Raw genomic sequence first — 288,358 nt, 5'->3', positions numbered from 1 at the left:
CAATTCTCCCCACTAATAGTTCATTGCAGTACCGAGGGAGTGTCACACTACCAGAGGTGCTGTCTTTAAGATGAGACTTTGGCCTAGGCTTTAGGGCAAGCAAGGAGATTGGTAACATGTTATGTCTGGGTTTAGAGGTTGTAAAGTGTCAGGAGAGGGTGGGTGATAAATTGGGAGGTCATTTAATTTTTACTAGGAGGTCGATGAGATTTCTAATAGTCTAACCTTTCCTGGGTAAATATGTACAAAACTGCAGTAGCATTCTTAGAATTCCCTGATTTAAATGGGTATTTTTGGAAGCCACCAGGTACAGGGGAAATGCCTACTATAATTATCAATTTCTTCAGCAATTCTTTCAGAATTTGCTGCATTGAGGATTTCTCAGAGCCCCCATATGCAACTCCCATCCCCAGAGATCATGGGTTGGCCTTCCAAAAATCGAGGTCATCAAATGAAGACCCTATCATCCCTTTCATGTGAATGCAAAATAAACTGTAAGGTGCATGTATTTTTTGATTGTATACTTTAGTGAGAAAAGAATTATTTGAATAAACAAGGATTTTTGAGGAGTTGCTGTACTTTTTGGAAAGCAGTTTAACCTGACACTCACTGTAAGTAATGTTTATGAGATGCTATAGTGGAAAGTTTGCTGGAGTCAAGGATTGTCTATAAATAGAGATTCAGCCAGCAACAAGTAGCTGATTGGTCCAGGGACTAGTAACCAGTTACCAATGACATTTGTCTCCTGCCCTGTCAACAACTATGTGATTGGTTCTCAGGCAGCTAAACAATTGGGGGCTATGAATGTGATAGGGAAAAGCCATCAGATCTCCATAGCTTAGGAACTCATTCCGTTCTCAATAGTAAAAATCATTTTAAGCCTGAATAAAACCAATATATTCTTTCCTATAGCAGTTGCTATGAGCTGTGACTTTTAGTAAATAAGTTAGAGACCTTTGTAGGTGTTAAGCAGTTACCCTGTGTCTCCTGCAAACAAGTGAAAACATTGAGAGAAACAAAATCAAGAATCAGTGTTCTGAAATACTAGAATCATCTCAGCAAATATTGTGAACTGCTTTCCCTATCTTTTCCTTCACTCATAACTCAAGTGCTATTTTCCTGCAGGTATCTGTCTATATGTGATGGAGTGGGGTTTATAGGGGGTTAGAGTTATAACTAATAGAGTTATATGCCAACAATTCATGATTTTTTTGCTAGAGACTATTTATCCAAAATAAACAGCAATTTTTGCTTTGTAGAGTAACCTAGTTTGTACTTTCTGCCAATCTGGAGACAGATACACTGGGGAGTTCTGTGAACTTTGCTAAATCTTCAACTTTTTTGACAAATTCTGGAGTAGCAAGCGAAAACAGAAATTACTGGAAAATCTCAGGCAGTTTAGCAGCATCTATGGCGAGAAATCAGAGTTGATGTTTTTGGTCCAGTGGCCCTTCTTCAGAAGTGCAATTTCTGTTTTTGTTTCAGATTTCCAACATCCGCACTTCTTTCAGTTTTTTTTTGTCAGGAATAGTCAGGGCCTGATTTTCAGCACGGTACCCCAGTGACCCATAACAGAACCATGGCACTCAAAACAGAATGAGCTACCCCTGTAGTCCTGGCCAGAATCTACACTATAACACCTAACTATTTGGTCATTATCATATTTCTGTTTCAGGGCTTTGTTGTGTACAAATTGGGTGCAAGTTTCTTACAGGGAGAAATAAAAGAGACAATGAGGGAAGGGTAAACAGCAGCTGGAGGAAGATGGGAGAAAGGAGCAGGAGGAAGTTGGGAATTATTATTCAGTGTGTTGGGATGAGAGATTGTTGTGGTAGTTGGTTTCCAGAACATCCAATTGCTTTAGGTATCTTCCAGTTGCAGAGGGCCAAGGCTACTACTTGCTAGTCGTTGCCTGTTTCGATTTCTGGGGATAGGCTGGCTGCACTCAATTATACTTCTTCACACTCTGCTTACAGTAGAGCACTCTGTCCCATTTTTTCCAGCTTCTCCATTTCTATTGCACCTCATCTGATGATACTATCTTTCCCATGGGGCCTCAGAAATATCCACCACCTTCCTCAACTGAGGATTCCTGGCCACTGTGGTTCACAGGATCCTTAGCTGTGTTAGACTCATCTCCCACACTTCTGCCATCACCCCTTCCCTTCCTTCCTAAAACAATGATAGTGTCCCCCGGTTCTCACTTATCACTCCATAAGCATTCACATGCACAGGATCGTAATTCACCAAGTTTCGACAGGATGCCACCACCAATACATATTCTCTTCCCCTTTCTTGTCAGCATTCCATTGGGACCATTCCTTCCGGGACTCCCTGGTCCACTCCTCCTCATTCCCAACATCTCCCCATTGCCTGATGGCCCCTTTCCATACAATTGCAGAAGATGTAATACCTGCCTGTTTACCTTATCCCTCCTCACTACTTGCGAGACAAAATATAGACTGAGCGACTGCTTTGTAGAACACTTATGTTTTGTCCACAAAAATGACCCTGAGCTTCCAGATGCCTGCCACTTTAACACATCACTGTGTTGCCATGCCAACATTTTTATCGCAGGCATGCTGGAATCTTCCAGTGAGCTTCAGCACAAGCTTGGAGAACAAGATCTAAATTTTCACATGGGGACCCTGTCTAGGAGTTCATTGAGTTCAATAACTTTGGAGCCTGTTTCCATCCTTAATTGTTTTTTAGCCTCCCCATACCCAGTCCTGTTATGCCATAGGTTGCTTTTAGCACAGTTGTCTTTTCTAACCTACTCCTAGGCCTATTATCACATTATTTGGGATGCTTTCAGTACAACCCATCCATTTTCTCCTATTTTTAGCTCTTATTATCACTAATTCAGCTTTTTTCCTGCTCTGGCTTGTTATTGATAAACTCCTTGTTTACTTAGCCCTTTCACAAATCTTTCTCTCTGGTCTCCATCTCCACCTCTCTGCTCACTTCATCCCTTCCCCCCAACCTTGTAAACACCACATTTTCATATCAACATGTGAAACCTCTAGACCACTTAAAGTTGTGAAGTGAGACACTTGGAGTGAGATGGGGTAGCATTCAATCAAACTACATACACAAACATGTCCATGTTAAAAATAGAGAAAGCAGCTTTGGACAAAGGAGATGTATAAAATAATGATTCTGAATGAGGTAATGCTGGACATAGCATTTAAATAGATCAGACTAATGATGTCATATCAATTTGAGTGAGAAAAGGAAGCTCAACATGGGACCTTGTAAAAGGAAGACCTGTATCCCATTAGTCCAAGTAACACGCAATAATGGCATCTTTATTGAAATCAGAGCCTCTTTAAGACTCACTTTGTGGCTGCAAACTACCCCAATCAAAAACTGTTGATGGTTGACTTCGCAAAACATACAGCGGTCTTTATTGTAGAAGACGCAAAAGACTTACTAAAAATACTTGAAAATCAAGAGGTAAAAGGGAGGAAGTTGAAAGATCACAATCACTTGGAAACTGTTGCTTGGAAAACTATTGAAACTAAAGGCTGATATGACCAATCTCTACTGGCTGCAGTGGACTGAATTTAGCTAGCTCACATGCTAGCTGAGGCCCTCAGCTGTGCTAGCCCCCAGTAATTCTAACACTCGGTTAGAAACAATGATCTCAATGTCTGAAAACAGTAAATGTTGGAGATGACAACAGATCAGGCAGCATCCATGGAGAGGTTCTAAGCTAACAGCCCTCCAAACTACACTTCAGCTCTGATGAAGAGTCATCCAGACTTGAAACGTTCGCTTGCTCTCTTTCCATGGATGCTGCCTGACCCATTGTGATCTCCAGAATTTGTTGCTTTCAGTACAGATTGCAGCATCTGCAGTAATTAGTTCCTGGACCTCAATGTCTGCTGTATTGAGGGTAAGCAAATTACAGGATTCCAGTTTGGGCGTTAAATCAGTCATACAGCCTCTGATTAGCATAATTCTGTGCCCTAACAGGTGACTGTAAGGGATACCCAAACCAATATGGATCTTTCTAACTCTGCTCAGAGGTGGGGAGGTTGGTTCTCAAATTGCAAGTCTTTGCTGGGTGCATTTTCAACCTCCTCTAGAGTTTTCAGGAAGAGGAGAAAGATTTGGGACAACTTTTGCTTTGAAGGAAAAGTATAACTCAACAAATCCATTCAGATTCAACTTTTACGGCAACATCGTGTCATTCAATATTTGAATGTTACAGACAAGCTGCTCCTTTTGTTTCATTGACTCGTCCCAGGCGAGACCCAGACATCTTGGACACCAATGTTAACAAGCTTTATTTCAGCCAGTCATTATTTTTTATTTCTTAGCTGCAAAAACTATGAATCAATTGTGAACAAACAATGCCTTCATACAGGCAGAGAAAGAGTGGGCTTAGCAACAGGGCAGTCATGCATAATAAACAGATGCCGGATCCAGACTTACTGGAGAAAGTGAGTATGGTAATCAATTCTGTTGATTTGTATTGCAGGTGCATATCTTCATAGTGTGGGAGTGGCAGCTGAATGATGATAGTAAGGAGGTGGGGAGGGGAGCATTTTGGGAGACTAGGTTTCTCTTGTAAAAGATTAAGGGAAAAGTCTGAACTCATAACTCTAAGTGAAACTGTCCCTCCTCCTATAATTTGCTGGCTCATTTGGCCCTGCTGCGAAAAAGAAAAGCACATACCGGCACCACATTCCAGCCACCACTGATCATGTGAATATTACAGCGAATCATAAACCTGTCCTTATCAGTTACATATCTGCAGTTTGCACAACATATGCCAATTCAAGGTATGGACTGCCAGATTACTTTCCAGACTTGGTCCAACTATGACCGAGCTGAGACCAGGTCATGCCTAGAAACTGGGATCGAAACTTGCACACCACTATCCAAGCAGCTAAGTTTCCAACTTGCTGGGCATCCATACAATTCAGTCATTAATAGGGAACTCTCAAGCATTGCTTTCGCTGCTGGAAACAAAGTAGAAAACAGTGAAATCCAAAAATGTTGTTGAAATTTTTATTTAAAGCTGTGTCAGACATGATAATTGCACTATAATTTCCTCGTGTAAACAACAATGTATTAACATAAAAATAAATCCATGCCTGGAGTTCACAATAAATTGGTTTCATTATAGTTTCAAAGGGTGCATTGACACAGCAGCTGTTTTCTGTCAGACCCTTAACTGAAGTGGAGGGAGGCTGCTCAGACACATTGCTATTTGTGGCTGTTATTATTATAGCAGTAATGAGGATTAACTTGGTGTGCTGTCCACACTTAGAATTAACAAGGATTTTCTAATTTGAGGTGGATCTGAAGGAAAAGCCAAAGATAGGGCAGAGAACCATTCTGACCGCTTTACACTACTCACTTGTGAATTTTACAGCTAGTAATGGTGGGAAGAGCCAGATTTACCTGCCAAAGGGCAGTAATGAGAGAACAATGTTCTCACAGCATGTGGGAGAGTATTTTGTAATAAAGAACGACACAGAGAATTGGGAAATGCAAAATGCAGTGTGTGACCTCGCTATAAGAAAAATATTTTTGTTTAGGATAGGCCTTCTTCCTCTGCTGACCTGACTATGCTCCACTATCGAAGGCATGGTGGCTCAGTGGTTAGCACTAATGTCTCACAGCGCCAGGAACCCAGATTTGATTCCACCTTTGGATGACTATCTGTGTGGAGTTTGCACATTCTCCCTTGTATCTGCATGGGTTTCCTCTGGGTGCTTCGATTTCCTCCAACATTCCATCAGACATAGGAGTGGAAGTAAGGCCATTTGGCCCATTGAGTCCACTCCACCATTTAATCATGGTTGATGGGCATTTCAACTCCACTTACCTGCACTCTCCCCATATCTCTTAATTCTTTGCGAGATCAAGAATTTATCAATCTCTAACTTGAAGACATTTAATGTCCTGGTCTCCACTGTGCTCTGTGGCAATGAATTCCACAGACCCGCCATCACTCTCTGGTTGAAGAAATGTCTCCTTATTTCCATTCTAAATTAACTCCCTCTATTCTAAGGCCATGCCCATGGGTCCTAGTCTCCCTCCCTAAAGGAAACAAATTCCCAGCGTCCACTCTTTCTAAGCCACGCATTATCTTGTAAGTTTCTATTAGATCACCCCTCAACCTTCTAATGAATACAATCCCAAGATCCTCAGCTGTTCATCATATATAAGACCTACCATTCCAGGGATCATCCGTGTGAATATCCGCTGGACATGCTCCAATGCCAGTATGTCCTTCCTGAGATGCGGGGCCCAAAATTGGACACAGTATTTTAAATGGGGCCTAATTAGAGCTTTATACAGTCTCAGAAACACATCGCTGCTTTTATATTACAACCTTCTTGAGATAAATGACAACATTGCATTTGCTTTCTTAATCGCAGACACAACCTACAAGTCAATCTTTAGAGAATCCTGGACTAGCACTCCCATATCCCTTTGTACTTTGGTTTTATGAATTTTCTCATCATTTAGAAAATAGTCCATGCCTGTATTCTTTTTTCCAAAGTGCAAAACCTCGTATTTGCTCATGTTGAATTTCATCAGCCATTTCCTGGACCACTCTCCTAAACTGTCTAAATCTTTCTGCAGCTTCCCCACCTCCTCAGCACAATCTGCCTGTCCACCTAACTTCGTATCATCAGCAAACTTTGCCAGAATGTCCCCAGTCCCTTCATCCAGATCATTAATATATAAAGTGAACAGCCACGGCCCCAACACTGAACCCTGTGGGACAGCACTTGCCACCGAAAAAGAAACTTTTATCCCAACTCTCTGCCTTTCGTCAGACAGCCGATCCTCAGTCCATGCCAGTAGCTCACCTTGAACACCACAGGCTCTCACCTTACTCAGCAGCCTCCAGTTAGATAACATCTACTGGATTGACATTCAAAAGATGTCAAACAGATGCAGGCCTTATACAATTAATGGTAGAGCTTTGAGTAGTGTTGTAGAATGGAGGGACCTAGAGTTCAGTAACATAATTCTTTGAAGTTTGCATGACATATAGACAAGTTGGTTAAAAAGGCATTTTGCTCAGTCCTTTGAGTAGAGGAGTTGGGAAGTCATATTGAAATTATACAAGACACTGGTGAGGCCTCTTCATGAGTAGTGTGTCCAGTTCTGGTCACATTGTGAAAGGACAGAAATTATTAAGCTAGAGAAGTTTCAGCAGAGATTTACTGGGATGTTGCCGAATATGGAAGGTTTAAATTATAAGAATAGGCAATGACTTGTTTCACTGGAGCATAGGAGTTTGAGAGGTGACGTGGAAGAGGTCTTTTAAGTCATGAGGGGTATAGATAGGGAAAAAAGTAGGTGTCTTTTCCATAAGATGGGGCATTTCAAGGCTAAAAGTATATTTTAAGGTGAGAGTATACATGACACAAGGGACAAATTGTTTACACAGAGGATGATTTGCATGTGAAATGAATTTTCTGAGGACGTGTTGCATACAATTCTGGTCTCCTTCCTATCGGAAGGATGTTGTGAATCTTGAAAGGGTTTAGAAAAGATTTACATGAATGTTGCCAGGGTTGAGGATTTGAGCTATAGAGAGAAGTTGAATAGGCTAGGGTTGTTTTCCCTGGAGCGTCGGATGTTGAGGAGTGACCTTATAGAGGTTTACAAAATCAGAGGGGCATGGATAGGAAAAATAGACAAAATCTTTTCCCTGGCGTGGGAGAGTCCAGAACTAGAGGACATAGGTTATGTTGTTCCTGACACGGTAGGAATGTTGAATCAAAGTTACTCTGCCTTTTTCCACCAAAGTGCAAAATTAAAACTGAATTGCTTGATGTTCCAAAGAAATAAATCTTTTTTTTCTCTCTGTTGAGGAGGAGGGAATATTGGACAAAGAAAACAGAAGCTTGGTTAAGTGGCCTTTATTTCCTTGTTGAACAGTAGGGCAATTATCACCAACAGATATATCTTTTTAGTCCATGAGCTATGGAACAGCATGTGGGAAGAAAAAGCAAACATTATTAACACTGATTTAACAGTAATGCGATCTGAATAGATCTTTGTTATATTCAAGGCAGTGACAGTATTTGACTTGTTGAATCTTATTTCATTAACTTTCTTACTCTCAAGGACTACAATATAGTACAATTGAACATAGTTGCCAAACAGTAGTTGGGTAATTTTCCTTTGCCAGATGTATAGGAATCGTTAATAAAACTGGAAGAACTGTGAATCAGAGACAAAACTAGAAATTGCTTGAAAAGCTCAACACTTCTGGTAGCATCTCTGGAGAGAAATCAGAGTTAATGTTTCAGGTCGAATGATCCTTCCTCAGAACAGAACTGAGGAAGTATCATTCAACCTGAAATATTAACTCTGATTTCTCTCCAGAGACGCTACCAGAAGTGTTGAGCTTTTCAAGCAATTTCTATAGTGTAGTATTTTTCCATGCTTTTACTTAAAACAACTGGTGGTAGCCTATGTTACCAACCATTTTACAAGTGATGTGATTTTCATGGTCTCCTATTTAGAAACATTAACAGTAGGAGCAGAGGTCACATGATTGTGGCAAAGACAGTTAGGAGTCAAACACATTACTGTGGATCTGCAGTCACATGTAGGCCAGACCAGATAATGATGGTAGATTTCCTTCATTATAGAGTATTATTGAACAAGATGGTTTTTTATGGAAATCAACAGCTGTTATGTGATCACCGTTATATTTGCTTTTTGTTTTATTGAATTCAAATTTCATCATCTCCCATGATGTGATTCAGACCCATTTTCCCAGACCATTAGCATGGCACTCTGCATTACTCACCCAGTGACATTATCACTATGCCACCACCTCTATTCTATTAATTTATTCAAAAATCCTCTTTTCTAAAAATAAAGTTGCAAAACAACCGTTTGCAGTCAGAAATTGCACAAATCATCCAAATGCATGGTTACAAAGAAAATGATCATTCATTAACAACACCATGTATAATCTCTAGTCAATTCCACCTTCGTCCGTGCCAGCATATGCATTCCATTCAGAGCAGAGCAGGTTTTGCAATACTATCACCTGATGAAGGAGCGTCGGTCCGAAAGCTAGTGTGCTTCCAATTAAACCTGTTGGACTATAACCTGATGTTGTGTGATTTTTAACTTTGTACACCCCAGTCCAACATCACCATCTCCAAATCATTGTAATAATTTGCATGTGATATGCATGTGTGTTCTTGTAGCTGTTCCTCTGGTATCAGCACATTTTTCAGGTGGCATTTCTTCTCTGGGAAGTGTCATTCCCATAGCTGATGCTATTGCCATGGTTAGTGTTTTTGCTGATCTATTTTTGTTGCTCGGAAACAGTGGATCTTTAGAGTTGTCGATGATTCTGTGTTCTGTGCCAGTGTTATATCATTCCTTCCCAATCTAGCTGCAGCAAAAACATAGCTTTTCCATTGTCTGCCATTGCAACTGTATATCTGCTAGTACACATTCTATGTATATGATTGAGGTGACAAATGCTCAACCCAGGTTGCCACGTGGGCTGATAATTGTTAAATGCATTGAATATTTACACTCTGACAGGCTGTCCAATGCTCAGCTCTGTCAATGTACTGGCAGTTTCATCAGCATGAAACTTTGTTTTCTGTCATTTTACTTTAACAGGTGACTCATGCATCCCTCGTATTTGGCTTCAATAGATGTTTTTTTGTTTTTGCAAAAGTGGCTTAATCATTAATCTTTGCACTGGAGTCATTTTGTGCCTTCAGGGGAGTATTTCTCCCTGGATTTCCCGAAACATTGAAATAAAAATAAAATACTGTCGATGCTGGAAATTTGAAATAAACACAGAGATTGCTGAAGAAACTCAACTAGCATCTGTGGAGAGTGAAACAGAGTTAATGTTACAAGTCCAGTATGACTCTTTCTCAGAACTGAAAGGAGCTGGAAAATTATACTTCATATGTTAGTGACAGAGGTGGAGGAGGAACAAGTGGAACGGATAGTGAACATGCCCAGAGCAAAAGACAATGGTGGTGATGGTTGTGGTAAAGGGTAATAGATATGTAGAAAATATGCAAACATTAGTTGTGAAAAGGAGGAAATGGATCCACTCTGCTGAGAGCAAAGCCAACAAGATACAAACAAGATACAGCTGGGGGAGGATGAGGAAGGTAAGAAAAATAAAGTATTAAAGTCATATTCTGAAGAAGCAGAACTCTATATTGAGTCCTAGAGGCTGTCAGGTGCCTAAATACAAAATGAGGTGTTTTTTCTCCAACTTGTGTTGAGTTTGGTTGGATCACAGTATCAATGTTATTCTGGATTAGTGGTGCTGGAAGAGCACAGCAGTTCAGGCAGCATCCAACGAGCAGCGAAATCTGCTCGTTGGATGCTGCCTGAACTGCTGTGCTCTCCCAGCACCACTAATCCAGAATTTGGTTTCCAGCATCTGCAGTTATTGTTTTTACCTACAGTATCAATGTTACTTGATTGAAGAAAAAAAAGAGGACCGGTTCCCCCAAAATCACCTTCCAAACCCACAACCTCTACCATCAAGAAGGACAAGGGAAGCAAATGCAAGGGAACACTGTTGAGATCCTCAATATTATTATTTTTATTTTTATTTTTATCACTTCCCATATGGAGCTGTGAACCGTAGGCTGAAAGCTGAAGGTGGCTTTTGGAATTTGATCAGCAGCTTGTTTATTTTTTAAAAAGAGAAACAAATAAATGATATTTGTTTATGAAGCCAAGTCAGGATATTCTTTCAGGTACTTTCGTGTTCAAAGTATTCTCAACATTTTGACTCCAGAAAGACATTGTACAAAAACAGATGTCAGATATTTGAATATTAACAGTGGCCTCACAGGGAGATTAGTGCCAAGAGAATGTAAAAAAACTCACAGGAAGAAAAGTTGTTTTGAACTGTATATTTTGAACTGTATATTTTGTCAGAAGAATTGCAGCTGCCAAAACTACAGGACAGAGGTGATCGTTCTCAGGTTGTCTTCCCGTTATCAACTTATTGAAGCTTTAGAGAATAGAATCTCAACTATCAGTATTATAGAACCTACCGGAAGTTACTTGCATTGTCAGGTGACTTCAGAAACACAAGATACAGATGTGTCTGTGATATTGTGGATTGTAGAGACTACTTAAGTGACTGGCAGTTACCTCACTTTTATTTTTCTTCAAATTTATTATGTGTTATTATTTATTATGTGTCTGTTCTTCTGTCTATATTTCTGTGTAGAGCTGGCTAGAATCTAAGAAGTTGTATTTAAATTATAGACATTAATTAGGATATATTGTTGTTTAAATTTGCTCTGTTAAAGCGAATGCATTATTAATAAATTGTTTTTATTTAAGTTATAAACTTGGTTCCTGGTATTGGGCTGTTCACAAATCTGAATAGGAACCACTGGGGTTAATTTTGACTGTCATCGAGTATTTTAATTTTAGTGTGTTGTGAGTACAGGGATAGGGATGCTAATTTGGTTTGGCTGTCTCAGTATTGTAACAATATCTCCAGCTGCAAGTGAGAGGTTATCTTGGGTTTTTCTAGGGTGATTTGGTCATGTGTGACAGTGACAGCAGGAGGGTAGAGTGCTCAGAAACAAGTCTCAAAGGGCATTTATAAATCACAAAGGCTTTCACTTTCCTGCGATGTTTAGTTGCTGTGCCACATCAGAAGAAACATAATGCAGGTCTGTGCCTGTTTGCTAAAGAGCTGTTAGAACACGTACATTTTGTGCAACTCACAGTTTGCAGGGCTCTTTGCAGCTCTGGGCTAGGCTGGTGAATACGCTATACTTAGGAAATATCCTATCAAACTGGAAAGGAGCAAAATTAGTCCGATATTCAAGAAGAGAGGCAGCAAACAGAGAACTATAGGCCACTTATTTTGATGTCTGTCATGGGGAAGGGCTAGAATTTACTAGTGAAGACACTGTAAGGAATAAAGGCAGAAGCAGACCATTCAGCCCATCGGATCCATTCCTCCTTTCAAAGAGTCTGACGCCAGTTGATGGAGGGGAATCTGAGAGACGGAGTGGGCAGTACACCTTGCCCTGGAGAGTATCTAAATGTCTGCAGGACATTCTTGCCTAACGACCCTCTGGAGGTGGCTGCTGAAAGGCGCGTATTATCACACATCCTGCCCTTTCTCCCACAGCTGGCTCAAGGAGGTGAGACGGAGTGCGGTGCCATTGTTGCTCGGTCTAAAGGATGCCCACCTGAGACACATTTAATCCTTCCAGCTTTAACATTTCAAAAGACACTATATTCTTCCAAAGGTCCAGGTTTTTGAGGAATACAGGAAAATGAACACCATGTAGCATCATCCATGGGAGATTTTTGCCTTGTTACAAGCTTTTCTAAATTTTTGGGCCCTTCTGTGAGACTGTGTTTTATATCCAATCAGCAGAAACTATCTCCCTGCATCCACCCATCAAGCCTGTTCAGAATCTTGTGGGTGTCAATTATATCACATCATTCTATTAAATTGCAGAGAGGATGGGCCCAGTTAATGCAAACTTTCCAGTCTTTTCTGTTTATATTTCAGGGTTTCAGCATCTGCAATATCTTGCTTTTAGAGTAGGAAGATACCCTGTGATGAAGTATTCAAGAGGCATCTTGCCGAATCTGTCAAACCACATGCCAACTGAAGGGAGGATAAACATTTTCCCTTTTCATCTTTGTTCATCAACATTTTTAAAATTTATTCTTTTGTGACATATGGGCGTCGATAGCTGGCCAGCATTTGTTGCCTCTCTTTAGTTATCTGTATGTAAGGATACTAGTGAGCTACACCAACACACTAAAACAGCAGCTAATTAATTTGAAAGACCCTATACAGACAACAAGCAAAACTAATGTCATTTACAAAATACCGTGCAAGAACTGTAACTTACACTACATTTGGACAAACAGGCAGAAAACTAGCCACCAGGATACATGAACATCAACTAACCACAAAACACATGACCCTCTCTCACTAGTATCCTTACATACAGATAAGGAAGGACACCACTTTGACTAGGACAACACATCCATCCTAGGACAAGCCAAACAGAGACATGCACAAGAATTCCTAAAAGCACGGCATTCCAACTGGAACTCTATCAACAAACACATTGACTTGCACCCCATTTACCACCCTGAGAAGAACAGGAAATGACATCACCATATGACATGATGTCACCACAGGAAGTGACATCACCAACCTAAGGAAAACCAAACACATAAATAGAAAGCAGGAAACACCAACAGTGCTTTGTTCACAGGCTCACTGAAGATGGTACCTAGTGTCATAATGAAACACCTGATACATCTCAGCAAGCAAACCTATTTCCAAGTCAGGATGGTGAGTGGATTGGAGGGAAACTATAAGGTGGGAGTTTTCCCATAGATCTACTGCCCTAGATGGAAGTGTACATGGGTTTGGAAGATGCTGTCTAAGGGTCTTTAGTAAATTTCTGTAGTACACCTATACACATAGTTGATACTGAGCATCGGTGGTAGAGGCAGTGGATGCTTGTGGATGTAGCACCAGTCAGGCAGACTGTGTTGTCTTGGATGGTATCAAGCTTCTTGAGTGTCATTGGAGATGCACTGATCCAGGCATTTCATCACACTCCTGGCTTATGCCTTCTAGATAATGGACTGGCTTTGGGGAGTCAGGAGGTGAGTTGCTTGCCACACTACACCCAACCTCTGCCCTGCTCTTTTTTTAAAATCTTGGATCATAGCTTTTTTTTCAGTGAAGCAGATGCAATGGCAGGAACAGCTAGCAATGAATTAATCTAATAATCATTCCTTCTTCCATATAAAACAAGGAACTGTGAATGCTGAAGATCTGAAAGCAAAATACAAATTGCTGGAGAAACTCAGCAGGTGAGGTAACACCTGTGGAGAGAAATCAGAGTTAATGTTGAGTTCAGAACTGATTATAGCTATGAAAGGGTGGTATTGATGCTGATGACCGGTAGTGGGAGGAGAAAGAAGTGAGTGGATATGTGAAGATGGAGCCCAGAGAGAGAAAGGATGTTAGGCAGGCCAAAGGGATGAATTGTGATAAGTCTGGGAAGGAGAAAGACTGATAATGGAGATACTGAGTAGGTGAAAATGGATTGGCTGTGCTGAAAGCAGATGTTTCGGGCAAAAGCCCTTCATCAGGAATAAAGGCAGTGAGCCTGAAGTGTGGAGAGATAAGCTAGAGGAGGGTGGGGGTGGGGAGAAAGTAGCATAGAGTACAATGGGTGAGTGGGGGAGGGGATGAAGGTGATAGGTCAAGGAGGAGAGGGTGGAGTGGATAGGTGGAAAAGGAGATAGGCAGGCTCCCTCACCTCTATCCAAGGCCCTAAAGGAGCCTTGCACATCCACTGATATCATTTATTGTATCCATTGCTCCTGATGCGGTCTCCTCTACATTGGGGAGACTGGGCGCCTCCTAGCAGCGTGCTTTAGGGAACATCTCTGGGACACCCACACCACCCTGTGGCCCAATATTTCAACTCCCCCTCCCACTCTGCCGAGGATATGGAGGTCCTGGGCCTCCTTCACCGCCGCTCCCTCACCACCACACGCCTGGAGGAAGAATGCCTCATCTTCCGCCTCGGAACACTTCAACCCCAGGGCATCAATGTGGACTTCAACAGTTTCCTCATTTCCCCTTCCCCCCCACCTCACCCTAGTTCCAAACTTCCAGCTCAGTAACTGTCCCCATGACTTGTCCGGACTTGTCCTACCTGCCTATCTCCTTTTCCACCCATCCACTCCACCCTCTCCTCCTTGACCTATCACCTTCATCCCCTCCCCCACTCACCCATTGTACTCTATGCTACTTTCTCCCCACCCCCACCCTCCTCTAGCTTATCTCTCCACACTTCAGGCTCACTGCCTTTATTCCTGATGAAGGGCTTTTGCCCGAAACGTCGATTTCAAAGCTACTTGGATGCTGCCTGAACTGCTGTGCTCTTCCAGCATCACTAATCCAGAATCTGGTTTCCAGCATCTGCAGTCATTGTTTTTACCCTGTGCTGAAAGCAGCCCATGTCATAACAGGGCCTGGGGTGTGGGACTGGATAAAGGACATGGAAGGAGGTATTCAGGAATCATTTGTTACTGTTTAGTGTTCCTTTATTTATTAAGCTTTGGTATGCTACCAAACTTCTCCAATGTACATTATGCTAGGGGAAAATTTAGAGACCATATCTCAGTAGACAGCATGAAAATAAAGGCAGCATGGTTCCCAGTAATGGAATACCAATTGAAGGCAAAGTAAGCTAGTTTTTTCAGTTAATCTGGTTGTGCAGGTTTTTTCCAAGTTATAATGTGGAAATTCAAATTCAAATGGGTTATGATGGGCTAAACATTAATGAGAACTAGGGAAGATCATTTAAAGCATAGGCAGATGACATTTTTATTTCTGTGTCATCAGCCTGCAGAATTGTCTTCTCTGGACAAAAGTGATAACTGGATCATCAAATAAACCTCTAGCTCAGCTTTGAATTTATGATCAACGAGGAAGTCAAGGTTCTGGAAGGAAAAACAGCAAACTGGAATGGAGGTCACATTCAAATAAGGTTAGATGGCCAATTCCAGTTCAGAATCATTGTCTTTTTGTACTAATGAGTCGAGCTTAGGTGATTTGTAAAAATGTTCCTATTTGCATCTTTGGCTAAGGTGGTCCCCAATCCTGTACCCTACTATTCTGTCTGGAAGTGCGGCACATTCTGCACTAGACCCAGAAGTGACAGAGGAAATCCTCTTGTTTTTAATTCTCCATAGACAATCTTCTGTTTCAAACAGTAGCGCTGCCGCTTCCTGGTCTGTCTGATTTGTTGCTGCCATTACATGAACTTGTGAATGTTAAGAGGCAAAAGAGTGGTGCATTAAGCCAGGAGAACAGAACACCAAAACAAGATTGTTTTTACCTACTCAAAATCTAGACAATGACTACAGACGCTGGAAACCAGATTCTGGATTAGTGGTGCTGGAAGAGCACAGCAGTTCAGGCAGCATCCAAGGAGCTTCAAAATCGACGTTTTGGGCAAAAGACCTTCATCAGGAACAGCACAACATGAGCAACTCATTATGAATGTTGTTCCAATGCATACACATAAATATTTTTATTCAACTGTTGTTACAAACAGATAAATCAAAAGAAAAGAATATTTGTAGAGTTTTTCGGATCCAAGGTATTAAAAGGGCTCAGTTGGTACACAAACTGTTCAAAGGAAAATACTGCTGTTGCTGGAGTTTTAAAATTCAACAGGTCTGGCATCAGGGTCTTTGGCAGATGAGAAGGGAACCAACAATAGAATAAAACAGACTTGGCCTCATCCTCACCAATCTGCCTGATTTAGATGCATCTGTTAGTGTCAGTATGAGTAAGAGTGACTATTGCACAGTCCTTGTGAAGACAAACTTCCACCTTCACATTGCAATTGCCTGACATCATGTCGTGTGGTACTGTCACTGTGCTAAATGAGATAAGTCTCAAATAGATCTCGCAACTCAAGCCTGGGCATTCATGAGATGCTGTGGGCCACCAACAACAGCAGAATTGTACTCCAGCACAATCTGCAATCTCATGGCCTGGCAAATCTCCCACTCAACCATTACCAGCAAGCCAGAAAATCAACCCTGGTTCAGTGAAGAGTACAGGAGGGCATGCTGAGAGCAGTATTTGTCATGCATAAAAATGAACTGCCAAGCTAGTGTAGCTACAACACAGGACTATTTGTAGGCCAAATAATATAAACGGCAAATGATAGACAGAGCTAGGTAATCCCACAACAAATGTATCAGGTGTAAGCGCTGCAGTCTTGCCGTATTCAATCATGAATAATGATGGAAAATTAAATGAATTACCAGAAGTGTTGCCATATAAATACCATGGCTTCAAGAGCTAGTCAGAGGCTAGGAATTCTATAGTGAATAATTCACCAACCAATTTCCCCATAGGCTGTCTACCACTTACAAGGGAGTGTGTTCAGTTATTGGACCGTCCCAGTGCCTCAAATGCTGTATATGTAGATATAATCTTGCACAAGTAAGAAATACCTTTAGTTTGTTTGTTGGATCGAGTCAAACTCCAATGTTTGTTTGTTCTTTCATAATCTACTGTACAGAACCAAACAGCTTTAGTGACTATGTATGTATATAAATATTTTTTTATGAATAAAGTATATTTTCAGAATAAAAAAAATCTACAGGGCACAAGTCAAGAGTGTGATGGAATATTTTCCTGAGTGACAGCAGCTCCAACAACACTCAAGAAGCTTGATACCATTTCGAACAAAGCAGCCCACTTGATTGGCACCACATTCACAAACTTCCACTCCCTCCACTACCAAGATTCAGTAGCAACAGTGTGTACCATGTACAAAATGCATTACAGAAATTCACCAAAGCTCCTTTGATAGCACTTTCCTAACCCATGGAAACTATCATTTAGAAGTATAAGGGCAGCAGATACGTGAGAACGCAATCACCTACAATTTTCACTCAAAGCCACTCACTATCTTGACTTGGTTCACCGTTCCTTCACTGTCACTGGATCAAAATCCTAAACTCTCTATAATGCATTGTGGTTTTGTCTATAGGAAATAGATTATAGTTGTCCAAGTAGACAGTTCACCACAACCCTCCCTCGGGCAACTAAGATGAACAGTAAATGTTGGCCCGGCCAGTGACTCCCACTGACATGAATGAATTAAAAAACAAAACTCTGTGGAGTGAGGCCCAATGTTAACATGTGGAGTTCAATATGTCACCACTTTGGAACTGAAAAGGACTGGACAGTTATGTTTTTTAAGCTGTTGACAAAGAAGGAGGAGACAAAAACTAGGAGAAAATGAGGACCACAGATGCTGGAGATTCAGAGTCGAAAAGCACAGCAGGTCAGGCAGCATCTGAGGAGCAGAAGCCCTTGGAGAGGAGGTTTGAGTGAAACAAATGGTGAGGCTACACAGAGCAGAGAGTGCTAATAATAGTAAAGGAAGTAAAGAGGTGCAAAATAGACACAAATGATAGGTGTGAATAGTCAAAAATAAATTGGCTTTGCTGGGACTAAACCCATACAAACAAGTCACTGATTAGAATTGGAGAAGGGAGTGTAAACAAAATACATTGGTCGTGCCCTGAAATTATGGAACTCAGTGTTGAATCCTGAATGCTGTAAAGTACCTAGGTAGAAAATTAGGTGATGTTGATCCAATTTTCATTGAACTTCACTGGAGCACTGCAGCAGGTCAGAAACAGAAATGAACACAAAATGGAGCATTGAAATGGCAAGCAACTGAAAGCTTGGTAACATTCTTACAAATAGAGTGGATGTGCTCTGCAAGGCAGTAATCCGGTCTCCATTTGGTCCTGCCAATGTAGAGGAGACTACAATGTTACATTAATAATGTCGATTGCACTGTGATCCCAACTGATGTTATTACTGCTGAAAAATGTGTTGCTGGAAAAGCACAGCAGGTCAGGCAGCATCAAAGGAGCAGGAGAATCAACGTTTCGGGCATAAGCCCTTCTTCAGGAATGAGGAGAGTGTGCCAAGCAGGCTAAGATAAAAGGTAGGGAGGAGGGACTTGGGGGAGGGGCATTGGGAATGCGATAGGTGGAAGGAGGTTAAGGTGAGGGTGATAGGCCGGAGAGGGGTTAGGGGCGGAGAGGTCAGAAAGAAGATTGCAGGTCAAGAAGGTGGTGCTGAGTCTGAGGGTTGGGACTGAGAAAAGGTGGGGGGAGGGGAAATGAGGAAGGTGGAGAAATCTGCATTCATCCCTTGTGGTTGGAGGTTTCCTAAGCAGAAGATGAGGCGCTCTTCCTCCAGGCGTCGTGTTGCTGTGGTCTGGCGATAGAGGTGGCCAAGGACCTGCATGTCCTTGGCGGAGTGGGAGGGGGAGTTAAAGTGTTCAGCCACGGGGTGGTTGGGTTGGTTGGTGCGGGTGTCCCAGAGGTGTTCTCTGAAATGTTCCGCAAGTAGGCGGCCTGTCTCCCCAATATATAGGAGGCCACATTGGGTGCAGCGGATGCTGCCCAAAACGTCGATTCTCCTGCTCCTTGGATGCTGCCTGACCTGCTGCGCTTTTCCAGCAACACATTTTTCAGCTCTGATCTCCAGCATCTGCAGTCCTCACTTTCTCCTAGTTGATGTTATTACTGGACAAGTTAGATCCCAGATCATATTTTGTTTTGGTTTTAACAAAATGGTCTCTCACTGAAACATAAACTTGAAATGCTGCAGATTTTCCTTTAATAATAAAACAGAAATTTATTAAACAAAAAAAACAAACAAAACTATTTCCATGAAGTGTATATTTAAAGATTTTTAAACTGTAGCAAATGTATATTCACATTAATGCAAAAGCACTCCTTTACAGATTCCAAAACAACCCTTTGGGATGGTATGGTGGCTCAGTGGTTAGCACTACTACCTCACTGGGCCAGGGACCCCAGGTTTGATTCTCCCTTGGGTGATTGCCTGTGTGGAGTTTGCACATTCTTCTCATGTCTGTGGGGGTTTGCTCCAGATGCTCCAGTTTCTTCCAGCAGTCCAAACATGATTAGGTGAACTGGCCATGCTAAATTGCTCATAGTGTCCAGGGATGTGCAGGCTAGGTGGATTAACTGCAGAAAATGCAGGGATAGGGTAGAGGTGGGGGTCTGAATAGAATGCTGTTCAGAGGGTTGGCGTGTACTCAAGTGGTTGAATGGCCTGTAGGGATTCTATGATTCTACCGAAGTACCTAAAGCACCCTTGTACAGTATTCACACCAGAACCTCTTTCTCTTGCATGTCTATAGTTTTAATTCTTCTGGACTTTAACTCTCAACTGAAATCTCTGATAGCTTCTTCTGGGTTTACCATATCCTGAGTTTAAATCTGCTCAGCTTCAAATATCCCCTTTAGGGTTTGTAAGTACCTTTGGTCTGGAAATATTACTAACTCCTTACTCTAAGGTCATCTACTGTTGATAAATCTAAATATCTTCTCCTTTTCTCAGGAGCAATATTACACTTTAATACTTCTGCCACATTCCCCAAAACTCACTGTAAAATTGAATAGGTCTGTCTCTCTATCTCTCTCTCTCTCTCTCTCTAAAAATTATGAATGTTTCCCTTTAGCTTAGAAAAAATCCAGAAATTTCTAATAGGAACGAATAGAGGCATAGTTGTTTAACTTGTTCATAAACCCTCCAAATATAAATAAATTTCAATAATTCTGAAAATTAGCCCTCACAAACGGTTATTTAAAAATTATCATAGCTCCAGAAACAGCCACAAGTTAATTATAGCACTGCTGTCTCTCACTGTACAGAGATGACTGGTGATGGTTTATGAGGGTCATCATGCCTCCAATGAGAGGAGAAGTTGAGAAGAAGCGTCCTTAATGGTAGCCTCAGCCAATGCAAGAATTGAACTCACACTGTTGACATTACTCTGCATCACAAACCCACCATCCAGGGTGTGCCAACACCCTAAGGACTGCAGTGTTCAAGATGGTAGCTTAGCACAAACTTCTCATGTGCAATGACAGATGGACAATAAAATCTGCTCTATCAGCAACATACACTTCTTATAAATGAATTTTAAAAATCAGTTTGTCTCAACTTCTCCCAGGAAAGAAACTACCAATCCTAAATCGTAAAAATCAAACCAAAAACTAAAACAAGATTAGAGCATTACAACAAAAATTACAATGTTGTCCATGGTATGTGCATGAGGCAATTTTTTTTAGATGTTGACATTTTCAAATGAAATGGAGATAGAATAAATAAATTTAAAATTAAACAGAGAGAACAAGGTATAAAATGCTGGAAAAGCTCAGCAGGTCTGATAGCATCTGTGGAGAGAAATCGGATTTAACATTTCAGGTCGAGTGAGCCTTCTTCAGGAGTTCTGAGGAAGAGTCATTGGATCCAAAGTTTTAACTCTGATTTCTCTCCACAGATGCTGCCAGACCTCCTGAGCTTTTTCAGCACTTTCTATTTTTGTTTCTTATTTACAGCATCCACAGTTCTTTTGGCTTTTTCTTAGAAAGGTTTTAAAATAGTCTGTTTTAAATTTAGACATGTATCAGAATTGAATTATGAATATTTTTTGATTTGAACAATTAAAATTAAGTTATTTTTCAGGGATGAACAATTACTTATTCAAATCCAAACTCAAAACAATTAGATAATGTCAACACGTAATAATTATCTACGAAAACTTAATCAAACAATAATTACAATATAATTCGAATTGCTAATTACAATATACCTATTAAATGACATAATCTGTGTTATGAAATTAATAAATGATGTGTACTCTGCATTGCTATTGTCTGGGTCAATAAACCATCAGAATAGAGGTAGAGCCTGGTAAGGCAACAGCAGCAGGTAAGCAGCTAGACTGTTGTCTGCCTCCTCTCACTTCATTGAGTATTACAGTCAGTGAAGATCAGCAACCTGTCAATTGGCATATAAGTCTGATCAGAGCATTACATTAACAATCCAATCTGCATTTACAGCTTCAATTCAAACAAAAACAATATTTCAGGAAAATAAGAAATGACAGCAGAGTTAAAACCACTCCATGCCCTACAATGTCTGTCATCACGGGCAAGCTGCAAGGTTGCCATGCTCTTCACTTTGTCTGCTTCTGGCTTCTCATAGACTAGTACTGGGTTTCAGTCTGGTGTCTTAATGTTACATTAATCCCTTATACACAAACTAAAGGGATGACACTAAAACGTGCAGCTATGGCTAATGACACTTTGCACTATGTCAAGGATAAACACAATTAGGTTCATTTTGCCACTGGGATTTTTTAGAGTTGAATTATGAATACTTTATGAGGGTTTTTTTCTGTTTGTTCTTGAGGTGCAGCCAACACATCACAGGTAACCAGAATATACAGATCATATCCACATTTTATGAATCTGGATTCGTATATTGGCAAGGTCAGGAGTTTCCAGAAGTTGAAGAAAAGATGGATTTTTGCAATTTGTCATTGTTTTTCTGGTGTTGGCCTACAAGTAACTAGATTCTTGCTCAATCTGACAAGTTATTATGGTGTCATTTAAAATGTATGTACTTCAGGCTGTTAGTCCACTACGATAATCACTAGGATATCTCACCTGTCAACCATAACCATCTATGGCAGTCTGAAGCAGTGCGTCAAATATCTTTACATAAAGATACCACACAGAGGAGAACATGCCCATCTACAATCCCTAGGAGAGTGATGCAAAGGCAGTAATTGTTGGATGATTGTCTGGCAGATTGCCTCGCAGCCTTAGATACCAAAACAGGACATGGAGAGAAAGTGAGGACTGTAGATGCTGGAGATCAGAGTCAAGAGTGTGGTGCTGGAAAAGCACAGCAGGTCAGGCAGCATCCTAGAAGCAGGAGAATCAATGTTTTGGGCAGGAGCCCTTCATCAGAAATGAGGCTCGTGAACTGAGGGGGTGGAGAGATAATAGGTATATGGAGGTGAGGGTAAAGCTGGTAGGTCGGAGAGAAGGGTGGACCAGATAGATGGAAAGGAAGATGGACAGGTCTCTTGTCTGTATATATTAAAATAATTACCTTCAGCTGTACTTTCTTGAGCACCTCCTCACTAAATGCTAATCTCTTGCAAAGATTGAGGATTATTCAACTCAAGTTCATGTAAACCTCAGCACAAGTGTTGAATGCTTACAGAAACCATTGTGTATCCTGTGAATGATTTTGTATAGTATATCCCTGAGCTTATGGTTTGCTTGTAATATATAACATTTAATCATCCAAGGGCTCCATTTTGGAAGGTGTCAACTTATCAGCTTTACCTGTAATGGTGATATCCAACAGGTCATTGACCCAATCTTGTGGTGTGTATCTCATACCTGAATTAACAATTACGGCTGGCTCAACCTATTCATTAGCCACAATTGTTCAGGCATGCCTACAACTATTTGCGCAGTACTAGATATGAATTTGATCTGAGCTTCCTTTAGATGTTCTATTCTTTTGTTCAATCCAATTAACCCTTGCTCTGAACTGAAATGAAAGGCTATCTTCTGCAAACTGAACTTCATCTTATGTGCAGTTATCCGAAATAAAAGGATGCAGGGGAAGTATGGAACTGTTTTTAACCATTAAGATGTGTACTAGAAATAACATGTGATCTTCCAAGCTCTCCCTGACCTGATTAATGTCAAATTCACACTAAGGTAGTTTCCATTTCTTGATGTTTGTGAATTTAACTTTCCCAATCCAATAGGCAAAGGAAAAAGGATCAAAGACACATTACATCTAGACTTGAGCCCTCATGAGTTGGCTCAAAATTTCCTAAGGTTTCTCTAAAAAACACTATATGGCTTCAGATCAACCATGGACATGCACATGTCTAACAAAACTGCTTAATAAGATGATCACGTCTGTGGAGGTTTTCATAGGCAGATCAAAGACAATAATGGTGAATACCATTATAGTATCTGTTATATTTTTTAACCAACCTATTCAAAGATGTCATTATACATCTCTCAAGCAGATAGGACTTGAACCCAGGCTCCTGGCTTAGAGGTGGTGACACCACGAGGTCCCTCCACATTAATACCTGCACCATCTTTCCAGGAAAATTGGAGGCAGTCCGATTTCCAGCACCATCCAAATAATCTCAAACACACATGCATGTTCGCTTCATCTGTGCTACAATTTCCTACCCTTAATTAAGGGAGATTGCCAACTAAGAGAAGAGGCTTGAGTCAAGGGTTTGGCACAGGAAGGAGAAATAGTGACAGCTGCTTCTTGTGTGTGGGCAAACATATGGCAGACGCTGTACAATATTTATAAGTCTGAAGTTATACACATTTTCTTGAAAAACAGAAAGGAACACTATAATTTAATTGACGATAAATTAGGAAGTGGGGATTTACAAAATTATCTGGGTGTCCTTGTACACTAATCAATGAAAGTAGATAGCTAGGTGCAAAAAGTTATTAGGAAGGCAAATGGTACTTTGGCCTAAGTAACAAGAGGATCTAACTTTAGAAAGAGGGATGTCGTCCTGCAGGTATACAAGGCCTTGATAAGACTGAAACTGGACTACTGTGTATTGCTTTCCTTCCTCTGTCTAAGAAAAGATACTCTTGCCATAGAGAGAGTGCAGCAAAGGTCCACTTGTCTGTTACTGGGAATGGTAAGATCCTTTGAGGAGAGATTGGTTTGAATGGGCTTGTATTCACTGGAGTATAGGAGAATGAGAGGAGATCTGATTGAAATGGGTAAAATTCTAACCGCACAAGGCAGATTAGTTGCAGGGAAGATGGCGAGTCTAGAATCAGGGGTCACAACCTCAGCACTGAGATGAGGAAATATTTTTTCACTCAAAGGATAGTGAACATATGGAATTCAGTACCACAGAAGGCTGAGGATGTCAGATTACTGAATAATTTCAAGAAAAAGATTAATATATTTTTAGATATCAAGGTAGACATGATCATATTGATGCAGAGCAGGCTCAAAGGGCTGAATATCCTACTGTAGCTCTTAGTTTCTATATTTCTTCCTCCTTACTGGACATGTCCAGCAATCGATGGATGTCCATTGATTTAAAATATTCCTTTAGTTAGAATCAACAAATCAAATTTGAAAAATGAGAAAAAGGTAAGCAATAATTAGATAGCTGAGGTGTGCAGCTATTCAATCCAGATCTGATTTTGAGATTTTTATAACATGAAACAAGGCATTCTTCTGCCTGCAGAAATAGCATCTGCTTGAGAGACAGTCACCACATCTATGTGGTGCCCCTGAACTATAGTGTAACAGCAGAATTGTGTTCTGTACAGGCACATTGAAGGGTGATTTGCAGTAGTGGGGAGTTACCACTCTGTTAAAGTCAATATAAGTGTAGATTCTTCCTCTTTACCACTCACATTTATTTCCACCTTAGGTTTTATTAGATAGAGGCTAATTGTTAAGAAGCCTTTTTTGTCATTTAATGCCTCCATCCTTCCATTTTATCACATACCTATCCTTGTACTTTTTTTTTCATTCTCCTTCTTTCACCAGTTTAAAATCTAATAAAGTTGCTGATTTGTCCCAAATTCTGACCATGGGTCAATGAGTTGAAAGTTAAAAATCACACAACACCAGGTTATAGTCCAACAGGTTTAATTGGAAGCACTAGCTTTCGGATGACAATCACCTGAGCGACAATCACCCGATGAAGGAGCGTCACTCCGAAAGCTAGTGTGCTTCCAATTAAACCTGTTGGACTATAACCTGGTGTTGTGTGATTTTTACTTTGTACACCCCAGTCCAACACCGGCATCTCCAAATCATCAATGAGTTGAGATATTAAGAGTTTCCACCTCCACAGATGCAGCCTGATCTGTTGAGTACTTGCAGAATTTTTTTTTCAGGTTTTGCAATGTTTTGGTTTTCTGAATCTGAGCTGACAAACTGGACACAGATGAGCATTGGTAATTCTCTCTCTCTCTCCAATTCTAACACCTTCCTTGAGTGAATATTTAGCCTCTGCTCAGCATCTCTGAGTAGCAGCTGCTCAGTGGAGTTCACAGCAGCATGGAGAATCAAACCTATGGTTATTTCCAAGATATCTGTTTGCAGTCACAGCACGTACAGTCCTCAGACGGCTTTCAGTAATTACCATTATCCAGCAACCCACCCAAAAACAATTTCAACTTTTTAAAATTTAGCCAGCATACCAATACTCCTTAAAACACCTACAGTGTGATACTGGGAAACCAGGTGACTGTTATCCATAGTCATCTTTCTTTTAACAAGTTGGCAGTTTGTGTAGTACGTGAACAGTGTTTATGGTGAGTTAGTTATTCTATAATCTCAGTGATGTAGGTCTGTATTTCTGAATTCTGATATTCATTGTTAAAAAATTACAAATAATATTTTTACAGATGTAGGGTAAGAAAAAGATGGGACTTGAAAGTTGTATCTCACAGTGTGCGAGTACAGAATCCTTTGAAAGAAGTTACTCTCCTAACAAGGAGGCTTTCTTTCTTTAACTGGCAGGCTGCTGTTAGGTTTTAAGGGACTTTCAGAGTATTTTGTGTGGAGAAAATGTTTTGCAGCATTCTTATGAAGAAATGGCACATGATGAATTACCACAGAATGTTGAGAAATGCAATTCATCAGAGATTAGGGCTTTTGAAAGTATTGAAATTGTGTTTTAAAAATAAGAAACCACAGGAATCATAATGTTTCTGATCAGCTTAGCCTCTAGATTTGCAATTACTGGAGCTGTACAAAATAGCATTCTTTGTCTAACTCTCAAACACAGTTCATATCTTTTAGCCATATGACTGGTATTGCGCTAAATCTTGTGGCCTCTCTCCATCTCTAACTTCCTTTAAGGTATTTCTTACAATCCTAAGCAACCCTAATTTGACTTACTATCTCCTTAGATAGTCGTGTCAAATTTCGAGCTCTTTCACCATGTAAAAAAACGTTCGTATATAGTAAACTGTTGCTGTTATTGTGTAATCAAGCATTTTAGTAAAACATCATGGACACAAAACTCAGCTCCATAACACAGGCAGCTTCCATGCCAAGTTTCTTAGTTGATCAGTTGAGCTTTCTCCTGCATGGTGTTGATGGCAGCAGGAGCAAGATCTAAGGGCCTGCGGAACCAAGTTCCAGGGGCCTGTGAGAGTGAGTTCCAGGCGCCTGCAGGAGCGGGTTCTCGGGGCCTGAAGTACTGAGTTCCAGGGGTCTGTGAGAGTGAGTTCCAGGGGCCTGCAGGACTGAGTTCCAGGGGCCTGTGAGAGTGAGTTCCAGGGGCCTGCAGGACTGAGTTATAGGGGCCTGTAAGAGTGAGTTCCAGGGGCCTGCGGGAGCAGGTTCCAGGGGCCTGCAGGACTGAGTTCCAGGGGCCTGTGAGAGTGAGTTCCAAGCACCTGTGGGAGTGGGTTCCAGGGGCCTGTGAGAGTGAGTTCCAAGGGCCTGATGGAGGGGGTTCCAGGGGCCTGCGGGACTGAGTTCCAGGGGCCTGCGGGACTGAGTTCCAGGGGCCTGCGGGACTGAGTTCCAGGCGCCTGCGGGACTGAGTTCCAGGCGCCTGCGGGACTGAGTTCCAGGTGCCTGCGGGAGACGGTTCCAGGGCCCTGCAGGACTGAGTTCCAGGGGCCTGCGGGACTGAGTTCCAGGGGCCTGCGGGAGACAGTTCCAGGGCCCTGCAGGACTGAGTTCCAGGGGCCTGCGGGACTGAGTTCCAGGGGCCTGCGGGAGACGGTTCCAGGGCCCTGCAGGACTGAGTTCCAGGGGCCTGCAGGACTGAGTTCCAGGGGCCTGCAGGACTGAGTTCCAGGCGCCTGTGGGAAGGGGTTCCAGGGGCCTGCGCGAGTGAGTTCCAGGGGCCTGCAGGACTGAGTTCCAGGGGCCTGCAGGACTGAGTTCCAGGCGCCTGCAGGACTGAGTTCCAGGCGCCTGCGGGAGTGAGTTCCAGGGGCCGGCGGGAGCAAGTTGCAAGGGCCTGTGATGGCAGCAGAACTGAGACTCAAGGCTTTGTGGAGGGAGGGCCAATTACTTTACAGAGATAAGACATTTTGATCTGGACACTTCCCAGTTTCTTTTTGGCTCTTTTATTGTATTTCTGGTGACTTTATGCACTTTTCACTGTACTCCTGTACTTCTGCACTTGTTCTAATTCTATGTTATTTGAAGTGCCAATTTTAAGTCTCTAATCCATTTATAACCACAAACCAGGTACCTGGAGATCATTCACAGGAAAATATAAGCATAAATAAATCTAAAATCTACTGATCTTAACATTCCATTCATAGTTTCTTTTTTCATTTAAAAAAAAGTGTCAAATGAACTGTACTGTGGTCTGAACCAAAGTAATTAAATGTTTTGGACTTAAAGTCCATATACGTCTTACTAAATGACATGATGTTGGTAGATGGCCCTCATTGTCACATTCATTTTTGTTCAGAATATTTCTCATTCTTTTTCATTCCATTTAATTGAATCTGATCTACATGAATGACCAGTTTCACACTTCTCAAGCAGCTAATGAGCTGGTTAATCAATTTTTCTTGGAAATTGGCTTTGCGTACCAGACTGAGCATGAGGTTTTAAAATATGCAAACATTAGCTGAATGTGTTACTTGGATACTAGAGGTTTTTTTTCTCAGCATAACCTCATCATTTAGGTTTGGAAGATAGCTCAGTAATCAAGTTTGTAAACAATTTCACTAAATATGGACTGATTGACATATCAGTAAAATCAAAGATCTTGGAAGGGAATTGGTAAAAAAAACAAAATACAATGCAGGAAACCTAGCATATTTATGTAAAAATGAAAGAAAAGATGTTGAAATCCATAAATAATCTGGGAACACAAACATAAATACAACTTAAGGTATTCCCAACTTTACACAAGTATATGTTAATAGAGGTGAAAAATCTGTCTCAAAATAATCTCTATCCTCTTAACATATTGAGCACCGTGACAAATGCAAGAAAGCTGATGCAGCATTCAATGTTTTGCTGATATTACCTTGTCATAATATCCACACAAACCAGTACAGAAAGCAATGTTTTCAATAAAAATCCTTTAAATGTAGGATCAGAAGAAGGCCATGCAGGCCATTGAACCTATCTCCTCTATTCAATGAGACCATGGCTGATCTGATAATCCTTTGCCCTCCAAACCTCTTAGCCAATCCAAGATAGTTAGTGCAATTAGCCCAGATAATGAGCAGGAGATGCTCAAAAAGAATTTAATGTGAACCAGTCTAAACTCCAAAAGGGCGATATTTCAGCTTGCCAAGAGTAAAACAGTCATAAGCATTAAAAAGAGAACAGACAATGTAAAACTAAACAAAAAAGCATGCAAAAACATGATTTAAAGAAATAGATCCTGGGGACAGGAAAGATACACAGAGCAGCAAATGGTGACAAAGCAGGTAGTAAGCACTACAAAAGGAGGAAGAAATAAACTTGCAAGGTTATGAAAATAAACAAAGAAAATTTTACAAGTAATTTCTGAAAACGATGATGATAGAAAGCAATGTGGAAGCTTTGAAAACTGATAATTGGGATGTTATCAATGATGGTGGGGTAGCACGGTGGCTCAGTGGTTAGCACTGCTGCCTCACAGCGCCAGAGACCTGGGTTCCATTCCTGCTGCATCAGCTTTCTTGCATTTGTCACGGTGCTCAATATGTTAAGCGGATGGAGATTATTTTGAGACAGATTTTTCACCTCTATTAACATATACTTGCACATTCTCCCCGAGTCTACATGGGTTTCCTCCAGGTGCTCCGGTTTCCTCCCACAATTCAAAGATGTGCAGGTCAGGTGAATTGGCCATTCTAAATTCAGGTGCATTAGTCAGGGGTAAATATAGGGTAGGGTTACTCTTTGGAGTGTGGACTTGCTGGGCTGAAGGGCCTGTTTCCATACTGTAGGGAATCTAATCATAGTAAGAAAATGGTGGACATGCTGAATAATTAATTTGTATAAGTATTTACAGGAAAAAAAGGGGTTATTGCGCCGGACATTTCAAATAAAAGTCATCATAGTCCTGCTCTCTCATTAGAAAGAGAGAACTGGTGGTGATTTAACCTGTGGGTCACCATGCCTCAAGTGAAGGGAGAGGTTGAGAAGGAGAGTCTTTCATGGTAACCTCATGAATTGAACCTGTGCTGTTAGCATTAATTCTATCCAACCAATTGAGCTAACAAACACCTGACAAGGGAAAAGGCTAAAGAAAGTTAACATATGCCAGCTAACAGTAAAGAAGAAATAAATTGGACTAAAGAGCAAAATGTTCCCCGGGCTAAATATTTTCCACCGAGCATTTTATGGGAAATAGGTGAGAACACCACAAACGCCCCAACCGTAATCTTTCAAATTGTTCTTAAATTTGGGGACTATTCCTTTAGATAGAAATTTGTGCATGCTATTCCACTATTTAGAACATAGAACATTACAGCGCAGTACAGGCCTTTCAACCCTTGATGTGCCAACCTGTGAAACCAATCTGAAGCCCATCTAACCTACACTATTCCATTCTCATCCATGTGGCTATCCAATTACCATTTAAATGCCTTTAAAGTTGACAAGTCTACTACTGTTGCAGGCAGTGCATTCCATGTCCCCACTATTTTCTGAGTAAAGAAAGTACCCCTGACATCTGTCCTATATCTATCACTCATCAATTTAAAGCTATGTCCCCTGGTGCTAGCCATTGCCATCCAAGGAAAAAGCCTCTCACTGTCCAAAGTTTGTACTTGCTTAATACATTTTGGTTGTTACAGACGTAGGCGTATTGCAGTTGTGCAAATGTGCGAGAAAAAGAACCGAACAACCCAACCTGTCTAGATTATGATGAAGAATCTCTGCATTCTTGTCACAGTTCAGCCTCCCACCCAACTTGGTACCATCCACAAACTTTGAGATGTTACGTTTTGTTCCTTCATCCAAATCATTGATATATGTTGTGCATAGCTGGGGTCCCAGCAACAATTCCTGTGATACCCCACTAGTTACAGCCTGTCAATTTGAAAAGGATCCACTAATCCCTACTCTTTGTTTCCTCTCTGCCAACCAGTTTTCTATCCATTTCAATACACTTTCCCCAATCCCATGCACTTTAATCTTGCACAATAATCTCTTATGCAGGATTTTGTCAAATGCTTTCTGAAAGTCCAAATATACTACATTGACTTGCACCCCTGGTCAACTCTACTAGTTATATCTTTGTAGAATTCCAACAGATTTGTCAAGATCTTCATAAATCCACGCTGACTCTGTCTGATCCTGCCACTGCTTTCTAAATGCTCCATTATAAAGTCTTTGATAATGGATTCAAGAATTTCCCCTAATACCGATGTTAGGCTTACCAATGATGGGAAAGAGACCATTTGAACTGTTATTTGAATGCAAAATATGTACCAAGATGCCAGAGTGGAAGGATAGCAAGTTAAAAGAAATACTGCTATAGAGTTTTCTGCAAACCACAGATGGGGAGCCATGTGGTCTGATATGATGCCAGTTGATGAAACATTGCTGAGGTTGGAAATTCCCAGTTAGACAACATTAGGAAACATTTTATTTCAAACCGTATATAATCACAATCAAAGGAAAGAGGTACAACCATGCAGTTTACAGAAGGAGTACAAAATGACAGATATTCTGCATTTTCAAAAGGCATAAGGGTGACAAAGATAGAGCAACTGTTAAGCCAGGTGAAGTAACTAAGGCAAAGCTAATATCCAGTACAGAATCATACAGTATGGACACAGACGCTTCAGTCCAACTCATCCATGCTGACCAAGTTTCCTGAACTAAAGTAATTCCATTTGCCTGTGTTTGGCCCATATCTCTCTAAACCCTTCCTATTCATATACCTATCAAGATGCCTCTTAAGTGCTGTAATTGTACCAGCCTCCACCACTTCCTCTAGCAGCTCATTCTATACACTCCCCACCCTCTGTTGAAAACATTGCCCCTTAGGTCCTTTTTATATCTTCCCCTCTCATTTTAAACTGAACTCCCTGACCTTAGGCTAAAGACCTTGTCTATTTATCCTATCCATGCTCCTCATGATTTTACAAAACTCTATAAGATCACCCATCAGCCTCCAATGCTCCAAGGAAATCAGCCCCAGTCTATTCAGCTCTCCTTATAGCTCAAATCTTCCAACCCTGGCAACATCCTTGTAAATCTTTTCTGAACCCTTTCAAGTTTCACAACCTCCTTCCAATACGAAGGAGACTAGAATTGCACGCAATATTCCAAAAGTGGCCTAACCATTGTCCTGCATAGCTGCAACATGACCTCCCAACTCCTATACTCAATGCTCTGACCAATAAAGGAAAGCATACCAAACGCCTTCTTCACTATCCTTTCTACCTGTGACTCTTATTTTCAAGGAACAATGAACCTGCACTCCAGGGTCTCTTTGTTCAGCAACACTTTACCATTGAAAGTGAAACAAACAAATTATCGACCAATTTACCTCACATCTCTGATCAAGAAATTGCTGGAGTCTGATTGGTAGTAGCATCGCCATGGTAAATGCACCAGTGAATGATGACTAATAGTTAAGTGCCAAGCTCTTTAAATTTTAAATGAGGCTTGATGACTCTGATTGGTCAAAAATGAACCCAGAGATTGGTGGTCACCTTTTCTGATGCACTGAAACAGGAGCAGTGTGTATACATAGACCAATATAGCGCAGAACAAGTACTTCGGCCCTCGATGTTGCGCCAACCTGTGGACTTTTCTCACCTCGTCCCCCTACACTATCCCAAAATCATCCATGAGCTTATCTAAGGATTGTTTAAATCTCCCTAATGTGGCTGAGTTGACTACCTTAACAGGTAGGGCATTCCGTGCCCTTACCACTCTCTGTGTAAAGAACTTGCCTCTGACATCAGTCTTAAATCTATCACCCCTCAATTTGTAGTAATGCCCTCTCATACAAGCTGATGTCATCATCCTAGGAAAAAGTCTTTCTCTGTCTCCCCTATCTAATCCTCTGCTCATCTTGTATGTCCCTATCAAATCCCCCCTTAGCCTTCTTCTTTCCAATGAGAAAAGACTCTTCCTCATAAGACCTTCCCTCCAGACGAGGCAACATTCTGGTAAATCTCCTCTGCACCTTTTCCAATGCTTCCACATCCTTTTTGTAATAGGGCGACCAGAACTGTACACTATTCTAAGTGTGGCTGCACCAGCATTTTGTATAGTTGCAGCATGATATTGCGGTTCCAGAACTCAATCCCCCTACCTATGAAACCTAACATACTGTATGCCTTCTTAACAACACTATCCATCTGCGTGGCATGTTCTCCTTCTATGCAAATATATACTAATACGCGTAGCTTGCTGAATATTTCCAGTATTTTCTGCTTTTATTTCAGATGTTCAACATCTACTTTCTTCTGGATCACTGTCCTTTAAGGGTCTGTGCTTATGCCTCAACTATTCACTTTATTCGTTTTGAACTAACCTGATGGGCTAGAAAGCCACACATTCAAATTTCTCCGTGACACAAAGCTAGACAGTATTACAAACATTTAGATGGAAGCATATGATTATGAGAACATAAATTAAGTGAAAGGGTAGAACTTTGGCCCTAAAAATATAGAACTGGGTACTTTCTAACCATCTTACACATAGCAGAAGGAAAAAAGGAGAAAAATCTCAGACAAATAGCAAAATGATAATGTCTAGATAATCTGAGAAGTGATGTTGATAGAAGGATAAATATTAATCAGGGTAGCAAGGAGAACTACACTGTTCCTCATTGAAGTAGCAATAATTTATTATCCAGCCAAGAGGGAACACAATACTTGGTTTAACATCACATCTGAAAGAAGCCAACATCAATAATACATTTCCTTAGAATTTCACCACTTAAATGCATAAATTTCTGATGTGCGATATTATCCCGCATCCTTCTAACATAAAGCTGAGAGTGTTAAGTGAGCTAAGGCTGGATAAGAGGCAGGTAACATTCACAAGTGTCAAGCAATAACTACCTCTAACAAGAAAGAATCTAACTACTGTATTACTCCTTGATATTCAATAGTGTAACCGTCACTGAATCTACCACTATCAACATGCTAAGGTTACCAGTCATATAAATTCCCTGGGTACAAGAGCAATTCAGCAGCTAGAAATCTTGTAGAGAGGAACTCATTTCCTAACTCCTAAAGTCTGTCTATCATCTTCAAGCCACAAGTCAGGCGTGAGATTGAATATTCCTCACTTGACTCTGTGAGTGCTGTTCCAACAGCAGTCAGGAAGCAGAGCTGGATTGCTGAGGCTATATAAGGCTCTGATCAGATTGCATTTGGAATATTGTGAGCTGGTTTGGCCTCTGTATCTAATGAAGGATTTGAAGGCCTTGGAGGAGGACCAGAAGTTATTTACAAGAATCATCTTAAGTATGGAGGGTTTGTACTATGAGGAGCTTTACTTGACAGTATTAGTAGGGATGAGGGAGGATCTGATCAAAACTTGCAGAATACTGTGAGGCCTCGATAGAGTGGATGTCGAAGTGTTTCCACTAGTAGTAGAGACTAGGTCCCAAGGGAACAGCCTCAGAGTGACAAGACGGCCCTTCAAAACTGAAAGGAGAAAGAATTGTCACAGAAGGCTGTGGAGATCAAGTCATTGAATGTACTTAAGGCAGAGATAGATTAGTTCTTGATTAGAAGGGGGAATCCAAGATCACAGGGCGAAGGCAGGTGAATGAGGTGAGAAACATATCAGCCATGGCAGAGCAGACCCAGCGGGCCAAATCACATAATTTTGCTCTTATATCTTATGGACATCCAAGAAAAAGCAGCCCACAAATGGCACCACATGCACAAACATTCACTCTCTCTACCAATGATGCACTGTAACAGCAGGGTATATAACCGACAAGATGCACTGCAGAAATTCAACAAGTCACCTTGGACAGCACTTTCCAAGCCCATGGCCACTACCATCTAGAAGGACAAGAGCATCAGATACATGGGACCACCACCTGTAAGTTCTCCTCCATGCCAATCATCAACCTGACTTGGAAATATATCACTGTTTTCTCAACGTTGCTGGATCAAAATTCTAGAACTCTCTCCCTAACAGAATTATGGGTTTTCATATAGCAGATAGACTACAGCAGTTCAAGAAGTCATCTCACTATCATCTTCTCAAGGCCAACTATGAATGGGCAATAAATACTGGCATGTTTCCATGCCTGAAATACTCACATACTGTCAATGAATAACAATTTATTTGTTTTATGGTCAAGATATGGCATAATAGCACATCACCCTTCTGCATCACGTTTGTACGGCTGCACGAAGGTCATTGAGACATCATTCCAGCCCACTCGTGATCTGTTTTCAATTAGGCCATTGTGTGACACTCAAATAACTATGCATAGTCTTGATCTCCTCCAGAAACTAACCAGATCCATAAATAGCACATTATGAGCACTTGTCAGTCTTGGAAAGAATTGTAAATGAAATACATAATCACTGCAGCAGAAGATGTGACTTTAATACTGCATAGTTTGTGAACTGATTTCAATTTTATTGCTTATTTCTTCTTGCATTGCTAAATTTGCAATATCTTTAAATATGTTATGACAACCTGAGGTATAATGACTGTTAAAATCAGAGTTTGCAATATCTCCCACCCCTCTAGCATGTTCTTTGTTTTGAACCCCTGTAAACGTTTTATAAAATTCTTGTTTATCTTCCCACACTCACACCCCAAAAAATCCACACTGATTTTCTTAAAAAAGTATCACCTCACAAACCCCCCTTTCTTTCAATTCAGACTCTCCATCAGATGAGTCTTAATCTTCAGTGGATTTCACATTTAATCTCAACTTCCTTTGGCCCTTTCATTTGACTTTACCATTATGCTTCTCTTCATTTCAATATTCATGCAAACGTCCCTGTTCCTTTTTTTGGGCTAACCCTCAACTTTGCCATTTCTTGCAGCTCTCTTCATGCGATCTCAATGATTGATATCACCCATATTCTCTTACCTGTCAACATCAGTCAATGGGAATATATCCATCACAAAATCTCTCATAAACGCATTCAAAAATTCCAAACACTCAATTATTGTCCTTCACCCATCAGAATACCTCTGCCATTGTCAACTTGTTTCACTGCTCCCTTGCCTCTATTTACAATCTTTTTCTCAAGTCTTTCTTGTGGACCTGTTGCTCCCCCCACCCCCATGTATTGCGTAGCTGTAACCCTCAAGCATGACCAGATCATGATCAAAGCTGTCCCAGGTTTAGGCAGATCAGTTCAACCATGTCAAGTATAACCACAATTTTTCTGTCACCATCCAGACTCATTTGTTTTTAACAAGCCTATCAGAGAAATATCGTGAAATACATTTTAAAAAGGAAGTGCTGTATATGGACTCAGAGAGTCATATAGTCATATAGCACGGAAACAGACCCTTTGGTCCAACCAGTCCATGCCAACCAAAATCCCAAACTAATCTAGTCCCACCTGTCTATGCTTGGCCCACATCCCTCCAAACATTTCTTATTCATGTACTTACTCAAATGTCTTTTTAACATTGTACCTATACCCACATCCCCTACATCCTCCAGAAGTTCATTCCACACATGAACCAATCTGTGTAAAGCATTTTTAAATCTTTCCCCTCTCACCTTAAATACATAACCCCAGTCCTAAAATCCCTCACCTAGGTAAAAGACACCAGCCATTTACCTTATCTGTACCTCTTCTGATTTCATAAACCTCTGTGAGATCACCTCTCAACCTCCTACACTCCAACGAGAAAAGGTGACAGGCCTATCTAGCCTCTTCTTACAACTCAAACATTCCATTCCAGCAACATCCTAGCAAACCTTTTCTGAATCCTCTCCTGCCTAATAATACCCTTCCTAGAGCAGGGTACTAGAACTGGACAGAGTATTCCAGAACAGGCCTCACTAACATTCTGTACAACCTCAACATAACATCGCAACTCGTATACTCAAAGGTCTGAACAATGATGTTATTACATTAAATAACAATGTTATTATATTAAAACTTCAGAGCTTTCCTTTCCTCTCTCCATCAATATGAATCACAGCAATTTATATAAAAGTGTACTTTGAACTCTAGTGATTGAAATAAAAACAGAAAATGCTCAAGAAACTCAGCAGGCATGGAGAGAGAAACAGAACCACCATTTTGAGCCTGATATGACTGTTCTTTGGAACTGAAAGGGCTAGAAGGATAATTGGCATAATGGTGTTGAAAGAGAGGACAGGAGAAAGATGTGGAGAAGCTGGCAAAGGTGCTTCACTGCAAACAGCAAAGAAAGTGCTTCTGTGGAGATTATTAACATAGTTAATGTCCTTGAGTCTCCATCGTGGTAGAGTTGGACCAGAGGTTTCTCTCAAGCACTAAGACAGCAATTTTTGAATAGAATTACATTTCTAACACATTCAATATATGAAGACAGCCAATTGGAAGCCAGTTGTCACTATTCAAATCAGATCAGAGGGAGGTTTTGTTGAAGAGGATTTTTCTCCACTTACTCTTTTCTGGTATGTGCAAGGCCAGCATTTGTCACTAATTGCTCTTAAACTGAATTGTCTGCTGGGTCACTTCACATGACAGCTGAGAAGCAACCACAAAATACTTCTGCCTGTAATGAACAAAAATAGAAGTCAACCACATTGCTCTGGGTAAAAAGTCACACATCAGTCAGGCAAGATAAGGGTGACAGGTTTCCTTCCACAAAAAATGTTAGTTGCCATGGTCACCATTACTGAGACCAGTTTTGAGCTCTAGGTTTATTGACTGACTTTGCCATCAGTTGCTCTAAATCATGGGATTTGAACAAAGTTTTGAACCTGGACATCTAGGCAACCAAAAACCCAAACTAAACTAGTCCCATCTGTTTGTGCTTGGCCCACATCCCTCCAAACATTTCTTATTCATGTTCTTACTCAATGTCTTTTAAACATTGTACCTATACCCACATCCACTATTCCTCCAGAAGTTCATTCCACACATGAACCACTCTGTGTTAAACATTGTCCCCCATGTCTTTTTTAAATCTTTCTCCTCTCACCTTAAATATATAACCCCAGTCCTAAAATCCCTCATCCTAGATAAAAGACACCGGCTCGGTGACATTACCATTCCACCATTGTTTCCCATTGTTAACCTGGGTGTGCAGTGTATGGGGAGGGGATGGTGATATGGTAATGTTGTTGGAGTAGTAAGCTAGAGATCTAGGTAATGATCTAGGGGATCCCATAACAGCTGGCAGATTTTGAATTTTTTTAAAAAATCTGAAATTAAATGTCTAATGATAAGCCTGACTGAGTCACAGTTAGTTGTCACAAAAAAACCTGGTTCATTAAGGAAGTCTGCCATCCTTACCAGGTCTGGCCTACATGTGACGCCAGATTCACACACACTGAGGTGGCCCAGCAAGTTCAATGTAGCTGCTAGAAAACAGTGAAAAAGAAATGAAACCAGATGGATCATCTGGCATCGACCTAGGCATTGGAAATGAAAATGACAAACTTAGCTCTGTCAACCATCTAAAGTCTTACTTGCTAACACCTAGGAGTCAGTCCAAAATTGGGAGTGCTCTCCCACAAACAAGTCAAGTATCAGTCTGACATAGTCACACTCATGGGTATATACTATGGAGTATCCCAGCCAACACCATCAACAACCCTGGATATTCTGTTCCACTGATAGGACAGGCCCAGAAGAGGTGGCGCAGTGATATACAGTTGGAAGAGAGATGCCTAGGAGTCCTCAACATTTGGATCCCCTTTGAGGGAGCTTGGGATCCATGTCCATAGATCCTTCAAAGTTGCCGCTCAAGTTGATAGGTTTGTTAAGAAGGCATATGGTATGTTGGCTTTTATTAGCAGGGGAATTGAGTTTAAGAGCTGTGAGGTTATGCTGCAGCTCTGTGATGCTCTAGTTAGACCATATTTGGAATATTTTGTTCAGTTCTGGTCGCCTCATTATAGGAAAGATGTGGAAGCTTTAGAGATGGTGCAGAGGAGATTTACCAGGATGCTGCCTGAACTGGAGGCCATGTCTTATGAAAAAAGGTTGAGGGAGCTAGGGCTTTTCTCATTGGTGTGAAGAAGGATGAGAGGTGACTTGATAGATGTATACATCTATGTTGAGAGGCACAGACAGAGTGGATAGCCAGAGATTTTTTCCCATGGCAGAAATGTCTATCACAAGGGGGTATGTTTTTAAAGTAATTGGAGGAAGATTTAGGAGAGACTTCAGAGGTAGGTTCTTTACACAGTGGGTGGTGGGTGCATGGAATGCACTGCCAGCAGTGATAGTACAGTCAAACACATTAGGCACATTTAAGTTACTCCTGGATAGTACAGTGAAGGGTATGTAGGTTAATCTGATTTTAGAGTAGGATAAAAGGCCAATGAGGGATGAAGGGCCTGTACTGTGCTGTACTGTTCTATGCTCTATGTTAACACAGACTCCATCCGGTCTAATAGCATCAGGTCAAAAATAGGCAAGGAAACCTTGTACTGATTATCGTATACCACACCCCCTCACCCCAATCATTGGCTGATGCATCACTCTTCTTCCTGTGGAACCTCACTTGAATGAAGCACTGAAAGTGCCAAGGATACAGGATGTACTCTGAGTGGGGGACTGGAGAAGGGCTTATGCCCAAAACGTCAATTCTCATGTTCCTTGGATGCTGCCTGACCTGCTGCGCTTTTCCAGCAACACATTTTCAGGACTTCAATGTCAGCCAACGAGAATGGCTTAACAGCATGGGGCTGCACGGTGGCTCAGTGGTTAGCTCTGCTGCCTCACAGCACCATGGACCCGGGTTTGATCCCACCTTCAGGAAACTGTCTGTGTGGACTTTGCACATTCTCCTCGTGTCTGCGTGGGTCTCTTCTGGGTGCTTCCATTTCCTCCCACAATCCAAAGATGTCAGGTTAGGTGAATTGGCCGTGCTAAATTACCCACAGTGTTCAGGGATGTATAGGTTAGGTGCATGAGTCAGGGTTAAATGTAGGGGGAACGGTCTGGGTGGGATACTCTTCGGAGGGTTGGTGTCGACATGTTGGGCCGAAAGGCCTGTCTCCACGCAGTAGGGATTCTTAAAAAAAAGCATCCTGCTGACTAACATGAAAAATGGATTATAATGTCGAAAAACTTGAGGTTATCCGCTTCGGTATAAGAAACATACGTCTACAGTATTTCATAAGTGGTTGGAATTTGTGATATACAAAGGGACTGAAGTGTCCTTGTCAATAAGTCACTGAAGACTGACATGCAGGTGCAACGAGCTGACAGAATCTATCCTTTATTGCAAAAGGATTTCGGTATAGAAATATTGATAATTGCTCAATGTTCAGCACAATTCACAACATCTCAACTGCTAAAGCAGTCCATGCCCAAATGCAGCAGGGCATGAATGATATTTAGCTGAAAGACAGCAAGTAACATTCACATTCCACAAGTGTCAGAGCAATGACCATTTCAAACAAGAAAGTATCTAAGATAAAATCTTGAACTTAAATGCGATTACCATCACTGAATTCCCCACTGTCAACAAAAACTGAACTTGACTAGCCATATAAATACTGTGACTATAAGAACAGGTCAGAGGCTGAGAATTCTGAAGTAAGGACTCCCTAAAGCCTTCCACCATCTAGTCAGGAATGTGCTTGTACAAGTGCAGCTCCAACAACACTCAAGAACGTGACACCACCCAGGACAAAACACCCTGCTTGATTGGCCCTGCATCTGCAAATATTCACTCTCTTCACCTCCAATGATCAATAGCAATAGTGTGTACCATCTACAAGAGGCACCTTACACAACCCCTTCAAAACCTATGACTGCCATCATCTTGAAGGACAATGAAATGTGATACATGAGAACACCACCATCTGCAAATTCCCTTTCATGTCACTCACCATCTAGACTTGGAAAGATATAGCTGTTTCTTCAGTGTTGCTGGGTCAAAATCCTGGAACTTCTTCCCTAATAGCATTGTGAGTCTACCTAAGACTGCAGCAGTTCAAGAAGACAACTCACCATCACTTTCTCAAAGTTAGTTTAAATGCTGATCCAGCCAGCAAAACCCAGATTCCTGAACGAATGTTAATAAAAGCAACTTCTGGTCAAATAGAATATCATAGATACAAACAGTCTGATTCAAACTGTTATGGTGTTAATAGCTTTTGTTTCTTTGACTGCAAACATAATCTAATGCATGTAAATGTTTCTCAGATTACAACGCATTTACTCAAAGTATTACAGTCAATGATGAATATTCCTGCAGATATCTCAGACTCTTGTTTAGAAACATCAGAATACTGTTGATTTCCTCTAATTTGTCAATGCATAAAAATACATATGATAAATAACTTGTCAATATATATCGATAAAAATAACATCTGGTTGTGCTCACAGCCAAGCTTGTGACAAAAATTGATTCTCAAGGACAGAAGAGCTGGCACAAAGATTAACAGCTAGCTGACAGTTAGCTGTGGCTCTCAGCCAGATGCATTGTGTTATGCCTGAATTCCCACTTTATCAGACAATGAGCAATGGGAGTTGAGTCAGGAGAGGAGAGTGATGATGAGAAAGTTCAAAATACAATAAGAGAAATATACACAAGAAATAATTACTTCAGCAGAAGCAGTCAGTTAAGATCCAATTTAGAGTTATATTTTAACTCATGACTTTGTGATTTCACTCTCTTCATGGCTCTATGAAATGGATCGCATAGATCATAAATTTTCAAGACAAATCAGAGGATTCCAAGATGTCTGTGAGGGTCCACTGGAGTGGGGTATTTGGAATCTATGATGGATAGGAGAGATAAGGTATGTGTCAATCTTTGCTGAAATCCCAGACAGAACGGGGCAGCACGGTGGCACAGTGGTTAGCACTGCTGCCTCACAGCACCAGAGACCTGGGTTCAATTCCCACCTCAGGCGACTGTCTGTGTGGAGTTTGCACGTTCTCCCCGTGTCTGCGTGGGTTTCCTCCGGGTGCTCTGGTTTCCTCCCACAGTCCAAAGATGTGCAGGTCAGGTGAATTGGCCAATCTAAATTGCCCGTAGTGTTAGGTAAGGGGTAAATGTAGGGGTAGGGGTGGGTTGCGCTTCGGTGGGGCGGTGTGGACTTGTTGGGCCGAAGGGCCTGTTTCCACACTGTAAGTAATCTAATCTAAACTATCCCAGGGAAAGCACTATTGCGAAGTTTACAGATGATAAAAATAGTGGGAATGCAAGTAGTGAGGATGATAAGCTAAGGTAAGCTAAGGGAGTGGTTTCTTGCTGCAGAGGGCAATTGAAGCTGGGTCAATAAGGATATTCAAGCCTGAGATTGACAGAATATTTTAATCAGTAAGGGAATTAATTCTTATTGGATAAGGCAGACAAGTGCAGTTGAGGATTATTAGATCAGACATGATATCACTGATTAGCAGAGCAGTTTTGTTGAACCGTACTGCTCCTATGTCTTATGGTCTTATAAATCTTAGACTGGAACAAGGCCAAAAAGAGGTTTAAAAAAAAGGATGTGAATTTTGAAACCAAGATATTGTTTGTCTGACAGCCAATGTAGCTGAATGGGCACAGGGGTGAGAGGCGAACAGAGCTTGGTGCAAAACACAGTAGTAGCATTTTGAGAGATCTCAAGCTTATGGGAAGCAGAATGGTAGCCAGACAGAAGTTAATGGGATAGTTCAGCTTAGAAGTAACAAAGGTATGGACAAGTATTTTAGCAGCAGAAGAGCAGAGACAGGGGTGAAATTGCATTCGGTAACAAATGTCAGCCTTAGACATGGCATGATATTTGAGGATAGAAGCTCTTATCAGGATTACATAGGTCTCAAGGTTGCAAATTGACTGGCTTAATCTCATGCTGTTGCCAAGGAGAAGTTAAGCTGTTCAAATTAAATTACAACTTAACCAGCAATGTCACATGTTGATCAGGCCATTTCCTATTATTGCTAGCACTTTTAGACAGGCAGCTAAGACTATTTTGGCTGGAAAGTCAGCAGTGGCAGGTTAACGATATTAAAAACACTGTGGTTTCATTTGGTAGTGAATTGCCCAGTGGAAATTGAATTTGATCCCCAAAAAATAATGCACTACCATTTCTGATTATTAAAGTAGTCCTCAACTCATTAAAACACTTCACAAAAAACTGCTTAAACAAACCATGCTAATTTGCAGTGCAGGATTGATTTAATTATCCAAACTTAGGTCAGAACCCATGACAAATAGTATCAAAATGGCTGGCGACAAGTTAAACGTTGTGCTGGTAGCTGCCTTTTGAACTGTTGTTAACTCAGTTGTGACAATGTAAAACCTGCTATCACTCGGGACAGGATTTCGGATTCAGACTCCAACACTGGGGTCAAATGGAAGTCACAATCCTGTACTGTGTGAGTAGCAGTCAACTGGCAATGATTTACTGAGGACTGGCCATTCAGAGACCAGATGTCAGGCTTTAATTACTCAGTTAAAGAGCAGGCTCTGAAAGGAAGGGCGAAAAGAACATTCCATAACTCAGAAACAGCGGCAGACAGCAGTTCAGGGAGGAGGGAGAGACAGAGCTTCCATCTTGAGGAGTCCTCTATCAAACCTCTTAAACTCTTGTGTCAAAAGCTTCTGTTAGTATCCTGGCCAGCATTAGAGAGGGGAATAGTTCCAGAACGCAAGTTACAGCAATAGCTCTTGCCTGGAAGGCTATCTCCAAGCAATAAGCAGACCCTCAGGTCCAACTCATCCATGCTGACCAGATATCCTAAATTAATTTAATCCCATTTGCCAGCATTTAGCCCATATCCCTCTAAATCTCCCTATTCATTTACCCATCCAGCTGCCTTTTATGTGTTGTAATTGTACCAGCCTCCACCACTTCCTCTGGCAGCTCATTCCATATACACACCACTCTCTGCATGAAAAAGTTGCCCCTTAGGTCACTTTTAAATCTTTCCCCTCTCACCGTAAATCTATGCCTTCTAGTTTTTGACTCCCACAACCCAAGAATAGATCTTGTCTATTTACCCTATCCATGCCCTTCATGATTTTATAAACCTCTATAATGTCACCCCTCAGCCTCCAATGCTCCAGGGAAAATAGCCCCAGCCTATTCAGCCTCTCTCCATAGCTCAAGCCCTCCAACCCTGGCAGCATCCTTGTAAATTTTTCTGAACCCTTTCAAGTTTCACAACATCTTTCCTATAGCAGGGAGACCAGAATTACAAACAGTATTCTTAAAGTGGCCTAACCAATATCCTGTACATCCTCAACATGACCTCCCAACGTAATGCTGTGTCCAATAAAGGCAAGCATACCAAACGTCTTCTTCACTGTCCTAACTACCTGCGACTCCACTTCCAAAGAACTATGAACCTACATTCCAAGGTCTCTTTGTTCATTAACGCTACCCAGGTCCTTATCTTAAGTGTGTAAGTCCTGCCCTGATTTGTCTTTCCAAAATGCAGCGTCACACATTTATCTAAATTAAATTCTATCTGCCAATCCTTTGGCAATAAATACAAAAGATCCTTTACCTTCCATATTCCCTGCTGTACCTGCTTACTAGTTTTCTGTGATTCATGCAAACCCAGATCCCTCTGCACTCGGACGTTTCTCTCCATTGAGATAATAAGTTGACTCTCTATTCCTCTGACCAACATGGAAAACACTTGTCCACGTTGAGCTTCACCTGCCAAATTTTGGCCCATTCACTTAATATATCCACAGATATTTGTACACTTTTTATTTCTTCATTGCAAATATTTGAGTGTCATCCACAAATCTGGGTATTGTACTCAATAATATGGATTGTAAGTAGTCAGGGCCTGAGGATCAAACCCTGTAGCACTCCAAGTTACATATGATTTTCCTCGGTTTTTGTTTCTACAGCAGAAGCAGAAAATTCTCCATTTAAAATTATTTTGGAATGTTTATAGTCCAAGTAAAATGTGAGAAAGAAAACAAAGCGAGAAAGGAGAGACTGGATTACACAGAGTTTGTGGGAGAGGCCTGTCCATGTGTTTGTCAAGATGTCAATGGCTCAGGTGAGAGGTTTTCTTTAGTTGTTTTCATGGAACTTGGAAGATTGACCTTTTCAACTTGTTTGTTGAGGTGTCAATAGTGTTGTTGTAAATAACGTTGGGGATCAGGGATTGACATTCCTTTACTGTGATCCGGAGATTTGAGAGCTAACTGACAGAGGATTGGAGGAGGAGGCTGTTGCTGTTTGCTGGGTGTTTCAGCAAAGTGCTGGATTTTTAAGATTTCTTTTTCTCTTTTGTATGCTTCAAATTAAAAACAGTAGGAATGGAAAGGAAGTTTGGATTTTTGTTTAATTTCTTTTTTTAGGGCTTCTTCTTTTAGATCTTATAATATGGAATATAGATTCTTTTAAGTTCTCCCAGCAGAATATGTCAGCAGTAATTAGTCTACAAACACTGGATGTGAGAAAGGTATGGGTGTTTTTAGGCAAATCTAAGTGGGCAAATTTTAAGGGGCAGTGATGGTAATGGAGTGGTTCAGCTCCTCCTGTCGGGTTTGGATGATTAGGGAACTGTTGAGTCTCCCTGGAGACTACATCTACACGAGGTGCATTTGGATCCATCTCATATCAGACCATTTGGATCGGCTGGAGAGGCAGTTAGAGTCACTGAGGAGCATACAAGAGGGATAGAGTGTGACAGTAAATTTAGAGAGGTGGTTACTTCATAGCTTCAGTCAGTTGGATGGGTGACTATCAGGAGAGGGAGGAAAATAGTACAAGAGTTTCCTGTGGCTATTCCGCTTTCAGACAGATATACCATTTTGGGTACTGTTATGGCAGCCAGATCTCGGGCACCAAGAATGAATCTTCTGTTAAAAAGGGTTTGTCAAGTTTCAAAAAAGTAATTGTTATAGGGGACTCTCCTGTCAAGGTCACAGACAAGAGATTCTGCGGCTATGAGTGTAAATTCAGGATGGTATGCTACCTCCCTGGTGCCAGGGTCAAGGATGTCTCAAAACGATTGTAGCATATTGTCAAAGGGGAGAGTGAGACGTCAGAAGTTGTTGTACATGTTGGGAAGAACGACATAATTAAGGAAACAGTTGAGGCTTTGCAGAGTGAATATAGGAAGTTAGGTAGAATGTTAAAAAGCAGAACCTCAAAGATAGCATTCTCTGGCTTATTCTTGATGCCATGTGCTAGTGAGAGTAGGAATAAGATAGGGTAGATAATTCAATGACTGAGGAGATGATGCAGTGGGCAAGAATTCAGATCTTAGGATCATTGGGACCTCTTCTATGGTAAAAAAAAGGTTTCACCTGAACTGATAGGGGACAAATACCTTGGCAGGGAGATTTTCTAGTGCTGTTCGGGAGCCTTTAAACTGGTGGAGGGGGGAACATCCTAAGTAGTAGTGAGAATAGAAAGACAGATGAGGATGGTTCTGAATTTAAAAAAGAGCAAGTTAATTAGAAAAGGCAGCCAAGAGCAATTCAGAGAACACAATAACTCTGATGAATTAAACTATATTTATTACAATGCAAGGAGTCTTACAGATAAGGCCGATGAACTCAGGGCATGTATGGGAACATGGGACTGGGACATCATAGCTATCACGGAAACATGGCAACTCAATGTTCCGGGGTTTAAATGCTTTAGGAAGGATAGAAAGGGAGGTGAGAGAGGTTAGATTAGATTACTTACAGTATGGAAACAGGCCCTTCGGCCCAACATGCCCACACCGACCCTCCGAAGAGCAACCTACCCAGACCCATTCCCCTACATTTACCCCTTCACCTAACACTACGGGCAATTTAGCATGGCCAATTCACCTACCCTGCACACCTTTGGACTGTGGAAGAAAACCGGAGCACCCAGAGGAAACCCACACAGACACGGGGAGAATGTGCAAACTCCACACAGGCAGTTGCCTGAGGTGGGAATTGAACGCGGGTCTCTGGCGCTGTGAGGCAGCAGTGCTAACCACTGTGCCACCGCGCTGCCCATACAGAGGAGGGGGAGTGGCATTTTTGATTAAGGAAAACATGGATGCTGTACTTATGGAGGATATTTCTGAGGGATTGTCCAGTGAAGCTATAGGATGCAACTCAGAAATAAGAAGGGGATGAACATCTTGATGGGATTGTACTATAAGCCACCCAATAGTCATAGGAAAATTGAGAGACAAGTATGTGGCAAGATCTCAGACATATGTAGGAATAATAGGGTTGTAATAGTAGGTGATTTTAATTTTCCAAACATTGACTGGGACTGCCATAGTGTTAAGGGCTTGGATATTGAGGAATTTGTTAGATGCGTTCTAGAAAAGTTCCTTTATCAATATGTAGATGTACCTACTAGAGAAGGAGCAAAGCATGACCTTCTCTTGGAAAATATGGCAGGGTAGGTGACTGAGGTATTGGTGGGGAGCACTTTGGGACCAGTGATCATAATTCTATTAGCTTTAAAATAGTTATGGAAAAAAATAGGCCTTGTAAAGAAGCTAAAATTCTTAATTAGAGAAAGGTAATTTTGTTGATGGTATGTGACAAGACTTGATTGGAGTAGACTGTTTGCAGGTAAAGGAATAACTGTGAAGTGGGAATCTTTCAAAAGTGAGATAAAGAGAGTAAAGAGGCAATATGTTCCTGTTACAGTGAAGGGTAAGGCTGGTAAGAGAAGGGAACATTGGATTAAAATAGATATTGAAGCTCTGATCAAGAATAAAAGGGAGACATATATTACATATAGATTATTGAGGTCAAGAAAATCTCTTGAAGAATATAAGGGGTGTAGAGGCATTCTTAACAGGGAAATCAGGAGTACAAAAAGGGAATATGAGATAGCCTTGGCAGTTATGGATAATACAAAGAGATTCTACAAGTACATGAAGAGCAAATGAGCAAATAGAGCCCCTTAAAGGTCAACAAAGTCGTCTACGCGTGGAACCACAGAAGGTGGGAGAGTCACTAAACAAATATTTTGTATCAGTCTTTATTATGAAGAAAGGAATGGAGGCTAGAAAACTTGAGGAAATACATATCGATGTCTTGAAAACAGTCCATATTATAGAAGAGGAACGGCTGGAAGTCTGTCAAAAAATAATAGTAGATAAATCTCTGGGACCTGATCAAGCGTTGGAGGCTGAGGGGTGACCTTATAGAGGTTTACAAAATTATGAGGGACATGGATAGGATAAATAAACAAAGTCTTTTCCCTGGGGTAGGGGAGTCCAGAACCAGAGGGCAAAGGTTTAGGATGAGAGGGGAAAGATATAAAAGAGACCTAAGGGGCAACTTTTTCATGCAGACGGTGGTATGTGTATGGAATGAGCTGCCAGAGGAAGTAGTGGAGGCTAGTATAACTGCAACAATTAAAAGGCATTTGAATGGGTATATGAATAGGAAGAGTTTGGATGGATATGGGCCGGGTGCTGGCAGGTGGGACTAGATTGGGTTGGGATATCTGGTCGGCATGAACGGGTTGGACAAAGAGTCTGTTTCCATGGTGTACATCTCTATGACTCTATGCCTCTAAGTGTATCCCAGGATGTTGTAAGAAGTTAGGGAAGAAATTTCAGGACCCTTAATAGACATATTTGTAGACATCTATAGCCAGAGGTGAGGTGCCAGAGAATGGAGGGTAGCTGATATTGTGCCTTTATTTAAGAAAGGCTATGAGGAGAAGCTGGGAAAATAGGGACCTGTGAGTGATAGGTAAGTTTTTGGAAAAGATTCTGAGCGATAGGATTTGTATGCATTTGGAGAGGCAAGGACTGATCAGGGATAGGCAGCATAGCTTTGTGCACAGGAAATCAAACTTGGTTGAGTTTTTTGAGGAGGTAACTAACAAGATTATTGAGGGCGATAGACATTGTCTACATAGACTTTAGTAAAGCCTTTGACAAGGTTCTGCATGATGGACTAATTAGTAAAGTTAGATCACACGGGATTCAGAGAGATTGCTAATTGGATATAAAAATATCTTGATGGTACTAGGCAGAGGGTGGTGGTGGAGGATTATTTTTCAGATTGGAGACCTGTGACCAGTAGTGTTCTGCTGGGATCAGTGCTGGAACTACTTTTGTTTATATAAATGATTTGGATGAGAATTTATGAGACATGGAGTCATACAGCACGGAAACAGACACTTCGGTCCAACCAGTCCATACTGAACATAATCCCAAACTAAACTAGTCCTACCCGCCTGCATTTGACCCATATCCCTCAAAAGCTTTCTTAATCATGTCCATATCCAAATGTCTTTAAAACATTGTAATTGTACCGACATCCACTACTTCCTCAGGAAGGTCATTTCAAACATGAACCACTCTCCGTGTAAAACATTTGCCCCATGTCTTTTTTAAATCTCTCTCCTCTCACCTTAAAAATGTGCCCTCTTATCTTGAAGTTCCCCCTGCTAGGGAAAAGACAACTACTATTAACTCTCTCTATGCCCCTCATTATTTTATACACTTCTATAAGGCAGCCTTTTAACCTTGTTGGTGGTACAGTTAACAGTGAAGAAGACAGTGAGGAGTAGCAGATGGAATTTAATTTGGATAAATGCAAGGTATGCATTTTGGTAAAATAAACAAGGGCAGGACCTATACAGTTAACAGTAGGGCCCTGGGTAGTGTTGTCAAACAGAGAATTAGTGGCAACCCCGGACCAAGCTGACATGGTCTGTTGTCATAGTCTCCACTTCTGGTCCTGGCGGAGACCAAAGTCCACCTCTGCACTAACCCATCCATCAGGACCTCCAAAACCCTTCCTGCCTATTTTCCCCTGATTACCATGTCCAGGGAAATTATCAGGATCTGTGTAGAGCAACTCTAAACTGATAGCATTTGTCCACATGCACAATGGGCTTTTAAAGATGGCATGGAATGCTGATTACTTCCAGGAAATCCATTGAGAAATTGGAGGTAAGAGACACCATAGGAGCATCATAGGAAATTAATGCTGTGATTGGGTGGTTGCAGCAAGAGAACCTGTTAGGCCTTGCTGTGACAAAACAGCCAAAATTTCAGTGCAACTCGGACTCAGCCAAAAAAACAAAAGATTCAGCCCTCCATGTTTATAAAGGTAGAATCATTTCAGAATTATCGTTAACTGATAGTATTGTCAGAAACACAAATCAAACATAGGACAATCATTTTCCAGAACTGTGGGAGCCTAACATTCAACCCTCGTTTTAGACGATAACTATCATAGTCAAAAGATCTTTCTCCAAATCCTAAGTCCAGATCAGGCATTGTACCTGTGGAATAGGGGCACCACTGCTCTGAAGAAGTCATGCCAGACTGAAAACATTAACTCTGCTTTTCTCTGTTCACAAATGCTGAGTTTCTCCAACATTCTCTGTTTTTATTTCAGGTTTCCAGCATCCTCGGCACTTTATCCTGATTAATAGGGGCACTCTTGAGGTAACATATGCAAACAAAACAAGGGTCATTGGGATATGATCTGCAAAGCATTGCATTACTAATCTAATTGCAACACAATCATATCTATTGATATTGTTAAACAAAACCTTTAAACAAAAGCCAACACAAAATATTTTAGGTTAATAAGAAGATTCATGCCAGAAGTTATAAGGGCTCGTGCTCTTTTCAGTCTGAGTGAAATGGAGTCTGAATAGTTATCTGGTAGCACAACACAAGGCTGGCCAAAACTGCATTGAGCTGTCTGCTCACAGTCTTCAGGGGTCAGCTCAATTGAATAAATTAGCATGAGCAGTGCAAGCAGCTTTGCCTGGTACTGGAAGCCAGCCTAATTGGAGACATGGAAGAGGTCATGTTCAACTCAGACTTTAACAATAAACTCATTTTGTTTACCTCATATTGAAATAAAATAGCTGCACGAGAATGGATATTGTTTCACCCTTTCACGAAAGGCAAAATATTTGCCAATCATTGCCAAGGATGCTGCCAGGCCTGCCGAGTTTCTCCAGTACTTTCTGTTTTATTTCAGACCTCCAGCCTCCACACTACTTTGATTTTATTTTTAAATATACCCTCCGTTTCTGATCTCCCTCACAAGGGAAAACAAAATTTCAGTATCCACCCTAGCAAGCTCTACCAGCATCTTATATTTCAGCAATCTATCTAATTTTTCTCATTCTGTAAACTCCAATAGCAATTGACTCAACCTGTCCAACCTTTTCTCATTCCTGTAAATTTCAATAAGCATAGACACAACCTGTCAAACCTTGTTCTCATAAGACAATCCCATAGTACAAGGAATCAATCAACGTGAACCCTCAATGAACTGCTTCCAAAGCAATTATATCCTTTCACAAATAAGGAGAGCAAAACTGAACACTGTACACATTGCTCTAGATGTGGTCGCAACAAGGCCAAGTACAGCTGCAGTAAGGCTTCCTCACTTTCATATTGCATTTGCCTTACAATAAATGGCAACATTCAAATTGCTTTGCTATGTCTGCTAACCTGTTTTTGTGACTCATACATGTGGACACACTGTTCCCTCTGTATTTGTGTTCTAAAATTTCTCCCAGCATGGTCTGAAATAGAAACTAATTCAAAAATTGAGTGCTTACAATATCAATTTTCTTCTAATTTTGTGTCAGTCAAATGTCATTCTGCAACTAAATTTATTTTCAAAAAGTTTTTAAAATCAGTAGTAAAATCTAAAACTGGATGTATGTTTATTAGAGCACAAAGGCAGTGAATTTCTTTGAGTACTGAAATACTCTAAGTGTGAGCTCACTTGGGGCAAAAATCTAACAGGGGCATGAATGACATAGGCTATGGCATGAACTGTGGCATTTGAGTAGTCCAGCCAGTCCTATCTTGCTATTGGGGCCAATCCGCTGCATATTTTAACCAAATTTCAGGCATCAAGAAGAGATTCACACTAGAGAGCAGTGAGTTGCCTATTTGGGGAGATTATTGTTCCCTTGCTGTGAGCAAACTAGATGCTGAGAATTCCTAGTAACCTCAGCTCACCAATGGCTGCAAAAAGCCTCTGTATCCCTCACCACACAGTAGCACCTCAGGACACCATCCGATAAGCACCAGCTGCACACACCCCTTGTCCATGAAAATTGGCAGCTAATATTTGCCAACACCTCACAATCCTCCTGGCATCAGTCCAATACACTTACCAGATACTTAGGAAGTACAGATCTGCATTGCAAGGTGCTCTAGCAACTAGCATTGAGAGGCGAGAGAGGCTAGTGTGTGTGGACAGGAACCTAGCTCAGGAGTTGCTCTAGGCTACATCCCAGAGCTGACATAAGGTAGTTTCAGGGAGGTGTGAAGCCTATGGGATTCAAGGAAAGGACTTTCAAGAAGGATATCTGGATAATCAAGGATGATCATCAACACATAGAGGTAAAGGCGGAAAGAGCATTGCCCAAAGAGCAATCACTGGCATCTTCCACCATAGATGAAAATCAATTGTACAGTGTGGAAGAAAATGGCTGCTATCACTCCCAGAGTGAACAGGGTAAGTTTATCAACCTATCATGTGGGGACAGTCTGTAAGGCCTACTGTTGTTCTGCCTTTTAAAGGGCAATAACATTATCTACAGACCCATTCACTAAACAGGGCACAGAATTGCAGGTCCCCAGATCCCTGACAATCAGACATTGTTGACCACTTCATTCACACCAACACTTTTGCATACAGGGGCCAAGGGAAGATTAGGGAAGTTAGACGATGAAAGGCATGATGTATGCCTTCTTCATTTTGCTTCCACGTGCTGCAACAGGCTCTCAACTGCAATGTGGTTCACTTTAGGCAATTAGGATGATCAAAAATGCTGGCCTGGACAGCAATGCCCCAGCCCATGAAAGAATAAAAAAATCATCACTGCTTGTGGATCATGAAAGAGGTCAGTGATCAGATTGAAATAGTGATCAGCTAGCGAAGACAGCTGACACAATCATGCTTAACATCCAATGGATGTGAAGTGGCATGGGCTTCAATCAATTGCAAGAGATTATTGCTGTCATACATAGGACAGGATTAGCAGGATGGTACAAATTTTGCAGGACATCCATGTCTTTGAGGAAGAGTCACTGGATCTGAAATTTTAACTCTGATTTCTCTCCACAGATGCTGCCAGACCTGCTGTGCATTTCCAGTGATTTTTGGTTTTGTTCATGTCTTTCAGAGGATTTTACAAAGGACTTTTGGAGCTAATGCAATCAAACACCTTTGACAGATCAATAAAAGGTAATGTACAACTTCTTTGCACTGTTCCAGACGTGTTCTTGGATTTCAGAAGTCATCAAACACTCCCCCTACCTTGTGTGCAATGCTAACAACCATAAACAGGTAAAGGTTAATTATGTAAGATTGTCTTTTTTGAAATCCATATTGGGTGCTTCAGATTGTTTTCTTAACTACATCTCAATGATGATGCAATTATTTAAAAGTCCATTTTTGACTCTACCATGGATACTAAATGAACTGGCCTTAATCTGCCTCTTTAATTACCTTTTGAAAATTATATTGGTTATTCTTCAGCCCTCTGGCACCCCTCTATTTGCATGAGAATCTTGAAATAATTGGCTAAACTTGCTGATGTCTCTACACTTCCCCCAACTCATCCACAAAAATTCAGAAATGATGGTGAATTGCCCTACAGGTGCTTAACAAATGTTAGGCCATTTATGAGTTTAAGACAGGAGGCCATGCCTCTGAAAGTTGCCAGTTAATCAAATGGCCAGTACTGTCCCATGCAAGCAATGCCACCAGGAGTGGTGTCAGACACACTGGGGCTGCATCTAACCCACAACAACAAGGAACCTTGTAGCTGCAAGGAAATGTAAAAGGGAGTGGGTGGGCTGGTTTCAGCAGCCAGAGTTTCAACGTCAAATTAAAATAGAGAAGGTGGGGGACTGGAGACGGGTAAAAGCCTGGAGTGAAAGTGGGGCTAGCCTTTTTATGGGCCAAGGGAGTCTTTTAAGGAAGAGCCTGAGCTCTTTCCCTGACACCAGCCCGTGCAGCAATGGCTGGCCTGGACACTTTGTGTGTACTTCGCCTGGATGAGAGACTATCTGACAACTTTTTTGTCTCTGGTAAAATTGCATTGGCAGCCACACATGCAACTAGCACACCTGTGTTCCACTTGCCCCACATGCACTGCATGCTCCAGACACCGTTCACCAAATAAACGGCACAAACAGATGCATCCCTGAAATTGACCAATCCAAACTGCTTGGACCAAGACTAAGTATTGTTATAGTTCTGATTCTAATTTTTTTTTTCTTTTTGAATTCCGCTATAATCCAAGAGATTTTGAGGAAGAGTTACTGGACCCAAAACATTAACTCTGCTTTTTCTCCACGGATGCGAGACCTGCTGAGATTCTCCAGAAATTTCAGATTTTTGCAGTTAGTTTTCTTTAGAAAACAATGAATTAATTTTGAAACAATAGATAAAATCCATAATCTATAGATAATTACAGCTGGGTGGGGAATGACTGTTCAACCGGACCACCATGCAACACTGCACTCCATATGTGCACTCTGCCAGAAGGATCAAGAGAACTTTCATCCTCTTTTGTTTGTTTTCAGGGGGCACAAGATGGGGTCTGGCTCATTGGCATGGAATCAAAATGTGCTGAGTACTGGTGTCACATCCATTGAATCCAAATACGATCATGTGAGAAAGTTGCTGTGATGCAGCACACCTTAAAGGCCTGTAGCAGCTGAAAAGTGGTGGATTTTGAGTTAAGCTGGCTTCACTCCAGGGTTGTTGTTTATTCCCATTCCTACAGTGTTGTTTTTCTGCAGTTTCATTCCTTTCTCTAATTGTATTCGTCAGCATTAATTGTTGTCCTGAATTAGGAAGTGGGTTTGTTTTGTCTGGTAACACTTCTGGGCGCCTTGTTTTCAATGGAACACAATAGAAATGTTATTGCAGGAAGTGCAAAATCAGAGGGAAGTCCTCCTTCTTTCCCATGACCGTAAGGTGGAAAACGTTGTGGCGTGAAAAAGGCGGCCCAGCAGAGGACCTGGCTGTCATAATGCAACATACTCAACAATCTCACCAGGAGGGCAGTGGTTAGCCATCTTCTTTTGCAATCTCCATCAACTTTTGGAAACATTATCTAGCAACTCGCTTTATTTCTTGAGAATTAAAGCTGGAAACTCTCTAAAACCGTCTAACAAACCAAATAACACGTAGGATGAGAAAATATTCTCAAAGCAATTAGAGATGGTCAAGAATTGTGTTCTTGTCAGACTGTCCACAAATTCCATCCATTGGTCCGTAACGTTGACTCTACCTTTTCCAACATCTCCTTATATTTTCTATAGCACAAACTCAAAAAATGCTACTAACAATTTCAAATTTTTTTCATGTATCTTTTTAATATCCTGTAGCAATTCACTTCAAGGCATTAAACAGATGTCAGCCAAGATTTGTATCTTCCCTAATGCTGTTTTTATTATTGTAGCATAGGCTTGTACATAATAGCTGGGAGAAAACCGAAATCAAAATGTTTCTTGTGACTACTCACAGGCTTACCCTACTTGTTGTAAACAGGAAGACCTGTTCATGTTCTGACTCTATATGGGAAAAGCACTTCCTCATTCAAGCACGAACACACAAACTGACAATGAGTGGAGCACCATGTAGGTCAGCTGCTTGCCCAAGGCAGCTACTTGCTAAATAATTCTGAGTTCCTTTTCCTAATCATAGAACCTTTCTGCCTCTACATACTAAGCAGAAGAGCCATAAGGTTCTTCCCAGAAGCAGTCACAAAACTGGCATCACAACTCCTCAGACTCCCAAATATCAGTCCAAATCCATCAAATCACTAGATGATATACACGGTTCCTGACAGGAACAACTGGAAATGGAAGAACATGAATAGGTAGCAGCAGACTACCAGTTACTTAGATGAAAAATCACTGGACTCAAAATGATAACTCCCTCCATAGATGTTGCTAATAGCAATTTCTGTTTTTTTCCAGAGTTATTTTTGAGCAATTCATTCTAAACTGTTTCCTCCAATCAAGGGAGCTAATAGACTGTATGGCTTTTTTTTATAGATTATCATTAATATGAAAGTAAATCATATGGAAATGACACTGTTAAGTGAATGACAAGAAGAACACAAATCCAAAGAGTTGATCATATAGCCCATGATTAATAATACCAATGATCTGCAAAAACACTGCATTTAATGCCTAAACTGAATGGAATGTCCTAAAGTCTAGCCCTTCACCTCACAGCAATTCATTATCTTAAATGTCCATCATGTGCTGTGTTTTGCATAATCTGGCTATTCATTGTGATATTAGACTAGATATGTGTGCTTTAATGATAGTGAGCATAGAATCACAACAGCTGATTTGTATACCTGATCCCTTTGAACCATTCAGAGGAATAATGGAATACCTTAATTTTTTCCCTGAACCACAACAAAAATAGAATGAACATAAATACCATAGAAATGCAAAGCAAATGATATTCTATTTTTGTAATTTATGAATACTGGCATCTAAAGGGGTGAGTTATTTGCTCTATGTATTCAAAACTTAAGGAGAAAATACAAGATAAATTGGAAGAAACTATTTCTGCTGGTTGAGAAATAAAGGATGAGGAACATACTCTAGAAGTTAGGTGGGTAAAGTTACAGATAATGTCAAAATATCTTATAAGTATATTAAGAGAAAGAGGATAACCACAGAAAGAGTAGGACAAATTATGGGCTAAGGGGGCATTCTGTGCATGGAACCAGTGGATACTGGCAGGGTGTTAAGTGAGTTGTTCACATCAGCCTTCACTAGGGAGAAGGAATATGTAGGTATAGAATTTGGGAAAAGAGATTGGGATGTTCTTTAGCAGATTGACAAAGGGAGTAAGGAGATTTTGTGGGTTTAAAGGTGGACAAATCCCCAGGTTCAGATGGGGATTTTCTCGGGTTTTTGAGGGGACAAGGGAGGAAATTAAAGGGCCTCTGCCCAAATTTTTCCTTCCTTTGTGGCCACAGGGGAGGTGCCAGATGACAGGCAACATGTTGACTCAGTGGTTAGCACTGGTGCCTCACAGTGCCAGGGACCCAGGTTCGATTCCTGCCTCGGGCAACTGTCTGTGTGGAGTTTGCATATGCTTTCCATGTCTGTGTGGGTTTCCTCCGGGTGCTCCAGTTTTCTCCCACAATCCAAAGATGTACAGATCAGGTGAATTGGCCATGCTAAATTGTCCCATAGTGTTAGGTGCATTAGTCAGGGATAAGAGTAGAGTAGGGGAATGGGTCTGGGTGGGTTACTCTTTGGAGGATCAGTATGGACCTGTTGGGCTGAAGGACCTGTTTCCATACTGTAGGCAACCTAATCTAAAAAAAGACAGCGAATGTGGTTCTTCTTTACAAGAAGGGTGGTAGAGATAAACCAGGGAATTACAAATTGGTGTCACATCAGTGGTAGGGAAACTCGTGAGAAAATTCTAGGAGAATTCTAGGAAAAACTAGGAGAAATTAATCACCCATTTAATGAGGCAAGGTTTGATTTGGAATAATTCCTATGGGTTTGTCAGAGGGAGGTCATTTCTGACAAATTTGATTTAATGTTTCAATGAGGTGATCAGGTGTGTAAATGAGAGTAATGCAGTTGATGTCGTGTCTATGGATTTCAGCAAAGCCTTTGACAAGATACAACATGGGAGACTGACAAAAAATGTTGTCTGGATTAGTTCATTTTACAAATGAAGACAGACTAGAAATGTTCAGGTTGTTTTCTTTAGAGTAGAAAAGGCTGAAGGGTGACCTCATTGAGGTGTATTACACTATAAGGGGCATGAACAAAGTGGATAGGAAACATCTAATCTGCTCCCCTTAATTGAAGAATCAATAATGAGGAGGCAAAATTGTAAGGTGAAGAACAGAAGGTTTAAAAGCAATTTGAGGAAACAACCCTTCACCAGAGGGTGGTTGGAATCTGGAATACACTGCTTGGGGAAGATAGTTGAGGAAGGAAATCTCACACCTTTGAAAAGATCATAGACAAACACTTAAATGTCAACATTCAAGGCTATGGGCCAATAGCTGGAAAGTGGGATTAGTGTGCACAAGTCAGTGCAGATTTGATGGGCTATATGACTGTATGCCTTCTTGAACTGCTGTAGTCCATGTGCTGTAAGTAGATTAACAATGCTGTTAGGGAGGGAATTCCAGGATTTTGACCCAGAACCTCTGCAGGAATGGCAATATATTTTCAATTGGTGAGTAGCTTGGAGGGGAAATGCAGGTGGTAGTGTTCCCATGTATCTGCTGCCCTTGTCCTTCTAGATGGTAGTGGTCATGTGTTTAGAAAGTGCTGCCTAAAGAACCTAAATGAATTTCTCCAAAACATTTTGCAGATGAAACATTATCTATTGCTATCTTATGCATTGATAGTGGAGGAAGTGAATGCTTATGGATGTGTTGCCATTTCAGTGGGCTGCCTTGTTTCAGAGGGTGTCAAGATTCTTGAATGTTGTTCAAGCTGCACTCATCCAGACAAGTGGAAAGTATTCTCATACACTCCTGACTTGTACCTTGCAGACAGTTGACAAGTTTTGGGGAGTCAGGAGGTGGGTTACTTGCTGCAGGACACCTAGTTTCTGACCTGCTCTTGCAGCCACAGTATTTATATGGTTCATCTAGTTCAGTTTTTGGTCAGTGGTAACTCATGATTTGGATAGTGGGAGATTCAATGATGCAAATGACATTTAACATCATAGAGCAATGGTTAGATTGTTGGAGTAGGTCAAATATTACTTGGACAAATATTACTTGCAACTTGTCTCCTCCATTTGAGCATGAAAAGTTTCAGTGTTTAAGGAGTTGACATAGTTCGGAATTTTGTACAGGGTACAGTCATTAACGAACAATCCATTTCAGACCTTATGATGGAGGGAAGATCATTTATGAAGCAGGAGAAGGTGTTTGGGCCTAGGACACTACCCTGAGGAACTCCTGCAGGGATGTTATAGAACTGAGATAACAGACCTCTAAAACTATAAACATCTTCCTTTGTGCCAGAAATGACTCCAGCCTGGACATAGATTTTGCTGCTGACTTCCAGTGACTTAATTTCCACTTGGAGTTGAGCACTTCTCACCCAGGGTGTCTGCTTAGGTTGTTCAAGGGGTAGGCCATAGTCCACAGAAACTAAGGACACAAGGGAGACTGCTGACACAGGAAGGAGACTCAGGAGTCTATTCATCAGGTTTGGGGCTGCAAGCTTAGGAAAAGAGATGACAATTGTGAATATATTTATACATTTAAAGAAACTCTTATCAGTTTTTATATTCCTCATGAGGTTGCCCTTGTAATTTATTTTCTGTCTTGATTATCATTTTCGTCCTTCTTTTGCTGGATTATAAATTTATCACAGCCTTTCAGGGCTATCACTGATTTTGGCCTACTTAAACCCAAAGATGTTGATGGAGGAGTCCAAGACAGTTGATGCAAGTACAAAGTAATTGCTATGGCACAATCTCCCAGAGGACTTTGAAGGATAATCTGGACCCTGTATTTTCCAGTGTCTAGGTCAAAGCTCAGCAGTCCATTTGTTTTTTTTCTCAACTTTTCTGAGGTGATTTTGACTGAACTTGCTAGGTAGTTTCAGAGGGCAGTTTACAGCTAATCACATCACTATGGGACTAAAATCACATGGGTTGACAAGGTTAAGCATAATACCAGATGTATTTTTTTTGACAATTCATCAGTTTCTTGGCGATCATTACTTAAATTTAGTGTTCAATTCTAGATTTCATTAATTAACTGAATTTAAATTTTCTAGGTGCCATAGTGAGATATAAACTCAACAACATCAGGCTGGGCCCCGGATTGCTAGTCCAGCAATATTAACAACATGTTACAAACAGAGGTTTATAAAATCATGAGGAGCATGGATAGGATAAATAGACAAGGCCTTTTCCCTGGGGTGGGGCATAGGTTCAGGGTGAGAGGGGAAAAAAGTTAAAGGGACCTAAGGGGCAACATTTTCATGCAAAGGGTAATGCGTGTAATGAATGAACTGCCAGAGAAAGTGGTGGAGGCTGGTACAATTACAGCATTTAAAAGGCATCTTGAGAGGTATATGAATAGGAAAGATTAAAAGGGATATGGGCCAGATGCTGGCAAATGGGACTGGATTAGGTTAGGATATCAGGTTTGCATGGACTATTTAGACCAAAGGGTCTGTTTCTGTGCTGTATACCTCTATGACTCTATAACTTTTATGGCACCTTTCACAATCTCAGAACGTCCAAAACACTGTGCAAAAGATGAAGTGTGAGTCAAATGCTTACCAATTCAGATATAAGTGGAGCGCATGCAGCTTGCCTGGTTTGGAGGATTGTAGTTATGAGGAGAGGTTGGATAACCTTGGATTATTTTCACTGGAAAGACAGAGGCTGAGGGGTAACCTGATAGAGGTCTACAAAATTATAAGAGGCATAGATAGAGTGGATAGTCAGAGGCATTTTTCCAGAGTGAAAAGCTCAAGTACAAGAGGTTCAAGGCGAAAGGAGGAAAGTTTAGGGGAGAAGTGAGGGGAACATGTTTCACACAGAGGGTATTGGGGTGCCTAGAACACATTGCCAGTGAAGGTGGTGGAATTAGGCACGTTAGCAACATTTAAAGCGTGTCTTGACAGACATGTGAGTGGGTGGCGAACAGACTGATAGAAACCGCACATGGTCAATAAGTAATGGGTCTAAATAAGGATTAGAAATTGGTGCAGAGTTGATGGGCTGAAGGGTCTGTTCCTATGCCATATTGAATTGTATTGTATAACTTAATGGGCGGCACGGTGGCACAGTGGTTAGCACTGCTGCCTCACAGCGCCAGAGATCCGGGTTCAATTCCCGCCTCAGGTGACTAACTGTGGAGTTTGCACGTTCTCCCCGTGTCTGCGTGGGTTTCCTCCGGGTGCTCCGGTTTCCTCCCACAGTCCAAAGATGTGCAGGTCAGGTGAATTGGCCATGCTAAATTGCCCGTAGTGTTAGGTAAGGGGTAAATGTAGGGGTATGGGTGGGTTGCGCTTCGGCGGGGCGGTGTGGACTTGTTGGGCCGAAGGGCCTGTTTCCACACTGTAAGTAATCTAATCTAATCTAATCTAATCTTAATAGTTCTAATGCTGAGTACATTAAATACTCTCTCTTTTTGTCTTTTTTTTTACCTGCCATGCTTTCAACAACAAAGGAATTTCCACATCATTTGTTGTAGTCCAATAATCTTGGACATTCATTACATATTCAGTTTGTATCAGCTGATGAATAGTTCTTACACTGTGAGAACATTTTTTTTTAAAATGCTGATGACTACCATTACTGAAGTGCACGTTTGCAAAGAACACAAAAATGACCTATTGTGGCTGATCAAATCTCCCATACTGACACAGCATTATACAGAATCATTCTTCTGAGGTTTTAAGCTTTTAGCGGTGTTACATAGTAGAAATATGGGCTATCAAATTTAAACATCCATCATCTGATTGTTACACCTTGGACTGTCAATGGACTCAATTTTAACTGTGAAACGAAAGAAACATGTACCTCAGAACACTGCATGCCCATCTGACCAGAGCTAGAGATAAGCTTCATGAAACACATAGGAAATAACTGAAGCCATTTGCAATGAAATTATCGTCTTTCCCAAAGTCTTTGAAACACAATAACTGAGTCAGCATCAGGAAATTCACATCCCTCTGTTTTAGTTTACACTTGTATGATAACTTCACATACTGGGAGATGAAAAGCTCACCTACCTGTTAACCAACCTAGAAAAACAATGGATGCTACGCTCAGGAATAGACAATACAGCTCTCCTTTCGAACAGCACAGTCGAGAGAAGAACTGACAACATTCAGGCTTGGGCTGATAAGTGGTAAGTAACATTCACATCACACAAGTGCCAAGCAATAACCATCTCCAAAAAGAGATACCATCACCTCTTGACATTCAATGGCATTACGGTTGCTGAATCCATTCATTAGCAACATCCTGGGGATTACCATTTATATGGGAGAAAGTGAGGACTGCAGATGCTGGAGATCAGAGCTGAAAAATGTGTCGTTTCTCCTGCTCCTTGGATACTGCCTGACCTGCTGCGCTTTTCCAGCAACATGATTATTTATGTCGCTGGTACAGTTCAGTTCCAGATCAATGGTAATACATGCAGGGCTGAAGTATGCAGACAAGGAAGATTTGATCTCTGAACAGTGATAAGTCAGCTGATGTCGGTATGCACAGTCATAGGGATTTAATATTGACCTGAAGAATGATCTCAGGTTCCTGTGCTTGATTGCTATTCACTTCCTTGAGATTATATCTATAAGTACAACAAAATATACTGGATGAAAAGATGATATAAAATTAAGTTCAACTGTTTCTGATGGTATACCAAGTGAAGGTAAAAATATTTGTGGGATCACATACAAAAGCAGAGCATCACTCTCATGCTTCACTATTGCTGAAGGATATTCCTGCACATTTAGAGTTTGCGGTTATCTGTAATCATTCACAATCTCATCAGGCTCAAACTGAATATTGTTGTGATCACCTTGTCTCGCCCAAAGTACTGTAACTTCCATTATATCTTCAGTAGTCATATGTAGTGTTTCTTCATTAACACTTTGGACACTTAAACACTTGAACACTTATGCTCATTCTGTTCTGGAAAAGTATCAAAGGAATCTTGATATGTTATATCAAAGACTAAGGAGTCAAATACTGCCAAGACTGTTTGAAAACAACAAAGACTGCAGATCACAGCAGGTCAGACAGCATTCATGGAGACAAAGCAAACTAATGTTTTGAATCTAGATGACTCTTCATCAGAACTGGTGAAGAATCATCTGGACTCAAAAAATTATCTTGCTCTCTCTCCATGGATGCTGTCTGACCTGCTGTGATCTACAGTATTTGTTGTTTTCAGTACTGATTCCAGAATCTGCAGTAATTTGCTCCTATACTGCAGGATTGTCTCCCTGAAATGATGAAACTGTGCCCCATAGTTCCAGAGTTTCAAGTTCATTTCCAGGTGTGTCTTCAGGTTAAGGGTCTCTGAAGAAATAAGCTCATCTGCTTATGAGAGGACGATTATCATGAAGCTGATCAAACCCTATGTAATGCTGACCTACTTCTTCACAATCATCGGAACATAGGAACAGGAGTAGGCTACACAGCCCCTCAATGAAATCATGGCTGGTGTGTGGCTATTCCCAATTCCTCTGCCTCTATCACATCTGCTGCATGGAGGACTAATTCCACCGTAGAACATCCCAGATGGTTTCCTTCTTCAAAGACCGCAATTTCCCTTCCCACATGGTCGACAATGCCCTCCAGCACATCTCCTCCACTTGCATTACCTCCGCCTTGAACCTTACCCCTCCCAATGCAACAAGGACAGAACCAAGGACCCCTGGTCCTCACCTTCCACCCCCAACCCTCGGTTACACCGCATTATTCTCCACCATTTCTGCCACCTACAAACAGACCCCACCAACAGAAATATATTTCCCTTCTCACCCCTATCTGTGTTTCGGTGAGACCATTCCCTTATCAGGTCCACACCATTCCTCCCCCCCACCCCACCCCCCACCACCACCTATCCCTGCCATCACAAGAGGTACAAAACCTGCACCTACACCTCCCGTCTCACCTCCTTCCAAAGCCCCAAAGGATCCTCCCACACCCGTCAGAAATTTACCTGTACCTCTACACGTCATCTACTGCATCCATTGCAACAGATGTGGTCTCTTCTACATTGGGGAGACAGGACACCAACTTGCAGATTGTTTCAGGGAACATCTCTGGGACATACGCACCAACCAACCCCACCGCCCTGTGGCTGAACACTTTAACTCCCCTCCCACCCGACCAAAGACATGCTGGTACTGGGCCTCCTCCATCGCCAAATCCTAACCACCTGATGCCCGGAGAAAGAATGCCTCATCCTCCACCTTGGGACCCTCCAACCACAGAGGATCAATGTGGACTTCCCTAGTTTCCCCATTTCTCCTCCCCCTACCTTATCTCAGTCTCAACCTTCCAGCTCAGCACCGCCCTCCTGAACGGTCCTAACTGTCCATCTTCCTTCCCATCTATCTGCTCCACCCTCCTCTCTGACCTATCACTTTCAGCCCCATCTTCATCTACCTATAAGTTTCCCAGCTACCTTCACCCCAGTCCCACTTTCCTCCCATTTATCTCTCAGCCCCCTTGGCCCACAAACCTTATTCCTGATGAAGGGCTTATGCCCGAAACATCAATTCTCCTGCTTCTCAAATGCTGCCTGACCGGCTGTGCTCTTTCAGTACTACACTCTTTGACCCTAACCCCATATGCCAGTCTTTGGCCAATATCCTTTAAAAACACCTTATCAAAAACATAACAAAAAATTGACTGAAATAAACAGTTTGATTATTTATTTATTTATTGGGGGTGCCACTGGCTAGGCCAACATTTATTGTCCTGCAGAAGGTGGTGCTGGCTGCCTTCTTCAACTGCTGTAGTCCTTGGGATGTTTAGCATACCCATACTACTGTTAGGAAGGCAATTCCAAAGAAAGAATAGCAATATAGTTCCAATTCAGGATGCCCTGTAGCTTTGAAGGGAATTTACATGTGGTAGTGTTCCTGCTGCCCAGGTCCTTCTAGGAATCATGGGTCGAGGAGGTGCTTTGGTAAATTGATGCAATGTATTTCGTAGACGGTACATATTGCTGTCAATGTACATAGAGGTTTGGGTGGGTGCCAATGAAATGGATGATGCTTGAAGGTGTCAAGCTTCTTGACTGTTGTTGGAGCTGCACTCATCCAGGAAAGTGAAGCATATCCAATCACACTCCTGCCTTGTTCTTGAATTTGTTCATGGCATATGGGAGTCACTGAATAGGCCAACATTTATTGCCCAGAGGACAGTTAAGAGTCAATACATTGTGTGGACCCGGAGAGACATCTAGGCCAAAAGATCGAAAGGATGTCAGATTTCCTTCCAGAAAAGCCATTAGCAAACTGCGTGGGTTGGAATGAGAATCAATAGTGGTTGCATTAGCTTTGAGGGTCTGAATTACTAGTCCAGAGACATTACCATTATGCCATCAACACCACTTAATATAGATGGTAGACAACATTGGGGAGGCCAGAGATAAATTATTTGCTGCAGAATTCCTAGCCTCTGACCTGTTGAAGTTTTATCACCACCTTGCCAAGTAAGGATAGTATTGTCAAGGTGGTCAACAATATATAAGAAAATAATGACTTGGATCTGTTGCTGCTTTGAATGTTGACCTCAGACTATGTGGAACTACGTCTTCTGCAACACCTATCCATGTGCCTGCTGCAACCTTTCAATTGAATCAAAGGGCTGTGGGAGAAGGAGGGACTGTTCACCTGGTTTGGACAGGCTTTGCCTTCAGAGTACATCTTCTACTTTCTTATTTCAGGAAAGCTTTTCAGGATTTTTCCCTTGTGATTCCTCAATTTTCCGAATGGTTTTCAGATTCCTTTTTCTCTTTCACCCCCGGAATGTTATTTCCACTGCTGTTACCATGTTTTAGAACTGTTTTCTTCATACAAGCTCAGGCCAGACTTCAAGGTTTCTTTTAAACAATGTTTAATTGTATGATGACAAGGCCGTAGAGTTCACCACTCTGAGCTGCACTAATTCCAACTTAAGCAGAATTCTTTCACATGACAATTAAGGTCACAGATACATCACAGCTTACCTCAGAGATTCATCTGCATATCTATTTAACCCTATTTCTACAGTTGAAGTTAATGTCCCATCTCCAACATGTCCCCAAAAGTCCCACCAAATTCAGCTAAAAGTTTTGATTTCTTTTTAAAATTAGATGCATTTCAGTACTAGTGTAAGGATGTGTTTGCATCTAGTGAATTCAATACAATACATTGAACAATTTTGAATGGAGCTTTCAAATGTTAATTCTGATCTCTCTCTCTCTCTATTATATTGTATTCTGCACTGTGTTCTGTTACCCTGATGCATTTTGTATGATATGATCTGCCTATACAGCACCTAAAACAACACTTTTCATTGTATCTCAGTACATATGAGAACAATAAATCAATCACATCACACACACACTATATACTATTTTCTATTAAGTACTGACCATTATTTAAACAGCAGAGAATCAGAAAACAATTATGCTAAGTATCTTTTTTTATCAGCACGTCTTTAAACCCCCATCTAATGTCAATTCATCCTTCCAAAACTCTTCTCCCCCCCATGCTATATCCATCATCTTCCTTTCAGTAATCTCATATCATCACCAAGCCAATTCTTCAACCCAAGAAATCCCCATTCCTCTTTCATTCCATATTTCTTACCAACATGAATTGCCCTTTCCTGTACCATTCTCCCCTTCCCAAACCACATCCTCCACTTTTGCCAACCACTCAAACGCCACACCTCTCATCCAGTCCAATCCTTGCCATTTTGCTCTCCCCGCAGAGTCCTTCCAACCAGGGTGTCTTTTCTTCTGACATCTCCTTGCCTTCTGGTGTTTGTTTTATCTATCAACAATCACTCCCACCACCACCTAGTTGACACCACCATCTGTCCCTTGCCACACCTTATTGCATAGGCTGATGTAGCAATGATAGGAAACTATCATTAACTGTGGGGAAACAACCGGAGGTGTGTTACACTCACTGACACTTTTGTTGAGGTCTTGGATCTCATTGGCCACCATCAGGTGCCTTGTACATGGATCAGCAAATATTTAGATTCAGAACCCTGAGTACCCAAAGGTCCCAACAAAGTCTTAAAATATTAACTCACTGTCATTCCCATAGGTACACAATAACTGTTTTAATTCAATCACGGACTAATCAAACAAGTGCAGAAAGACAAAAATACAGTGCTTTATCATTATGAATTGTTTAATATTGGAAATTTTATGACCAGAGTGATTTTGACCACAACACAATCAAAACTTTGCCATACAGTCAAAATCATTGATGTGATTAATTCTTTCAAAATTGATATCAAATAAAAGCAATAGAAACTACAGGTGGACATTTGTAAATAAGTTCTGACATAAACATAAGAAAAGTCTGTTAGCCTGAAATTAATGATCTCTTCATATAAATATTTGATAAGTCACAGTTCTCTCACTGTTATTTTAATGAAAATAGTTTGTTATGATGAAGAATCACTGGACTCAAAACATTAACTTTCTCCTCACAGACGCTGCCAGACCTAATAAGTTTCTCCAGCAATTTCTGTTTTTGTTTCAGATCCCCAGCATCTACTGTTTTTTTTATTGAAATAACCTGTATTAGGTATTCATATGATAATATGCTCACAAATTTTCAGATTAACCAGGAAAAGGATAGGGGAATAATAAACACATAACCTCAAACTTACTGATTATTTTAAACTAAAAAGAATGCTTTATGAAATATTAACCATACTTGTTTTATAATAATGCTATTGTAAAGCTCCTAATCCACTTGAGTGATTGCACCCAACAAATAATAAACTGCGGCTAACAGAAATTTACTGAAGATAACTTTGGCTTAATTATTAGTCAGAATATCCTTTCGGGCTCACCAGCTGGAATTTGATGATGACATTGAGAAGGATCGGATCAACATAACTGATATCATCAGTTGCTACTGAAGTGACAAGTGGAGAGGGAAGCTCTGTGTAACTTCTACGGGAATGTCTTGGGGTTGTAAATAAATTAAAGATTCTGAATATAAATGTCAATTTGATTTATTTCATGCACTCTTGCCTTTGCATGATAAAAATGTGGATTGAACCTGTTAACATAGAACATCTAACAGCACAACACAGTACAAGCCCTTCATTATCTTCTATCTTCTTAATGCATCTGACTCTACTACCACTGCTGGCAGTGTATTCCACGTACCCACCCCTCCCTGAGTAATGAACCTACCTGACATCTCCCCTAAACCTTTCTACCTTAAAATTATGCCCCCTTGTAATAGACATTTCTGCCATGGGAAAAAAGTCTCTGTCTATGCCTCTCAACATCTTGTATACCTCCATGAAGTCACCTCTCATCCTTCTTCGCTCCAATGAGAAAAACCCTCACTCTCTCAACCTTTCTTCATAAGAAATGCCCTCCTGGAAGCATCAGGCAGCATCCTGGTAAATCTCCTCTGCACTCAATCTAAAGCTTTCACATCTTTCCTGTAATGAGGCGACCAGAACTGAACACAATAGTCCAAGTGTGGTCTAACCAGAGCTCTATAGAGCTGCCGCATAAACTCAATCCCCCTGCTAATGAAAGCCAACAAATCTTAAGCCTTCTTAACAACCCTACCAATTTGGGTGGCAACTTTGAGAGACATGGACCCCAAGATCCCTCTATTCCTCCACACTGATCAGAATCCTGCGTTTAAGCCTATATTCTGCATTCAAATTCAACCTTCCAAAGTGAATGACTTCACACTTTTCCAAGTTGAATTCCATCTGCCACTTGTCAGCCCAGTTCTACATCCTGTCAATGTCCTGTTGCAACCTACAGCAACTCTCCACATTATCCACAACTCCACTAACCTTTGCATCATCGGCAAACTTACTAACCTACCCTTTCACTTCTTCATCCAAGTCATTTACAAAAATCACCAAGAGCAGAGGTTCCAGAACCAATTTCTGCAGAGCACCACAGGTCACCGAGCTCCAGGCTGAATACTTTCCATCTACCACCATCTTCTATAGGCTAGGCAATTCTGATTCCAGACAGTTAATTTCTGAATGAGCCTATCATGGGGAACCTTATCAAATGCCTTACTAAAATCCATGAACACCACATCCACTGTTCTACCTTCATCAATGTTTTTTTGTCACATCAAAGAACTTAATAAGGTTTGTGAGGAATGACCCTCACAAAACCATCCTGACTATCTTTAATCAAACTGTTTTTCCAAGTAATCATAAATCTTGTCTCTCAGAATCATCTCCAATTCTTTGCCCACCACAGACGTAAGACTGACTGGTTTGTAATTCTGAGGATTATCCCTATTCCCTTTCTTGAACAAGGAAATAACATGTACAAAGTTCATCACCAAAAGGCACAACAATCTCCTCCCTCGCATCCTGTAGTATCCTCGGGTATAGCCCATCTGGCTCAGGGAATTTATCTATCTTCATGTTTTTCAAGATTTTCAGCACATCCTCCTTCATAACATCAACCCGTTCTAGCATAACACTCTGTTTCATGCTGTCCTCAGAAATGTCAAGGACTCTCTCAGTAGTGAATACTAAAGTATTCATTAAGTACTGCCTCTACTTCCTCTGACTCAAAGTGCAAGTTCCCTCCACATCCCTGATCAACCTTACCTTCACTCTGGCCATCCTCTTGTTTCTCACATAAGTGTACAACACTTTAGTGTTTTCCTTAATCCTCCCCGCTAAAGCTTTTTCATGCCCCCTTCTAGCTCTCCTAAGTCCATTCTTCAGTTACTTCCTGGCTATCTTGTAATCCTCTAAAGCCCTGTCTGATCCTTGCCTCCTCAACCTTAAATAAGCTTCCTTCTTCCTCTTGACTAGATGTTCCACATCCCTTGTCACCCAAGGTTCTTTCAACCTACCATCCCTTCTTTGCCTAAGTGGGACAAACCTGTCCAGCACTACCAACAAGTGCTCCCTAAACAACCTCCACATTTCTGTCATGCATTTCCCTGAGAACATCTGTTCCTAATTTAGGCATGCCAGTTCCTGCCTAATAGCATTGTAATCCCCCCTCCCCCAATTATATACTTTCCCATACTGTCTGCTCCTATCCCTCTCCATGAGTATAACAAAGGTCAGGGAGTTGTGATCACTATCACTGAAATGCTCTCTTACCGAGACATCTGACAACTGGCCTGTTTCATTGCTAAGCACTAAATCCAGTATGGCCTCCCCTCTAGTTAGACTATCTACATACTGCATCAGGAACCCTTCCTGGACATACCTGACAAGAACTGCTCCATCCAAACTATTTGAAATAAGTGGGTTCCAATTAATATTAGGGAAGTTAAAGTTATCCATAACAACAGCCCTGTTATGTCTGCACCTTTCCAAAATCTGCCTCCCAATCTACTCCTCTGTGTCTCTGTTGCAACTGTGGGGGTCTGTAGAAAACTCCCAATAAAGTGACTGCTCCTTTCCTGTTTCTGACTTCCACCCATACTGACTCTGTAGACAAACCCTCCTTGATCTCCCTTTCTGCAGCTGTGATACCATCCCTGATTAGCAATGCCACTTCTCCACCTCTTTTACCTGCCCCCAGCCTCCCACTCCCCCATTCCTTTTGAAAAACCCTGAAACATCCAACAATCATTCTTGCTCCTGTGATATCCAAGTATCTGTAATGGCCACAACATCATAGTTCCAAGTACTGATCCATGATCTGAGTTTGTTACCCTTATTCCTGATACTTCTTGCATTAAAATAGATACATTTCAACCCATCACACTGACTGCACCTTTCACACATGCATCAAGTGCCTATCCCTCCTCACAGACACCCCAGGCCCCTGCCAATCTTGTTTAAACCCTCCCAAAGAACTCTAGCAAACCTCCCACCCAGGATATGGATACCCCTCCAGATCAGGTGCAAATCGTCCTGCTTATACAGGTCCCACCTTCCCCAAAAGGTATCCCATTGATCCACATATCTGAACTCCTACCTCATACACCAGCCCTGTAGCCATATGTTCATCTGCACTCACTCTCTATTCCTAGCCTCACTAGCACATGACACCGGTAGCAATCCTGAGATTACTACTCTTCTCATCCTGCCTTCTAGTTTCCAACCTACTTCCTTTATTCTCTTTTCAGGTCCTCCCTTTCCCTACCTATGTCATTGGTACCAATGCATACCACGATTCTGGCTGCTTTCCCTCACCCTTAAAAATCCTGTAGACTTGACCCAAGACATCCATGACCCTGGCACCCGGGAGGAAACATGCCATCCAGGAGTCTCGATCATGACCACAGATACTCCTGTCTGTTCCTCTCACAATTGAAACTCCTATCACTCTAACACTGTTCAGGGAATTGAGCATGTAACCTTAACTGACACAGAAGTGTTATATTTTTGGAGCTGCATTCTATTTATCTTGATAAGGCCTTATCTCTTTATTAAACTCATAGTGCTGTGCAAGGAAACACAGAGTTCTCCTCATGCCCTGACCCTCTGCTGCCATCAAAACTAAATGAATTGATATTCATCTGTTGAATCTTAATTTTTTTGCTGAGCATAACATCAGAAATTGTCTCTAAAATAATACAATAGATCGAAGCAATCAAATGATCTAGTAATGAAATAGAAAGAAAGTGAAATAACTGCAGAAGCTGATATTACATCTCCATGGCATCCTTTATCTCCATGTGAAAAGTCCTTGACACTGATCTAACTTCCTTAGAGCCAGCTCTCAGAGTCAACAGAACCTCTGACACTCCTGTTTATATCTGTTAGCCAAGATTAACAACCCCAATCAAGGAATTCATATAATATGAAGTTCACCTGGCTGACTTCATTTCAATCATTACAGAAAGCTTTTCATTTTTGGTGTTATAAAGGAAGCTTATGTGGGAATTGACAAATGTATTTTCTTGGCTGGGATTTTTCAAAACGTGGTGGGGATACAGAGGTAGTGGAGGCTCTCCTGCTAACCTCCATTTTTGGAGTGATCACATTTCAGACAGCTATTTAAGAATTGGCAGGCAGAGCAGTAAACCACAGTGTCTGGGGTGAACATTTAGGCAGTGGTGATATTGTCACTTGACACAAAAGAAGGTATTATCTCAATGTTTAACAGGCTAGGTCCTAATCAAAACAGAAGCCTGCAAACATACAGCAGCCTGTGACCTGTGATCAATATTGTAGCAAAAGTTCCATCTATTAAATATTGGAAAAACTGAATCCAACATGCAGTCACTGCTACAAACACCATTTCCATGTCAATGAGTATACCCACCTCCCTGGCCATTGCAAGATGTTGAAGCCCCCAACATTGCTGTCCTATCTGATTCTACACATTCTCCACTTAGACAACTTAGTTCTACTGCCTGTCTGCATCTCTACTTCAGCCCATCTTATACTAAAACACTCATACATGATTTTGTTAATGCCATATTTGTCTTTTCCAATGATCCAATAGTCAAACACCCACCTACTGTAAACTAGAGCTCACCCAAAACTCTGCTGTCCATATGTTAACTCACACTGAGACCCATTCACCTTTCAACCTTGTTCTTGCCAATCTACTTTGATTCCTGGTGCATTAAAAACTTGATTTTAAAACTTTCATCTTTGTATTCAAATCCTCCTGTGTCCTTGCCCCTCGCAATCTCTATTATGTCCTGCAGTCCTACAATCCTCCAATTCTGACCTCTTGCATGAATTTTATCTGGTTTCTCCTGTCCACCATTCACAGCCATGATGCTAAGCTCTGGATTTCTCTCCACAAAACTCTCTCTGCTCTATGTCTCACTCAAGTAAAATCTATCAAATGTTTGCTTAAAAGCATTTGGTCACATCTCCTAACCTGTTATATATTTTAATGTTGAAATTTGTGGTTGTTTTATGAAGAAAAGTTGAGCAGATTAGACCAACCTTATTGCAGTTCAGAAGAATGAAAGATAATTTTATTGGAAGACATAGGACTTTGAAGAGGCTGACATGTTAGATGCTAAGAGGATGTTTTCTGTGGTGGGTAGATCCAGATTGAGAGGGCACAGTTTCGAAATAAGGAGCCTCTAAGACAGAGATGAGTAAAGATTTCTTCTCTGCGGGGTCATTAGTGCTTGGAATTCTCTTCACCAACAAGTTTTAGAAGCTGTGTAATTTAACAGTGCTAAATTAGAAAGATTGATTATTTATTTTTAAAAATTCAGTCACACCTAGGAAGTCAAGGATTATGCAGAACAGTTAGGTAAGTAGAGATGAGGGTGTAATCAGATCATGATCTTATTGAATAATAGAACAGGCCTAAGGGGCCAAATATCCTACTGTATAATTTGTATCTTATTTTGTATACTCTTACAAGAGTTGGTGAAGCATCTTGGAACATTTTAGTTGGTAAAGGCACGATATAAAAGTAAGATATTGTTGATTACATCTCGCAACAAAAATATCATCAGGAACCAATAAGACTCTCGAAGTAGGTACAAGCAAGAGAAGAGCTGAATCTTACCTTTTTCCAATTTCATTAAGTTTCATGGAAGATTTCTCAAATCATGACCTAACGATTTTTCTCATATTATCATCCAAAATGCCTCATTAATTACTTACCACCCCCTTTGGTGCCCTCTTGTTTGATGTTAGCGTAATTCTCCTAATTTCTGTAGCTGCAAGAGTTCGTAACTATCTCAATATTCTGGAGTGATCATTTCTGCTCTGTCAGGGTAAGTGCCAGTTAGTACCATCAATTTATCGCTGGTACCTTTCATTATATCTTTGCTACTGAATCCTCATCCCAACAAAGCTCATGCCCTACCCCACTTCAAAACCCTGTACTGCTAACCCTCCATGGCATCTGCACTGCCTATTCATGCACTTGGGACACGTCATCATTTTCCCCCATCCGCATGAGCACTAACAGCTGTGCAACCAACTTTCATTCCCCTTAATACCCACTTCCCATAATTCCAGAAGAAAACAGATCATATAATGGCAAAAGCAGCCAAAATGGAAAGTGTGGTGGTTTTGCATTAAGCTTGTCACAGTGCTGAATCCAATCACTCCAAGTAGCTGACTGACTGGTTTCAGAAGTTATATTTGACTTACGAGACCTGGAATCCTTAATTGAAAGCCATCTCCCTTGACTTAACTGAGAGCTGCTGATGACCATGATAAGCTTACTGATTTTGTGCCTGTGCTGCATAGCAAGTCTATGCAGAAGGCTGGTAGCTCTGAATGAAGGAGCAAAGCACAAAAAGGTAAATTAAAGCAAGTAAGCTGTAAGAAACAAAGCTGACAGACATGAGAAGAGCTTGTTCAATCTGTGAGCGGTGTGTCTGCCCCTGTATGTACTGTGCCCTTACAGCAGAAAGCAATCATAGTTGTTGATGCACCTCGAATTGCAGCAGCATTGTTCAAGTGAGTCAGAGATATTCCTTATTGATCTGATGATGCTGGCAAATCTGATGTCAAGGTCCAAGGATGTGCTTGCATGCAGTCACTGCCAATGGACGGCGCCCTGAAACGCTGGTATTGGAAGTCTGGAAGTAGAGGCAGTGGGCAAGAATCACCAGGTACCCGCTCACACTTCTTTGTTGGGAATTCTCAGCATCTAATTTGCTCAATGAGGGTGGTACAATAGGATCTTGCATATCAATGGGTTAATTGAGCTGACAACAAGCAATAATCCCATAAATAGGCATCGCACCAATCAGAAATCTCTTCTTCATGCCTGGAATTCAGTTAGAAAATGCAATTAGTTGCTTGCAACATCTAGAAAGACCTCTCCAAACTTCTCACACAATTCTTGCAGCGCTCATTGTCAAAGCCCCTATAAGATTTCACCCTTAAGATAAAGGCAATGAAGGATTAGGGACAGTGCCAGCATGAGGGTGTAGGTAAAATTCCAACAGTGGAGAGAATCTGTATTGGATTTGGAAATAGACCCAACATGAAGGCAGAAGCTAGAATGCCCAAATGAATTAGAAGCATAAAGATACCTTTCTGGCATGGAGTGTGACAATAATGGCAGTAGAGAGAAATATTAGCATCAGTATGATGAGAGAGCCACAGTGATATGTGGTCTATTGATGATCAAAAATTCATTCCTAGCTTTGGGTGGACACATACCCATGCTATCAATAAAGGAGGATACAGAAGACATCAAAGGCACTGGTATAGGAGTGGAAAATGCCAGGATTAAGTGACAGAAGGAACACTGTTCACACTGGATGGTGAAAGGAGAAAAGAAAGAGGTTCACCAACATAAACTTGAGAAATGGATTATTATATCAGCATAAATCAGACAGGAGAGGGTTGAAAAAAAGGTGGGGGCAATTTCTGTCCCTTCCTCTTATCATATTTTGAAGGGTGACATTATAAAAATATTAATTTTAGAGTTTGGATTTCAAACTAATGGCATATGAATGTTGGTTACTCTGGTGAAGGGTTTAAAAATAAACAAAGTCAGAGTGTCCTTTCAGAACTATGTTTTAATCCAGTATGTATCAGAAAGCAGGTAACCGAAAACTTCCTGGAGTGTAAATGGAAATTTGTTGACACTTTGGGATTTATGACTAAGTATATATTCTTAATCAATCCTTTCAATGCTTATTCAAATGTTGATTTCATAAAGATCAGAAATTGAAAACCTTTTGGCCACTTTTGGATAAAGCTTGATTGAGATTAGCAGTAAATATCGTTTCTGTCCTGAAAAGGACTACAGGACAGCGCAGGGAAAGCTCAGTTACCTTCGTCTAAAAGTTTAGCTTGTGAAACGTATAGACTAGGAGTGTGTGATTAAAAAATGTTCACTTAGTAAACTAAAGTTTCAACTTTTAGTTTCATGAAAAAAACTTTTACACCAAAATAACAGCTTTACCTGAGCTGTCCTATACTTAGTGGTATTCATGGACCAACGCATCACAGTTCACAAGACAGAACTGGGAGAAGCAGTTAAGTCAACTAAAGATTTGTCTAGAAGGATAACTACTTTGGTTTTGAATTGTTGAGAAGTCATGGAATTGGTGAACAGATTAGACTTTGACTTGCTGTGTGTTTTAAGATTTTTCAAACTGCATTCTCTATTTAAATAGCTCAATTTTTTTTAATTTTAATTTTCTTTATGTAATAAACAACTATTTTAATGGTACAGAAAATTATCAGCCAAAGTTTCGGTAAATGACCACCATGTTAAAAGTAAACATATAAAAGATATGATTTATTGACCTAGACTGCATTCTTGGATCCAACTTGTCCACTAATAACATCAGCTGGAATCATAACTAATCATGTCTTGAATGTTTACTGCAGCTCCAAAGTTAAGGGAAACCTCACTGATCCAATTTCTCTGCAAAAAAATGAAACAAGTTACACACCCTATTTAAAATATCCAATCCATCCTCATAAGACAACCTGCCCATTCCAGGTATTAGTCTAGTAAATCTTCTCTTAACTGCCTCCAAAATGTTTATATCCTTCCCTTAATAAGGTGACCAATATTAACACAGTGCTCCAGATGTGGTATCACCAGTGCCCTATATACCTAAAGCATAACCTTCCTAATTCTGTATTTAATTACCCCTACAACAATTTGTAAAATTCGATTATGTTTCCTATTAATTGCTATGCAAGCCCCATTTGTGATTCATGCACACTTAGATCACTCTATCTCTCACCATTTTGATAAGATGCATTTTTTTATTTTCCTGTCAAAAGACAATTTCACAGTTTTCCACATCATATACTATTTGCCATATTTGTCTACTCACTTAACCTACCTACATCTTTGTGTAGTCTCCTTGTGCCCTTTTCACAACTTAATTTCTGACTTGTCTTTGTATCATCAGCAATTTGTCAACCAACTTTCCATTTTGTGATCTATGTTACTTATATAAATTCTAAACAGTTGAATCTCAGCACCAATCCCTGTGGCCAACCACTCACTACACCTTGCCAAACTGAAAATTTTCCATTTTCTCTTATACTCTGGTTTTAGTTAGCCAACCAATGTTATATCCATACCAAACGTAACTGTCTGCACCATAGGTTCCAGTTCCAGCCCTGAGCAAATGTCCCAAACTCTAGCACCAGACAAGCAACATGGTTTTCTGACCTCATGCACTTTGTTGAAAATGGTTTCAATCCCTCTCAGTATATGATATACTGTTATCACCACAATCCTTCTTGATCCCATTCTTTCTGAACCAAGACACCAAGATCACTTAGCAGATCCTGCCCTGCAGCCCTCACTCTTATTCAGATAATTTGAAAGAACCTCAAATCTGCTGGAAAGACGGAGGCTCCTGCGCTCCTGTCTTCTGGATCCCTTACCTGACGGACTCACAGTCACACGCTCCTGTACCTGAACATCAACCAAATCAGATGATCCAACCCAACAAGCTATGACTGCCTCCTGTTACAAAGAATCCAGGTAACCTTCCACCTTACTGAGGAATCATGGTGTCATTAGTTCAGCCTCAAGCGCAAAGACAGAGCTGTACCTGCTCAAACATCCAACATTTATCTCAGACCCATGTTTACTCTGAGCTAAACTGGTAACCATGCTGTAACTGTGGCACATCACCTAACATCCTAACCAGAATGTGCTCTAAATAAATACTTAATTATAGTTAAGTTATTTAGTTATTGGTTAATCATTAGCCATGTGAATATGGTGGCGACAAGAGCAGGTCAGAGGCTAGGAATAACTCACCTCCAGACTCCACAAAGCCTGCCCATCATTCACAAGGCACAAGTCAGGAGTGTAATCCATTTGCCTGGATTAGTGCAGCTCCAACAGCACTCAAGAAGCCTGATACCATCAAGGGCAGAGCAACCTGCTTGATTGGCACTAAATCTACAAATATTCACCTATTCCAACCCTAATCCTCAGTCAGAGCAGTGTACCATCTGCAAAATGCTCTGCAGAAATTCACCAAGGCTCCTTAGACAGCACCTTATTCACAAACACTTCCATCTAGAAGGACAAGGACAGCAGATAGATGAAAACACCAACAGCTGCAAGTGTCCATCTAAGCCACTCATGATCCTGACTTGGAAATATTCATTCAGTGCCACTGGATTAAAATTCTGGAATTTTCTCCTGAATGTATTGTGGATCAACTTCAGTCATTCAAGAAGACAGCTCATCACCATCTTTTTAAGGCCAACTGGGGGCTGGGAAATAAATGTTGGCCTAGCCAGTAACGCCCACATTCCATTAATGAATGAAGAAAGTAGTATTCAATTGTATATTTTGTTCCTTTTTAATATATTTATTATATGGAACCTCACTACCAACTGCTATATGACTTTGGACTCGAGTAATAAAATAAACCATAATCATTTATTAGGTACTCACCAATTAACCAGATTCTTTGCCTGTAGCAGAATATGGATCAATCCTAGAAACGTGAAAAGCAACAGCACAAATCTTTTTTCTGTCCACTTAGCTCCGGCACTCTATTGTATGTTGCACTCAAGTCCTAAGTTGATTAGTTTTATATACTCCTAACATAAAAGGCCTATCTAAATGTCTGGGAATTCCTTTAATACAAGCAATGTTGTAAAAGGACACTATTGATCCTGTGACACATTTACTCCTTGCAGATGTTTTCTAATCAACTTGTTAAGAAATGTTATTGCACACTTCTGAAGCAAGTGGAATGTGAACATGAATTGTCTGGCTCAGAGATATGGACATTAACACTGTGCTACAAGAGACCTAAAAGGTCTATTTGATTCATTAATAAGGATCCAGCTTATCGAGGCTGCTCTGCCCTCGAATCTTTAACAAAACCCCATGTAATGCTGGGTGGAAGATCATAAGAAGACCTTAAGAAGTAGGAGCAGAAGTGGGCCATTTGGCCCCTCAAGGTTCTCTGACATTTAGTTAGTTCATAACTGATCTTATCATCCTCAACTCACTTTTGTGCCTTTTCCTCGTGACCCTTGATTAAAACATGTTACCTTTGGATATACTTAATCACCCAACCTCTGTGTTACAGCCCTCTGTGGAAAAGGAGCCTTCAGACTCACTAGCCAATGAGAGATGAAATTCCAACCCATCAGTAACCTGACTGGGCACCCCCTTAGTCAGAGATGATATACATTGGGTTCTAGACTCTCCCACAAGGAGAAAAACCTCTCAGCATCTACTCTGTCACTCCCCTAAGAATTTTAAACAAAAAAATAAAGATCTGAAGATGCTGAAGCAACAACAGAAATTGCTAGAAAAACCCATCAGGTCCAGCAGCAACTGTGGAGAGAAAACAGAGTTAACATTTTGGTTCCAGTGACCCTTCTTCAGAACCCTAAGAATGGTATATATTTCAAAAAGTTAATCTTTCATTCTTCTAAACTCCAATGAATACATGCTCACCCTACTCAATCCCTCCAAACCCTGGATCAACCTGAAGAACACTCTCTGGTCTACTGCCAAAGTTAGTATATCTTTATTTCGGTAAAAGTACCAAAAATATTCCCAGTATTCTAAATGTGATTTAACTACAACCTTTGTTTTAGTTTTAGCAAGACTTCGCTATTCTTATACACTATTCCCTTTGAAATAAAGACCAACATTCTATTTGCCTTCCCTATGACCTGTTATCCTTATAGATTAACCTTCTGTGATTTATACATGAGAAACCCACCCACCCACCCCCAGCCATCTCGCTGTACTGCAGCGTTCTGCAGTCTTTCTCCATTTAAATAATGCTCAGCTATTCTTTTTGTCCAATGTGCATTACGTCACACTATCCCACATGATAGTCCATCTGCCAAGTTTTTGTCCTGTATTTTCACTCTGTAGACACTTTGTGCCATCCTCACCACTTGACTTCACATTTAGTTTGTGTCATCTGCAAACCTAGTGATAGAACATTCATTTCTGTCATCCAAGTCATGAATATATATTGTAAATAATTGTGACTTCAGTACTGATCCCTGTGGTACTCACTAGTTACAGGTTGGAATGCTTAAAATCCTTCCTCTGCCCCATCTCTCTCTCTCTCTCTCTCTCTCTCTCTTCAATTACTTAGCCATTCCTCTATCTATGTTAACTACCCTCAACACCATGGGTACATTTTGACCACCTTTTGAAATTCAAATATGCACTGATCCTCCTTTATCTTTCCTACATGGTACATCAAAGAATTCTCCTAAATATTGGTTGCTTCATCATAAAGCCATACTAAGTCTACTTGATGAAACATGTATTTTTACATTCCTTGCAATTAGACACTAGCATTTTTTCAATGACAGACAACTATTAAATTCAGGCCGTATCAGTTAATCCCAACTACAAACTAAGAATTTCACAAAATAAAAATATAGACTTTCTTACCTGATAACAATAAGACCTCAGTTTTATCCATTTTTCTAGAATTGCATGTATATCTTCTTCATAGTTTTGGTGGGGGAGGGTGGGTAGAGACAGGCTGAGGGAGTTTGATGGAGTGAGGGAGTGACAGATGAAGGTGATTGGCTCTGAGGGGAGTGAGGAGGGTTTGCTGGGTATTGAGAGGGGTGAGGCTGATTGGATTAAATGAGGGTAGTGAAGCTGAGGGGAATTGATAACAGTATGTGGGTTTAATGGGGATGAGGTGAAGGAGGTCATGAGAATGAAGATAATTGTCAGGGATAACAGTGTTGCTGAGGTTAAGGTGAGGTGAAGGAGGTTGACGATGAGAGGGTAAGGTTGGGAGGGATTGAAGGGGGTGAACTGAGAGTTTTGTTGGGGTTGGGTGAGGTGAGGGAGGTTGATGTTGGGATGAGTGTAGGGAGGATTGATGGAGGTGTGAGGTGAGGGGGGCTGACAATGAGAGCATGACGGTGAGATAAAGGAGATTAATTGAAGTGAGAGAGACAACGTGAAGATGAGTTTAAGGAGAATAGTGATGATTATTGAGAGTGGGGGAATTGGTGGGGGCTGATAAGAATGTTCAATGGGTGTGGGAGTGAGGTGAAGGAGATTTATGATTTTTAGGGGGTCAATGAGGGTGAGGTTGAGGAGGTTAATAATGAGGGTTGAGGGATTTTTAGGGGGTGATGGGGGTATGGGTGGGGAAAATTAATGGGGATGAGACGGAGGTGATTGTTGTGGAGGTTGACAGATGGGAAGGATTGAAGGGGGGTGATGAGGATGTTTGGCAGGGTGAGGGTGGGAAATATTGTTAGGGAAGCTAGGTGTATGAGGTTGATTAAGGTGAGAGTGAGGTGAAGGAGGTCGACGGAAGTGAAACTGAGTTGAAGGAGGTTGATGAAGGTGAGGATGTGGTGAGGGAGGTGAAGGTGAATTGAGAGAAGTGAAGGAGGTAAGGGAGAAGTTGGTGGAGGTGAAGGAGGTTATGGAGGTAAGGACGAGGTAAGGATCAAGAGATGGAGGGAGAATGAGTTTACAGTGGTGAGGTAAAGGTGAGATGATGGAGATGAGGGTCAGGTGAAAGAGGATTATAGAGTTAGGGGTGAGATGAGAGTAAGTTGATGAAGATGAAGTAGGTAAGGGTGAGTTGATAGAGGTTAGGGTGAAATGAGGGAGGTGAGGGTGAGTTGAAGATGTGAAGGGGTAAGAGTGAATTAATGGAGGTGAGGACAAGTAGATGGAGGGGAAGGAGGTTGCTGGAGGTAATGCGGAGTTGCTGGAGGTGAGGGTGAGGTGATGGAGGGGAGTGTGAGGTGTGTTTGAATTGATGGAGTTATCTTTGAGTTGATGGAGGTAAGGGTCAGATGAGTGTGAGTTGGAGGAGAGTTGGAGTTGATGGAAGTGAGGGTGAGTTGATAAGGTGAGGGGAGGTGAGTTTATGGAGATGAGGGTGAGGTGATGGAGGTGAGAGCTGAGGGAGAGTTGTTGAAGGTGAGGGTGAGTTCATGGAGACGAGTTTGAGTTGATGAAGGTGAGAGTGAGTTCATGGAGGTGCGGGTGAAGTGATGGAGGCGAGGTGATAGTGAGTTCATGGAGGTGAAGGTGAGGGATGGAGATTAGGATGAGGTGATGGGGTTCAGAGGTGAGGTGATAGTGATTTGATGGAGGTAAGAGTGAGGTGATAGTGAGTTCATTGAGGTGAGGATGGGGTGATGGGGGTGAGATGAGGGACAATTTGGCGAACCAGCAGGTGACAGGCAGAAGAGAAGAAGGGCGCATGCGCTGGACCGGCGCGCGGTGTCTTGAAGGAGCCGTCACCGGAAGTTGTCGTTAACGGTTGTTTCTTCGGTTTAAAAATCCCCTCCCCGCCCCCACGTCCCCTCCCCTCCCCCACCCCCTTCACTCACGGGGACACGGTGAGCGAACGGCCCGGGCTTCCGCAGTGTCTGCACGCATCGGGGGCTCCCGGACCGCGGGCAGAACTCAATCCTTCTGCCTCCTGGAGAGGCCCCACTTCAGCAGCTCGGTCCGCGGGGAAAGGTGAGAGCGATCAAGAGGGAAGCGGAGCAGGGGAGGGGGAGGAGGAATAGTGGGAGGCACGGCACTCACCGAAGTGGGAGAGGAGAGTGGGGATAGCTGTTTTCCCCAGCGGAGTAGTGTGGTGGGGGTGTGGGAAGAGGAGGAAGAGAAGAGCTCTATGTACCTGGTTTGGCCTGGCCCTTTTTCGGGGAGGTCGGGTACCGTCTGCACTGAGTGATGTGCAACCTGTCCCCCTGCCCCGCTCGCAGTGTTTCCTCTGTCCATGCTCTGCCTTGGAGTGGGGAGATAGGGATGCTAATGGCATTAACTCCCCGGGAGAAGAGGGTCGAGGACCGCAGTGGGGCAGGTGGATGAACCCCGTGCAGATGTTTTTATTATTATCACTATTGTTTTTAAAACGAGTTGTTCGGCTACGCGTGTGGAAGTGGTTAAATGTCTTTGCCGACTGTATGGGTGATGGATTTGGAACAGGCGTTCTGTTTGTAAACTCTACAAATGTATTGCAGGCTTTTCAATGAACTCTTGCGCCTGTCACAGTTTATGTTGGGCACTACGAGTTTACAATTGAAACATGATCCCAGACACAGCACAATCATCTGGATTATTTGCCAGCCAAAGCTATAGTAAAAGGCTCCAGTTTGTTTTTGCTAATTGTTACTGTTCTCGCCCTTCCCATCTGTTTGGATACCTGAGCCCCGATGATAGGTTTTGTTCGGGTTTGTTGTCATACTTTCTTACACGCTTATATGAATTTTGTGCCTTTCAACCTGTTAAAATGTGGTTTCGTAACTTGGTACCGGACCTTGTATATTTTTGTAGGAAACCCTTGCGTTAATTTCCTTGTCATGACGCTGAGTGAAACTCTTATTTCCCATCGCCAGAATCTGGAGATTTCGTAGCTAAATAGGTTTTCGTCTCCTGAAATGGAAGTCACAATAAGGAATGTTGGCAATGAGTGCCTTTTGAAACTAGGAAAAGCAAAATTGCACCTATTTAGTAAAATGTGAATACAGCTTAATAAAATGCGATTATTAAATAGCGTGTGTTTTTAAATGCTGCCTTAAGCGATCAGTTGAGCCTCGCCAATTCCCCGCATTATTTGTCACATTAGTTTAACCCAATTCCAAATCGTTCAGCCATAAAGGTCAGAATACGATTGCATAATATCACATTCACGGTCGCATGATCATTTACTATCGGTGACTAGCTTCACTGCTTTCAAGTCTTTTTGACCTAGCAACCACAACAGGCTGGGATCTTCAGATTATTTTTAAATCTGGACTTTATTGAAGGTGAGATGCATAATTATGCAAGTGAAATATATAATTTTCTATTATCTTTAATTGCAGTGAGTACTATTGAGGTGATATATATTTCAGTGCTTTTAAGGATGAATAGGCAGTGTCTAATAGGTAATAAGTTTTTAATTAAGTTAATTTCATGTCTTTAACTTAACATTCTCTTTTGTTTTGCAAAATCCAATCAATATTACTTTCTGACTAGATTGGATTGTTTAGATATATTTTTAATGTGGCTGCACTTAATTAGTATGTTGTAACCAATTGCATAGTTTTGGTTGCCTGAATAAGGTTGGAAGCTTTTTTAGGAATTTGCATTAGTGTTTTGGATGTGTTATACTGAACAAATATTTAGTGTTTCCTGAAATGTGGAACTGCTTTGCAGAAAGGAGCACAAGGGTTTCATTGTATCTGTTGATTCAAATGAATAGTCAATATTTCATCACAAAATTACATCGCTGAAGCTTTTGCCTACAAATGATCCAAAAACTGTGAATCACTGTCTTCTGGTAAGTATTGATATTAACAATAAATTATTTGATTTAATTAAAATTGATTTTGCTTTTTTATTGCTTAAGGCAGTTCCCATACTAAATCTTTGAAGAATGCAATGTAAATTCATAGGAATGTATTTGTATAGCTGAACCTTTCTTGGGCAATCTTCAGTGGGGACATACATTACAGGAATTAATTGAGCAAAATTATTTTCTTAAAGGCAAATTTTAGAGCCATGTAGGACTGCATGAAAGTTTTATCCATTGAAGTATTTAGAAAAACAACTGTATTTTACTCCAAGGAGGTAATATTCAGTTTGCACCTGAAAGATGCAGATTGGCAAAGTTTTGAGTGATTCTACTGAAGGATCCTTTTCAAAAACATTAAATTTTTTGTTTGAGGCATGCTGGTAATGGGCACACTGTTTTATTTCAGATTTGATAATTTAAGTGTGCAGGAAAGGTTAACAAGTATATTGCTGTGGTTGGAGGGTGTAAGCCTTGGGGAGAGGCTGAATGGGCTGGGGCTATTTTCCCTGGAGTGTCAGAGGCAGATGTTTAGAAATTCAAGAGTATGGATAAGGTGAATAGCCAAGCTCTTTTTCCCAAGGGAGGGGAGTCCAAAACTGGAGCACAAAGGTTTAAGTTGACAGGGAAAGATTTAAAAGGAACCGGAGGGGCAGCTTTTTCATGCAGAATGGGTGTGTATGGAATGAGCTGCGAGAGGAAGTGCTGGATCCTGGTACAATTACAATATTTAAAAGGCATCTGGATGGGTACATGGATAGGAGGGGTTCAAAGGGCTAAGGGCCAAATGCTGGAAAATGGAACTAGATTTATGTAGAATAGGTGGTTGTTATGGACACATTGGTCCAAAGGGTCTGTTTCTGTGCTGTACAACTGAGATTTCCTAATCTTCAGTTTTTCTTAGCATTTCTAATATTGGCTAGCTTATTTGGTCATCTTGCCTCCAAATCAAGCTTGTTTGTTCATTTCCCATCCCAGAATTTGGGTGCAATCTACACTACCATTTTAGTGCAATATTGTCTTATAGTGCATTTCATGTTCTCACCCACTGTAGAGTCCTCACATTTACCTATTGGGCAAAGTTTAATATACGGCTCAGTTAGTTTTGTACGTTGGGGAACTGGGGAGACCAAATGCAGAATGTGGCATTTGGAAAGCTATCATTCTACAAGCGTGACCTTGAAGTTCTTTTTTTCTCATTGTTTTCCAGAAAAGCAAATATCAAACTTTGTTTGGCACAATACAGATTGAGTATTGTTGTTTTTAAAATGATGAAAATAAGAGATTGAGGATGGGAAGTCGAAGGACTAAGAATATGGAGCCATAGATCTAACATTAAATGCAAGTGTCCAGCATTTTTAGTGTTTCTAAACTTTTGGCTGAATTCATTTCAGGTGTGATGGTTAAAAGTGCAACTTTCGCATTCAATTAAAAAAAAATTGAATGGTGTGGATTGAATGTCAGTGGGGTAAGCAAATGTAAATTAACTACTGACATTTCTGAATACTCGGAAGTGCATGGTAAAATAGGATGAAGTCAGCATGGTTTCATCAAGGGCAGGTCATGTCTGATAAATCTGTTAAATGTCTTTTTGAGATGGTAACAAGCAGGTTAGACCAAGGAGAGCCAATGGGTGTTATTTACCTGGACCTCCAAAAGGCCTTTGACAAGGTCCTGCACAGGAGACTGCAGAGTAAGACAAGGACCCATGGTGTTAGAGGCAAGGTACTAGAATGTATAGAAGTTTTTCTGGCAGAAAGCAGAGAGTGGAGATAAGAGTCCCCTTCAGGATGGTGGTCAGTGTTGGGACCACAACTTTTCACTCAACATTCATGATCTTGATAAAGGAACTTAGTGCATTCTGGATAAATTTGCAGATGACACAAAAATAGGTAGAGAGCCAGGTGATATTGAAGAGATGGGGCAACTACAGAATTATTCAGACAGGTTAGGAGAGGGCAAAGAAGTGGCAGATGGAATACAATGTGGGGCAGTGTGAAGTTATGCACTTTGGAGAATAGAAGCATGGGCTGTTTTCTAAATGGGGAGAAAATTCAGAAATTTGAAGTGCAAAGGGCCTTGGTAATTCTATTCCAGGATTCTCTTAGTGGGCGGCACGGTGGCACAGTGGTTAGCACTGCTGCCTCACAGCGCCGGAGACCCGGGTTCAATTCCCGCCTCAGGCGACTGACTGTGTGGAGTTTGCACGTTCTCCCCCTGTCTGCGTGGGTTTCCTCCGGGTGCTCCGGTTTCCTCCCACAGTCCAAAGATGTAACACTAAATTGCCCGTAGTGTTAGGTAAGGGGTAGATGTGGATGTAGGGGTATGGGTGGGTTACGCTTCGGCGGGGCGGTGTGGACTTGTTGGGCCGAAGGGCCTGTTTCCACACTGTAAGTAATCTAATCTAATCTAATAAATTAAGCTAAACTTGCAGGTTGAGTTGCTAGTTAGGTGGGTAAGTAGACTCGGTCATAGCCTGTTTTCACACTGTAAGGATTCTATTTGGCCTGACAAGTCCACACTGACTCTGAAGAGTATCCAACCTAGACCCATTCTGCTAACCTATTACTTTTATTTCCCTTGACTAATGCACCTAAACATCAGGGGCAATTTAGCTTGGCCAATTCACCTAGCCTGCACATCTTTGGATTTTGGGACAAAATCTGCACACACTGAGAATGTGCAAACTTCAAACAGTTGCCAGAGGCTGGAATCAAACTTCAGTCCCTGGCACTGAGGCAGCAGTACTATCCACTGAGGCACTGTGCTGCATTTATTGTTGGCATTTATTTTGAGAAGACTGAATATAAAAGCAGGAATGTACTTTTGAGCTTTATAAAGCTCTGGTCAGGCCACATTTAGAGTATTGTGAGCAATCTTCAGCCCCATACCTCAGGAAGAATGTACTGGCTCTGGAGCGGCTCCAGAGGAGGTTCATGAGAATGATCCCAGGACTGAAGGACTTAATATATGAGGAATGTAAGGCAACTCTGAGTCCACACTTGGCGTTTAGAAGGATGAGGGGGTCCTAATTGAAACTTACAGGATACTGGACAGAGTGGACATTAGGAAGATGTTTCCATTGATGGGAGTGACTAGGACTCGCGGGCACAGCCTTAGTAAAGAGAAGGCTTTTTTAAGAACAGTGATAAGGAGAAATGTCTTCTGTCAGAGTGGTGAATCTATGCAATTCATTGTCACAGAAGGCTGTGGCAACCAGGTCATTGAGTATTTTTAAGATTGAGGTATAGATTTTTCATTTGAGGATCAAGGATTACAGGGAGAAAGCAGGAGCATGGGCTGCTTTTAATTGGTCCAGGAGGTTTTGAGGGTCAGTTACCAACTGTCTCACTTTCGTGGTTATGCCCATGTTTGGTTCCCTTGGGGAGCAAGCACTTGATTTCTGTCAGTAGGGTGAAGACCTACCGTAGTTGGCAGCTTACACTGCCTTTGAGCATTTTAAAGTTCTTGTATTGAGAAGGGCCATGACTAGATTAAGTAAAAAAAAATTGGCAAATGGTAGTGTAAGTCAGCACATTTCAATGCAAATGCTAAGTGCTGGCAAATGGGATTAGATTAGGATATCTGGTCAGTGTGGACGAGTTGGACTGACGGGTCGGTTTCTATGCTGTACATCTGACTCTAAGTATACTTTAATAAAGCATTGAGTTCACTCAGATGTACTTGGAGTTAACTGAAATTTTAAACTTAAATAAAATATTTGAGGGAAATTGTAAAAATTGGTAAAATGGGAAAATTAATACAGGCTATTTCATGCTGCTTTAAATTCAGCAGGAACACTATGTTGCTACCTAACATAATTGTCACCTAACTGGATGTTATCATCAAGTCACAGAAGTACTGCCTATCAGTGTGTCAGTATAATACTTGACATGTAGGCCATATATCCAGAAGATTAATGGGTCATATTAAAAAGCATATTGCTTTACCTGCTTTCAACAAGCTTGGTGCTGACGCTCCTAATCGGCTTGAGCTTGCAAAATTCGCAAGTGTCCAATCTTAGATTTGATTCCACGATTAGACAATATTTGCCATTAATTCTGAGCATAAAGGATTGGCATCTAATTAGGGTTGTCAGTTAGGATTAGTGGGGCACACTGTGAACATGTGTACATGCACTCTGCCTGTTCCAACTCAATAATTTGCAGCATCCTGTTAGTGGTGAACACTGCTCATCTGGCTACTGCATATTAAGTGTGAAACAGCTAGCTTCACCTGTTGCTCAAACACTTGAGGTAATGAAGTAGATTTGCTTTTTCAGGACCAAATGCACAGTATACAGCCAGATGTGATCAGGATGACCATTATCCTGCAGCATGGCTTTGTGCTGCAGTGAATGCACAGCAGTGCCTTTACCAACTGTCAACTTGCCAACCAATAAACGGTGATTTCCACTATATTGGTATTTGCCAATTCTCCTGATGAGCATTTGACAAAATGTGACTTTCAGCAATATTTAAATTGCAAAGTTATTTTGGAAATAAGAATATAAAGAGCAAATTGAAAAGCAAGAATGTTAATTGCCTTAGCAGTGTAAATGGATTTTTGTGCACAGATATGCAGTTGAAAGTACAATCTTTGATCACATATATCATCTTAGTCATTCTTGTAAAACATTTTTAGCATCTTGTTTTTTACATAATATGCAGAATACATCTAGTTCAACAAAGCCTCTTTATAAGTTTGAACATTTCTGCTTTTCAGGTCTGTCTCTTTCTAAAAATGAGCCTGGTGCTTTTTGTAATGCAGATGTAAGCCGATGCTGCTTTGATTATTGAATCTATATATGTTTAACGTATATATCTTGTCCTGCAAGGTATTTGTTTCATTTTTTATATTCTGCAAAAACGAATTAATTTTGCTTCTGATGTTGAAAACCATTTGCCAATTGCGCATTGCTTCTGCTATTTTAACATCGTTTGTTAACTTATTCAGTATTAATTATATTGTCTCTCTGCCCCCTCAGGAAATTTGGTGTCTATAAATTTTGAAATTGCCGAGTCCAAGTTCTGTTTCAGTGATGAATTACTGATCTTTTCAAATGTGTACAGATCAGTCATATGAATGTTAAATTTTAAAATCTTCATTATGGCTATGATCTTCTGGTTTTTACCTTACTCATTCTGAACGGGAAATGTGGTCATCCTCTTTGTTCAACCTTTGTGCCTCAATCTTTCTCATTCAATCTGCCTCAGACTGTTTGCCTTAAATCTTTAGGTTTCTAAACAGGTGTGTAATTGCCTGATTCATGTCTACTTTTGTTTATTTTCAAACTCTCCCTCAACCTTGTGTTCTACATGATTGCCTTCAGCATTCACAATTGAAATTTTGAAATCAGACACTCAGATGGCACTCAAGTTGCATTGTATCCATGATTCTCACTAGCAATTTCAAACATTTCTTGATATACAGTCTGTACCATACTTTAATGTTGTGAATTTTAAAAATTTGAGATGAGGGTCATTGGTAAGGTCAGCAATTATTGCCCAAAAGGCAGCTCATTAGACCATATTGTTGTGGGGCTGGAATTTATTGCAAATCAGACCAGCTAAGGATTTCCTTCCCTAAAGGGCATTAGTAATCTAGATGGGTTTTTTAAAAAACAGTTGACAGTGGCTATATGGTTACCATTAAGTGAACTTTAAAGTCCAATTTGTAATGAATTCAAATTTGTCCTATTGAAATGTGATCCCATTCCCTCAGGGCAGTAACCTGGATGTGTTGGATTAATACTCGAGCACTTGGTGTTCAACCTTAATTAACATCAACTAAAATATTCATCTTTGTTTCTACCGAGGTAACTCAAGAAATAGGAATAGGGCAATAAGCCCTTTTAACTTGCTCTGCCATTCACACTGATCGTCCAACCTTGTTTGCTTCTTATGATCTTTGATTCCCTGACATATGTCTAACGTATTCTTCAAAGTATTCACTGTTTTGACTTCAGTTGTTTTGTGTGGCAGAGAATTCACTCCTCTCCATTGTAAATGGCCTATGCTTTTCCTTATACTGTGATCCCTTGTTCAGGGCTTCCTTGCCATTTGAGAACATCCTTCTTGTGTTTTACAAGTTTGAGATTTTTCCTCCTCCTTCCCCCACTCTGACTCAAGTGAATATAGTCCGAACAGAAGTAGTCTCGTGACAGTCCTGTCATCCCAGCAATCAGTTTGGTAAACTTCAGTTGTGCTCCATAGATCAACCATCCTCCTTCAGGTAAAGTGCCAAACCTACACACTACTCCAAGTATGTTCTCACCAAGGCCTGTACAAGGAAAGATTTCAATCAGACTGGTACAGTTGAGAACAAAGGTGAGTCAAACAGTTAGGGCAGGCAGGGACAAAGTAGAGAACAAGGTAGGACTGAGAAATTAAACTGCATTTATTTCAATGCAAGAGGCCTAACAGGGAAGGCAGATGAACTTAGGGCATGGTTGGGAACATGGGACTGGGGTATCATCGCAATTGCATAAACCTGGCTCAGGGATGGACAGGACTGGCAGCTTTATGTTCCAGGATACAAATGCTACAGGAAGGATAGAAAGGGAGGCAAGAGAGATGGGGAAGTGACCTTCAGCTTACAGCTGTACTGAGGAAGGATATTCCCAGAAATACATTCAGGGAAGTCATTTGGGTGGAACTGAAATAAGAAAGGGATGATCACCTTATTGGGATTGTATTATAGACCCCCTAATAGTCAGAGGGAAATTGAGGAACAAACTTGTAGGAAGATCTCTGCTATCTGTAAGAATAATATGGTGGTTAACTTTCCAAACTTAAACTGGGACTGCCATAGTGCTAAAGGTTTAGATGGAGAGGAATTTAAGAATGTACAAGCAAATTTTCTGATTCGTATGTGGATGTATCTACTGGAGAAGGTGCAAAACCTGACCTACTCTTGGGAAATAAGGAGGGCAGGTGGCTGAGATTAGTGGGGGAGCGCTTTGGGGCCAGTGACCATAGTGATGGAAAAGGATGGACCAGATCTAACAGTTGAAGTTCTAAATTGGAGGAAGGTCAATTTTGATGGTATTAGGCAAAAACTTTCAAAAGCTGATAGCGGGCAATGTTTGCAGGTAAAGTTAGTTGGAAAATGGGAAGCCTTCAGAAATGAGATAATGAGTGACCAGAGAAAGTATATTCCTGTTAAGGTGAAAGGAAAGGCTGGTAGGTATAAAGAATGCTGGATAACTAACGAAATTGAGGGTTTGGTTAAGAAGGAAGCAGATGTCAGGTATAGATAGGATAAATCGAGTGACTCCTTTAGAGTATAAAGACAGTAGGAGTATACTTGAGAGAAATCAGGATAACTTTTGCAAATAGTTGAGGAGAATCCAAAGCATTTTTACAAATAAATTAATGACAAAAGGGTAACTAAGGAGAGAATAGGGGCACTCAAAAATCAAGGCAGCCTTTGTGTGGAGCGGCAGGAGATGGGGGACATACTAAGTCCTTCGCATCAGTATTTACTGAAGAAAAGGACATGAAAGATATAGAATGTAGGGAAATAGATGGTGACATCTTGCAAAATGTCCATATTACAGAGGAGGGAGTGCTGGATGTCTTGAAACACGTAAAAGTGGATAAATCCCCAGGACCTGACCAAGTGGACCCTAGAATTCAGTGGGAAGCTATGGAAGTGATTGCTGGGCCACTTGCTGAGATATTTGTATCATCGATAGTCACAGGTGAGGTGCTGGGATATTGGAGATTGGCTAACATGGTGCCACTGTTTTAAGAAAAGTGATAGGGACAAGCCAGGGAACTATAGACCAGCGAGCCTGACTTCTGTGGTGGGCAAGATGTTGGAGGGAATCCTGAGGGACTGGATGCACATGTATTTGGAAAGGCAAGGACTGATTAGGGATAGTCAACATGGCTTTGTGCATGGAAAATCATGTCTGTCAAACTTGATTGAGATTTTTGAAGAAGTAAGAGGATTGACGAGGGCAGAAAGTGGACATGATCTATATGGATAAGGTGTTCAACAAGGTTCCCAATGGGAGACTGGTGAGCAAGGTTGATCTCACTGAATACAGGGAGAATTAGCCATTTGGATATAGAACTGGCTCAAAGGTAGAAGACATAGGGTGGTGGAGGGTTGTTTTCAGAAGAGAGGCCTGTGACCAGTGGAGTGCCATGAGGATTGGTGTTGGATCCACTTTTTTTATCACTTTTTATATAAATGATTTGAATGTGAGCATAAGAGGTATAGCTAAGAGTTCGCAGATGACACCAAAATTGGAGGTGTAATGGACAGCAAAGAAGATTAGCTCCGATTACAACGGGATCTTGATCAGATGGACCAATGGACTGAGAAGTGGCAGATGGAGTTTTAATTTGATCAAATGAGATGCTGCATTTTGGGAAAGCAAATCTTGTACACCTTAATGGTAAGGAATGTTTTTGAACAAAGACCTTGGAGTGCAGGTTCATAGCTCCTTGAAAGTGAAGTCGCAGGTAGATAGGATAGTGAAGGCATTTGGTATGCTTTCCTTTTTTGGTCAGAGAATTGAGTACAGGAGTTGGGAGGTCATGTGGCTGTACAGGACATTGGTTAGGCCACTGTTGGAATATTGCGTGCCATTCTAGTCTCCTTCCCATCGGAAAGATGTTGTGAAACTTGAAAGGGTTCAGAAAAGATTTACAAGGATGTTGCCAGGGTTGGAGGGTCTGAGCTTTAGGGAGAGGTTGAATAGGCTGGGGCTGTTTTACCTGGAGCGTCTGAGGCTGAGGGGTGACCTTTGAGATTTATAAAATCATGAGGGACATGCACAGAATAAATGGACAAAGTCTTTTCCCTGGAGTGGAGGGAGTCCAGAACTAGAGGGTGTAGGTTTAGGGTGAGTTGGCAAGATGTGACCTACAGGGCAACCTTTTCAGAGGGTGGTGCATGTATGGAATGAGCTGCCAGAGGAAGTGGTGGAGGCTAGTACAACTGCAACATTTGAGGCACCTGGATGGATATTTGAATAGGAAGGGGTTAGAGGGTCATGGGCCAGGTGTTGGCAGGTGGGGCTAGATTGGGTTGGGATATCTGTCGGCGTAGATGAGTTGGACCAAAGAGTCTGTTTGTGCTGTACTTCTGACTCTAATTGCAGTGAGACATCTATGCTCCTGCACTCAATCCTCTATGGGGCCAGCATGCCATTTGCCTTTTCGCTACATGCTTGCTTCCAGCAACTGGTGTACAAGACATCAGGTCTACTCACCCCCTCCCTTAATCTACCTCCTTTTTGCTACCAAAGAGGGTAACCTTTTATTTATCCACAATATACTGCATCAGCCATGCATTTGTTCAGTCATTCAAATTTTCCAACTCAAACCAGAACATCTCTTTATTCTCCTCAGCTCTTTGTTCCATCAACCTTTAAGTCATCTGCAAATTGAGATGTTTATATTTCTTCCATCAAATCATTGTCAATCATCATATATTGTCACTCTGGTCTAAGCACTGGTCCTTGTGGTACCCCACTATATCAGCAATTAGTTCAAATAATTTAAAAGCTTCATGCCAGCCTTAAGTTTTGATTATAAACAAGGATGAATGCATTGGGTTCTTTGAAGTTCAGAGAGCTACTGCTTTTGAATAAGGTTCTCAATGTGACAGGTCAGAATAAGAAGATGCATGTCTTTGGTGTTTGTGGATTACTATTGGCTGGCACTTAATCTGTCATACTGTTTATCAATCCAATGTATGAATATTAAATCACTGTCACTTTGTTCCAAATCATAATTACTTTCATGAACTACAGTAAGAAAGTGTCTATTACCATAATCAAAACAATTTTGAATGATCAATTTTGTTGGTCAGTAGTGATTACAAGGCAGTAAAATGATCAATCTTCTGTATTTCAACAGAAGTAATGATATACCAAAAATGATATGTGAAACTGAATCATTGCTTTGAATAATCAGTGTAATCTGACATTAATAAATAATTATTAATTACATTGTTGCTACTCAGAAGTTTGTCTTTAACAGTGGGAAAAGAAAGGAGGCTGGGAAATGTTGGTGTCTTAAAGTCTGCGTATTACAGAAGAGTTGCAGGAGGCCTTAAAACAAAGGTGAATGTATCTCCAGGACCTGATCAGGATGATGTGGGAATTTAGGGAAGAATTTCTGGTGCCCCTGGCAGAGATATTTGTATCATCTACAGTCATAGGTGCGATGCTGGAGGGTGGCTAATGTTATACCATTATTTAATGCTGATTTCTAATAATGATTTTCTTCAGATCCTCTCTAAATAGACACACCCCAAATATGTTTGGGACATTATCTTGTCATCTTCTGTGAAGACGGAACCAAAATATACATTTAGTTGGTCTGCCACCTCTTTGTTTCTCCATTATAGCTTGCCCTGTTTCTATTGCAACGGATGTAAATTTGTCATGTCATATCCATAGGCACCTTTGCAATCAGTTTATGTATTACCTGCAAGCTTATTGTGTTTTCCCCCCTTAATTCATCCATTTTCATACTTTGAAATCTAAACTACTTCCAGTCCTCTGGTCAGCTGCTTTATTTGGCCAATTAATGTTCCACTTCCGTGGATCTAATACCATCCCTAATTTCCCTTGTTAGCCATAGTTGGGCCACCATTCCCATTTTATTTTTGTACCAGACAGAAATGAACTATCATTACAGTTCTTCCATGTTTGTCACTGTCGTCCCTTAAATAACATTCACCAAATTATTATAGCAAGCTCTTGCCTCATATCTTTGTACTGTTTAGTTTGAGACCCTAGTCAAATGATTAACCACATCACACTGTTTTAATGAATTCTTCAATTATATTATGGTCACCCATCCCCAAGGAGCCTTGCAACGCAACACTGGATTAACAATTATTCTATTCTTATTACATACTGCCCAATCTAGGTGGCCTATTCTGTAGCTGATTCCTCAGTGTTGATCCAGAAAAACCATCCTGTAAACACTTGTGGAATTTGTGCTTTACGGCATCGTTATTGATTTAATTTACCCAACCTAAATGCAAATTGAAGTCATTCATAATTATAATTGAACATTTGCTTGCATCTCTGATTTCCTCATTAATGCCTTCTGCAATGTTACCTCTATAATTTGGTTTATATACAAGCTCTATTATCCTTTTCTGTCCCTTGTGTTCTTGCTCCATCAGTCAAATTCCACTTTAACGGAGCCAATATTCATCCTTACTATTGTGTTAATGTGTTCTTTACTCAGTAATGCAACCCACCTTTCCTTTGTTTGTTTTTCCTGAAAAACTGGCTATCTGGATGTAATTTGCTTGTTGAGCTGGAAGGTTCTGAATATGCTTGAATATTCAATTCCTATCCCTCGTCACTCTGTAGCCATGTTTCCATTATCCCACTACAGCAATTCAGTTTATTATCCCTTTGTGATACTAATTCATCCAATTTATGTGAATGCTCTGCTCATTAGTACACAAGGCTTGTCTGTTTGATATTCTTTATTTTGTACTGTGGTCCTATTTGATTCATGCCCTTTAATTCTCTCACTATTCATTTCCCTTTTTTGTTTTTATCCTTGTTTCCCTCTTTCCTGTCTTCCATACAGATTTCTGTTTAGTTTAAACCCTCCCAACTATGCTCGAAAATATATCCATTCCAGTCCTGCTCAGGTGCAACTAGTTCCACCTTTCCCAGAGCCAATCCCTATATCACGGGAGTTTGAAATTTTCCCCCAGCACCCTCCCTTCAGCTACATAGTCATCTGATATATCCTGCTAATTCTACTCTGCCTAGCAAATGACACATGTATCAATCCTGCGAACACTACCTTTTAGAAGGTCCTAATTTTAACTTGCTTACTAACTCCCTGTATTCTGCTTGAGGGCCAAGTTATGATTGGTTTTAACAAATTGCTGATTTAAGATACTGATTCTAGATTGACCAATGAAGCAAGAACAGTCTAAGATGACCAAAGAACAGCCAAAACCATCCATCAAACAAACCACTGGCTTAAAGGTTCACAAATTAAGGGTGGCATGTGGTCCATGGTCAAAGTTCAGACACCCCCAGAGGTTCTTCAGAAGATGGATTAGTATTGCTCAAGATTTCCATGTTTGTGCCAGAAAAATGAGCTGTTATAGAAATCCTGTGTACAGAAATCTCAAATATTTGGAATAATATTTTCTTGTTGCCTGCCAACTATATTACCAGTTGTGAAATTGTCTACCATGACTGTTAAAAGGAAAAATTATCTAATGGGGAGTTTAGCTTATTTTGTTATCCTAGAGCAATTCATTTTTTTAATTCTAGTTTTAAAAATGGATACTTGTCTTTTTTGTGCTTGGAGCTGTATAAAAAATACCATTGGGATGACCTGTATACAATATATGCCTTTAATGTTTATATATTGGTGAAATAGCTTTTGATAATTACAGGAAATATTTACTAGTAAATGGACTAAGTAATTTTTATCTTGCACTTAGAAATTCCATCTTCATTTATTCAAATATTTAATGTCGGCTTTGATATTTAAGCTTGTTTTTCTGTTCAACTAATGGACAACAGCTGTGGTATTTGCTTTTTCATTAATTCTGTGGTGTTGCTGGCAGTTTTGCGCATAGGCAGGTGAAACTAGTTTAGTTTGGGGTTATGGTCAGCATGGACTGGTTGGACTGAACAGTCTGTTTCCATGTGGTATGACGTTTACTCTCTGTAGTACCAGTGCACTGATTTCTGTCTCTGGCTTCTGTTTCTCTTGACCTAAAAATGTCCTACAAAAGCTGTCTCGGCTGACTTCAATGTTCCCATGTAATGGGGCAGAGAGGAGCTGTGGTTCAGTTTCCTGTTGCTAAACTATTACCGAAATGAAGAAGTAACATTTTTTTGTAAATGGCTAACTATTGATTTTATTTTTCACCAGTTTTGAAAGTCAGTTTATGTACACTTGCAATACAAAATTATGAACCCTGAGATAAATGAATGGATAGATCAGTTTTATCCTTATGGCTACATGAGCAATAACTTGCAGCAACTTGTTATTGTGTTGCGTTTAACAGCCATGTGCCCTAAATATCAACTATTAACCTTTAGTTGTCATTCCTACAAGAATTAAATATAGTTGGAATCAAAAGTGCCCTATTGAATATTTTGTATTTTATACAAATTTGGAGCAAGATCTTTATTTCTCCTAAGCCAAGATACATGCTGAATGTGAAATTTTTAATCCTTTGGCATGCAGTTGCTTAATGTTCATGTTTTTGAATTCTCTTCCAGCATCTTTTTCAAGCAGGTTGGCATAATTTGCTGTTTTTTAAACTGAAGAAAATCTCTATCTTCTCAGGTACTTTTTCTCATTGCGTTTTAAATCAAAAGGGTTGGGGAGAAAGTGAGAACTGCAGATGCTGGAGATCAGACCTGGAAATGTGTTGCTGGAAAAGCGCAGCAGGTCAGGCAGCATCCAAGGAACAGGAGAATCGACGTTTTGGGCATAAGCCCCATTCCTGAAGAAGGGCTTATGCCCGAAACGTCGATTCTCCTGTTCCTTGGATGCTGCCTGACCTGTTGCACTTTTCCAGCAGCACCTTTTTAAATAAAAAGGGTTAACAACCCTTTTGCCATTGGAATGCTTGATTTCTATATTTGTCCATGACTGACAGTACTTCTGGCCAGATCCTACAGTGCTTTATAAAGAACCACTATGACTTTGCACACCAACTAAATTATTCCTGTATTCACTTTACATCAAAAAACTTTAAAAGTGTTGGTAATGAAAGTTTTTTAAAAATGTACTGGCGGTACTGAGCAAATCTGGCAGCATGTGAAGAGAAACAATCAACACTTTGAATCCAATATGACTCCTTTAGAACAAGAGGATTAAAAATTGATGTTTTTGGCACTGTTGACAATAGGTGTGTAAGAAGGAAGTAGATGTAGTCAGGTTGAGTATGCAAAACTTGGCAGTTTGAATATAATGTGGGGAAATGAAAGGCTATGCACTTTGGCTAGAAGAGTAGTGGAGCTGAATGTTATTTAAATAAAGCTACAGAACTGGGATTTGGATGTCCTCATCCATGAATCTGTCAAAGGCAGCATCCAAGTTTAGCAAGTAATAGAGAAGATAAGTGGAATGTTGCCCCTTTATTTCAGAGAATGGAGTATAAAAGTTAGAGGTTTTGTTAAAACTATACAGGGTTCTAGTCAGTCCACAGCTGGATTACTGTGAATAGTTTTGGGCCCATTTTTATCTAAAAGAAAATGTACTCCCATTGGAGGCAATCCACAGAAGAATCACTAAACTGATACCAGGTTATAGAGGGACTAAATTGAAGGGAGGTTGAATAGATTTGACCTGTACATATTGGACTACAGAAGAATGAGGTGGCCTTATTGAAACACCAGATTCTTAAGGGATTTTACAGGGTAGATGCAGAAAGCTCCTCCTCTGTTCAACCGTCTAGAATCAGAGGATATAGTCTCTGAATAAGGGGTTACACAAGTAAGGAGTTTCTTGACCCTATGGAATTTTTCGTTGGGCTGTCAGGTTGGGTTACTAAGTATATTCTGTATCTATACACTTCCTGTTAACAGTCCTTTTGTTCTGGGAGCCTTTACCATCTGTTCTACTACCTTCTCCCCTTTTGTCAACAGCATTAGAAAGTCATTTTCAACTACCTCAAAACATCACTTCAGACTCAAAGCATTAATTGTTAGTCTCTGCACCAATGCTGCTAAAACTGTTAAGTTTGTATACTTATTGATTTTTCCATGTCACCAGTATCTGCAATATTTCTTTTTGTTTAAAGAATAATTTGATTCTAAAACAACATACTGATTTTCAGTCTTGCATGTTTCCTAGATGCTATTAATGGTTTTGTTGAGCCCTGTTTAAATGCTTTTTTTAAAAATCACTTTCTGTCTTTCCTCCCTCTTTTGAACAGGTATGTAGTAGCATTTGAGATCCTTCCGTCCTTTGGCATCCCTCTATTCAGGGCTGATTGTAATATTCTGCAATTTCCAACTTAGTTAACTTTGCTATCTAGGGCTCATCGCATTTGGGTTAAATGGCTGACTTTAAGCACAAAAAGCAAAGAAGTGGATGAGGAGATTGAAATAAAACAAGAAAATGCAAGAAATACTCAAGTCTGGCAACCTCGATGGAGAGGGAAACGGTCAACGTTTTTAGGTCGTGACCTTCACATCGGAATTGGTTTCCTTTTTAAGGCAGTTAACTTTAGTACTTTTTTCACCCAATTTCCATTGCTGTCTCCTTTTTTTTCCCCCCCTGTGGCTTTGATGATAGCATTCTGGTTAGTGACACCTGCAGCATTTTTCTTGGTCTCTAACCAACACCACTTTTCCTAAGATTAATGTTTTATTATTTGTTCTCCCTTTTTTGATCCCAGCTCCTGACGCAAACCTGGTTTGATGGATTATAATTTGATTTGTTTTCTTTTTAACAAAGTGGTCTCTTGTGGAAACATACGCATGCACTTTGACAAATTTTGCTTGAACAAGGTGAAAGTTTTAAACACAAAGCAATGAAAACAAAATAGAATAAACTCAGCCATCTATGTCAATATAAAAATTCAAAGATTTTTAAACACCAGTATAAACCTGTTAACTCAAAACACTTTAAAAATTTGCATTGTATCCAAAGCATGCACCTGATACAGGACCCAAAAAGCAACATTCATACACTAACACCAGAGTTCCTGTAGCTAATATGTTGATCAGTTTAAGGCATTTGTGATTTGTTTAAACTGAAACTACAGAGAGCTTTCCCTGGAGCTGTTATTCATCTAATGAACCCAGGAATGGTATGCCTAACATGATTGGCTGAGGATCCTAGGGTTGTATTAATTAGAATTTAGAAGGTTGAGGGGAGACATAATAGAAACTTACAAGATAATTCATGGCTTAGAAAGGGTGGACGCTGGGAAGTTTTCTGTTAGGTGGAGAGACTAGGACCCATGGGCATAGCCTTAAAATTAGGGGGGTGTCAACTTAGAACGTAAATAAGGAGACATTTCTTCAGCCAGGGTGTGGTGGGCCTATGGAATTTGTTGCCACAGAGTGCAGTAAAGGCAGAGATGTTGAATGTCTTCAAGGCAGAGATTGATAAATTCTTGATCTTGGAAGGAATTAAGGGCTCCGGGGAAAAGTACGGGTAAGTGGAATTTAAACACCCATCGGCAGCGATTAAATGGCGGAGTGGACTTGATGGGCGGAATGGCCTTCCACTCTTGTCTTCTGGTCTAATGTATTCAGGGTTAAGTAAATTCAGTTAATCCTAAAACTTCTAATCAAGGACCAATATTAATTCTATGCTCTATGCTTTAAGGAAATCTGGTTTATTCATTCTTTAATTTCTAGGAGCATTGGTCTACACAGCCATCCTATTCCAAGGACTTTGCAGGACTATCCAAGATCATAGTAAAACTGAAATCAAAAGTCTCCCTCTGTAAGCTACTGGTGTTTCTGTTGAGTTTAAAAGCAACTTTCAGAAGTTGCTCATAAATTTTGAGGCCCCATTGTATTGTGACACAGCAAGGTAAATAAGTGCACTAAACTCATTCAGTCTAAAACTAGGCCTCAAAAATTGTAAAATAAATCGGTGGCTATAGAAATATCTAAAGATAATTATTAACTTAAGGTGCGCAGAAAGTCCACAAGTTTTAACTAAATTGCAAGAAAACTTGCAACAAATGAAGTATATAAATCCTACACTTTACGTCACAATGCTAACCTATTCTTGTACCTGGCATTCATCATAAGCCTAAAGCAAAATACAGTGGATGCTGGAAATCAATTAATGGAGAAAAAATGCTGCAGTAGTCAGCTGAGTGTGGCATCTGTGGCCATACTTTGCTATCTTGTGGAGTATTTTAATGTTCCATTTATATTCTTCATGGGCTATTTTTCTTTTCTTTTTGTCTTTGTCCCTTTTGCCCATCACCCAGACAGCTATTCTCTTTGCCATTCTTTTCTTGAAAGTGGGAGTGTCTACTCTGTAGCAAACCATTCCCTGCTGACTGTAGCCTCCTAACGTTTTTGAAAAGAAACTTAAGATAGGCAGCTACTACCACCGAGCTGTTGTTTGACTACGGACTGTGAATTTGACAACTAGTAATGTTGGCTGTAGTTTGTTCCTGCATCTAATTATATTCTGGTGCGTATGCAAATATTAATTGATTTCAAGTTGCAAAGTCTGTGGAAGCTAATAAAGATTATGAAGTCCTTTTAAGCAAGTAAGATTCTCAGAAGCAATGGTTTATCCCTGATTTTTGTATTCTGCTCTGAAACGGGATTGGTCCAAACTGACAAGTGTACTTTGCTATGCTCAAACAAAAGCAGTGTTGGGCTTGCCCAGAAGGCCTGCCACCATCTGGAGAAAAAATAGTAAATGATTTGTCTAATGACCCTTGGTTAGAATTGTTTTATACTCTGGTTCATCAGAGTCCATGGCTCAAAACATCATGCTTCAGAGAAAAGAACTGAAGCAATTGCAAATTGGACAGAATTTTGTAATCCATGTTAAATATAATTGCTAAACGGTCCAGTCCGTTAAACCATTCTGAATCTGGTTTGTATCCAGAAGAAGGATGATTATTAGTTTTGGGTTAATTGGGGATTTAATTGCATATGAATGAGACAGGAGAGCAGCTGCCTACCTCACCAGCTTAACCATTGACAGAATATTATGGACCCAGATGAAGGATATGTCCTCCTAAATGGTACTTTGGAGGGAATTGACAATTGGATCTAACTGTTATAAATTCCAGGGCTGCACTTTCAATCAGTGGTGCAAACTAAATATCTACAACCAGTCCTTGAACTAGTTAGCACAAATTGGCAAAAGTGAGATTTGTTTGGAAGTGAACTTGACTGGTGGTGTTCCTGTTACCATCTGTTCAGACTGCTGGAAGATGATGTGGTCCAGAAGACCTAGAGAATGTGCCAAAAATTAGGACAAGTTTTAGCTAAAATCAAGCCAAATGGATATGTGGAGGTGACACTGCTCTACTGTGGGTAAGAGCCTGGTCATTTGTTACTCTTTGTAATAAGTGTGGTCTGTGCCCTGTTCGTATGTTACAGCAGTCACCTGAGCCATTTTTCTTAACTGGAGATTGAAGGTAAGTCATGCCCACAAAGAGACCATACGATCTCTAGAAAAAGGAGAAAGTTGTGCTTAGTCACTTTGTCTAACAGCATGAAGCTGTTGTATGCAAACAAGTAGTGACATTTCATGTAAGTTCTTTCACTAGTTCTGCAAAAAATAGATCTGTGCTTGTTGCCACAGAATGTTCCATTCATTAGATGGTAACTTTCCTTTGTGGGATAGGATTTAAGTGCTCTTGACTACAGAACCAAAACAATTGGACAGTGGTCTGCACATTGTTCTAGAGGCTTCATAGGGAAAAGATGGCAGAGCTTGTTGACTGGATTACTGAGAGACTCTCTGTAATTTGACAGTTCTTAGTGCTCATCTGAAGATTCGGATTAAGTTTGACTGGTAATGCTGCCTTTGTCTGATTCTTCTCTCAAAACTGGAGCTTCCACTGTCTGCTCAACACGTGACATTTTGAAGGGGATGCCTTTGTTTTTGTCAAGGTTCATCCCAAGCAGCTGAATAACGTAGCTTATGGAATAAAACACTCTTCAGAATGCACACTAAGGCAAACTAATTAGAAAAGCATCAATGTAGAATCTTTACCCACAGGTGGAAGTGGGCCATTCGGCCCTTCGAGCCCACACCAACCTTCATGCATCCTGTAGAGACTAGCTGTAGAAAGATTTACAACCTAGTTTTCTTTCTGCAATCCATATAAGCTCTGGGCAAATGTATTGGAGTAGTGTTTTAAGTGGGTTGTCAATATGATCCATAATACATGGCACAAGAATCTGCATAATACTTGTATTTTTGCTGTTCCATATATTTTATTTCATGAGATTTAAAGTTGGGTGAAAACCTATTCTGCTTGGCCACACCATAATGGTTGAATTAACTGTATGCTGAAGTGACTTAACAAACCACTGTTTCTCAGAACACACCACCCTTCACTTCAGATGTAAATTTCTAAACAATTAATATTACCCTGCCAGTGAAACCCAGTCTGCAAATTGATAGAAGAGACTTTGGCAATAAGTTCTGACTGGCCTTTTAAATTTCAGCAGGTTTTGGCCTCAAAACCAATTATACAAAGATGAATGTCAGCTCTTTGGGTATTGGTGGAACTTTGCAACGTTAGTACCACTGATCTGAGTCACAAGATTGTGGGTTTGTGTTACTCAAGGCGAGTAAGTAACCTGTCAGTAATATTTTGAGAATGCTTCCCTTTTTTTTGAAGGGATGGAAGAGCATAGGGCATTATTGAAGTGTGTTGTGTCTTTGCCAATACTTATTACTTAGTTGAATAAAAATCTGCCTGTTTTTCTATTCTGCATCCCATTCCCCTCCAGTGTGCTACAAAGCTGTCACCCAGTCTGGGTTTTGTTTCCCCAATATAGAGGAGACTGGATTAAGTGAATAGGCAAAACACCGCTTCACCTGGAAGTTTGGGGCCTTGAATGGTGAGGAGGGAGGAAATAAACAGGCAGGTCTTACAGCTTCTTCGGTTTCAGGAGAAGGTGCTGTGGGGACATGGTGGGAGTAAAGGACGAATGGAACAGTGCTTGTGGGAGGCTGACAAGGGAGGTGAGGGGAATATATGATGTCCTGCTGAGGTTGATGGAAATGGCAACTAATGATCATATGGATATGGATGTAGATGCTGGTGGGATGGTAGGTGAGGATAAGGGGGAACCCTACAACAGCATCTGGGTGAGTAATTACAATTCTTGGGCATAGGCTGTGGACCAAATGCAGGCGATGAGATTTGTGTAGTTTGGTGTTTGGTTGGCGTAGATGTGGTAGGTTGAAAGAGAAGGCAACTGTAAGCTGTATGGCTCGATAAGTGGCAAATGAATTTCAACCAAGAAAAGTGCGTGGTAATGTATTGGGGAGGGTGAACAAGGTTAGGGATTACACTGTGAATAACAGGATACTGCAAGTTGAAGGTTAGAGGGGCCTTGGTGTGCGCATCTTAATTCCTGAACTTAGCAGAAAATTCGTTAATACACAATGATTTGGCATAGCATGTAATGAGATGGAACAATGTTTGAGCAAGCTACATGTTCTGTAGAATGGAAAATTAGTTGTTTTGGTTCTATTTTACTTCCTGGCAAGGCAGTGTAATGAAGTAGCTTTGCACACTCATTCAGTGGCCCCCTAAGGTGGTGCTATTTCATTGTGTTCATTTAAGTATTTCACTGTAGTATTGGTGAATCAAGGATGTTTTGTGTTGCTTGTTTAAGGTGACTAAAATAAAATATCTTGTCTACCAAAGGCTTTTTCCTACTAGCTACACTTGCATACAAAATCACTAAATTCATATTTGGGATTTGGAGGGATATGGGCCAGGTGCTGGCAGGTAGGACTAGATTGCGTTGGGATATCTGGTCGGCATGGACGGGTTGGACTGAAGGGTCTGTTTGCATGCTGTACATCTGACTCTGACTGATTTAGGTTTTCTAAACAACTTGATATTTTTCATGACATTAATAGTCATCAGATTTGTCTGACTTGTGCTTAAATCCATATGCTTAAATGTAGCATTCACAAAAGCACCATCTACAGTTCATAGTTGCAGACTTATTTTCTATCTTGACTACATTAATCCTAAATGCACCTTGATACAGTTGTAGATATTTAATAAGTTTGCATTAAGACTGGAAACTTTTTGAAGTATTCTACTCCAATGTTGTCCACTTCTTGTAATTTGTTTCACTTATCCATTCCAATTGTGAAACTGAGGTTATTAGGATAAGCCATTCCAGTTTCTATAATGACAGATACAATCTCTTGCAAAGTAAGTGTATTCTAAATTGATTTTCTCCCCCTTTTTTTGCCCTGCATTCAGCATAATAAGGTAAACACTATCACTGTAGCACCATTTAAAGCTCAATAGAAGTGGTTGGTTGGAAATCTTTCTTTCATAGCAAATACTCAATGTTTGTCCATGGGTCTTTCCAACATATAAATTACAGGTTAAGGATGGAAAATTGCTTGATGACCTTCCTTGACATTAAAGCTATAAGACTCTCCGAAGAAGTTTCAAAAACGTGTCTCATTGCATTGAATTTAACTTGGTTTCTGTTTCTACTGGTGCTGTGTAGAATTGTTCTCCAGCATTTTCCGCTTTAATAATGCTGCTTGGTATTATGAGCAATTGAGCTAATATTTATTGCCCAAATTTGCTGGTGGTGCCTCATTCTGTGAATTAATCACTGATAAAATGTCCTGCTTTGACAGTGTTAATTGGGTCTTGAGCTGTGCTGTAAGTAGAACTTAAACTGGTTAGTAGGTGATACTTCATGGCGTGATATGATATTCCCATCAGCTTTTTGAGAGGGGCAACATGGGTGTGTTAGATTAGTCTGCCATGCAGATGGGATATGTCTGGTCAATTTTTCTAGTGTTTTATAATTGGGCTTAACTGTGCTCATTTAAAATTGGGGGATAAATCCTCGACAAGGTATTAGTTGAGATCTTTTTCTGTTAATTTATTCCAAAATTGGGTGTGTACATAAGAGGTGGCTCTAAGTTTGTTTTTCTAAATCTGAACCACAATCTCAGAAATTAGTCTGCTTAAGTCTTTAATACCACTTGTGTTTGCACAGCGATGTATATGAAAACTTAATTTAAAAACTTGATAGCTCCAGCATATTCAGTGGTCTCTCATCTCTGCAACTGGATTAAGTTAATGTTTAAACATCAATGTAAAACAAATGCCCTGCTATTTACAAATATTTGAACATCGAGGAAGATGTTGGTATTGCATGTTGCGGAATGTTTTGTTTTCCAGACCCTGCTATTTAAATTTTCAAGCCATACTGGAATCTAAGCTGTGTCATGAGCACTTGATCAGATAAAACCTGCCTAAACATCAGCTTAGGAAAGGAATGCAATTTGGCCAAGAGGCTCAAGCCAGTGTGTTGTAAATTTAGATTTGTTTTTGATGGTTACATTTTTGTTTTATGACAAGTGCCATAACATTAATGTACTGTGAAAAATCGACATTGAGATGTGAGACATAGTCTGATTTGTCATTTGGCTGTTGTATGACTATTTTGAATTTGGCCTGTAAACTTTCCATGTCTACTCAACAAGTAATCTATTTTGCTTTTCCTATTGACACGCTTAAGGATATATGGATGACAAGCTGGAAATGAGAAACAAAATGCTGCAGACACTCTGGTATGGCAGAATCTGTGGTGTGAGAAAGTGTTAAGGTTGAGTCTCTGACTTTATGGAAAGTAATGTCTTATGAAGTCATATGACTCAAACCTTAATACTCTTTCTCATTCCTCAGATTCTACCATACCAGTGTGTCTGCAGCATCTTGTTTCTCATTTCCAGCTTCTGCAGTGTTTTGCTTTTGTACCTGTCCCAATTAGTCTTCAAATGTGAATCTAAAGAAGACTTGTATTCCTTGCAACCTGAATGAACTTCTACTTGGGGCTTAATGGATAATGCTATAGTGTCACTCTAGATAAATTCCAGTAACACTGTACATTAATATCTACAACTGTAGAAGTACATCTACTCATCTGAGTCTATCGTTGTAGACCTCATCACCTGAGGCAGCTTTATTAAATTCACTCATGGAATGTGGGCATTGCTGGCTAGCCAGCATTTATTGGCTGTCCCTGGCTGTCTTTGAGATGCTAGTGCTGAGCTGCCTCCTTAGACTGTTGTATTCCATAAGCTGTAGGTTGGCCATAATGACCTTTATGGTCAGAATTCAAGTTTTTGACCCAGTGAAGTGAAGGAATGGTAACATTTTTCCAAGTCAGGATGGTAAGTGCTGCAGTATAAATATTTCTACTTATTTACTCAAGTGCACTTTTTAAAAATGGGAAAGCAAGTTTGTATCACTTGTTTGAATTGTATATTTAAAGTCAAAGCTGCTTACTCAGGTTATTGAATGATTTCTCAAACTGAATGTATCCTTAATCTATCTTCCGCTGTTTTCATTGGAAATTAACACCCAAGACCCAGTGTCGTCCTTCTGTCTTCTAAGGCTATGCCTTTCTTTCCTACAACATAATCCAAAAGTGGTCAGTGTGTTATTCTTAACCTTGCTTCACCTTTCATGGTGATCCAGTGGCTGTTCACTGTTTTCCAGCTCAATAGTGCTGCCCTTACTTTAAGCCTTGAGGTAATTCTAGTGGAAGGTTTGAGAATGTTGATATGCTTATGAAATTAAACTTTGTATTTTGAAGTTCTGCAAACAGCATATAGATTAGGAATAACTACAATGGGAAGTAATTAGTCGAAACAAGTGAGCAGACAAACATGACTAGGAAATGTTGTGTCCTAACTCACTAGTCACACTACCTTGTATGAAAAAGCTCCTGAACTGACAGCCAGACTTTTCCAACCACTGGGATTCCTGACAGCCATGTTCTTCCACCCTCTTACCAGGATAAAAGACCTGATACCCATGTACAAGACTAACATCATTTACAAGATTCCATTTAAAGATTGCACACCACACTATGGGGCGAATAGGCAGACAACTAACAATCTGAATCCGCAAACACCAACTAGTCACTAAACACCACAACCAGTTGTCCCTGGTAACCATACACCGATGACAGGGACCACAAATTTGATTGGAACAACGCAACGATCATAGTAGAAGCTAAACAGAATGGTCAGCATTCCTAGAAGCATGGCACTCATCCACTGACTCTTACCAACAAACACATTCACCTGGACCCAATATACTGGCCACTACAAGGAGGAAATGGAACCAAATAAATTCCAATAGGGACAGTACAGCAATGCTTTGCAAAAGGCTCCAAAGCACTGAAGATGTCATCTTGGCAGGATGAAGCATTTGCAAAGCAATTTCCTAGCTTGGCAAGCATACCCACAATCATGATAACTAGCATCCAAGCTACAAATCTTTACACAGACCTTGAACAAATGAATAAAAGTGCAACTCCTGTTCCTCCAAGTCTTTCAATACAGCAATCCCCCAGTTGGGAACAGATTCCATTTTGAATCTGCTTTATAAGTTGATTTGTAAGCAAACAGAAACAACACAACAATATGATGTAAAAGTTTGGAAATACAGGAAATGTTTGTATATCTGATCTTTAAGATGACATCCCATATGCAACCCCCCCGCCCCCCCCCCCTCCCGCCATGTTGCTTGTATCCAAATCAATGCCCATATTTCCTGCAAATCTTTGTTTAAACCTCCGGTTGTGTTTTTGGAGTGATCTAGACAAAATGTTTGCACACAGAGTAGGCAAATTACGTGGCCAGTGACGACATCTAGCCTCAAAAGGAAAGAATTTAGGAAGTTATGCATACGCAGTGACATCTGTGCATATGCCATTGCGTAATCACGGAGGCTAGTAGTGGCGGAGGACCAAGAGTATCCACTTTCCAGCCACCACCACCCCCACCTACTTCCCTCATCATTATTCACATTTCCAGCAGCCTTGCCACTTGGCAGTGACTTTCATGATAAGTATGCCCATTAGGTTTCAACCCTACTGTAATACTGAAACAGGCCTTATGAAAATGTATACTGAAGAGAAGTGTGATCTGTGAATATACTCCAGTTTCGTTATTAAATCGCTTGGAGCAAAATGAATCTGTTAGCCAACATTTGGAGGGCAATTTTTTTGGACTGAGGCTTGACCAATGGTGTTCCACAGGGGGTCTGTACTGGGTCCACTTGATAGTTTATATAAACTATTTGGATGAGAATATCTGAGGCATGTTTAGTAAGTTTGCGGGTGACACGGTGGTACAGTAGACTGAAGGTTATTTAAGATTACAAAGATTTTGATCAATTGGGTCAATGGGTTGAGGAATGGCAGTTGGAGTTTAATTTGGATAAATGTGAGCTGTAGCATTTTGGTAAAACAAACAAGGGCAGGACATCTGCACTTAATGGTAGGGCCCTGGATGGAGTCGTCTACCAGAGACACCGAGACTTCAGGTCCATAGTTCGTTGAATTTTGCATCATAGGTAGACAGGATGTTAAGGCATTTTGGTATGCTTAATGTCATTGTTCAGACCTTTAAATGTAGGAGTTGGGGCATGTTGAAATTTGTACAGAATATTGCTGAGGTCTGTTCTGAAATGCTAGTGCAGTTCTGGTTGTCATGCAATAGGAAGAATATTAAATTGGAAAGGGTTCAGAAGAGATTTACAAGATGTTAGGAATGGAGGATTTGAATTAAGGATAGGACCTTTTTCACTGGATTGTAGGTGGTTGAAGGGTGACCTTGTAGAGATTTGTAAAATTGTGAGGGGCGTAGATAAGGTGAACAGCAAGGGTAGTTTCCCTCAGATAGTGGAGTTCAGAACTAGATCATATATTTAAAGTGAGAGGGGAAAAGTTTTAAAATAGCATGTGCTTTTGGCTGGGTTTCTGTTCAATTTTAGACCTACGCGCGAAAGATTTCGCTAATCATTATTCAGTGGATAAGCAACTTTAGCTGAAGTTGCGCTGTAGAAAGTATTGGTTGATTGAATTTTCCAACAATCAAGATATATGAAATTGCAAATTTCAGTTTGAGAAACTCTGAATATTCTGTGAAGCATTGTTTATCAAATCAATTACGCAATATCTGGATTTAATTGCAACTACCAAATAAAACTAGACTGGGCTTTGGGTTATTGAAAAGGTTCCAAAAAGGACATGAGATCTGAGGTTCGATTTTGGACTGAACTGCCAAAGGAAGTGGTGGGTGCAAGTAAAGTTACAACATTGCCAAGATAGTTAGATAAACACATGAATAGGAAAGGTTTAGAGGGTTATGTTGGAGTAGTTTAGTTTGGGATCACAGTTCGTTGACTAGTTGGACTGAAGGGTCTGTTTCCATGTTGTATGGCTCCGCCTCTATTAGGAGCGAATAGTCATAAGTTTCTTCTATCTAGATGAACTAAATTTGTTTACTGGATTGCTAAATGCAGTAGTCAATGAAATTTGACAATGAAGTTGCAAAACTTGTTAATTTTTATGGTTTGGGTTTTCAATAACCCAAGCCCCAGTATAGTGTTTCTTTGTTGGTTGCGTTTAATCCAGATATTGCATAACCAACTTTCTGAACAAAGTACCACAGAATGATCAGTTTCTCCAAACTGAAGTTTGTAATCTTGTCCTGCTTCTTGATTGTTAAAAAGTTTGGTCTTGACCAATACTTTCTGCAGTGCAGTATTAATTGGAAGTCTTATTTATCCACTTTTGAACAATGAAAGACTTTAATCATGGTTCAGACAGATAAAATCCAGATAAAACTGAACAGATAAATCCAGCCAAAGGCACATGCCATACTCAATGCTACATTAAAAACAATGTTTAGGAAATGGTTGCTTTAAGAAATCTGTAACTGTTTAGTGATCCCTCCCTTTTTGAATTTGCTTATGTACTTTTTGGGAACTGTGTACAAGGAAATGTTCTGTGGTTTTGGGTGACTGCAGATCAAAATTTTCTCCTCTAGAAAATCTTCCAATAGAGAAGTGAAACTTGGGTTATGTTGGAAATGCTGCGCCAGCTCAACTGGCTTATTGCAAATTGTAGGGTTTAACAGAAAGCTGACAAGTCCAACCTGCTAATGTCATTGTAGTGTTGATCTCTACTGAAATTTTATGGTAATCAGTAAATATTTCAGCACGACTGATTTTACTGAAACTATAGAAACTATTGATTTTGGAATAAAAATCCTGAATGTAAACAAATGCTTAGAATTCCAATCTCTACTGGAAAGTTTGTGATTAATTTCTAAATGTACCATGAAGATTGTAATAGTGGCCAACAAAAATCTTTCAAAAGAAAGGTTCGTGAGACATTGGTTTGCATCAACCTTTTAAATTTCATTGAATTTCCACGTTGGAATTCCCTCTCCCCAGGTCGGCAGGGCTGTTAAATATTTGTAAAGCTGAGTTTTGATTCCTGTCAGCCAAGAATCTGAGTTTGGGGGATACCTGGGATATGGCATTGAAGCTGAATGGCCTACTCCTACTTTGTTTACATGGTGCTCTAGTTGTGTTTTTCCTAGTTTTGAGCATTTTCATAGTGACTTTTAGTATTTCATCAACCACTTATACCCTACATAGCTACACAGTCAGAACTAATGCACTTGCAATATTTGAATGCCTAACTGTATTTAGAATTTCCTTGTCTTAATTAACTTCACCCTGCACTCAACTTCATGTTTGAAATGGAAGAGTCAAATTACCACTTGTTTTCTCTACACCCTTAATGAGAGAATACCTAGAGGTTGTCTATTACTAACCTAACTTCACTGCCTAGTATATGCACTGGAATTCCCATACTGTAAGATTGAACAAATGGCTCTGGTTCTTTTCCAAGGTTGCCAGTAGGGCCAATGTACAAGCTTGATGCTGAAATAAGGTCAAATGGTATAATGGCTACCCTGGTTAAATTTCTCATTGTGCAAATATATGAAAGCAGTCACTTGAAGCCTTTCATTGCTCAAACCATTTTAGCAAAGGAATTGGGATGTCATGTTGAGGTTGTACAGGATGTTGGTGAGGCCACTTTTGGAGTGCTGTGTCCAGTTCTGGTAACCATGCTATCGGAAGGATATTTGCGTGGAGAGGGTTCAGAAAAGATGACCAAGATGTTGTCAAGACTGAAGGATTTGAATTATAAGGGGAGGCTGGGCAGGCTGGGATTTAAGGGCATAGGAAGTTGAGGGGTAACCTTCTAGAGGATTACAATCATGAGGGCATAGATAAGGCTCTGGTTGGTTGAGGAGAGTTCAAAACTAGAAGCATATTTTAAGTGAGAAGAGAGATTCAAAAGGGACCCGAGGGTGTTTCCTATGTGGAATGAACTGTCGGGAATTGGTAGATCAAAATAGGTAGGTACAGTTAAAACATTTAAAAGGCATTTTGAATAAGTATATAAATAGGAAAGGTTTAGAGGGGAATGGGTCAAATGCAGGTAAGTGGGACAGGTTTAATTTGGGGAAATCTGTTCAGTGTGGGTGAGTTGAACCAAAGGGGTAGTTTTTGTTGTGAAGTTGAGCTCATAGTCCTGAAAAGTGCCTCTGATTTACCCTGGAAAGGTGAAACACCCCAAAAATTTAAATAGTAAAGAAAGATGAAGTAGAGACTCACATATAAATGAGTAGAGACAAATGTTAAAACTTCCATTCTCTGATTTTGAAGCTGCAGTTTGACTATCTTTCTCCTCATCCATGTGGAGACCCATGAAGAGTGCCAAGTCTGATATGGTGCAGGCCTTATGTTTGTAAGTGTAGTACATATTGCAGCTTACTGTAGCTGTAAATTGTTTTGGTGTAACAGCACCACATCTGGAGTGTTGTGTAATTGTGCTCTCCTTGCATAAATATATACTTTCTCATAAGAGTGCAACAAAGGTTCACTAGACTGATTCCTGGTATGGCAGGTTTTTTGTTGTGGAAACATTAGTTCTACTGGGCCTATATTCCCCAGAGTTTGAAGAATGAGGGGATTTCATTGAGTGTATCGCATTCAGGCAGGGCTAGATGGATTGAATGCAGGGATGATTATTCCCCTGACTGGGCATTCTAGGACAAAATCTTACGGTATGTTCTTGTATTCTTATGATCTCTAATTATGGGTTGGGTCATTTTAGTACTTAGAAGCAATGCCTCCAGAGAGGTGCACCTATGGTACTCTTCACCTTTTGAAGGTGCAGTTATTGAATATATTTTGACAGGTGTAGAGAAGAGTATGGTATTGACAGAGAATCAGCCATGGTCATATTGAATGGCAGAGCAGTTTGATGGAGTGAATGGCCTGTGCTGTTATCAGTGCTGCTTTATTACTTGAAATTCATTTATATAAGTTGACCTCCAGACTTTCCAAACAACTATCATGGGGCACCAGAAGGTAATTGAATTCTGAAGTGATTGAGCACAAAATGCAGTTTGATTTTTTTTTTTGTCACATGTACTGAGTGAAAAGTATAGTTTTGATTGCTAACCAGACAAATCATACCATGCATAATTATACAGGGTAATAGAACAATGCAGAATATGGTGTTACAGCTACAGAGGATGTGCAGAGAAAGATCGACTCTAACATGAGAAGTCCATAAATCTGATACACCGGGGAAGCTGTTCTTCAATCTGGTACACATTTTCAAACTTTTGTATCTTCTGTCTGTTAGGGCATAGGGTGGGAAGGACCTTTTGATTATATTGGCTGCTTTCCCAAGGTATTGGGCAGTGTTGACAATGTCAGTGAAATGAAGGCTGGTTTTCACTATGGACTGAGCTACATTCTCAACTAATTTCTTACAATCTTAAAGCAGTTGCCATATGAAGCTGTGATGTACCGATTAGGGTGCATGGTGCATCTATAAAAATTGATAAGTGTTGTTGTGGCATCATAAAGGAAAAGACAGTTTAATGATGTGCTCAAGTCTTTTTAAACTACTTGGAAGACCGGTAGAAGAAATTTTTTAAAAATTAAAGGGTAATCAGACAGCACATGGAATGCAAGGGGGTTATTTCCTCAATTTCACCAATTCATAACTTTAATTTCTGTCCTCCTGTGGCAGAGGTACACGCGTGCTTTCTGCAATGCTTCAATGCTGGGAGAAAGTGAGGTCTGCAGATACTGGAGATCAGAGTCAACCGTGTTACTGGAAAAGCAGAGCATGTCATGCAGCATCAGGAACAGGAGCATCTACATTTTGGGCCAGAGCCTTTCAGGAATGAGGCTGGGAGCTTCTGGTGGAGAGATAAATGGGAAAGGGTGGGGCTGGGGAGAAGGTAGCTAAGAGTGCTGCAATAGGTGGATGGAGGTGAGGATAAAGGTGATAGGTTGGAACGGATAAGTGGGAAGGAAGATAGATGGGGGGCAGGTCATGAGGACCGTGTTGAGCTGGGAGGTGGAACTGGGGTAAGGAGGGGTGAGGTGAAATGAGGAAACTGGTGAAATCCACATTACCCTGGGGTTGAAGCATCCCAAGGCAGAAGATAAGGCGGTTCTTCCTCCAAGTATCGGGTGGTGAGGGAGTGGCGATGGAGGTGGTCCAGGACCTGCATGTCCTCGGCAGAACAGTGAGGGGGGTGGGGGAACTGAAATGCTTGGCCATGGGGCAGTGGAGTTGATCAGTGTGGGTGTCCCAGAGATGTCCTCTAAAGTGCTCTGAGAGAAGGCATCCCGTCTCCTCAATGTAGAGGAGAATGCATCGGGAGCAACAGATACAGTAAATAACGTGTGGAAGTGCAGGTGATTCTTTGAATGTAGAGGCCTCCTTTGGAGCTGGGCTGGAGGTGAAGGGGGAGGTGGGTGCAGGTTTAGCAATTCCTGCAGTGGCAGGGGAGGGTGGCTTGTTAGGTGTGGACCTGACCAGGTAGTCACGGAGGGAGCGGTCTTCACAGAAAGTGGATAGAGGTGGGGAGGGAAATATATCCCTGGTGGTGGGGTCCTTTTGGAGGTGGCAGAAATGTCAGCAGATGATGCGGTTATGCGGAGGTTGGGATGGAAGGTGAGGACAAGGGGGTTTCTGTCCTTGTTGCGATTTGAGGGCAGAGATACGGGACGTAGATGAGATGCATTGGAGGGCATCTTCAATCATGTGGGATGGGGAATTTTGGTCTTCAAAGAAGGCCATCTGGTGTGATCTGTGGTGGAACTGGTCCTCCTGGGAGCAGCTGAGGGGGAGAAATTGGGAATACGGAATAGCATTTTTGCAGGAGGTAGGGTGGGAGGAGGTGTAATCCAGGTAGCTGTGGGAGTCTGGTTTGTAAATGCTTCAGTGCTACCTGCTCACTCAAACTTGTATAGAATTCGACTTGAGACAGCACCTTGTGATGTCATCTATTTAGAGATAGCAAAGGCTTGAGAATGTGATTAGAAGTTAGTGATCAGCATGATGTGTCCAACTTGAGAATATTGCTCTTGCTTCAGAACGTTTCATTATCTGAATTGTAAACTTTTGTTCATGGAGTGTGAGCGTTGTTGGCTGGGCCGGAGTTTGACCCCCATCCCTAATTTGAGTCTGTGATTAAGACTGATAATGGTTGCATAGTTGCCATTAGACCAACTTTTTAAAATTTCAGACTTCTTTAAAATTTTAATTTTACCATCTGCCATTTGGGCTTTGAACCCAGGTACCCAGAAAATTAACCTGGCATTCTGGACTTTGTGTGCCACTGAGCATAATGTCATTATCAACAAACATCTCCACTTCTGATCTTTCATGGAACAAGTCATTGACAAAGCTGCTACTGTCATAGTCAGAGATGTACAGCATGGAAGCTGACTCTTCGGTCCAACCCGTCCATGCCGACCAGATATCCCAACCCAATCTAGTCCCACCTGCCAGCACCTGGCCGTACTTCGCCAAATTCATATTCCTATTCATATACCCGTCCAAATGCTGCTTAAATGTTGCGATTGTACCAGCCTCCTCCACTTTCTCTGGCAGCTCATTCCATACACCTACCATCCTCTGAAAAAGTTGCCCTGTAGGTCTCTCTTATATCTTTTTCCCCTCTCTCCCTCTAGTTCTGGACTCCCTGACCCTAGGGAAAAGACTTTGTCTATTTATCCTATCCATGCCCCTCAATGTTGTAAACCTCTAAGGTTACCCCTTAGCCTCCGCTCCAGGGAAAACAGCCCCAGCCTGTTCAGCCTCTCCCTATAGCTTAAATCCTGCAACCCTGGCAACATCCTTTTAAATCTTTTCTGAACCCTTTCAAGTTTCACAACATCGTTCTGATAGGAAGGAGACCAGAATTGCCCGCAATATTCCGACAGTGGCCTAACAATGTCCTGAATTTGGTTGGGCTTGTCCATGTATGCAAGCAAGAGGCATTGATATGGCTGTACTATATAAACTTTGATCGTTATTAGGTCCTTTGTTTTACAGCATCGGACTCTCTCAAACTTAGGCTTCAGACAATGCACAATACAGATCATACAAAATCTACTGTGTGAAAAGAGGCCAGTTGGCTTGAGTTTGCATCAGCCCATCCCAGACCCACACTTTTTTTAACCCTATCACCATGACCCAGCAGCTGCCATGCCTAATCCACCTAGTTTACACATCCCGGGACTCTATGGGCTCTATCATGCCCAATCCACCTAACCTGCGCATCATCTTGATTGGGAAGAAACCAGAGCACTTAACAAAAACTACCACAAACATTGCAAACTCCATACACAGTAACCCAAGGCTTGAATTGAACTCAGGTACTCAACATGGACGCTCAGGACAATACTTGTGAACAAATGCAATAGATTTGGAAATGTGATGGGTGCTTTACATTAAATTGTGTAACTCCTGTATTAGTTACGTGAAGAGGCAAGGCAACATGAGGCCTAGAACACAACAATGAAAATTAAATGAGATCTGTAAAAGAGAATAAAAGGCACATTCTTGGGATTGAAGTGTGGCTTTCTGGAGCGTTGATTGATTGTATTTAAGCAATAAATGTACTTGGATGTAGTACAGAAAAGGTGGAGATCATAGTATGTACCTCCATTAACAGAGCAAAACATTTCAAGGTGTTAACAGCAGTTTTTTCTTGCACAGTCTTGAAATATTAGAACATATGACCAAAACCTTGATTAGAGGCAGGTTTTAATGAGCATCCTAAAGGAGAAGTTTAGGGAAAGAATTCCACACTGAAAATGGATATTTTCTCTTTACAAAATTTGATGCCAAGTTGTCAGAATTGAAAGAGCTGTGATTTTTTTTTGATGTTTCTGGGACTGGATTGGATAAATAAATATGGAAGGGTGAACAAGTATCTGTGAATAGCGAAATCAACATTTTGGGCAAAAGCCCTTTCCTGATGAAGGGCTTTTGTCTGAAACGTCGATTTCGCTGCTCGTTGGTTGCTGCCTGAACTGCTGTGCTATTCCAGCACCACTAATCAAGTATCTGTGAATGACCAGTGATCTAAGATAATATAAACTTGTGCATACCCAAAGTTTTGCTAAGTGATTAGATGGGAAGCTGTCAGGGAAACATTAATAGAGGTAACATAAAGGTCATGAATGAGTAAATGAACATGCAGCGCAGGTGTTAAATGGATTCCTGTGGAGTTAAAGCATTAACCACTGATATCATATTGACTAGTGGAGAAAACTGCTCAATCTTGAAGTTAGAGTCTATCTTAGCCTCTGTCGCATTATCTAGCATATCACTGCCAGTTGTAAATAATTGCTATTGTGCAATAAACTCTTGTTTAACACTAAAGCTTCTTCTCCTTAGAATGTCAAGTGATTTTCCATCACTCCAAGCAGACCTTGTCTGTACCCTAAAAAGAATTGAGGCAGCAAATCTACCTTCCAAGGGATAATTGAGGACTGCGAAATGAATGGTGGTATGCATTGCTGAAAAATGTTGCTGGAAAGGCGCAGCAGTTCAGGCAGCATCCAAGGAGCAGGAGAATCGACATTTCAGGCTGAAGGGCTTATGCCCGAAACGTCTATTCTCCTGCTCCTTGGATGTTGCCTGAGCTGCTGCACTTTTCCAGCAACACATATTTTCAGCTCTGATCTCCAGCATCTGCAGTCATCACTTTCTCCTAGATGGTATGCATTGCTCATACAAGACGGCGGCAAATAGTGTAGCTTCTATTTTGCTGCCTCTTATAATACCAGCAGTGATGGAGGCCTTTTAAGAGAGCTCAAGGCTCTCCTGAAAGATATTTTAAGTCCATGGTTGATTTTAAATTATTCAATGAAACTTTTGCACAACCTGATCTAAATATTGAATTTGAGCAGATGATTCCTTATCACACTATCTTTACTTTTGGCAAGTTTGCTTCAACAGACTGCCATTTGGGGTTGCTTTGGTCAACTGAAAAATCTATTGGGTTATGAACAACACTCTACAAGACCTTCAAGGCATCATATGCCAAATGAATAAATGTTAAAAAATGTAAACTGGTTGCAGACCATGACAGTGGATGTGTAATGGTGCAAAATTTTGGAATGGTTAATGTTGAGGCATTCCTGAAGCACTAGCTGCAGTAATACTATATGGAAACAGTGAAGGAATAGAACTGGTAAATACTGTTTCTCCATTTAAGTTTTTAAATTCAGTAGTTTAGTGAAAAGATTAATAAGGTAGTTGATAACTGCCTGTTAATTGCCTGAAGCTTAAACAGGGCCTTTTAATAGGTGCTGATGATCATTGAAGCTTAATGAGTCAGCTCAGCTGATCTCAGCTTTAAGATGGAGCATGTTGAAAGTGCATGACTGGTAAGTTGCACGTGGTTGAGGAGTGAGCACATCCAGAGTGAAACACAACCAGAGAGCAGGTACAATTCGAGTAATTTGGTACAGAGGGGAAGAGAAGTTTTTTGCTTGCTGCTTCAGTTTGTATCTTGGAACGTTTTTAAACAGGATAATTTGAAGCCCAGGGTCAGGGTCCCAGCGCAAGTGGCATCACTGGTCACAAGTTCATTGGTAGCTACTAATTTGAGTATCTATAATAGCTTTGCAGCAATAGCAAGAGTTCCTGGGGGTCATTCTGGATGCGCAGCAGAAATTCATCCCAAGGTAGAAAAAACATTTACTAAGGGAAGAATGAGGCAATCATGGCTGATAAGGACATCAGGGACAGCATAAAAGCAAAAGGATACAATGTGAAGAAATTACTTGGAACCCTTTAAAAGCCACCAGAGGATAACTAAGAAAGCAACAAGGGAGAAGCTGAACTGAGGGTAAGCTAGCTAATATAAGATTGCAAGAGGTTAACATTGCTGGTTCTTTTGGCAGTTAAGGAAAATGCAATGCTTACATTCATTTTGAGTGTTAGAATGCAAGAGTACAGATGTGTTGTTGAGGCAGTATAAGGCTCTGGTAAGACCACATTTGGAATATTGGGCAGTTTTGGGCCTCATAATCTAAGGAAAGATGTGCTGGCCTTGGAGGGGATCCAGAGCAGGTTTATAAGTATGACCCTGGAGAGGAAGGGCTTGCCACATCCATACTCTGGGTCTGTACTGAGTTTAAAAAAAGATGAGGGGGGATATGATTGAAAATTTACAAAATGCTGATAAGCCTGAATAGTGTGGATGTGGCGAAGATCTTTCCACTAGGAAAGACTAGACCTGAGGGCACAACCTGAGTGAAAGAACAACCCTGTAGGGGCCAAGTTGCTGAGTGTATTTAAGACCGATTGATAGGCTCTTGATTAGTAAGAGGGAGAAGGCAGGTGAGTGGCATTGAGAAACATGTCAGCCATGATTAAATGATGGAGCAGATTTGAGCCCAATTCTGTTCCTATATCTTGTGGTTTTTATGGTCTTTCAGTATTCAATTAGAGGAGCCTTTCTTCATTTAGTAATGGATATTATTGCAAACAGTGTAGCAAATTTGAATCTGGAAGGAAACAGCATATTGGTGCACAACTGGAATCTTGTCTTCAGGTGACATCACCGAAGCAGCATGTAGATGACTGTAAAAGCCTTAAAGTACTAAGGAATCTCTGCAATTAAACTTCCCAACCTAGTCATTGGGAAGAGATCTCCAGATAGTCTAGGAGTCGTTCCTATGTGTTGAAATATAACACTGATTAAAAGTAAAAATTTGCAGTGGTCAGGCAGTACACTTTAAAGGAAATGTCTGATTTACTCGAAGGCGCAATCAGATGTTTGTTACCTTACCTACAATAACTCCTATCAATGAATTAGTGTTAAATTTTAAGTTTGTTTAGAAGTCTTAGTTTCTAGCATATCTTTTTATGACTTTCATGCAGGTATTGTTTTTCTCTTTATTTTAAAAAAACGTGCAGATCTTCCAAACACTAGCTATTTGGCTTTCTTCAGTGCTTTGTTTTATTTCTTTTTACCATTTTGTCTTTCAGAATATTCACTCGATGGGGAGCAACAGAGGACCCCTTTGTGTCGCCTTCCCAACTGTATGCTGCAAAGGAAGCATTTCGTCTATAATGAAACTAGTATTAACTGAATGGAAATTAATATGGATTTTTAATAGACAATAAATAAGCCATAATCCAAAGTTTTTACCAATTAGCTTTCTTTTGGTGCATGGTTTTTTGGATACATTTAAAGGAAATTGCAGAAAAGTGCTGAATCTACGATTGAACAAAAAAAAACCGAAGACACCTTTTCATCCCAACAAAAGCACAAGTACATTTTTGTGGCAGCAATGGCTCCACAGAATGAAGAGACAGAATCTATGCAAACACAAGAATTGTCCACAAAATTGAAAAAGAAAAGGGATGGCAAAGAGAATGGTGATGAAACAGTTAGTGAGGAGTCCATTGATCGCATTCCTGTCAAATTATGGGTAATGCATGGTGCAGTGATGTTTGGCAGGGAGTTCTGTTATGCTATGGAAACTGCCTTGGTTACACCGGTATTATTGCAGATAGGTGAGTGCTTAAGAATCTAAGCAACACTACAAAATTCCTATCAGATATAAGGACCAAAATATTGGGATTAAGCTGTTTTCCTATTGAGTTAGTTACTCATGTCTGCCTATTTACATTCACATTAATTCTATTTTGTTTAATAGAATGATTTTTGTTCATGCAGTAATTATCTGTAGCTTTACTACAACAAATAAGCATATCACATTTTATAAATTGATTTAATGAATATGTAAAATCAAAGGGAGGGGCATGGTCTACTGCTCCCTGCCTGAGCTGATTTGGGTTAGAAACGATCAACTTCAGGCAACACTTGGGTATTCACTTGCATTTGGGGATGTTCACCAAAAGATGGAAGATGGGATTAATTTAGTTTAAAAACCACAACACTGGGTTATAGTCCAACAGGTTTATTTGGAAGCAGAGTTTTAAGAATGCTCCTCCTTCATCCACCTGATGAAGATCCCTGATGAAGCACTTATTCCTGAAATGTTGCTGCTCCTCAGATGCTACTTGACCTGCTGTGCTTTTCCAGTACCACACTCTTGACTAAGCCGGTGTTGTGATTTTTAACTTTGCACATCCCAGTCCAGCACCACCTTAAATCGGGATTAATTTAATTACTGTAATCTATCTCTAACTGACACAGACAATTGGCCAAAGGGCTGTCTTGTAAGCAAAATTTTAAAAACTTGCAGGTGATATTTTGGCCTTTTTTTCTATAGATGTAGATATAAATCCCACTAAAGATTGTTAGCATTTGGAGATTCTAACCAGTTGTAATAGTCAGATGTTCAGCATGGAAACAAATCCTTCAGTCCAACACATCCATGCCAACCAGGCATCCTAAACTAATCTAGTCCCATTTACCGGCACTTGGCCCATATCCCTTAAACCCTTCCTATTTGTATACCCATTCAGATGCCTTTTTACAAGTAACCCCCACCACTTCCTCTTGCAGCTCATTGCACACAATGCTGTCTGCATTAAAAGGCTGCCCCTTAAGTCCATCCTTTAATTTTTTTCTCTTCTCACCCTAAACCTATGCCCTCTAGTTTTGGACTTTCTTTTCCCTGGGGTGGGGGGATAAAACTTTCTGTTTACCCTGTCCATCCTCCTCATAACTTTATAAACCTCTATAAAGTCACCCCTCAGTCTCTGCTCCAGTGAAAACAGCCCCAGCTATCTCCCTACGGCTCAAACCATCCAACCCTGGCACCATCATTTCAAGTTTCACAACATCCATCTGCTAGGAAAGAGACCAGAATTGCAAGCACACTTCTAAACTAATGGCATAACTAATGTCCTGTGTAGCTAGTACCTTAAGTTTTTTTGCCTTTCCAAAATGCAGCACCTCTCATTTATCTAAATTAAACTCTATCTGCCACACCCTGGCCCATTGTCCCAATGATCAAGATCCAGTTGTACCCTGACTATTGAACTCTGCATTTTCCCCATTGTTCCATACGTTTTAGTCAAATGTGATTTTAGTTTCTGATGACCATCAGTCACCGTTTGTAGAATTGAGATTAGAATGATAAGGAGATAAAATGTTAATGCTAATCTACTTCCAGAATCTTGTGTAGTATTTATCAATTACAAATGCCTGACAATACACTGAATAATTTTGTGCGTATTAGGGTTTTTATTATTTTATCCTATTATATTGTAACGAGTAGTAAATTGGTAAGTAATTACTAAATATGATCAAAATTAGTATAAACATCAAGCCCCTGTTAAATGCCCTCAAAAGGCTGAGACGCTGCTGGAAGTACTTGCTAATTTTTAGTAACATTTGTTCAAGTTCATCTTAAATAGGGTTGCAACTGGGTTTGTTTTACCAAAATAACAATTACAGTTGCTACCTTTGTGACTTTAATATTCAAAATCCTCCTTTAGTACTGAACAAAACATTGTCAAAGATTTCCTTCTACACTCACCCCAGACAAATGCAAGAATGCTAAATTTCAAACTCTTACAACTTTATACCAAAGGAGGAAAGTACTTGTTGGCTGGTAGATCAAATTCACGTGAGCTGTTGAATGAACCTATTCTTTTCTATTGAGTAGCGGTCTTGCAAATTTCTCTTCTAGCAAGCATAGGTGAATCTTTATTACAAGGTCAATTGATCATCTTAAATGGATGATTATGTAGCTATTAGTGCACACAGGGTTATTCACTAAGTGCTCCCAAGAACTTGAGTCTATTTTAGACATTTTTCGTTTGAGTTTTACAAACAAGGATTGGATGAGTATTATTTATATTTTTGCCTCCTATGAACAACTGAAGGAACGTGCTATTTGATTTGATCAGCCAATCACTTGGATGCATGTCCTAATACTTTTCTTCACACCAACACAGTAACTGTATTCTTGTTGAGTAATCTTAAATATTTGAAATTTAGCATTCTTTTGTCCTGATTATTTAGCAATAAAACACTTTCAATCAAAAGTCTATCACTTTGGCAATATTCCACTCTTAAGAATCAGTGAGAAGTTTCTTTAAACATCCAAGAATGCCACAAAGTTAAGCAGCATTGTGCATTTGACATTTTGGTAAAACAAGCTCTATCTAATTAGTTCACCAGCTTAAAAGGATTTTGGTGGAATTCATTTGTAATTTGTTTCTCATTACCTGCTTTTGCTGTCTTTGACATTCTCATTTTTTAACTTTTGTGTTAGCTATCTAACCTTGTTTAGCCCATAAAGCATATGACAGTACTCAGTCAAGATCAGTGTCACCAGTTCTTTTTTGTATAAATAAAGTAAAAAAAGATCCATTTTGGTTCTGGGCAACCTTTTTGGACAACATTTGGAAGATCAGTGTTGCCAAAATGCTTTGCTTGCATTTTTTCTATTAATAAATCTGCTTTCTCCTGTTATCAGATAGTCAACATCTTTTATATTTATTTATGGCTTGGTCCATTGTTAGACTGATTTTAAGCAAAATGTTCCAAAACAGCATAAGCTGCAGTAAACAAACTTTTCCAGAACTTCCTCATTTCAAAATGTGTGATGGGTGTATGTAGACTTACAAAGCATAGCTGAATTTGTTTGAGTTTCAGCTGAGATGTGAAAATAGCCTTGTCCTGGGAAAGTATTGGATCCAGTTCCTGGTATCGTTCAATATAACTGTCCTGATATGTTTCTGGATGTGAGATTATCCTGACCTGTCACATTTCAACAGATAAGAATGGAAACAATACTAGAAAGCTTGCTTTACCTCTCGTCTGATATCTATTAAGGTTTAATGAGAGAATGCAGAAGAAATTTGTCTCATTAAATTACTGATGAGTTAACTACTGAATTTAACACTTTGTAGTCTTTCCAAAATATCAGAATGAAACCACTCATCCATTTGATATTTATCCATCTGGAAGGATAAGGGCAGCAAACACATGGAACATCACCAGCTATTTTATCTTCCAAGCCCCCCAACAACCTGACTTAAGAGCCATATCACCACCACATTGTTTCTGAATCACAGTCCTTGAACTCCTTTTCATATTGCTGAATCTATGCCATGTGCTATACAGTTCTTCAAGAAGGAAGCTCACCCCTACCAACTTGAGGGCAGTTGGGATGAGCAAGAAGTGCTGTTTGAGTCAGCAATGCACGTATCCTGGGAATATCTTTCCCATCGTCTGGTTCTTTTATGACACCATTACCTAACTTGTACTGAACATTTGTACAAATATGCTCCTGCATATTTGAATACAGCTATTAGAGTCAAGGTGTTGACATTTTACAGCAGCTATAAGGTATTGATTGTGGCATTAATGAAAATAAAATCATAAATAATTGTTATAGTATTATTTACAGCCATTCTGCCCACTGAACCCTTGTTGGCTTTCTGTATAACACTTCAGTCCTATTTCCTCCCTCAGGCCATTTTTATTCTACTATCAAGTGTTCTTGCACACAACTAAACTTGTTACTCTGTCAAATCACCTATGGTTTTTTCCATCTATTAACCAGCATCTGTAAAACACTGTTTTAAATTGAGTAATATACATGCAAAACCCATTAACGACGATTTAGACTAACAAGGATGAGGGGCCTTCCCAGGCTGTAGTCCTACATATTTATTTCACTCAGTTACTTGTTCAATTTCCTTTTGAAAGTCATTTGTTCATCAATATTTTCACTGTTTTGAGAGAAATTCTCATCCCTGAGGATTCAAATGCATTGGCCTTTTGAGGACATTCTGAGACTGTTTTGAAAAATGCATGTAGGATCTTGTGCTTCAAATAAGAGTACCAAAATTAAATACCAAAGCAAATATGGTGTGTTGTAGCCCTACTTAGCCTGTAACTAGAGTATTGCATCCTAACCTGGTCATATTGGCTTTTTAAAAGTTCTTGAGAGGCCAAAAATGATTTTCCAGAATGGTTCCAAGAATGAGGGAGTTTTAGCTTCAAAGCTAGGTTGGAGCAGCTGGGTTGCCTCAAGGAAATGAGCATTTTGTTAAACTTCACAGGTTTCAAATCCATGGAAGCAAAGCTGTTTACCTTAATGGTATGAGGTGCTAAAATGCTCAAAGGGGAGGTGGGGTGGGGGTCAGAAGGTTGGTGTGGACTTAATGTACTAATTGGCCTCCCCGCTCCAGGAATTGAGATTCTTTGCCTCTCCAAGCCCAGCCAAAAATGCATTCTGTATATCATATGTAAATATTGCAAACAATAAGGTGCAAGCACGATCCCTATAGTATACCACTGCACATCTGGCAATGATAATGCAAACAGCCTTTTGCTACTACATGTCTGCAAAACCAATTTTGGACCCAATTGCCATGAGCAACTTTATCTGTTTCCTTGTGGGACCTTGCTAAAGGTATTGCTGAAATCAGTATAAATTGCATCAATCGGTTCAGAAAAGATTTACAAGGATGTTGCCAGGGTTGGAGGATTTGAGCTATAGGGAGAGGCTGAACAGGTTGGAGCTGTTTTCCCTGGAGTGTCAGAGGCTGAGGAGTGACCTTTATAGAGGTTTACAAAATCATGAGGGGCATGGAGAGGATAAATGGACAAGGTCCTCTCCCTGGGGTGAGGGAGTCCAGAACTAGAGGGCATAGGTTTAGGGTGAGAGGGGGAAAGATATGAGACCCAAGGGGCAACCTTTTCAGAGGGTGGTGCATGTATGGAATGAGCTGCCAGAGGATGTGGTGGAGGCTGGTACAATTGCAACATTTAAGAGGCATTTGTATTGGTATATGAATAGGAAGGGTTTGGAGGGATATGAGCTGGGTGCTGGCAGGTGGGACTAGATTGGGTTGGGATATCTGGTCAGCATGGACGGGTTGGACCAAAGGGTCTGTTTCCATGCTGTACATATCTATGATTCTGACTTGGTCGACACATCACAAAACTTCATCAGATTTGTTAGGGATTACCTCTCTGACAATGCCACATTAACTATCTCCAATCAAACCTTGCTTCCTTAAATGGAGATTAATTTTCTTCACTATTTTCTCCAATAGTTTTCCTACCAATTATATTAGAATCGCTGGGCCATAGTTCCCTGGTGTGTCTGTACCATCATTGTAAAATGAAACCAAATTAGCTGTCCTCCAGTCCTCTGGCATTTTCCCTATGGCCTGAGATTATTTAAAAATTTGGGTCAGGGCCCTGTAATTCCTTCCCTCCTCTACCACAGCAACCTGGTGATTTTGCCAATTTTGAATGTCAAAACTTCCGATACCTCCTGACTTATTAATCTGGTTCAAGAATTTCTTAACGCAATTTCTCAAATTCTGAACTTGCATTGTCTTCACTAAAGGCAGATGTGAAGTATTCATTTAACACTATCCTTGAATCTCCCCCTCAAATTTCCCCTTCGTTCCCTAATAGACTTTACACTTAGTTATTCTGTTCCCTTGATGAAGTTGTAGATTATCTTGGGGTTCTCCCTAATTTTGCCTGCCAAAGTTTTTTTTTAATTTTTCCAGTGCTTTCTACACTCTTCTAGGGCCTACATTTTTGCTTCGTTTGTATCTGATGCATAGCTCCCTTCCTTTTTGTCCAGTGCTTAATATTCTGCGGCAGCCAGGGTTCTCTGGGCCTGTTACTGCTTAGGGGACTATGTTGACCCTGTAACCTTACTTTTTACAGCCTTATGAATTGACTATGGGCTGTCTGTCTGTTTGGCGTCTAAAATGCACTCTTAAAATGTCACATCTTAGTGGAGAACATAGCTGCAACATAGTTCCATGTATCAATCCATGATTTTAATTCATCTGTTTTACCCCTCATACTCCTCGCATTGAAGTGGCTACCATTTAGCGTTGCCTTATTCCATTGAGACAACATGGCTGAATGGGCTCTGCCTTGTTCCTTTTCTAAGTTATTCTGTATTGAGCTAATGCACGCTAATCCCTGCCCCAGTTTAAATTCCTCCCAACAACCCTAGCAAACTTTGACAGAATGTTTGTCCTGTTCTGGTTCAGGTATAGATTGTCCTGCTTAGAGGTCTGACCTTCCCCAGAAATGATCAGTGATTCAGGAATCTAAAACCTTTCCTCCTGCACCAACTCTTGACCCGCATTTGTATGTATTTTCCTTTTGACTTGCATGCTCATTTGTGGCATTGGGAGTAATCTTCAATTTCAACCAGAGTTCCTGCTTAATTTATTTCTTTGCTCTTTGAACTCTTGATGCGAGACTTGTTCCTTGTTCTATCTGTCATTGGTACAACCTCTGTCTTATCACCTTACCCCTTCTGGCTGAGTGGAGTCCTCCAGGGTTTATGTTGGTACTTTTAGCTTTCAACAATTTCTATCAATTAAGGGAGTGAAGAGTATGGTAGCTAAACTTCCTTATTACAAAACTCTGTCCACCACCTCTTCAAGTACTTCATGATCTACCTGCCTCGTTCTCTGGGGTAGGACATTCCAAGCATTTGCAATCCTCTGAAAGAAGGAAACCCTTTCCACCTTCATTCTAAATTCTAATACATGAAAGCCAACCATGTTCATGCTGTCAACTCCGTCATCTCAGGAATCAATATGTTAAATCTCCTTGAACTGTCTCCAAAATTCAACTTTCCTTAGTTACTGTATAGGTACAAGTAACTATTTTCATTTCCACTGTGCACTTTTTTGGAGTCTCTATCCATTTAAGTAATAGTCTGCCTTTTCATTCTTCAGTGTGTGGCTTCACTTTCCTACATCAAACTTCACCTTCCAAATTTTTGTCTACTCACTTAACCAATCGATAATCATTTGCAAATTTCTTAGATCCTCATCATAATATACCTCACACCTATTTTCATATTGTCAGCAACTTTGGATGCATTATATTCTTCCCTTCCTTCAAGTCAATTTAAGGTAGATGGAAACTAATTAAGGCCCTTGGATTGTTTCTTGAGCACTTGTTACATCTTTCCAACCTGAAAAAGACCCATTAATCTTGACTATCTTGTGGTAACCAATCCTCAGTCTGTACTGAGTTCCTGTCTTGTGCTAAACCTTTTATGTGGCACTTTTATCAAATACCTTATGAAAATCAAATCTATTACGTATACTGGTGTCCTTTATCAACTCTGCTCATTACATCCAAAAATTTCTCATGATTCCCTTTCACAAAACCATGGTGACTTTGAGACTTTTTAAAATGTCTCCCTCTTTCATCCTTAATAGACTCTCAGCATTTTCCCAATGACAAATTATAGGCTAACCGGTCTACAGTTTCCTGCTTGAACAGGAGCAACACATTGGGAAAACTGCCAATGTGCTGGAGCAATCCCACAGTCTAGTGAGGTCTGGAAAATTGACCAATGTCTCAATTTCCTCTGCAGCTACTTTCTTTTAATCTCTTTGATACAGACAGTCAGGACATAGCAGCTTGTCTGCCTATAGTATCTGGGAATAGTACCTATTGCTTCAACTGCACTATCCTTTATTACTACTACAGTTTTTTCCTCTTTCAACGCTTGAATGGTGCTCTGCACCATCCAAACACAGCAAGTACCTAATTAGATAAGGGCACTGGCTGAGGCTCCTCAAAGCTAAATTCTGTATCCTCATACCTGCGTCACTTGCAGTCAAATCTATTTTTGACCACAGACCCAAGTTTTATGTAATTCAATGTAAGGGGGTGTGTCCAGGTGTTTCTTTCCCCTCTTAGATGTGTCAGCGTCCTCAACTCCGACTCCACCTCATCAGTCAAGCAGAGATTCTTTGAGCAAACAGCATACTGCAGATGTGGTTGGTGTATAGCAGGTAATTAAGAATAATCAAATATTATCCATTATTCGAAAAGGAATTGAACCTAAAATGTTTTTTGCTTTGTTTTTTCTTGGTTTGGGAAACCAGTAAATAATTTGAAGGCTGTTTGAGGCATTTTTATACTTTTTCATGGGATATAGGTATTGCTGGTAAGCCCAACATTTTGTTGCCTCTTCCAAATTTTGATTTCATATTTGAATGAGCAAGTTCTTAAGTTCAGACAGCTTGGGCTGTTTACTACTAGAGTTGAGTGAAATGAATTGATTGTCAAGACTGTGTAGAGTCATACAACCCTGAAACAGACCCTTCGTCCTAACTAGTCCATGCCAACCATGTTTTCTAAACTGAGCTAGATCCATTTACCTGTTTGACCCATCTATTTCTAAACCTTTCCTTTTCATATCTGTCCAATCGCCTTTTAAATGTTGTAATTGTGTCCACCTCAACCACTGTCCCTGACTGCTTGTCCTGTATATACACCACCCTCTGAAATAGTTGCCCGTCTGGTCCCCTCACCTTAAACCAATGCCTTCTAGTTTTGGACTCCCCTATCCTGGAGAAATGATCTTGTCTATGCTCCTCATCGTTTTATAAATCTAAGACGACCCCTTTGCTGACTGCACTAGAGATCCGAGCCTTTATATAACTCGAACATTCTAGTCTTGGTAATATCTTCTGTGCACCCTTTCTAGTTTAATAGCATCCTTCCTGTGGCAGGATGATCAGAATTATACACAGTGCTCCAAATGTGGCCTTACCAATGGCTTGTACAGCTGTAACATGACATCTCAACTCTGACCAATGAAGACTAGTGCCAACCATCTCCCTCTGACCCTACAATTGCCTGTGTACCTCCTGTCCAGGTTTGTCTTACCAAAATGCAACACCTCCCATTTATCTGAATGAAACTCCATCTGCCTTCCTCAGCTCAGTTGATCAAGGTCCACTTATGTACTCTTGCATTAACACCTACGTTGGTGGTTTAGTGTAGGTATCTGCAGACTTACTAACTGTGCTGACTATATTATCATTCTAAATCATTGATATAAGTTACAAACAACAGTGGACCCAAGCACTGATCTTTGTGGCACACTGCTTGTCACAGGGCTCCATTCTGAGCAACAATCCTCCATCTCCTACCATCTCAGTCTTTTGTTCAGGATTGTTTAAGGTGTACATCCAGGGGATGCTTCCTCTTGAGTCCAAAACCAAAGGCTATTGTTTTTGTTTTCTTAAAAAGTGGTTGCCTTTTTGGGAACTGATGAATTATGGTAGAGCAACTTTTTTGTGTATCTGCCTGGCAGTGAAGTGGAATCGTTAATATTTTTGAGGTAGATTCTTGGGCAAGAAAGATGAAGGTTGAGATTGATGTGGAATTCAAAACACATTAACCATCAATTTATTGAATGATAGAGCAGACTTGAAGGGCTTGAATAACCACCTCCCACCTCATTCAGTAGGTTCATTTTCCAATGACTGCTCTCCAGAGAGCAGTGGAGACATTTCAAATGCTGATTTGTAGAAGAAATTCCTCAATTTTAAGTCTTTATTTTGAAACTGGCTCCTCGCACTTGCCCTATAAACCCCTTCAGTCGTCTTGAAGAAAAAAAGCTCCTCATCACTGCCTTAACGTTAAGATTTTCTTCTCTGGTCCAAGAGTCTCCCACATGAGAAAACAATTTCTCCACGTCTAGGAATCTTGCATGTTTCAATAAGATCCCTCACCACCTAAACTGTTGAGTATATACCCAACCTACGTTACCTCTCATAAGAAAATCCCTCCATACTCGGAATGAACCTAATGCATATCCTCTGCCTCCATTGCCAGTATATATTTCCAAAAAGGTCCACAGTATTTTACCTTGTATAGCTTTAGTGAAACTTCCCTACTTTTTCCCTTTGAAATAAAGGCCAACATTCCGTACCTTCCCTATTACCTGCTTAACTTTAATGCTAGTTAACATTTAATTTCTCCTGTCTTCTTGCTGTTCCAGAGCTTCCTGTTTTGTTGCTCAGTCTCTGGAGTGTTTATTTGATCAGTTTTTAAGAACTGATTGTCTCTGTCTCTGTTTTGTCATCAGGCCATTGGTGTATGTCCTGTGTCGTTGAGTAAATGTGGCTCCTTCAGTGTCTCATGCTAGGCAATCTTTGAACAGTTGCTCAATTTTGAAAAATGAAGATGTAATCTCTGCAAACAGTAAATGAATGGGAAAGGGAGAGAAAATTCAATATTTTGAATAAACAGATTAAGTTTGTAGAAAATTGTTTTCAATTAATACTGTTTGTTTTATACTATATTGTATATCACACCTAACAGGTGAATCCATCTGTTTCCTATTCAAATTATTAATTGCATTGATAACTAGAAGTAGTGAACTATCCACTTGCCATTAGTCTAGGAGCCAACAGGAAAGCAAGTTTTCTTGTGGCCAAAGGAAATTGCATAATTTGTTCTAACCAAATTGAGCATGGATGGCCGGAGTTGACTTTTGTAATGAGGCTGTCAAACCATTTGAGATCCAGTCATTCTCTGAGCTGGAGCAACACAATGAGTGTTTTCCTGCAGTATGGAATTTATGCAGACATTATTGTTTTCAGTCGACGACTTGATGCTCATACCGTCATTTTATCCTGTGTATAGTTTTGTGAGAAAGGCTATTTCAACTAAATCCCACTGCTTTCCTGTTGTAGTACAGGATTAGACTTGCCCTTTAATTTTGTGTGATCATTTTGAATGCTCGGTTTCCATCAATTATTGTACGCAATTACCATGGAGGATTTTCAAAAGAGAGATTTAGTTTAAACTGCAGCTTTAATAGCTTGAATGTACTTTGTTTTTATAAGCCTGAGTTGTACAAATTTTAACTTGAGGATGGTGGAAGAGGAAATAAGTGCTATAAGCATCCATAAACCTATGAATAAGTAATCTTGCACAGCAACACTAATTTCATTCCTTCATTTCAGTTCCTTGACGATTCCTAAGATTTAATCTGAATAAGATCAAATTGCTGGAAAAACTCAGCAGGTCTGGCAGCATCTGTGGGATAACCCTTTTATCTTACAAATATCCTTTGTGCAATTTGATATTTTATTGCACTTTTCCACTGTGATTTTCTTTTCAAAGTAGTCAGTCAGCAATTGATTTATATAAAATATTTATTTCGAATCCATATTGACTCTGATTTGGTAAATGTTTGCTACTAGTTGCATTCTCCTTAAGAATTTTATTCTATAGAACTGGGAAATAAAGTAGTGATGTGTCTGAATGGCAAATGAGGGAAGGTTATGTGACAACAGATTTGAGATGGTGAGTGGAAGGTAATAATTGTAAATTGAATGTGGGGGTGCACGCTGAGAGAATCAGATGTGTTGGAAGAAAACGAAAACCTGCACTTACAAACTATCTTCTGAAGATTCCCATTTTATTCTTGCAGGTCTTCCAGAACAATACTACAGTCTCACCTGGTTCCTTAGCCCGATCTTGGGGTTGATCTTCACTCCTCTGATTGGTTCTGCAAGTGACCGCTGCACCTTGACCTGGGGCCGTCGGCGACCTTTCATCCTGGCTCTTTGTATTGGAGTTCTGTTTGGGGTTGCCCTATTCTTAAATGGATCTGTCCTAGGTAAAAATGAAATTTTGCATTTGAAACATTGTTTCACAGGTTGGCCTGAGGCTTTGAGAGGAACTTATCATTGGTTTTCCCGTGTGTCTGCAGCCCTTGCCTTTGCTGGTAGAGGTTGCAGGTCGGGGTAATGCTGCTGAAGGAACCTTGGTGAATTGTTATAGTGCATATTGCTACCACCATCCATGGTGGAGGAATGACATTTCAAATTAATGAAAGGGGCGTTGAGTACTTATGTCACTGAACATGATGCAATCAGCAGCAAATATCCCTAATTCTGATCTTGTGTTTTTCTAATCAACCTGTTCAGAGATATTATGATGCATCTCTGGAGCAGTTGGGACTTGAATCTGGGCCTCCTGGGGTACTGCCACAAGGCCCTAATTCTGACAATATTTTTACTTAGTGCACCTAATGTGGGCAAATTTCAACTAAAATTCTGATCTTTGTTGTTTTCAGATGCAAAGCTTCAGTGAGTTGATTTTGGTTTCACTTCTGACAGTCTATGGTGGGTTCCAGATCCACTTCAGAATCTTGAGCAAGGAATCAAGTAATGTTTAATCAACTTGGTCAGACTTATTTGGACATACCTCTGGAACAAGTTAGACTTGAACCAGGACCTCATGACCTAGAGAGAGGGTACTACTGGCTGTCATGAACCCCTGAAGCAATCAAAACAAGTGATGAAATGTCTTCCAATTAACATGATCAGATGTTATAAAATACCAGTGGTGCAGGTGGGAATTAAATCTGGGCCTTCAGACCCAGAGGAAAGGACACTTATCACTGCCTCAAGAGCCCTAAATTCTGACCTTTATGGGTATTTGTGATGTTCCACTTTACTGAGACTAATTAGGAAATATTAGGCTGTATGCTTAAACTGCATCTTTCCACTGCTTTACAGTTTAAACGAGTAGAGCAATTTGTTGAGATTTTCCAGATCAACCTGTTCAAGGACATTACTACTGCAGCAGGTGAGACTGGAACTCTAGCCTACTGGCTCAGAGGCAGGGACACTCTTGTGCCATAAGAGCCATAAAATCTGAACTTGTGATATTTTTAATCTACCTGTTCAGTGATGATCTGTCGTACTTCTGAAATGGTGGGACTTTAACCTGGATCTTTCAGACCCTAAAGTTAAGGACCAACATTGTCACAGACTCCATTCTTAAGGTCAAAATTTAATATTTTTTATTTAACCTATTTTTCTGATCATCCTGTTCAGATGTTATACTGGAGCAGGTGGGACTTGATCCCAGGCCCCTCAATCTAGGGTATGAACGCCACCACTTAAGCCACAAGAAGGTCCTTCATTCTGACCTTAGATTCAGTACTGTAGAAAAAGTTTTTTTTTAAATCAACCTGCTCATGTTAACACCTCTGGCACAGGTGGGCCTTGTACATGGGACTCCTGGTCCAAGGGTAAGGACTCTACACTGTGCTGCAAGAGGGTTCCATTCTGACCTTATGAAGTATTGAAGGTCATTTGATGCAACTGAAGATAGTTGGGTCTAGCTTTGCAGTGATAGCCAGGTAGCCTGGGTTCAAGTCTCACCTGCTCCAGAATATCTCTGAACAGATTAATGGAAAATATCCTGTAGTGATGGCCTAGGGTTGAAAAATTGGCCATCCTCCTTTGACTTCACCCAATGGAGAAGTTTTACCCTTAATCCCACTGGCTTCAATTTTCACAGGACCCCTCTATTTTGTACTTAGTCAGATACTACCTTGATGTCAAGGCAGTCTTTCATTGCCTCAGTCATTTGGATTCCTTTTTTTCCATTCATGTTTGGATTAACTTTGTAATGAGGTCATAAACAGTGTCTAGCGGTACCAAGATTGAACGTCACTGGGCAAGTTACTGCTGTACAACTACTAATGACAGCATTGTTAATGAAACGTGATTGGCTGGATTGGATTTGTCCTGATTTGAGCTGCATAATTTTGCACCTTGGGCAAGTTTCTAATATTGGATGGGAACTTTTAATAGAAGGCAGTTGGTATTAAAACCAACTAGAAATGAGAAATGTCTTTACTTGCACATAGCATGTAGAACTCACTACAGGAAATAGTTAAAATAAATGGTTTGGCTGCCTTAGAAATAAATCTAAATTATAATAGAAAAGGCATTTAGAAAAATTTGCTGCAAGTCTTCAATGATGTGGGTGGAATGGGAAGGGACTTGTGTGAAGTATAAATGCTCACAGACTGGTTGAGCCAAACAGCCTGTGGTTTCTATAAAAATTGCAAGTATCTTTTCTGAAAGCAGTGAATTATTCTGAAGGGTTGTCATAACTATTTGGTAATACTTTGATGCTTTGTCATAAATGTAAATGAAAGTTTTCACAGGTTGTACATCTTCCCATACTTCAACTTCAGTTTAATTAAATCATTTTAAGGCTTCAGAAAAATGGCAGTAAATGTGAACTACAAAAATACTCAGAGGTAATGAATTGATAATTTAAATGAATAATAGCAATTGCTTAGTACCCAGCAGCAAAGTCTAATGCAGCTAATTTTTGTCTTTTGGTTTAGAACAGCCAGACAATAAAATGTCAGCCCAATGTGAATTACAACTAAAGCATTGGGGTTTAAGTGACTTTGGATTCTTGTGGAAGTGTGGGTTTAAAAATGAGTTTGCTGTTTCCTCCTCTCAGCCACTATCCCTCACTGTCCTGGTCCACTGTCTCTTATTGCTTTTATAACTTAACCACCTCTCCTCCTCCTCCCTTCTCTTCTCCCTCTATTGCATATTGCCATGCTGCCCCTCACCAATTCCTTTGTTCCCTTTCTCTTATGCTGTTTCTCTTCTCAACTCTCCCTCTAACTGTATCTTACATTGTCCCCTTAACTTCAAGAAAATAGTTCTTGGGGTTTGGCTTGCACTCAGTTTCCATCAGCACTCTGAACTGACACTCACTAGCAGATGTGATTGCCCACTGAGGAAATTATCTCTGGCTGTAGGTCGTATGGGTCCTTGCTTGCAATCCTAAAGGTACATCTCTGACCATTCATTTGGCACATGTTTCCAGGAGGTGGAACTGGACCTTAGGATCACTGAAGTTCCTTTTCCATACTTCCTTTGCCACTAGGTGTTCTCTAAGAAATCTGTCCTTTCATACAGGAACTGCCTCGAAGTCCGTTCCTAATGAATGAGGGTCTCCAAGCATTGACATCTATGTTGCGTTGTTGATGTAAGTCTTCAGGGAGTCTTTGAAACTCTTCCTTTGTCATCTTCTCAATCGAGCTTTCCTTGAGCTGGATGAAGATTTTACTTTGGCAGTCAGAACTCTTAAGCTTGTCACTGGTTGTCAGCAATATTACTCCACCAGCAATGAGCCTTGTAAACTGTGCTATTGAGTGCATCAATCAATTTGCTGATGAATGGATTTTGAAATCCATTGCTGTGCCACAAAAAAAACTTGCAGGGTATTTTTGAGGACCAGCAAAAACTTTGCATTGCAATGAAATTGGCTGATTTTATTTTTCTCTGGAAAGACTTAAATGCATTTTGTTAAAACACAACTTCATTTCTTCTAAAAATGAATTCTCAGCAGCGATTCCCTTTCTTCCATGTGCACGTAGCACAGAGTTCAAACACTATGTCCCTGGAATCCCTAAATAACTTATTTGTACATCCTGACCAGCCCTAGTGTCCTTTTTTCAGTCTCACCATTTTTTCCCTTTGCCTCCCACTCATTTTTCACTTGTTTTTTTGCACGGTCTCTTTTGAATGAGTTCTAAATTCATACATCACTAAAGCAGATTTTAGGCCATCTGGAATGTTCTTGTGTGTGATCCATGGACCAAAGGTTGAGAGAAATAGTACTCTGATAATCTGAACACAATTAGTTCAGTTTACACAGGCATTTGAGAATGGTTTCAAGTCAGCTAACTTTGATCATTGATTTTGAGAGTTGATATGATTTTTGATTGGGTCAAGATGCACACTTTTTTTTTGATACCCTCACATATAAGGGAGGTACTATCTTTTTCCAGTGCAGGTTCTTGTATAGTAGCACAATCCCTGTTTTAGAACCTTACTCAGACCCACAATAAATCTTTTCATTGGAGTCCTGTTTTACCTTCATATTGGAGCTTAATCCAAAAACTTCCAGTATTGCTGGCTACTCTGCTTTGCAGAAAGTCCCAAGCCTCTACTCCCATAGACTAATGGAGCAACCCAAAACTCTTTCTGCAGAGAAGAAATAAGTTGAAGTACTTAATTTATCAGTAACCTGCTAATTTCTCACATAGGAACAGGTTTGCCTAGGTCATACAATGAATTGTGGTTATTCATCAAAAAAGAGTGCATTTAAAAAATTGTCTAGTTGGTCATTTCAATTTGATTCATTCACATGCTTCGGGCATTCCATAAATCCAACTTTTCACAGGAGAAAAATAGTAGGAAGCAATTCATAGGAAACGTTTCCTGTTGTTTTCCTTTTTAATAAAAGATTTCTCAAGCAGTTGTCAGAAGAGTACAAGTCCGCATCCTTTATTATTGGAACACTATGCTCATATCAGACTTGAATCTTTAAAACGCCTCCTGTTATGGTCTTTAGAAGAAACAACTTTTTTAAAACAAGTAAACACTTTTTCAAATGTGCAAGAACACTCTAGGACAAGCATTTTTCATGTCCTTGTCAGTAATAAGATGAAATATGCACTTATTGCTCTGTGGTTTAAAATTGCTTTCCTGATAGTTAAGAATCAGTCTCTGAGTTGTTCTGAAATTCATTTTTAAACTGTATATAAGCATTTACTTTTAGTGTCAGCTTAGTTCTAAAAGCGGCACGGTGGTTAGCACTGCTGCCTCACAGCACCAGAGACCCGGGTTCAATTCCCGCCTCAGGCGACTGACTGTGTGGAGTTTGCACGTTCTCCCCGTGTCTGCGTGGGTTTCCTCCGGGTGCTTCGGTTTCCTCCCACAGTCCAAAGATGTGCAGGTCAGGTGAATTGGCCATGCTAAATTGCCCGTAGTGTTAGGTAAAGGGGTAAATGTAAGGGTATGGGTGGGTTGCACTTCGGTGGGTCGGTGTAGACTTGTTGGGCCGAAGGGCCTGTTTCCACACTAATCTAATCTAAGTAATCTAATCTAAAAATCAGTGGTTCACACTGCATTAGATTTATGGAGGTAAACAAGATTTTAGAATATCCAGGCTATCAATATTGATATAAAGACTTAAATTGCAAAATCTTGGGTCAAAGAAATACTAGACATGTCTTAATAAAAATCTCTAGCCGATAAATTCTTCAAGCAGAAATTGTTACATAAAAATAAGGAACATTCAGCAAATTCTACTTTAAGTGTGTAAAGGAGCAACAATTCCGGTGCTTTTGATTCAGATTAACTTGAGCTCTCCAGTGTCAAAATTGATGGCGAGATTGGACCTGTACTAGTTGGCATTCAGACGATTGAGGGAGCAACCTCATTGAAACACATACAAGATTCTTAGTGGACTGGACAGAGTAGATGCTGAAATGTTGGTTGCCCCTTGTGGAAGAGTCTAGGACTAGAGAGCATAACCTCAAAGTAAGAGGTAACCTGTATAAAACGTGAGGAATTTCTTCTGAGGGTAGTGGATCTGTGGAAGTATTTAGCAAAGCTGTCGAGGCAGACTTGAGTTATATTCAAGGCTGACATGGATGGATTTTTAATTAGTTATGGGGATAAGGCAGAAAAGTGGAATTGTGGACTACCAGATCAGCCATGATCTCCTTAAATGACAGAGCAGATTTGACAAGCTGAATGACTATTTTGAGTGCTGCCAGCTAAGCTAGTGTTTTTTTGCCCTAGACAGTTGAGTCAACCACATTGCTGTGAATTTGGAGCCAGTTAGGCCTGATCAGGTGAGGATGCAGATTTCTTTCCCTGAAAGACATTAGTGAATCAGATGAGTTTTTATGGCAATTGAGTGGTTGTATGGTCACCATTAGACTAGCTATTCATTCCAGATTTGAGTTCAGATTTCACTATCTGCCATGTTGTCATGCTGCCATGTCTTCACATTATCCTGAGGGCTCTGGATTACGAGTTTGATGGCATTACCACTATACCATTATCCTACTACTGCTCCTGTGTGGTTTAGTGGTCGTTTCTCCTTCCTATTGGCTTCTCCAGAAGCATCTTTTGTTTGTAAAACTACTAATTCTAATGGACTTCTAAATATTTGGAAGGTAAGGTTTTTGTTTTAGAAATTAGTCTCAATTAATGAGTCCTAATAAAACTTAATAGATTCTTGAAAATCTTTACCATGTGTCTCATTTTAAATACTATCAAAGTACAACTTGATACTTCATAGTATATGTTCTGCTTGAGAGTTTTAAAAGTTTAGCAGTATCCTGAGCATTAAAGGTATTTCACTAATAATTATTTGCTTGTCAGTAATCTGAGACTATCTAAATGTTTATCTCTACCAAAACAATTTCACTCGCTGTTCTAACAAATTTGACTTTTAACAAGTGTTTTAAAATGATCGAGTGGTATTGAAACGTTTCCATTTTGGAAACTGAAGATTATGAACTAACTTTAATTCAAACATGTTTCTTGCAGTCCTGTTTTACTTTTAGCAATTCTGCTCCTCAGGTCTAGCTATTGGAGACATCCCTGACCGTCAGCCAATTGGTATAGTCCTGACTGTTCTAGGTGTAGTAATATTGGACTTTTGCGCAGATGCAACAGAGGGACCAATCCGAGCTTATTTGCTGGACGTGGCAGACACTGAAGAGCAAGATCTGGCACTCAATATCCATGCCTTTTCTGCAGGTTTGCATTTAGTCTTTTTCTTTTCAAGTTTATCTCTTAAAATGCAAAGAGAAAATAACTTTTCTTAATTTTGATCTGAACAGCGTAATTGATTCACTTGGATGCAAAAGTAACGTGTATAATTAAGTACAAATCACCCTTGAGTGGAGAATTTTCATGTTCCTTTTGTTCAATTGCTAGTTTTGAAGGCCCCCCTGATAATTTGCTTCAGTTGAATATGTAGGAGAAGGATTTTCTAAAGGAGTTTTGTATTAAAAGTATACTCAAAATAATCATTTAATCTAAGAATCAATTTCAATATTCAATTATATATTGCCTCAGTGTCTGATGTTGACTTGATTGTAAAGCAAGAAACAGAGGAGCCAATTTGCATACACCAGGGTCCAAGTTTACCTGTCTTTTGGGTGAAACTGATTTGAGCTTCAGACCTCATGTGAAACCACTTAGTTTACTTTATAAAAGCAATGTTTGAGTTCCTGTGCAACCCTACGTTATAGAGAAATCACACTTTTTAGAAACAGCGCTTAGTGTTGGTGCAGTGTTCCCATGGCAGCCAGCACACTTCTAAAAATTTGGACTGTAGGAACAGTGTCCCCAATTCATCATCAATCTCGTTGTAGTGAATTCAGGTTGACAATGTGTTATAACAGAACAACCTGTATTTTCATGTCACTTGACACTTCCATCTGTTTTGCATTTCATCTTTTGAAGAAATTGTGCAGCAACAGCCAATTCCAAACCTCTAGGTTTTAAAAACATTTGAACAATATATAAATGTAAGTAGAAATGCAAGTCAGGCCTTCATAATTGTCCTCTGTCATTCAAATACACATTTCCATATCTCAAGTAAAATGTTTGGATTTTCTTATGGTGTGGAAGAGAAATGTAGGAATGTTAGTGGATAAAATGGTGAAATCCATGGCCAGTGGCAGAGGATATAGTGTACTTGTCTCCTAATTAGCTGCACTCTACAACTTGATTAACTTTATTGGAGTTAAGACTTTCTTTGCTTTGTCTTTAAAAGACACAGACAATTGAAGAGCTAGGAATTGGATGTCTGAACTCCAAGAAGGAAGCTTAGGTAGAGATTACAGTTGAACAAAGTCATGGAGATTTCATCAACATTCAAAACTCTAGCAGTATGATAGACTGACTAAACATAAATTGTTTGACATATGCCATTAACCTGGAGACCGATTTGAGTTTGGAATTTCGATGCAACACTCATGGTGGAAAAAAATCTGAAATGGATTGTCTGAATAAATGCAACCTGAGCCAATTAAAGAATCAGTTGTCTGTTTCTCAGTGAAAAGGTTGATTTATGAAAATGATGTGTTGAAAAAATTGAATATGGTACTTTTGGGCTGGATTATAAAAATCTTTAAGTTCTGAAAGTAATGAGCAAGATTAGACTATACAGCCTGCTGACCTTGCTCTATAGTTTAATATAATCATGCTGACCTTGTATGTCGTTCCACTTTCCCCATATTCCTTTTTTTTTTCCCCTAAAGCCAAATGTCTTTACCCTCTTCCAAAGAGATTTTAACAGGATTTGAGAATTTTCACTATATTTGCATTCATGAAGAGTGTGAAATCTTTTTAAAAAGACATGTTGTTTATAGACTTCTGCTTAAGATTCTTAATTGGTGTCCATCTTTAATTTCTCCCTAGGTCTGGGTGGAGCTGTTGGCTACATGTTGGGTGGTTTAGATTGGACACAAACCACTTTGGGGCGGATCTTCAGATCACAACAACAAGTCCTCTTCTTCTTTGCATCCATCATCTTTTCTGTATCTGTTGCTTTACATCTTTTCAGCATTGAAGAAGAGCAATATAACCCGCAACAAGATCGCATTGATGACGAAACTGAGATACGATCAACTGTCAAAATAAATGACAGTCTCCCACCTATCCCTCAGCTTGATGTGGCCCATGAGGATGGGTGTTTCTCTGCTTCAGTCTTCCCTCATGAAACCACCTCTGTGCAAGATGTCGATCTCAACTTCCTAGATGTAAATATTGGACGGAGCCAAAGTGACTCTGTTTTGCACATGCCTGATGCAACAATAGAAGTTGAACCAGAGTTGTTCTTTTTGCGGGACATTGAACCTTCTATTTTTCAGGACCAATGTGATAGTATGTGTCACTCTTCTTCAAGTTTATCCAAAAGTTATAATCAGGAATTGATGTCCAGGTTCAATCAAGTGTCTGCTTTGCTCAGGGAACATGAACATGAAGATTTTTCTCAGTCTGATCTGAAGATTGATTCCAAAATGGCAAATGGACGTGCTGATGATCTTATCAATGGTAATATTAGTCATAACATGTCCAGAATTGGAATGAAGCAATCAACCACCAGCAGCTCCATGCGCAGGCGACGGCACATGTTCTACCGACAGCCATCTCACACTTTTTCATACTATGGCAAGATGGGTTCTCATCGTTACCGCTTTCGTCGTGCCAATGCCATTGTCCTCATCAAATCCTCACGGAGTATGAATGATCTGTATGATCTACAGAAGAGACAAAGGCAGCGACAGAGATTGCGTAACCAGAGTGGTGTGACCAATTCAAGCAGTGATACAGACAGTGAGGAAGGAGAGACTGAGACTACTGTAAAGCTTCTATGGCTGTCCATGCTGAAAATGCCAAAGGAACTGTTAAGGCTTTGTGTATGCCACCTTGTAACTTGGTTTGCAATGATTGGAGCTGCAGTTTTCTACACCGACTTCATGGGACAGGTCATCTATAGAGGCGATCCAAAAGTAAGTTAATGTAATTGAACCGTTTTCTTCCTATTCATGCTTGATATTCTGAATATGCAAGATATCACTAAGTCTCTATTTGGCTTAACAAGTACAGAATATTCAGTGTTTGGAAGAAGAGTAATGATATTAAAAAAAAAATCTCAATCTCTCATCAGGGCCAAGTGTCATTTCTGTTCTTAGAATTTGGTTCAAATCATTTTACATAATTTCAGATTGGAAATTTTGAGTTCTTTTACTGCTAGTTTGGAACTGAAGTCCAATGGAACCATTTAGAGAATGGGTTTAATGTGGATATTATTGGATAGTACAATGCATATCAATGCATAGATTATACTTGGAATATTGTATTCAGTTCTGGTTGCCTCATTATAGGAAGGATGTGGAAGCTTTAGAGAGGATACAGAGATTTACCAGGATGTTGCCTGGACTGGAGGACGTCTTATGAAATAAGGTTGAGGGAGCTAGGGCTTTTTCATTGGAGGGAAGAAGGATGAGGGGTGACTTGATAGAGGTCTACAAGATGAGGAGAGGCAGAGTGGACAGCCAGAGACCTTTTTCCCCCCCAGAGTGGAATGGCTGTCACAAGGGGGCTTAGTTTTAAGGTGGTTTAAGGAAGGTGTCAGCAGTAGGTTCTTTACTACCACTACTGGCAGTGCATTCCATGCACCCACCACTCAGTCAGATATGTTAGGGATATTTAAGCAACTCTCGGATAGGCTCATGGAAGAATACAATGAAAGGTATGTAGGTTAATTTGATCTGAGTAGGATGAAATGTTAGCACAACATAAAGGGCCTGTACTGTTCTATATCTAATCCATTTCATTGAAAGAAATGAAAAATGCAGGCAGGAGTTGTCAGCAGATATAGGAATCCTAGCAATGCTCACCAAAAGCATCATACTATGGCTTATATTATAATTGTAGCTTTTTGGTTTCTAAGACCTTATTTCTTTGTCATTTACTTGCCCTTTGTTTGGGAAGCCATGTATTTTAATCGGGTGAAATTGGAAATGTGCAGAAAAAGAAAGGGTGGTTTAATTTTTCATTTAACCTGAAGCTAAAATGTTTGTAAATATGGACTTCGAAATGTTTTAGTGCTATATCCAGATGATTTATAGTTTAATATTGGAGTTTGGAATAATACAAATTTTATTGGACAATATTCCATCCGTATTTGTTTTTGTAACCACTGACTAATCCTTCAGCTTTTATTATTCTCAATGTTGCAGTATAAGGAAAGCCAGAGTATGAACAGTCACGGTTTAAGAAAACAGGATGAAATACAAATGTGTGACTTGACCTTTACTTGTAACAATATCCAAACATCAACGAAGTGTACTGTAAAAGAATTAATGGATAGACTTTGTGCTCAGCCACATTAGATGTATGCAATTTTTCATTCAACCTCCCAGCAGTTTTCTTACAGAAAGCAAAATTTATTTTTTAAAATGGGTACTTGACTGGTTACTTACAGCAGGTTGTATGTTCCCTTTTAAGCTGAAACTGACTTGTATCTGAAATATGGACCATATAAGATCACTTAATTTGCTTTCGTTTTCCTATGATCTCGGAGCTTTCCCACCACCCCCCCCCCCCCCCCCCCCCCCCCCCCAAACATCTGCAACAGAATTTAAACCACGGCACAGTGGTTAGCACTGCTGCCTCACAGCGTCAGAGACCTGGGTTCAATTCCTGCCTCAAGTGACTGTGGAGTTTGCACACATTCTCCCAGTGTCTGCATGGGTTTCTTCCAGGTGCTCCGGTTTCCTCCCACAATCCAAAAATGTGCAGGTTAGGGGAATTGGCCATGCTAAATTGCCCGTAGTGGTAGGTGAAGGGGTAAATGTAGGGGAATGGGTCTGGTTGGGTTGCGCTTCGGGGGGCCGGTGTGGACCTGTTGGGCCGAAGGGCCTGTTTCCACACAGTAAGTAATCTAATATCAGTGAATTGGGAAAGGAGCAATGATGTTTTGTTGGACATCTTTTGGACGTTGCAACCACAGTAGTTAGTAAGTATTGTAGATTGATTGAAAGCAGGAAAAGAGGGAAACAAATGATCTATGAACATAATTGCATTCAAAGCTTTTAACTGAAAATTTAGCTGCAACTATTTAGCAGTGGACCCAGCGTCAATACTTATGGCACACCATTAGTCACAGGTGTCCACTTTGAAAAGCAACCCCCCTCTTCCACCCTCTGTCTTCTACCTTCGAGCCAGATCTGTATCCAAATGGCTAGTTCTCCCTGTATTCCGTGAGATCTAACCTTGCTAACCAGTCCACCATGGGGAACCTTGTCAAATGCCTTACTGAAATCCATATAGATAATGTCCACCACTTTGCCCTCATCAATCCTCTTTCTTACTACTTCAAAAAATGCAATCAAGTTAGTGCGACATGGATTCCCATGCACAAAGCCATGTTGACTATCACTAATCAGTCCTTGCCTATCCAAAAACATATAAATACTATCCCTCTGGGTTCGCTCCAACAACTTGCCCACCACAGATGTCAGGCTCACCGGCCTATAGTTTCCTGGCTTTTCCTTGCCACCTTTTCTTCAACAGTGGCATCACATTTGCCAACCTCCAGTCTTCTAGCAGCTCACCGGTGACTATCCATGATACAAATATCTCTGCAAGGGTCACAGCAAAATTGCATCCTGAGGATTTATCCATCTTTATGCATTTTAAGGCATCCAGTACCATCACCTCTGCGATTTGGATATTTCCCCACATTCCATGTCCTTCTCCACAGTAAGCACTGATGCAAAGTACTTGTTTAGTATCTCTCCATCTTCTGTGTTCCACGCAGGCTATCTTGGCTGATCTTTGAGGGGCCCTATTCTCTCCCTAGTTACCCTTTTGTCCCTAATGTATTTACAGTTTTCCTTTGGATTCTGTTTAACCCTATTTGCCAAAGCTATTTCACGCCCCCTTTTTGCCGTCCTGATTTCCCTCTTAGGTATACACCTATCTTTATAAAGATTAATTTGATCTCTCTTGTCTAAGACCGACATATGCTTCCTTTTTTTCTCAACCAAAACCTCAATTTCTGTAGTCATCCAGCATTCCCCACACCTACCAGTCTTGCCTTTCACCCGAACAGGTTATCCCTTTTTTTTGTTTTGAAAGGCTTCCCATTTTCCAACAGTCCCTTTTTTGCACTTGCGGACATCCACCCCAATCAACTTCTGAAAGTTCTTGTCTAAACAGTCAAAATTGGCCTTCCTCCAATTAAACTTTTAGATCCGGTCTATCATTTTGTATCGCTACTTTAAAACTTATAGAATTATGGTTGCTGACCCCAGAGTGTTCCCCCACTGACACCCCAATCACTTGCCCTGCTTTATTTCCCAAGAGTGGGTCAAGTTTCGTGCCTTCTCTAGAAGATACATCCACATACTAAAGAAAACTTTGTTGTGTACACTTAACAAATTCATCTCCATCTAAACCCTTAAGACTTTGCAGTTCCAGTCTATGCTTAGAAAGTTAAAATCCTCTATTGTTACCACCCTTACAGATAAGCAATCTCCTTATATTTGTTTCTCAATTTCCTGCTGACTACTGGGGGGGTTGGAATCTGTAATACTATCCCAATAAGGGGATCATCACTTTCTTATTTTCAGTTCCACCCAAATAACGTCCCCCTCATTCCCAGCAATATCCTCCCTAATCTACAGCCATAATGTTATTCCAAATCAAAAACTCCACTCTCCCTCCCTTCGTGCCCCTTTCTATCCCACCTATAGCATTTGTATCCTGCAGCATTAAGCTGCCAGTCCTGTCCATCCCAGAGCCACGTCTCTGTAATTGCTATGATATTCCAGTTATTAACCATAGAGTTGATCAGCATTCCCTATTAGGCCTCTTGCATTGCAGTTTAATTTCAGTCTTACCTCGTTCTATTTTGTTCCTGCCTGCCCTGAATGTTTGTTTGACTCACTCCTTTTCCCAACAGTACCAGTCTCACTGATCTCTTTCCTCGCTATCTCCCTGGGTCCCACCCCACCTTACTAGTTTAAATCTTCCCAAGCAGCTCCAGCAAATCTCCCTGCCAGTATATTAGTACCCTTCCAATTCAGATGCAATCTGTCCTCCTTATACAGGTCACTCTTCTTTACCCCAAAAGAGATTCCAATGATGGAAAAATGTGAATCTTTCCCCCTGCGCACTCCTCAGCCACTTATTCATCTGTTCTAGCCTTCTATTACTACCCTCGTGGACCTCCTTTTAAAGTTTCAGCCTAACGTCATATATTCTCCCTTCAGAATATTATCTTTTTTTTCTTCCTATGTCGTTAGTTCCAATGTTTACAATGACCTCCTGGTCCCCCTCCCCTTCGACAATATTCTGCGCTCTGAGATATTCTTGATCCTGGCACCAGGGAGGCAACAAACCATTCTGATTTCTCACGATCAGCCACAGAGACTTGTGTGCCTCTGACTAGAGAATCTTCAGTCACAATAGATCCCTTGTTACATTAGAGCCAGTCTCGGTACCAGAGACTTGGCTGTTCATGCTACAATCCCCTGAGTCCATCAACATCTACATTTTTCAAAACAGCACACTTGTTTGAGATGGGGATAGTGCAGGAATCTCCTGTGGCTATCTGCCACCTCCACCTTTCCTGGAGGGAACCCATCTGCCTGATTGTGTCTGTGGTTTTTCTCCCTTCCTATAACTGCCATTCATCACACCCCTTGCCCCTGTAAATTCCTCATTGCCTCTAACTGCCATTCCAGCCAGTCCAGGTGATCTGATAAGATTTGTAACCAAACACATTTACTGCAGATATAATCTATTGCAGATTCTTAAAATAAAATGTCAGCAAGGTTGCACATAATAACCTTGCACTGATCTGTTTCTGTGCTGAAAGCTCTCCCACACAGGTTCCTCTGAGGTCAGCTGTGATTTTTTGCGGTTGGTTAATTTTTCTTGGACACTCCCATGACCAGGAATAATTGAACTCAAAAAGCAAAGGCAGTAGCTGTGCAGACTCACTGCTATGTCGGACAGCAGTGTAGGTTTCTTTTTCTGTCTCTTCCTCCTTTTTTAAAGTGTCGTTGTTTTGATCTTTTTTCTCAAGTTCCAAAACAATACACAGCTTTTAAAACAGTAATTACTACTCCTGGAATTTGAGGAAATCTGCTCCATACCTAAAATACCTTCAAAAGGAGCAGATATTACAGCCACATTTTTAAAATCTTATTCTTCATCTTGGATTGCCCTTTTAGTCATAGATGTACAGCATGGAAACAGACCCTTCGGTCCAACCTGTCCATCCTGACCAGATATCCCAACCCAATCTAGTCCCATTTGCCAGCATCCAGCCCATATCCCTCCAAACCCTTCCTATTCATATACCCATCCAAATGCCTTTTAAATGTTGCAATTGTACCAAGCACCCCTACTTCCTCTGGCAGCTAATTCCATATATGTACCACCCTCTCTGAAAATGTTGCCCCTTAGGTCTCTTTTATATCTTCCCCCTCTCACCCTAAACCTATGCCCTCCAGTTCTGGACTCCCCCACCAGGGAAAAGACCTTGTCCATTTATCCTATCCATGCCCCTCATAATTTTGTAAACCTCTATCAGGTCACCCCTCAGCCTCCGACGCTCCAGGGAAAACAGCCCCAGCCTGTTCAGCCTCTCCCTATAGCTCAAATCCTCCAACCCTGGCAACATCCTTGTAAATCTTTTCTGAACCATTTCAAGTTTCACAACCTCTTTCTGATAGGAAGGAAACCAGAATTGCACGCAATATTCCAACAGTGGCCTAACCAATGTCCTGTACAGCCGCAGCATGTCATCCCAATTCCTGTACTCAATACTCTGACCAATAAAGGAAAGCATACCAAACGCCGCCTTCACTATTCTATCTACCTGTGACTCCACTTTCAAGGAGCTATGAACCTGCACTCCAAGGTCTTTGTTCAGCAACACTCCCTAGGACCTGACCATTAAGTGTATAAGTGCTGCTAAGAAATGCTTTCCCAAAATGCTGCACCTCACATTTATCTAAAATTAAACTCCCTCTGCCACTTCTCAGCCCATTGGCCCATCTGGTCAAGATCCTGTTATAATCGAAGGTAACCTTCGCTGTCCACTACACCTCCAATTTTGGTGTCATCTGCAAACTTACTTTTAAACCCTTCTCTCCTGCACTGGCTCCTCCGCCATTCCAATTGATTTGCAGAGGGAGTGGTTTAAATAATTCTTTCATTTGCAGGTATCTACCCCTGAGAACTTCCAAACAGTGAATGCATAGCTAAGTTTCCAAAATAATTTCGCAACTAATGAAATCTGTATTTGTTCTGTATGTGGAAAAATTAGAATCAACAGAATATAGGATAAGGTTGTTTAGAAAACAGTTTTACTAGATTTTCGACATACTCCAAATCTTGATTTTTAATAGTCACGGTGGTGATAGAAAAGCATAGCTAGTCACGCAGCATCCAAGGAGTCGGAGAGTCTCAGTTTCAAGTATAAGCTTCTCTTAAAGGCCAAATTTGCTTAAAACAGATACGTGTGAAGATTCGCATTATTCGTAGCTTCATGTTGATATGAACCTGTTGCCCTGAAGCTTAGTATCTTCCTTTCTGTGCATCTGCCTTCCCCTCCCCACCTCCACCACACACTTCAGTTTCATGGTTGTAGGGTATGTATGTTGAAGCAATAGCAATGCATATTCAGCTAATGAACTGCAAATGCTAATATTTGTTGCTAATGTTACTGTTGGCCTAATCAGATTCTTCAATTTGTTTCTTCACAGGGTCCTCCCAATTCTACTGAGCTGTGGAACTATAACACTGGTGTACAGATGGGATGCTGGGGGCTAGTTATTTATGCAGTTACTGCTGCCATCTGTTCAGGTTAGTAATGAGGCTAACTCTGCATGAATCAGACTGAAGTGTACCTTTAAAATTCAGTTTTTGCGCTAAACCCAAGGTTTTCCTCTGAGTTTGCCATGATCAATTGCATGAATCTGCTTGGTATTGTTTCAGGAGTATTTTACTTCGTGGTTTGACTGCTGTCAACTTGGAAGAATGATTTGAGCTGTAGGTGAAAGGTGGCAGGGCAACAATGTGCAGGTCATGAATGGAGATTAGTTGTTAGACTCTTTAGTGCTGGCAATTGTGTCCAAATGTTTTCATAACTGCACGGTATGCTGTCCTTTTGTTTGTGTAACACTGCTTTTGGGAGCCATAAAAAGTGTTTTTAAAGAGGATGTTTTAACATGGCAATGTGTAAGGAGGTATTGACTTTAGCACAGCATGGGCACCATGGTGCACAGAACAGCAAAGCACTAAAACCTTTGTAAATGCAGTGTTCTACTTTATAATGTATTTTTCCTACTGTTTCAGAATTCAGTTAGTCAAGTTCTCTTAACAGCAATAGTTAAGAAGAAGAATATTGAGTTTGAAGATTAAATAAAATTCCAAGTTTTAGTATGAGTTATTTTGTTTATTCTTTTGATGGGAAGGGGATTTTACTGGAAAGGCCAATATTTGTGGCCCATCACTTTTTTTGCCTGAATGCCTTGCCTACCCATTTGAGGGTAATTAAAAGCCACATTGTTGGAGTTTTGGAATGACGCACACCCAGACCTGGGAAGAATGATTTCCTTTCCTAAAAGACGATTGAACTAGATGTATTTTTAAGATGTTTGTCACCATTACTGAAACTAGTTTTCAGTTCCAGATAAATAATGATTTTAAACTATACCAACTGTCATGGTGGGGTTTGAACCAATTTCCCCACTGTGTTTACCACTGCTTCTAAATTGCAAATTCACTGATGTTTCCACTACACTATCTCACAAGTGTATAATGTTTTTTGGGTCAGGGCAACTCTTGAAAATAAACTAGCCATATTTGTTTTGGTTCACCAAAGTCTGTCTCGGTGCGGACCTGCTGATTTGAGATGCTTTGGAGGCAATATTTTGGATAACATATCCTTGTTATGAATTAATATCTCTCTGAAATGCAAGATGTTGCTGAGGCTCTTTCTCTCTCCCCCTCAAGGAAAACATAATGCCAAATTTCCATCAATTGTTTACTTTTTGCTACAAGAGAAAAAGGTGCTGACTGGTTGACAAGTCAGGTGGTTAGCTGAGGTGTTGCTGTGGTAAACTCCAACAGGGCCCATATGCTCCCAAGCTGCTTTGGTTGTTTGTAATAATACACAGTACGGACTGAACTTGACCAGCCTACATTTATAAAACATCATCTGTTCGATGTTTCATTGTTATCCAGTTCTGATTGGATTAAAATCATTCTGTTTATCTATAATCCTGACTTTACTCAGGATTATAGTAATTGAAGCATTATAGTAGAGAAGGTGGAGTCCATTTGCTAACCAATTCTTCGTAATTTTGGCATTCTTGTGTTCTCTTGATGAGAGACTTGGCAGCATGTTTTCTTCCCCCCTCCCCCCCCCCCCCCCCCCCCCACAACCACAATCTTCAAATTTTGTACTCCCAAGAGATAACGTCTTTTCTGAATATTGCTTTCTAAAAGATAGACTTTGGCGATTGCTTCTGGAAAACAACTAGTTGGTCATAACAGTATTAAAATGTTAAAAGGGTCAGTAAATATGCCTCTATACTTGAGCAGTAAATTGTACCAAAAAATATTAAAACTAAATGGCAAACACTGTTGGAATGTAGATGTTCTCATTTTTTGACTAGTTTGCACATGTATCACATGAATTCAGTTTGCTGAGCATATATTGCAAGTTGAGCTGTGCAAAACAAGTTGATATTGGGCAATTTCCCTTTCCTCCATTCTGTAAAGATTGGCAGGTATGAAAAGATCAGGGCAACTAGCTTTTTAACTGAGTGAGTATAGTCAGAATGTTAAAACTAAATTATCTGGGAAAACAGTGACTTTAATTTTCATATGTTGGAAGCTCTTAATTGAAATCCATTTTCTCTCTTCACATTTATAATGTATCTTGTTTGTTTTCACAAATTGCCAATTTTATTTTTCTTTGCTTTGCAGCTATTTTGCAAAAGTACCTGGACAATTATGATTTGAGCATTAAAGTTATCTACATACTGGGAACGCTGGGGTTTTCAATTGGTACTGCAGTGATGGCTATTTTTCCAAATGTTTATGTGGCAATGATAATGATCAGTACTATGGGCATAGTGTCTATGAGTATCTCTTATTGTCCATATGCTCTTCTTGGGCAATACCATGAAATGAAAACGGTAAGCAGCATATTTAAATTTTTTTGCTATCATATTTTTAGAGTTGTAGTACTTGGTGACAGTATTTCTAAAGTAGTTTAATCTAAATGTGGGTTGCAAATTTCAGTACAATTAATTAGACTTGAGTACAGCTGATCCTTCGCTCTGTTGCTCAATGTACTGAATGACATATAACAGGATTGAGCATTTGAGTCTGATTGAAACCAGAAAGCACTAAACAAGCTTATGTTGTTGAATTATTGGATAATTTATAAATGCAATTTAAATTTGGACAGACAAAAGTTCTTGCTGTTTGTAATGTGCACAATTAGTGGGCTTGAGCCATCTAGTATTTAAATTGTTTGACTTAATTTTCAAATTGGTGTTGATTTATATTTTTCCTGTTGATGAATCTTTATTAACTAGCCTAGTAAAAATTTCTCCTTTTTTTTTTTCTTTTTTGCAGTATAGGAATCACAGCCCTGGAAACTCCAAGAGAGGCTTTGGTATAGATTGTGCAATCCTGTCCTGCCAAGTTTATATTTCCCAAATACTGGTAGCATCAGCACTAGGCAGTGTGGTGGAAGCTGTTGGTTCAGTTCGAGTCATCCCTATTGTGGCATCCATTGGTTCATTTCTTGGCTTTTTGTCTGCCTTATTTCTTGTCATATATCCAGAGAATCAGCAGGACCGAGGAGAGGAAGATAATAGAGAGACTCTTATGGCAGTTTCAGAAGCAGACAAAAATACAGAGAAGCCAGTTGTTTTGAAGCTGACTCGTAAAGGCACCATCTCTGACTTGGAAATTGAGTCAGCTGTGTGAACTGGCACATTAGCAAAGCATTCCAGAAATTGCATGATCCGACATATGCAATGAATTCCTGTCCTCCTGCAGTCTTAACCCACCTTGCAAAAAACAAACAAAAACTAAACTCCATTAGGTTCTGGTAAAAGTTTGCCCCAGCAATCAGGTATTGTGTACTATGAAGCAAAATGGTTTCACGGACATTTTATTTTAAAAATAAGTTTGAAGTGAAAACTTTTCAAAGATATGTGTTGATGTACCAAAGGTGGCTAGTCCATTCAGGGGAAAAAGTTGCCTTGATTGACTGCAAACATACCATTTTGTAACTAGTAAAGTTTTTCTAATTTCCCTCGTCAATCTATTTCCTAAAAAGCCACTTTGAAAAGTCCATTAATATTTGTTATACCTATGGGCTGAATTTTTACAGTTTCAATCTTGGCAAAATTGGAATGTTAAAATTGTAATTTTGAACAGTAAGGTGCCATTGATTTTAGTGTGGAAATATCAGTTATAGTCTAATTACTTTCCTGGGCAGTTTTAATTTTTTCAAATGGCATGATGCCTTTTTATGTCACCTTCAATCAGATAAGCTACAAACATATTTTATTTCTCCCTATAAATCTAGGAAGCAATCAGTAACCATATTTTCTCAAACCAGATGAGCATCATTAACTGGCTTTACTTATTAACTAATTGTGGCAAGCCATATGAAGAATAAGTTGTGTGAAATAGACAGCTGTCTTAGACATAGAACATTTGTATTAAATAGCTGAGACTGTTTTGTCTAATGTTCTCTGATAGGCAACCAGAAAATTGATCTCTTGTAAATGACCCTATGCTGTTATTACCTTATTCTATGTAGCAGCTGTCCAGGTTTTCCTTAGATTTTGAAAGGAGAAATTTATACTGTAATACTATCTTTGTTTTTTATCTTCAATGGAAGAAGTGGAGATCAAACATCTGATGTGAACGCCAACACAATTGATTAAATCAAGACTAAGTGAAGAAATTGCCCCAAAAATACATAGGGTTTACAAATCCTTACTGAGTTGTGAAAAAGATCTATCTTTGTGAATTTCTTGTACTCTGCGAGCTAGACATGTACATGTTCAAACTGTATGGTTTTACTCTTTCATACAAAGTTCTGTTCATCAATGTCTGTACGTGTTATAATGAGTTTTTAATTTTACAAGATAGGACTGTTCCTGCTAGTCTCTTTTGACTTTTTTTCCTCTTTCAGACTGATGGGGTGTCTTCACTGCTCCCAATATGGATTCATAGCTTTAATTTGGTTTGAGACTGCTTTTGAGTTTGTGGTATTTCCAACTGAGTTCCAATGCACTAGTCTAGAAGGAGTGGTTTAGCAAATCCCTTTCTATTGAGGAAAACAATTTATATCTGAAATTCTATCAATAGGAAAACCGATTCCAGTAGCCCAATTAAGGTTATATTTTACCACTGGATGAAAGTTCAAGAAATGTCAGTCTTTTTGAAAATTAATCTGGGGCTAAAGGAGTCTGAAACTAAATGTGGCCTAGTTTTTGTAGATAAAATTGAGGTGGGTTGAAATTTGTCTATCACTACCAGGAAAGGACAGCGAAATGCAGCATAAAAGTAATTTGTACAGGAACTCTTCATCTTGGAGTAAAAGAAAGCTACTTGTAAAACTTCAATCTTTTCAGGAATAATCTGGACTGCACCCACTAAAACATCATTCTCTCTCTGAGGAAGTAGAGTGCTGCAACCTTTGTTTTCTTTTTGTTGCGTGCAGACGAATCAAATAAATGTTGCAATAATTTATCGATCTTTGTAAAATAGACTTCTGAATGCATGCCGAAACTGTGCTTTTTCATCACCAGGAAAACAATGATATTGCTGGTAAAATCTCTGTTCTAAAGTTCATTGCTAGTACTTGAAGTTTGGGTGCAGTGCAAGGATGTGTTTGGAACAAAGGCACCATTAGTCAAACCAAATAGAAGATGACGAAGGAAGGACATTTTTCAGATTCTGTAGTTCAACATGTTGGTTCTGTAGCATCATTATGCTGACTACTAAAGCAGAACTCTGAATGTAGTATACATGGTTTATTGAAATGCTATGGCAATGCAACAGAAAAATTACACACAGGTCGACATCGAAATACTTTTAAACATATTTCAAGATCCTATTTATTTTGCAATTGTATTTTGAGTTTTTTTTTGTTTTAAAATACTACTGACTTTACCAGACCCAACCTACCAAAATGCTAACTTGTGTTGGGTGCAGTTTATATTTGAGTTGTTTTTAAAACCGGTATCTTCCTTGAATTTTATAAAAGTTAGCTTTCTTTTTATACTTTTATGGGAATAAATTAAAGTGTAATGCTCTTTGATTTTTCTGAGCTTGTCAAAATTATAAATCTGTAGCTAACTCATGTCCAGCAAAAGTGGAACTTCTCACCATTCAAACTGGACTTTGAAAATAATGGGAATGTGCAGTATTTTATGAATACTCGATGCAATTTGTAACCTCTGTCCTATGATGGGACAGAATGTGGGAAGAAAGCTATTCAAATACAAATTTAAATTTATTTATTGACAATGAATACATCTTGTTTAATAGTATGACTTTTCACTTAATACAAAGAATTGAGCTTGGTTGCACCACCAGTAAAATGTATCCAGTTGATAATGTAGAATGTGAGCATGTTTGTCTTCAAAAAAAACTCTTCAATTATGGAGAATGGCCGGCTTGTTTGTTTTAATTAACATGCCACAAAGATCTTGCATTTGACCCATCCACAAACAGCTGAAAAATGCCAAAACGCTGGTGATTGCTCCAGATTTGCACAGCATGTAAATGGTGTTTCTCTTCTGTATATTTAAGGTTCACCAAATTTATCTATGTTAATAGGTCTATGGATTTTAGGTGGCTACTGTCACCTTGTAATTATTGAACTGCACTTAGATGGAATGATGGGGGAAACACATCAAATGCCTCCAATATATACCAATTGCTTCTACAAAGGCATCTCATTTTAAATATGGTTCCGTAGTGAACTGGCCAAAAGATGACTGCTTTTTTTAATCAACTTATTAAGTTGGGGCACTATAGCTCTTGCTGAGTGGAAATATTAAATGTGTTAAACACATGCTTTAGTTGTTAAAAAAAGGGATGAAAGCAAAGAATGTGTAAGATAGAATGAAATGAGTGACTTAATGGCATAGACTTATTTCTATATTTTCAAGCTTTTTTTGTTGGACAAATTGAAAATGAGTCATTGCATGAAACAGTGACTTTGTTAAGCACTTTCCATTTTAACTGTACTCAATTGATTTTAAAAGAAAATTAGAAAAATTCTATTCTTCCATATAGTGTTTCAATATATTCTATTTCATGAAAAATAAAAATTTCAGTGAAAATATTTTTGTCAATGTGCACTTAGTTCTACTGCTGTTTCTTTGTTACATAGTTCATACTCCTGACTGGTTGAGATTTGCTGACCTGTAGATTATCTCCTGATAAATTTGCTTAACTGCAAATAAACATCCACTGCATTGTGCAAGACATCAAATGTACTGGCAGTTGACCAGAATGCAAAACTCAAATTGCTCCACCAACTTTTTTAATTCTGCACTAACCTGGAGTGGTTTCTTTCGAGGATGCCGAAGTTCAGACTGTGTAGTTATTGACTGTTCCGCTTGGTTTATTATCTGAACACCTTGATCCTGTTCATGATTGATATAAATTCTAAATTGCTGCAATTTTATAGTTAAATGTTTAAGCTAGCTACTTATTGGCTGAGGTTGTGTTCTGTATTCTGTCTTTACCATTTATTTCTCCTTTCTCCTCCATCCTTCATTTTCCCTTCACTTACTGTTTTCTCCTTCCCAGTTTCATATTTTGCATCTTTACCCTTGCAAAGGGTAAGTAGCCATATTTTTGATAACCCCATGCCTTTCTGGTTGCACTATATCTGTCATCTCAACACTGTGCATCTTACCCTTGTTCCTCTTTAATATGCTGTTCTTGATTTTTTTTTTTTAAATTCATGACATTCTTTCAGAAATGTAACATTTAAGCCTGTTCATGTGACCCTATGGTAATTAAGCATGTGGGCTCCCATGTGCACCTGTAGGCAGCTCTTGCATAGAACAAAATAAAACCTTCTGTAATAAAAAATCTACCAAGGTGTTCTTGCGCCTTTGAGTGCTGGCAGTGAATTCAGTCATTGCACAAGTGGACAATTTGTTCTGCAGGTTACTAATACTCTAGGCATTGAAAAAACTACTTGATGCCATCAAATTTAGTTCTCCCTAAGATTTCTCATTCAAATAGTTTGCTTGTGCAGTCTCAGACCCTACAGTATTTTAAACAATGTAATCAAATGTCCTTGAGGTCTACATTTTTTTCTAGAGAAAAAAAGGACCTAATTCTCTCTCCAATTGTTAGGATGGAGAGCTGTTAAACTTTAAACTTTATAATACTATAATCTAGATGACATCATATTCCAAACTTTTTTGTATTGTTTTTATTTCATCTCTTATGCAGCATCCAAAACTGAATATTAATCTAGCTGGGGTTGATGTGCTCCACAAAATCTTCTTTTTTGGTGTGGAGTCATTCATCATAGCAAAGGAACAGGCTTTCAGCTAATTGTGCACATACTGCCATCCGCAAAAGCGGTTTGGCTAGTCTGTCCTCTGCCCTTTGCAATTCGAACAGGAAGTTTGGAAGTTATTTTCTCTATCAACCTGCTCAGAGGTGCTATTCCACACCTTTGGAGCAGGTCATGCTTCAACATAGGCTTCCTGGTTCGTTACCAGTGTACCATAAGAATCCTTCCCATTTTTGTCTCAATATTTTTGCATCCATGCATCATGTGAAACCATATTCCCATAAACCCTTAAACAACATCTAGGAAAGAATATAAACTCTGATACTGTGAATTATGGCACATAGCTAATTTTGAATATTGCACTAGCACTTCTGAGTCATTTTTAGATCCCAGAATCCCTACTGTGTAGAAACAGGCCATTCAGCCCATCGAGACCACACCAGCCCCACTCCCTAACCTATCCCTACATTTCCCATGGTTAATCCACCTAAGCTACACATCTTTGGACTGTTGGAAGAAACCCTCTCAAACATGGGGAGAACGTGCAAGCCTCACACATAGTTGCCAAGTGTGGCATTGAATTTGTGTCCCTGGTGCTGAAAGGCAGCAGTGCTAACCACTGTGCCAAACTTTGTGCAAAGGACTGATTTGGGAAGCCATCCCTATATTGTTAGAATGATTGACAGTTTGCCTTGTAATCTGTTGATTTTGAACATTTGAGTCATTATGTACAGCATGGAAATGGACCCTTCTGTCTAAATTGTCCATGCCAACAAGATATCCTAACCAAATCTAGTCCCATTTGCCAGTATTTGGCCCATATCTTTCCCCCCCCCCCCCCCCCCCGCCTCAACCCTTCCTGTTCATATACCTACCCAGATGCCTTGTAAATGTTGTAATTGTACCAGCCTCCCCAATTTCCTCTGGTAGTTCATTCCATACACTCATCACCTGCATGAAAATGTTGCCCCTTCGGTCCCTTTTAATCTTCCCCCTCTCACCCTAAACCTATGCCCTCTAGTTCTGGACTCCCCCCATCCCAGGCAAAAGACCTTGTCTATTTATCCTATCCATGCCTTTCATGATTTTATAAACCTCAAGCTCACCCCTCAGCCTCTGCTCCAGGGAAAACAGTTAGCCATTCAGGCCTCTCCTATATTTAAAATCCTACCCTGGCAACATCCTTGCAAATCTTTTCTGAACCCTTTCAAGTTTCACAATATTCTTCCTGATAAGGGAAACAGAATTGCGCACACTGTTCCAAAAGTGGCCTAACCCATGTCCTGTACAGCTGCAAAGTGACCTCCCAACTCCTATACTCAATGCTGTTATCAATGAAGTGTACCAAACATTGCCTTCACTATCCTATCTACCTATGACTCCACTTTCAAGGAATTGTGAACCTGAACTGGAAGGTCTTTGTTCAGCAATGCTTCCCAGAACTTTTCCATTAAATGTACAAGTTCTGCTCTGATTTGCCTTTCTAAAATGCAGCACCTCCCATTTATTTAAATTAAACACTATCTGTCGATCATTGGCCTAGCTTGAGATCCTGTTGTAATCTGAGGTAGCCTTCTTTGCTGCCTACTGCACCTCCAATTTTGATGTCATCTGCAAACTTATGAACTATACCTCCTCTGTTTGCGTTCAAATAATTTCTATAAATGACAGAAAACCAGTGGACGTAGCACTGAACCTTGTGTCACAGGCCTCCAGTCTGAAAAGCAACCCTCTACTACCACCCTGTCTCTTCTACCTTCAAACCAATTCTGTATTCAAAAGGCTATTTCTGTTTGTATTTCATGTGATCTAACTTTGCTAACCAGTCTGCCATAAGGAACCTTGTCAAACAACTTACTAAAGTCAGTATCGATCACATCCACCGCTCTACCCTCATCAATTGTCTTCGTTATTTCTTCAAAAAAAACTCCAGTTTGAGACGTGCTAAAGAAAGAAAAATGGCAACATTGGCAGTGGGGCACACTAATACCTGCCTTCCAAAACACAGCCCAGTATGCTCCGAAGATCAAATATATTTCAGCAGCACAAGAGCCACATGAAGCAGAATCCTTCAGTGTCTGTATTTTGGAATGTACTTCTATTGAATGGCATTAATGCTCCTGATTGGAATGGTTTTTTTCACATTGAGAGTGACCCTGCCCTACACAAACACTGCAGGTTGTATAACAAGCCCTAGGCATACAGTGTAACTGGTTCTGCAGTGAAGTTTTAAAAGTTATAGAAAAGTTATAGAAAAGAATATGGGAGGATTTTGACAATTATTCTTTTATAACAGTTTGGTAGTTACAATGTGTCCCTCCAGTGGCAAAGCAGAAAAACACACCTCTTGTTGCAGTTCAGTAATAATGGAGCAAAGGATTTCAGTTCTGACTTAATATCTTTAACAATGAAGAAGTTCCCTAAGGGGATGGTGACACTATTAGTATTATTAGACCATTAATCCAGAGGTCACAGCTAATGCTATACGCATGAGTTCAAAAGATTTCAACTTAAATTCAAAATCAGTTAAAATAAATTTTATTAATATATCTGGAATCAGAGGGTAGTCTTAATGGCGACAATGAAACTGGTTTACTAATGTCCATAACTGGTCTGCCTTAGTCTCCAAAAGCAAATAATGTGGCTCTGAAGTGACTTGATGGGTGAATTGACCTCATTCCTAACTAAAACATTTTTTTTCGATCTACCCAACAAGAAACGTTGTCTAGGTATGTCCTGTTAGTTACAACCTTATCAGCTCATCTTCAGTAAAGCTTTTTTTAAATTCACTTGAGATGTGGGTATTGTTGCCTGACCAGTGTTTATTGCCTGTCCTCACTATCCTTGAGAAATTAATAGTGAGCTACCATCTTGAACTGCTGCAGTTCACGTTGAACAGACCCACAATGCCATAAGGGAGAGAATTCCAGCAACACATATATTTCTAAGTCAGGCGACGAGTGGCACAGAAGGGAACATGCAGGTAATTGTGTTCCCATGTCTCTCCTGCCTTTGTCCTCCTTAGATGCAAGTGGTTTCATTAGAATTCCTGCAGTGCAGAAAGAGGCTATTTGAGTTTGTGCCAACCTTCCAGATAGCAATCCACCCAGACCCAGTTCCCCACCCCATCCCTGTAACCCTGCGTTTACCATAGACAATCAACCTAATCTACACCTTTTGGACTGTGGGAGATAACCAGAGCACCTACAGGAAAACTCGTGCACAGGGAGAACAAGTAAATGTGCAGTCACCCAAGGCTGAAATTAAATCTGGATCCCTGGTGTTGAGGCATCAATTCTAACCACTGAGCCACTGTGGTTTGGAAAGTGTTGTCCAGAGATCTTTGGTGAATTTCTGCAGTACATTTTGTATGGTATGAATGTTACTTGTCAGCCCAAGCCTGGATGTTTTCTATGTCGTATTGTCTTTGGAGATGGACTACTTCAGTATCTGAGGAGTCGTAAATTGTCCTGAACGTTGTATAATCATCGGTGAACTTCTGCCCTTGAAATGGAGGGAAGGTCATTGATGGTACAGCTGGAGATGGTTGTGCCTCGGATGCTACTGTGAGGAACTCCTGCAGAGATGTCCTGGAGCTGACGTGAGTTACCTCTAACAACCCTGACCATTTTCCTACATGCCTGATAGAACTCTAAGCAACAGAGTTTTCCTAGATTCTCATTGACTCCATTTTTGTTAGGACTTATTAATGTCACATTCGGTCAAACGTGGTCCTGATGGCAAGGGCAGTCACTCTCTCATCACTTCTGGAGTTCAGTTCTTTTGGGATAAATTGGGTCATTAATGGTACTATCAAATGGCCACCTACATAGTAATAATCTGTTCATTGAGGCTCAGCTTGGGTTTTATGGGGGGTACATTGCTCCTCACTGCAATGCTGACTATGGGGCTCTTTCTCAGCCTGCCTCACTGCAATACTGACACAGGACACTTCCCAAACCTGCAGATATTACATTTAGATCCCTATCTAAATCATTGATATAAATCATGAATAGTTGGGGTCCCTGCATGACCCTTGTCACTACCTGCCATTCGAAGAAAGACCTGCTCGTTTATAATTTGGAGATGCTGGTTTGGACTGGGGTGTACAAAGTTTAAAATCACACAACACCAGGTTATAGTCCAACAGGTTTAATTAGAAGCACACTAGCTTTCGGAGCGACGCTCTTTCATCAGGTGGTTGTGGAGGACACTATTGTAAGACAACCACCTGATGAAGGAGCGTCACTCCGAAAGCTAGTGTGCTTCCAATTAAACCTGTTGGACTATAACCTGCTGTTTATTTCCACCTTGTTTCCTGTCTGCCAACCAGTTTTCTATCTATATCAATACACAACCTCAATTCAATGTGCTCTGGTTTTACATGCTAATCTCGTATGTAGGAATTTAGCAAACACCTTCTGAAAGTCAGTAAACCACATCCAAGACCCCCCTTACTAACTTTACTAGTTACAATGAGTAGATTCGTCAAGCATGATTTCCCTTTTATAACTCCATGTTTACTCTTTCTGATCCTTTCGCTTCTTTCCCCAACTGCTTTGCTTATAAACCTTATCTATGGGAATTTCCCCACTTCTGATGTCAAGCTAACCAATCTATAATTCCCTATTTTCTCTCTAGATCCTTTTCTAAAAATACATAGCTACCATCCGTAGTAATTGTTCAGAGAACTATATGATTTTGGAAGATAACAACCAATCAACCATGATTTCCAATAAGAGGGAGACCAGAATTGCACGCAATATTCCAACAGTGGCCTAACCAATGTCCTGTACTCAATACTCTGACCAATACTCTTCACTGTCCTATCTACCTGCGAGTCCACTTTCAAGGAGCTATGAACCTGCACTCCAAGATACCTATGTTCAACAACACTCCTTAGGATCTTACCATTACGTGTATCAGTCCTGCTAAGATTTGCTTTCCCAAAATGCAGCACCTCACATTTATCTAAATTAAACTCCATCTGCCACTGGCCCATCTGATCAAGATCCCATTGTAATCTGAGATAAGCTTCTTCGCTGTCCACTACACTTCCGATTTTGGTGTCATCTGCAAACTTACTAACTATACCTCCTATGTTCATATCCAAATCATTTATATAAATGACGAAAATAGTAGACCCAGACCAATCTTTGTGGCACTCCATTGGTCACAACCCTCCACCACCACCCTCTGTCTTCTACCTTTGAGCCAGTTCTGTATCCAAATGGCTAGTTCTCCCTGTATTCCATGAGATCTAACCATAAGAATAGTAATATCTGGATTACTCTCGGTGCTATGAGCTAGTGAGGTCAGGAATAGGAGGATAGAGCAGATGAATGCATGGCTGAGAAGCTGGTGTATGGGAGAAGGATTAACATTTTTGGACCATTGGAAGCTTTTTTGGGGTAGAAGTGACCTGTACAAAAGGACGGATTGCACCTAAATTGGAAGGGGACTAATATACTGACAGGGAGATTTGCTAGAACTGCTTGGGAGGATTTAAACTACGAAGGTGGAGGGGTGGAACCCAGGGAGATAGTGAGGAAATAGATCAATCTGAGACTGGTACAATTAAGAACAGAAGCGAGTCAAACAGTCAGAGCAGGCAGAGACAAAGCAGAGAACAAGGTAGGACTGATAAATTAGACTGCATTTATTTCAATGCAGATGAACTCGGAGCATGGTTAGGAGCATGGGACTGGGATATCATAGCAATTACAGAAACCTGGCTCAGGGATGGATAGGACTGGCAGTTTAATGTTCCAGGATACAAATACTACATGAACAATAGAAAGGGAGGCAAGAGGGGAGGGGGGATTGGTGTTTTTTGATAAGGGGTAGTATTACAGCTGTACTGGGGATGGATATTCCCAGAAATACGTCCTAAGTCATTTGGGTGGAACTGAGAAATAAGAAAGGGATGATCACCTTACTGGGATTATATTGTAGACCCCCTAATAGTCAGAAGGAAATTGAGAAACAAATTTCTAAGGAGATCACAGCTTTCTGTAAGAATAATAGGGTAGTTATGGTAGGGGATTTTAACTTTCAAAATATAGACTGCCATAGTGTTAATGAGTTTAAATGGAGAGGAATTTGTTGTGTGTACAAGAAAAATTTCTGATTCAGTATGTGGATGTACCTACTAGAGAAGGTGCAAAACTTGACCTACTCTTGGGAAATAAGGCAGGGCAGGTGACTGAGGTGTCAGTAGGGGAGCACTTTGGGGCCAGTGACTGTAATTCCATTAGTTTAAAATAGTGATGGAAAAGGATAGACCAGATCTAACACTTGAAGTTCTAAGTTGGAGGAAGGGTAGTTTTGACAGTTCAAAAGCTGATTGGGTGCAGATGTTCGCAGGGAAATGGGAAGCCTTCAGAAATTAGATAAAAGAGAGTCCAGAGAGCGTATTTTCCTGTCAGGGTGAAAGGGAAGGCTGGTAGGTATAGGGAATGCTGGATGACTAAAGAAATTGAGGATTTGATTAAGAAAAAGGAAACATGTGTCAGATATAGACAAGATAGATGGAGTGAGTCCTGAGAAGAATATAAAGGCAGTAGGAATGTACTTAAGAGGGAAATCAGGAAGGCAAAAAGGGGGTGTGAGATAGCTTTGGCAAATAGGGTTAAGGAGAATCCAAGGGGCTTTTACAAATACATTAATGACAAAAGGGTACCTAGGGAGTGAATAGGGCCCCTCAAAGATCAACAAGGCAGCCTTTGTGTGAGGCTGCAGGAGGAAGGAGAGATACTAAATGAATATATGCATCAGTGTTTACTGTGTAGAAGGACATGGAAGATTTAGAATGTTAAGATAAGAATTTCTTATATTAATTTGTGCGATTAATTTATCCGCTTCATTGTGAATGCTCCAAGCCAGAAGCCTTTTTTTTAGAAAAAAAGACATTCTCAGTCCTGTTCCATTTTCTTGCACTGTGGTCATGTTCTAATTTTGGAGGCAAAAGTGACGACTGCAGATGCTGGAAATCAGAGTCTTGATTAGAGTGGTGCTGGAAAAGCACAGCAGGTCAGGCAGCATCCAAGGAGCAGGGAAATCGATGTTTCGGGCAAAAAAAAATTGCCCTTTGATTCTCTGCTCTTTTCTTATTTCCCATTCTGTCTTCTGTTTTTCCTGTCATTTCCCTCTATTCCATTTCTGTGCATAGATTCCAATCTCCCTATTATTTCAGTTTAAACCCTCCTAGTTCTAGTCCTGCCCAGGTGCAACCATCCAGTTTGAACTGGATAATATATTGGTGCTGAGTCCGCTGCTTTTCATTTATATAAATGATGTGGATGTGAACATAGGAGGTATAGTTAGTAAGTTTTGCAGATTACACCAAAATTGGAGGTGTAGTGGACAGTGAAGAAGGTTACCTCAGAGTACAATAGGATCTTTATCAGCTGGGGCAATGGGCTATGGAGTGGCAGACGGAATTTAGTTTAGATAAATGTGAGGTGCTACATTTTGGAAAGGCAAATCAGAGCAGGACTTGTGTAGTTAATGGTAAAGTCCTGGGGCCTATTGCTGAACAAAGTGACCTTGGGGTGCAGGTTCATAGTTCCTTGAAAGTCAAGTCACAGGTAGATAGGATAGTAAAGGCAGTATTTGATAGGCTTTGCTTTATTGGTCACAGCATTGAGTTTAGGAGTTTGGATGTCATGTACAAGCATGAAGGGCTGATGCCCAAAACGTCGATTCTCCTGTTCCTTGGATGCTGCCTGACCTGCTGCGCTTTTCCAGCAACACATTTTCAGCTCTGATCTCCAGCATCTGCAGTCCTCACTTTGTCATGTACAAGACATTGGTTAGGCCACTTTTGGAATATTAGTTGTAATTCTGGCCTCCTTCCTATTGGAAGGATATTGTAAATCTTTTCTGAACCTTTTAGAGTTTCATAAGAATGTTACTAATGTTGGAGGATTTGAGCTATCAGGAGAGGCTGTTTTCCATGGACTGTCAGAGGCAGAAGGGTGACCTTGTAGAGGTTTACAAATTCATGAAGGGCATGGAGAGGTTAAATAGACAAATTTCCCTAGGGTGGGCAAGTTCAGAATGAGAGGGCATAGGTTTAGGGGGAAGAGGGGAAAAATTTAAAAACAGACCTAAGGGGCTACTTGTTCACACAGAGGGTGGTATATGTATGGAATGAGCTGCTAGAGGAAGTGGTAGAGGTTGAAAAAAATTACAACATTTAAAAGGCATCTGGACAGGTATATGAATAGCTTAGAGGGGTATGGGCCAAGTGCTAGCAAATGGGACTAGATTAGGTTAGGACATCTGGTTGGTATGGCCGAGTTGGACCAAGCGTCTGTTTCAGTGCTGCACATCTCTATGACTCTAATCAATCACACAGCTGTTAGCTGTGAACGGTCTTAGTCATTGGCAACTGTTCACTAATCTACCGTCCAATTAGCCGCTTGTAGGGAAAGTGGTTCCTTCTGTTCTACCATTCTCACAAAATGCAACCGAAATCATCTCATTTGGATTCTACAAAATGCCATTAGCAATAGTTCAGAAATTCAGAGTCAAGCTTTTGCTTCTGAAACAAAAAAGATAGTAGTTGGTCTTTATTATAAGAGTTGTATTTATTAAAAATATGCAATATCTGAGAAATACAAGTATGAGATATGACCAGTGCTGCATTAAAAAAACATTAATGTACAAAGCATTTTGTATTTATATAACAATTTCAATTTAACATTTGTGAAAATAACCATTTTATATGGCCCATTAAAGAAACTTATTTTGGTTTTGATCGCACTCACTAAATGCAGCTAATTTTGCTTCGGCTTACCATCAGTTACATTGTGGTTTAAAAAACATTCTATTTAACAGCCTAACTATCTGAAATAATGTACTGTAACAGGTAATAACAAACATGTAGTAACCTCTTTGATAAGAAAAGAACAATCCCTCTGTGGGTAAAACGTTAAATACCTTTTTCTATTATGACTTCAATAATACTCCTGGGATAAAATTTATTTATTTTTTATTAATAACTGACATGAGTTCTTTCAAACTACTAAAACGCTAATTAAAAAGCCATTTTGAGCTGCGTTTAAAAAATGGAATATTGGTGCTTGCATTGGGTGATTGAGCAATATAACAAACATTTTACATGTATTTGTTCCAACAATAAAAACATATACAGCATGAGAAGAGAGTTCTGACTAATTAGCATAGAGATGCAGCAAGATCTTTTAAATGTCAGTCATAATGAGCTGATTAAAGGCAGGTAACATCTGAATTGTCAGAGCAATGCCATGGGAAATGGAGCAAGAATGTATCACAACATCAGAACTCACATATCACATGAATGATGATTTGATGCGGGTAGCCTTGATACGTCCTCTCTCAATGTCTATTCATGAGCTTGTCGATAAGCTCTATTTTGCAGCAAATGAAACTGTTACAATTAAATGCATATATTGACCATTGAATGTAGGCTTGTGGCAGATACTAGCACAGAATCCATTGGCAATTTTTTTAGCTAACACATCAAGGAAAGGGATCTTGTTTGATGCCTCCTTTTCAAATGGTAAACCTAAGCTCAGAATGGAGTTTACTAAATTGAGTAAAGATAATCTTTGATGCAGCTACGGATTCAAACATTGCAAGCATGTCACTGACTGTTGGAAGTGTTCAAGGGGTGGAAGATTAGTCATTATTCGATCAAAAGGGCGCATTACTATAATTGAAATTTAGCTCGACTACATGATCTATCAAGTTCATGAGTTTGATGGAAACAGATTCAGACACTGGTTGCATTACATTGCCAAGATATAGTGATAAAATATAAATGTGAATAGTTTCCTAGAGTGGTAAGTAAGCTAGCAAAATCAAAAGAGTACATGGACACAATACTGCTCTTGATATGTATGTTTTGCAGGATATATAGTAATCTCTGAGTGTATGTGGAAAACAAGAATTGGCTGCACTAGCTCACACTCAATCATTTGACCAATTCATGTTCTGCACAATTACATCATAGATAATGGTGTAAAGGAACATCACTTTGGGCAGCTCATATGACAGGATTTGTCCTCCCAGGTCACCTTATCCAATCATATATATCACTAGAAAGATCATGAGCCCACCAAATGTCTTTGCAACTTTCCCTCGGGCGTAGTCTGTATGTTACAAGAAAGAGAGTTACAAAGACAGCCAAAACCCTGTTGCTTCACCCTAACCAATCAGAGTCTACCTGCCTAGTATGGAGTATGAGTTTAATCAGCTAAGATTGATATTTACCAAGTCAACCATGGACCAGCAAATCAGCACTCTAGTTTCATGCTATATTAATTTTTGGTCTTTTTCCAAGTCAGTTTCTTGCATTCCAATTCTGATGAATGCAAGGTGAAAATCTTCAACAGTATCTCTCTTTTTAACAATGCTTAATTCTGTACTACCAAGCAATTATCAATAAAAAAAAATCAGCATGACTTTTACCAAATGCTGCATTTTTCGTTCACTGCATGTTTTAAAAATTGTAATATCTCTGTGCCAGGCTAAACATTTACATTAAAACAAAGGCAGAAACTTCATAACACTATAAAGATATAGAAGCAGAAGTAGGCCATTTGGCTCATTGAGTCTGTTCTACCATTCAATGAGATCATGGCTGATCTGATGATCTCAATTCCACTTTCCTGCCTTTCCCCCATAATCCTTAATTCCCTTATTGATTACAAATTTCTATGAGCTTGAAATATATGTAATGACCCAGCCTCATCAGCCCTCTGGTGGTAAAAAAATTAACAGATTCACTGTCTTCTGACAGAAGAAATTCCTTACCTTTGGCATAACTAGGTGACCTCTTACTCTGAGATTATACCCTCTGATCCTTACGTGGTGAGACCACTTTTAGAATACGATCTGGTCGCTCTTCTATAGGGAGCATGGTGTTAAACTTGACAGGATGCAGACAAGATTTCCAAGGATGTTGCTGGGACAGGTCAGTTTGAGTTACAGGGAATGAATAGACTGGGGTGTTGTTTTGCCCCTGCAGCATTGGAAACTGAGTGGTGACCTTATACAGGTTTATAAAATCATGACTGGCATGGTTAGGATGAATAACCAAGGTCTTTTTCCTGTGGTGGGGGAGTTCAAATCTAGAGGGCAAAGGTTTAATGTGGGAGGGGAAAGACTTATAAAAAAAGGACCCGAGGGGTAACCTTTCCATGCAGAGGATTGTGTATGTATGGAACAAGCATGTACAATTACAGGTACACAATCCTTTATCTCAAAAGCTCCAAAATCCAAAATTTTTTTGTAGAGTGTGGAGTGTCATTTTGGGGTGCAAACCCAATTCCACACCCACTCGAACCACATCACTCAGATGTGACATGGCAGTTTGGCCCAGCATTGGCAGGCATCAATTCTGTCTCAACCTTCATGCTATTCACACGTGTGTCTGCTGTTAGGTAATTTATTTTATTTCACTGTGAAAATGTCATTTATTCCGAAATCTGAAAAATTCTGAATTCTAAGAAACAACTAGCCCAAAGATTTCAGATAAAGGATTGAGCACTTGTACAACATTTCAAAGGCAGTTGGATTGGTACATGAATAGGGAGGGTTTAGAAGGATATCAGGCAAATGCTGGCAAATGGGATTAGCTCAGACTGGGATACAGGCATAGGGAGAATGTGCAAACTCCACATAGATAGTGGCCTGAGGCTGGAATTGAACCTAGGAACCTGGCACTATGAAAAATCAGCGCTAACCACTGTGTGACTGTGATATCCCTTTTTTATGGTGTTATGTCAAGTACAATTAAATCAATCACAGGATCATAATAGGTTTACTGATTTGTGTGGGCAGGGATTGGTAATCATATAATTTTCTTTGGAAGATTGAGGTAGGTGGGTTGTTTTTACTTAAGAAAAATTAGGAACAGTTGAATAATGTTCTGCAATTAGCAGCCTTTATATGTTAAGCATAACATAGCAGATAATAGATGCAAGGCAGTGAATTATATTCTATGCCTATATTCAGATTATTTAAAATATGTCTGATCAAACATATTAAAATTTATAATAGACACATGGGAATAATGGAAGTATGCGCTACAGGCAGTGATGTAAAATCAGAAGTTTTAGACAATCACCCCTCAACCGTTAAAGGACAAAGCTCAAAAAAACTGCTTGGTGTTGTATTGACATTTTGTAGTTTTCAAAATACTTGCAAAAAAATATTGGTTTTGTTTCCCTAAGCAACTGAATTGATCAGAAAAATATTTTCAGATCTTGTACATACTATTAGATAGCACTACAAACTTGTAGAAAAAAAGCATTGAAAGCAGCTCATTAATGATATATTAACTATATTACATCTAATCTTCAAGCTCAAGTTTGATTTTTGCTTTTAAATTGCAATTAATTTCTTTTTATAGCCTTTCTTCACTTTTTTTTAATTCCTCACTCCCTTTATAAATTATTAGTTTGCAGAGTGACCCCTACAAAACCCTTAGTAACTGTGAATACATGAAAAATACAAATGAGTAATAAATTCCAAATATACACATAAAATTGTTGCAATTAAATACTAACAAATAGTATGCAGAATACAGAAAATCTGAAATAAAAACAGTAAGTGTTGGAAATACTTAGCAAGTTCGGTCATTGTCCTGAAACATTTCTCTCCACAGTTGCTGCCTGATCTATGGATTTTGCATATTTGGCAATCTAATTAGCTTTTCTTTGGTTAATTTGATATGTGAAAGGTAATAATATATATGATTCGATCAAAAAGTAGTGTAGTAGAAAGTGAGTTATGGTCAATTGCGCAATGGAAATAATACAATTCAAGTTAACTCAAATCATTCCACTTCAGCACCAATTTAAAACTTTTTTTGTCTGCACTATGTAATTTCAAGAGGAATGAATCAAAGTGAAAAAATCAAATCCATTCTTATTAGTGCAGATTTGTAATGATTCCATATAAAATAAAAATATTTTCAAGTCTCACTGTTGCATGCATTAAGTAATTCTGTAGTACTATGTTTTTGTTTCAGACATACTTTGAAAAGCATTATTGAACAGATGGGCCGAAGTACAGGAATTGCATGCTTCCCTCAAATGAGCAAAGTTCAACACAATAAAAGGCATGCCAAGATGATAAATTACCCCACATTCCAGATGGCAACTTTCCCATCTTCTTTACCACCACCACTAATAACATATCTGTCTTCAATACTGCACAGTGCTCGAACCATGTCTACATGAGCCACCAGTTCCTTTTCCACACGGCATTTGATTGTGTCTACCACATAGATTTTCCCTCTCATTTTGTCTGATACTTTGCCTCCAATCCAGAGCTGAAAGAGGTTTTTAAAAATTATATGTTATTAGTCACCTATGTTCCTTTCAACATCGCATTAACTAGTTCCAACAGAGAATCATTAGCAATACCTAAACTCTACTTTTTTTTTAAAGAATTGTGATTTTGTCATACAATATTAAATTTCACTGTTCGTAAGTAGAATTTTGCATGCAGAAAATAGTCAAATACCTCATCTAATCAATTGTTTTTGTATTTGAAACTGGTAAAAAGAAACACAATTGCACATAAGTCAAGTAAATCTAACAGTTAAAAATATTTCTCTCCAAACCAAAGGGGAAAAAAAAAGTGGAAGCCAGATGATATTTGACCCCACAAGACCCAATTAAAAGATATCTTCTAATCAACCTGTTTAGTGTTATTACACACCACTGGAGCGCATAGGACTCTAAGCCAGACCTTCTGGCTCAGAGGTAAGGAAACTATCACTGTGCCACAAAAGCCCTCGATAGCCAGCTTAAAGCAATACTATTAAACCAGCTAGTAGAAGATAAATCAGCAAATAAAACCCTACCAACATAATGATAACCTGCACGTACATGATAAAGGAACACAAGATTGTTTAGACCACTGGAGGTTCTCAAAAGGGGAGGTATTTCCTGATGCTTTGAAATAAAGGCAAACCAACATGAATTCCTTAATCTGAATATCAACATCGCAAAATGAGAGGTATTTCCTTATGCTTTGAAATAAAGGTAAACCAACATGAGTTCTTTCATCGGAATATCAACATCTTTTCTCCACCAACATTCTACAACACCATACACACACCCCTTCCACACTTCACCAGCTCAGATGAAGAGAGTCATCCAGGCTCGAAAACATTAGCTTATTCTCTCTCCATTAACGCTATCTCCATCATTTGTTGTTTTCAGTACAGATTCCAGCATCTGCAGTAATTTGCTTCTACATGAATAATGATTGACTGACTTGCTACAGTCTCTGATGCTATTTGTCTTTGAAAGGGGTTATGAAGAAGAAAATATTAGTAGAAGAATGATTATGAATCTACACTTAGTGCCTAAATTGAATAAGGATGGAGTTGGAAGGCATTTTACCTCAATTGAGAAGATTACCAGGCAGATGAGGTTGCCAAAAGAGGTTACAAGATATTTTGACAGGTATAGCTAGGATTATGAATGCCAGCCTGTCAAAAGAACAATCTGCAGTGTGAGAACAGACAGGCAATACTTAATGCTATGAGCTTGTACCTGAAGCTTGGCAATTTAAATTTATGATGACATGAAAGAAACTTATGGAATTTGTAGGGGAGAAAGAAATGTTTTGGGATTTATGGTTTGGATCACTTAGAGAAAAAATTGAAAATGTAAGGCAAATTTTAACAATGGAAGAATTCAGAAGGGTCCTGAGGATGGGTTATACCCATAACACTGACTCCTCCACCTCCTGATGCTGCCTGGCCTGCTGCGTTCTTCCAGGCTCCCGCTTGACTACTTAGAATTCAGAAATCGCATTCCGACGGATTTAAAAACTTATTTAGATGAGCATTAGGTCGCCTCAGAAAAGCAGCAATTCTAGTTGAACCTGTGATATTTCACAAAGGCAATAAATAATGGAGGCCCATCCCAGAACTCTGAATTCATGTTGTTTAAGAGGGATCTGTGTCTTTCTTGTCAAAGTAACAGAGTAGCTCTGGGTTCAAATTCGCTGTGCTGTGGTGAATTTTATTGCACAGAGTTGGATGATGGCTTGAGAAGTTACTAAGAGTGTTCTGGAAGTGGAAGATATAATAACAGTGGATTATTTACAACCTTTGACTACAGCTGAGCAGAGTTAATTAGCAGATACATTGAGGACAGACTTAAAATTAGGAGTCCGTAAGAATAGATACCTCAAGTGCTTATACCGCATTTACAATTAGTAGGAAGCAAATCTGAAACTCGGATGTCACAACTGAAATTAGCTAATGTACAGTTAGAAATTTACAAAAATGGACTTAGAGAAATAAAAGAGGCAAAATTGAGGAGAAAGAAAGTTATAGCACAATGGAAAGAGAGGAGAAAGAAAAGCAGAGAGAAATTAAGAAAACTTTAACTCCAAGATATTAAGAAGTTACAGGAAATGAGCTAGCCAAAGAAAAATAATAAAAAATAAAGAGGTAGATAATTTGGATTATTCTATTTTATCTAAATTTCTTTTGCAACAGAATTCTAATTTATGTTTTAGTGAGGAACCACTTAGTTAAAACCAAACTAAACAAACGTGATTTATCAAGCCAGGTCTCTGAGTGGGATTCGATCTTCCAGTAGGACCATCTGTAGGGATCATAACACAAGTTCATGCCAAACAATGGCCTAACACATGTCAGCAATGGTCTGGTATGATTAGCTTGGTGTGAATACAGGCAGATCTTTGGATGCGTTCAAGATAACAGATAGGAAATGGGTAGAAGACAGAGTAGCAGAAGACAGGGTTAAGGTTAGGGTTATTTAAAAGATATTTAAATTTTTCAGCTTTATTTGTTAATACCAGTGCATGTGGGCTGTGCATTTTAATAAGCGGGTGGGTAGACAGAGATGCTCTCCCTCCTGGCTTCCCTCACTCCTCAAATGCCTCCCTTCTTATATCCTCCTCACATCTCCTCATTTGTCTCCTCTAGCCAGTCCACTCCTTAACCCCATCATGAAGAAAAAAATCAATGGTAGAACGTGGAAAGCATTACTTCCAGCACTTAGGCTAATTTATTAAAAATCAATTTTAAAAATCCAAAACACATGTACACATTAGTCAATACATACTAAAAGAACGAATCTGAGGAAAATAAATCTATTTAAAATTTGAAATATTATTTAATTTGATTTTTTCAATAATTTGAATATGCTTGATAATTACTTTCAACAGTTTGTTAAAAAAAATCATTTAAACCATAAAACAGTGGACTAACAATAAGAGCCAACATCACACCAGAGCTTTTACTCATTCTGGTAAAGAGATTAAGTGGTGAGAAAATTACAATAGTTTTGGTTAGTTAATGCCAGAAAAAAAATGGCACATTATAGTTGACAACAGTAGCTCTGATTAAGACTCAACAAGGCAGTACTGAGAAAAATGAAAGTTAATAATTTGAATTCCATGTTATTTAGAAATAATATTACCATGTAATTTCCATTCCTTAAATAAACTTGAAATTGAAGTTATGTAAATACCTGATTTTTAACACGTATCATACAAATAATGCTATTGCAGGCCTGAAGCTGGATCTTCTGCAAGGGTTGTGACAGATATTTCAAATCCCAAATATAAACTTCTCCTTTATCAGCACATGCTGTCACCAACTGATTTTCCTGAAGAGAAAATATATGAGCCAGTCACAAAAATGAAACAATACATGTCACAGGTTTTATTTGCTTGTTCGACTTAAGAGTAATCTCAGAACACTTGTTCAAGACTCCTGCTTCTGTTGCTACAAGTCCAGTAATCAAAAATATGTACGTATATAAAATGCAGAAGTGTCAACTCCAACATACTGACTTTCTCAAAAGTAATGCAGTTTTCTCATAATTTCACAGCAATAAATAGATGCCCATTTTCTTCAATTAAGTGTTTCCAATGCTGCAAAATTTATGCAAAATCAGTACTATTAGCAGGGCCATTTTCCCGAACATTAACTGCATTTTTCATTTCTTTACTCTTTTTTGAAATGAACACTGAATATTTTGCTCAACTATAATATGTATTTCTAATACAAAAAAAATGCTACGTGTGCTAGAAATTTGAAATAAATCAGAAAATGTTAGAATTACTCAGCAGGTTCAAGCAGCAAACGTGGAGAAACAGTTCACATCTGTGACCTTCCAACATGGTGGAAAAAGGGGGTGAGGTGAAATTTCTACCATTTGACAAATTATCAACCCTCAGAAATCCACCACATTAAATACCTGTTCCAATCTTCAAAAAAAAAATGAAGCTGTGGTTTCCAGAGAGTAATGGTGGTCTGTACTCTCCACGAAGCCTCAATATGTACTATACAAAGCACTAGAGAAACTTAGTAGCTCTGGCAGCAAAAGTACAGAGAGAAATGGAGTTAACTTTCCAATTTCAACTGGACTTGAAATGTTAGCTGTAGTTTTCTCTCTCTCCCCCAGAGATGCTGTAGACCTGTTAAGTTTCTCTAGCACTTTTTGGTTTTAATTCAGATCTCGAGCATCAGCAATATTTTGTTTTTACTTTTGTTGTATCAAAATGTAATTGTTTCAGCCTACCTCAAGAAAGACAAGGAAACTGCTAAATTGGACATAACTCCCTTTTGGATTTTCCTGTAACGTCACTTTTCGTAACAGCTGTCCATTTTTTTTCACTTCCAGCAATGCGTCTCCTATACCTAATAGACTCAGGGCAGACAAGCTTGAAATATTAATATCACAGACAACCATTTAATTTGATAGAATTTTTTGGGGACATAATAGAGAGCATTAATGAGGGCAAGGTAATATAAACATAGAGTCTCAAAAGGCTTGAGGTAGGGCATCACCCAACAGGTTTGTTAGCAAAGTTGAAGCCCATAGAATAAATGGGACAGTGGCAGCATGGATTCTGAATAAGCTGAGTGACAGGAAACATTAGTGTTAAACTATTTTTTTAAATAAAGGAATTTATACATAGGAGATCAAAAGCTAGGAAGTTATGATTTGTTTAACAACACTAGCTCAATCTCAATGAACAGCTTTTGACATCACATTTTAAGAGGGACCAGAAGGCTTTAAGGAGGATACTCTTAAACAAAGAGTGAGAAGAGATTTGAGAGAACTGTTCAAAATCATGAGGAACTTAGACTGAATAGATAGGGAGAAAATGCTCCCATTGGGAGAGGGGTCAAGAACCAGAGGACACAGTTTTAAAATGACTGGAATAAAGAGTCAAAGGTAACATGATAAAAACTTTCTTATGTACTGTAATTTGAATCTGGCTTGTACTACCTTAAATAGTGATAGATACAGGTTCAACCATGGTGTTTAAAACAGAATTGAATAAAACCTGAATGGAAAAGAAAAACTCGCAGGGATACAGAAAAGGGCCAAAGAGCAGAACTTCCTAAATTTCTCAGCATCAACCTAATAAGCCAAATAGTGTCTAAAGTCCACGCTGAAGTGAAATCCATGTAAGGCATCGAATAGAAGAAAACATTCCATCATATAAATGGATAGTCAAAAAATGCAGTATTCAATTGTTAAATAAACCTGACTGTTACAACACTGAGGAAATATATTTGGTTTCTAGTTAAATACTATGATCTTCTGTGCAATTTAAATAAATCTATTATCTATATATGCAATTTTATCTTGTTTTAAGAAACTGGAAAAATTTAAAGAAAATCAAAATATTGCTATTACTTACAACACCAGAGCATAGAATTGTGAAGTTTAATGGAAGTTAACTTGTGGCAGTTGGACAACTGAAAATTAGTCTTTATCTCTAATGTGTGCACATCCCAGCAAATGACTCTTCCATCGAGACTGCATGAATACACTTGCTTTTGACTAAAAATACAAAACCTTTATTACTTCACTACTTAACACAAAGTAAATCAAAAGATGCTTACTCAAAGCATGCTGTATTAATTCATACATTATTCATATCTTCTCTTCAAATATCAAAATTTCAAAGCTCTAAGTCTAACTTCTAGACAGTAAAGAACATATTTGTTTGAGCTACAATACCTGAACTTTGAGCCCTTATCCTCCAAGACCATGTCGGTGACATCACTGAAGTGTTCAGTCAGTTGCTTGTTGCAGGACATGCTATGAGCATTGATAATGTAAACAGAGGAATCTTGTGAACCAACCCAAACTTGGCTGAACTCCACTGCCAACATACAGTTCTGAAAATAAATCAATAACAAAACTGGCTAATTTCAAATAACAGAAGTATCAAATTGTAACACAATTCATAAGAGCTCTTAAATAGGAAGACATATTTCAGGAAGTAGATTTTGTACCAACTATTCTACACTGCATTTTTTGGACTGCAATGAAAATTAATCAATTTTCTCACTCTTATATGATCAGTAAGGTCTTCCTCCCGGCCCAATTATTCACAATGTTTTCAAATAGTACTTCCCAAAGCCAGACAGTCTACATTACACAGTAGTTATGGAAGTGGCCCTCGAAATTGTGGATGCATTGGTGGCCATTTTCCAAGATTCTATAGACTCTGGAGCACTTTAGATTGGAGGGTAGCTAATGTAACCCTCTATCTTAAAAAAAAGTTAGTTAGAGAGAAAACCAGGCATTTTAGACAAGTCAGGCTGTCGTTGGTGGTGGGAAAATGTTAGAGTCCATTGTAAAACATATAATAGCAGAGCTCTTGGAAAACACTGACAGAACCAAACAGAGTTAGCATAGACTCACATCGTGCTTGACAAATCTACTGGAATATTTTCAAGGATGTAACTAGTAGAGTTGATGAGAAGGAGCCGGTGGATGTGGTTTAGTTCAACTTTTAAAAAGTTTTCAACAAGTCCCACATAAGAGATTAGTGTAGAATATTACAGCAAATGTGATTGAGAGTAGTGTATTGAGACGGACAGAAAGCTGGTCGACAGACAGGAAATAAAGAGTAAGGATGAACAGGTGTCTTACCAAATGGCAGGCAGTGACTAATTGGATATTACAGGGATCAATACTAGGTCCCCAACAATTCACAATATACAATAATGATTTAGATGAGGGAACTAAATGTGATGTCTCCAGATTTGAAGTTGACACAAAGCTCGGGGAGGGGGGGGTGGGGATGTTGTGAGGAGGACGATGAAATGTTTCAGTACAATTTGGACAAGTTGAGTAAATGCCCAAATGCTTGGCAGATGCAATATCATGTGGATAAATGTGAAGCTTTTGTAGCAAGAAAATGTGAGTACAGGAGCAGGATATTTTGTTTCAATTATACAACACATTGGTCAGACTACACCTGGAATACCGTGTGCAGTTTTGTTGTCCTTATCTGAGGAAGGATATTCTTTCACAGAGAGAGCAGCAAGGATTTACCAGACTGATTCCTGGGATGACAGGATTACATTTGCTGGAGTTCAGAAGAATCGGGGGGTGATCTCATAGAAACCTATTAAATTTTAACAGGATTAGACAGAAAGGCTGTTCCAGATGGCGGGGAGTCCAAAACCAGAAGTCACGGTCTAAGGATACAGGAAAATCCGTATCTGAGATTACCAGAAATTTCTTCACTCAGACAGTGGGGAGCCTGAACATGGCACAATTTCAAGTAGATGTCAGAAATAGCACTTGGGGCTAAAAGGATCTAAGAAAATGGAAGAAAAACAAGAACTGGGTTTGAATTAGATGATCAGACATGATCATAATAATGGCAGAGTCTGCTCAAAGAGCCCAATATTCAACTCCTCCTTCTATTTTCTACATTTCAGTGGAACATGTTTGTACAAGAAAGGTTTCATTCAAAAGAACGTGATAGCAATTTTAGATCCATTTGAATTGACATCCAATCCTCAAATTACAATTCAGAACAGAAATGCGGAGACATTCCTTCAGCCAGAGAGTGGTGGGTCTGTGGAATTCATTGCCGCGGAGTGCAGTTGAGGCTGGGACGCTAAATGTCTTCAAGCCAGAGATTGATAAATTCTTGATGTCACAAGGAATTAAGGGCTACGGGGAGAATGCAGGTAAGTGGAGTTGAAATGCCCATCAGCCATGGGCCGAATGGCCTTACTTCCACTCCTATGTCTTATGGTCTTATATCAACAAGGTATTCAGCAGACAAGATACTGTCTGTTTTGCATCCCTTCCAGAGTAAGATCTTACATTTTCAAAATGTCACACACTTAACACATGAAATCAAATTCTTCCAAGAAGTATTCCAATCAAACGCATGCTTAAGTAAAATTTTTAGACCAAACTTTTTTTCACTCAGTAATTTAAGGGATTGACATCTACATGGTTATTGTTTTTTAGCAGCTTATTTTCAACTAAAGACAGTTTCCAGTACATTTAACATGGCTAGCCAAAAAACAATTGCAAGGTAATAAAGAGTCAATGGCCTACTGGCATTATTGCTGGACAATTAATCCAGAAATCCAGAGAGTGTTTGTCGATTGTCAGAAAAACCCATCTGGTGCAATAATATCCTTTAGGAAAGGTAACTGCTGTCCTTATCTGGTCTGGTTATGTATGATTCCAGATCCACAGCAATATGGTTGACTCTTAACCTTCCTCTGAGTAATTAAGGATGGCCACTAAATGCCAGTGACTGCCACATTTTAATAAATTTTTAAAAAAACACTGGTGCCCAGACATTTATAGTTTTTCTCTCTCTGTTATTAAAGAGCCTGCCCCCAAACCACAGGAGAGAAAGCATTGGCTGGGCCTGTGATTTCAATGCTACTCAGGAACTGGGATAGAAAACCAGAAGGGCTGCAGCAATAGAAAACGTCACATTGGCAGCTTCCAGACTGTGATTTAAGTCTTTGAATATCAGGATTGCATTAAACTTTGCAACAGCACGTGTTTTCTGTGTGGGTTGAGGGCAACAGTTTAGATCACAAGGCCTAGCCATTGTTTTAATGTTTGGTTTGGAAGTTGGGCCCTATATCTTGTCTCAATGAAAGATGCTCTGATGCTTTAATGCTCTGATCTGCAAGTTGTTTCTCCTAAAATTCAAAATCAATCTTCATTCATCCTGCTTCCATGATAAACAATACACTTCATTGACAAGGAATATTGTGATTAACTTTGTTCATTAATAATAAATTGAGAATTTTGATGTGATTGGAGGGATTGTACTTTGGTTGAGATATTTTTGGACATTGATCACTGAAAATCTCAGGCCAACATTATACAAGACACTTGGAAAACCAGAAGTTTTTAAGCAAACAAAAAAAAATGGAAACTTTCACACAAGTTTATACGGTAACCTAATGCCGGTTGTGAATAGGGGAATCTTTCCATTAATCTTAACACGATTAGCTAAGTAAGAGGTCAGAAACTGCACATTGTTACGCATCAGCAATGCATTTGCCAATTTTTTTCATCTGATACCTAATTTGCCCTCAATGCCTTCTCATATGTTTTAAAATATGTTTCAACTCACCAATTTCGAGTTCCCCACTTGAATACAATGCTGTTGAATGGACCACGTTTTTGCATTAAACAGCACTACTTTACCTTCACTTAATGCACACCATAATATTGGATTTGCATTTTCATCCTCTTCTAGATGTACCAGATGACCTAGCAGAGTAAAGTGTGCAATTTGTGATTTAGTACATGACTGATAGATTGTTAAAAAAAAACAAGAATGAACCTGGAATAGTGAGAAATTTTTGCAGATGAGAACAAACTTCAACCATGTTTTATTTGGTCAAGAGTGTGGTGCTGGAAAAGCAGGTCAGGCAGCATCCAAGGAGCAGGACAATTGACATTTCAGGAATGAAAGTCCTCACTTTCTCTTTTATTTGATCCAATCAAATCTGCTGTTGAAAGCGGTTATGATCCCATGCCAAACTGCTAACTTTACATAATGATTCTAGAGAGGACCACCAATTTTCAGGCCAGTTTTAGCATATTGCGCCCATAGGTGTTTGTGAATTTTGAGAAGATTTGTAGCTCAGGTTGAGGTTCTGGATGTAGGTTTGCTCACTGAGCTGAAAGGCTCATTTTCAGAAGTTTCATCACCATACTAGGTAACATCTTCAGTGAGCTTCCAGACGAAGCACTGCTGGTGTTTCCTGCTTTCTGTTTATATGTTTGGGTTTCCTTGGGTTGGTGATGTCATTTCCTGTGGTGACGTCATTTCCGATAGCGATGCCATTTCCTGTTCTTTTTCTCAGGGAGTAGTATATGGGATCCAAATCAATGTGTTTGTTGATAGAGTTCCAGTTTGAATGCCATGCTTCTAGGAATTCTCATGTGTGTCTCGGTTTGATTTGTCCGAGGATGGATGTGTTGTCCCAGTCGAAGTGGTGTCCTTTCTTATCTGTATGTGAGGATACTAGTGAAAATCACCCATACAGTGTATTCAAAAAGGGTACCCAATGAACACAGTCTGCCAATTTCTTAGGAACAAACCCAAACAAGCAGACAAAACGTGTGCAGAAACCCTAGCCACTCTCCTCTACAAAGACGTCTCAGAAATGACTCCCAGACTACTCAGACCTTTTGGCTTCTTGGTAGCCCACAAACCTATCCAGACACCAAAACAAGAGCTAATGATCTTGAAAGACCCTATACAGACAAGCAAAACTAATCTCGTTTACAAAATACCTTTGCAAGAACTGTGACAAACACTACATTGGACACACAGGCAGAAAACTAGCCACCAAGATACATGAACATCAACCAGCCACAAAACAACATGATCCTCTCTCACTAGTATCCTTACATACAGATAAGGAAGGACAGTACTTCGACTGGGACAACACATCCACCTGAGGACAAGCCAAACAGAGACACATATGAGAATTCCTAGAAGCATGGCATTCCAACTGGGACTCTATCCCAAGCATGTTGACTTGGATGCCATATATCACTCCCTGAGAAAAAGAACAGGAAATAGCATCATCATAGGAAATGACATCACCAACCCAAAGAAACCCAAAGGTATAAACAGAAAGCAGGAAACACCAGCAGTGCTTCATCCGGAGGCTCACTGAAGATGTTACCTAGTACGGTGACAAAACATCTTAAAATGAACCTTCCAGCTCAGTGAGCAAACATACATCCAGGACCACCTAATATGTTATAATTTGGTTCGGGACCAATAATCATTTTCCCTAAGGCGAGATCTAGGGAAGCCACAAGATTCCAGTTTTGAGCTAACAACAATTCTATACCACGTACAAGTTAGAACAGTAGTACAATCTACAATATATGTACATCTTTTTCCCAAAATTCAAAAAACGTAGCGTACATGGTTAACGCTTGAAAACCCCACCTTGCACATTATATAGCAAATGCAATCAACAGAGATTTCATGAATTTACGTAACTCCCTCCATATTGTAATGATACAGTGATCGTGAAACTTCACAAGGGGTTGCTGTTTTTCATGTTTACTGATCTGGCCTTGAAACACTCTCTGAAAAGCTAGACTTAAATGAAACCTTCCCTGCAAAGCTAAAGGAATGAGAAAGAATATCTGCACTAAATTATGTCATGATATGAAGCTTAAATCCTGCTAGTTCAACTTGTCACAAGTACTTGTTTTTGTTTGAGTTAAGCTTTATAGTTTTCTAAATGTACTAAATATGCAAAGGAATATCTGTAAAATTTGTATTTAACTAATTATATCCATTTAGAGTCATTGAGTCACACAGCACAGAAACAGACGCTTCGGTTTAACCAGTCCATGCCACCATAATCCCAAACTAAACTTGTCCCACCTGCCTGTGCTTGGCTCATATCCTTCTAAACATTTCCTATTCATGTACTTACCCAAATGTGCCACTTCCTCTGGAAATTCATTCCGCACACTAACCACTCTGTGTTAAAAAACAAATGCTCCTCATGTATTTTTTAAAAACTTTCTCCTCGTACCTAAAAAATATGCCCTCTAGCCCCACTATCCTAGAGAAAAGACACTTGTCATTCACTCTCATGACCTTATAAACTTCCATAAGGTTCCTCCTCAACCTCCTTTGCTCCAGTGAAAAAAATTCCCAACCTGTCCAACCACTCCTTATTTAATTTTAACAGTAAGCAAGCATTGTCAGTGAAACGTAATGTTCAGAGTACATTCATTCCAGGAGTTGTGCGGCAGCATTCAATTCTACTCATATTAGGGAAAGGGACCATTTGCAAAGTTTTTCAATAGGTCACTCTGGACTGTTCAGGGTCACTAACAGAAGCTCAAGGGAATGGGAACTGAAAGTTCAGTGAGAGTGTGAGGGAGAGAAAAGAAAGACTCTATATTAGAAGTGTTGCCTTTTAGAAATACCACATGAAAGGTAACTGAACAACAGAAGTTCTTGCTCGGGGTGTCCTGGAGCAGTTGGTTAGCTATGTGTTGGGACTAAAGAAAATCAAAGAACATAAAGCACTATCCAGAAGTGGGCTGTTGAGCTGTAGTGCTGCAAAGGTAACTGAACAACACCAAGTCCGTGTAGTTGGACACCATGTGAGAAGCAATCAAGCAGAGTTGGATATTCCTGTGCTTTTAGAACTCGGGTCACACTCTAGCAGTTATTTGGCAGCTACATTTTGCAGTCAGGGATTAGAAAATATCTTGGGAGTTGTGGTGACTTGCAGGAAAGTGGGTATCATTAATAGGTGAGTGTAGTTAGGAGTGGGTATTGAAAAGCTACCCAAACTGAACAAGAATAGAGCTCAAGGAAAACCTTGTTGGAGTTGTGCCTGTGTTTAATTGTTACAAAGTAGGACCCACGAAAAGGCAGCTGATCAAAGTGAACAACAGCAGCTATGGAACAGTCCATGACAGAGAAGCTCAAACTATTTGCCATATCCTATGACTAAGGGAGCAGAAAAGAAGGCCATTCCAAGGGAGACAACAGGGTGAGAGATCGTCAGATGGTTTTACTGGGACTTAGGACATCAAGGCTGTAGGGGAAGATCAAGTATATTGATCAAATATATTGATAGTAGCAAATCTTATCATTCTCAACTCAGTTTGTTCAGAAACTACGATCTAGAAATTTTAAAAAATAATATTTTGCCAATTGCAGTGTAGAGTCAGCGGGTCATACAGAACAGAGACAAAATCTTTGGTCCAACCAGTCCATGCCGAACATTATTCCAAACTAAACTAGTCCTATCTGCCTGCTCCTGGCCCATATTCCTCTAAACATTTCCTATTCATGTACTTATCTAAATGTCTTTTAAACAATGTAACTGTGCCCGCATCCTCCACTTCCTCAGGAAGTACATTCCACAAGCGAACCATCCTCTGTGTAAAAAAATGTTTGCCTCCTGTCTCTTTGAAACCTCTCCTCTCTCATCGTAAAAATGTGCCCCCTAATCTTGAAATCCCTCCTCCTTGGGAAAGACAATTACCCTTAACTTGATCTATACCTCTCATTATTTTATAAACAACTGTCAGGTCACCTCTCAAACTTCTATGCTCCAATGAAAATATTCCCAGCCTAACTCAAACCTTCCACACCTGGCACCATCCTGGTAAATCTCTTCCAACTTGATATCATTCCTATAACTGGGCGACCAGAACTGGACACAGTATTCCTAGTAGGAATTCTTTATCCATCCCTATATTTATTGCTCCTGACCATTCTCTCCTGAAGGCCGGAATTTATGTGGAATTCAATTGTGTCAATGATCCTTTTGTTCACCATGTTACGATATTGCCTGGATATCAATACTGGTTTCGTGCAATAAAATCATTCCTTTTCATCACAGTTCTGCTGATTTTCATGTAAATTATGTTGCAACATAAAACCACAGAAAATGATGGGCTGTCAAACCAAATAAACTTGTTCAACCTTACAAGGTCTGACAAGATTATTTGTCCAGTATTTTTGTTCAGTAAGAAAGAAGTGCCATACACCTAAAGGAATGATGCCAAGGATCTGGTACAGATATTGCCTAACTGTGGGTCTCCCACTCTCACTGAGGCTGCTGGGCAATTAAAATTACAAGCTCTCCCTCCTTTGAAGATTCAAGAGTGACTGTGGAACATTCACTTTGGTAGAACAGCCCTGGCATCAGCTCCAAGACCTAATGACATGCAGGCAACTTTTTGTCTTGCCGAGGTGCAATGGGTGCAGCCTAAAGAAAAAAGCTCAGAGGCCTGATCATTATATTCAACAGAACATGCAAACCTGGCAGGTGAAAAGGAACTTTGTTGTCTGCTCTTCAAGCTCCCATCCCCTACCGATGCCGACCCTTCTCACTATCTTCAAAGCCACCTCACCCTAGTCTGTAGTCACACCCAAATTCCCAGCATCAAAACAGGACTACGGTGGAGAAATACATAAGAGAAGCATTGACCCAGAGAACCTCTGGCACAGACTTTCTGTCTCCTGATGAAATCAATGCCAATAGGATCTGCAATGGTGCATATGCAGTGCAGGTTAACAGTTAATCACGGTGCTTTTAACTTAAAATTGAATGCAGCAAAATAAATATGATTGAATTAAGATTTAACTGTCAGGATTTTTTTCGAAAGACATACAGCCTCAAATTGAAGATTTGCAACAATTTGTAAATTTTCTGTTGATTGCAGTCAAGGGGCCTGAAGACCCAGAGGATAGAGGCTCATTAACAGTAACATTTGACTTTTTTTTCATGTTATTCTGAACATCTGCAGTCGATTTCACTGGAGTAATGACAACAAGCTTAGCATTTCTATTACCATTTCAAAATCAGATCTATTATCTCAATTATGCAATATCTACTAACAAAACGATAGACTTTTATTCTTACCTGGTGTATATAAAAGTGCATTCACAGCCTGAGGACTTGTTTGGCCAGCAGAAGGGTTTACCTTGTGTTTCAAAGTTTCTGAAGTTGTTTTCGGAAGCACTAGAAAAAATTCAAAAAATTGGACACAGAAGTCTAATAATTAGAAAATGCTGGCCAATAAACAAATAAATTAGTAATACACATCATGGGAAAACAAAAACGGTGAGTACTTTTTTTTATTCATTCATGTGTTTTAGCATTGCTGATTGGTCCAGCATTGATTGCCCATCCGCAATTGCCCTTGTGAAGCGGATGGTGAGCTGTCTTATTGAATTGCTTCAGTCTATTTGGAGTCCACTCACAATTCCCATCAGGGCGGCAATTCCAGAATTTTGACCCAGCAACACTGAAGGAATGGTGGCATATTTCCAAGTCAGAATAATGAGTGGCTTACAGGGGAACGTGTAGGTGGCAGTGTTCCCATGATTCTGCTATCCTTGTCCTTCTAGGTGATAATGATCATGAATTTGTAAGGTGTTGTCTAAGGAGCTTTAGTGAATTTGAAGTGACAAGTTTCTGGAATGTCATTGGAGCTGCGCTCTTCCAAGCAAGTGGACAGTATTCCAACACGGTCCTGACTTTGAACTGGATGGTGGACAGTCTATAAGGAGTCAAGAGACGACTTGATTGCTGTAGGATTCTTAGCCTCTGACCTGCTCTTGTAGCCACAATGTTTGTATGGATGGCCCATACTTCAGAATGTTACTAACTGGTCACAGACTTAATGAATCAAAAGAAAACTATTACATATAGCAATAACAGTGTCTGCAATAAGCTGTTAAGGAACAAAAGGCAAGTTGTTACATGAGATTCAAGCAATTAGCCATGTCTTGGTGAGATTATAGAAACAAAACTGCTTTGACACTTGCTTGATAAACTGGATGCTTTATGACTACAAAGGGCAAGGACTGCTCCACAGATTTCAAGGAGATAACCACAGGAAAGCTGCGTCTTCAAACAGACAGTCAATGCCAAATGTAATATTAAACAAAGAAATTACTTTTTATACAGAAGTTAGCTACAGTCTTCGAATAACTTGGATGAAAGAAATCATCAATACATTAGCTCAGAGACCAAAGAATGAAAATCTATATAAGAATCAAATACCAGAACAACTCAACAGCAGAACTTCAAAGATCAACACTGCACAAGGATAGAGCCCTGGACACTTCCAACTTCAGCATCAGACCGCTGTTGGTTGAGGTCCTGGCCAGATTTTACTGTTAATTCAGTAATAGCTTGCTATCTGTCAGCTGAAACCTGGCCTAAACAATCTACATCTTGCTGCATTTGGATATGGACTGCTTCAGTATCTGAAGAGTGTCAAATGGTGTTGAACACTGTGCAATCAGTGAACATTCCCACTGCTGCCCCTTTAATCAAGGGAAGGTCATTGAGAAGCAGTTGAAGATGGTTAGGTCTTGGACAGTAATCTGAGGAATTCCTGCAGAGCTGGGATGATTGATTTCTAACAACCATAATTATCTTCCCTTGTGCCAGATATGTCTCCAACCAATGAAGAATTTTATCAATGACTCTACTTTCGTTAGGTCTCCTTCTTACCACACTCAACAAATGTAGCACTGATATCAAGTGCAGTCACTCTCACCTCACCTTTAAGTTTGAACACATGAGAACACTACGCCCATTAACTATGTAGTCTCTGCATGTGGCAGCTGTGTGTTTCAAGATTTTAAAAAATTGGGTATTAGCCATTTTCTTCAATTTAGTTCATAAAAATGGGCACAATTTCCTCATGAATTTGAGTATACTGTTTGTGAATAAAGATGAGCCTGTCAACATACTAACATTCTGGAAGACATTTCTATAAGGATGTCTAGAAAAGAATCCACATTACAGAAGAAGTGGTGCTAGAGGCTTTAAAATGCATATGGGTAGATAAAACTCTGGAACCTGATCAAGAGTGTCCTAGGATATTGTTCGAAACTAGGGAAGAAATTGTGGGCACCTAGCAGAGATATGTGTATCATCACCAGCCATAGATGAAAGGCCAGAGTACTGGAGAACGGCTAATGTTGTGCCTTTATTGAAGAAGGGCTGCAAGTAAAAGCCAGTGAGCTTAACATCAGTGGTGGATAAGTTGTTGGAGGGGACTCAGACACAGGATCTACATGCTTTTGGAAAGGCAAGGACTGACTAGGGATAGTCGACATGGCTCTATGAGTGGAGAATCTCACAAATTTGATTGAGCTTTTCTTTGAAGAGATGGCCACAATAGATGAAGGCAGAGTGATAGATATTGTCTACATAGACTTTAGCAAGGCCTTTGACAAGGTTCCCCATGTGAGACTGGTTAGTGAGGTTAGATCACATGGGAACCAGCCAGCCAATTAGAAACAAAATTGGCTTGACAGTAAGCAAGAGAGGGTGGTGGCAGAGGGTTGTTGTTCAGACTGGAGGATTGTGACCTCAAGGATCAGTGTTATGTCCATTGCTATTCATCATTTATATAAACAATTTGGGTGAGAACATAGGAGGGCATTGTTAGTAAGTTTGTGGATGACACCAAAATTGGTGGAGTAATGGACAGTGAAAAAGGTTATCTAAGAGTACAACAGATCATGATTAGCTGGGCTAGTGGACCAAGGAATGGTAGGTGAAGTTTAATTTAGATCAATGTGAAGTGTTACATTTTGGAAAGACAAACCAGGACAGGACTTACCATTAATGGTAGGGCCCTGGGGAGAGTTGTTGGGTGCAAGTACACAGTTCCTCAACAGTGGCGTCACGGTAGACAGAGTAGTGAAGAATGCATTAGGTACATTTGCTTTCATTGGTCAGAGATATATAGGACGTTATTAAACTGGAAAGGGTGCTTAAAAGATTTACAAGGATGTTACTGATATTGGAAGGTTTGAATAATAAGAAGAGGCAGGACTTTCTTTCCTGCAAGGCTGAAGGGTGACTACTAGAGGTTTATAAAACCATGAGGGGAATAGACAAAGTGAGTAGCCAAGGTCTTTTCTCAAAAGATAGGCAAGTCCAAAACTATCGGTTTAATGTTAGAGGGGCTAGATTTAAAAGGGACCTGAGGGGCAACTGTTTCATACAGGGGGTGGTGCATGTATGGATTGAGTTGCCAGAGGAAGTAGTAGAGGCAAATACAATTACAACATTTAAAAGACATTTGGTCAGGTACACAGATAGGTAAAGTTTAGAGGGATATAAGCCAAACGCAGGAAAAAGGGACTAGTTCCATTTAGGAAATCTGGTCAGCATAGACAACTGAGGGCCAAAGGGTCTGTTTCCATGCTGTATGACCCTAAATCACTATTGGCTAACATTTTTATATTCATGTTTAAGTTGCAATAAAGAATTAATATTAATGCAGAGTATGTAAATTTGACAATTTCAAAAGTTTGTGAAAATTAAAATAAAACTTTCCTTATTCTTACCCATATTTTTCATTCGGTCAAAATAAGCCAATCTGGAAGCTGCATAAATAGCTCGAGGAGACTGCATGCATCCAACCACAGCATCCATTAACAGAACATTGGTTAGTGCTTGCTGAATGTACTGTGGGTCCTAAAAACAAAATTAAGGAAACACTACTGTTGGCAAATTAAACACTTTATGCTCATCTTCAAAATGTTGGAACAATACTGGCTTCTACAATGAGTTAAAGATTTTAGAAATAAGGATAGTCAAAGTTGCAAGATCTTAGGGAAAGAACACATCAGTCTGGAATCTGTGGATGGAATTTTCCATTGCTTCAAATGGTGTGGGCAATGGGAGAAGGTGGAGAATGAATGCAACTGGGAATCACATTCCTGACATTATGAAAAGAATTTTCAATTTTCCACTGCAGCGTCAAATAACAAGCTCTGAATCTCGCTAAGGAGCCACAAGTTTCTTATTCCCATTCATTTGCATCTTATTATCATCTAATCTTGCCTTTTTCCATGTGGTTCTCGATTCTCCCCTCTTTCCTGAGGAAGCAGATGACATCAATTCCCAGGATGAAATTCAGAGCAGTTACCTGGTGGCAGCAGCTCACTGCGTGCTCCTCTGGGTGCTCCAGTTTCCTCCCACAGTCCAAAAATGCGCAGGTTAGCTGAATTGGCCATGCCAAATTGCCCGTAGTGTTAGGTGCAGGGGTAAATGTAGGGGAATGGGTTTGGGTGGGTGCGCTTCGGCAGGTCGGTGTGGTGTTGTTGGGCCAAAGGGCCTGTTTCCACACTGTAAATAATCTAATTAATTAAAATGACTGCAACTACATGCAGCATTGGCACAATAAGTTACTCTTATTTTTTTTCTTTTGGGGACAGCGTACAATTCTTTGTATGTGAGAATGGCAATTGTATTCATAACACATCCACTGATTCGCTAATCTGGCCTCAAATTGGATTCACTGAAAATTCAGTTTTTTTCAACAAAGATTAAAACTTATGGCCTCAAGTAATTGTGACTGTTACATGCTTTGCATCAGTTAGCCTCCTGTCATGTCAGAGAAGCAAAACCATGCAGAAACAAGTTCAAAAGTCTCACCTCAGTTTGCCACTTCTGCCTCAATTTCCATAATTGACACTGGAAAATTGTCTAGCCTGTGAGACAATCATCTCAGGCTAGCTCCCAGGTGTTGGTAAGGAAGGCTTTTCACATTGACAGGGGTGAATTTGCTGTTGTCATTTCCAGTGCCCTAGGTTGATGCCAGGTAGTCTGTCCAATTTTAATTCTTTTTGAGACTTTTTAAACAATTGATACAACTGTGTGCCATGTTACATCATTTCATAAGGCAGTTCAGAGTCATCCACATTGCTGTGGCTCTGAAGTCACATGTGGGCGAGACAGGTAGGATTAGTACAGAAGAACAAGGTCATATTGCAGCTGTACAAAACTCTGGTGCAACTGCACTTGGCGTATTGCATACAGTTCTGGTCACCGTATTATAGGAAGGATGTGGAAGCTTTGGAAAGGGTTCAGAGGAGATTTACCAGGATGTTGCCTGCTATGGAGGGAGGGTCTTATGAGGAAAGGCTGAGAGACTTGAGGCTGTTTTCATCAGAGAGAAAAAGGTTGAGAGGTGACTTAATTGAGATACACAAGATAATCAGAGAGTTAGATAGGGTGGACAGTGAGACCTTTTTTTGCTTGGATGGTGATGGCTAGTATGAGGGGACATAGCTTTAATTGAAGGGCGATAGAAAGAGGACAGATGTCAGAGGTTATTTCTTTACTCGGAGAGTAGTAGGGGTGTGGAACACACTTCCTGCATCAGTAGGGCATTTAATTAGTCATTGAATAAACATATCGATGAAAATGGAATAGTGTGAGATAGATTGTTTTCAGACTGGTTCCACAGGTCGATGCAACATCAAGGCCGAGGGGCCTGTACTGCACTATAACATTCTACAACAAGGCCATTCAGCACAGCATGTCTGCACTAGTTTTCTGAGGACTTTAACTTGCTGCCAATCTCTTGTCTTTTCCAGTAAACCTGTGCATTGTTTCTGTTTAAATAATTATCCAGTGCCCCGCTTCAATGCCTCAGTTGAACCTACCAACACATGCAGACAGTGCAATCCAGACTCAAACTTCTGGCTGTGTGAAAATGGTTTCCCCAACTCACATTTTCTCCAATTGCAAAATAGCTCTCAAACCTTTAACCATTGTGAACAATCTGGCTCTATCTACTCGATCCAGACTATTCATGATTTTGAACACTTCTATCAAATCTCCTATTAGACTTCTGCTGTCCAACAAAAACAATCCAAACTTGTCCATTCTTTCCTCATGACTAAAGTGATTCTTCCCTTGAACCATTCTTATAAACCTCTCCTGAACTCTACCTAATGCATTCATATTCATCTTGAAACGAGATAACCAGAACTACACATAGTACTTAATCAGTGTTTAGATCAGTTCATCATAACCTCCCTGTTCTTGCATTTTATCCACTATTAATGATGCCTAGAATACAGTATAATTTATTACCAGCTCTGTTCACCTGTCCTTCCACCATTAATTACATAAGTACATATACACCCAGGTCTCTGCTACTATACAACTTTAGAATAATACTCTTTATTCTATACAACCTTTCCACGTTCTTTGAACTAAGTATATCACCTAACGTTCTTTGCATTGAATTTCACCTGCCACATACACCCCCAGTTCGCCAATGTTGTTTTGAAATTCTGCACTATCCTCCTCAGTTTACAGTTCTTCAAAATTTAGGATCATTTGCAAATTTTGAAATTATCTATTACAAACCAAGATCTAGGTTATTTGCATACACCAAGAAAAGCAAAGATCCCAATAACCTTCAAGTTCCCTTAATTTCAACTTTATAATAACATTCATCTCTGCCTCTTGTCAGGATTATCTACCACTGGCAACTTTATGCGCATCTCCAAGTTCTGTCACCTCCAGATTCGATATCTTCTATTCTTGGCAGCTTACTACCATTAAGCTTCCTTAACCTCTTGTTTGCCCAAGATGCAGATGCCGCCACCATGTATGTATTTCTTCCTAATCGATAAGGACCACCAGTCACTTCTGGCCTACATTATGTCCCTCTTTAGTAGCACATCCAATTTTATGAATATTATACTGATGGTTAAATCCAGCCATAGTTCTTTAACTTTTGCTGCTAGGGACTTTTTTCTTAAAGAGCATTCAAATACCACTTTTGTTTTTTCTCTCTCTTCTGAAAAAATTGCTGTAAAACTAGGAGATGCTGACAAGAAGCATAAGATCATGGGTCAAAGATCACAAATTGCAACAAGATTTGTGCTAAATAAATGGAGTTTGTATACCTGATGAATGTTTTTTTTTAAAAAGGTCAAAAGACATTTACACCATAAAGTATTTCAAAACAAAGTCTCAAACCTTGTGTTTATCAGCCATTTTTCTCCCAGCCCACATTTCCTTCACAATTAGCAGCCAAAGATCACGTTCATTCTTCAGGTTTCCAATAAATGGTTCCTTATGAGTAGTTTTAATTTTGAGAGCTGGGATTCGAAGTGGGAAAAACATCACTGAAATGTTTTCAAGTTCCTAACAATTGAGAAGAAAAGTATTGACAATGAAAAAAAAGGTAACACTCAACAAATCCATTGATTAGAGCGTCAGAGACCCAGGTTCAATTCCTGCCTCAGGCAACTGTCTGAGTGGAGTTTGCACATTCTCCCCGTGTCTAAGTGGGTTTCCTCCGGGTGCTCCGGTTTCCTCCCACAGTCCAAAAATGTGCAGGTCAGGTGAATTGGCCATGCTAAATTGCCCGTAGTGATGGGTGAAGGGGTAAATGTAGGGTAATGGGTTTGGGTGGGTTGATCTTCGGAGGGTCTGTGTGGACTTGTTGGGCCGAAGGGCCTGTTTCCAAACTGTAAGTAATCTAATCTAATCTAATTTGTTAAACAGGAAGACTATGTTTCAGGGAATACATTCTGTTCCAAGAACTATCCCATTTTATACTACAATTTTTGGAATGTGATGAAAATTGATGAATTTTCCTATTTCTAGATGATCATTCAGGTCTCCATCCCTGCTCAATTATTCACAATGTTTCCAAACAATGTTTCCCAGGGCCTGATAATCTACATCCCATAATATTTCTGAAAGTGGCCCTTGAAATAGTGGATACACTGATGGTCATCTTCCAAGATTCTATAGACTCTCGAGCACTTCCTCCAGATTGGAGGCTGGCTAATCCAACTCTCTATTTAAAAGGGGAGGTAGAGAGAAAAAACAGAAATTATAGACAAGTCAATTTGACATCAGTAGTGGGAAAATGTTAGAATCCATTATAAAAAATTTAATAGCAGAAAACCTGGAAAACAGTGGCAGAATTGTACAAACTGCATGGACCTACAAAAGGGAAATCATATTTAATAAATCTACTAGACCTTTTTGAGGATGTAACTAGTAGAGTTGATGAGAGGATGCCAGTGAATGTGATTTGTGTTGACTTTCAGAGGCTTTCAACGAAGTCCTACATAAGAAATTAGCATATAAATTAAAGTGAGGGTAGGACTGGGGGTAGTGACACTGATAGGAAACTGGTTGGCAGACAGGAAAGAAAGAGTAGGAATAAAATGGTCATTTTCTAAGAGATCGATAGTGACTAGTGGGGTACTGCAGGGAACAATCCTTGGACTTCAGCTAATCACAATGTATATTAATGATTTCGATGAGAAATATGTGTAGTATCTTTAAGTTTTCAGATGTTGCAAAGCTGAGAGGAAGAAAACTGTGAGGATACACAAATGTTGCAGTTTGATCTGGAAGGCTGAACGAATAGGCAAATGCATTACGCATTTAGTATAATGTGGAGAAATGTGAGGGTATCCACTTTGGTAGCGAAAATAATAAAACAGATTATTATCTGAACGTCAATAGATTGGAAAAAGGGTAGGTGCAAAGAGACTTGGGTGTCCTTGTACACCAGTTAATGAAAATAAGTGTGAAAGTGCAGCAGACAATGAAGAAAGCAAATGGTATGTTGGTCTTCAAAGCAAGCAGATTCAGTTATGGAGCTGCAATTTTCTAGGGCTTTGGTAAGACCACACTTGAAGTTTTGTGCGCAGTTTTAGTCTCCTTATCTGAGGAAAGGTGTAATAGCATTAGAAGATGTGCAACAAACGGTTACCAGACCAATTCCTGGGACAGTAGGACTGATATGAAGGAAGACTGGATTGGTTAGGACTATATGCACTGGAGTTTAGAAGAATAAGAGGATTTCATAGGAACCTATAAAGTTCTAGACAGTGTAAATGAAGGCTGTTCCCAGATCCTGGAAAGATCTGGGGTCACATCTCAGGATAGGGGGTAGGCTATTTAGGACTGAGATGAGAAGAAATTTCTTCATCCTGAGAGTAGTGAACCCGTGGAAATCTCTGCCACACAAAGCAGTTGAGGCCAAAACATTGAATATTTTCAAGAAGAAGTTAGTTTGTAGGGCTAAAAGAATCAACAGGTTCAGGGAGAAAGCAAGAACAGAGTGTTGAGTTGGATGATTGCCATGATCATATTGAATGGCAGAGTAAGCTTGAAGGGTTGAATGGCCTATTCTGCTCCGATTTTCTATGTCTAAACTTTCAAGCTCAGTTATGTATTGCTTAATGAAGATCAAAAGCTCTAAGTGATCAGTCAAATGAAAAGTTTGACCAGATCATACAGTTAAAAATATACTATTCTTTCAGCAACCATTAACTAAATTATTATCTTTCTAGAACAAATCTACTAAATCTTGATTTATTTATCATATAACTGGTTAACTGTGATATGAGAAAAACATGGACTTGTATAATTGGGCAGCAATCTTGCTTTAGTTGCCTACTTCCTGCTACTTGTGTAGAACACAGGATCATCTCTATAACTTAAGGAGACAAAATAATAACAAAATCACTAAAAAGGTATAAATTGTAGCCATTATTCTCAAGTATTACCAGTATATCTCTAAATTTGGCAATCTCAACATAGCCAGGTCTTCCCTCTATAAGAAGAAACAGTCGCTTCTGTGTCAGTGCAATTTTGCCCACACCATAATTGGTTTTCACAGATGATGATAATTTATAAACACATTCATTTTTGTCCAAGCGCTCTATCACTTCCAGAGGGAGGTTAACTTCTTGTGCCTCAGTCTCAGATTCCTTCCAAAAGTTGTAAAAATCTTTAAATGTCTCAGGATCAATCTGTTTCAAATGCCCTGTAATTGAAACAAATTGAAACTTTGCTGCACAACTTGCATTATAAAAAACATATAACCATTACCTGTTTTAAAGATGAGATTTTACAGCAGAAAATAAAGTGTGCACAACACAAAAACATCAACATTTGTTTGTCTTTAAAAATACTCAAAACAGCTCTGAAAACAGATTTATTCTACATATGCATCATTAGGAAATTTGGAGAGAAAACTTAAGGACAGATCTAACAAAAGGTATGCTTCCAGGAAAAAGCTTCATGTTTGCAAAATGAAGATATTCACCTCAATAGTTTCATCAGCACTAATGGATATAAAATGTTGGGAAGGAGTGCCGAGATTTCTTAGCCTAAGCTACTAGAGAGGAATAATCAAAATCGACAAAAAAAACGAACCAATGTATTTTTAAGTAAAATCTCCTGCTGAATCATTAAAGTCGCTGCATCATCGTGCAAAGATCACATAAACAGACAAGCTCCACCCCACTGGCAAGGAAAAGAAGCAAATATTAGCTAAAGCCAATCAACAGCTGAAGCTGAAAGCACTGTTTACAATGCAGCAACATAAATCACCAACTATATTATACAACATAGCAGGAGCACATTAGTCTTGTGCCTAATACCTCAAACAGCTATCCACATGGGGGCAAGGGGTGAGTAGGAAGTGTGGAGGGAAATCTTGGGTACCAAGAGATCAGGGATGGAATGTTAGGTACAAAGTGCTTTTAAACAAGGGACACCTTACCCTACCTTCCAGGAAACCACAGGCAACATATGGATTTTACTGGTCTTACCATCAACAAGCAATCCCTAAACTTACTATATTGTAATAGAAGTGACAGTGAGATGAATCTCTTAAATGTTCATTGCCCAAAAGGGCCTCAAATGACAATCAGGCAGGGAGGTAGATCCACTGGCCTTCCCATTACAGGATTTAATTGGTTGGAGGTGAGAAAACAGTGTGGACCCATCAGCCACCTTTCCACCTGATTAACTGCCCTCTACCACTCAACTCATCATACATTATTCTACATTTCCACTTATGCTTGATAAATTTTCACCCCCTTGTTAATCAAGGCTCTACCTACCTTTGCTTTAAAAATATTCAAAGACTCTGCTTCAACAATTTTTGGGGAAGAGAGTTCCAAATACTCATGAGCCTTTGTTAAAAAAAGTTCTTCTCAACTTTGTGTTAAATGGATGATCCCTGATTTTTACAGTGATCTCTAGTTCTGGATTCCCCCACAAGATGAAAATCCTTTCTCTGTGCAACCTGTCAACACCCCTTTGGATGTTATACATTTCAAGCAAGTCACCTCTTACTCTAAATTCCAGCATGTGCAAGCCCAGTCTATAACCGGCATCTCCAAATCAGTCTATAACCAGGTATCAATCTGCCTCCAACTCATTTACATCCTTCTTTAAATTAGGAGATCAATACAGTAGCCCAGTAGTTCTAGGTTTCTCGCTCATTTTCTCTGGTAATCTAATTTTTTTCCTTACTATTAATGATTTGGTCACTCTTTGCTGGTTTTGATGTTCTGTTCAATCTTCTAACCTGCCTCCCATCTTTGCCCAAATATGTGATTTTTCTTTCTAGCTAAAACTAACTTTTGTTTTTAAAGCTAATCTCGAATGCTAGATCCTCCTCTTGGAATTCTTCGTTTTTGTTAGAATATACCTACCCAATGTATTTATAAATAAAAACTTTAAATGACTGCCACTGCTACTGTATTATTTCTAATCAATTTAGTCAGGTCTGATTTCATGTCATCATAATTAGAATTAAGTTTAAAAAGTAATTTTGGACCCTTTCTTCTCTCCCTCAATCTGAATACAAAATGTAATCATATGATTGCTGTTAACTATGAGGTCAACCATTGATCCTATCTCACTGCACAATAATTGTTCTAGTAATTTTTAAAACAGTCCTTATAACTGAGTTCATTTGCCATCAGAAGAAAAGAATCGTGAGTTATGCACCAAATTTCAATAATCAGACATGTAACACTTAGAACCATAAAATCACGAAGGTTTACAGCATTGATATTCTCATTGTCTAAAATAAAGATCCTGATAGTACATGGTAGGGTTATTTCTAGGAAGCCATTTCTTCTCATGTGGACAGTTCAAGAATAAGAGGCATCCATTTCATGTTTTCCCCAGAGGTTGTTAGTATGTAGGGGTATTCTTTACAGAAAAGTGTGAAGGCTGGGTTATTCAATTTATTAAAGGCTGTCTTAGCCAGTTTTTTTTATGGCCAAGGGTTATAGGGCAGACTGGAAAGTGGGAGTTGAGACCACAATTAGGTCAGTCATGACCTTATCAAATTGCAAATCAGGCTTCAACTTGACAGATTGTCTATTCCTGATCAAAGTTCTTTGTTCCCCATGCAGAACCAACAGAAATGTTCCACTGCATTGTACGCTCACCATTGTATGTCTTGCTTGCTTCATACATTTATTTAATTTGCCCTTTGTTATTATAAAGTAAAAAGATTGTTTTCCTTACTTTTGTCCTCGCACAAAGTGAGGACTGCAATTTAATAACACCAGTACTAGAACAGAGAAAAACAGTCTTTATGAAATAATATCTTATAAAGGAATAATCCACGCAATACCAACAAGACTGGAACTACTAACTCAGTTCAAGTTAAAATATGAGCTATTTGCTCATATCTACATGCTATTTAAATTTGGATTTAAAAATTCTTTTCTTCACACAATTGAACTATGAATTATTGATACTATACACAAATCAAACATTTCAACAATAACTCATACTTATAAAGCACAGTAAGACTTCCAAGGTGCTTCATGGGAACATTAAAAGCAAAATTTGTCACCAAGGCACTGAAGAGGTATTACAACTGGTGAGTAAAATTTGGTCAAATGGCTAGATCTTTAAAAAAGCATTCTAAAAGAAGAGCGGGGCAGAACTATTTGGGGAAGGAACTCTAAAGTTTGGGACCTGGTCACAGAAAGCACAGCTGCCATAGGTAGTCAAATTAAAATCAGGGTGGAAAAATGTTCAAAATTAGAACAGTACCTTAAGTGCCACCAACAATAAACATGCATTGTGAAGATACTGCAGTTTTTGCATGACAATGTTATAAAGTGAAAAGGTATCAAAATGGATGTTAAAGTTGTTAGTGTTTGGAGATGGCACAGTGTTATATTCTGCTTACCAGTCTCAGCCGACAAATAAAATACTGATCTTGAAACCACTTTAGATGTTGGACATTGTTCCGAAGTCATTTCACGATAATTAAGGCTGTTCTTTTCAGAACTGACTGAAGGAAAACAACAGAGATAAAACTAGGAGAACTGCATATTTCTAGAAATGGATGGAGGGTTACCCCAGTGTCGCTATTGATTAGTGAATGCAAACAGAAGCTGTTCTGGATTTAACTTTTATAATATATTGAGGCCAATATTTCCAAATCAACATTTATTTAAGAAACATAAATGAGTTAGGAACTGACATTAATGAAGCATAACTGGAATGGGAGAAGAAATTACCCTGGAAATGGAAAGACCAATAAATTTATCATTATTAGCCCAGATTTTGCAGTCAGAATAAATGGAGAGGCCAAAAACCTTTGCCTTGACTATGGAATAAATCAGACAACTTCTGGCTTCTGTCACATGGAGGATGCTCTTCATTTTCCCCTCCTCTTTGCACCAGCACCTCACCAAGGATGTCAGCATCATTGTGATCCCTCCACAAGCCCCTGAATTTACACTATTCCTTGCACTTTTTTTATTGTTCTTTCCTTCAGTTTCATGTCTCTCATTTGATCACCATTTCTGCTTTCTTTGAAAACTAGCTTTTAAGCTAGTATAAACTTAAAAGTTAAGTTTTAACTTTTAAGTTAAACAAAAAGCTTTGATGTGCAACTCCGTTCATCTGTACTTTAATGCAATAACAGCTTTACCTATCATTCACCCCTTGCCAATAGGTCAGCCTGACTAAAATGTGAATTCGTAATAAACCCTTTTAAACATGCCTAATATTGAATTCACACTTCAATCAGTGTTAAATGAGTCTTCTCTTACTGGTAAAATATTAACTCAGTCTGACTCATTATCTAAATTAATTAGTATAGCCTGCCCTGAGCTTACATAAAAAGCTTTAGTTGAAATGCTGAGTCTGTTAGCTATGCATTGTTTATTAAGGTTTTAATAACATAACATAATATAAAATATGTGATGAAGCTGCTCCTTTAACAAGGTTATGCTGTCCATGGCTTCTTTTTCAAAGAGTTCATAAATGATACAGACTCCGAAAAATCTGGAGTTTTAGGGCCAATTTGATACTAGCTAACAGAGACTGCTTCAGGCAGAAGGCTTTCAAGCTTTTAAAAAAAGCACTTGTATAATGAAAAGGAGAATGGTCAGATCCCCCAGCTCAGCTTTTCTCTAGGTTAGTTTTGTTTTTAGCAATAGTATGATAAAAGCTGCTGGACCCAAAGAAGCAGGTCCAGGCTGATTCAGGATAGAACTCAGAGAGTAAGAACCTCTTACCTTTTGCGCCAAAGGATGTTTATGGGGATTGTTGCAAGTATTTGGAATAGCATCATTAAGTTGGAATAGTCTGTTGGGTTTTCGGATAGGATAGGTATTTGGTATTCTATTTTGTTTGCGCTTTGTTCAGTAATCTTGTAAATAAATTGTTTTGTTTATAACTAAATGGTTTGACCAGCTGATTTTCTCCTGAAATATCCACTTTACACCTGCTTAAAACAACTAGCAAAGTTATGGTCTGGGCTACTTTCTTGAAATGTTTTGAGGGGTCTGGCCTGGTCCACAACAAGTAATAACATTCTCACACTGCAAGGAATATGCAATTTTTAAAGTAACCGTTTTGACATGTAAAACTTTTGAGTATATTAAAGTAATGTGTCTCTAAATTTCTGATCTATAAACTGCTCCTGCCAAGCATATCGACAAGAATGACAACAGAATATTATCATAGTGTTAGAATACCAAAGCATAAAATTGTCAGGTTTTTAGACAGGTTTTGGCCAGACTAGATATCCACAATTTTGCTAGTAGAAAAACTACCTGTTTACTTGTTTCGTCAAGAAGCACACATGAAAACACTACCAGGCCCATCAGGTTAGCTCTCTCAATGCGATGGTGCATATCATTTACCATTCCCACACTGCTCTAGCTACTTTATTGCAAAACTGCCCTCACAAAATGCAGAGGAAACTAGATATGGATTTACAGAACTTCAAACAAATCTAACATGGATCTTAATTTAGTGCAGAATGCCTGAGGACCTTTTTTGACTTATCCCAGTGTTCAGGCTAACCCCTCAAGCAATCTGTGAAACAAATTAATAAGTCACTTATTTATTGACTATGGAACATTATTACCTGCAATTTGGCTACCGGGTCGGCCCACATGACTACACTTGAAAATCCTTTATTGGCCACTCAGACGTTGTAAAAGCCACCACAAATCAAAATTCCACGGTCTAAATGTTTTCCCAAAAAATTGGCTAAGTGTGAACTCCAGGGAGTTTGGTAGAAGGTTTCTCTTTGCAAACTCTAGCAAATCTTCTCATACAATTTTATAGTGCACTCGCCTCCACTGCCCTGCTCTCGCATCCACAGAATCAGAAATGTTCACTGCTGCTGCTGGGACCTTCCAGTGTTCACATTGCTGGTGCCATATTTAGAACAGACTTGCCCATTCCATTAATTTATTGCCTAAGAATTCAAGATAAGAATTATCTACCACTCGAAATTGTGGTGTAAATTCTACACTACCAGCATGCTAGAATTAGTTTCCTGAATTTGTAAGACAGACTTATTTCTAAACAGCATCCCAGGGAACCTATAGATTAAGAACATAACAAATAGGAGCAGGATAAGATTTCCAAAGATGATGTGGATTCACCAAATTGCTGGAAGCTTTCCTAAATCTTATACTCCAACCCCTTTACAATGAAAGGCAATCGGCTGTGACTTTGAACAAAGTGTTAGGCAAGTGAGTTAGGGATAGAGAAGTAGGAGATGCCCCTTTGTTTTTCCTAACTTTTGCATCCTGTGGGAATTGGTTCTTCATCTACAAGGGAAGAAGCTGGCTGAGTATCTAGCAAGTGGCTAAGGTCAAATTTATTCTTAAGGTTTGAAACAGTACAGGAACTAATGCTAACATTAACAAGATATACAAATGATGATAAATCATTGAACAAAATAATGAAGTAATTAATTAAATTTAAAGATGACATGGCAGTGATGTGTGAGAACTCCTGGACACCTAATCCAGAGCAGACTATCTGCATTAAGTGTCTGCAGTTATCTCAGCTTAGAGCCACTGAGCTGGAGGCTAAGTTGCAGGCACTGCACCACATCAAAAAGAGACAGTGTCATAGTACCAGGAGGCAGTCATACTCCTTTGGATATGGACTTCTAATATGGCGAGTGGTCAGGATCAGAAGAGTGTGGCTGCAGCTGAGGCAGCTAAGGGGACATGGATGGGAAAAATGCAGAAGCCTCAGCCTGAGAGATTTGAGGATCTTTCAACTAGTTTTGAAGAGAGGTAAATACAGGTGTATGAGTTTACCATGGCACCATTCGAGAGACCATAAGATGCAGGAGCAGAAGCAGGCCATCCTGCCTATCAAGTCTGCTCCACATTCAATGAGATCATGATTGATCCGATAATCCTCAATTCCACCTTCCTGTCTTTTCCCCATCATCCTTGGTTCCCTTTGTGGTTGAAATTCCATCTACTTCAGCCTTGAATTTACTTAACAATCCAGACTCAACAATCCACAGAATTCCACAGATTCACTACTTTATGACCATAGAAATTTCTTCTCATCTCTCCCTTAAATGGTGATTATGGTGATTACAACTTCTGGTCCTAGACTCTTCCACAGAGGGAAAACAACCAAACAACCTCACCTACCATGTCAAATCCCTTAAGAATCTTGTATCTATCAATAATCCAGCCTCTCAACCTCAAAATTCATGCAGCACAAGTTCGATCTACAAAACTCTCCTCTTAAGACAGTCCCTCCAAACCTAGAATCAGCCTAGTTTCTCGGAACTGCTACTAATGTCAATAAATCTTGCCTTAGATAAAGCAGCCAAAAACTATTCACAGAATTTCAGCTGTGGTCTGACTCGTGCCTTGTATGGTTTTAGCAAAACACCCCTGCTTTTATATTCCATTCTTACTGAAATAAAAGGACAGCATTCCATTTGCCTTCCCTATTACCTGCTAAACTTGTATGTTAACTTCTGTGATTTATGCATAAGAACACCTAAATCCCTTTGTTCTGAGCTTTCTGCAGTCTTTCTTCATTTAAATATGATTCAAGTCCTTTATTCTACCTGGCAAAGTGCATAACCTCATATTATATTCCTTTGCCAATTTTTGCCAACTCAAACTTGAAAGGGTTCACAAAAGATTTACAAGGATGTTGCCATGGTTGGAGAATTTGAACTGTAGGAAGAGGCTGAATAGGCTGTTTTCCCTGCAGTGTCAGAAGCTGAGGGGTGAACTTACAAAAAGGTTTATAAAATCATGACGGGCATGGATAGGATAAATAGGCAAGGTCATTTCCCTGGTGGGGGGGAAGAGTCTAGAATTAGAGGGCATAGATTCAGGGGGAGAAGGGAAATATTTAAAAGAAACCTAAGGAACAACTTTTTCACGCAGAATGTGGTGCGTGTATGGAATGAGCTGCCAGAGGAAGTGGTGGAGGCTGGTACAATTACAGCATTTAAAAAACATCTGGATGGGCATATGAATAGGAAAGGTTTAGCAAGATATGGGCCAAGTGTTGGCAAATGGGCCTAGATTAGGTTAGGATATCTGGTTGGCATGGACGAATTGGACCAAAGGATCTGTTTCCGTGCTGGACATCTCTATGACTCTGACTTAACCCATCGATATCCCTCTGCAAAGTCTGTGTTATCCTCAAAACTTACTTTTCCACCTATTTTTGTGTCATCCACAAAATTGGGTAAAATACATTCACTTTCCTTATTCAAGTAATTTATATCCATTATAAATAATAGTGGCCCAGCAATCATCCCTGCAGCATTCCAATAGTTACAGGTTTTCATCCTGAAAATAACCCCTCTATTGCAATTATCTTCTATCCATTAGCCAATGCTCTCAAAATGCTAACATACTACCTCCAACACCAAAAGATCTCATCTTAAGTAACCTAATATGTAGTAGCTTATAAAACACTCTCTGAAAATATATTACATTCACTGGCTCCCCTTAATCTATCCTGCTTGCAACGTCCTTAAAAAATTCTAATAAATTTGTAAGACAGATCTAAAAGTTGAAGATTTTGCAGGTAAAGGGATTGCTGGAAAATGGGAAGCCTTCAGAAATAAGATAACGAGAGCCCAGAGACAGTATATTCCTGTTAGGGTGAAACGAAAGGCTAGTAGGTATAGGGAATGCTGGATGACTAAAGAAATTGAGGGTTTGGTTAAGAAAAAGAAGGAAGCAGATGCCAGGTATAAACAAGAGAGATTGAGTGAATCCTTAGAAGAGTATAAAGGCAGTAGGCATATACTTAAGAGGGAAATCAGGAGGGCAAAAAGGGGTCAGGAGGTAGCTTTGGCAAATAGGGTTAAAGAGAATCCAATGGATTTTTACAAATATATTAAGGATAAAAGGGTAACTAGGGAGAGAATACAGCCCCTCAAAAGATCTCCAAGGTGGCCTTTGTATTGAACCGCAGGAGATGGGGAAAGATACTATACGCATATTTTGCATCAGTGTTCACTGACATGGAAGATATAGAATGTAGGGAAATAGATGGCGGCATCTTGAAAAATGTCCATATTACAGAGGAGGAAGTGCTGGATGCCTTGAAACCCATAAAAGTGGATAAATCCCCAGGACCTGATCAGGTGTACACTAGAACTCTGTGGGAAGCTAAGGAACTGATTGCTGGGCCTCTTGCTGAGATATTTGTATCATCGATAGTCACAGGTGAGGTGCTTGAAGACTGGAGGTTGGCAAACGTGGTGCCACTATTTAAGAAAGGTGGTAAGGACCGCAAGCCTAACAACAGTGGTGGGCAAGTTATCGGAGGGAATCCTGAGGGACAGATGTACATGTATTTGGAAAGGCAAGGATGATTAGGGATAGTCAACATGGCTGTGCGTGGGAGATCTTGTCTCACAAACTTGATTGAGTTTTATGAAGAAGTAACAAAGAAGATTGATGAGGGCAGATCTCTCTGGACTTCAGAAAGCCATTCAACAAAGTTCCCCATGGAAGACTGGTTAGCAAGGATAGATCTCATGGAATACAGGGAGAACTAGCTATTTGGATACAGAACTGACTCAAAGATAGAAGACAGAGGGTGATGGTTGAGGGTTATTTTCAGACTGGAGGCCTGTGACCAGTGGAGTGCCACAAGGATCGGTGCTGGGTCCTCTACTTTTCGTCATTTATATAAATGATTTGGATGTGAGCATAAGAGGTATAGTTAGTAAGTTTGCAGATGACACCAAGATTGGAGGTATAGTGGACAGCGAAGAAGGTTATCTCGGATTACAATGGGATCGGGATCAGCTGGGCCAATGTGCTGAGGAGTGGCAGATGGAGTTTAATTTAGCTAAATGCAAGGTGCTGCATTTTGGGACAGCAAATCTTAGTAGGACTTAAACACTTAATGGAAAGGTCCTGGGGAGTGTTGCTGAACAAAGAGACCTTGGAGTGCAAGTTCATAGCTCCTTGAAAGTGGAATCACAGGTGGAGAGGATAATGAAGAAGGCATTTTGTATGCTTTACTTTATTGGTTATAATATTGAGTGCAGGAGTTGGGAGGTCATGTTGCGGCTGTACAGGACGTTGGTGAGGCCACCTTTGGAATATTGCATGCAATTCTGGCCTCCTTCCTATTGGAAAAATGTTGTGAAACTTGAAAGGGTTCAGAAAAGGTTTACAAGGACGTTGCCAGGGTTGGAGGATTTGAGTTATACGGAGAGGCTAGACAGACTGGGGCTGTTTTCCCTGGAGCATCGGAGGCTGAGAGGTGACCTTATAGATGTTTATAAGATCATGAGCACGGATAGGATAAATAGACAAGATCTTTTCCCTGGGGTGGGCAAGTCCAGAACTAGAAGGCATAGGGTTAGGGTGAGAGGAGAAAGATATAAAACAGACCTAAGGGTCAATGCTTTCACACAGAGGGCGGTGCATGTGTGGAATGGGCTGCCAGAGGAAGTGGTAGTGGATATCTGGATGGGTATATGAATAGGAAGGGTTTGGAGGGAGATGTGCCAGGTGCTGGCAGGTGGGACTAGATTGGGTTGGGATATATGGTCGGCCTGGACCAGTTGGACCAAAGAGTCTGTTTCCGTGCTGTACATCTCTATGACTCTATGACATGACATGACTTCCCCTTCATGAGGCCATGCTGATTCAGCTTGATCTTATTATGTATTTCTAAATGCTCTGCTATTTTACCCTTTATAATACACTTTAACATTTCCCAATAACAGACATTAAGCTAACAGGCCTATATTTACCCCTTCATTTTTATCTCCTTCCTTTTGTAAATAAAGGTACTGCATTTGCAGTTTTCCAATCTTCTGGGACTTTTCCAGAATCTAAGCATTCTTGGAAGATTCTTCCAGCACATCCATAATCACTACTTCTCTTAACAGCCTAGAATTTATCCTATCAGGTCCAGGGGACTTATCAGACTATAGCTCCATTAACTTCCCTCGCACTTTTTAAAAAAATGATAGTTACTATATTTATTTCCTCTCCTCCATTTGCCCCTTGATTTTTCATAATTTTGGAATTCATGTCTTCACCTGTGAAAACTGAAGCAAATACTTATTCAACTCCACTGCCAGTTCCTGGTTCACTATTATTTCTTCATATTCTGTGAATCAAGTAATTCTAGATATGTGACGGTTTGAACACAAGTTACCAGATCTCTGGGGTCTCAATCGAATGCCAATAAGGCAAAGTTTGTGAGATCAGCTATGCACCAGAAAACACTGCTTTATCAACAGCTCTTGATCTGTGATCTCTTCTACCATTACTCATTTACAGAAGGTAGAGGTCGCAAGTTAGATCTTCAAAATCAGTCTGTCAACACAATATCCCTTTCACAAAACTGTGATGACAATGCCTAATCATATAATGATTTTTTCAGATAAACAGGGTGGCGAAGAAGACGTTTGGCATGCTTATCTTCATTGGTCAGAGCACGGAGTACAGGAGTCAGGATGTCATGTTATGGTTGAACAGGACATTGGTAAGGCCACTTTTGGAGTTCCATATACAATTCTGATCACCCTGCTATAGGAAGGATGTTATGAAAATGCAAAGAGTGAAAAAAAGATTCATAAGGATGTTACTCAAACTGGATAGTTTGAGTTAAAAGGAGAGACTGGATTGGCAGGGACTTTCTTCCTTGGAGCATAGGAGGCTGAGGTGGCCTTACTGTGGTTTATAAAATCATGAGGCATATAGATAAAGCGAATAGCCAAGACATTTTCACCAAACTTAAAGGGCATCAGTTTAAGGTGAGAGGAGAAAGATCTTAAAAGGGGCCTTAGGGGCTGTATGTCTCTAAATACACACAGTTCAATTGACAGAACCTAATCCAGAGAAAGTGCTGTAAATCAAGCAATACCAGAGATGTGGCTGTTTGAACAGTAATAGATCTCTGGGGTGTCTATCATGAATGCCAATGAGGCAAAGTTACACCAGAGAAAACATTGTTTTATCAACAGCTATTGGTTTGTGAATTTTTCTCCCATTATCCATTTACAGGAGATAGAGGTTTCAAGAAATACATGCAGTTTATGTTATTCATACTTTAAAGGGTCTGGATGACTAACATTTTCATGGTGATACAGCAAAAACAGTTTTTTTAAGATTGTCTCAGGTTTAAAATGGAGAACATTTTCTAATGATTTTTCAAACATTCCTTTGTCGTTATAGGATTCATTAGTTATGTAGTGTTTTTGGTGGGCAATTGCTTGGCCTGGAGAGTGCAAGGGTCAGCGGGCAGCATGTGTGTCATTAGCAAGATCTTAATGTACTTTTCAAAGGTTCCCTCATCCAGAAAATGGTTCACAATACTTCAGAGGTGCCGCAAATCACAAGATATTTAAAGGTTGGCCCAACTCTATAAAAATTGCCAAGGACTAAGATACATCAATGCTCATAATAGAACCTGCCAGGTCAGGAATCCAACCCATATTCTGCACTGGTGAATACTGGAGGCGCCTGATTCAAGTCACAGCTATCATTTTTACACCTTCAATAAATCTCTGTTGACTATAAAAATCCAACCCAAAGTGTTAAAATTCCAATTTGTTAAAACCTCATTAAACAGCCAAAATCTAAGATGTAATTTCAGATTCTTACTTAAGAATTTTACACAAGAAGCTAAAGCATCATTTCACATTTGACAAAAGCACTGGTAAATTTTCAATTAATGTTAAATTATGCTTTAACGTGTGACTCTACAACCAACCGTTCCATTTGATTCATCAAAATTAAGATCTCCCCGAAAGCAACCCAGGCGCAATTTAGATTTTTGCAATTTAGTGCTTCCCAAAAAGATGAAAAGAGTTATTTTACGTGCATTAAACAAAGAGAGAGATATAGACACATCAAATAAGAAAACAGAAAGAGAAACCGAAATTGAGAGATTAAAATCTACAACCAGGTGTTAAAAAAGACCTTAAACCTGTCCCCTTAGTTTCATGCAAAGTCGCTAAAATTAAAATTGCAATGCAAAGATAAGCTTTGACCCTTTCCTAGCTCTCCACTGGTACGTCAGCCATTAGATGTTTAGGCAAGCGTCCTATTTGCATTCAATCCAGGAGTTGCAAACATTTCTTGCCAATGCAAGAGACCCTCCATTGTCTTAATCTAACCTTGTATGCAAGGAATACAATTAAACGACACAATGTTGCAATCATTTCTTCCTAAAACACATTCTGAATAATTGTGTTATTCCATAAATTAATCCCTTGTGAATTTAACTTCATGGAAATATCATCACAAAAATTATCCAAAAATCTTCTCAATTATAGATTCAAAATTGGATGAACCAGATAGTTTGCCAAACAAGAACTTTAGTTTCCTTTTTTTAAGGAATGAGAAAATGCAAACAAAAGACACATTCATGTAAAATGCATCACTCACCGATAGTTAAGGCATCAAACAACCGAAGAATGGTGTCAACATCCTTCACAATTCCAGATTCCTGGATCCGTTTCAAAAAATCATCTTGGTGCATGTGGGTTTTAGGGAGCTGAAAAGTTTTCACATGTTCATCAGATGCAGTCATATCTCCTTCTTTCTCTAACATTATGCTAATAAGTCGCTTTAGTTCTGGCTTTCGACTTGCATGTTTGCGTTGAGCTGGAGACATTGCACCAATCACTTTCTTTACAAGTTCTTTAGGGAAAATGTCACGGTCAGTCTTGTAAAGGTTCTGGAAATCTGAAAGTGCCTCTTGAAACTTTTCCTGCATCAAATAAGCCAACCCACGAAGATAGTAATATCTTGCCAGGAGACTTGAGTTTTCTGGCCCTGTGGAACTCATGGCTTTGCTTAACAAGATGGCAAATTCTGTATACCATTCAATCACACTGGAATATGTCAGAGGGCAACTAAACTCTGGCAACTTGAATCTTGTTGATTTCATGCTCTTTTTTAAAGCTGAAAGAAATATATTGTACATTAATTATAAATTATTCAATGTAATGCCTATTCGATATTTCTCATCTCAACGCATTTATTTTTGCAAGGTATCCACTAATTACTTGCATTCTCAAAATCATTGAAAGGAGGGCTACTTCATTGAAAGGTACTCTAATCTGAGAAAATTACTTTCATTTCATCAAGCTATAACTTGAAACTACATGTATCTTCAATGCACTTGTCTTATAAGACAATTGAATTTTTACAGATATGCTGCATACATTATCAATATATAGTAGTAACATTTTGCAATAGATTGCATAGTTTCCAGCAAAGATAGTTGACAACTAGTTTCCCCTAACAACTGGATTTTGAAAACCTTAGTTAAGCTTCAAATGAAGGCAAAGTACAGTGGAAGCTGGAGATCTGAAATCAATACAAAGAAGTTCAGTAGGTTGGCAGTATCTGTGCCAACAGAAACAAAGTTACCATTTCAAACCTCATAAGACTTCTCTTCAAAACTGCAGAGAATGTTAGATTCATTTCCTGTAAAATGATTGTTTTTACGCTGTTGACAAAGGAAATAAGAAGTGAGTGGAACAGATGAAGAAATTGCCCAAAGCAAAAAAACAAAGGGATTGCTAACTGTAGTAGAGATAGGTGTTAATGGTAGGTGTCAACAACAGAAAAAATAGGTTAGCTCTCCTGACAGCTCTGCAGGGACGTAAGTGTAACCAAATGGAGGACAGTGTTCATGCTCTGAAGTGGTTGAACTCAATGTCAAGTCCTGATGACTAAAGTGTCCAAAGAGAAAGAGCACCTGATTTTGCACAAGCTTGCACTGGACTTTGTCGGAACACAGCAGATGACCTATGACAAAACTGTTAGCATGACAGCACAATTATGTATTGAAGTGCAAGCAAATGAAAGAGTGTGTATTTTTAAAGACAGGATGGTCAATAAAGCAGCCATCCAGTCAGTGTTTGGTCTCACCAATGTGGCAGAGACTGAGTATTGTGAGCAGCAAATACAGATTGAATGAAGTACCAGTAAACCACTGCTTCAACTATAGATGTGTTTGAATCTTGGATAGTGAGAAGGGAGGTGGTAAAAGAGAAAACGTTAAAGATTTTGAAATTAGGAGGTGCCAAAATCTGAATGAGGGAGTGTTGGGAGTGTTGGAAGAATGGACCCGGGTATGAAGGAAGGAACAGACCTTGCAAAAGGCTGCCAAGAGAGGGGAAAGTACGGTTGGTGTGTGCATCCTGTTGGAGGCAGTGGAAATAGCAGAAGACGATCCTTTGAAACTAGAGGATCAAGGATACTCTCTCATTGTTCTGGGAGGGAGGAGAAGAAAGGAAATGAAATGCAGGAAATGAATGTAACATGGCTGAGAGGTCCAATGAAAGTTTAATTTTCAGTTCAGGAAAAAAAATGAGGATATTGAATGCACCCTGTAGAAGGGGATATTATTGGAACAGATGCAATGGTAACAGAGAAACTGAGATAATTGAATGGAGTCCTTATAGGAAGCAGAATATAAGAAAATATAGTCAATATCACTTTGGAAGTGTGTGTGTTTGTATGTGTAATGGATATTAGTGAACAGCCTATCTCCAGAAATGGAAACAGTAAAGTCCAGGCAGGGAAGTGCAGGCTAAGTGGGTTAGCCATGGGAAATGTCAGGTTACAAGAATAGGGTAGGGGGATGTGTCTGGGTGGGATGTTGTTCAGAGGGTCAGTGAAGACTCAATCAGCCAAACAGCCTGCTTCCATACTGTAGTGATTCTATGATTGAATCAATGAAAGCTGATGAATTTTTCAAATTCCCAATGAGAAAAGGAAGCAGCATTGATGACATCATCAATTGTACCAAAGAACGAAGTGTTGGCGAGGTTCTGAGTAGGACTGGAACCTACATCTATACCTATGCCATATAGGTATAGATATAGGTGGGACCCATATCAGACCTGTTGAGGTTCTTTTGAATAACTGGACTACACGGAACTGCCCTAAGTGAACACTGAGCATCAAAATCATTCATGACAATGATACATGACAATGTTTTCAATCAGTTTCAAGCTAAAGACTTTTTAAATCTATGAGATAGCCATCATTACCTCTTCCACATAACCTATTAAAGAATTTTCAACCTAGTCATGATAAGTGACAAAACTGTAGTTCTGTCGAAGAATGAAAAATATTCAATCAAAAGATAACCTTTCAAATTGTACATATATAATTAAATCATATTTCACCCTCATAAGTTGGCTTTGGGTGGTCATAGAGTCATACAGTCACAAAGATGTGCAGCATGGAAGCAGACCCTTCAGTCCAACTTGTCCATGCTGACCGGATATCCTAAATTAATCTAGTTACGTTTGGCCAATATCCCTCTAAATCCTTCCTATTCATATACCCATCTAGATATCTTTTGAATGTAGTAATTTGTACCAGCCTCCACTACTTCCACTGGCAGCTCATTCAACCCTTTCATATCTTTTCCCTCTCTCCTTAAACCTATGCCCTCTAGTTTTGGACTCCCCTACTCTAGGGAGAAGACCTTGGCTATTCACCCTATCCATGCCCTTCATAAATTTTATAAACTTTTAGAAGGTCACCCCTTTCCAAACTATTACATTTTTGGTATGCAGCAGTTTCACATAAACTACCGAAGGTTAACGGAAACAGCCATTAAAATTTAGTAATTACAGGAATATAAAAAGTATAATGAAAAAATCTGTCTTGATGCAGGTAAACAGCTAACTTTGGAAAATGTATATCTTTCTTAAATGAATATTTGTCAATAGATTTTAATACCATTTTCATGCTTGTTCTTCCCTGTAGACCGATGGACAATCGAAAAATCGTGCAAGGTGTCCACTGGTAGATTTGGCATGCTTGCAACAAGTCGTTTAATCATGAAGAAGTCAGAATTGCGCTCTCTCTTCATGGCCATTTCTTCCATTGTGGGCCTCCGCGGACTAGCTAGCATCTTTCCTCTAGAATAATGTCAATCGCCTGATTACAATAGAATACTCAGCACGCTAGTAAATACAAGTCAAATGACTTAACATCCTCCTGAAGGCAAATAGATTCAGCATGCATGACACAGTAACATATCAGACTGATTTATTCCAAGCTGATAAAACCACAAAGTAATTTTTAAACTGTACCAAAACTAAATACAAACCTTTTATCTACCGCCTAAAGATTTTGACTGGTGACCTTCTCTCCATCATAAAGTCAGAAGTAGGCATTGTCACCAATAATTGCACAATGTTCAACACCATTTGCAATTCCTCAGATAGTGAAGCAGCCCATGTTCAAAAGTGACAAGATCTGGACAATATTCAGGTTTGGTCAGACAAGTGACCAGTAATATTCAAAACACACAAATGCCAAACAATGACCACTTCCAAGAAGAGACAATTTAACCACTGCCCCTTATCATTCAAATGGCATTATCATCACTGAACCCGCCACTATTAATTTTCTGCCATTGACCAGAAATTCAATTGGATTTGTCACATAAACAACAGCTACAACAGCAGGTCAGAGGCAAGGAATTCTGCAGCGAGTAACTCACCTCCTGCTTCCCCAAAGGCTGTCCAATACCTGCAATACACAACTCTGAGTGTTATGGAATGCATGCCACTTGCCTGAATGGATGCAGCTCCAACAACACTCAAGAAGCTTGACACCATCCAAAACAAAGTAGCCCACCTGATTGGCACTACAACCATAAGCACCTACTCTCTCCACCACCAAAGCTTAGTAGCAGCACTGTGTAATATCTACAAATGCGCTCGGAAATTAACCAAAGTTCCTTAAACTGCACCTTTCTAACTCACAACTACTTCTATCTAGAAAGATAAGGGCAACAATGAACACAACCATCTGCAAGTTCCTCTCCAAGCCACTCACCTTTCTTACATGGAAATATATTGCCATTCCTTCAGTGTTGCTGAGTCAAATTCCTGGAATTCCCTCCCTAAAGGCATTGTGGGTGAACCTACAGCATGTGAACTGCAGCAGTTCAAGAAGGCAGCTAATTACCATCTTCTCAAGGACAACGAGGGATGGAGAATAAACGCTGGCCAGCCCACATCCCATGAATGAATAAAAAAAACTTGATGCAATGAATTTAGTAAATGGAACAGCAAAAAAAATTAAATCTTTACGCGAATCTTGGGCAGTTTTGAGGTAAATACGGAAACTAATATGCTGTGCCTTGTGTAAGGGCCCACAGATTTTTCCCTTTGAACTTTAAACTGGAGAATAAAAAGTTGGTCACTGCTATGTAACTAAAAGTTACCAGGGAGATTTTGTGCAACATCAGGGTCAAATAGGGCTGTGTGGAATACACTTGAATTCACAAGACCTACTAATTTTTGAAGAAGTGGATACTTTATGAAAGAGCGGCACCAGAAGTCTTTCAGTTAAGGAAAAACTGTCTCACCACCACAACTTGGTTTTGATCTAGTTGCAGCTTGTTACAAAGCTATGATTGTGGTGCTCTTGAAGACATCCAGAAGCAAAAACAAAATATTTATCATCCGTCTCTTTTGAGTAAAAATGACAAAATTTGAAGTCTCCAGGTTATGCAGTCTGGATTTTGATCAACAGAATTTGCTTTAGTAGTCAATTCAGCCTTGAGTATGCTCTCTCATTTAATATGATCTTGGCTGATCTCAACTCCATTTTTCTGCATGTTCTCCATGACTCTTCATCCCATTACTAATTAATAGTATCTACCTCCTTGAATTTACTCAATGTCCCAGCAATCTACTGCATTCTTGGGTAGGGTTTCTACAGAGTCATGACTTTGAGAGAAGTAATTTCTCATTACTTCTATTTTACATCTGTTATCCTTACCGTAAAAGTGTAACCTCTTATTCTAGATTGCCCCAAGTAAGACAACATCCTTTCTACTTCCACTTTGTCAAATCCCCTTTAGCATCTTCGATACCTTAATTAGATCTCCTCTCATCTTTCTAAACTATAATAAATATAGGCCTAAACTGCTCAATTATTTTCATTACGACAAACTCCTAATCTCTGGATTCAATCTAATGGACTTCCCATGAACTGCCTCCAACATAATGACAACAACCTCCTCCCCTCTCAAGTAAAGAGACCAAAATTGTTTGCAATACTCCAGGTACATTTTCATTAATGCCTGGTACTGTTGCAGCAACACCTCCTTACTTTATATATCACTCCTTTCGCAATAAATTCCAAAATTCCATTTGCTTTCCTTCTTACCTGCTGTACCTGCACTAGCTTTCTGCAATTTATGCACGAGGTCATCCAAATCATTCTGCACCAAAGTATTAAGATTTTCTCATTTAGATAGCAAACTACTTGTTATCTGACCAAAATGAAAAACCTCATTTATTCATGGGCCAAATTTTAACCCATTTAGCGATCCTATTTTCATGCCATCTGCAAATTTGGCTATCATGCTTTCTATCCCCACATCAAAGTCATTGATATGGATTGTAAATAGGTGGGGCCCCAACAACTAAGCCCTGCAGCACCCCACTAGCTATATCCTGCCATCTAGAAAAAGACTAATTTATCTTGACTATCTGCTTTCTGTTGGTTAGGCAATCCTCTATATGTGAAGTAATGCGTGTATTGAGGTTTTAAAGAGGGATAAAACAAGTCACATTGTTGTAGATTAGTAAATTGTTTTTCTATTTATTCAAGAATATTTTTGTTTACAATAAGTAGTTATTTTCCTGTTAATGACTAAGCCTGGTGTGAATTACTTTTGTCCTAAACAATTGTCCATCAGGCAAATTAGTCATCTTGGTGGCTTAATTGGGCAATCACACATTTGTAATAACTTGTTAATTTGAATAATGGGGCTTAATTATCTGAAAAAGCATCACTGGACTGCAACATTAACTCTGCTTTCTCACCCCAGATGTTGCCAGATCTGCTGCATTTTTCCAGCAATTTGTTTTTGTTCTTGATTTAGATTAATCTAGTTGGAGAAAACCAGATTCAAGTTCCATTCTGCTATCAGAAGTGAAAAGAGTAACAAGGTAGCAATGAGAAAACTAAAGATGTTTTGCCATGATACATTACCATGTAAAATTTAGTTTCTTAATGCTCCAAATAAATCACCAATGCAGCTCACTAAAAAAGTAAAACTTATTACTCTTTACCACAGATTGTTAGCTATACACTATAACAGCTGAATGTATTATTGTAAATTGGCACAGTTTTAAATGCCAAAGCGTTAAACTGTCATAATAGAAACACAGCATGTTGTAAAGGTGCACCATATCAGAGGACAGGAAATTATTTTATAACCACAATCTCTGAAATGCTGAATTCTCACCAATGGTGATATGGACAGGTCCAAACAGATATTTCAAAGAAACGGTTTAGAAAATAAATTTAAAGTAACATGGCTTTAAATGTGATATTCAACTCTTAACTCTGAAAGTTGGAAGCCTGGAAATAATTACAAAACAAAATTTAATTAAGTGTTCTCAAATAAACTGCACAGCAAATCTCAGCTTTCAGAAAGTAAGTGTTGAAACTTATTCTGTCACCATTAAGCTCCCATTCAATTTACTTTGGACACAAAACTAACATCTTTGTACAAATTTCATTACCATCACCAAACAAACAGTTCAGTTCATCTAAATAACATAACATACTGCTAGTTGAAAAATCTATCAGCTATCTGGTGGGAAATTACAAAACCTGTATTAATGTCAGTTACCACTAAAATCTTGTTCAGGTTTCTTTGGATGAGGATTCCATGTTTTACTTCAAGTAGTACTAAATAATGCCATTATTTTCAGTTAAACATTTGATTTAGGATCTACTTAAATGGACTATGATATTTTTCATACTTTCTTTGAAGAATTGCAATTTCTAAAAAATGTTCGTTCATAGTTTTACCTGTCATTTTCGGAGCAACTGGTGAGTTCCGCGTAGCTGAAAGCATCCATCTTTCCACTCAAACGAGCTTTAAGGAAAGAATGGAATATATATGTCTCCAAAACCTATAATTTGCAATAACAAAACTGTTTTAGAAATTATGATAGTAATTCAGTTGGACCATCAATATTCAACTTAAATCATCTGCCTTGAATACTTCAGACTGTCCTGGACTAAAATAGTTTTTAAAAAAGTCAACTGCTTATCTAAAACAGCGATTGCAATTACTTGACCAAGTTGAGGCATGTTCATGAAACTATTAGTAAACAAGAATCACTCTGATCCAAAATTAAAATGGTTCTAAAACGTTACTGAAACTCAGACTTGCGTCTCTGAACTGATTTGCACCTTTCTGCAAATTACAGTTTGCGATAAAAGGTTGGCTATGGAGTATTCAACTTGGAAAAAACAATGAGCAAATTCAGGACAATATAAACCAACTTTCATCAAAAAATGTTTCTGGGCAGTAAGGCAAATAAAAGCAAAAAAGGAACTGTAACCAGGAATTGAAACACTATCCTGGAAGTCTCTCATTCTTAAAAAGCCATGATGTCGAGGACTGGAGGTGGACAAAGTTAGAAGTAATATGACACCAGATTGTAGTCCAATTTCAGATCACAAGCTTTCACAGCACTGCTGCTTTGTCAGATAGGAGCCGCACTCTGAAAACTTGTGATTTCAAATAAACTTGTTAAGACAATAACCTAGTGTTGTGTGACTTCTAACCTTAATAAGAAACTTGGAGTAATAATGATTCACTGAAAACTCAAGATTTGAAAACTTTACCAGTGTTGAAGAGACAAAGCAACATGAAGGACTCAAAATTTAAAAAGACAATTACCTTTACTTTCCTGTCTATGTTAGGCATTCTCCCTCTTCTTTGTAAGCTTATTACTTTGTACGAATATTTGATATAGTGTCTCCCCTCTTCTTTTCACCACAAGACTTCATCATTATTTGGTTGCTTCATTTGATTTAATTAACGAAGACTTAATTGAAGTGACTTCTTTTTGCATTCCAAGTTTAGTAAACTACTATAATTGCCCTAAAGTTTTATCAAACCACATTTCGTAAATCTTTGATCCCAATCTTCATAAATTCATAACACAAAGAAAAAGACTTCCTGTGTAAATGATAAAGTTATTCAATATGCCAAGTTGATGTTTTGTTTCCTCAATGTATTTATTTCCTTGAGTTTTTGATATATTATTGTACCAAACAATCTAGCTTGCATTATCCATGTTCGAGCCCATCTCATGTCCCTTCATTATTTTAAAAATCTAGATTAATAGCCACATGATATTCATTTCTTTGAAACAGTACTGAAATAAACATTAATGTAAATACTTTAATTTGAAATACTATTAATAATAACAACACAGGAAATCTCATGTTTTTTGGAATTATATTCTACCAAAAACCAGCAAGAACGGAATGCTATTCTCAACTGGATGGAAAAGAATTTAAGGAACAGAAATACCTTAGAGTGTGAGAAATAACAGAAAAACAAAGAGAACAAATAGTAAAAGTTGAAAGAGCAAGTTGATCTCAAGTATCTGAGCGCAAGGTACAAGATTTTGGTTAGGCCATATCATTTGGAATACTGTGTACAGTTCTCACACAAAGTAAAAAGGCATTTTGGGGCTACTGAAAACATGTAATATGAATTCACTAGGATCAACAGAAAAGATTAAGTGGGGAACACGCAAAAATAAGAACATCAAACTTCAAAAGATTAGTAACTTTCAGAACGTAAGTAAAAGATTTTTTCGCTCATCAGTTAATTGGCAACAATGAACAATTAATGAACAGAATTAGTGCTACAGTATTCAAAATTAGTTCTAGAAAAATAAAAGAGAAGCTCAAGGATTTTTTCTGTAAAAAGTCTGTAAGAATATGAAATGAATTTTCAAGTTGGAATTCATTCTTGACATTAAGAAGAAACTAGAATTAGAAAATCAAAGTACACTAGAGGGTCAGGGGAACAGTACTGAAACCAAGTTAGAGTTGATAACCTAACCGCATGAGAAAGCTGTAAGACAAGACCAAATGGTTCCCATATATAATGAAAAATGTAACTGTCCATTGTATTAGTATAATTTTCGTATGCAGATATCATTTTTAAATGATTACCTTTTTGTAAAAAGACCGATCAGAATTGGTTCTGGTCTTCAAAAATTCTTCACTGTTGAAGACGCGGTATTCATAATTAAGAAAGTCTGATACTTCCCTGCAAAAATAATGGTGTTGTAAATTCTACAGTGAGGATTTTTACATTTTGACACTCAATGTATACAAGTTAAAATTATGCTCATGGATTTAAGACAAACTATTCCAATGCATAATCAAAAACAAAAGCAAAATGCTGAGGATAAAAAGATTAAGTGCTGAAGAAATTCAGCAGATGTACAGCACCTATAGAGGGAGAGGAACAGAGTTAACATTGAGTCCAAAGTTCATTGGAATACTGTAAATCCTGCTAAATTTCTCCAGCACCTTCTGTGTTTATTAAGAACAGTAGTAACTTTTTGTAAAAAAATAGATTTTAAGTAACTTAGAAAATAAGCATCACAACCAAAGGGAAAAAAAAATTGACATTAGAAATTTTGCAGTACTTTTAATATTTGATACAATTCCATTTTGTATTTTCTCATGTGCATTTACCAGGGAAAGGTCTTTTTAAAAAATATATGTAGTAAAACAGTTTAGAGGTAAGCACTTGATTTCAAGCAAGACCACTTATGCAACTGTGACAATATTGAGATGGATATTGTCTTTCTTTTCCTTGCTTAGCATACATGACATTTTCAACCAAGCAGTTTGCCATTATAATAATGATAAGCATTGAGGAATCATTCATTTGAATTGAATGAATTTCCACTAATAAAATTCCACTTTTTCAAAGATTTATTTACAAAATAACTAGAACTTTTTCCTGGATGTCTAGGAAAATGAAATTTCTCAATTGTCTATTTAACAATGATGGATCTAGAAACACAGATGTATATAATTTGTGACATCGTGCGTGATGACAGGAAACACATTGTGTGATGTATGTACCACATTGACATCACGCTTTGAACTCTAAAGAGGAGTCATACTGGACTGAAATAATAACTCTGTTTCTCCCTCCATAGATGTTGCTAGGCTTTCTGAGTTTCTTCATCACTTTATTTCAAAAATCACAACTGATAATCTGCATTTAATCTCCAAATACTTTTATTTCACCACCACTGAAATGGTCAACTGGCCTGAGCCATTCTCGTTTGGCCTGACTAAGCAGGAAAATACTTACCCAAAATCCTCTGGGCCTGTGGTGTGTACTTTTAAACTTTTAGGTAATGGTTTAAAATTAAGTAACAGTTCAGTGGTGAATTCCATAAAAGAAGTGTTTCTGAAGTCATTTGTACCTGAAGATGTTAACCATCAGTTCCAAGGATATTTGCTGAATTTGAAAGTTCAGGTTCTGTTGCCATTCCCTTCTGCGCATGCGTAACTCTGAAATGTCTGTGCTGGAACCCAAGTGAGATAATTCCAGATCATAATACAACTGTAGACTTTCTGTCCTGAAAAAGAAGAGTTTTTGAAATATTTTTCTTTAGCCAAAGAATCAAAAGACTCAAGAATAGTGGAATTCATATACCATCTTTAATAATATGAATACTTATGACATTGGAGGTATCTTGCACAGAGGAAACAAAACAAAAAGTTAATTAGTAAATGATGCAAGTTATTATAACATAGCAATTTAAAACAATTCTCAACAGATTATCTTATTGTCCAAAGCTATTGTGTATATTGTAATACCAGACTGGTAGTCTTAAATTTTGAGCTCTTGTGGGGAGAAAATGAGGACTACAGATGCTGGAGATCAGAGCCAAAAAAATGCGGCACTGGAAAAGCACAAAGGTCAGGCAGCATAAGCTCTTCATCAAGAATTCCTGATGGAATTGCAATAAATTCCAATTAGCATTCCATAATTGTCAATCCAATTCCAAATAATAAAAAGATTGATCAAATTGCACACCATCTAACTAGTCCAAATTAAACACCCATTGAAGTAATTTAGCTTGAGATAATAGGTAGGTTATCATTTCAAGAAATATAGCTATTTGCATTTAGACAGGCACAAACTTTTTGAATTAGAATCAAAACCAATAAAGCAATTTCTAATGCAATTAAATTGTAAGAAAATAAAGGATTCAAATGAAGGGTACAACTTTAAATAAAAGGTTAGTAAAAGCTAGGAAAAGTTTTGAAGGATCTGTCCATTTCATAGCAAGGGATATCAATTCCAAGTGAGCCACATTATAAGGAGCAGAAAAGCAGCACACTTCAGACCTTTTAAAAATTAATACCTACTGGCAGGGCAGACCCAGCAGAGGTGGTAGCATAGTGGTATGCAGTCAGGAGGGAGTCAACCTGGGAGTCCTCAACATTGATTCCGGACCTCATGAAGTCTCTGGGCATCAGGTTAAACTTAGACAAGGAAACCTCTTCTTGGTTACCATGTACAATGCTCCCTTAGCTGATGAATCATCAACATGTTCCTCCATGTTGAGCAACACTTGGAGGAAGCAATGACAGCGGCAGCAGCACAAAATATACTCCGGGTGGAAGAATTTTAATGTCAACCACCAAGAGTGATTCGGAGCAGCATTACTGTTGGAACTGGTCAGGTCCTAAATAACAGCTGCGAGACTGGATCTGCAGCAGGTAGTGCGGAAACCATCAAGAGGGAAAGATGGCCTCATCTCACCAAGCTGCCTGCAACAGATGCATCTGTCCATGATAGTATTAGTATGAATGACATTTGTACAGTTATAGAGACAAAATTCAGCATTCAGACAGAGAATCCCCTCCACCGTGTTGTATGGCACTATCACCATGCCAAATCAGACAGATTTAAAATAAATCCAGCAACTCAATGCTGGGCATCCATAAGGCACAGTAGCTATCAACAGCAGCAGAAATCATACTCTATAACATAATCTGCAACGTCATGATCTGGCATATTCCCTATTCAACCATAACCATAAAAATTGTTTCAATGGAGAGTGCAGGAGAGCATATCATGAGCAGCCGCAGGTATAGCTAAAAATGAGGTGTCAGCCCGGGGAAGCTACCAAACAGGACTACATGCTTGCCAACAGCATTAGCACCAAGTGACTGACATAGCTAAGCAATCCCATAACCGAAAGGATCAAATCTAAATTCTGCAGTCTTGCCACATCAAGTTGTTTAATTATCCGCCACCATTCACAACTCACTAAAGGAAGAAGCTCCACGAATAACCCCATCTTCAATGAAGGGAGAGCTCAGCCTGAAGATAAGGCTGAAGCATGTCACGAAATGAATGTGTGCATGTATGTGTATGGTATGGGAGAGGGCTCTCCTCCACAAGGACAGAAGGAGGAGAAATGAAACAGGTGAGAGTGGAGGTTGTGGAAAGGGTGCTGATTATATTCATGCTCAAGCTCAGAGTGTATTTCTTAGTTTATTAAAGAGGGTTAAACCACAAACAAAGATTTCTGTTTGAAGTCATTATCATTCATTTCATCAGATGGGAAACTGACTGTAGATCACCTTGCGCTTATTTGACTCACTTCAGCCAGAAGCACAGAGTTGACGAGTAAACTCAGCCTCCTCAACAGGTTCCCAGCATCACAGGTACCAGTCTTCAGCCAATTTGATTCATGGCACATTGGAGGCACTGGATATTTCAAAGGTTATGGGCCCTAACAACATTCCGGCAGCAGTACTGGAGACTTGTGCTCCAGAGCTTTCCTCAACCCTGGCCAAGTTGTTCCGGTATCCCTACACTACTGATATCTACTGAATAATGTAGAAAATTGCCCAGGTTTGTCCCATACAAAATAGCAGGACAGATCCAAACCAGTGGATTATTGCACCAATTCATTCCCAATCATCCATAAAGTGATGTAAAGTGTCATCAACAGTGATATCAAACAGCACCTTCTCAGTAATAACTTGCTCACTGACATTCTGCTCCTTCCAAAAAGAATTTTAGCTATGTCTAATTTGATATCTGACAAGTCTGAGGCACAAGTCAAGAATGTAATTGAATACTCACCAGTTGCCTGGTTTAATGTAGTCCCCACAGCATTCAGAGAAGCCTGACACCATCCAGGCCAAATCAACCCACTTAAGTGGCCCCACATCTACATCTCCTCCACCACCAATACTCAGTAGCTTCAATGTGTATTACCTACAAGATACACTGCAGAAATTTGTCAAAGATCCTTAGACAGCACTTTCCAAGCACGCAACAACTTCAAACTGGAAGAACAAGGGATCACACCACCTGCAAATTCCAATCCAAGCCACTCACCATCCTGGCTTGAAAATATATCTCTATTCCCTCACTGTTGCAGAGTATAATCCTGGAATTTCCTCCCTAATAACATTGTTGGTCTAACTTCAGCACATGGACTCTAGTGGCTCAAGAAAACAGCTCACCACAACCTTCTCAAGGGCAACTAGGGTCAGACAATACATATTGGCAGGCAGCCATTCTCATGCCCAAGAGAATAAAAAAAATTAAACCGATCATATGGCTGTTGGCAGGCTGAAGATTGGTTATTGATAACTTTTCACTAGTCGACAAATCATTCTGTGACTTGTTGCCAGCCAAAGTTCCATCTGTACACAATTCCAAGGTTCCAGCTTTTATACAAACTACATTTCAATGAATAAGCAGCTGTATAAAAGATACTTACTATCAGTGACAGGTTTGTTTTTCCAAAACATGTAGTAAACCTTCAGCCATCCTTGTTTTTTTTTAAGACATTCTTTTCTTATTTCAAACCACAATTATAGCAAAAAGTAAAAATAACAAGACAGTCTTTCAATTATATTTACCTTTGTATAAAACACTCTGCTGCTTCTAAAGGAATTTCAGGCACATCTATTTTGATATCTGGCAAGTCTGATGATTTAATAGTTCCGTCATCGATGTTCACCAATATTAAGCCTTCAATTTCCTATATAATTAAGAGCAAATAAAGTCAATTTTAGACTTTATACATATGGTTTAAATTGTTTCAATTCAATGCAATTTTCTTTAAAATTTTCTGGAATGCGGTAGTTTATATTGTTCTATTTATTGTTCTGAACATTTTTTAAAAATTAAAATACTGAACTCTTAGATACAGGAAATGGCCATTTCCATATCAGATGGATGACAAACTAACTACTTTCTTTCTTCATATGGTCAGGTCAATAAAAGACATGATGAGATCATAAATTGGTTTAAAATCTAATTTCTTGTTTATGTTTTAAAATGGACTTTGCTGGACTAAAAGGTGCTTACCATTGATCACACCATGTAAGCTAACTACAATTCTTGAAAGTTACCAGGCTAAAACTCAGACACCAACCTCCTCAAATCTTGTATCGTGTGGGTCTTGCAGTCAGCAAACGTAAAACAATAATCCATGACATGACTTACCAGCAGAGTCTGGTAAATAAAGACAGCTATCAAAATTCATTATACCTGCAAAGTGCTAATGGCTGACTATCCAGGTCTCACAATAAACAATGGTTTCGACCAGGACATAGACACTAGCTGATCCAGAAACTCTGACACAAACATTTCATAGGCCAAGGGTTTTGATTAATCTTAAATTCTGGATACCCTTGCTTCAGTCTGCTATGAATTCAACCAGCTCGTTACAACCAGACTTCTCTGACTGTCCAAGTGATTTGAATCTACAAGACCATCAACAGACTAAGGTCAGTAGCCCAGCTTGTCTCAAGTCCAAGTAAGCTGCTTCAAAACTAGTTCAGAAAGAAACCTTGAATTAGACTTAAATGTGGACCAAGTCTCTACACATCAATGTTACATTAATTAACTTCAAAATGAATGATGTAACTCTGCCTTGGTTAGCTGAAAATCACTCTCCAAATCTTGGTTAGCTCAACATGCCTGAATTGGAGTTTCTACAGGAATTAACCGTCCACATTTTCGACTTTAAAAATATCATTTAAGTTATTCTTTATTGGAACCCATTTCCATTTCTTTTTCTTCCTTGTATGACTCTATGTCTACGTTACAACAATTATTCCCCAGATTTGAAAGCATTAATAAACTATACTTCTGATTTAACCTCAAGATAGTTTAATGCTGGTCACTTTACAAACTGGACTCTTGTAGGCATATGCATAGAATCATACAGCATAGAAATTGACCCTTCAGTTCAACTTGTCTATGCTGACCAAGTTTCCCCGAACTAAACTAGTTCTATGTGCCTGCATTTCAAAGACTCCCTACAGTGTGGAAACAGGCTATTCAGCCCATCAAGTCCACAACAACCTTCAAAGATCATCTCATTCGGACCCAACCCCATCCTATACCTGTAAATCTGGGAAATGCCAGGGTTACAAGGATGTTGCCAGAGTTGGAGGATTTGAGCTTTGGGAGAGGTTGAATATGCTGGGGTTGTCAGAGGCTGAGGGGTGACCTTATAGAGGTTTACAAAATCATGAGGGGCATGGATAAGATAGATAGACAAAATATTTTCCCTGGGGTGGAAGAGTCCAGAACTAGAGGGCATAGGTTTAGGGTGAGAAGGGAAAAATATAAGAGAGACCCAAGGGACAACTATTTCACACAGAGGGTGGTACGTGTATGGAATGAGCTGCCAGAGGAAGTGGTGAATGCTAGTACAATTGCAGCATTTAAAACGGCATCTGGGTGGGTATATGAATAGAAAGGGTTAAGAGGGATATGGGTCAGGTGCTGGCAAGTGGGACTAGATTAGGTTACGATATCTAGTCGGCATGGATGAGTTGGAAGAAAGGTCTGTTTCCGTGTTGTACATCTCTATGACTAATCCACCCACTTGCATGTCCCTGGACATCACTGGCAATTTAGCATGGCTAATCCAGCTAATCTGCACATTTCTGGACTGTGGGAGAAAATCCACGCAGACACAGGGAGAATGTGCAAATTCCACACAGAATATTTGAGGGAAGCATGGCCTGATTCAAAAGAGAAAAAGGAAACACTTCTGCTTGTGCAAGAAAAATAGAAGTTTGATTTACCTCATTCACAACAATATCCAGCAATCTTAACTTTCAATCGATGGAAACTTGGATTGTTTTGAGGGATCTCCCTGGTGGAGACTCACAATATACCCAAATGATCAAGACTTCCAAATTAATTTTTAAGTTGTTTAAATTGAGTTACATTTCTTCAGGTTTTGTCAGCTAACTTGAGTAGCACATACTCAATTTCTTTGCTCCTAATAACAAGACCAGCTACAGCTTTTTATAGTTCATTCATTGAATGGTGGCTCTTCTACATGGGCCAGCATATACTGTACATCCCTAGCTGCCCTTGAAAAGGTAACAGTGAGCCACCTTCCCAATCCATCACAGTCCCTTTGGCCAAGGGACACCGACAATGTTGTCAGGAAATAAGTGCCAGGATTTTCACCCAGTGACACTGAAGGAACAGCAATTATTTCTAAGTTAGGATGGTGAGTGGCTTGGAGGGAAATTTGCAGGTGTTGGGTACTGCTATATAGTTATTGTTGTCCAATGTATCTGCTGCTCTTGTCATTCTAAATGGTAATGGTCATAGTTTTGGAAGGTGTTGCCATACGAGCAAGGAATAGGAGTAGGCCCCTCAACCTTTCAAGCCTGCTCCACCATTAAATAAGACATAGGTGACCTGTTTTTAACCTCAACTCTACATTCCTGTATATTCTTGGTAATATTTATCCTAACAGCTAACAGCTGTTATCCTAACAGCTCTGCCTTAAAAATATTTAAAGATTCTGCATCCATTGTCTATTGTGGAAAGGAAAAATCTCATAACACTTAGATTAAAAAAAATTTCTTCATCTCTATCTTAAATGGATGATTCTTTATTTTAAACTATGACCTTGAGTTCTAGATTCTCCCACAAGAAAAAATATCTTTTCCACAACCACCCGGTCAAGTCCGCTCAGGATCTTTTCTGTTTTAATTAACTACTCTCGGACTCTTCTAAACCTCAGATGATTCAGGCCGAGTCTGTCTAGCAATTCCTCAGAAGGCCAACCACTTATTCCAGATTCTAACCTAGTTAACCTTCTCTGAACTGCTTCCAATATATTAACATCTTTCTGCAAGTACAATGACTAGTATTGCACACAATACTCCAGATGCTAGAGCACTAGACAGACAGTAAGTCAACCAGTTCAAAAGCAATTAGAAATAGGCAACATACATTTCCAAAATCAACCTGGTTAAGTTCCTCAGCTCCTATCTAATGAGCCTTGATGAATTTATGCAGCATATCTTTTCGATGGTGCACACAGGTGTTTGCTTGTACCTGTGGTGGAGGGCGTGAATGGCATACATCCATAAACAAACCAAACAATCAAGTATGCTTTGTCCAAAATGGTGTCAAGTCACCATCTACAAAGATACAGGTCAGGAGTGTGGTGGAATGCACCCATTTGCCTGAATGAGTGCTGGTCCGATAAGATAGAAGAAGCCTGGCACCATCCAGGTCAAAGCAGATTGCTAAATTGACACCAGATCCACTCCCTCTACCACCAATGTGCAGTAGCAGAAGTGTGTTCCATCTATAAGATGCACTGCAGAAATTCGAAGAACCTTAAACAGCACCTTCCAAAATCATAATTCCTACAATCTTGAAGGACAAGGGCATGAAATACATGGGAACACCACCATCTGCAAATTCTCCTTCAAGCCACTCACATCCTGACTTGGAACAATTCTGTAATTCCTTCAGTGTCATTGGGACGAAATCCTGGAATGTCCTTCCCTCATGGCATTGAGGATCTACTGAAAGTACATAGCCTTCAGCAGTTTGAGAAGGCAGCTTACTATCACCTTCTCAAGGGCAGCTAGGGATGGGCAATAAATGCTGGACCAGACAATGATACCCATGTCCAGTGGGTGAATAAATAGTAAACTTCTCAAGTGTTGTTGGGGCTGTAGTCATCCAGGTAAGCGTAAAGTATTATTTTCAAATTTAAAAGTCATTTGATTGTAATGCTGTTGGAACTGCAAAGATCAATGCTGCATATAGGATCAATGCAAGAGAGCAAAATTTCTATTTGCTGGTCACCTTGAAGAACCAGGAATGGTATCAAAGAAAACTTCTGGTAGATGCAGCAAGTGAGGCAATTAATCTTCCTGGAAGGGCCAAGGCACAAGTAATATTTTACTTGTTATTAATCTCAACTCCAAAATATTTCCCATTTTCATGGATATCAGGAAGAGGAGGAAAGATATATATTTTAAAATTCTACTATCCTTACATTTTAAGATATATGTAATGAATATATAATAATATATTACTTTTATTTAGGAACTTGGTTTCTACAGTGGAAAAAATGGATTTTCGTCTTCGGTTCTGTGAAAGTCTGATATCTATTTTTAAGAAGATCAGAAAGTAATTTTGAACAGAGTTCAAAGTAGCATAGAGCATTACAGCGCAGTACAGGTTCTTCGGCCCTCGATGTTGCATCGCCCTGTCTTACTAATCTAAAGCCCATCCCATCTACACTATTCCATGTACGTCCATATGCCTGTCCAATGACGACTTAAATGCAGTTAAACTTGCCGAATCTACTACCGTTGCAGGCAAAGCATTCCATACCCTTACTACTCTCTGAGTAAAGAAACCACCTCTGACATCTGTCTTATACCTATCTCCCCTCACTTTAAAGTTGTGTCCCCTCATGTTTGCCCTGTCTCCCTGTCCACCCTATCTAACCCTCTGATTATCTTTACAAGCATTTACAATAAGTTATGAGTGTTTCATTAAATAATCTGCAATCTGCCTGGGAGATAATTGTTAAAGTGTTTGCAGACTTGGGTTTTATAATCTAAAGAAAGAAAGTGAGAGAGGGCCAGAGCAAGTTAATACAGACAGTAAGTTCTTACATCAGAAGCATTATTAGCAGCTCTGTCAAAGTCTGGCAAAGGCTAAGGAGAAGTCATGTAAGGTATCAAGGTTAGCACAAAGAATGCTCTAGAAGTCTGGAAGTATCAAAGAAGAAGACATCTTATAAAATCTTTAAAATGTAATTTGAGGAAGTCTAGTGTGAAATAATAAGTGTGCTAAGTCAGCAATTTATTTAAAGGGTCTTTGAGAGACATTTACAAAAGAATATAGTATGAAGAATATAGTATGGAGTGAATGCTGAAAGGAAACAAATTACAGTTATGCCAAAGGAAGAAGAAGTCTTAGTTTAAAGATAAGGGCATTGTGGTGAGTGTCTCCAATTCTGGGAATAGAATGAATTTTTTTTAATGTTTGTAATAATGTTTTTCCAATTGTTCTTGTATCAGGTGATATAGATTGTACTTTTCCTGTGTAATAAACTTTTAGTTTTTTTGTTAAATGTTCATTAGATGCCACATGAATACATTCAATGACTGAACTCCACAGTAAACAAAGAAACAAAATAAACAACTTACATTTATCAAAACAGATTCCACTCAGAAATCTGACCTGCCCAGTAATACCATTGGCTGGGATAATACCTATAAATATATGTTCACAGACATATAACACAATACTTACAGAGTTAATGTTATTAAAGTAATCAATATGGCAGCCCATCAAAAAAGCTGTTGGTGCCATTAGAAAATCCATCATGCCTTTGGACAGGATAGGCACATAGGTATGTTGCCACTGAAGTGGATGAAGATAGAGAATAAAACATTCTGCAACAAGTGTCAGCAAAGCCCAATCAGCTGACAGAAGGACTATCCTCTGTTCAATTAAAAAACATGTCAGGATCTGAGGTAAAAAGAAAGTAATCATTAATATTTGGCACTTATTCTGTTTCAGCATTTCACTTATCCTTAAAATCAATTCACATCTGCACACCGTTCAACATTACCATTATTTTTCACTAAAATCAGGAACACTGCATTCCGTAAATTATGATCAATGAGGTACAGTTCAAGCAGACAATGCAGCCTACACTCAAAAATGCAGAAAAGAAAAAAAGACTTCAACTACATCAACTGCACTTTCCATGTGGCTTCAAAACAATTCACTTCTCACTTTATCTTGTGTTCAAATTACTAATAAAAATCAAAACACCATTTCCTCTCGAATACCTTGCACCACACTCCTAGCTGTGTATTCCAGAACCACTACAATCAAAAAGACAAGGGCAGCAGATAGATGGGAACTTTACCACCTACAAATTCCTCTCAAAACCACTTAACATCCTAACTTGGAAATATATTGCCTTTCATGCAGCATTGCTGGGTCAAAATCCTGGAACTTGCTCCTAATAACATTAAGGGTGTACTTACTCCAAATGGACTACATATGTTCAAGAAAACAGTTCACTACACCTTCTCAAGGGTATCTAGGTTGAACGATAAATGCTGGCCTAACCAGCCACTTCCACATACTGTGAAAGTATTTCATTTTTTTTAATTCAATGATGGCACAAGGTTTCCTCCAATAAAAAAATTTAGCAATGAAAACTTCTGAGTAGATCCATGAACTATTCCTAATGTATTATTTGCTGGTACATGCCTGGCCTACTTACATTAGTAATTTGAACACAAGATAAAGTGAGAAGTGAATTGTTTTGGTAGCATGCAGAAACACAATACCAAATAAACGGTAGAATTCTAACAACAGCACAGGTGTAAAGAAACATGTGCATAAATCATTGGAGGTTACAAATCGAGAGATAGGTAAATAAATGATTAGAGCATCCTTTGCTGTACTAATTGGGGTGTGCACCACAAAAGCAAAAAAAGTTCTATTAAACTTAGGTAAAACACTGGCTCAGCCTCAGTTGTCATACTGAGTTCAGTTCTGATATCACACTTCAGGGTGTGAAAGCATGAGAGAGAGCACAGAAAAATCTCTCAAGTTCTTAAGGAAACTCAGTTAACTAGATTCGTTGCAGAAATGGAGACTTATCTTGTAGAAGAAAATACGAGGAGATTTGATCAAAGTTTTAAAAACTGTATAGGAAAACAGTGGCATGCCAACTGGTAAAATTTAAATTCAATACATTCTGAAAGCCAGTGTCAGATGATGACCAGAAAATCATCAATTGCCATAAAAATTCATTTCTTTTATGAAGATCTCTAAAGGGGATCAATCTGCTATCCTTCCCTGGTCAGGCCCACATGCATGTCTCCAAAACCACAATGTTGCCTGTTTACTGATCTCATGGGCAACAAATGCTGGTCTGACCAGCAGTGTTCATATCGATGAAAGAACTTTTTAAAAAGACCATAAGGCACCTAAACAGAGTAGATGACAAGAAACTGTTTCCATTTATGGGAGGATTGAGAAAAAGAGAATGCAACAAATTCTGGAATACACAGCTAGGAGTGTGGTGCAAGGTATTCGAGAGGAAATGGTGTTTTGATTTTTATTCATATGTGGGATGTGGGAATCAGTGGCTAGGCCAGCATTTAATACAGATATCCTGGAGAAGACAGTGAGCTGTCTTTTTGAACTGCTGGAGCAATGTGATTACCTCATAACTGCTTTCTGAAATGGTGTAACAAGCCAGTCAGTTCTAACAAACTGTTACAAAGTCTGAAAGAAGGAATGAAACCAGGCAGACCACTGTCATCGATCAAAGCATCAGAAATGACAATAGCATACGTTGTGCCATAAACTCTCCAAGTCTTCCTTGTTTAGTTAGCAGCTGGCTCACAAGCGAGTTAAGTAACAGCCTGACATAGATATACTAGGTAAAAACAAGGGCTGCAGATGCTGGAAACCAGATTCTAGATTAGAATGGTGCTGGAAAAGCACAGCAATTCAGGCAGCATCCGAGGAGCAGGAAAATCGACATTTCGGGCAAAAGCCCTTCATCAGGAATAGAGGCAGAGTGCCTGCAGGGTGGAGAGATAAATGAGAGGAGGGTAGGGGTGGGGAGAAAGTAGCATAGAGTATAATAGGTGAATGGGGGTGGGGATGAAGGTGATAGGTCAGAGAGGAGGGTGAAGTGGATAGGTGGAAAGGAAGATAGGCAGGTAGGACAAGTCATGGGGACAGTGCTGAGCTGGAAGTTTGGAGCTGGAGTGAGGTGGGGGAAGGGGAAATGAGGAAGCTGGTGAAGTCCACATTGATGCCCTGGGTTGAAGTGTTCCGAGACAGAAGATGAGGCATTATTCCTCCAAGCATCGGGTGGTGAGGGAGCGGCGGGGAAGGAGGCTCAGGACCTCCATGTCCTCAGCAGAGTGGGAGGGAGAGTTGAAATGTTGGGCCACAGGGTGGTGTGGTTGATTGGTGCGAGTGTCCCAGAGATGTTCCCTAAAGTGCTTTGCTAGGAGGCGTCCAGTCTCCCCAATGTAGAGGAAACCACATCGGGAGCAACGGATACAATAAATGATATTGGTGGATGTGCAGGTAGAACTTTGATGGATGTGAAAAGCTCCTTTGGGGCCTAAATTGGAGGTGAGGGAGGAAGTGTGGGCACAGGTTTTGCAATTCCTGCGGCAGCAGGAGAAGGTGACTGGACGGGATGTGGGTTGTTGGGGGGCTTGGACCTGACCAGGTAGTCATGGAGGGAACGGTCTTTGCGGAAGGTGGAAAGGGGTGGGGAGGGAAATATATCCCTGGTGGTGGGGGTCTTTTTAAGTGGCGGAAATGTCGGCGGATGATTTAGTTTATGCGAAGATTGGTAGGGTTGAAGGTGAGCACCAGGGGGGATCTGTCCTTGTTACGGTTGGAGGGGTTTGGGTCTGAGGGTGGAGGTGCGGGATTTGGACGAGATGCATTGGAGGGCATTTTTAACCATGTGGGAAGGTCTCTAAAGAAGGAGGCTATCTGGTGTGTTCTGTGGTGGAACTGGTCCTCCTGGGAGCAGATACGGCAAAGGCGGAGGAATTGTGAATACAGACATGTCCCAGCTATTACCATCACTGGGTATATCCGAGCCCAACAACAAGATTGACTCAAAGGTGGTGGCACTACGGTATACAGTAAGGAGGAAGTTGCCTTTGAAGACCTCAAATTGACTCCAGACCCCAAAAAGCATTATGATATTGTCAAACATGGTCATGAAACCTCCTGCTATTACCTAGCACTTGAGGCAGAAATGTTACTTGTCACTTGTCAGCCCAAGGCTGGTTGTTGTCCTGATCTTGCTGCATATGGACACAGACTACTTCAGTACCTAAGGAGTCAGAATTGTAATGAATGCTGAGCAACTGTCAGCAAATGTCTCCACCTCTGACCTTTTGACATAGGGAATGCCTTTGATGAAGCAGCTGAAGATGGCTGGGCTAGGACGCAATCCTGAAAAACTAATACGAATGGATTAATTGAAGGATCACAGAATCCCTATGGTGTGGCAAGAGGCTATTTGGCCCATAGAGTCTGCACTGACACTCCGAAATGCATTCCACCTAGACCCAGCCTCTATTCTATCCCTGTAACCCTGCATTTACCATGGCTAATCCACCTAACCTGCACAGTTTTGGAGCATAGGAGGAAAATGGAGCATTCAGTGGAAACCCACATAGACACAGGGAGAACATGCAAACTCCATACAGACAGACAGCTTCCCATGACCGGAATCAAAGCCAGGTCCCTAGTGCTGTGAGGCTGTGGTGCTAACTACAGAGCCATCATGCAATTGGTGTGAATGTACTTATTTTCCCTAGTAGTTCTTTCACCAGCTGCTACTGACCCAATTCAGCAACCAAGTCGTTGGGATCTGGAATCAATATTGATGGCTCCCAACTGTATATGCCAGACCCCCTCAAAACATTTCCAGAAGGTAGCCCACACCCTGACTTTTCTAGTTGCATTAAGCAGGTGTATAGTGGATATTCTAGGAATGATGCAGCTGGCCCAACCACTCAGTTTCAAACAAAATAAAATTTATTTAGACATGGACAAAAAGAGATCAGAATATAGAATAACATAACTTCTCTGAAAATCCAAATGACTCCATTACAACTTAATGATGTTGTTCCAATAGTTGCAACATCCCCATAAACACTCCCTTTGCAAAAAAGGTAAAAATCAAACACAGATTCTTAAAGGAGAGGTGTTACAGAGAGAGAGAGGTCAGCATGGAGCTATACCTTTGACCAGCAGCCTCAAAAACTGACGAGCAGCTGCAAAACAGCCAGATTGCGAAAACCAAAACAAACCAGAGAAAAGCTGAACTGAGAGAACTGGCCACTCCCCTTTCATTGTATGAGTGTCTTTTTTAAAACTTAAAAGCTTCTTCAAGTAGATAAACCCAGACATATCAGAACTTTTTGTCTTACGACCCCCCTGGAAAAAAAACCAAGACAATATAAACTTGTTAAATGAGCAGCATCGTTACATATATCACTATGCCACCATCTCGACTGTGACAGGAATGGTGCCGGTTGTTTCTTGGACATGAATCCGTGAAAATGAATGTATTAGGCTTTTTTTCTATGAGACAGCAATCCCAATTTTAATACAAGCCCCGATATTAATAAGGAGGATTTTGTAGCATTTTATCATTTATAGTCACAGGTGAGGTGCCTGAAGACTGGAGGTTGGCTAACGTGGTGCCACTATTTAAGAAGGGTAGTAAGGAGAAGCCAGGGAACTATAGACCAGTGAGCCTGACCTCACTGGTGGGCAGGTTGTTGGAGGGAATCCTGAGGGTCAGGATGCACATGTATTTGGAAAGGCAAGGACTGATTCGGGATAGTCAACATGGCTTTGTGCGTGGGAAATCATGTCTCACAAATTTGATTGAGTTTTTTTGAGGAAGTAACAAAGAGGATTGATGAAGGCAGAGCAGTAGATGTGACCTTTATAAACTTCAGTAAGGCGTTCGACAAAAGTTCCCCATGCGAAACTGGTCAGTAAGGTTAGGTTTCATGGAATACAGGGAGAACTAGACACTTGGATACAGAACTGGCTCAACGGTAGAAGACAGAGGGTTGTTTTTCAGACTGGAAGCCTGTGACCAGTGGAGTCCAACAAGGATCAGTGCTGGGTCCTCTACTTTTTGCAATTTACATAAATGATTTGGATGTGAGCATAAGAGGTACAGTTAGTAAGTTTGCTGATGACATCAAAATTAGAGGTGTAGTGGACAACGAAGAAGGTTACCGCAGATTACAACAGGATCTTGACCAGATGCGCCAATGGGCTGAGAAGTGGCAGATGGAGTTCAATTCAGATACATGCAAAGTGCTGCATTTTGGGAAAACAAATCTTAGCAGGACTTATACACTTAATGGTAAGGTCCTACAGTGTTGCTGAGCAAAGAGACCTTGGAGTGCAGGTTCATAGCTCCTTGAAAGTGGAGTCACAGGTAGATAGGATAGTGCAGAAGGCGTTTGGTATGCTTTCTTTTATTGGTCAGAGTACTGAGTACGGGAGTTGGGAGGTCATGTTGCAGCTGTACAGGACATTGGATAGGCCACTGTTGGAATATTGTGTGCAATTCTGGTCTCTTTCCTATTGGAAAGATGTTGTGAAACTTGAAAAAGTTCAGAAAAGATTTACAAGGAGGTTGCCAGTGTTGGAGGATTTGAGCTATAAGGAGAAGTTGAATGGGCTGTTTTCCCTGGAGCGTCAGAAGCTGAGGGGTGACGTTATAGAGTTTTACAAAAGTATGAGGAGCATGGATAGGATAAAGAGACAAAGTCTTTTCCCTGGGGTGAGGGAGTCTGGAACTAGAGGGCGTAGGTTTATGATGAGAGGGGAAAGATATAAAAAGGACCTAAGGGGCAACCTTTTCACACAAAGGGTGGTACATGTATGGAATGAGCTGCCAGAGGAAGTGGTGGAGGCTGGTACAATTGCAACATTTAAAAGGCATTTGGATGGGTTTATGAATAGCAAGGGTTGGAGGGATATAGGCCGGGTTCTGGCAGGTGGGACCAGATTAGGTTGGGATATCTGGTCGGCATGGACGGGTTAGACCGAAGGGTCTGTTTTCATGCTATACATCTCCACGACTCTATGACAGGGCTGTTTCCACTGTCTAGTCATGTGCTCTGGGTGGTCTATCTTGATTCTTTCCTTTCTCTAACTTTTTCAGCAGTTCACTAGTTTGCAAACATGCAAAAAAATTTTCAGAGGGCAGTTAAGAGTTAAACACATTGCCGTCAGTTAAGTCATACATGGGCCAGAGTACAGAAGGATGGCAGATTTTCTTTCTGCTATGGCAGTATTCAAATTCATCTCCCCAGAACATGAACCTAAAACTCCGAATTACTAGCAAGTAACATAAACACTTTGTCACCACCTACCACCCATCCTCCCAAGATAGAAAATATGCAGGGCTATGGGAAGCAGGCATGAGAATTGTATTTGGTGAAATGCTCTTTGTGGACAGTCACCACAGACATGCAAGGCCAAGTAACCATCTATGTGCTTCTGATGCTGTGGATATCAAAACGTATGGCCAATATCAAACCAAACTGCTTGGCAAACTAAGGAATTATTCAGCACAGCTTTAATAAGTTAGGTCGTTCAATGTAGTGAAATATGTCAAACCATTTTTAAAAAAGGGAAGTAATTAAATCATATTCCCAGGTGCCCATTTTCCTTGTCCTATTCCCTCATGGTCCACATAGTTTCCCATTTCCCTAGCAAGTTTGCAGTGCCAATGTTGCTCATTTCGACATTATTAGCTTTTCAGTAACCTACTACACAAAGGTGTTTAGGTTTCATCCCTGAAGCAAATTATGACTCACTCTGGCAAATGGAAGACCAAAGCTTAGGTAGCTTAGAATTTCAGAATTAGAAGCAGTGACTTGGGGAAAGTTCTTTTCTAATCACTATGTCAAAAAGAAATTGTTAAGATGGAATCAAAGAGTAAGGCTATACTTAGAAATTGCATAGTCAGTGATTGACAACATGAACGCAAACATGCCGCAAGTGATGACGAGTGTTACTCCAAATATGGGGCAGTAATTACCTTAAGGATACACTCAGGTTTGAAGCAGAGAAAAGGAATGTGAAGGTTCAAATCTACTGTAGGGTATTTTGGATCCTCCTTTGAAGGCAATATAATCTGCAGAGGTTTCAAATTAAATACCTGAAAAACATATTAAAATCATTTTCTTACAATAAATTTGAAGCTAATACTTAGAAATGAATAAGAACAAAAGAAAAATTAGGAGTAGGCTATTTGGCACTTCAAGCCTACTCCGCTATTCAATATGATCACAGCTGATCCAACATCCCTCACATACACTTTCTTATATTTCCCTGTAACCCTAGGTCAAGAATCTATCTATCTATCTATCTACCTCTGCCTTCAATATACTCAAGGGCTCTGCTCCCACAACTCTGTGATATGCAACCCCAAAGATTCTCAACTCTCAGAGAGAAGACGTTCTTCTTCAGCTGAGTTTTAAAATGGTGCCCCATTATCCTAAGAAGATGCTAGGACCAGAGAGCACTTAAAGCCTACTCTGCTATTCAAACATAAGAAAGTGGATGTGAGGGATGTTGGATCAGCTGTGATCATATTGAATAGCGGAGTAGGCTTGAAGTGCTCTCTGGTCCTAGATTCGCTCATCAGGAGAAAACATCCTCTCTGCCTTTACCCTGTCAAGCCCATTAAAATTCTGTATGTTTCAATGAGATCACCTCATACTTCTAAACTCCAGTGGATACAGTCCCAGTCCATTCAACTTGTGCTCATAAGACTGCTCCAATGAAATGAAATCTTTCTTCCAATAAGGGGACCAAAACTGCTCCTGGTTTTCCAGATGTGGTCTCACCAGCGCTTTATACAGTTATAGTAAGACTTCCCTACTCTTATACTCCAACTCTCCTGAAATAAAGGGTCAACATGCCATTTGACTTCCTGATTACCTGCCGCAACTGTGTGCTAGCTTTGTGTTTTGTGCACAAGTCTCTCCCAAGTTGTGTTGCAGATTCCTATAATTTCTGTTCAAATAAAGTAAGAATGAACAATATTCCATTCTTTCATTCTCACTTCCAAAATGAACAACTTCATATTTTCCCATATTATACTCCACTTGACAACATTTTTGCCCACTCACTTAACCTTTCAATATTTCTCTGTATTACTCTCACAACTTGCCTTTCTACCTTTCTGCAAATGCAATTGGACAATTTGGAGAATCGCAAAAAAGTTATTTTGAAACACGTGAAAAGTTCCTGAACTTGAAAATATCACAACTACATTCTCTTGTAAAAAGCAATCACAAAGGTGGAAGGCAAACTTCTAGAGACAATTATTCAGGAATAGAACTAAAAAGGAAATTTAGAACAGCCAGCAAAGATTTGTCATGAGAAAACTGTGCCTACCCAACTTGCTAGAGGTTTTTAACGAGGGTTGATGATATTGCCAAAATGTGGTGTATATGGATTTGCAAAAAGTAGTCAATATACTGCCACAGAATAGACTTGTAAGAAAAGTCATAGCTAATGAAAAAAAGGACAATAACAAAGTGGATATAAATTTGACTAAGGAATAAGAAACATAGTAATGTTTCATGGGTATTTTTCAGGCTGGAGGATGGTTTGTAGTAGCTTTCAATATTAGATCCTTTTTTTACTCCTGACAGATATGAGTTATCTCGATTTTGGTGTGCAAGGGACAATTTCAAAGCTTACAGATGATATTAGACTTGGCATCATTGCAAATATAAGGACGACAGTGTGGAATTTCAACGCAGTATTGACAAGTTGATGGAGTGGCTGATGGATGACAGAGGAAGTTCAATGCAGAGAAGTGAGAGATGATACATTTTGATACAAAGAACATGGAGAGTCAGTACAAAATAAAGGGTGTGCAGAAGCATTTGGACCTGGGTGTACATGTGCATAAGTCATTAAAGATGACAGGATAGCTAGAAAGAACAGTGAAAAAAGTATAGAGTATTCCAGGCTTCATTAATAGTGATATAAAGTACAACAGTAGGGAAATTATGAGGAGCCTATATAAGACCATTGTATAAATTGGACTTCAGCACGACAACAGTGTACTGTTCTGGCAGACACACTTTAGAAGGATGCAACACAAAGAAGAGAAGTTTATGTGAATGATGGTTCTTGTTCTGGAATAGGCTTTAAGGACAGATTGAACAAGTTAGGACTGCTTTCCTTAGAGTGGAATAGACCAATTTTTCAAAAGATCTAAACACAGTTCATAAGGGATTAGGAACCACAGAGCACAGGTTTATAAGTGTTTTTGCTAAAACAGTAAATATGAATGAGAAAAATAACTTGCTCAGCATGAATGTATTCCCTGCAAGTGTGATTGACAGTGTTCTCAGTGTAAAGACAGGATTTGGGACTGTGATGGACATTCCTAAAAATACAATCATAGAAAGACAAAATTTCAACTGATAGATTTCAGAAAGAGTTCCAGAACTCCACTATCCCTTTACTATGACGCTTCTGAGGGGCTGAACTGCAAGTTTAAAAATGTTCTGCAATATTCCTAGTTGATATCATAGTTTCACCGTATCCTTCCCCTCTCCAACTAATTCCCTCGATCACTTAAGGCACTTTAAATTTAGATTGACCTCAATTTTATAAACACTAGACATAAATCAGCTTCCTGCAAACTTTCTCTATAATCTAACTCTAAACTCATTCCCTTGGTTCATATTACATATTGCAAGAATGACAGAAAAGCAAGAAAGTTAGAGTCAGAGTTCATTTGTTAGTGTTAGAAACTTTTGATTATTACAAAATTTATTTTCACCGAAGCTTGGTAAATGTCATCTTCCCTTTCTCCAGTAATATAAGAAAGGAATACTACATCAACATATTAATTTCTATTTCAGCATTTGAAGTTTACAGAACTCAGTCCACTACTTTTAACAAAAATAACTTGCTGATAAATGCTACTTTACCAAATGGAGAGTTCCAGGTGGTGGACTGGGAACCAATGCTAATTTTGCCGCAAATTCGTGAACCTTATGATCAAAGTCCACCTGATGACATGACTTCACTTGCATTGTGAGACTGAGAAAGAGACCACAGATTATAAAAAATATCAACAAAATAATACAAGCTTTAAATTCTGAAAAAGGTTACTGGACCCAAAATGTTAACTCTGCGTTCTCTCCACAAATGCTGTCAGACCTGCTGAGTGTCTCTGCAGTTTCTTGTCTTAGATTATGAAATTTCTAACACACCGACAATAAATAAGAGATTTGATAAACCCCAAACATATCACTACTTATAAGCAACATCCTAGAATGGTGAGATGAGAAATTCACACTTGGAAATTGCCACTGAGCAGGGGACCAATATGGACTAGATAGACTGAATAACCTTAAAGAAGAACCTCTGCCATGAAGCAAAAGGAGTTTATTTATTAGATTACTTACAATGTGCAAACAGGCCCTTCGGCCCAACAAGTCCACACCAACCCGCCGAAGCGCAACCCACCCAGACCTATTCCCCCACACCTAACAGCACGGGCAATTTAGCATGGCCAATTCACCTAACATAGAACATAGAACATAGAAGAATACAGTGCAGTACAGGCCCTTCGGCCCTCGATGTTGCGCCGATCCAAGCCCACCTAACCTACACTAGCCCACTATCCTCTATATACCTATCCAATGCCTGCACATTTTTCTTTGGATTGTGGGAGGAAACCGGAGCACCCGGAGGAAACCCATGCAGACATGGGGAGAATGTGCAAACTCCACACAGAGAGTCACCTGAGGCGGGAATTGAACCCGGGTCTTTGGCACTGTGAGGCAGCAGTGCTAACCACTGTGCCACCGTGCCGCCCACTAAGAATTTATGAATTCTCTAATTTACAATCAACAATTAGATTTGATTACTTACAGTGTGGAAACAGGCCCTTCGGCCCAATAAGTCCACACCAACCTTCCAAAGAGCAACCCACCCAGACCCATTCCCCTACATTTACCCCTTCACCTAACACTATGGGCAATTTAACATGGCCAATTCACCTAACCTGCACATTTTTGGGCTGTGGGAGGAAACCGGAGCAAACCCACATAGACACGGAGAGAACGTGCAAACTCCACACTGACAGTTGCCTGAGGCGGGAATTGAACCCAGGTCTCTGTGCTAACCACTGTGCCACCGTGCCGCCCACTTATGTAATCATCCCAAACCCACCTCCTTTACTATATATACCGACCCTATGGTACCCCACCTTGTCCAATGCTGGCTGGATTCTATCACTCACCAAAGATGAAGGAACTGCCAGGATATCCAGGAATACACTATCATCCTTGGCACCAACACTATCTTTGAACCCTAGCCACATGTCCAGAGAAGTATTGGGTGTACAGAGTTGCCCTTCACTGTCAGCACAGTGGCTCAATAGCTATAAACCTGCACTTCTCAATGCAATGTATACAGCACATATAACTGCACCTCCCTCCCAAATCTCTGTTTAAGTACCAACCCACAAGACTCAACAGTCCATAACAACATCCCATCTTGCAAACCTCTCAAAATCAACACTAGTCCTTCGCCAATACCCACTGTAGCCCAGCACGTTATCATTAAACGTAGGATTATAATATGCAGGAAAGCCTTCAAATTATTTACAAACAAAAATGAACAGAAATCAAACAAACACAAGCTGCATCTCTTTCCCAGAATATAACCAAACTGTTCGGATGTGGACAGAAAAGATTTTTAAAGTCAATGAGTGATCACTTCACCAAGTTCTCATCTAATGGAACCAGGTATCAATTGAGTTCTGTTAGGTATGCGTTGCCTGATGTAACTGTACTATGTCATGCTGAAGGCGCGGTTCTTCCAGCTCAATGTGCTCAATCTCCTTAAGGTGGACAGCCATTTTAAAGAGGCCCCTCACGGTACACACACACACACACGCATGCATGCATGCGTCTATGGCCAGACAATAGTGAGATGGTGCCCCTAACCCTGACTGATAGTATATGTTGCCCTTGACTGACTGCACTGGGACTCCCCTAAGGCACAGCAGATATTCTTGAATCGACTGAGGACAACTACCCTTCTACTCTGTGAAGCTGTCATTTGGTTGAAGTGCATGGAGCATGTTTGCCATGCAAACAGGTGGCACATGCAGCAGGTACACAGGAACATAGAAACAGGAGTGGGCCATTCAGCTCCTCAAGCCTGTTATGCTATTCAATAGGATCATGGTTGACCTGTGGTCTAACTCCACATACCTGCTTTTGACCCATATCTTTTGCTTAACAAACATTTATCTCAGATTTAAAATTAACAGCTAATCTAGCTGTTTGTGGGAGAGTTACAAACCTCTACCACCCTTTCTGTATGTAGCAGTACTTCCTAACATTATTCCTGAGTGGTCTGGCCTTAATTTTGAAATTAAGCCCACTAATTTTACAATCTCCAATGTAAGTAGTTTATTTTTATCTATGCTGTCTTTTCCTGTTAATATGTATGAGACTGCCATAGCATTGTGCTGTCACACCCTTGACAGATGATTACTAACAAGCATTAAAAACTTCCTGGCTTTCTGTCTGCACTGAACAGCAAGGAAAGCCTTTAAGCTCTGGCTGAGGGACCAAGGCAATGAGAAAGCAAGGCAGGGAGGCTGTAAGTATCCAGGAAGGGTTTAAATGAGTGTCTGCAAGGACAGCAAGCAAGCAGTTCTGAGATGCATCTAGTCAAATCCACAAGCTGGACATCTGTCCCTAAACGCAAACTATCCTTCTAACAGCATGGCAACATGTATTCAAAAGTGCATCTAAGAAGTTCAGAAGCATATATGTCATAATTATGCAAGAGCCATGAATGTACGATGGGAAACTGCCCATTGAGTTTGCCTCAAGATGTTGATGCCGGGTGTCTAATAAAGCAGTCCAGAAAAGCAAGCTGTGATCTAGAGTCATCAGGTATTCATTCTGATGTTCATGTCAGGAATTCTGAGTGTCTAGTCTCAATCCAATATATGCTAAAATAGGAACCTGACCTTAAATAAAGTTATGTATTACTGAGGGCGCTCATGAACAATATTGCCCGGTGATAGGTTCTTCACTACTTACTAGCAAGAAACTCATCTCAACTCCCAGAATGCCACTGGAAAATGCAGCTTGCTGGTCTCAACTTCAAGAAATGAGCACTCAACATTCCAACAATTCTTCCAAATTTCTCGCCATAGCCCACCTCATTCAAACATGGGGAAGACTTCACCAAGACCTTAACTCATACTATACAAGATCAAATTCATAATCAAGCAAAATACATATTGCTAAGTAATAACTTAGTTAGAAAAAAGAAACAGAGCTGAACAATTTCTTTTGAATAGAAAACTACTTCATAATAAAATATTTCAGTGTCAATCCATGAGAAGATCCTGACAAACCTGCTGCAGCTATTTAATGTCTTTGCTTGGTCAAGTTCAAGCTGTCTTACATGCATGCAAGGGAAGTAACTGCCATTGCATAGCACAAAGTAAACTAACAGGCCTTAAGCTCAAGCATTCTCAGTTGCCTCATCAATGACGTTCCCTCCATCGCAAGGTCAAAAGTTTGCTGATGATTGGAACATTCACGACTCCTCAGAAACAGTATATGTTCATATGGAGCAAGACCTGGATAATAAGCAGGCTGACAAGTGGCAAATATTTTGCATGCAATACAAGTGCCAGGAAATGACCATCTCAAATGAGATGGAATTTAAGCATTGCGCCTGGAGATTCACAATCACTGAATCTCCCACAATTAACATCTTAGAGTAATTGACCGCAACTTTAACTGGACCAGCAAATAAATACTATATTGTAACTAAAATAACAGGTCAGGAGTTCTCCGGCATCAAACTCATTTTTAGACTCTGCAATGTCTGTTCACTAAGAGGAAGTGGGGACTGCAAATGCTGGAGATCAGAGTCAAGAGTGTGGTGATGGAAAAGCACAGCAGGTCAGGCAGCATCCAAGGAGCAGGAGAATCGACGTTTCAGGCATAAGTCCTTCACTATTTACGAGACACAATTCAGAAGTGTGATGGAATATTTTAAACTTACCAGAATGAGTGCAGCTCCAGGAACATTCCAGAAGTTCAACATCATCCAGGATGAAGCAATCCGCTTCATTAGCACCACATCATCAACACTCAAGCCATCCACCACCACAGATGCTCAATGGTAGCAGTTAATCATTAACAAGCTGCACTACAGTTACAAAAACACAATCATATGCTAGTACTTACCAGGAGAGAGAATCCTTAAAGGCTGTAAAGTAAGGAAATTTAGATATCACACAAATACTGAAAGGAGCATATAATGACATCCTAGACTTTTGCACAGCTGCATCCCAATGTGCTTGCCCATTCTGAAAACTGTTTCCTTCCTGTGAACAGAAGCAAAATCACATTACTCAAAGTGGTATTGATTGAACTTTATATTTGCTATGCAAGCCATTCAGATTTTTCCAAAGCTAATTTGTAAACGCGATAGCCACTTTCCAGTGAGGTAGATCTTACTTAAATAAGTAAAAGGAAAAAGATCCATCAGACACACAATAAACTTAGAGTGCAGACTGATCATTTCTTCAAAAAAATAGATAAATGTTGGATTCAATAGTCAAGATATTAGGCAGTGAAAAAGAATAGCTAGTTTGAAGGAAAAAGATAAGGGATGGATGGATAAAAGAAGAAGATGTTTCAAAGAGGAAGATAATGAAGGGAACTACTGTTAATGCACCAAACATATCAAACTACTACTCTAATGAAGTAAAATTACAGCTCAGCAGAAATTCTGAAAGATTCCCAGAAAACAAAGTAGAAAAGTAAGGAATTAGCAAGTGAGGCATACTGAAAATACAGTGGTCAGTCACTTACTTCTAACAAAATTGGACAGCTGTCTTAGGGGACACAGATTTAGACCATAAGACCATAAGACATAGGAGTGGAAGTAAGGCCATTCGGCCCATCGAGTCCACTCCGCCATTCAATCATGGCTGATGCGCATTTCAGCTCCACTTGCCAGCGTTCTCCCCGTAGCCCTTAATTCCTCTAGACAACAAGAACCTATCAATCTCGGCCTTGAAGACATTTAGCGTCCCGGCTTCCACTGCACTCCGTGGCAATGAATTCCACAGGCCCACCACTCTCTGGCTGAAGAAATGTCTCCGCATTTCCGTTCTGAAATGACCCCCTCTAATTCTAAGGCTGTGTCCACGGGTCCTAGTCTCCTCGCCTAACAGAAACAATTTTCTAGCATCCACCTTTTCAAAGCCATGTATTATTTTGTACGTCTCTATTAGATCTCCCCTTAATCTTCTAAACTCCAACGAATACAATCCCAGTATCCTCAGCCGTTCCTCATATGCTAGACCTGTCATTCCAGGGATCATCCGTGTGAATCTCCGCTGGACACGTTCCAGTGCCAGTATGTCCTTCCTGAGGTGTGGGGACCAAAACTGGACACAGTACTCCAAATGGGGCCTAACCAGAGCTTTATAAAGTCTTAGTAGTACATCTCTGCTTTTATATTCCAACCCTCTTGAGATAAGAGACAACATCGCATTCACTTTCTTAATCACAGACTCAACCTGCATGTTTACCTTTAGAGAATCCTCGACTAGCACTCCCAGATCCCTTTGTGCTTTGGCTTTATTAAGTTTCTCACCATTTAGAAAGTAGTCCATTCCTATATTCTTTTTGCCAAAGTGCAAGACCTCGCACTTGCTCACGTTAAATTCCATCAGCCATTTCCTGGACCACTCTCCCAACCTGTCTAGATCCTTCTGTAGCCTCCCCACTTCCTCAGTACTACCTGCCTGTCTACCTAACTTTGTATCATCGGCAAACTTCGCTAGAATGCCCCCGGTTCCCTCATCCAAATCATTAATATATAATGCGAACAGCTGTGGCCCCAGCACCGAACCCTGCGGGACACCGCTCGTCACCGGCTGCCATTCTGAAAAAGAACCTTTTATCCCAACTCTCTGCCTTCTGTTAGATAGCCAATCCTCAATCCATCCCAGCAGCTCACCTCGAACACCATGGGCCCTCACCTTGCTCAGCAGTCTCCCGTGTGGCACCTTATCAAAGGCCTTTTGAAAGTCCAGATAGACCACATCCACTGGGTTCCCCTGGTCTAACCTACTTGTTACCTCTTCAAAAAATTCCAACAGGTTTGTCAGGCATGACCTCCCTTTACTAAATCCATGTTGACTTGTTCTAATCAGACTCTGCTCTTCCAAGAATTTAGAAACCTCATCCTTAATGATGGATTCTAGGTGATGGGTAGAAAAATTAGAAAGGACTGTGATGATACTATTGCTTTAAGAGGTGAACATTGTCCTTCTTCTAAAAAATGAAGAGAGGTTGAGATAGCTTCAAGCAAATACAATAAACACGTTGTGAGGCCTTGGATTTCTTTTTTAAAAGCTTGGAACAATAGAAGCAGCTACATCTCTCTCTTTGGCACAGCTAAAAGCTTGTGTTCTCTTCCTTCTGATCGAATTGCACATGAGACAATCTATTTTACTAAATTTGCCTTTGCCAACGATGTCCTTATGGAATGTTACTATATTGGAACAGCTCAAATTAACAGGAGCTCAATCTTCAGAGATATATTATAAATGCTGTCTATTATTTAACTTCAATGTTAGTAGTTAGCAATTTTGTTAAGTCTTTTGATAGGGTTATAGTTGAGCCAATTCTTTTATTTTTATTTTGTCTGTATTTTAATTATAGTGTAGGAATAAAAGTGTGTTTTGCTTCAAGACTGATTGTTTAACCAAACAAATTGCTTCTGGAACACAATGCCTGGCACTTGCCTTTAAAATAAAAAAAAGTTAGGGTCTAGGCTATCTCCTTGACATGTTTTGTGAGGGTTTGGACTGTTTCATAACAGGACACAAGGGAAAATAGTTTTCAGCCAGAAGGAGTTGACAGTGATTGGTTAGCTCAGTTGGCAATGCAACTGGCTGAAGTCATCATGAAGGTCCCACCTACTCAATGGTGCCTTATTAGTTCGTGATCCTCATGCTCAAGTCACCACCAGTCATTTCTCTAATGACAGAGCAACCGTCTGGCTACAGTAATTTTACCTTTACCTATTTAAAAACTACACAGCTGAGCTAATACTTCATGTCACAATATGTAAAATTCAGTTTTCAATTCCATCACAAAAGGTCACCGAATATCAAATGGGGAAAGCTCTCATAGGTACCCTTTACATTGTTAGAAATCTTTACATTGATATACAAGTGATTAGTGCACTGACTAGCACACATTTATTCATGGAACAATTATCAGTTCCTGACCTGTACCAGATGATCAGGCCAAAGGAACGTACCATTTTGCACCTTAGTTTTAGAAAAATCACTGGCAACAACTGGCCACAGCCTAGTTCGGATAAATTGGAAAAGATAAACGTTTTCTGTGGAAACCTCCAGGTTCAAATCTGTTCATTATTTTTCAAGTTAATTACTGGTGCATAATTTACATACCTGAATAGATCTATAAAACTGCACCACTACACCATAGGTTCTTGCTCCAAAAACATCTGTGAACACCAAGAAGTGATAGTGATCCTCTTTTGGTTCAGTTTCTATTTGCAGTTCTCCTGTAAATGAATAAACAAAATTGTAGAGAACAGCCAATTATTAATGTTGTACATAACATTGTACCAAAAACTTCACCAGAATTACATTATGTTACAGCTTACAGCAGCATGCGACTGGGAAATTTGGGAAGGCAAATCAAATGGTATTTGTTGCAAGGTGAATGGGGTAGAAGGGAGCAAAATTTTGTTGCAGTATTATGGGCCATTACTGAGATCACATCTGGTATACTATACACAATTTTAGTCTTCATAATTTTTCAAGAAGATACATTCTGACTTATTTGTGTTGACACCTTGGGCCCAAAATTTTATTGACATAACCAGTATGTTGACATAATTGATGTTCTAAAAAGGTGATCCATGCCCACCTATTTTCTTTAAAATTGAAACACAGATTTCAAATATGTCCATCGAGAGAAATTTAAATTTGAATTCAAGTTGTGTCCACTACTGGTACTGCAGAAGGTCCAAACTGCAGGATTGTATTTTGAGCCCAATGAAGTCTTCCCATCTCTGTCTGGTTAAATGCAGGGAAAATAGGAAAGTAACAAAGATCTCTACTCCACACCTTCTTGTCCAATTAACAGGAGCTCAATCTTCAGAGATATATTATAAATGTTGTCTATTATTTAACTTCAATGTCAAATCACATGGGTGCACAAACATATGAATTAGAAGAAAGCATCTCTTCAGCTCTTCCAGCCTGCTATATCATTCAATAAGATCACACTGATCTATTGGTAACCACAAATCAGCATTCGTGCCTGCCTCCGATAATCACCAAGCGCTTGTTAGTCAGGAATCTATATACCTCTACCCTCACTTTAAAAGTACTCAATGATCTCACCACCACCTCCTTATTTGTGAAAAGGAATTCCAAAGACTCATGACAAAGTGAGAGAAAAAGTTCCTCCTCATATCTTCAGTTAAAGTTCTATATTGAAGGAAGGCTAAATTTTGGCAGTATTAGGCAAGAACTTTCAAAAGGTGATTGGGATAGAATGTTCACAGGCAAAAGGGATGGCTTCAAAAATAAGGTGTCGAGAGTACACAGACAGTATTTTCCTGTTCGGGTGAAAGACAAGGTGCAGGGAACACTGGATGACGAGAGAAATTGATGTTTTGTTAAGAAAAAGAAGAAAGCATACGGCAGGTATAGACAGTAGAGGTTGAGTGAATCTTTTAAAGAGTATAAAGGCAGAGGGAAATCAGGAAGGCAACAAGAAGCACGTGATAGTTTTGGCAAATAGGGTTAGGCAGAATCCAAAGGAATTTTATAAATATATTAAGGACAAAATGGTGACTAGGGAGAGAAAAGGTTCCCACAAAGATCAGCAAGGCAGCCTATGTGTGGAAACACAGAAGATGCGAGAAGATACTAAACAAGTATTTTGCATTAGTGATAACTGTGGAGAAGGACATGGAAGATATAGAATATGGGAAAATAGATAGTGACATCTTAAAGTATGCCCATATTACATACAGGTGGTGGTGCTGGATGTCGTAAGATGCACAAAGATGGATAAATCCCCAGGACTTTATCAGGTGCCCTAGAACTTTCCCTAGGAAAGCTAGGGAAGTGATTGTTGGGCCCCTTGCTGAGATATTTGTCTCATTGATAGTCATAAGTGAGGTGTCGGAAGACTGGAAGTTAGCAAACATGGTGGCACTATTTAAGAAAGCAGGTAAGGAAAAGACAGGGAACTATAGACCAGTGAGCCTGACAACAGTGATGGGCAAGTTGTTGGAGGGAATCCTAAGGGACTAGATTTACATGTATTTGGAAAGGCAAGGTCTGATTAGGGGTAGTCAGCATGGCTTTGTGCATGGGAAATCATGTCTCACTAACTTGATTAATTTTTTTGGAACAAGTAACAAAGAGGATTGATGAGGGCAAAGTGGTGGACATGACCTATATGGACTTCAGTAAGGTATTTAACGAGGTTCCTGATGAGACAAAAGGCCAATTCCTGATTAAATGCTTTTGCCCGAAACGTCGATTTTCCTGCTCCTCAGATGCTGCCTAACCTGCTGTGCTTTTCCAGCACCACTCTAATCTAAACCAAGGTTCCTGGTTAGCAAGGTTAGATCACATGAGAACTAGCCATTTGGATACAGAACTGACTAGAAGGTAGAAGACAGAGGGTGATGCTGAAGGGTTGCCTTTCAGACTGGAGTCCAGTGGTGTGCCACAAGGATTGATGCTGGGTCCCCTGCTTTTCATCATTTCATTCAATGATTTGGATGTGAGCATAGGAGGTATAGTTAGTAAGTTTGCAGATGACACCAAAATTTGAGGAGTAGTGGACAGCAAAGAAGGTTACCTCAGAGTGCAAAAGGCCAAGGAGTGGCTGATGGAGTTTAATTTAGATAAATATGAGGTATTGCATTTTGGAAAGGCAAATCAGGGCAAGACTTGTGTACTTAATGATAAGTGTTGTTGAACAAAGAGGCTTTGGAGTGCAGGTTCAGAGTTTCTTGAAAGCAGAGTCATAGCTCGGATACTGAAAAGGCGTTTGATATGTTTTTCTTTATTGGTCAGAGCAGGTATAGGAGTTGGGAGGTCATGTTGTGACTGTACAGGACATTGGTTAGGCTAATTTTGGAACACTGTGTGCAATCTGGTTCCCCTGAGAATGTAACTTTTTTTTTAAAAAGTTGGTGATTTACATATGAAAGAAGTGAAACTCATGGTCATTCTAACAGATGAGAGACTTAACAAACAATCAAGGTATTTTTCAATGTATAATTTCAGTTCCATCACACTGTAATTTTTGCTATAAATTCTGTATCTTACAATCTTACACTCCACAACCACCTGATGAAGGAGCAGCGTTCCAAAAGCTAGTGCTTCCAATTAAACCTGCTAGATTATAACCTGCTGTTGTGTGATTTGTAACTCTGCAAGATAAAATTAAGCCTAAAAAGAAAAATGAGGATTATAGGAGCATAGAATTAGAGTATTACAGCATGAGAAGAAAACCTTCAGCCTATCCTGGCCATTTCACAGCACATGGCCATAGCCTATATTCCAGCTATGATGGACCAGGCTACACCCCTCAAAACATTTCAAGAAAGTAGCCCAGATCCTAACTTTGCTATTTGATTTAAGCAGATGTACAGTGGATATTCCAGAAGAGAATCAGTTGGTCAAACTACTTAGTTTTAAACAAAACAGAATTTATTTACAAGATTACTGAATGAAACACAAAACAGAATACCGAATAACTTATCCTACCCGAAAACCCAACCGAATTACACTGTTCCAAAACACTTGCAACATTCCCCATAAACAGTCCTTAGCACAAAAGGAAAAATCAAACAAGTTCTTATAGGAGAGAAGCCAGCGAGAGAGAGGGTCCAGCAACCTTTCTTCACGCACCCGCTGCTGCATTAAAACCAAACCAGGGCGGCACGGTGGCTCAGTGGTTAGCACTGCTGCCTCACAGCGCCAGGACCAAGGTTCAATTCCTGCCTCGGGCAACTGTCTGTGTGGAGTTTGCACATTCTCCCAGTGTCTGCATGGATTTCCTCCGGGTGCTCCAGTTTCCTCCCACAGTCCAAAGATGTGCAGGTTAAGTGAATTGGCCATGCTAAATTGCCCATAGTGTCAGGTGCATTCATCAGGGGTAAATGCAAGGGAATGGGTCTGGGTGGGTTGCTCTTCAGAGGGTTAGTGTGGACTTGTTGGGCCGAAGGGCCTGTTTCCATACTGTAGGAATCTAAGCTAATAGCTAAGTTGGGAGAACTGGCCACTCCCCTTTCATTATACAGGTTTTTGTTTAAACTTGAAAGCCTCTGTCTGAGGTAGTATCTGTTAGCCATTATCAAATTGGTCCTAAAACCCATCCAAACTCTGACTTTTCAGAACCTTTGTCGTTTACAACCTCTCTGAAAAAAATAAGGAATAAATTTGGGAAATTTTAACAAGCATAACCTTGTTAAAAGGAGAAGGTCTGTCACATATAGCATTTCAAATGTCCATTTAAATACTTCTTAAATATTGTGATGGTCCCAGCTCTACCATCTTTCAGGCAGCAGGTATTCATCACACACCAGGTGAAAAGAAATTCTTAAATCCCCTCCAAACCTTCTGCCCCTTAGCTTAAATAAATATTTGATTTATAATTAACTTTAATTACTTAAATCTATGACCCCCCTCTAAAGGGAACAAATTTATTCCCAACAATATTCTCTATGCTCTTCACAATTTTGTGCACATTGACTATTATTATCATCCCAATTAAGCATTTTGTAGGAGTAACAAGTTTAAGTGCACTTCCTCAGCATTGTCTTGTCAGCTTACAACACTTGGTCATGGATAGCTCCTTGCAGTGGAAGAGTGACATGTTTCAGATCAAAGATCATCTCTTACGAAATTGATGCCGTGTTAGCAGTACTTGATGTTTCTCTTTGCAGAATTACTGGGACTAGCATAAATTCCTCATTAGGGAGTTTTTCCAGATGTTATTGGTGGATACAAAATACCAAAGGAAACAGGCAACAGTCTCTTCCCACCTCTGATAATTCATGAAGGACTGGGAGGGTTGCTTCATCAAAAGCCCAACTATATTTTTGTTTGCAAATTCTACTGACAAGGTACTAGAGTCATAACAGAACAACACCAGTAACTAAGGTCATTACGTTCTTACCACATTCCAAGCCATATTTCTAGCACCTTCAGAAAACTGTATCAAGAGTGAAGGTAACGTGACACCTTACCCTAGATCCTAGTGCTATGTCAAATTGGTCTCAGATATTCAGCAATGAAGCAGATCCAAGCAGAAGACTCCCTACAGGAAGATGCCTAGATCTGCAAGCCTCCATGCCTGTGATCATCACACTTTTATGCCGATTGATTCAGATTTGATATAAAAGCTGAAGACAAAGCAGCAATGACAGTTTTGCTGAACTCCAGGTTTGATTGTAAATCTTTATAATTTCCATTAATTCCCAATTAAGTTGACTAAAATTGAAAGACTGACATCTGTGCATTTTAATTGGACCCAATTTTAGATTCCCTCATCAAATCCCATTTTGGGAGGCATGACAGGACTTTCATCCAACCCATGTTTTCAAAGTTCCAAGTCCGGGACCAACCTGATTAAGTACCTAGCTCCCTGTACGTACACATAATCATATATAATCCAAACTTAGCACATAACTCTGCTGAATTGGGAATTCACCACAAAACTAATGGAAAATTGAAAAATGTATGGCCATATTTAGTATAAAGTGGTTTCAAGTTAGGATGTGGAAAGGGGAAAAATGATTAATTTTCAAATACAAACAAAATACCTGGGAAACATAATTGAGGCAGTCCTTGGAGATCTATATTATTTGGGACGCTAATTTCTTCAGTCTGTGGCTCTTTGTGACCTGCATTTGTACTGCTTATGCCGGATGTTGCATGCTTAAAATCCTTTTTCCTCCTGAACGAGCGGTGTCTTGGAGTTCTAATAAAACTTGGAGCAATGTGACCACAGTGAGGGATGTCTCGAGTAATAAATGGAGGAACATGAGCTGAGCGAACCTCTGGGCTAAGACAAGTATGTAACTGAGCAACATCTTTTTGGACTGCCTATAAGGAAAAAGACAAACCAATGCTGCATTATTCAAAAGTTTAACTTATCTTGCATTAGGACCACTTCTAACATTAAACAAGTAAATTAACTGCTTAAATTTATACTTTGTAATGGTATCTAAAAGTACCTCCAATTGATGATAAACTCTGAAAACTTACATCGATCATAGTCAACATGGTTTAGTCAAGTTATCTCATTGAGTTTTTTGAGAAGGTGACCAAGCATGTAGATGAGGGTAGGGCAGTTGACGTGGTATACATGGACTTCAGTAAAGCCTTTGATAAGGTTCCACATGGTAGGATGTTGGAGAAAATGTAGAGGCATGGAATTGTGGGTGACTTAGCAGTTTGGATTAGAAACTGGCTTTCTAAAAGAAGACAGCGAGTGGTGGTTGATGGAAAATATTCAGCCTGGTGTGCCACAAGGATCTGTTTTGGGACCACAACAGTTTGTTATTTTTGTTGTGGTTCTATTCGCCGAGCTGGGAATTTCTGGTGCAGATGTTTTGTCCCCAGTCTAGATGACATTCTCAGTGCATGGGAGCCTCCTGTGAAGCGCTTCTGTGATCTTTCCTCCAGCATTTGTAGTGGTTTGAATCTGCCGCTTCCGGTTGTCAGTTCCAGCTGTCCGCAGCAGTATATTGGGTCCAGGTCAATGTGCTTATTGATTGAATCTGTCGATGAGTGCCAAGCCTCTAGGAATTACCTGGCTGTTCTCTGTTTGGCTTGGCCTATCATAGTAGTGTTTTCCCAGTCGAATTCATGTTGCTTGTCCTCTGCGTGTGTGGATATTAAGGATAGCTGGTCGTGTCGTTTCGTGGCTAGTTGGTGTTCATGGATGCGGATCGTTAGCTGTCTTCCTGGTTGCCCTAGGTAGTGTTTTGTGAAGTTCTTGCATGGGATTTTGTACACTGTATTGGTATCGGGTCCTTGGTCCTGGTGAGTTGTTGTCTGAGTGTGGCTGTTGGTTTGTGTGCTGTTATGAGTCCTAGTGGTCGCAGTAGTCTGGCTGTCAGTTCGGAAATGCTCTTGATGTATGGTAGTGTGGCTAGTCCTTTGGGTTGTGGCTTGTCCTCGTTCCGTTGTCTTTCCCTTCATCAACGCCACCCTCACAGGAATCCGATTCACTAGAGAGGAAGAAAAGGACAACCAACTCCCATTCCTAGACGTGATGGTACAGAGAACACCTAACGGAGAATTCACCACAAAAGGTATACAGGAAAGCCACACACACAGACCAAGTCCTGAACTATGAAAGCAACCACCCCAACACACACAAAAGAAGTTGTATCAAGACACTGTTCAAAAGGGCCACAACACATTGCAGCACACCAGAACTGCAAAAAGGAGGTAGAAGAACACCTATACAATGTATTCGCCAAAAACGGATACCCCTGCAATTTCATCAACAGATACCTAAGGGAAAGACAACGGAACGAGGACATGCCACAACCCAAAGAACCAGCCATACATCAAGAGCATTTCAGAACTGATAGCCAGACTACTGCGACCACTAGGACTCATAACAGCACACAAACCAACAGCCACATTCAGACAACAACTCACCAGGACAAAGGACCCGATACCCAGCATGAGCAAAACCAATGTAGTGTACAAAATCCCATGCAAGGACTACACAAAACACTACATAGGACAAACAGGAAGACAGCTAACGATCCGCATCCTAGAACACCAACTAGCCACGAAACGACACGACCAGCTATCCTTAGTATCCACACACGCAGAGGACAAGCAACATGAATTCGACTGGGACAACACTACTATTATAGGCCAAGCCAAACAGAGAACAGCCAGGGAATTCCTAGAGACTTGACACTCATTGACAGATTCAATCAATAAGCACATTGACCTGGACCCTATATACCGACCACTGCTGCGGACAGCTGGAACTGACAACCGGAAGCGGCAGATTCAAACCACTACAAATGCTGCAGGAAAGATCACAGAAGTGCTTCACACGAGGCTCCCATGCACTGAGGATGTCACCTAGACAGGGGATGAAACGTCTGCACCAGAAATTCCCAGCTCGGCGAATAGAACCACAACAACAAGCACCCGAGCTACAAATCTTCGCACAAACTTTGAGTTTGTCATTTTCATAAATGACTGAGACGCAGGCATAGGTGGATGGATTCGTAAATTTGCAGATGACACTAAAATTGGTGGAGTAGTGGACAGGTTGCAGGGGAAATTGGATAAACTGCAGAATTGGGCTAAGAGGTGACAAATGGAGTTCAATGCAGCTAAATGTGAGGTGATGCACTTTCGGAAGAATAACAGGAAGGCAGAGTACTGGGTCGATGGAAAGATTCTTGGTAGTGTGGATGTGCAGAGGGATTTTGGAGTCCATGTGCATAGATCCCTGAAAGTTGCCACCCAGGTGGATCGTGCTGTTAAGAAGGCATACAGTGTGTTAGGTTTCATTCATAGAGAGATTGAGTTCCGGAGCCGCAATATCATGCTGCAACTATACAAAACGCTAGTGCAGCCGCACTTGGAATATTGTGTACAGCTCTGGTCCCCATATTTCGGGAAGGATGTGGAAACATTGGAAAAGGTGCAGAGGAGATTTACCAGGATGTTTACCAGACTTGAACCTGTTCTCATTGGCAAGAAGGCGGCTAAGAGGGGATTTAATGGAGTCATACAAGATGATCAGAGGATTAGATAGGGTAGACAGTGAAAGTCTTTTTCTTAGGATGATGACATCAGCTTGTATGAGGGGGCATAACTACAAATCTCACATTAGGGAGATTTAAACAATCCTTAGATAAGCACGTGGATGATTTTGGGATAGTGTAGGGGTCGAGCTGAGAATAGTTCACGGGACAGTGCAACATCGAGGGCCTGTTCTGCGCTCTATTGTTCTATGTTCTATATAATCTGACAATTCAAAAAAGAGAGGGAAGCTTTGAGAGCAAGAGTTTCAGAATGTGCATAATACAGTAACAGAGAGCATTGATAAGGACAATGCAATCCATTTAGTACACTTGGACTTCCAAAAGCCAAATCTTCGCACAAACTTTGAAAATCAATAAGGTATCACCAAAAACAGGCTTGTCAGCAAGATTGAGGAAGTCAGTGTATGTATTGATATGAAGTTTTTGGGTAACAGGAAATAGAGTAGTAATGTATGTTTTATTTTGGACCAGGTCACAGAATCTACAGAGAGATTTCCTAGCGGTCAATATGGCTCTCATTCACTTGATCCATATTGATGGCTTACACTTGAAGGTTCACAGCACAATTTCAAAATATGCATATTATACCAAAACTGGAAGCATTGTGTAACACGAGGAAAATAATGACAAGAAATCAAAATGATTTAAGTGAGCTAGTGGATTAAATTTAATACTGAAAAGTGTTTTGAGATATATTTTGGTAAGAACAAAGTGAAAGGGCAATATAAAGGATACAATTCCACCGCAGAAATAGATGGATCTGGGGAGATGTGTACACAATCATTAAAGGTGATAGATGGAAAAAACTGCTAATACGGTCAACTTGATGCTGGGCTAGAGTCGAAGAGTGTGTTGCTGGAAAAGCACAACCAGTCAGGCTATACAGGTGATAAAAGAAGAAGTGTTGAATCTCTTTGCCATACTGGTCTAGCAAAAATTATATCCAATTCAGAGCACAACACTTTAGGAAGAATGAAAAAGTACAGGAAAAGAAGTTAAAAAAAAAGTTACATGAATGGTTTCAGGGATGAGAAACTTCAGTTATGTGGATTCACAGGTAAAGCTGGGGCTGTTCTTTTTGCAGATGTTGAAAGATTTGTTAGAGGGTATTCAAAATCATGAAGTGTGGGAGATTGTGTTCAAATAAGGACCGGAATCAGAGTGGTGAAAACAGCTTCTTATTCAGCAGTCACAGCACAAGTTGGAGTTGGCAATAGAATCCCAAAATATAGTTCTTACAAGAGCCCTTTTATACACAGTTCTTACATATATTAAAATTCCATTACTATGGTACATTGGTTTTTTTCTACAGTACACAAAAGGTTTGAAGGACTTCTGTCCCGGAGATATGAGATGGGTTAAAACATGCTAAATGCTGGCTGCTACTTCTGATGGGATTAAGAGTGTCTGTCTGGTCTGTTTACAATAATTAGGAGGTGTTTGTCTTAAGTTAGCAATTGTTAGTAAAAATATTAGGTCTATATGCTCTAAGAAAGTTAGAAATTGTACCTTACTGAATAAAAACAACCTTATAATCCCCCCTTTTGATTCTACTGAGACCTTTCAAAGCAAACCACACGATTCTTATCAGAGAACCGTTTGGCATCTACCCTTTACAAAAAGAAAACATACACAGTTGGAATAACAATAACAGACATCATGGTGGTCAGTCAGTCTCTGGTCCCACTGTATGGTGAGATGCCCGCTTGGTATGGGAGGCATGAATCCAAGCCTCCTTTCCTTGGATCTTGATGGTGCTGGTATGATCCTTGTCACTTCGCATCTAAGGGTTTTTTTGTGGGTCTTTTTCACAAGAGCCCATTTGCCTGGTACAGTATTGTGAGCTCCCTCCTGTGGGTCTTTCAGGGTACCCGATACCAGTTGGGAAGCAGAACTTACAGAATTGGTCAGTACCTGATAGCAAGACAACAAAGGTGACAGTCTGCAGCATAGCAGGAGTCGGAGTAAAAATTGGCAGACGGATCCTCTGATGTTCTGTAGGCTTTAGTCAGAACCTGTAATGCTGTTTTCTGTGCAGATGCTCCAGTGGGTAGGTTTCCCGATATCATGACAAGGCTGAATGTCTTGACAGTCCATCCAGTTTTCTTGTGATCTGTAGTTAATATGCATTCCCCACTTGCCTTTTGCACAGGCCACACCAGGCTGAGATACTGTCAGTTTATATCAAAATCCCTTCTTCATTTTTGGTATAAGGTGGAGATGCTCTTGAAAAATTCATGAGTTCCATTTTCAGTAACCCGCAGTCATCCTTGTTTTTAGTCCAGATGGGGTGACCTTCTAATTTTTCGCTTTGTAGGGTTCTGATGGAACTCATTGCCAGTCCATCAGAAAAATGTAAAGAGGAATTCAGCTAGGTGAGGATATCTATCTTGAGGAGTGGCTAGGTGACAGGTCCTACCCATATAAAGGTTACTAACTCGTGGGGGTCGAGTTCAAGGTGTATGAGTTGGTCTGTTTGATTTCAAACCTGTCAGTCCTGCTCCATAAGCTGTTCTCACGGTCGTATCTAGCAGGAGTTTGGTCTCATACATCTGGGGTAAGCAGGTCCATTCTGCTCCTGTGTCCAAAAGGCACTTACCCAATGTCCAGGTCACCTACCCTCATGTTCATACACAATCCGCCTCCCCTCTGCTGGCTTAAAGCCAATAGGAGCATAGATGGGCATGGGAAGGGGTCTTTCAGTTTTTTACTGAAAATGTGCTGCTGGAAAAGCGCAGCAGGTCAGGCAGCGTCCAAGGAGCAGGAGAATTGACGTTTCGGGCATGAGCCCTTCTTCAGGAACTTCCTGAAGAAGGGCTCATGCCCGAAACGTCGATTCTCCTGCTCCTTGGATGCTGCCTGACCTGCTGCGCTTTTCCAGCAACACATTTTCAGCTCTGATCTCCAGCATCTGCATCTTTCCAGCATCTTTCCCCTCTTTCAGTTTTTTTGTCAACTTTAGCAGCTCCTGCTGGATGGTTAGTTTCTTTAAACTGTTTTCAGAGATTAACCTTACTTCCAGCTTCCAGGGTCTTCTCTTCCTCATTGCTTATTAGGTGATTTTGCCCTCTTCCTCTTTGCCAGCACCCCCTGGCCCAGTGACCTTCCTCCCCACAGAAATGACTCTTCTCTGGACATTGGTTTTGGGTCTTCCTGGGGCTACTGAGGATATGTTTAATTTGTTCTCTCTGTAGGGCTCACAGTTTGGCGCCCATATCTCCATTGAGCTGTTGGGCCCAGTCAACCAATTCATAGTGATCATTCCCCTTCTGGTCCCAAAGCTGTTTAGTCAGCTTTAACATTTTAGTGAGCTCAAGTATAAGTCCAGCCACAAAAGCAGACTTCAGCAGGCCATAATTACAACCTTCAAAACCCCTGTTATTCTGCAGATTTAGGACTCCTGCATATTCTTTTCAGGTTGTCATCTTAAACCTTTCCTCATATTGGACTTCTTCTGTGGGTTTTTGACAGTAAGCTGTCCCTTTTGTCCCAGTCTTATGCAAACTATGCCCCTGCAGCCAATGTTTTATTGCTGTCCAGCCAGCTTGCAGCTCCTGCTCATACTCTTCAAGAGCACTTTTGACTGTCTAATGAAGGAGGCATCCTTCTCTTTTAGTTACAATAATGTTCAGAATTTGTACCCTGTCCCAGGGATGGAGAATATATATTTCCCCCAATCAGTCTGGGACTTCCCATGTCTTCATTGGCCCCTTCTTCAGGTGAAGAATTTCTTTAGAGCACCTGTCTATATTCTCAGAGATCACAGGTGTGATCACAGATCACAAATGCACAGTGTGCATTTCAGTCCATGGTACTGGAATATTCACGTCAGTGCCATCCTCTAAATCTCTGCCTGACCATTTCTTCAATCTTTACTTACTTTTAAGGGGTCATAAAAATGGTGTCAGGGATAAATAATCCTCATTGCTTTCACTGCTAGAGTCCCTCTGTTTCCCAAGGGCAACAAGCTTTGATTTTCCAAATCCTTTCCTAGATGTCTCGGGTGGTCACGTACATATTCTAAATGGGCTTGGGAACCGGTGAAGAAACTAACTGGACTGTTGACACACCCTTCAGTTTCTTGTTCTCTTTTTCAAGCTCCTGATTTTTAAGATGAGCTGTTTCCTGTGTGGATCTTTCTTTCTGCAGCTGTTCATGTACTGCTTTTAATTGGGTTTCTTCATGATCATGGGCTAATTGGGATAGGACTTCACTTCCCTGGCAAATTTGTCCCATTAATGGAAGGGGCCATTTAATTCTGTCTTTATTTTTCTGTCCCCAAACCGGTCTCATGTCATCAAGGGTCCACTGTCCTTGGGGAGAAAGTGAGGACTGCAGATGCTGGAGATCAGAGCTGAAAATGTGTTGCTGGAAAAGCGCAGCAGGTCAGGCAGCATCCAAGGAGCAGGAGAATCGACGTTTCGGGCATGAGCCCTTCTTCTTCGGGCTCATGTCCGAAACGTCGATTCTCCTGCTCCTTGGATGCTGCCTGACCTGCTGCACTTTTCCAGCAACACATTTTCAGCTCCACTGTCCTTGGGGCATATCATACTTTTGCCCAATTTTGGTTAGGGTCTTCCCTAATGAGAATTGTACCTCAAGGTAGTTCTGCAACTGCCGCAGCATTTCTTCCTCAATTATGTCAGGAGGGCTGGCCTGCCTCTGGACACAGTAGGCAGTTTCCCAGGGTCACTATTATAACCCTAATTCACGCATTGTGGGCAATTTCCTGCTGTGGGTAATTCCCTGCCATGGACTATATCAGCCAATCTGAGGTTGAGATGTGGGTAATTCAAAATAAAATAGCCAACTCACAAAAAGTTCGGGATTACATTCAGGGACTAGACCACAACTCTAAGAAGGAAGCTTCTTACCCTCAAAAGAACTATCAGGTACTAGTCAGTTTAGATAGTGTCCCCAACCTGACTACGCCTCGTTGTGGGATCATATTCAAATAACAATCAGAGTCAGTAAGAGTCAGAGTCAGAGTCAGAGTCAGTAACAATTAGAGTCAGTGAGTGGTGAAAATAGCCTCTTTTATTCAGCAGGCACAGCACAAGTTCGAGGCGACAATAGAATCCTGAAATACAGTTCTTACAAACAGCTCCTTTATACATATTTCTTACATACAGTAAAATTCCATGTCTATGGTGTCCATTTTGTTATCTATAGGACACAAAGGTCGACAGGCTTCTATCCTGGGACAGGAGATGGGTTAAAACATGCTAAATGCTGGGTGCTACTTCTGATGGGACTAAGAGTGTCTGTCCGGTCTGCTTGCATAATTAGGAAGTATGAGTCCTTTTGGCTTTTAAATGAGTAATTGTTAGTTACTAGGCCTGTAAAAAAAACTAGGCCTGTACACTTTAAATAAGTTAGAAATTGTACCTGTACTTAACAAAAGAATCTCATAACACAATATCTCACAAGAGTCTGGATACCGTATTGGGGGAAATCAGTGAAAGTCAAGAATCAGAGAATAAAAACTAGAAAATAGCAAAACCACAAGCTGAACACATGAAACAAGGAAATCTTTCAAGGATGAGTCATAATGAGGGTGTCAGAGTGGCTCAATGGTTAGCAGTGCTGCCTCACAGTGCCTGGGACCTGGGTTTAATTCCACCCTCAGGCTGTGTGCAAACTGTGTGGAGTTTGCACATTCTCCCAGCCTCTACCTGGGTTTTCTCCAGGTGCTCGTTTCCTCTCGTAGTCCAAAGAGATACTGATTTCATGGATCGGCCATGCTAAATTGCCCATAGTGTCCAGGGATGTGCAGGCTAGCCATTGGAAATGCAGTGTCACAGGGTTGGGATAGGGTGAAAAAGGTATGGGTTTCGATGGGATGATCTTTGGAGGGTCAATGTGGACTTGATGGTCCAAATGGCCTGCTTCCATACTGTAGGGATTCTATGATAATTGAATGGACTGCACTGGAGTGTGATGGAAACAGGTGTCAAATTCAAGGGCTTCAAAAAAAAATTGGAATCAGATAGTTACGTTAACTAAAGAAGAATTCCGGGAAAGGGATTTGGGATACCTGAGGACCCTCTTGGAAAGCTGGGATGGACTAAAATATCCCCTGCTGGGCTGTAATGGATCTGTGTCATAGCTCACATACAGATAAGAAGAAAATCAATCAATATATGGTGTAGTGAATATGAACTGGCTAAACAGGAATATTGAGAAAAAATACATTTGTTAATAAAATTTGAGTACTCAATTACCACACCAAGAAGCAGTGTTAGATGAAATAAAAGAGCATCAAAAATAAAAAGATGTTTCAGGAGACTGTTTAAGGAGCAGCTGCTGCGAGTGATGCATGCATCTATTCCTCCGAGACAGGCAAGAAGGGGCAAGATTAAGAAACCTTGGATGACGAGAATAGAGGAGCTTCTCGTCAAAACGAAGAAGGCAGCTTACGTAAGGTGGAGGAAGCAAGGAACTAGCACAGCTTTAGAGGATTACAGGCTTGCTAGAAAGGAGCTCAGAAATGGACTGAGGAGAGCCGGTGGGGGGGCACAAAAAAGGCTTGGCAAATAGGATTAGGGAGAACCCAAAGGCATTTTACTCATACGTGAGGAATAAGAGAATGTTCAGGGAGAAGGTAGTGCCAATCAAGGATAGCGTAGAGAACTTGTGCGTGCAGTCTGAGCAGATAGAGAAAGCCCAAAATGAGCCCAAAACTAGTTAGTGTGCCTCCAATTAAACCTGTTGGACTATAGCCTGGTGTTGTGTGATTGTTAACTTTGTACACCCCAGTCCAAAACCAGCATCTCCAAATCCTGACCAATAAAGGATTTCCTGAAGAAGGGCTGATGCCCAAAACGTCGATTCTCCTGCTCCTTGGATGCTACCTGACCTGCTGCGCTTTTCCAGCAACACATTTCCAGCTCTGATCTCCAGCATCTGCAGTCCTCACTTTCTCCAGTAAAGGAAAGCATACCAAACGCCACCTTCACTATCCTATCTACCTGCGACTCCACTTACAAGGGAGCTATGAACCTGCACTCCAAGGTCTCTTTGTTCAGCAACACTCCCTAGGACCTTACCATTAAGGTATGCAAGTCCTGCTAAGATTTGCTTTCCCAAAATGCAGCACCTAGCATTTATCTGAATTAAACTCCATCTGCCACTTCTCAACCCATTGACCCGTCTGGTCCAGATTATTTTGTAATCTGAGGTTACCCTTTTCGCTGTCCACTACATCTCCAATTTTGGTGTTATCTGCAAACTTACTAACTGTACTTCTTATGCTGGCATCCAAATCATTTATGTAAATGACAAAAAGTAGAGTACCCAGCACAGATCCGTATGGCACTCCACTGGTCACAAGCCTCCAATCTGAAAAACTCCCCACCACCACCCTCTGTCTTCTACCTTTGAGCCAGTTCTGTATCCAAATGGCTAGTTCTCCCTGTATTCCATGAAATCTAACCTTGCTAATCAGTCTCTCATGGGGGACCTTGTCAAACGCCTTACTGAAGTCCATACAGATCACATCTACTGCTCTGCCCTCATCAATCCTCTTTGTTACTTCTTCAAAAAACTCAATCAAGTTTGGGAGACATGATTTCTCACACACAAAGCCATGCTGACTATCCCTAAACAGTTCTTGCCTTTCCAAATACATGCGCATCCTGTCCCTCAGGATTACCTCCAACAACTTGCCCACGACTGAGGTCAGGCTCACCAGTCTATAGTTCCCTGCTTGTCTTTCCCACCCTTCTTAAACAGTGGCACCACGTTTGCAAACCTCCAGTCTTCTGGCACCTCACCTGTGACTATCGATGATACAAGTATCTCAGCAAGAAGCCTCACAATCACTTCTCTAGCTTCCCACATTTCTCAGGTACACCTGATCAGGTCCTGGGGATTTATCCACCTTTAACCGTTTCATGACATCCAGCACTTCCTCCTCTGTAATATGGACATTTTGCAAGATGTCACCATCTATTTCCCTACAATCTATATCTTCCATATCCTTTTCCACAGTAAATACTGATGCACAATATTCATTTAGTATCGCCCCCATTTTCTGTGGCTCCACACAAAGGCCACCTTGCTGATCTTTGAGGGGCCCTATTCTATCCCTAGTTACCCTTTTGTCCTTAATATATTTGTAAAAACCCTTTGGATTCTCCTTAATTCTATGCGTGTGCTGGAAATTTTGGAAAACATGAAGATTGTTAAGTCCCCAGGGACAAACCAGATTTATCCTTGGCTGCTCCGGGAAGCAAGAAAAGAGGTTGCCAAGCCGCTGGCGAAGATCTTTGCCTCCTCACTCTCCACGGGAGTCATACCAGAGGATTGGAAGGAGGTGAATGTTGTTCCTCTTTTCAAGGGTAATAGGGAAATCCCTAGCAATTACAGACCAGTCAGTCTTATATCTGTGGTCAGCAAAGTTTTAGAAAGAATTCTGAGGGATTGGATCTTTGACTATTTGGCAAAACATTGCGTGATTAAAGGCAGTCAGCATGGCTTTGTGAGGGGCAGGTCATGCCTCACAAATCTTATTAAGTTCTTCAAGGAGGTGACAAGACAGGTCGATGAAGGTCGAGCAGTGGATGTGGTGCATATGGACTTCTGTAAGGCATTTGGTAAGGTTCCCCATGGTAGGCTCGTTCATAAAGTCAGGAAATATGGGATACAGGGAGATTTGGCTATCTGGATTCAGAAATTGTTGGCTGACAGAAGGCAGAGAGTGGTTGTAGATGGAAAGTATTCTGCCTGGAGGTCAGCGTTGAATGGGGTCCCGCAGGGCTCTGTTCTTGGGCCTCTATTCTTTGTAGTTTTTATAAATGACTTGGATGAGAGGGTTGAGGGGTGGGTTAGTAAATTTGCAGATGACACAAAGGTTGGAGATGTCGATTGTATCGAGGGCTATTGCAGGCTGCAGCGCAACACAGACAGGATGCAGAGCTGGGCTGAGAAATGGCAGATGGAGTTCAACCCAGACAAATGCAAAGTGATGCATTTTGGAAGGTCGAATTCGAATGCTGAATATAGGACTAAAGACAGGATTCTTGATAGTGTGGCAGAACAGAGGGATCTGGGTGAGCAAGTACATAGATTCCTCAAAGTTGCCACCCACGTGGATAGGATTGTTAAGAAAGCATATGGTGTTTTGGCTTTCATTAACAGGGGGATCGAGTTTAAGAGCCACGAGGTTTTGCTACAGCTCTACAAGTCCCTGGTGAGACCACACATGGAATATTGTGTCCAGATCTGGTCGCCCTGATATAGGAAAGATACAGAGGCTTTGGAGGGGGTGCAAAGAAGGTTTACCTGGATGCTGCCTGGACTGGAGGGCTTGCCTTATGAAGAGAGGTTGAAAAAGCTTGGACTTTTCTCTCTGAAGAGAAGGAGGGAGAGAGGTGACCTGATCGAGGTATACAAGATAATGAGAGGAATAGATAGAGTCAATAGCCAGAGACTTTTCCCCAGGGCAGGATTGACGGGTACGAGGGGTCATAGTTTTAAGATATTAGGGGAAGGTATAGAGGAGACAGTTATGCAGAGAGTTGTGAATGCATGGAATGTGTTGCCAGTGGTGGTGGTGGTGGAATCAAAGTCATTAGGGACAGTTAAGCGACTGCTGGACATGCAGATGGACAGCAGTGAGTTGAGGAGTGCGTAGGTTAAGTTATTATTTTTTACATTAGGATTAAACCTCGGCACAACATTGTGGGCCAAAGGGCCTGTTCTGTACGTTTCTATGTTCTCCAGAAGGAGCTGAGCAACTCAAGTGTAAACATCTTAACAGTAAAAGTAAACTTAATAATTAGAGAGGGGCTTTGATGTTCTATTCTAGAACCTGGATCCTTTGATCTTTTTAAACAAAGAAAGTTACCTGGCATGTTTCCTTCAGTTTTTCATCAGATGCTCCAACAACAACACAAATTTCCAAAATTGCGTTAGGTAGGACATCAGCCATGATTGCCTCGTCTTCTCTTTAGTTGGAGAGTTAAACTGGATGGAAACGTGGAACATTAAAACCTTACTTGTAGTTTTCTGAATATTATTCAACATCTTTGACAATCTGTCACTGATAGTTTAAACATCATATAAGTTTTATTAAAATATATATCATGGATAGGATAAATAGACAAAGTCTTTTCCCTAGGGTCGGGGAATCCAGAACTGGAGGGCATAGGTTTAGGGTGAGAGGGGAAAGATATAAAAGGGGCCTAAGGGGCAACTTTTTCACGCAGAGGGTGTTGTGTGTATGGAATGAGCTGCCAGAGGATGTGGTGGAGGCTGGTGCTAGGTTGGGTTGGGATATCTGGTCGGCATGGACAGATTGGACCGAAGGGTCTGTTTCCATGCTGTACATGTTTATGACTCTATTACCCAACAGCTGTGACGAATGTAATTTTTGCTAGATTAAAAAGGTAAAACTTTTCATATCTAAGCAAAATAAACACAAAAGCCATGCAGTTATGTTTATACTATTGCTCCAGCATATGTTGTACAGTGGGCGGCACGGTGGTTAGCACTGCTGCCTCACAGTGCCAGAGACCCGGGTTCAATGCCCGCCTCAGGCGACTGACTGTGTGGAGTTTGCACGTTCTCCCCGTGTCTGCGTGGGTTTCCTCCCACAGTCCAAAGATGTGCAAGTCAGGTGAATTGGCCATCCTAAATTGCCCGTAGTGTAGGTAAGGGGTAGACGTAGGGTTATGGGTGGGTTGCGCTTCGGCGGGGCGGTGTGGACTTGTTGGGCCGAAGGGCCTGTTTCCACACTGTAAGTAATCTAAAAAAAAGCAATCTAATCTAAAATTATAAGCCTGAAAATTATGCTACTGATCAAGTTCAATTTCAGATTTTTAAGATTAACAGGTAACATGCATGAGCTGGGAAATAAAATATACCAAAATCCAGACTCCTCAAATTCCACGTGTATGCAATGGTCAAGATGGCACAACAAGGTGGCTCAGGAAATCCATTAGGACCCTCACCAACTTTTACAGATACTCCTTGGAAGGTGTGTGTGTGGCATTTTTGATAAGGGATAGCATTACAGCTGTGCTGAGGGAGGATATTCCCGGAAATACATCCAGGGAAGTTATTTGGGTGGAACTGAGAAATAAGAAAGGAATGATACCTTGTTGGGATTGTATTATAGACCCCCTAATAGTCAGACAGAAATTGAGAAACAAACTTGTAAGGAGATCTCAGCTATCTGTAAGAATAATAGGGTGGTTATGGTAGGGGATTTTAACTTTCCAAACATAGACTGAGACTCCCATAGTGTTAAGGGTTTCGATGGAGAGGAATTTGTTAAGTGGGTACAAGACAATTTTCAGATTCAGTATGTGGATGAACTTGCTACAGAAGGTGCAAAACTTGACCTACTCTTGGGAAATAAGGCAGGGCAGGTGATTGAGGTGTCAGTGGGGGAGCACTTTGGGGCCAGTGACCATAATTCTATTAGATTTAAAATAATGATGGAAAAGGATAGACAAGATCTAAAAGATGAAATTCTAAATTGGAGAAAGACCAATTTTGACGGTATTAGGCAAGAACTTTCGAAAGCTGATTGGGGACAGATGTTCGCAGGTAAAGGAATGGCTGGAAAATGGGAAGCCTTCAGAAATTAGATAATGAGAATCCAGAGAAAGTATATTCTTGTTAGGGTGAAGGGAAAGGCTAGTAAGTATAGGGAATGCTGGATGACTAAAGAAATTGAGGGTTTGATTAAAAAAAAAGGAGGAAGCATATGTCACGTATAGACAGGATAGATCGAGTGAATCCTTAGAAGAGTATATAGGAAGTTGGAGTATACTTAAGAGGGAAATCAGGAGGACAAAAAGGGGACATGAGATATAATTGGCAAATAGAATTAAGGAGAATTCAAAGAGTTTTTACAAATACATTAAGGAGAAAAGGGTAGCTAGGGAGGGAATAGGGCCCCTCAAAGATCAGCAAGGTGGCCTTTGTGTGGAGCCGTAGAAAATGGGGGCGATACTAAATGAATATTGTGCATCAGTATTTACTGTGGAAAAGGATATGGAAGATATAGACTGTAGGGAAATAGATGGTGACATCTTGCAAAGTGTCCATATTACAGAGGAGGAAGTGCTGGATGTCTTGAAATGGTTAAAGGTGGATAAATCCCCAGGACATGATCGGGTGTACCCGAGAACTCTGTGGGAAGCTAGAGAAGTGATTGCGAGGCCTCTTGCTGAGATATTTGTATCATCGATAGTTACAGGCGTGGTGCCCAAAGACTGGAGGTTGGCAAACGTGGTGCCAGTGTTTAAGAAGGGTGGTAAGGACAAGCCAGAGAACTAAACACCAGTGAGCCTGACGTCAGTGGTGGGCTAGGTGTTGGAGGTAACCCTGAGGGACAGGATGCACATGTATTTCAAAAGGCAAGGACTGATTAGGAATAGTCAGCATGGTTCTGTGCATGTCTCACAAACTTGATTGAGTTTTTTGAAGAAGTAACAAAGAGGATTGATGAGGGAAGAGCGGTAGATGTGATCTATATGGACGTCAGTCAGGTGTTCGACAAGGTTCCACATGGGAGACTGATTAGCAAGGTTAGATCGCATGGAATACAGGGAGAACTAGCCATTTGGATACTGAACTGGCTCAAAGGTAGAAGACAGAGGGTGGTGGTGGAGGGTTGTTTTTCAGACTGGAGACCTGTGACCAGTGGAGTGCCACAAGGATCGGTGCTGGGTCCTCTACATTTTGCAATTTACATAAATGATTTGGATGCAAGCATAAGAGGTATAGTTAGTAAGTTTGCAAATGACACCAAAATTAGAGGTGTAGTAGACAGTGAAGAGGGTTACCTCAGATTATAACAGGTTCTTGATCAGTTGGGCCAATGGGCCAAGTGATAGATGGAGTTTAATTCAGATAAATGTGATGTGCTGCATTTTGGGAAAACAAATCTTATCAGGATTTATACAAATCCTTTCACAAATGGTAAGGTCCTAGGGAGTGTTGCTGAACAAAGAAACCTTGGAGTACAGGTTCATAGCTCCTTGAAAGTGGAGTCGCAGGTAGATAGAATAGTGAAGAAGGTGTTTGGTATGCTTTCCTTTATTGGTCAGAGTATTGAGTACAGGAGTTGGGAGGTCATGTTGCGACTGTACAGGACATTGGTTAGGCCATTGTTGGAATATTGCGTGCAATTCTGGTCTCCTTCCTATCAGAAAGATGTTGTGAAACTTGAAAGGGTTCAGAAAAGACTTACAAGAATGTTGCCAGGGTTGGAGGATTGGAGCTATAGGGAGCGGCTGAACAGGCTGGGGCTGTTTTCCCTGCAGCGGAGGCTGAGGGGTGACCCTATAGAGGTTTACAAAATTATGAGGGACATGGATAGGGTAAATAGGCAAAGTCTTTTCACTGGGGTCGGGGAGGCCAGAACTAGAGGGCATAGGTTTAGGGTGAGAGGAGAAAGATATAAAAGAGACCTACACAGCAACGTTTTCATACAGAGGGTGGTAAGTGTATGGAATGAGCTGCCGCAGGAAGTGGTGGAGGCTGGTACAGTTGCAACATTTTAAGAGGCATTTGGATGGCTATATGAATAGGAAGGGTTTGGAGGGATATGGGCCGGGTGCTGGCAGGTGGGGCTAGATTGGGTTGAGATATCTGGTTGGCATGGACGGGTTGGACTGAAGGGTCTGTTTCCATGCTGTTCATTTCTATGACTCTAAATAAATCAACTTACAACTTCATTTGAAATTGACAGAATCCAGAGGTCATGCATCATACTCTCTCTTTTTGTCACAGCAAGTGTCATAGCTAGACTGAAAGAAAGCATGCATCACGAGAAAAACTGTACAATACTCTACGATGGATAATGTTGGTGCAATTTTCCATCCCAATGTGAATAATATTCCTCCCCTTTCCTGACATCACAGATGATCTTTTGAACTTCCACAGATTTATAATACGTTAATTGAAAAGTCTCAGAAAATAATTATATGTTTAAGCACAGTCAACATGGATTTCTGAAAGGGAAAGATCATTTGACAAATCTGTTAAGAGTTTTCTGAAGACATAATTAGGAAGATAATTAAGAGGGAACGAATATTTAGACTGTACTCCAGGTTAGGAAAAAACATTAAATCAATTAAGGATTAGCTATTAGACTGAAAAGAGAAGGGATAAAAAAGGCATTTCATATTGGCAGGCTGCAACCAATTAACTACCACAAAAATCATGAATTAGGCCCAAACTATGTACAATCTTTACCAATGACTTAAATGAAAGGTCTGAGTTTAACCTATTCAAGTTTGCAAAGAAGGTTATCTCAGATTACAACAAGATCTTGATCAGATGGGCTAATGGGCTGAGAAGTGGCAGATGGAGTTTAATTCAGATAAATGCGAGGTGCTGCATTTTGGGAAAACAAATCTTAGCAGGACTTATACACTTAATGATAAGGTCTGAGGGAGTGTTGTTGTACAAATAAACCTTGGAATGCAGGTTCACAGCTCCTTGAAAGTAGAGTTGCAGGTAGATAAGAAAGTGAAGGTGGTGTTTGGTATGCTTTCATTTATCAGTCAGAGTATTAAGTACATGAGTTGGGAGATCATGTTGTAGGTGTCCAGGATGTTGGTTAGATCACTGTTGGAATGTTGCATGCAATTCTGGTCTCCTTCCTATCGGAAAGATATTGTGAAACTTGAAAGGGTTCAGAAAAGATTTACAAGGATGTTGCCAGGATTGGAGGATTTGAGTTATAGGGAGAGGTTGAATAGGCTGGGACTGTATTCCTTGGATCATCAGAGGCTGAAAGGTGACCTTTATAGAAGTTTTATAAAATTATGAGGGGCATGAATAGGATAAAAAGATAGTCTCTTCCCTGGGGTTGGGGGAGTCCAGAATGACAGGGAATAGGCTTAGGGTGAGAGGGGAAAGATGTAAAGGAGAAAGGGCAACTCTTTCATGCAGAGAGAGTGGTATATGTATGAAATGAGCTATTAGCGGAGCTACTAGGTGGAGGCTAGTACAATTGCAACATTTACAAGGCATCTGAATGTGTATATGAACAGGGAGGGTATGGAGGGACATGGGCCAGGTGTTGGCAGGTTGGACAAGATTGGGTTGGAATATTCTGGTCGGCATGGACGAGTTGGACTGAAGGATCTGTTTCTGTGCTGTACATCTTTATGACTCTGATTCAAAATAAGAAGAAAGGGAAGATATCAACAGATCAACTGAGTGTATTACATTTGTCATATTATCCAATGTGCAACAGTAGACTTCTTTTGGACCTCATACTGGAGTATATGTGACAATAAAACCTATATCTAAAATCTAACCAGTACATACTGTCTATAATCCCAACCTAAACTAGTCCCACCTGCATGCACTTGGCCCATATCCTTCCAAACACTACTTGTTCATGTGCTTATCCAAACGTCTTAAACATTGGAACTATACCCACATCCACCACTTCCTCTGGAAGTTCTTTCCACACAAACCACTCTCTTAAAAGCACTGCCCCTCAATATTTCTCCCCTCTCAAATATTCCCTGTAGTCTTGAAATGCCACGCTTGGCAAAAAAAAACCCTGCCATTCACTTTACCTATACCCCTCATGATTTTGTAAATCTTTATAAGGTCACCCCTCAACCTCCTATGTTACGGTGAAAGAAGGTGCAGCCTATCCAACCTCTGCTTATAACTCAAATCCAAAAGTTCTTCAAAAGTGACCTCACTAATGTCTGACTTGAATTATCTTAATACAGACTGGGTTAATAATGTGCAGCTGAGAGGAGCAACAATTTATGAAGAAAACTAAGGAGAACTTTATGGAATGTATATTTCTGTCCAACAAGGAAATTAGTTTTGCTAGTTTGGTGTTGGGAAAAGTGGGTCAAAAGGAGATACCTCCAGTATAGGAACATTCAAGTAACAGTGATCACAGGATCTTAAATTTTAGATTAGGAAAAGGGCAATGAATGATTAAAAGGGAAAATTTCAGATTAGGGACATATATCTGGCAGATAAACTGGAATCAAAGATTTGACTTGCAAACCATATATTGGACAATGCCTTTCGAGAGAGTTTAGTTCAAGTGCAGACTGTGTACACTCCCTCAAGAAGAAAAAGGGAAGGGAACTAAATAAGAGCTCAATGGATAACAAAAGAGACCAAGAGTAAGACAAAACTGAGAAAGGGTGTTTTATTACAATGTCAGATTAATAATACAAATGAGTAGACAGATCACAGATCTGAAACGTTAATTCAACTTCTCTACTGAAGCTGAGTAATTTCAGTATTTTCTGTTTTTATGTCAAAGTTCCAGTATTCTCTGTTGTGCACATGTTGCCATAGGCTGAACCTTCATAAGGAGTAAATACAGAAAAGACCAGTTGTACTTAAAATTACTCTAGTTCAGATTAGATGCTAAAATAAGCAAGAGTGGGAAGTGTGGAGATCTGTAACCTTTGGATACAAAAGGTGATGCCAGAGGGCAGGGACAAATGATGTAGCAGGTACAGGGGAACAAAGCAACCTACAAGTTCCATTCTGAGCCACTTAACATCCTGACTTTGAGTTACAGTATATCTCTATTCCTTGGGTCAAATTCTGTAACTCACTTCCTAACAACGTTATAACAATTTACCTACACAAGGGCTACAGCAATACAAGGTACTTTCAGCACTACTCTCTGGCAATTAGCAATGTGCAATAAATGCTGGTCTAGTTAGCAATCCCCACAAATAAAATAAAGTTGAATTGTTAATGTTACACTCTTGGTTTAAAAAGGGGTATAAATATAAACCTCGCAACTATTTGCTAGTCAGTTTAACTTGTGTTGGGAAAGCTTTTAGATACAATAATCTGAACAAAATCATCATACAGAAAGATGTGGAATAATTAAAGAAAGCCAGCATAAATATGTTAAAGACAACTTAAATTTAACTATTAAAAGGAAAATTGGAGACCTAAAATCTGAACTCTGCTTTTCTCTTTCCACAGCTGCTGCCAGATCAGTTGTTTTCCAGCATTGTTGTTTTTATTCTCAGTTTAAAAAGTCATCCAGCATGGAAACAGACCCTTCAGTCCAACTAGTCCACACTGATCATGTTCCTAAACTAAACTAGCCCCACCTCCCTGCATTTGGCCCATATCCCTCAAACCTTTCCTACTCATGAACTTATCCAAATGTCTTTTAAATGTTGCAATTGTGCCCAGATCCACCACTTCCCCAGGAAGTTCATTCCACAGGCAAACCACCCCTCTTTGTAAAACATTTGCTCCTAATGTCTTTGTTAAATATCTCTCATCTCAATCTAAAAATATGCCTCCTAGGTTTGAACGCCCTCATCCTAGGAAAAGACACCACTATTCACCCTACCTACACCTCTCTCAATTTCTTAAACTTCTATAAGATTGCCTCTCAACTTTCTACACCAGTGGAAAAAAAGTCCTGACCAACTTGATTTTTTTTTGTTTTGAAATAACAAGAACTGGATGAAGGAAGTGGTGTACAAAAACTTCTAACAGGCATTTTCTAAAATGTCACAATGTAAACAAGTCAGCAAAGTTGAATTAAAATAAAGAGACAGCAAATGCAAAACCTAAGGTCAGGAAACAGTCATGCTGAATGCATTTTCCAAATGGGATGTGGTGAGATTCATGTGGGTCAGTATGCAGCTCTTCCTGATGTTTATTATTGACTTGAATTTTGGTTTACAAGGCACAAAGTTAATATTTTAGATGACACAAACTCAGAAATATACTTAACAGGGAGAAGGATTATGGACTTTCAAAAGATATAAGAAGCTCATAAAATAGGCAAGCACATGACAGACAAACTTATAGGATACGTATAGGATTATGAAAGGATTGGACACTCTGGCAGGAGGAAACATATTTCCGCTGATGGGGGAGTGCCGAACCAGAGGACACAACTTAAAAATACGGGGTAGACCATTTAGGACAGAGATGAGGAGGAACTACTTCACCCAGAAATGCTCTGCCCCAGAGGGCAGTGGAGGCCCAGTCTCTGGATTCATTTAAGAAAGAATTGGATAGAGCTCTTAAAGATAGTGGAGTCAAGGGTTATGGAGATAAGGCTGGAACAGGATACTGATTGGGAATGATCAGCCATGATCATATTGAATGGCGGTGCAGGCTCGAAGGGCTGAATGGCCTACTCCTGCATCTATTGTCTATTGTCTATTGTCTATTGTCTATAAACTTATTATGTAAGTGAGAGAAGTGGCTTATTTTGGCACAGAGACAGAAAAGGCAAGAAAAGCTAAAAGAACACATTAAAGGAACAGAGGCACCTGAGTGTGTAGGTTAAAAGGCATTCAGGATCATTTGTTTTCTAAATATATGATAAGATTACAAGTTTTGATGATCCTTTACAAAACAGTGAGAGAAGTTGGACTGTCTTTACAGACAACTAGCACAGGGAACAGTTCAAATGGCCTATTTTTCTGCTGTGACTGCTCTGCCATAACAAAAACAGCAGTCAATAAGTAGAACTTGACTTACTCAGTTATTTCAAGGCTCTGTTATTGTCCTACTAGTATAAATTCTGAATCATAGTAACTAAGAATTGCCTGATGGTTATATATCCAAGTATAATCAGAACCAAACCACTAATAAATCAGCAGGATTCCGTGCATTCTAACAAACGACATGAAAGCCTGAAACATTTCTTCTCTCACCTAGGAAGCACAAGCCGATTTTTAAAAAATGGTAACATTGGCTATGATGACCGGAGTCCATCACCTTAACGATTAACGAACACGGTGGTTTGACAAAACGTGACAATACCGAATACAACAACCTACAAGAATGCCAATGAACCTTTCCAAAAGAAATTAAAAACCGAAAGAACTGCGGATGCTGAAGATCAGAACCAAAAACAAAAAATAAAAGAGACTAATCTGTGAGAAACGAAACCAGAAATTACTGGAAAAGCTCAGGAGGTCTGGCAGCATCTGTGGAGAGAAATTAAGAGTTAACGTTTCAGGGCCGGGCGCCCTTCCCCAGAACAGAGTTCTGCTGAGCTTTTCCTGGAATTTCTCACAGGTTGGTCTGTTCAGTCATGGACACCACATCCGCAGCTGACTATCCGTCATCTTGCGAAATAAAGTTACTGAAGAAATCTGATGGCCGAGAATGTAATTTGAAACAATGTCAACAATGCTGTAAAACAGGAGAATCAGTTTCCTACTTTAAGTCAATACACAGACATACATACATCCTTGCATCTTGCACAGATTATCGAAGGGCCGAAACCTTTTGACATCTTTCGAAAAATGATGATAACTTAAAATCCATTCATTTGCCATAAATAAATGTTGGATCCAACTTCCAGAGAAGGTTTGGCGATGGAGGAAATTAGGTTCTTGTTTGGCGCGTGGCATCCAAGTGCACCACAAATAATAAAGAAAAAACGTGTAACATTAGGGAAAGTTTGAAGTGCATGGAGAATGACAGCGAATTAAGTACTTACAAAAAGGTGTCTAGTGGGGGTTGTGAACAGTAGCTATGTACAGAACCCGGGGTCGACGTTACATCAATTAAACTGGAACAGAATCCAATTGTTCAACTGCACTGACGCGGTTCAAACAATAAAATAATTTTCATGCAGCAGTAGCTGGAAGCATTCCCCCGACTGCCGAACCGAAACCAAACTATCATCTGACTGGTTTACTTCAAACAAGAAGAAATACTTCACATTCCCGACACTGTTACTACCGGCTCTCGCTTCACAGCGAGATCAATGACAACGTTTCGGCCAGTCCAAAGCGAATTTTGTGTGTTTGTGCTGCGCATGCCCAGCGGCACCCGCTCCCGCGCATGTCTGTTTGGCCCTGGCTGTTCGGATTTAAATCTGTGTTCCAACGGACGGCGGAGTGGGAAAAGGGAGTGTGCGTATGTGGGATTCGTGTAATTCACGGAGTGGACCTGCAGTGGTGATGGAGAAGCTCGGAAAATCCCGAAGTGTTAGCCCAGCGAATGATTGCCCATCTTTCACTGCCTTGTTGAACGGCCGCACTCCATGTGGGAGGGAATTCCAGGATTTCGTGCCAGTGACACTGAAGGAATGGCGGTTGGTTTCCAGGTCAGATTGGTGAATGGCTTGGAGTGGGACATGCGAGTGGTGGCGGTCACATATCTTCTCTCTTTCCACATATTCTCCTCGTCCTTCTCAATGGTGGTGGTCTTGAGTTTGGAAGGTGGTATCCAAGTTTGTGAATTTCTGCAGTGCATCTTGTAAATGTTACACACTGCTATTACTGAGGGTCAACCGGTGCAGGGAGTGGATGTTTGTAGACATGATTGTAATCAGTTGAGCTGCTTTAGGACAAACCAGCACTGATGGTGTCAAGTTTATTGAGTGTTGTTGGAGCTGCAATCATTCAGGCTAGTGGAAAGTATTCCATCACACTCCTGACTTGTGCCTTGCTGGTGGTTTTGGGGGGTTGGAAAGTGAGTTATTTGTCACAGAATTAATCTCCAGTTGATTCGCTGTTAAAGTACAACTCTGTCTCCATGATGATTGCATGGATTTTTCCCATTTTTCTCTAACTACCTTTTTCCATGCTGATATGGCTTCTTTCATCTTATTTTCCTTTTTTTCCCCCCAAATCCCTTGTTCAATTTTAATGAGTAGATTTAAATCATGGTTACCTCCTAGAGGCCAATCCTTATTCTGTTGGGCAGCTGCAGCTGATATTCTCCTTTTAATTGTTTCTCAAAGTTAGGATACAGACTTATCATTTCTTAGGGGACATTTGTCCTCCATCTTATCTGGGGTTGCACCTATATTTATCCTATTTACTTTAAACCTTCACAAAACTACTGCTCTACAGGGGACTCTCACCCCACAAGCTTCTGTTTTTAATACCTATTAAACAACCTCATTTAGGGTTCTGTCGGGGTACTGTGGGAGTGAAATGGGAGAAGTAGCACACAAAGATGTGGACAGAGAACAATCAAGGTATAACCTTACCTTGTGGATCCATTGGTCTTGAGTTTGACCTTTTAGGTGAGGCTCCTCTTTTCCAGTTTCACTCACACGTAAACCTTGTTGGAACCCTGCAAGCAGTGTCAAATTGTTAAAAGTACAGATTTGAGACGGCCCAGGAAATCTCTTGTGCACTCAGACTTGAGAGCCTCTCTTGGTTCGTCCTGGAGATTGTACTCTTTGGTAGTCTAGAATAAAATCTTTTTACAGTTTAATTTAATTTTAATCTTCCCCTTTTATTTACCAATAGCATCACTATTGCAACATAACACTGATACCTATAAGCTAGGCTAGCTAAGGTTCTAAAACCAAGGAGAGTAGGGTACCAGCTACTCTTTCCTGTCACAAACAGGCTTCTTTTATACAAAACTTTACAAAAACACTGCATGTTCTCAATTATACAAACAACAGTAAAAAGGCAATAATTTGTAAAGCAGAGATATTAATTGATAGATCTGTGTGCACTTAACTGATCACTCCTACAGGCCCTTGGCCATACATCAGGTGGGAAAAACAGATCCAGTCAAGCAGGTGCCTGTTGGCAAGATATGTTCCCATTATAAAGAAGTACCAGTCTAAACTAAGTGGGAGAGGTCATTACATAACCTTGCACAATTCGCTTGTTAGATATCATTGTTTTACAAAATGTCTTCTTAGTGAGGAGGGCAAGCTTTGACCATAAAATGGCTTCATGACAGATTGTTAAGTTTAGAGTAATATTTAAGCTCGGAGCAGTCTCCTGCTTTTAATCTTAAGAAGAGAATCATTCTGTACCTAAGGCTGAAATGTTACCATGAGGTTAAATTTTAAATTATTCGTTAGTCTCAAATTAAACATGCTTTCTTTCAGGGTTGTGATTCAAATTTAATTAAGACTTAAGATCTGACTAGTTAGAGAGACAGCAAATTCAAAACATTCAATCCATAGCTCGTGCTCACGCTCTCTCGCTCTATTGCTCTTAAAGGTTCTTAATTGCCTTAGAGCATCCTGTTATCACTTGGAGAGAACGGATGTTTTTATCTTCTGCACATCCTGACATTCTCCTTGTGTGATCTGACGTCTCCCTTTCTGTCCTGTTCATTTTCTACTGTGCAGCAGACGTGTTCTGTAACTCAGAGTCTAAATGTTTAAGGACAAGTTTTAAGGCTATAGACTTTCTCATTGCGAATGCATGAACAGTCTCAGATTGACTACAGTGGGTCCAATTTGAGTGTATTCTTAAGGGTGTTGATCATCTTATTGATATCACTTCCAATCATCTCCTGACTGCCTGAAACTTCAGTCATATATGGGAACATACTTTTTCATTTTGCTATAAACTTACTAAGTTTATTGATTTTTAACATTTAAAAGACATTTGGATAGATATGAGTAGGAAAGGGTTAGAGAGATATGGTCACCCCTCCCAAATGCAAATCTCTCAGGCAAATGAGACTAGTTTTGCTTAGGAAATTTGGTCAGCATGGATGAGTTGGACCAAAGGGTCAGTTTCAGTGCTTTATGACTCTATCTTCACTTGAAGTAATAAGGCACCACCAAAATTTGTGACTGCTTAGATGTGTAGTAACACATCCTAATGATTAATATCATCCTATTAATTATATCCCACGAGGGTAGCACAAAGATTGAGGCCTACTGTTCCCAGACTCCTCACAAAAGTATAAAATGCACAGAATTCTTCAGTTGTCTTTTTTGACAGAAAGCAGGGATCAGATTTCTGTATATAATGAGAATTACTACTTATTACAAATGAATAAATTCTAAGTACAGATAATCAATTAAGAACTGTCAATATATAACGTTACTCGTTAAAACTGTAACACCCTTAAATTCCCTCTCTACACACTTGAGACAGACACAGACAGGAAAGAAAATATGGTTATTAAAGGGGGACGTTGTGCTGGGAGTTTAGTGGTCCCTGTTTGCAGGAGTTCACCTCCAAGCCACTCACCACCCTGGCTTGGAAATATGCTGCTGTTCCTTCACAGTCGTTGGGTCAAAATCCTGGAATTCCTTCCCTATCGGCATTGTGTGTCAACCCACAGCAAATGGACTGCAGCGATTCAAGAAGGCAACTCACCACCACCTTCTCAAGGGCAAATAGGGGTGAGCTATCAATGCTGGCCAGCCAACGACACACAAGTCCCACAATTAAATAAAATTTGATAAGATGGTTCTTGAGCTGATCAGAATGCTGTTTCTTGACTCCCTTCTCTAGATGCTTTCATTTTATTTGTAAGAGGCACAAAGTGGCTAGTTCACATATATAAAGATTCCTGACTTATTAAAAGTCACTAGTTACACCAACTTCTAAAGGAAAAGTAAACTGCCTTTCTTCCGCAGCGTAGTTTCTTCGCCAGAGCATAGAGACAGCTCCTGAGTTTCCAGAGATCTGATGGCTTCACCCTATCTTGTTCCCAATGCCAAGCTCTTCAGCTATCTGAACAAAGAACAAAAAAAATTTACAGCCCAGGAATAGGCCCTTCGGCCCTCCAAGCCTGAGTCGATCCAAATCCATTGTCTAAACCTATCGCTCAATTCCTTAGGATCTGTAGCCCTCTGCTCCTTACATACGTGCAATCTGTCCAGACACACCTTAAATGAATCTACCATGCCTGCCTCTACTACCTCTGTTACCAATGCATTCCAGGCATCTACCACCCTCTGTGTAAAGTACTTTCCATGTGTATCCCCTTAAACTTTTCATCTCTCACTTTGAATGCGTGACTTCTCATCATTTGAACCCCTCACCCTGGGAAAAAGCTAATCTCTATCCACCCAGTCTATACTCTTCATGATTTTGCAGACCTCAATCAGGTTCCCCCCTCAATCTCCTTTTTTCTAATGAAAACAATCCTAACCTACTCAACCTCTCTTCATTGCTAGCACCTTCCATACCAGGCAATATCCTTGCAAACCTTCTCTGCACCCTGTCCAAAGCGCCCACACCCTTTTGGTAATGTGGCGACCAGAACTGTACACTGTATTCTAAATACGGCCGAACCAAAGTCTTGTATAATTTTAACATAACCTGCCAGGTCTTATACTCATTATCCCCTCCAAGAAAGATAAGTATACTATAGTGAAGCCAATTACAGATGTTGGCAGGCAGAAAAGACCTTTGTCATCAATAACTGGTCACTAGTGCAGAGAGCCTTGTTACCAGATGAATCTCCATTTGTGCACACCCCTTGGTGCCAACTCATTGCAAACCATTCACTACTCCAAAAACTTACAATGTTGCTTTCAAATAATGAAGCAATCCCTGACAACTCTTGGTTTTTTAGAATGGTTGCTTTCCTATTTCGGCCACAAACAAAAACAGAAAAATAAAACCACTGTCTTTACAACAGGCTGACAGTACATATTTGGAACATTTTTCACTACATTTTGAATCTTTATCTATTGAAAAGCACTGGATTGTTTGCGAGACTGATAAGAGTCTATCTACTTTTCAAGAGCATATTCCTTTTAATGAATTCCTCTGCATTATTAATACATCTAATAGATTTTCAAAACACACCATGTAAATCTCTTGTTTCTAGTTTTTTTTTCTCTCTTGGTGTTCTATTTTCTTCTTTTCTTCATTTCAAGCCTCAGTGTGGACCTGACGAGATGTCCTGTCGGCCTGGCCTGTGGGGTTCCCTTGGCAGTGTTATGAAGTTGAAGGCGTGTACTGTATCTTTGAGAGAGTGAAAGCTGAAAAGGTGGCAAGCACTGGGCATGTGACTGACTTGTGAGCACAAAGTGTACTGGACAATTTGAGATGTAACATTTGGGCTGTAACATGTTGTTTCCACGGCAGCTCAAATTTAACCAATCAGGTTAAATTATGCCCCAAAATAATAAAACCCAATTTAATTTGAATTTTGCTGTTTTGACACCATCAAATCAATGAGATGGTCCGATGTTTGGGATATAAAAAGCTGGCATTTTGGACAGTTAGCCAGAGAAAGAGCACTTTCTGCCATTTTTAAAGACTGCAATTCAAAAACACTCTATTAAAGGTACCTTTTTCAGATGAAACATCTTTGCAACAGAAGTCCAAAGGCGATCCAGGGAGATCTACAAATAGAAGAGGATCAACACTGGAGGTGACAGCCGCTGTCTGGTTTTGAAAATTGATTTGCTGTACATTTAATAGGGGCTTTACTGGATCAGCATATTGTTATATAGTAGGAGGTAGATAACAAACCTTTAAGAGAAAGGAGGCTTAAAGTTGTAAATAGTAGTCGTTTAATATTCACTTTTGGAGTTAAAGAATAACTACTTTTTTAGTTCTTTAAATGGTGGAATTTGGGTAGTACTCTGTCACTTGACACTCTAATGGATTACAAGGTGAGGTGGACTTTTCTCGGTGTTTGGTTTAATTATCAGAAGGGTTTACTGCTGTGTCTTAACAGTCTGGGGGCTCAGGTCCATGATTTGGACAGGTTTAGATAGATCCAGTCTGAGATTTGGACAGATTTGATGTACGAAAGATCCCAGCAGATTTAAACACTTGCTGATTAATGTCTTCGATCTTTAAACAAAACATAGGTGAGACAATTTGTTTAATTTCGGGTACTTGTGGTTAGTTAAATTAAAAGTGAGAGGAATGGCTCTAAAAATTGCTGAAGAGGCCTGGATTTGAAGATGATTCCCAAATTTGCCAAGAAAGTTTAGAAGGAAAGAAAAAGACCTTACTTTAAAAATTAGCAGTGAGGTTAGAATTGGGCTGAACCAAGGACAAAAGTAAAGCTGACATTGTAAGGGAGTTATTTAAACACTTGTGTGTCAGAGAAACAGACAAGTGCAGTAGAGTTAGAAAAATTTAAATTACATTTTGAGGAAAATGGAGTTAGAAGATAAACAAAAAAGAGAGAGGGAAAAAAAAGGACAGAGAAGCTGAGCAGAGAGAGAGAAGGAGAATTTGAACTTTAGAAGTTGCAACTTAGCAAAGTTAATTAACAGGATGGCAATGCAAAGAGAAGATAATGATATATACAGATATGTTAAAATACTGCCACATGTTGAAGAAAAAGATGTCGAAACCTTTTTTATTTCATTTGAAAAATTGGCGAGGCAGATGGAGTAGTCAGAGGAGTTGCAAGTAATGTTAGTTCAGAGCTGGTAGGCAGAGCTAGTGAGGTATTTACAGTGCTGTCAGATGAGGGGTCAACAGATTATGAAGAGGTCAAAAAGGCTATTTTGAGTGCTTATGAATTAGTATAGAAGCTTTAGACAGCAGTTTAGAAGCATAAAGAAGGAACAAGGTCAGACTTATGTTGACTTCAAACAAATGAAACAGTCATTTTGATAGGTGGGTGTGGGCCTTAAAAATAGATAAGACCAACGAGGCTCTGAGAGATTATTCTGCTGGAGGAGTTTTAAAACTCAATTCCAGAGATGATAAGAATTCATGTAGATGAGCAGAAAGTTCAAGAAGTGAGAGGAGCAGCAGAGATGACGGATGAAGATAAGACAAAGTTTAGCTTCCGGCAAGAATTTCATCCTGTGAGGGATAGAAATTGGGAGAAGGGGAGTTCCTACACTACAAAACAAAGAGTAGAAAGCACTGCTAATTGTTTACCACAGGTTTAAAAAAAGAAACACAAGGGTGAAAAGGAGGTGAAACCCCTCAGGTGTTTTCACTGGAATGGAGTGGTACACAGAAAATTACAGTGCCAGTGGTTTAAGAAAGGCACTAGGAAAAGGTGTTCTCACTGCCAGAAAGTGGGGCACATAAAGCCACAGTGCTGGTCTTTTAAAGAAAGACACTATAGGAAAAGACATGGTAAATGAAGCTAAGCCAGTGGCATTAGTGGAAGAAGTAAAGGAAACCTCAAGAAAAGTCTAGGACCTGCAGGGAAGAATGCACAGCTCAGGCAGGGGCTGAGTATGGAGTTAGTGCCTGATCTCGATAAAGAATTCGGCTCTGTGGTTAAAGTTTATTCAGAAAGAACAGGGGGAGAAGGACAAGAAGTTACAATTTTGAGAGAGACAGGATCTAACCAGTCTGTAAGATAAGAGATTAATGTATTTGCACTCTTTCTGAACTATTACCTGAGACAATGGTAATTTGTGGGATAGATGGACAGAAATTTAGCATTCCCCTATGTAAGATCAGGTTGGAATGCCAACTCAAGACTGGGAAAGAAACAGCGGGAGTGATTGACAGCATGTCAGTTCCAGGAATACCTTTTGTTCTTGGGAATGGTTTAGCAGGATCTAAGGTGAGAGTGACACCCATTGTTGTGGAGAAGCCAAGGAAGACCAGGGAACTGAGGAGTTAAAAGAAAAATATCCTGGAATTTTTCCAGGCTGTGTAGTAACCAGATCCCACCATCATAAGTCAGTGTGAAGCAAAAAATTAAAGAGAAAGATGAAGGAGTTGAGGTGCGGTTAGCTGACACCTTGTTTGACGTAACGGTGCAGGAAAAACTTGAAGGGGTAGAGGGTCAAGTAGAAATGTTTAGCCGTGAAAGGCTAACGGACTTACAACAAAAAGACGAGACAATAATATATATATTTATTGATGCATACTCAGAAAATAAATCAGAATGTATTCCTGAGGGTTATTATCTTAAAGGTAGAATCCTAAGACAAAATGGAGACCACAGCAGGTTACTGCAGATGAGAAATGGGCGAAGGTGCACCAGATTGTGTTGCCAGTAGCATACAGACAGGAAGTGTTACAGGTAGCACATGAACTACCAGTAGGAGGTCACCTAGGTGTGAGGAAGACTCCGGCTAGGGTACAAAACCATTTCTATTGGCCTGGAAGCACAAGGATGTGGTTAACCTTTGCCATACATGTCATACATGCCAAATGGTAGGTAAAACACAGGCAGTAATAGTACCAGCACCTTTGTTGCCAATTCCCGCATTCAAAGAACCTTTCACATTGGTAATGATTTATTGTGTAGGACCCCTCCTGAGAACTAAAAGTGGGAACCAGTACTTGCTAACTATAATGGATGTGTCTACCAGATTTCTGGAGGCAATTCCAGTACAGAGCATTAAGGCAAAAAGGGTGGTACAGGAGTTAATAATAGCTTTCTTGATGTGGTATGGGCTACCCAGAGAGATTCAGTTAGACCAAGAGTCTAATTTTACTGCGAGGCTGGTAAGGAACTCATGGATAGCTTAGCTATGCAGCACTTTAAATCAAGGGCGTATTATCCTGAATCCCAGGAAACTTTGAAAAGGTGCCATCAGACTCTGAAGACCATGTTGAGAGCATACTGTCAGGATTACCCAAATGATTGTGTTAAAGGTGTCTTATTTGTATTGTTTGCAATTAGAGATGCCTAAATAAATCTACTCAGTTAACTCCCTTTTGAGTTAATATTCAGACCTGAAGTAAGAGGCCATTTGAAATTAATTAGAGAAACTGACAAGCGAAATTGGAGATGTCACACTTGGATTATGTAACTGAGGTGAGGGAGAGATTAAATTGGGTAGGTGAATTAGCTAAACAGCACCTGAAGAGTGAACAGCATAGAATGATGCAAGTGGTAGATAAAAACTCAAAAATTTGGATATTTTCCTGTGGGGAAGACATATCAATGTTACCAATGGTTGGAGATCCCTTCAAATCTAGGTTTAGTGGTTTATATCAAATTGAGAAAAAGTTGAGTCCAGTAAGCTAACTGGTAAAGATGCCAGATGGGGAAAAACTATTTTGATGATGTCATGTGAATATGTTGAAACCTTATTATAATTAGAGAGAAGCAACTAGAGGAACAGGTGTTAGTTACTGCCCCACAGAGAGAGGAATCAAATCCAGATGTTGTAGAGTTTGATGTGCCTCAAAATACTTTAAACAATGAGGAAGTCCTTGAGGAGTGAGATGGGTTAGTAATCGATCTGTCTCAGGAGCAAAGAACGCAATTGAAAGGTTTTTGAGGGATATGAAGATGTTTGCAGGAATAAACTGGGAGGACTAATGCTATTGTGCATGAGGTAGAAGTAGGGAATGCTGTTCCAATAAAACAACACCTTTTACAGGCTTAATTCTTTCAAAACCACACAGGTCCAGAGGATGCTCAATGAAGATATCATTGAACCAAGTCGGAGCAAATGCAGTTCACCTATCGTGTTAGTTTCCAAACCTGATGGAACTCAACGATTTTGTGTGGACTATTGGAAGATCAACGCTGTAACAAAATCAGATGCATACCCAATATGAAGACTGTATAGAGAAAGTTGGACAAGTCAGTTACATCACAAAATTGGACTTACTGCATGGTTATTGGCAGGTATCTTTATCAGAGAAAGTGAAAGAAATCTCTGGGTTTGTAATCCCAAATGGGCTACATCAATTCAAAGTGATGTCCTTTGGAATGAAGAACGCAGCTGCCACATTCCAAACACTCATGAACAGTTGTGGCCAGATTAACAAACTGTGCAGTGTATCTGGATGATGTATTGATCTTTAGTAAGTCATGGAAAGATCACATGGTTCAATTGCCAGAGCTCTTTCAATGATTCAGAAAATAAAACTGACAATAAACTTAAAGAAAGCAGAATTCACAAAAACAGAGATGATATTTTTGGGACATAACATCAATCATGGAAGGTTGACCCCAAGGAAGACAAAGACTATTGAGGAGTACAATGAAAAGTGTATAACGTCGCCAACACACGGTGCCATTTTAGGTACAAGGTACCTTGGTACAAAGCTTAGTTTACAAGAACATCTTAAATATTATCTTTTTCTTTATTTTTCTACTTATTCTATGAAGATAATGCCTAATATTTTAAACTTTGTTTCTTTTACTACTTAGTACTTACATTTTTCTGTATCTGGGTATCTTTGTACCTAAGAGGGTGCACTGTATGGTGATATTATACACTTTTCACTGTACTTGAATACACATGAAAATAAAATCTAAATCTTAAAAAAAAAAATGCATCCCCAATTTCTAACAGTATCCTGGGATACACTAGATCAGGTCCTAGCGATTTATCCACCTTGATAAGACCTCCAGCACTTTCTCCTCTGTAATGTGAACTGTTTTCAAAACATCAATGTTTATTTCTCCGAGTTCTCTACCCTCCATATCTTTCTCCATAGCTTTCTCCATAGTTCAAGGCAGAAGTTGATTTTCTGGAAATTGGATAGAGTCATAGAGATGTACAGCACAGAAACAGACCCTTCAGTTCAACTCATCCGTACCAACCTCATACCCTAAATTAATCTCGTCCCATTTGCCAGCACTTATCCCTCTAAACCCTTCCTCTTCATATACCCATCCAGATGTCTTTTAAATGTTATAATTGTACCAGTCTACACCACTTCCTCTGGCAGCTCATTCCCTGCATGCACCACCCTCTGTGTGAAAAAGTTGCCCCTTCAGTCCCTTTTTAAGTCTTTCCCCTCTCAACCTAAACATATGCCCTCTAGTTCTGGACTCTTCCCCTACCCCAGGGAAAAGACCTTGTCTGCTTAACCTATCTATGTCCCTCATGATCTTATAAACCTATAGAATGAAATTTCAGATGTCGAGATTGGTACTGCTGGTACATTTTTCTCTGGAGCGTATGAGGTTGAGGGGTGACCTTAAAGAGGTTTATAAAATCACAAGGGGCATAGATAACATAAATAGCAAAGGTGGGGGAGTTCAAAATTTGTGGGCATGTTTTTAAGATGAGAACGGAAAGATTTAAAAAGGACATGGGGGAAACTTTTTTTTACACAGTGGTTAGTGTGTGGAATGAACTACCAGAGAAAGTGATGGATGCAGGTCCAGTTACAACATTTAAAAGAGATTTGGATAAGGACATGAATAGGAAAGTTTTGAGGGACATAGGCCAAATACAGCAGGTGAGACTACTTTAGTTTGGGAACATGGTGAGTGTGGACTATTTGGACTGAAAGGTCTGTTTCCATACTCTATGACACTAATGACAACATAGAGATAGCACAAGAAAGTTACATAAATTATAGCTTTCACCTAATTGAATGGTGAAGCTGTCTCAACAGGCTGAAAGGATCAGCTGCAGGCCAAAGTTCCAGAGACTAAAGCCACGTGAGTTGGCAAATAATCAGATATGCTAACTCCATAGTCAAGTATTATATGCCTAAGAGCATCAATGAGACACTGAAACAACTGGGAGGGTGGGTTGACACTGATACAAGCCTCAAAGGAGCTAGGTAATGGTATGGCTCTCCTCGCATCTGCAAAGAGTATTCTTTTTTAATAGAATTATAAATTGTGTAATGAAAATCAATTTGTAGTCTATGACCTCAGAGATTAACAAAAACAAAGTTCAGATGAATAGTCACTAAATTTGAAATGTTAACTCTACTTTCTTCCAACAAATGCTGCCAGACCTGAGTTTCTCCAACAATCTTTGATTTTGTTTCAGATCTCCAGCATACACAGTTATTAGTTTTATTATTCTCATGGATTAATCTACTTTTTTGTCTAAAGAACAAATAATGTGACACTTGAATTTGACACAGGTCTGGAACAAAGCTTCAGGTACTCACCAACAAGTTTGTGGGTGTCAGTTGAGAAGTGTGGCAGAGGAAATGGGAAAGATTTCAAGTGCACGTGGCCAGTCTCCAGTGCCACTTCCCTTCCCTAGTATAGTCAGCTCAAGCCTGAGCATTCCACTTTACTCCATTTACTGAGTAAATTAAGAAAATGTGTTACAGTGTAAAACTAAAATTAAGTAATTACAATAACATAGATCCATTTCAAATCAATTCGACTCAAATAACTTTTTTTGTAAACCTATACGCACTGAACTATTGATTTTAGCTGGTTCTAAGGATATTTCTATTTCAACATTTAAATATTTCTGTGAAAGCTGAGAGTAACCTATTGAAGGATAAAAGCCCTGACAGCACCCAAAGAGGATGATTACCCTAAAAGCAGACTGGTAGCAGAGAGAGGAGAGACCCACAACTGCAATAAGTGAACCACTATAGTGAGGATTTAGTTTGTAAGTGAAGAAAACATTCGGGAGCTTAATGTCATACAGCAAACTGGGAGAGGGGGAATGTTTACAGAACCTCCAAGGTTTCAAAAGCTGATTGGGGGGGGCAGATGTTCACAGATAAAGGGACGGCTGGAAAATGGGAAGCCTTCAGAAATGAAATAACGAGAATACAGAGAAAGTATATTCCTGTTAGTGTGAAAGGAAAGGCTGGTATAGGGAATGCTGGATGACTAAAGAAATTGAGAGTTTAGTTAAGAAAAAGAAGGAAGCATATGTAACATATAGACAGGATAGATCGACTGAATGCTTAGAAGAGTACATAGGAAGTAGGAGTATACTTAAGAGGGAAATCAGGAGGGCAAAAAGGGGACATGAGATAGCTTTTGGCAAATAGAATTAAGGAGAATCCAAAGAGTTTTTACAAATACATTAAGAACAAAAGGGTAACTAGGGAGGGAATCAGGCCCATCAAAATATCAGCAAGGCAATCTTTTTTGAAGCCGCAGAAAATTAGGGAGACATTAAATGAGAATTTTGCATCAGTATTTATTGTGGAAAAGCATATGGAAGATATAGACTGTAGGGAAATAGATGGTGACATCTTGCAAAGTGTCCATATTACAGAGGAGGAAGTGCTGGATGTCTTGAAACGGTTAAAGATGGATAAATCCCCAGGATCTGATCAGGTGTACCCAAGTGATCTGTGGGAAGCTAGAGAAGTGATTGCGAGGCCTCTTGCTGAGATATTTGTATCATCGATAGTCACAGGTGAGGTGTCCGAAGACTGGAGGTTGGCTAACATGGTGCCAGTGTTTAAGAAGGGTGGTAAGGACAAGCCAGAGAACTATAGACCAGTGAGCCTGATGTCGGTGGTGGGCTAGGTGTTGGAGGTAATCCTGAGGGACAGGATGCACATGTATTTCAAAAGGCAAGGACTGATTAGGAATAGTCAACATGGATCTGTGCATGTCTCACAAACTTGATTGAGTTTTTTGAAGAAGTAACAAAGAGGATTGATGAGGGCAGAGCAGTAGATGTGATCTATATGGACTTCAGTAAGGCGTTCAACAAGGTTCCCCATGGGAGACTGATTAGCAAGGTTAGATCTCACGGAATACAGGGAGAACTAGCCATTTGGTACAGAACTGGCTCAAAGATAGAAGACAGAGGTGGAGGGTTGTTTTTTAGACTGGAGGCCTGTGACCAGTGGAGTGCCACAGAAATCGGTGTTGGTTCCTCTACTTTTTATCATTTACATAAATTATTTGGATGCGAGCATAAGAGGTACAGTTAGTAAGTTTGCAGATGACACCAAAATTGGAGGTGTAGTGGACAGCAAGGAGGGTTACCTCAGATTACAAGAGGATCTTGATCAGATGGGCCAATGGGCTGAGAAGTGGCAGATGGAGTTTAATTCAGATAAATGCGAGGTGCTGCATTTTGGGAAAACAAATCTTAGCAGGACTTATACACTTAATGATAAGGTCCTGAGGAGTGTTGCTGAACAAAGAAATCTTGGAGTGCAGGTTCATAGCTCCTTGAAAGTGGAGTCACAGGTAAATAGGATTGAGAAGAGGGCGTTTAGTTTGCTTTCCTTTATTGGTCAGAGTATTGAGTACAGGAGTTGGGAGGCCATGTTGTGGCTGTACAGGACATTGGTTAGGCCACTGTTGGAATATTGCATGCAATTCTGGTCTCCTTCCTATCTGAAAGATGTTGTGAAAATTGAAAGGGTTTAGAAAAGATTTACAAGGATGTTGCCAGGGTTGGAGGATTTGAGCTATAGGGTGATGCTGAACAGGCTGGGGCTGTTTTCCCTGGAGCATCGGAGAATGAAGGATGACCTTATAGAGGTTTACAAAATTATGAGGGGCATGGATAGGGTAAAAAGGCAAAGTCTTTTCCCTGGGTTCGGGGAGTCCAGAACTAGAGGGCATAGGTTTAGGGTGAGAGGGGAAAGATACAAAAGAGACCTACAGGGCAACTTTATCACACAGAGGGTGGTACGTGTATGGAATGAGCTGCCAGAGGAAGTGGTGGAGGCTGGTACAATTGTAACATTTAAGAGGCATTTGGATGGGGATATGAATAGGAAGGGTTTGGAGGGATATGGGCCGGGTGCTGGCATGTGGGACTAGATTGGGTTGGGATATATGGTCAGCATGGACGGATTGGACCGAAGGGTCTGTTTCCATGCTGTACATCTCTATGACTATGTAAATGATTGTTTTGAGCTGATGGTTTTGTTTTTCTGTGGTCTTTGCTGATCACTTCTTGGAAGTATTCCAGTAAAATGTTGTGACTGAAATGTCTGCCCTGCAGAACAATACCACATATGGTAAACATTTGAAGGGTTGGAATTTGCAAGTTTTGTATGGGAAACAGCTAATGTGTAAAAGAGAAAATGACCTGAAATGCATACTTTACATTTTGACCTGATTTCTTCAGCAGCAAAACTATCTTCTAAATTTAATGGTTGTGTTTCTGGCTGATGGAGACCCTATTGGAAAAACAACAGCCAGACACAGTTTAGGAGTAAATTACTGCAGATGCTAGAATCTGTACTGAAAACAGCAAATGTTGGAGATCACAGTGGGTCAGACAGCATCCATGGAGAGAGAGCAAGTTAATGTTTCAAGTCTTGACAACTTAATTAAAGTCAGGCATAGTTGATCACTCTTCAGCGCAGAAATGCTCTGGCGAGTTGAACAGAGTAACACTCCTTTACCCCAATATTTTGCAACTCCGACATCCGCGAAGCTAGGTGTTATTCCTTGACATAGCAGTATTTTAACAGTTCAGAATATAAAGGTAAAGTTGTGAAGTATCTTGGGATATTTCACAAAGTGGAACTTAAGTCTAGAAATACTATAAAAATAATAGGGCAATATTCAAGTAGATTTCAACTTGGCCAGTATTAACTAGGATAGATAAGGTCTAAAAGGCTGTGAGCGGCCTGAATTCTTGAAATGGGTACAGGAGAGCTTTTTCAAACCAGCATGTAAAAAATTCCTATAAAGGCTGGGCATAACATTGGCAACAAAACCAGACAAGTTATGTAAGTGGGGGAGCATTTTGGTGGTAGTGACCATAATGCTAAAGATTATGGTAGTTATGTAACCAAAAACAAAGGTACTAAATTAGGAGAAGGCCGTTTTTTTTTTAAATACAGGTCAATCTGGTATAACATGTGTTTGGTTAACACAAATTGGCTATGATGCTGTTGATGAATTGTGGACACTGTGTCGATAACACAAATTTTCTACTGAACAGGTTTAACAATTTTATTGACTGATCTTATACAGTGCAATTTTCTCAAGTGGCTTTCCATAGCATGATTTTTTATAGCCTGAAGTTGCAGAGTAATGCAACTATTGCATTATAGTAGAACGACCTGTATGATAGGACTAGTAGCAGTAGATTAGATTCCCTACACTGTGGAAACAGGCCCTTCAGCCCAACAATCCATGCCGACACTCCGAAGAGTAACCCACCCAGACCCATTTCCATCTGACTCATGCACCTAACACTATGGGTAGTTTAGCATGACCAATTCACCTAACCTGCACATCTTTGGACTGTGAGAGGAAACTGAAATACTCAGAGGAAACCCACGCAGACACCAGGAGAATGTGCAAACTCCACACAGACAGTCACCAAAGGCTGGGATCGAAGCTGCGACCCTGATGCTGCGAGACAGCGGTGCTAACTGCTGAGCCACCGTGCCGCCTACTTGTAGGAAAATCTACATCAGAACTGTGGGAGCCATTTAAAAGTAATAGTATGAGTTCAAGGCCAACATGTTCTTGTAAAAGTGAAGGATGGGACCAACAA

The 288,358-nt window shown here is 40.0% G+C and overlaps 2 protein-coding genes and 2 long non-coding RNA genes across 13 annotated transcripts; 2 read left to right on the top strand and 2 right to left on the bottom strand.

Moving 5' to 3' along the window:
* Positions 1-66,399: 66,399 nt before the first annotated feature.
* Positions 66,400-78,744, bottom strand: LOC140476945 (uncharacterized). The gene is made up of 3 exons (XR_011960630.1): positions 77,496-78,744; positions 75,362-75,482; positions 66,400-73,865 (listed from the first exon to the last, which is right to left on the bottom strand). It is a non-coding gene; the product is annotated as an uncharacterized lncRNA (long non-coding RNA).
* A 2,634-nt stretch (positions 78,745-81,378) lies between these two features.
* On the top strand, positions 81,379-154,563 carry LOC140476942 (solute carrier family 45 member 4-like). Of its 3 annotated transcripts, none has more exons than XM_072569933.1 (8): positions 81,379-81,536; positions 119,252-119,782; positions 131,437-131,625; positions 138,215-138,394; positions 140,066-141,159; positions 147,937-148,036; positions 150,167-150,378; positions 150,829-154,563. In XM_072569933.1, the coding sequence occupies exons 2-8, from the start codon at positions 119,557-119,559 to the stop codon at positions 151,063-151,065; spliced, it is 2,238 nt and encodes a 745-aa protein (XP_072426034.1). In that variant the 5' UTR covers positions 81,379-81,536; positions 119,252-119,556; the 3' UTR covers positions 151,066-154,563. The 3 variants fall into 3 exon arrangements, with proteins under 3 accessions (XP_072426034.1, XP_072426032.1, XP_072426033.1); XM_072569931.1 differs by having other exon boundaries at positions 150,824-154,563; XM_072569932.1 differs by lacking the exon at positions 81,379-81,536 and adding an exon at positions 82,612-82,828 and having other exon boundaries at positions 150,824-154,563.
* Positions 154,564-164,334: 9,771 nt separating this feature from the next.
* dennd3a (DENN/MADD domain containing 3a) lies at positions 164,335-272,370 on the bottom strand. Of its 7 annotated transcripts, none has more exons than XM_072569924.1 (25): positions 272,072-272,370; positions 262,472-262,590; positions 249,634-249,916; positions 244,220-244,335; positions 240,969-241,108; positions 236,664-236,775; positions 233,744-233,863; positions 226,405-226,623; positions 220,716-220,837; positions 217,244-217,399; positions 215,967-216,063; positions 213,795-213,898; positions 209,688-209,869; positions 206,367-206,885; positions 196,379-196,483; positions 192,936-193,195; positions 190,378-190,545; positions 186,942-187,071; positions 183,487-183,585; positions 178,185-178,324; positions 174,788-174,948; positions 174,465-174,607; positions 173,333-173,451; positions 172,277-172,414; positions 164,335-169,086 (listed from the first exon to the last, which is right to left on the bottom strand). In XM_072569924.1, the coding sequence occupies exons 2-25, from the start codon at positions 262,553-262,555 to the stop codon at positions 168,892-168,894; spliced, it is 3,912 nt and encodes a 1,303-aa protein (XP_072426025.1). In that variant the 5' UTR covers positions 262,556-262,590; positions 272,072-272,370; the 3' UTR covers positions 164,335-168,891. The 7 variants fall into 7 exon arrangements, with proteins under 7 accessions (XP_072426025.1, XP_072426026.1, XP_072426028.1 ...); XM_072569925.1 differs by lacking the exon at positions 272,072-272,370 and adding an exon at positions 271,817-272,058; XM_072569927.1 differs by lacking the exon at positions 196,379-196,483.
* Positions 272,371-272,437: 67 nt separating this feature from the next.
* LOC140476940 (uncharacterized) lies at positions 272,438-282,102 on the top strand. 2 transcript variants are annotated; one of them, XR_011960629.1, is made up of 3 exons: positions 272,438-275,695; positions 277,184-277,683; positions 281,607-282,102. It is a non-coding gene; the product is annotated as an uncharacterized lncRNA (long non-coding RNA). The 2 variants fall into 2 exon arrangements; XR_011960628.1 differs by having other exon boundaries at positions 272,438-277,683.
* Positions 282,103-288,358: the final 6,256 nt, after the last annotated feature.

This window comes from Chiloscyllium punctatum, chromosome 5 (assembly GCF_047496795.1).
Source record: "Chiloscyllium punctatum isolate Juve2018m chromosome 5, sChiPun1.3, whole genome shotgun sequence".
In the NCBI taxonomy this organism is placed as follows: domain Eukaryota; kingdom Metazoa; phylum Chordata; class Chondrichthyes; order Orectolobiformes; family Hemiscylliidae; genus Chiloscyllium; species Chiloscyllium punctatum.
The sequence above is the reverse complement of the archived record's forward strand: the minus strand, read 5'-3'. Positions and strand labels throughout refer to the sequence as shown.

Bases quoted from the DNA above. Each gene is read 5' to 3' on its own strand.
- dennd3a (XM_072569924.1), bottom strand. From the start codon at position 262,555: ATGGCTGATGTCCTACCTAACGCAATTTTGGAAATTTGTGTTGTTGTT. The intron at 244,336-249,633 runs GTATTTTGTTTG...ATTCATTTACAG, and splicing joins GCCTCAATTATGTTTCCCAG to GAGAACTGCAAATAGAAACT. The intron at 174,608-174,787 runs GTATTGTAGCTC...TTGTATTTTTAG, and splicing joins GATAAGGGCTCAAAGTTCAG to TCAAAAGCAAGTGTATTCAT.
- LOC140476942 (XM_072569931.1), top strand. From the start codon at position 119,557: ATGGCTCCACAGAATGAAGAGACAGAATCTATGCAAACACAAGAATTG. The intron at 119,783-131,436 runs GTGAGTGCTTAA...TTATTCTTGCAG, and splicing joins ACCGGTATTATTGCAGATAG to GTCTTCCAGAACAATACTAC. The intron at 131,626-138,214 runs GTAAAAATGAAA...TCTGCTCCTCAG, and splicing joins CTTAAATGGATCTGTCCTAG to GTCTAGCTATTGGAGACATC.